The sequence below is a fragment of the Moschus berezovskii genome, chromosome 3 (genome assembly GCF_049115385.1).
Source record: "Moschus berezovskii isolate FMDL1 chromosome 3, NW_MosBer_1.0, whole genome shotgun sequence".
NCBI classification, from domain to species: Eukaryota; Metazoa; Chordata; class Mammalia; order Artiodactyla; family Moschidae; genus Moschus; species Moschus berezovskii.
The window spans coordinates 34,301,566-34,589,923 of NC_142462.1; the positions used below are offsets into that span (position 1 = coordinate 34,301,566).

Sequence of the window (288,358 nt, forward strand, 5' to 3'; positions counted from 1 at the left end):
TTCATAGAACCGTTCAACTTCGGCTTCTTCAGTGTTACTGGTTGGGGCATAGGCCTGGATTACTGTAGTATTGAATGGTTTGCCTTGGAAACAAACAGAAATCATTCTGTCGTTTTTAAGATTGCATCCAAGTACTGCATTTTGGACTCTTTTTATTGACCATGATGGCTACTCCATTTCTTCTAAGATATTCCTGCCTACAGTAGTAGATATAATGGTCATCTGAGTTAAATTCACCCATTTCAGTCCATTTTAGTTCACTGATTCCTAGAATGTCTACGTTCACTCTTGCCATCTCCTGTTTGACCACTTCTAATTTGCCTTGATTCATGGACCTAACATTCCAGGTTCCTATGCAATATTGCACTTTACAGCATCGGACCTTGCTTCTATCACCAGTCACATCCATAACTGGGTATTGGTTTTGCTTTGACTCCATCCCTTCATTCCTTCTAGAGTTACTCCTCCACTGATCTCCAGTAGCATACTGGGCACCTGCCGACCTGGGGAATTCCTCATTCAGTATCCTATCATTTTGCCTTTTGATACTGTTCATGGGGTTCTCAAGGCAAGTATACTGAAGTGGTTTGCCATTCCCTTCTCCAGTGGACCACATTCGGCTGATGCTAAAGCTGAAACTCCAATACTTTGGCCACCTCATGCAACGAGTTGACTCACTGGAAAAGACTCTGATGCTGGGAAGGATTGAGGGCGGGAGGAGATGGGGACGACAGAGAATGAGATGGCTGGATGGCATCACCGACTTGATGGACATGAGTTTGAGTGAACTCCGGGAGTTGGTGATGGACATGGAGGCCTGGCATGCTGTGATTCATGGGTTCGCAAAGAGTCGGACATGACTGAGCGCCTGAACTGAACTGAACTGGAGTGAAGAAAGCAAAGTGGATGGTAGTACAAGACGAAGTTGAAAAGGTGGACAGAGGCCAGGTCATGTATGCAGTATTGTTGCTGTTGTTCAGTCGCTTCAGTCGTGTCCAACTCTTTGCCATCCCATGCACTGCAGCCAACCAGTCTCCTCTGTCCATGGAATTCTCCAGTCAGGAATACTGGAGTGGGTTGCCATTTCCTTCTCCAGGGAATCTTCCCACATGAGGAATCGAACTTACATCTCCTGCATTGCAGGCAGATTCTTTTCCATATGGTATTGGTCACTAGTAAATGGATGGAGTTTATTATAGAAGGATGAGGAAATTTTATTCTAATTGCTTCTGTTTACTAAATTCAGTGAGAAGCAAAGTCTTCACAAGGTTAAAGGGTGAGTAAGGGTTAATGGAGATTTGAAGAAAGAGAAGAAGGTAGAAATACCATATGAGAGACTTGGAGAGTTAATCAACTAAGGAATATAGTATAATCCCTGGGCATCATGAAGAAGCTACTGAAGTTTTAAATCATGAGTTTAAAGGAAGACCAATTGTGTGGCTTTTATATATATTTTGGTGCAGAAAGGGAATGGCTACCCACTCCAGTGCTCTTGCCTGGGAAATCCCATGGACAGCGGAGCCTGGCAGGCTAGGGGTTGCAAAGACTCCAACATGACTGAGTAGCTAACACTTTGACTTTAGGTGCAGGAACAGAGCAGATTCAAGTTTTTAATCAGTTATAATTTTAACAGGAGAGTATGTTGAAGGAAGAAAAGGACAAAGCAACTCAAACTATGTTATGGACTGAGTGTTTGTGTTCCCCAAATGTATATGTTGAAGCTGTAACTCCCCATGTGATTGCATTTGTAGAAAGGGTCCGTGAGAATATGTTAAAGGTTGCACAATTTCATGAGAGTGGGACCTTAACGCAGTAGCATTGGTGCTCTTCTAAGAAGTGGAGGAGGCACCAGAGTTCTCTCTGTGTTTGTAATCATGCTCTTAGAAAACAGCCTTATGTGAGGACTCCAGGGGCAAAAGAGACAGATCCACAAGCCAGGAAGAAAGCTATCAACAGAAACCAAATCCTGTCAGACCTTAATCTCAACTTCCAGCCCCCAGAACTATAAGCAGTAAACTGACGTTGTGTAAGGCACGCAGACCATGGTATTTTATTTTGGTAATCCAAGCAGACCAACATACTGGGGGAGTATGTTGGAGGGGGAAAGGGACAAGTTGTTTAAATTTACATGCAGAGAAGTAAATATAATGATGGGCTCTAAAGTCTCAGCCATATTAGAAGGGAAGTAAACATGGTGGTGGGGATTGAATGATGTATATTGTATGTCAAAAGTTTAGTAAGGCCAAAGAATTGGGAATCCCAGTGCAGTTGAAGCTTCATCTGGGAAATAGGAGAGCAGGGTATTTGATGTTGAGATTTTGGAAGAGATGTCATTATTTATTGGCAATGGCAAGGTCTAGGAGTATGGCTGTAAACAGAAGACAGATTTATGGAAGGCAAGGAGTCAGAGAACTAAGAAATCATTATATTCAATGGATTGTGTGGTTATTGAAATCACAAATTAACAAAGGAGTGATGGAGACAAAGGCGGAAATTCAGAAGGTAAAACATGCAATGGATATACATATAAGTACAGAGATATGAGTGATATTTAAAAGCAAAATCAACAGGAATTGGTCATGAGTTAAAATGAGATAGAGGAAGAATTGGCTTCCCAAGTAGCTCAGCTGTTAAAGACTCTGCCTGCAGTGAAGGAGCCGCAGGAGATGTGGGTTTGATCCCTGGGTTGGGAAGATCCCCTGGAGAAGGGCATGGCAACCCACTCCAGTATTCTTGCCTGGAGAATCCCATGGACAGAAGAGCCTGGTGGGCTATAGTCCATGAGGTTGCAAAGAGTCAGACTTGACTGAGCAACTAAGCATAGAACATCTCAGAGGATGAATAGGGAGAGGGAGCCATTAAGCATAGCCCATTGGTTCATGACTTGGGCTACGGGATGAATCACGGTATCACTGGTAAGTTAGAGAAGGCTGGGAGAAGATCAGTAGTTTGACCCTGGATATTCTAAATTGGGAGTGCTCTTGGGACATCCCAGTGAATATATCAAGTAAGTAGCCTGGTATTTTGATCTGATGCTTAGAGCAGGGTTCATCCTGGAAATAAAAATCTGTGAAATATTGGATGATGGGTAGTAATTGAGCTCCGTGAGAGTTGTGACGGTGTTTACAGAGTAAGTACAGAAAGGAGGAGCCTAAGACTGGCTCCTGAGTAACTTCAGTGTTTAATGAGCAGATTGAGAAGTATTAACCTCAAGGGACACTGACTAGGAGGTGGAGAGAGAAGGAAACCCGGAGAAATGCAGTCACAGCAAAGGAAAGAGACTGTTTTAAAAAGGAAGATATAGCAAATAGCGTTTAAAGCCAATGAGACCAAGTAGGCCGAGAGCATAAAAATATCATTATTTAGTGATATGGAGGCTATTGGTGACCTTAGTAAGAGCTTCTTAGGTGAGCTAATGGAGGTCCAAAATATATTAGAGATAGGTGACTGAAGCAGAGGTGAAGAAAAGACAAAAAGAGAAAGCAGGATAGACCACCTTTTTAGCCTTAAAAGGGGAAGAAAAGAAGTGTGACAGAATTAATGGGAGTAAGAATGGAGATACATATTATGTATGTGTATATTTGTATCGTCTAAGTTATATGTATGTGCATATATATATATATGTATATACACATATACATATATACACACATATACATATACACATATACATATGTATGTATGTATGTATATATTCAGTTCAGTTCAGTCGCTCAGTCGTGTCCGACTCTTTGCGACCCCACGAATCAGCACGCCAGGCCTCCCTGTCCATCACCAACTCCCGGAGTTCATTCAAACTCACGTCCATCGAGTCGGTGATGCCATCCAGTCATCTCATTCTCTGTCCCCGTCTCCTCCCACCCCCAATCCCTCCTAGCATCAGACTCATTTTCCAGTGAGTCAACTCGTCACATGAGGTGGCCAAAGTATTGGAGTTTCAGCTTTAGCATAAGTCCTTCCAATGAACACCCAGGATTGATCTCCTTTAGAATGGACTGGTTGGATCTCCTTGCAGTCCAAGGGACTCTCAAGAGTCTTCTCCAGCACCACAGTTCAAAATCATCAATTCTTCGGCGATCAGCTTTCTTCACAGTCCAACTCTCACATCCATACATGACCACTGGAAAAACCATAGCCTTGACTAGACGGACCTTGGTTGGCAAAGTAATGTCTCTGCTTTTTAATATGCTATCTAGGCTGGTCATAAATTTCCTTCCAAGGAGTAAGCATCTTTTAATTTCCTGGCTGCAGTCAGCATCTGCAGTGATTTTGGAGCCCCCAAAAATAAAGTCTGACACTGTTTCCACTGTTTCCCCATCTATTTCCCATGAAGTGATGGGACCAGATGCCATGATCTTTGTTTTCTAAATGTTGAGCTTCAAGCCAACCTTTTCACTCTCCTCTTTCACTTTCATCAAGAGACCTTTGAGTTCCTCTTCACTTTCTGCCATAAGGGTGCTGTCATCTGCATATCTGAGGTTATTGATATTTCTCCCAGCAACATATATGTATATATATACATATGTATATAAGTTATATGTATATACATATATATATGTATATAATTTTATTTTTAAGATGGCATGAACTTGAGCCTATTTACATTTTGATGAAATGAATACAATTGGGAATTTTAATATGAATTTAATATGTTATTTACAAAAACACTAAACGATAGCGGAAAAGGAAGAGGGGATGTTACTCTAACCACAGTTTTAAGAGAGAGATTCTAAGAGAACTAGCAATCCTCTAGTGCAACAAGAGGGAAAGAGAGTTGGATTGCCCCAAGGCTCAGTCATCTTCTTGTGTTCTGTTTGCCCTCTTTCTGGGTGATCTAGTCCTTTTTTCTATAAGAGATTGTTGTTGGGAGTTGGTGCAATGGGCTTCATGTTCCCAAAGCAGCCATGAGAAAGGAGAACACAAAGCTCCATCTGCTGCTGCAGGCAGATGAGATGTGAGATGTGAGAGAGAAAATAGCTGCCACCTGACCAGATTATGGGAGAAGCACCTTTTCCAACTTTCAGCTAAGAAAATGCAGGGGCAGGGACCTCAGAAAAGACTGGGAAAATGTAGGGGACTTCTCCATTTCTGAGAACACATTAGAAAGTATGGGTACACCATGATGAATAAGGAAATATTTGTTATTGGCAAGAAGATAATTTTCAGTCTAAACACAAGCAGTTCAGTAAAGTGGTACAGGTTACTGAAGAAAACTGTATAGTGAAAGGCAGACCCTTTGTTCAAATTTGGCTGTAAGGGAAAAGAGGAAGATGGAAATAAATTCTATTTATTAATTCTATTAATAAATTGTATTTTTCTTCTGTAATCTAGCTAGTTACCTGTACAATTTCACTTCCATTTTGTTCCTTAATGTGAATTCTATTCAGGTTGATTTTCTGTACATAATGTTTTCGAAAATTATTTTTCGGAATTATTTTTCATTTATGTTTTCCCCCTGCCCAGAATATCAGTTACGTCCTTTTTCACCTTTGTGAATACAACTCTACTTGTTAGACCCTTTAAAATTTACCTTTCAACCTTCTCTCTGTTTTATGTTTTTTCACTCTGGAATAATTGATGTTTGTTGTAAAATCATTTGGAAAATACTTGAAATGTTTAAGTAAATGTAACCCACGTAATACCATCACACAGATAGATCATACTGTATATATTATTTTTAACACTAATACTTCTAAAATTGCTGTCTTTTCTGTTCTGCTGAATATTTGTAACAACAAAATTGTAATGACTGTCTTAATATTCTGTTGTATAGATGGACCATATTTCATTTAACCATTTGCCTGATGTTAATTAGATAATTTTCATTTTACTTATTGTAAATAAAACATAATCTTTTACACAAACATTTGTCTACACAATAACTCCTTTAGGGCAAAACTCCTTTAAGTAGTAATAGATTACTAATTCAAAGGGTAAATGTTTTGTAAAGGCTCTAAATGTATAGAGCCAGATTATCTTCCAGAAAGACTCTAATAAGTTATCTTCCTGCAAACAGCATTTATGAATATATAGGTACCACCCCATGGAGTAGTTTTAAAAGTTTTTATTTCCTAAGTGGAAAAATGGCTTCCTGTTGGGATTTTCACCTGTTTTTATTTGATTACTAATTAAGGTTAATATTTTTTCTTATAGTTATTGATTGTGGGATGTCTTCTTTCTACTGTCTAGTCATGCCCTTCACACATAAAACATAATATTTTAATTTAATTATAAAAGACAATTAGTATTAACCTAATTATAAAATTATGTTACATGCTAGTTATATTACCTTGTATTATATTTGTTGTTATTTTCACCCTAACTACTGTTTTCCCAAAAAAGTGTATTGCACATAATCTAATTCTTCATTCTCAAAAGTCATGTAGAACTCTAGAGTTTCACTCTACAATCTTAAAAATTTCCACAACAATCTTAAAAATCACTCCCTATTGTCTTGTGTTGTTCATTAGTAGTTTCTTTTTTGCTAATCTTTTTAGTCACAGAAATAGTGAGTTGCTTAAAAATAAGAATATAGAGTATGTTTATCATTATTCCTAGGTTTGTAATTGGTGTTGTGTTACTGACATCTGTTTCTGGGATTATCATTATGTAGGGGTTTCCCTGGTGGCTCAGGTGGTAAAGAATCTGCCTGTAATTCAGGAGACCCAGGTTCAATCCCTGAGTCGGGAAGATCCCCTGGAAAAGGGAATAGTTACCCACTCCAGTATTCTTCCCTGGAGAATTCCATGGACAGAGAAGCCTGGCAGGCTACAGTCCATGGGGTCACAAAGAGTCAGACACAACTGACAACTAACACAACAACAACAATAGACCCATCAAAATACGTAGCGGATTAACTCATTGTATGTCAGTTACCATTATGTTCTAGAAAAATTTGTGTATATTTAAAGCTCGTGGGAATAGACTGTTTTTCTTGGGAATATTTTTATGCTTATAGTAAGATTTGGAAACAAATATCCCTGGGGTATATTAAAATTATTTGAAATTTTTAGGATTTATATTAAAGAAATATTCTGTTGTGAGCATATTACTTGTGCCATAGTTAAGTGAAAGGTGGTGTGAACCATCTGATAAATGATTTCTTGTTTTCGCATCAAGTAACCCAACTTTTCTGAGCATGCTGGCTTTGCAAGGATTTATAGTTGCCTGCCTTCATGCTGGAGTTACTTCAGCTTTCCGTGATGCATTCCAACTAATCTGGAGGTTAAGGCATTCCTTGATCATGGATAGATCTGATTGCTACTCAGCCCTGGAATTCTTTATAAAATTCCAGAATGTGGGCTAGAAATTGACTTAGGGAATCCAATAAAGTTGCAAGTCTTGGCAGTCATCCAAGCTAAATTTATAGACTGGAAGAAATATGGGCTTTCCATTGTTCTTTTTCACCTTTCTGGGGTTTCTTTTGTGTGTATGTGAGTGTGCGAGTGTAAATTTATCATTTTGCTGACATTGGAGTGGAAATAACCATTGAGGGCGTCCAGCTAAAGAATTTTCGCTTTGGATCTTCCCTAGTCTTTCTGAACTTTGACCCAAACCTGCACCAAGAATGAACTTGTTCTCCCTCTCTAGAATGCTGGTGTCATTAAATAAGAACTGGTCCTTGAAAATGAATCACACTAGGATAATAGCTGATATGCCATTTGTCTGCTTGGTACAACTCCCAAACCCCTGTTCTTCCCCTGGCTCTGTGGGAGCCTTCTATCTGAGATATGATCTGAGAAAACATGATCTATATATTGTTTCTGTTCATTCTACGAAATGGTGTGTGGGCACGAAAACCTTTTCTGAAGCCTCTTATAGATTCTACTCTTTTTGTGTGTGCCTGATGCTCTTGGTACATGGAGATCTAAGCAGTCCTCTCCTGTCTGATCACTGAAAATCTGTCTTGTTCCTACAGAATGGATTTGCTGTGGTGAGGCCCCCAGGCCATCATGCTGAGGAATCCACAGCCATGTAAGTACCAAGGACTGCTGGCCATCTCCCAGCGCCACGGTTCCTGGCGGTCACCTGCCCCATGCATGTCTCTGAAGCCTCTAATTGTTAGCAGATGGACTGAGAAATCTTGCGAGGTACTCCCAGAAGCAGATTTATGGCTTCAGAGATCATATAGCATTTTAAAAAATGCTCTGAACATTATTTATAATGGTTTTCCTGGCTGATTTGCTTTCTTATTTCTCTGTTCTTCTCTATTCCGCAGGGGGTTCTGCTTTTTTAATTCAGTTGCAATTACCGCCAAATACTTGAGAGACCAACTAAATATAAGCAAGATATTGATTGTAGATCTGGTATGTATTCCTGGCCAGAGCTGCATTTTCAGTGACTCTAGATAAAAGGGACTGAATTTGTATTTCTCTGTTTGCCTTGTTTTTAGCACTTGCAAACAACTGAAGGGTGTGTTTCCTTTGAATGTGGAAACTCATTAAATTCAGGATTGCAGTTCTGAAACCATAAACATTCACGTTTCACTTTCATGGTGTTAACTGCAATTTAATGAGAAGAAGGCGCAGATCGGGGCAACTTTTATGATCCTTAAATGAATTGATACTTCCACAGTTAAAATAACCCAACAGAACCTGAATTTACTTTTCCCTGCAGAATATAGACTTTAAATAGTCAGATGTGCTGGAAAGAATGTTGTTGCTTTGGTAACCAATTGGCCACTTCCCCTGGTTAGCAATCATGTTGCTTGTTGTGCAACAGTGGTATTATTAAAACAAGTCAGCGTGTCATTTTTCTTTTTTTTCTGAAAAGATCTCAGATCATGTATGCCAGTTTGGGATGACTGCCGGCAGGAACCCTGCGTGATTAAGAGTCAGAGGCATTCGATTAGTCTTGCCTTTTAACATGATGCATTCTTACACAATAGAGTTATAATTTGTTTAACAAATGGTTTGTTTAAATGCAGATGACACTTGGCATGTTGTCTATAGTAGATTCACGAATAATGAGCTGGAGATCTGCCCCATACAAAAGGACTAGCCCAGGAAAGGGCGAAAGAAAACTGACTGGTGATTTATGAGCCCCGTTTTCGGTTTGCCTCCAGTTCACGAGGAGGTGTAATAGGTTGTCTGACAAAGCATAGACAGGAAATGAACCCTGGCATCCAAAGCGAACCTGCTGCATCTGCACTTAATTAATTTTTGCAGGTGATAAAAGATTTAAAGGCAAAATATGTTAGAAGTTTTTTTGAAGTGCAAGGCTTAATAGTCTAAATCTTGTTCATATCTGCACTCATAATTAAATCTTATTGGGAAGCCATGGCCTTACCGCCTGGTCCTCTGATTCAGTTAGGCAGGCCTGCCAGAGGGTGGGGAGAGAGCAAACAAAGCCCTGTGAAGAAATTTTAGTCAAGTTAAAGTAAAGAAAAAAGGAATAAAAGGCTGATAACCATTTCTAGTGTTCCAGAGGAATGGATGTTTTCCCCCATACTGTATTGTAGTCTTCCTACAAGTTCTTTAGTGCTGAGAGTATTGAAACCCAGCTTTCCATGTGTTTTCCAAACATGCTGAAGTTTCAGTGTAGGTCATAGTTCAACATTAAAGAAACGTGTTGAAGGCCTAGATATACTACAGCAGTGAGGTCTTAAAATTTTACAAAAACGAGGACATCAGTTCCTATTTTCCCATGTATATACAAAATGACATTTTAAAGAATGAATAATTATTGGCTTGCATGATTTATGATAGTAAATCTTTAAAATAATTTTAATATGCTTCTAAAACACTTAAGTTCTGCTAGAAAGATAAGCTAAAAACTTGAAGAAAGGGCAGCAGATGAAGACCAAGGATTGTGAGGAAAATCTTTCTACACATTCTAAATTTGTCAAAATTATGCAGGAAAGAGATTGGTAAACTGTCACCCTGTCTTTCAGAATTTCTTCATGTTATTTTCTGAGGACTCTCCACTACTAGGAAGATAATAACTGTTAAGAGCTTTGAAAGTACATGTGTGACATCTCAACTCTAGAGCAATGGACTGTACAATAGACATGAAAGCTAAAATGCCTGGATGGTGATGGATGGATATCTTGTGCCTCAGAGGATTTGTGTGTAAAGATTTGTTTTTGTACATTCATATAAGAATAAAAAGATTTGCGGGATATAATTTGCTATGATTTATAAAATAAGTTGCTTGGTAGCTACCAGGAGTGTCCTGTAAGCTTACTGGCCTTTGATTATGAATTTGCTCCATTATCCCACATAAAGGACGCTGATTTCCCAGCAGGCTGCAGTAGAAGAGAAGGTTTTGTTTCATGTTCTCTAAACATACGAGGTTCTTTCCAAAGGGTTGCCTCTGAGATCACCACCAGCCCGCATATTCTTGCTTTCAAGTCTTCCAGATTCTGCAGCTGCAGGAACACTTTGAGGAAATTCCCCTGTTTCTTCCAGCTGCTGAGAAGGAAGTTTTAAAGTGCCACGTGGCGCTGAGACATCCGTTCTCCCTGGCTGACAGGTCTGTTCTGCAAGTGAGCAGAGGAAAAGTAAAGGTGCTTCAATGACAAAAGATCTTCATTCCTGCATATCTAAACTCACTGACTTTAGCTAACTGGTAGGAACCGCAGCTCCACCAGTTCTTGGGCCAACAGAAGCCAGAGCCACTCCATTGTTCCAGCAGCTAGATTCATCATTTTTAGATGCCTACTAATTAGAGAGCCAGAACTCTAATTCACCCTGTATTTGAGCCTGCAGCCAAATTTAGAGGAGTTGAATATTTTAGGCAGGGATGATTTCTGGTTTATCTGGGGAGCTTATTCCTTCTAGTTTTCCTTCTGGGAAGATTCCAAAGACCTTCAGATTGGTGAGGAGAGGGAGCAGGTGCACTCTCTTTTCAGCTTGCAAGAGATTGGCCGTTGTGTTCAGAGCATGAACCTGTCCTAGGATGTGCCTGCATGACTCAGGTAGCTTTTATGTAACGTGACTTTCAGTTGAAAATAATACGTTTTAGGCTATTTTCATTTTTAAAAAGGATGCCTCAGATGTCCTTAGATTTTTGGGAATTCAGTTTTCAGTCAAGCACCAAACTTGACCCAAGAATTGCCAGTACTAAATAATTGTAAGTAATAACATTAGTTGATAGAATATAATTTATTCAGAGCTATTTTAACATTGTAGTGAAAACATACTGGCTCTAAATCCTTGCATAGAATACATTTTCACAGTATATCTTTAGCTAGTAAGCTAGTGATTTTTTAGTATTTTCCAGCAAATCTTAGACGTAAGATCTGTTTTGAGGCTGTGAGTTATTTGGTTCATTTTCTTACTATAGCAAGTCCTCATCATCACCAATGACTGTCTTATGTTGTTGCTATGGAGAAAAAGTCCTCAGATCATACCTGACCAGTAGGCACTTTGTATGTGTATTTTCAGAGAAAGCTGAAAAAATACTTTCAAGAATATAAGTTGTTGCCCAAAACAAAAGGCACATTTGAATTTACCTATATCTCTGAATGCTTTGTGAATATAAATATGGAGTAAAGAATTATCCATGTATTTTTAGAATGAATTTGTAAATTTTAATGAATAGTATCTGTTGAAGCCTTATCGTGCTGTGGGCAAGACCGTAGTTCTTATTTTGAAATTTATGCAATGATAAGTACCCAACCTGTTTTACAAAACAAATTATTTTATATCTAAGACAAATTATCTTTTATGTGACTGTCTTACAACATCAAGACAATATTTTACTGGTTTTCAAACTGTTGCTATGTCTAGGCCCAGAGCACAATTTTTCTTAAAACACTGACTGAGAATTCTGTCTTGTAATAGAAACAAAGCTTTCTATCAGTGCTGTTTTTCAAAGTATTTTGTCTATTCTCTAGATATCTATTAGCAAATTTGAGACTCTTGTGGGTTAAATTATTTCATTTCTGTTCTCATAAAGGAAAAGTTTTACTATCTCCTCCTTCCTGTCCTTTGAACATCCTGAAATCCAAGATTTAATATTTTTCAGTATGCTGTATTTTCCCCTGATGTGTGTATGCCTTTAGCCAAGACAAGTTTCTGGAAGGATGCCTATCTTCCCAAATATTCTATGATTCCTTAACTGGATGTGTGTACTGTATGAAAGAGGGAAGGTATATTAGTGTCTGTCTGCACTGTGGAAGGCAAGATCACTTCAGGCTTTCATAAATCACCAGATGTAGGTTTTGATGGTGTCTAGTGAGGGAGTTTTGGGCTGGAGGTTGAAGTGGAGACAACTTATATAAACCTCAATAAGGGGCAATAATGACCACCAGTCTCACTTCATAGTTTTACCAAGAGAATCAAAGAGATAATGAATGTAATTGTAAGTTAAGAGCATAATGGTTATGAGTTTGGCCTTAGGAGTAAGAAGTGGATTCAAGACCTTGTCCTGAAAAGTTACTGAAACTCTCCAAGTCTCAGTCTACTTACCTTTTAAATTAGGGATAATACCATATACCTCATATGAACATTAAATAATCTTTGTGAGATGTTTAGTATGGTACCTGACTCAAATTTTTAGGAATCATTGTTGAAAGTAGTGTGATTCATACTGATACAAAATAAAGTACAGTGTAAGTAGGTAGTTACAAGTAACCAAAATTTTTTTATAACAGAACCTGAAACTATATGTTACACATGTAGCAGTAATACTATATTAAATACAAATATGTAGGTTATTTGCTTTTAGAGTCATTTATTTTATTTTGTTCAGAAGCTATTTAGGAACCACATTAATGGAGACTCTTAATGCTTGAGGTCTTTTAGTAAGGACATTAAACAATGCTGTTAGTTTTATTTTTCCCATATCTTGTATCAGTTTCAGCATGTTTGTATCATAAAACAATTAGAAAAAAGAGTTATGTATCATTCAGTTCAGTTCAGTTCAGTCACTCAGTCGTGTCCGACTCTTTGTGACCCCATGAATCACAGCACGCCAGGTTTTGTATCATTATTGAATATGAATGCCATAAGAATTTTTTTCATTCATTTTGATGAAACTGACCTTTTTTTTGTGGGAAGGAGGAATGGTATAGGGAAAGAAAAAAGAGGAGGAAGGCAGCTAGGAAGAGAGCCATAATATATTAAATATATAATATTAAAATTAGGCAGATTGAAAAAGATTGCATAAAGGCCCATGCCGTCGTTCTGCTTTGGCCCAAATGATTTAATAGCTAATGAGCTCATGCTCCTGTGTCTTCGATTCTTGCCGTCACAATTTTACCAAAATAAAGTATGAAGTCCTTTTTGCATCTGGCATCTCTTTTGAAGTCATTCTAACTGCTGAGGGACCGCTAACTGAACTGAACGCTTCAAGAAAGCCAATTTACTCAGCTGGTTGCAAAGCCTTTGACCTTAATGGTGGGACTTGGCAAATCAATGCATACACGTATGTTTAGTGTTCTGTCAAGAATTGTGAAAATGCTCTGTAAGCCATAGATCCTTCTGCAGAATACTGGTTTGTAGTTTAAACATTAGTCTTTCTTCAGAGGCCAATGAGGCTAGTTAATTAAGCCTGAGGGGTTATGAACTGTTGGCAGTTAATAAGTCATAAAATTCCTCCATAAAACAGGATGCAAGATTCCATCACTGAAGCAAAGAGTACAAAGGGCCGGTGTATAAATATCTAATTGTACCAAAGGACTGGGCTTTCTCAATGACTGCTCATCTGGAGTCTCCAGGGCATGTTCTCTGTGGTTTCCTGATTTTTAGAAGCCAGTTTAAAAAATGAGTGCATTAAAGGGTAATTTGCCTGAAAGTTCAGGAAGTAAAGGGGGGTGGTGTGGAAGCAAGCTGAACACGGGAAAGAAAGAGGGATACAGAAGACAGAAAATGAAAAGGAGGGTGGGGTAGAAAGACAGGGAACTAGACATCAGGAAAGTTGTTTCTACACAGAGTTAGACGTGACTGTATTTGTCATCTGTTTTCTTTTCCCTGTAGGATGTTCACCATGGAAATGGTACACAGCAAGCCTTTTATGCTGACCCCAACATCCTGTATATTTCACTCCATCGCTATGATGAAGGGAACTTTTTCCCTGGCAGTGGAGCCCCAAATGAGGTTCGGTTTATTTCTTTAGAGCCCCACTTTTATTTGTATCTTTCAGGTAATTGCATTGCATGATTACCCCTAATTTTCTTGTCCTTTGCTGGTGTTTTAAATTACACGAGATTACTGAATTGTCCCACGGGACCAAGAACCAGTGCAGAACAAGTGCATAACCCAGAGCACTGGTTGTCAAGCAAGGTTGGACTGATTTGACATGTTGTTTGATGTTTATTTCAAGAGCACACATGTGTTTGTTTTCCTGTCTTCTTGCTTCTTCCCTGTGCTCTCCTCTACCCACTGTGGTGTGGTTTTTCTCTTCCTAGGTTGGAACAGGCCTCGGAGAAGGGTACAATATAAATATTGCCTGGACAGGTGGCCTTGATCCCCCCATGGGAGATATTGAGTACCTTGAAGCATTCAGGTTGGTACTTCTTTCTCTGAAAGTGCAAAATTAGAAAACAAATGTCCATTGAACCAACATGAAATGCAAGAGAGAAATGTAAATTTCTGACCACAGCAGAGTGGTTAACGGAGCCATTGTAACAGTGGTCCAAAAAAATGTTTGGTTTGGGGTCCTGAATATTGCTACAAAGACAAGGAATATGAGTATCCAAAAAAGTTACATCAAGACCTAGATGTTGTTATACAGGTATGTTCACCACTGGCCAGGTATGTTCCTGTCTTTATGCAAAAAACAAAAAAGGGAAAAAAATTTTATTGAGTAATTCTGGAAAACTCTGCCTATGATAACATATGATGTGATTTAAAATAGACATTAGCATATTGCCTGCTCTAGGAGGCCCTTCACTACCTATTTCACTGTTTTGAACAGGCATTTCGCAAACTTCATTGGGCTATAGAATTTTTTGCACATATTTTTGCACATGGCAACTCTTGGCTTTCTTAGTTCCAAGGAATGTTGGCTTAGGCAGTCTTATTCCATTTCCTTCATAATATGTGTGTTTTCCCTCTCACATTAAAACGCCAGTAGATTAATTGATTGTTTCCAGTTTCTTTAGAAAATGTAGGCAGTAATTAAAATGTTTATTAATATATACATTTTGTATTATACTTTTTTCCCCCAAAGAACTTTAAAAAGTAGTTGAAACAAGAAATACAACAAATTAAAAGTTTTTGTTTTGGATATAGTTTTTGAGTCATTTATTCTCTGGTATTAAATTTTATTTCGGTCTTTAGTAAGGTCTCTTTTTAGGAAAAATATCAGATTATGTTAATATATCCTTCACTTGCAAGATTTTAGATTTTAACTTGTTGGTACTGTAGGATTTGAGGTGTTTTGTTTATTTGTAAGCAATAGCAAACAAGTGCATGATAAGAAATTTTTGACCCATTCTGTTTTTCCTAATTTAACATTTATATATAAATTCCCAAGGGCAAAATCCTGTTGATAATGTATCCTAATTACATAGGCAAAGTTTTTAATCAGTGAAGTTTTGACGGGTTTCTGTATATTGTTGCAGAAATAAAACAATACACAGAAGTTGGCCTGTGTATCATGCATACTTCAAATTTTCATTTGAGAGTCACTTTTAATTTGAAAATAGCCTCAGGAAAAATGATAGGAAATTCCTATTTTTAAGAATATGCATTAAAATAAATATATTTGTGTTGATATTTGAGGAAAATTCAACTTCAGATTTGCACTCTGCAAAAATATATACTCCTATATCTGTACTATTTATAGAAAAATAGGTGAGATAAATTTATTTACTTTGACTTGGATTGTCTGTGAGCATATCCTGTGTTAATTAGTAGTAAAACTAAAAACATACATTAAAAAACTATACTGGTTTCAGTATTATAAGTTATTTTTGCCTATATTTGCAACTTAAATGCTGTTAATATTTTAAAGAAATTTTAATGGGATAATAGACTTTTATATTACCTTACATATGAATTTGTCTGTTTATCAAGTTGGCTTGGTAACTTACATGATACATACATTAAGTTCTCAACTTTAGTATGTGATTATATTCATTGAGCTATGAGTTTTTTATTATCATAATACTATTTGTGGTACTGTGCCTTTACATAAAAGTAGATCAAGTATTCACAGCATGAAAGGATATTGCTATTTTGTACTTATTCTCCCATGACAAAGTTAACAGTAGATGAGTTGCTGCTAAGTCACTTCAGTCGTGTCCGACTCTGTGTGACCCCATAGACGGAAGCCCACCAGGCTCCCCCGTCCCTGGGATTCTCCAGGCAAGAACACTGGAGTGGGTTGCCATTTCCTTCTTCAATGTGTGAAAGTGAAAGTGAAGTCGCTCAGTCGTGTCCGACCCTTAGCGACCCCACGGACTGCAGCCTACCAGGCTCCTCCATCCATGGGATTTTCTAGGCAATAGTACTGGAGTGGCTTGCCATTGCCTTCTCCGGTAGATGAGTTATTTCTTTTAAAAACCTTCAAACACAGTTTCATTAAATAATGTGAAAATAGTTATTAAGTGTTGTTGTTCAGTTGCTAAGTCATCTCCAACTCTTTATGACCCCATGGACTGCAGCATGCCAGGCTTCCCTGTCCTTCACTATGTCCCATAGCATGCTCAAACTCATGTCCATTGAATCGATGATGCCATCCAACCATCTCATTCTCTGTCACCCCATTTTCCTCTTAGCCTCAGGGTGTTTTCCAGTGAGTTGACTCTTTGCATCAGGTGGCCAAATTATTGGAGCGTCACCTTAGCATCAGTCTTTCCAATGGATAAACAGGGTTGATTTCCTTTAGGACTGACTGGTTTGATATTAAGTATACATTTTTGATTTTTGATTGAAATGGTGATTGAATCAAGTGCTTTTAAAAGCATATGAATGTCTGAAGACAGCACCTTCTCTTGCCTGGAAAGAGCAAAGATTTTAGCAAACTTCTCTGAACTTCCCAGTGTGGTCACCATATCCAGGCTTAATTAGAGGAGAGGCTACATTATTTAGCTCTGCTACAAAAATGTAAAATTGTGACTTTGATGTTTATAGTTATTCAAGAACCAAATTTAATCCATAATAAGTCTGTTTATTTTGAACTATTCCATTTCTGCTTGCTGCTCAATTTGTATAACTAGAAATACTTGTAAACTGTCCTTGGAGGACTCAAGAAAATAAGTCATTAATTAAAAAAATATTAATTGAACGCATAGTATATGCCAGGGACAGTGATGAGCACTTTGAAGTTAGAGCTGATATGCTCTTCAGTTCAGTCGCTCAGTCGTGTCCGACTATTTTCAACCCCATGAATCACAGCACGCCAGGCCTCCCTGTCCATCACCAACTCCCGGAGTTCACTCAAACTCATGTCCATCGAGTTGGTGATGCCATCCAGCCATCTCATTCTCTGTCGTCCCCGTCTCCTCCCACCCCCAATCCCTCCTAGCATCAGACTCTTTTCCAGTGAGTCACCTCTTCGCATGAGGTGGCCAAAGTATTGGAGTTTCAGCTTTAGCATCAGTCCTTCCAATGAACACCCAGGATTGATCTCCTCTAGAATGGACTGGTTGGATCTCCTTTCAGTCCAAGGGACTCTCAAGAGTCTTCTCCAGCACCACAGTTCAAAATAAAAGTGGTACTTACTGTTCTAGAGAATATATGTCCTTAGACATAGAGAGGATAAAATGATGAATTCTTTCTGAAAGGTTCTGGGAAGCTTTCATCAAGTGTTATTCCACTTGTGTTTTCAAAATGAGTGGTAGTTTTCAAGGGGTAAAAGAATTGGACTAAGAGGATCCATACTAGCCAGAGAGAATAGGCTGTGAAAGTATGGAGTCATGAGATGATCTTGCTCTGTGGACTCAAGAGCGTGAGGGTGAGATTGCATGGCAGGCATACAGGTCATACTTCATAAAGGCTTTTGCAGGCAAAGAATGCCCATCTCTCTCTTTATCTCTCTGTCTATATATATATATATATATACACACACACACCTTTCTAATTTGGGTCACTAGTGTGGCCTCCAGATAAATTTTAGTGTAGTATTACAAGCATATCCTTCTTAATATAATCCGTTTTCTACTTATTGAAAGTGAAGAGCTTTCTGACATCTGTGTGTGGATGTGAAACACAGAAGTGGGGAGGAAATAAATGGTGTCTTTTCTTTTTTCTAAAGTTTTAATTGTTTCTGGACTGTAATAAGTATCTTTGGAAGAAGCGCCTGTCTCTCTGAAACTCCGTTTATAATAGGCTATAAGATAACTGCTTATTTTACCAGCCAGAATTTCCATACATATTGCCTTTGTGGTCTCTGTTGTATGTTGTTTTTTTCTGTGGCAAAAAGAAAATCGTAGACAAATTGAACATTTTCTTTTTGGTCTAAGTTTTCAAGATAATTTTTAAGATGTAATAGAATATATAACATTTCATATCTGGCTCATATATCTAGTATTTCTTCTATGCAGTTATTAATATCATTCATCTCTGAGTAATTGTAGGATGTGGGAGGAGCAGGGGATGACAGAGGATGAGATGGCTGAATGACATCACCGACTCAACGGACATGAATTTGAGTAAACTCTGGGAGTTGGTGATGGACAGGGATGCCTAGCATGCTGCAGTCCATGGAGACGCAAAGAGTCGGGCACAACTGAGCAACTGAACTGAGTAACTGAACTGAGTAACTGAACTGATGCTTCAGATTTCTCACAAGTTTTTAAAATCTTCAGTAATATCAGTATCTTTCATGATCAGCTAAAATACATTTCTAAGGTTATTTTTTATTAAATAATTATGGGTATTTGTATTAAGCTCTTACATGGCAGGTTCTCGATTATAAATGTTATGGACATCATGGCTATTTCTTAAGTGGTTCGTATAAGCCACAGAACTACCATATGGAGGGGCTGTGCTGTGGTTCTAAAACCTATACTCTTTCCATCCCACCACACTGCTGTTCTTTTCTGTTGTTTGTAAGTTAAAAGACTAAGGTGTGATAAAGCATAGTGAACTTGAACTGTAATATAAGACCTTCTCCCCATGACCTGAATTACAAATCCCTAGTACACATCATGGCAAAGAAGAGCTATTCAATGATTCTGGCTGAGTAAATCAATTAATGGATAATTCAGAAAAGAAGGTAGAAGCATTGGAAACCCCTGAGGGAACTGCATGAAATCTAACTATCTCTTGGTCCCTCAAGGCATATGCTTTATAAGAACTCTGAACACCCTTTCATTTGCTTATAACAGTTTCAAATGTCTTCTCTTTGTTCAGCAAATATTTTCTGAATGCCTGCTTATCAACTTCTGTTCCAGTCACTTCAAAAGACTGTTGGAATAGTTCTTTCTTACACATAATCACTAAACGAGCACAGTACACATTTTTTTCTAAAAATTAATTCTTAAAGAGTTATGTAAATATTAAAGTGGTTATCTGTATAAGACCATTTATTTATTTTTGTACAATATTATTAACACATAAGTTACAGGTGCACAGTATAGTCATTCACAGCTTTAAATGTTATACTCTGTAGTTATCACAAAATGGTGGCTGTGTGCCCTATGTTTTACAGTATATCCATGTAACTTACTCTGTATATAATAATTAAGTGAAGTGAGTGAAAGTCGCTCAGTCGTGTCTGACTCTTTGCGACCCCATGGACTGTCCATGGAATTCTCCAGGCCAGAATACTGGAGTGGGTAGCTTTTCCCTTCTCCAGGGGATCTTCCCAACCCAGGGATAGAACCCAGGTCTCCCACATTGCAGGTGGATTCTTTACCAACTGATCTATCAGGGAAGCCCTGTATATAATGGCATCACCGACTCGATGGACATGAATTTGAGTGAACTCTGGGAGTTGGTGATGGACAGGGAGGCCTGGCGTGCTGTGATTCATGGGGTCGCAAAGAGTCGGACACGACTGAGTGACTGAACTGAACTGAACTGAATTCCCTACCTCTAAATTGCCCCCCTTCCCTCTGTCTCCTGGCTGGTAACCATTAGTTTGTTCTCCGTGAGTTTGCTTCTTTTTGGTTATATTCACTAGTTTATTGTGTTTTTAGATTCCACATATAAGTGGTATCATACAGTATTTGTCTTTCTCTGTCAGACATATTTCACCTAGCATAATGTTCTCCAGGTCCATCCATGTTGCTGCAAACTGCAAAACTTTATTCTTTTCTGACTCCTGTTCCATTGCATACGTATACCACATCTTTATTTTATCATCCATTCATGGGCACTTCCATTGCTTCTATATCTTGGCAGTGTAAATAATGCTGCTATGAACAGTGGGGTGCCTATATCTTTTTGAATTAGTGTTTTGGGATTTTTTGGCTATATACCCATGAGTGAAATTTCTGGGTCATATGGTGTAGGTATGTATGCGTGCATGCTCAGTCATTTTTGACCCTTTGCAACCACCAGGCTCCTCTGTCCATGGCATTTTCTTGGCAAGAATTTTGGGGTGGCTTGCCATTTCCTTCTCCAGGATAGCTTCCCAACCCAGGGATCAAACCCATATCTCCTGCATTGTGGGCAGATTCTTTACTGCTAAGCCACCAGGGAAACCTGGGTCATAAGATAGTTATAGTTTTAAATTTTTGAGAAAACTTCATAATGTTTTCCACAGTCGCTGAACCAATTTATATTCCCACCAGCAGTGTAGGAGTGTTCCCTTTACTCCACATTCTTGCCAACATTTGTTATTTGTGGTCTTTCAAATGATAGCTATTCTGACAAGTATGAGGTGATACCTCATTGTAGTTTTGATTTGCATTTCTCTGATGATTAGCAATGTTGAGCATCTTTCCGTGCTCATAGTCTGTTGTCCATCTTTATTTCCTCTTTGGAAAAATATCTACTCAGTCCTTCTGTCCATTTTTTAATCAGATTATTTGGGTTTTTGATGTTGAATTGTATGAACTATTTATATATATTGGATATTAACCCCTTATTGGTCATATCATTTGCAAATATTTTCTCCCATTTAGTTAGTTTTATTTTCATTTTGTCAGAGGTTTTCTTTGATGTGTAAAAGTTTTTAAGTTTAATTAAGTCCCTTTGCTTATTTTGCTTTTATTTCCTTTGCTTTAGGACATATAGCTAAAAAATGGTTATGATTTATGTCTCAGCATATTATGCTAATGTTTTCCTCTGGGAGTTTTATGATTTCTCATCTTACATTTAGGTCTTTAATCTATTTTGAACTTATTTTTGTAAATGGTGTTAGAGGGTGTTCTGATCTCATTCTTTTATATGTAGTTGTCCAGTATTCCCAGCACTATTTATTGAAGAGCCTGTCTTTTCTTTTTTGTATATTCTTGCTTCCTTTCATATTATAGATAAATAGAATGTAAGTGTGTGAGTTTATTTCTGGGCTGTCTGTTCTGTTCCGTTTATCTGTCTTATTGTGCCAATGCCATACTGTTTTGATTACTGTAGTTTTTAGTATAGTCTGAAGTCAGGGAGAGTGATTCTTTCAGCTCTGTTCTTCTGTTGCAAGTTTTTTTGTTTTTTTTTATGTTCAGGCTCTTTGGTATTTCCACACAAATTTAAATTCTTTTTTTCTTGTTCTATGAAAAAATGCCATTGGTATTTTGATAGAAATTGCATTGACTTTGTAGATTACCTAACATAGTATGGTAATTTTAACAATATTAGTAGTTTGTGCATAGTGGGCAAGAGATGATATGTATCTCACGCTTCTAATTGAATCTAGTGAGAAGACATCTACACGTGTTTAAAAAATTGAGTAGCAGTTTCTGATGTAGAAGTAAAAGTCCTTCAAATTTTGTATATTTTACTGGATATTGGATAGATAAATAAATGAATGAATGAGTAAATGGATTATGGTTTCTGTGTGGATTTTTATTTGCAAATAATAAGTACAGGCCCTTTACATTTAGAAGGTATTGATGAAATAGCGAATTGTCTCATTTGGCACCTACTGAAGACAAGCTAAGAGAGTAGCTTAGATCTATTGATTTGGGTTCCTTAGATGCAAACTTAAAAAGTTGTGATTTTTAAAAAATTACAAATCTTCAAACCAACGTGTTTATACTTTGTAGCTACCATAATTAATATTTGTTAATGGTAAGAATTTCCAAATCCAAAAGGCCTATAAGAATCAGCTTTTCAGGCATATTCACCTTTAGGGAAAAACTGCTACCCAGCATGATTCTAATTCATCAGATTGTCAGAATGCCAACTGAAAATGAGGAAATGAGCGAGTTACCTAATCTAGAAAATATATATTGAGTATGTGTTGTTATTTTTATTGTAAAGTTCAGTTCAGGCGCTCAGTCTTGTCCAACTATTTGTAACCCCATGGAGTGCAGCATGCCAGGCTTCCCTGTCCATCACCAACTCCCAGAGCTTGCTCAGACACATCACATGTCCATCGAGTCAGTGATGCCATCTAACCGTCTCATCCTCTGTTGTCCCCTTCACCTCCTGCTTTCAATCTTTCCCAGCATCAGGGACTTTTCCAATGAGTCAGTTCTTTGCATCAGGTGGCCAAAGTGTTGGAGTTTCAGCTTCTATGTCAGTCCTTCCAATGAACATTCAGGACTGATTTCCCTTAGGATGGACTGGTTGAATCTCTTTGCAGTCCAAGGGACTCTCAAGAATCTTCTCCAGCACCACAGTTCAAAAGCATCAATTCTTCAGCATTCAGCTTTTCTTTATAGTCCACCTCTCACATCCAAACACGACTACTGGAAAAACCTAGCCTTGACTAGACGGACTTTTGTCGGCAAAGTAATGTCTCTGCTTTTTAATATGCTATGTAGGTTTGTCATAACTTTTCTTCCAAGGATCAAGCATCTTTTAATTTCATGGCTGCAGTCACCATATGCAGTGATTTTGAAGCCCAAGAAAATAAGGTCTGTCACTGTTTCCATTGTTTCCCCATCTGTTTGCCTTGAAGTGATGGGACCGGATGCCATGATCTTAGTTTTCTGAATGTTGAGTTTTAAGTCAGCTTTTTCACTATCCTCTTGCACTTTCATCAAGAGGCTCTTCTTTACTTTTTGCCATAAGGGTGGTGTCAAGTGTATATATGAGGTTATTGATGTTTTTCCCTGCAATCCTAATTGCAGCTTGTGTATTCTGCATATCTTTTCATTGGCTTATGAAGTGTCTCTATTTAGTCAAAATATTTTTTTGTTTGCAAATATAGCCTTTGTTAAAATACTTTGACCAAATAACCAATAGAATGTTTACAAAATAGCATATTTGTTACGCAGTCAAAGCCACTGAATCAGTTGAGTGTATATGAAGAGTTAGAACAGCCTGTATCTCTTTCTGTTGTCTTTGGTTTGCACCAGTTTGCTTTAGTGATATAAGCAAATTTAAACTCCATTAATACAAAACTGTGCTTTGAAACTTGACTAGGTAGCATATCTGTTCTCAGTTCATCAGTCACATTGTCAATTCTTTTCTAGATGCAGCATCTTTAAAATAAAGCTTACTATGATTTCTTCCCCTTTTGTGGCAAAAATAGAAAAAAAAGACACATTTAACTTGAGAGCAGAGAATGGAGCCCTGAGTTGTCATATTCACAGAGCAGCTATTCCTCAGACAACTAGTTAGCACAACTAGTGGTTGAATTTACCATGGAATGATAGTAGATAATTTTGGGCAGGGCATATAAATAAGGGCAATATTTTATTTTCCTTTATTTTATCAAACACAACATTACTGCTCTAACTAATTTTAGAGCATGGACTTCTAAATGGTCTTGTCATATGCAGAGACTAAAAGTTAGAGTTTGCTTAATTCTGAGAAATGAGAGAGTATCTTAGTAAATATTTCTGACCTCTCTTGTTGGTAATGACAACTAAGTACATATTTTATGGCTATTATTCTTATTTTTATCATATTTTAGTGAAGTTTCTTGCTGAGAGAATGAAAAATAAAACTATTATAAGATAACATAGTGATAATAACATAGTAACATAGAGCATTCATTGAGGACTTAATATTTGTTAGTTGCTCATTTCTTTTCATCTTTTCAAGTTGTTGAATTAAGTGCTGCCAGTTTCCAGATGGGGACATCAAGTCCCCTTTGAATTTTGGTAGGTTTCCTGATGTCACTTAGCTGGTTAATGGTGATCAGGGATTGGGTGTCAACAAGTGTGAGTATAGAGACAGTACTTCTTGGCCCTAAGCTAAAAATTATTATTCCTATGTCAAGCTTCCCTGATAGCTCAGTTGGTAAAGAATCTGCCTGCAATGCAGGAGACCCCGGTTTGATTCCTGGGTCAGGAAGATCCCCTGGAGAAGAGAAAGGCTATGCACTCTGGTATTTTGGCCTAAAGAATTCCAGGGACTGTATAGTCCGTGGGGTTGCAAAGAGTCAGACGTAACTGAGCAACTTTCACTTTCACTTCCTCTGTTGAGTAGGGGTTACAGAACAGTAATAAATTGAGAAATTCTTTGTCAATGCATTTTAGTCTATCCAGCATTTATCTTTCACATTTAAATTGGTAATACTATTTTAAAATTGAAAATAATTCCTAGATTCTCACTACCCATGTATCATATACGAATTCCAAGCCACTTCCCTGTGCCTTTCCTCGTGTCCACACTAAGAGCCTATCAAATAAAACTCATTTAATTTTTCTTTTTGATAACCAGACTGTTTACAATGGAGAATGTATTTTTTCCTTTTTTATTAAAATATTTTTTCATTATTTACATATTCAGACTTTTTTGAAATGGGTACGTGACTGAACTTGAGAAAACCCAAATTAAATTTTAATAGATGGATAAATGAACACTTAGATACAACTTTGAAATAAAAAATGATTTGTTGTCATCTAAAAATCATACTCAATACTGCAGAATTGATTTGGGGTCTTATTTTGTCTATAAGAACTGTGGTTGATGCTTCCCAGTCTTCAAATGGATTTTCAATTGCTAATGACAACCAAATATATTATGCTCATGATAGTATGTATTTTCCCAAGGATGCCGAAGACACTTTGGGAAAGAGGGTGGAATTTCTTGAAACAATTTGCCAATATGAAATACTGTACATATCAAATTGGCCCTACTACCATCTTTCCCAGACCATTTATCATAGCTCACAAATCAAGCCCACATTTTCTTTTTCTGAAAGACTTGGCTAATAAAGAAGATGTGGACTTCAAATCTGAACTTGTCAGTCAATCTTAGGAACAAAGCAGTAATGATTTTCATCTATTGATATTTTATTTCAATGAAGAGCAATACATATGAAATTACTGTTGGAGTGACCTACAGTTTTATTCATTGTCCAGATTCAGTTCTTATATTCTGCATATAGAAATGTTTCAAGAAGTTTTATCAGAACAGGTCAGAAGAAAAAGATCCATAGGAATAAATTTTAGAAAGCTGTCAGCTCTATCTGCTCTTTAGTTTCAGCAGTAAGTATAGTTTAAGAACATTTTTCCTCTTTCATCTGTGCAACATATTGTACCAATTTTCATCAAAAAATTACAATTTCTATAGGTGTGTGTCTCTAGATACCCTTAGAATTTTGCTCTTTGACCTTGGGAGTAAATTGATCTTATGCACACCTGTCTTCCTTGGGAAACTTGCAAACTTCATTTTTGAGTTGAGCATCAAAGAGAGATGATATTATTAGACAGTATAGAACTCAGGTAAAAAAAAAAAAAAAAGCCCAGGAAGTATCTTGAAGTGCTTGAAGTTTTGAAATGTGAATTGTATTCTCTTTTGTGAAGAACTATTTAAAATAGTTCAAATGCAAGATAGTTTTTATTATTATTTTAAAAGATCAGCTGTAAAAATTTTAAGACAACGTTTTCCCTTCTGACTTAGAGCAGTTTTAAATCCAGAAATTTCCAGGAATTTGTGTAGCAATTATACAGTTTTCCAACTAATAAGGACTAATTAAGAGAGTAGCTATATTCTATTAACTTTCCCCTAGTACTTCTCTCTAAGAAAGAAAATAATTTGCGTGACTGGAAACAATTTGTTTTTATTTTCAAGATGGAACAGTGGATTACAAAACCCTTGCCTTGCACAAAATCCTCCCAACATATGTGTAATACTCAGAGATATCAGGAAATGAAAGCTTTCCACGAAATATTACTGTGAAGCTTTTTAGGCCAGAAATAGCAGATCTTTTGTACTGTCAAGCAGCTCAGATCAATTCATCAGTTTAAAAGGTCTCATCTAGTAATGATGGACTTGGTATGTAATTAATTACAATATGACATAGCCAGAATGGAAGGTAAATATAATTAATGAACTGTGAAGTCACACTTTTTATTTTCACAGTTTTAGTGAATATTTTATTATGCTTCATTTACTGGTAAGATAAAGGCAAATAAAAGTTACTTATCCTGTATTTGAATGAACTGAACTTATTTATTGAACTATATTTATTTTATTATTTATTAACTAAATTTCAATGCCTTTTGTTCTTCATGTGTTTTCTTGAAAGTGAATAATTTGCCTTCATTTCCATGTTTTTGCACCTGAAGTTTACCAAAGCTAAATTCATTGAGAGGACAAATGATAGGAGAAAAGAAATAGAACTTTTGTTATAGTGTACCATAAATATGAAGTTTTAACCTATTTTTTGAACTAGATAGATATAATGTTTCAGTTCAGTTCAGTCGCTCAGTCGTGTCGTGTCCGACTCTCCGCGACCCCATGAATCACAGCATGCCAGGCCTTCCTGTCCATCACCAACCCCCGGAGTTCACTCAAACTCATGTCCACAGAGTCAGTGATGCCATCCAGCCATCTCATTCTCTGTCGTCCCTTTCTCCTCCCGCCCCCAACCTTTCCCAGCATCAGAGTCTTTTCCAGTGAGACAACTCATCGCGTGAGGTGGCCAAAGTATTGGAGTTTCAGCTTTAGCATCAGTCCTTCCAATGAAGGTTTTAGCCTCTTTTTTGAACTAGATATAATTTTTACTAATAGAAATTTACTATCTAACTTTTCCAAGTAGAAGAGTCCACCTTGGGAAACATCTGTTCATTAGAAAGTTTGTGTAGATATTACCGCTGAGGTGCAGGACTGAAGTTTACATAATTTTCTTGTGGGCATGACTCTCAGATAGTAGTCCAGGTGTTTGTCTGACATCAGATATCTGAATGATAGATACAGTTTTCCATATTTCATCCCAGTGATTTGATGTCATGTAGATGAAGCTTATAAATCAGTATTTGTTCCTGTAACTGTAGACATTTAAACTCCTCTGGCAACTCTATAAAAGGCTGAGGATGTGCCCTTGTATATTTCACAAATATGTCCATCTTTCTTATGGGCACTACAGTCCTCGATATTTGTTGTCTTAACATGTTCTACTCCAAAGAGCAGTATTGTTGTGAAGCCAGATGGAGACCAGCAGACTTCTAGACTGAGTAAATTCTGATGGGAAAGGCTCAGCAAAGAAACATTCTTGGCATTATAATTCATATTTTGTAATTTAAAAGTGACTGGGAGAGGAATTCCCTGGCTGTCCAGTAGTTAGGACTGTGCACTTCCACTGCAGGGTGCACAGGTTTGATACTTACTCAAGGAACTAAGATCTTGCAAGCCATGCAGTGTGGCCAAAACAAACAAAAAAAAAAGGTGAGTTGAAAACAGAATATTGATTCACCCAGGATGTGTATTTTTTTGTTGGTTCCTAACTCCTTGAAATTAAAGCAATGTTGGAGTTACTGAATTTCAGAAATAAATGAGCATTTTTATTCAAACAGTAGTCAGAGGCAATGATATGAAGAGGAGTTTATTTACAATCCAGAGCAAGAATGAAGCTGGCACAGATTTTTAATTTAAGGTTTTATAGCCCAAAGAAAGCTTGATGACTTGATCCTCTGTGCTTTCAGTTTCAGAGAAAGACTGTTCATGTTGAAATTATTCAGTGATGCCTTTCTCTCCAGTAAATATAATTATTCCAAGTGTGACTCCAGGTGAAAGGGGCAGGGACAGAAATAAAATCTGGGGCATGTTATGTTTTAATTGATTTAGCTTAAGTTATTTGATTAAATTGTAAATTACTCAGAAAACTGAAGTCTGTCAGAAGCTTAATATATTCCCTTTAGTTTAGTTATTTGAGGATATGAAAATTGATACAAATCAAATGTAGGATACAAATGGAAAATGTTTATTTATGAAAGAGGATCAGTCACCTGTTATTATGGTTTGTTGTTGTTGTTGTTGATTAGTTGCTAAGTCATGTCCTACTCTTTTGCAATCCCATGGACTGTAGTCCGCCAGGCTCCTCTGTCCATGGGATTTCCCAGGCAAGAATACAGGAGTGAGTTGCCCTTTTCTTCTCCAGGGGATCTTCCCGACCCAGGGATCAAACCCTCATTTCCTGCATTGGCAGTCCGATTCTTTACTGCTGAACCACCAGGGAAGCCCCACGTGTTAGTTTACTAGTGTCAGTTCTTTGAAAGTAAGCAAATTAGCATATTGTATGTCTTCTAAAAAAAGCAGTGATATGTCTAATATAGATATATAGGCATCATGTTTGACACGGTTCTCTAAACATGCTTTTGAAAAAATTAGGATGTAAACAGATCATCCCACTGTCAAAGTCAAACGCAAAATCCTGTACCAAGTTTGAAGGGCTTATTAGGCCCACTTTAAAATTTTGTTGTTTTATAATAACTTTGGGAAAGTGTATTGTTCCTTGTAAAATACCCACATGTTCTCCTTTGGAATGGCTCCAGACTATAACTGAACCACGAGGTTGCCCCCTGTTGCTTTACGTATTGTTTAATTGTCTGCCTTTGGTGGATGTTTTTATTAAAAGCCTATTATTTAGGATAAGACCAAAGTGTCATTTTAAGAACAGCAGAAGCAGAATCGCTCCATCCCACAGTTCTTTTTCATAGGTGTGTTAGTGAACACTGGATACAGCTAATGAGCCTGCCAACATTTTTTTTTTTCTTGTAATACTTCAAAAAGAGCAACAACAACAACAAACAAAACCCCAGATTTTTTATTTTCCTCCCATAAAACATGACTGCACTGCCCAGAAGAGCTGTGAGTTTGCATGGCTGTGCCCAGGCCAGTAGGGACGAGAGGAGTCTGCTCTGCATGTTCACCCAGGGCTCTGCCTGTGTTGGTCCAGGAGGAGCTAGGCTAGAGTTGCATGCATTTTGGTGCACGGGGCCGGGTCATGCCCGAGGAGCTTAGGGGGCAGGGCAGTCCATGTGTCAGGAGTGCAGGGCAGGCTTCCTGGGGTGTTCCCCAAAGCCATGTGTGCTATGGTGTGTCACAGCTCTAAAGTAAGTTCTCCATGTCCTCTCCCTTCCCACAATCCAATTGCAAGAGAAGTATAATTTTGAAGTTCTCAGATCACTCTGAATATAAATTAGGTCTGGAAAAAATGTTTGACTTAATCATCCTAATTCTAAATGTTCTCCCTGAATATTTTCTTCTCTGAAGTGGCATCATCATATCACTCACTGACTTCTCAGAAGTGGGCTCTGGAAAGAATTTAGTGTTCTCTAGCAGGTCCTTGCCACAAAAAGCAAGAATTCGATTAGTCTTCTTCCCAAGCCAGTCTTCATGACTGTGACCCACCCTCAGGCAAAAAAAAAAAAACCAAAAAAACTTGGAGACAGGGTACCTTGATACCATTTCTAGAACTTAAATGATCTCATTAAATTCCAATGCTAGATATCATGTTGACATTTGAGGAAATATGATTATTGACAAGATGTAAGCCTGTTATATACTATATCACTTCAAAAGGAGAAGGGCCATTAGGCCATAATTACATCAGAAACAGTATACACATTTGGCTGGTTTATAAACTGTCACTTTCAGAAGTACCAAGACATATAAAAGTCTCCAAAGGTTCCATTATGGCCCTATTTCCAACAGTATTCTCTGACAAACTAAATAAATTACTGCATGTATTGGACCTTTGAGGCTTGGGGCAAAGAATGGAAAAATTATTTACAAAAGCTTGAAAATATTTAATCACTAAGGCAGGGGGGCAACGGTGTTTTAATTAGCAGGTCCTCGGGCCATTGGCTGACTGGAGGCTTTCTCAAACAACCACACAAATGCACTGAATAGCTGTTTGCCAGCCTTAGGGTCAGGCCTGAGATGAAACAGATAAGATAATTGGCTCTAATGAAATCCAGAAGGCCTTGGCTTTCTTGTTTGAGCTTGGATTTGAAAAGTGCGTGTGGAAGTGAGGCTTAATTCAAACCAGAACTGAGCTAGGCCCGTTTCTCAGTGACTTTGATATTGTTTGAAGTTCTAAAAGTGTTCGCCACACCACTAGCCTGCTGGGCTGGGCCTCCCTGGTACCCTTAATTACTAAGCTTTATTGCTGACTTTACTACACAGGAAAGGGGCCATTATATGTTCCATCAACATCAGCTCTTCTCAGATTGGAGGAAAGGGCAGGGTTAAAGGCCACTGTAGGAAGGCAGAAACTTCACTTTGAGGTAGTCAGATCGTTTACCAGTGTTGAGTTTCACCGTTATGCGCATACATTCCTTACAACACAGAAGCCCGATTTCCATTTTTTAAACAGTGATTACTTTTCAAAACATTTTTGTTTGTGCCTGTTTTTTGCAGAGAGGACATTTATTTTTAGGGACTGATATGGTTGCACCTGATATATTGGAGGGTGGAAAAAAAAAAACAGCCACACTCCCCAATTAATCATCCCACCAGAAAAGTCTGGGTGGATTCTGTAATAATGAGGATTATTATTAATGCCCCTTTGAAGTGGAAATAAGTGAGGAACCCTCCTATGGTGTGAAAGTTGTTTTGACACCCTGAGGAATAAAGACCCCTCGGGAGACTCTACAAAATTAAACCCCAGCTTCTAGTCTCTCACAGAGGGGTGAGACAAAAGTTCTCTCAACCTAGTTCAAAGCCAAGAAGCAGAAATTAGGAGATCTCCCTCTTAGGGGTTGGCTGCAGAGTCCCCAAGGCTTCTGTCCTCTCCAAGCTTGCTGCTGCTCTGTAGCTTTTTGTCTATTTGGTAAAGATGTACTATGTGTCTTAACAAACTAAGAATTATTCAACCCTTAGCCCTCTGTGATAGGGGGAATCTAGTCATGCTAGAAAGCCAAAGGACATGGAGTTCAGGTCTGCTTCCTGTCCTGCTTATCACCTCTTGGGTAGGAAAGGCGTGAGTGATACCATCTGAGTTGGCTCTTTTTGAAATAAAAAACTTCACTGTTTTTCCAATATTTATGTTAGTTTGACATGAATGAGTTCTGATCTCATGCATGATCCTGGGGACCATTCAGCCGGTGCTCCTGTCTGAGTGTTCTTATACACAGGCTGGACTGGACACACTCTCCACACGGGTGATGTGTCTGGGCCTCCGTAACCATATGAAGAGCCCAGGGAATCAGTATTGAGAAGACAGGACTGTGAGCCTTCACCTCCTAGCCTCCTAAAAGAAATGAAGGAGACCCTGGCAGACTTTTCTTGTCAGTGATGAACATGATGTCAACTCAGATCAAAGGGAGAAGAGTCGTAGGGTACTCAGCTAATTCAAAATGTATGTTTTTATTAAGCCGTGTTATTGACTGAATGCTTTTGTCCTCCCACAACCCCCAAATTCATGTTGATGCTCTATGCCCCGCCCCCTTGTGATGGTACTTAGATAGGCCCTTTGGGGAAGTAATTAGGGTTAAATGAGGTCACGAGACCAGGGTCCTGGTCTGATATTAGTGTCTTTATAAGAAGAGACACCATAGGATTTTCTGTCTCTCTTCCCCTCTCACCACCAAGGAAAGGTGCTCCCTGTGAGCACTTGGCGAGATGGTGGCCGTCTGCAAGCCAGAGAGAGAACTCTCAACAGAGCACAACTGAGACGGCACCCTGACCTCACACTTTCAGGCGCCAGAACTGTGAGAAGATGAATTTTTGCTGTTTAAACCACTCAATCTATGGTATTTTGTTATGGTGGCCGAGGTAGAGTACTACAGGTGCCACAAGGATCTGGGGAAACAGTCCGATTATGGCTCTAAATTTGAGGCATCAGCAAAAGTATTTTCCACACTACTTTCTGCTAAAACTATATACAGAGGACATAAATAAGCACTTCTGACCAATAAGTAATGTCATTTGGTAAAAAATCTCTTGATAATTTGCAAAAGCATATTCAAGACTTTTAGAATTGCAGTAGTAAGCAAGTCTTAGATTATTCAGCACATTGTTTCTTCAGATTACTTGAACATGAACTTCTCCACTCCCCCTGTTTCTTTTCCCCTAAATGACTGTAAATATTACAGAAACTAGCATTCCACAGAACATAGTTTGAGAAATCCTGATATACAGGGAGCAAATTTAGCTGGCATGTTAGACAGTTCATTGTTAGTTAAATAAACGTGAGAATAGAAAAGTAAGTGTATCAGTGCTTTAGATTCAAGCAATCTAATAAAAATAACTGTAATATATTCCATAATATACAGTAACATTTTATTATCAGATACAGGCTGAGCACATATTCTACAGACTGTCTTCGCCATTTCCTACTGGTTGCTTCCAGATGGTTCTTAGATAACACATGGTTATAAAGACAAAGAAGGAAGGAGAAACAGAAGATCAACAAGAGAGGAAAAAGGGAAAAGAGGGTCAGTTTCCTTTGATATCACTGTTAAATCATCCAGTGAATTTTCTTAGGGTAACGTTACTGCCGTTCAAAATTATAGCAAATTGGTGATATTTTACAGTCATTGTGTATATTTTGTTTCAGTGTAACTATGTGCATATATTTCCCAAACTTATTAGATGAGATGTGACACATTAAAAGCATGGATTTGTTTTTTTAAAACTCTTACAATTGGCAGCTAATTGTAGGGTGAACATCTAATTGGTTTTATGGGTAAATCCATTTATGGACTTACAGAATAGTAAAACCCTCATTTGTTATTCATGACTCCATTCTGCTGAGGAGGAAAAGGGGAAAATTAGTTTGTCTTTATTTCAATAAGGGGAGAGTTTCAATTAAGTAAATACCCTTCATGATAAGAAAGCACACCCTGAAATACCACAGTAATTCAAAAAAAAAAAGGAGAAATACTTTTCTTGAATAACAGAAGAATGTAGCTTTCCTTGGCTCAATTGACCCTGATTCCGGTATGCCAAGTATGGGATGAGCTTGGGGAAATGTGTGGCTAGAAGGCACAGTGATACAGGCTCTTATACTTGTGCTGGGAGAGGTAGAAGTGTGACATCTGTCATCCCAAAATGACTGTTGAGGGAATAAACCCGCAGAATACTTTCCTCTGTGAATCATCAATAGCTACTGCCTGGGCCCAACATTAAAGAAGGGTCTTTCTTCTCAAAGCTCAAAAGCCCTGTTTCTATTTTGTTTGTCTTCAAAGATCCATATGAATTGGACAAGATACTTAGAAATGTCACACAGGAAGTTAGAGTCAGGGCTAGAACAAAAGGCTGGGTGTCCCTCACCATTAAATCTGGAGAAGGAAATGGCAATCCCCCGCCAGCATTCTTGCCTGGAGAATCCCATGGACAAAGGAGCCTGGCAGGCTACTGTCCATGGAGTCACAAGAGTTGGACACGACTTAGCAACCAAGCCACTACCATCACCATTAATTCAGAATGGGAATCCAAGTATATTCCCAAGACGAACATGGATGGATTTAGAAATGTACTGGGAAGAAAGCAGTTCTTGTGGTCCCAGGGCTTCATTTTGCCCAGCAGTGCCTTACCTCTGCTCTCACCAGATTTCTACCAGTAAGACCTGGGCTGCGGTGTCTGCCCACTCTTTCTCTAGTGCTTGGCTTTATTATCTATTAGTAATGACCATCCTTTATTTGCTTTCTCATGAAGTGCGTTTTTAATTTTCAAAGGGTACATGTGAAAGATTAAGATCTATATTTATAATATGTAATTTTCTGAAATGTTAGTTTGTGTGTTGACTTATATTACATTGCCCAATCAACCTTTTAAAATTTCATTAACATCAAATGTTGGTAATTAGCTCTGTCTTTTAAAATGTATTTATGAAAGCAAACCATTTTCCATTTTCTTTCTTTTACAAAAACATCAGCTCAGAGTCGGTTTCCTGCATGCTCAGATTCATTAGACTTTCTTCCTCTTTTATAATACATCACCAACCACTAACTCACCAGCGCTTCTTCCCTTCTGGTGGGCAGGTATATGCCTGTGGGGGAAATACCGTAGAAACTGAGGTTTATTGGAAACTTATTCCTAGATAAAAGTCTTCCAACCTGACTGCTGAGGGGTACAAAACTGGCTCATCTCTGTTCTTATTGCCCAATCAGTTTTTTAGTTCAGCCTTTGGCGCTTGAGGATCTGCCATGGGTATGGATGTGTAGAAAGTTGCTTTACATGTAACTGACCTACTCTGGGCTCAACTCTAGGCTACTCTGCAGAAGTAGTCAGCGTTTTCCTTGGAGCAGTATGCAGTTCTAGTTGTGAGTGAAAATTCCGATGAGACAGAGAATCAACAAAGCATAAAATATGAACCATGCAGTAGGAGAACCCAGATAAGGGAGAGAGATGCTACGCCAAGTAGCACCCACTTCTGAGGTGTTCAAGGAAGGACAGTTTCATACAGTGCAGGCATGCTCTCATTTCTACTCAGAATCAGACCCCAGTTCACGGGTCTTGCTCAATCTTGTACAATTATGAGTTCTTGCTTTCAGAGAAAGAATACCGAGGGGGGGAAAAATGTGAAAATAGGTATAAGGCCTTGCAAAGCATTATTGTGAATGAGGGACTCAAAATTAATCTTCTTAGTTTGATGATAAATATAGTGTGGTTTATTTAACCCTAACACCTTGTATTGCCATTATTTAGAATGAAACAGTGTACAACATTATCATGTAATGAGTCTCAGGTAAAGTTAGTGGCTAATCTAGCTAGGGACGGGAAGCAGAGAAACTCTACCAAGGTAGGGGATTTCTTAGAGAAACTGCACTGACAGAGGATGGTCCCGACATAAAGATTCAAATGGCATTCATTTCTCATCCTAGGACACATGCCAAGGAGATCAAGGTAAAGGATTGTTTCCTCCCTCTTTCCAGTGGAAAAAGGCAGATTTTTTTTCTAAATAAAAAGAAAGGATCCATCAAGGGAAAATAATGAAGTCAATTCAAACAAAACAAATCAAAGTGTGGGCAGGGTGACCAGGCAGTGTTTACATGGGAAGCACACACTTTTCTATTGGTTTTGGTGTGAAGGGTCTGCACCTGTTTGTGAACATGTTCAAACCCTGGGCTGAGGCAAGTCCCTGAGCTGGCCTGGCTCCGACTTGGCTCCTGAGGGGTAGGTTACTTTAATGCAGTTCATGTGTAGGGTGTTTCATCTCAACCAGAGTGATTTATGTTAATGAAATGAAGCAGAGAAAATACCCTGGACATCCTAGTCTCCTTTTAAAAATATTAAATAAATATGTCCAGTACTTTTGTATAATTATATTTATTAAAACAAATGGAAGACTTCAATATGCTCCAGAATAAATTTGTAGGTGACCCTGGGTAGGGTTAAGTCCATTAGAACAAAAAAAAAACATGAGTTTTGAGGTTCCTTACCAATTCTGAAAATTCTAAACAGCCATTAAGATCAGACAATGAGCACTAGTTCTAAGGCAATTTATTCTGTAACTTTGAACATTCTTTTATCTGGATTCTGAAAAGTTAGTCCCCAAATCCTGACTCTTGAAACATATTTGGAGCATCTTTATAAAATCTGATATGAAACCTCCTTAACTATCTCTTTGGAAATTAAATATATGTCATATTTACTTTTAAAGTATCTCTTTGAAAATGTTACAGTTTTAGAGTTTATTTTCTAATGTTTAATTGTTCTTACTAACATAGAACTACTCATTTTAATTGAACTTTCAAAGCAGCAGAAAGACTTTCCAACTCTTAGATATCAGTAGTGTATATTTACCTATCCGATATAACATTGCTATGTAATTAATTCCATGAAAATCAATTAGTCAAATGAATAGAACTTAAAAAAAATCAGTCAATTAAAATTTATCTCAGAAGTTACCTAACTGAAAAAGCATTAAAGAATAATTTATATGTCTGGTTGTCTTAACTGCAGATTGAATTGTGATTTATCTAGCCAATTTTGATATTTAGAAAAATCAGAATTAGTCAAGGGAAAAGTTGATTTGCTATGAACATGTTGACATAGTTTTAATTCCACTAGTATGAGTAAATAGTGATCTATCTTTGGAAGACTTTTTAAAGTAAAGATAAAACCCAATAAAATTTGTGTTTTTAAATATCTTTTGTCTACTGGTGTGGGCAGATATGTAGCAGAAGTTTGCCTACTGTGATGTATCTGTGGGTATTTGGTAAGCATGTAGGATAGCAACTACCTACCAATGGCTTCCCAGGTGGCTCAGATGGTAAAGAATGTGCCTGCCAATGCAGGAAATGGAGATTCGATCCCTGGGTTGGGAAGATCCCCTGGAGGAGGAAATGGCAACCCACTTTAGTATTCTTGCCTGGAAAATCACGTGGACAGAAGAACCTGGTGGGCTACGGTCCATAGTGTCTCAAAGGGTCGAATACGACTTAGCAACTAAACAAGAACACCACCAATAGGCAGGACAGGAGTATAAAATGAAAAGGAACAGTCACAGTCCATTTCTGAGAACTGCTTAGCTCTATCTGCTGGTTGATGTGTCATCCCACTGCCACACATTAGCAAGTTAAATATTTTTTCTCTTTGAAGTCTTGGATATTAAGTGGATGATGTTCTTGTGAGACTCCTGGTAGTGACTGTGATTGTGATGATGTTGCTGATGACCATTTAATGAGTCCTGGAACTGTTACTGTATCTTACAGCATAGAAAATAAGCTTGTGACACTTAAAGAACATTATCGATAGGACAGAAGAGGACAGCAGAAGAAGGGTCAGTAGAAAGGTAAAGAAAGGATAGAAATGGCCAAGTGAAGGCCAATGAAAGGAAGGAGACAAAAGGAACTGAGGACAGCATATAAACCCTTAAGTTTGAAATGCTAAAATAAAAGCTAGTGGAGGAAAATGTAAAAGCCTAATAGAGGAAAAAATAATCAAATCAAGAGTAATTTTTAAAAATGAAAAGGCAAAGAAAAAACAAAAATAGTAAATACCCTTATTTTCAGTTATTACTGCTTTAATTAATAAAAACGGGGCTTTATCATTATCATTGACATTACAGCTTTTATGGTTTGTATATTTTGTCAGTGCACTTAAACCCTCCAAAGAAGGCAGTGTGGTCAGTGTCTGTACAAATTAGTCAAGTCTTTTGTTGTGATTGTTAAATATTTTGAATATCACCAGTGTTTAAAAATAATGCTTTTATAAAATAATGAGAAAGCAGGTGGAATTGGTTGCTAAAGTGGTCGATGGCAGATTTCAGAGGTGGATAAGATTAGCTAGAAGAGATCCTTAAATCCTACCACATTCTACTCTCCAGAGTCTAAAACCAGGAAAGTAGAGTACATGCCTCCATCACACAACCAGTGACTGGCAGAACCTGGTTTCAAACACAGATTGTCTGTCTTAAACCCAGTGCTCTTTAAACCAAATTATATATGGCACATTTTTCTAAAATATGCGTCCCCAAAGATCTCTGGGGCCCCAGTATTGTTATTGTAGACAGAGGATTTTGAAAGCTTGACTGATTGATTAGTGGCTGTCTTCTGTGAACCTGGCATCAATATACATTTTCTCTACTTAGAGAAAAAAGTTGGAATATATATATATATTTTTAATCTGGCCATTGTCAGTAGCCCAAGTCTCCTTACTCCTGTCATTTGGGGAGATTGCTGTGCTTCAGCTTTGTCACGAGCACTCTGTTCCTGCTTGTCCTCTGCAGGTACTGTCCCTAGTTCACTGCGCCCACTGTGTTTAGAATGGTGGCCATGCTGAACTTGAGCACTCCTTTTCAGCTGCCTGTGGTTTCACTGCTTCTTAATATGTTAAATTTAATTAGGCTGTGGTTGCTAGCCCCTTGCTTTTTTGCTTGCCATTCTCTGGGTTAATGTTTCCCTTGTATAGGTCAGAAGGCATAGGGGGAGGGTGACAATGGGGGGTTGTGGATCCTTAGCCAAATCCAGGTCAAGCTGTCTAACCAAACGGTAGCAGACTCTACTACTGGCTCTGTTTCCCAGCCTCTGTTATACCAAGAGACCTTTGCAGTAATGGAAACATTTCTTCTTTTACGCGCCCTCTTCCCTGACTTCATGCAGAGAAACATGAGGGGCAAAATAATTGTAAGCATTACAGCTTTTCACTCTAATGACCTTGACTCTGCACTGGGATAAATGTCTAATTATGAGAATCCAACACAGACCACATTAGCAAGGCTGATGTTTGCTTTGCACACAGACCAACATCTGTTGTATCTTTGGAGTGGGGCTATTGGTTAGTGTAGCTGAATCCTGCTGTTCTCTTGAAATGGATGTTTTAAACAGAAGGTGCTCTTGTAACATTTTGGTCTTGAGAGAGATTGCATCATTGGTTCAGACTAAGTTAGACTGGCAGCCCTCAAGAAACTGTGTTAGGAAACTGGTTAGATTTTGAATTGAACCCATAAACAGACCCTAAAAATCAGAGTGTTTTTTGCTGTTTTGGACATTACGATGAACAGTTCAGAGCTGAGGACAGGGCAGTCTCCTCACCACTCATGGCCACTACTTAGAAACAGCTTCCAGAGGGTGTCAGTATAATTGATTTTAGGAACTACATAGGTACAACCTCTATTTTTTTTTCCTCCTGAACTTTGAGTGGGTAAAAACAAGCTTTCTCCAAAGTATTAGTTTAGTGTATTCCCTTAATTTCAGTTTGTTAATTTGTAATATAAATGGTAGCAAACAAAGAATTTCATGTGCCTTTTCCTTTGGAAATACCACAGTGATTTAATCGGTTGTTTCCTATTAACATTTTAATGTGAACAATATAATCAAGTGTAATGTCAATTTGAGTTCAGACTATTTCTGTCTGGGAACCATTTGCTAGTTGGCCATGGTATTGCGAAACAGCTTACCTGCTTACCTAGATTGTTGAGCTCCTGAGCTCAGGAACCAGACGTTTTAGTATCAAACCTCAGCTCCTTTACGGAACTGCCTGTGCAACCCTAGGCTAGTTAGTTAAGCCATCTGTGCCTCAATTTTTCACATCTGAAAAATAGACAAATTAATAGAAATACCTTCCAGATTCCATGTGAAATAGCTGAATCTAAGTGAAACATTCATAAATAGGACCTGACACAAACTAAGTACCATTTGCTATTTTTATTACTATTTTGAAATAGACTTCCTAAAGTGGGAAGGCCACTCTAGTTACAATAAATACCTATAGAAGAATTTAGATTAATTTTCAGCTTTTATATCACTTCTCATTTTTAACAGTAAATATCAACATACGTTTAAGGATCTAGTCAGCTAAGTGCTTTGCCTCTTTAAAATATATGAGTATGTGCTTTATTTTTATCAGGGTGCTAGCAGAATATAGATTGTGTGTTGTTTACCTGTCTTTTAATTTGTTTGTCTTTGGAAAAGCTTCTAAAGAGGTTTTTTGTTTTTTTTTTTTTTTCCTTCAAGAAATTATATGCTAATTGACTAAGGGCTTGATCTCCAAGTTTAATGGAAATCACCGCAAAGTTTTAAAGCTGTATCTCGATCTTATACTATGCAGTACAGTATATTCTAATAACTATACATCACATTACGGCGTCACTTCTTAGTCACATAAAGTGTAAATCTTCCTGGAAATTAGGTGAAAAATACACTGAGAGTCAAAAAGCTCAGAAAAGACTGCTTGAAAGGAACTGTAATCAGAGATTTCTCCAGGACATCTTCTCTCTGCTCCATCATACCTTACAGTGGGCTTCTCGGGCTTTAGAAGCCGTGAAGATGCAGATGGACATATATTAATACATGCTATACATGCATCCTTGGCTATAAATAGGCTATATATTCATGTTGTGGAATTGTTTTAGGCCAAAGTCTGTAATGAAAATAGCTCCTTATGTCTAGTTATTCAGATATTATCATCATTCATTCAAATTGCGTTCTTTCAATATGAAAACTGTTGTTTAGGATAGCACCTGTTTATCAGGTCCAAGGTACCAATGACTTCTTTAGCTTATTATCATCTTTCTCAAGCTCATAGTAACTTGATATCCTTCTTGAAATTTGTATCCCTCCTGCTTTTTATAACACTGGTCTCCTGGATCTCTTCTTATAATTTTAAAGGCTTATTCTCTTTTGTGTGTTCTTATCTGACTTCCTACTTCTCCTCAAAAGGTAAAGTGCCCAATGTATTGTTTCCAGTTCCCTGTATTTCTAGGATCTTTACCTAAATAATAGAAGGACTTATATTCATAATTTGGGTTGGTAACAAAAAGATATAATTATGTTAGAAAAAAGTTGGAAAATGGAGATACCAAAGAATCATCACCCATAATCCTTTCCACGAAAGATAGTGTAATGATTTTAGAATGACTTATAATTAACAATGTAATATTTTTGAGTAAATATTAAATCTTAATTTAAATTATGTTCCTTTTGAGGAAGTTGAATTGAAATCCTCGGAAGATTTCTAGAATTTTGACTTTGATTCTGGTTGCAAATGCCCATTGGAGAAATTCTTTGTTTTCTGGAATCCATCTTGGTAATGGTAATCTAATGTCTTAGCTAAAAAACTGTAATAGAAGAAAAATACATGAAACTGAAAAGTGTTAGTTACTCAGTTGTGTCTGACTCTTTGCTACCCCATGAACTGTGGCCCACCAGGCTCCTCTGTCCATGGAATTCTCCAGTCAAGGATACTGGAGCGAGTTGCCATTTCCTTCTTCAGAAGATCTTCCTGACCCAGGGATCAAACATGGCTCTCCTGCATTGCAGGTGGATTCTTTACCATCTGAGCTACCAGTGATGCTCAGAAAGAAAAAAAAAAGTAACGTTTTTACAGAAATGTATATGGCTTTAAAAATAGCATTTTCTCTTATATAAATGTAATCATATATCACATTTAATCTCCCAGATTTTAGTAGGTAGTATTTTTTTTTCATCCTCAACTAAAAAAAAAGAAAATAGAACAAAAAAATCTCTGCTTATTAATAAATCTTGTATAAAGTGATTTTAAGTTTTAATTACTAATGATAGTGACCAAGCTATTATACTGATTACAAAATTAATACTTATTCATTATGGAAACATGGAGAATACAGAAAAGTATATTTTTAGGCTCCAAAATCACTGTGGATGCTGATTGCAGCCATGAAATTAAAAGATTCTTACTCCTTGGTAGGAAAGTTTTGACCAACCTAGATAGTATATTAAAAAGCAGAGACATTACTTTGCCAACCAAGGTCCGTCTAGTCAAGGCTATGGTTTTTCCCGTGGTCATGTATGGATGTGAGAATTGGACTGTGAAGAAAGCTGATCGCCGAAGAATTGATGCTTTTGAACTGTGGTGCTGGAGAAGACTCTTGAGAGCCCCTTGGACTGCAAGGAGATCCAACCAGTCCATTCTCAAGGAGATCAATCCTGGGTGTTCATTGGAAGGACTGATGCTAAAGCTGAAACTCCAATACTTTGGCCACCTCATGCGGCGAGTTGACTCACTGGAAAAGAGTCTGATGCTGGGAGGGATTGGGGGCAGGAGGAGAAGGGGACGACAGAGAATGAGATGGCTGGATGGCATCACCGACTCGATGGACATGAATTTGAGTGAACTCTGGATGGACAGGGAGGCCTGGCGTGCTATGATTCATGGGGTTGCAAAGAGTCGGACACGACTGAGTGACTGAACTGAACTAAACTGATAAAGAGTAAAATAGAAAATATTTCTTAGAATTCCAGTATATAGGTGTAATCTAATAATTTTGCGATTTTCATTATCTTTCACATGTATTTTGACTGTTGCATTTTAACATCAGCAATGCCGGCATTTTCCTCATGTCATTCATTATTCTTAAAACACAGTTACACTCAAATTATGTTCTATTATTTAGGTCAAATTACAACAAAATTTCTAAGAGCTGCGTAATATTATTTAATCACTTCCCTAATGATGGACATTTAGCCCATTTTCAAATTCTCAACATTTTAAATATAGGTCAGACTTAAATTTGTCCTCATTTAAATGTGATTCTTTCTTTAAAGAAAAAGTTGTAGACGCTAAACTATCAGTTAGCAGATATGATAATTTTTTAAAGTTTTTTTAATACGAACTGCCTAATTGATTTCGAAAAAGGGTCTTAAACATTTATAACCGTACCAGTAACATATGTGAGTCCTAATTTCAATTCACCTTTACCGATATAAAACATTAGTGTTTTAAAAAAATACTTTAGGATCAGCAGGAAATGGCATATTTTTGTTAATTTATATTTCTCTGATTACTGATAAGGTAGATTTTTTAAAAAAATATTTAATGGCTATTCAAACTGATTTCTTACATGTCAATTCTGAATAGTAATATAAAGATCTGTTTGAATATTTATGAATATTTTGTTGAATACATACATTCTTATAAATGGTTGCTTTTAATTTTTCAAATGAGAACAATTTTGTTTATTTTATATTTCATCTTAACTATTTCTTTATCTTTGGGGTAATCCTACACTCTTGTCATTTTAGATATGGATCAAATTAGAACTCCCTGATCTTGAAGTGGTCTCCTAATTGAGGAGATAATGACTTGCACTTCAGAGCTGCATTTGGTGCCCAAGTTCTTCCTTCTTTCTCAGCCACTTTCTGGCTATGCCTCAGGGAAGTAAATTACTAAATGAGCTTGCTTTTTGTCTTGTTCGTCTCGTATTGTTACGCAATTAAAAGAAAAAATCTTGATGATGCTGCTTCCCTCAGAAAGGCCACATCAAAAGATAGACTTCACCAAAAATAATGCACACTTTTTCCGAAGACACAAACAGTTCCTTGAAAAGGATGTCATGCTGTAATTTGTTTTGTGCATTCTGTAAACCACAGAACATTTACTTACAGTAAAGTTTGACCTTTCTTTTTCCTTCTTTTTATGCCTACAAAGCTCTATCTTCTCTTCTTTGAGAAGAAATATAAGGCTAAAATTCTCTTTAAAGTGTGTGTGTGTGTGTATTCTCAGTTGGATTTTATTAGAATACTGAATTTAATTTCTAGCCAGGGTGCTTTGACTTTATGCAATAATATTTTATGGAATGCAATCACTTGTGCAAAGACCAAAGAGAGGCCCATTTAAAATTTTACAGAAAGAATATTCTGTGCTCATAGCATGATGGGAAACGCAATATGTATACTAAGCTCCTCATTGCACCCCACTGAAAGCAGAGAAATCCCTATGACTGATTTGATGGTTGTAAAATCTCTTTAGGGATATTTTTGGATAAAGAAAGTAATAACAAGAAATGGGCACATAATTAAGTTTCCAAAGTGCATGTGTCACAGGCATGTCATTGTCCCTCTGGAGGGGAAATTTACTATTGACTTAGGTAGACATTTTTCCTGCTATGAACCCATTTTTTAAAAATCAGCATTTCCAAATTCTCTAAACAATTCTCTGCTGTTTGAGTTATAAGAACATTTTACTGTCATTTGTGTTCTATTTTCCACTTATTATGACCATATTTTACAACCACTAGGTTGCCATGGAGACGAAAATAAACGAAGGTTTGGAAAGATGCATGTTGCAGAGGCTTGTTCTGCCTCACTGTCTTGCCTGTGTATGTGGACTGTATTATCTCTCAATGGACTTTCTTCTTCAGTTATCTAATTGATCTTCATCTAAGGCACACAGGTGAAAAATTTGTGGTCCAGTTTGTATCTAATTTTCTCTAGATTCTTCTTAAATTAGTATCATGACTTTTAAGAATAAATTGGTCTTTAGAAAAAAAGAAAATTTTGAAAAAATAAAGGAGAGAAAAGGAAGAGAAGAAAGGAGAATGGAGAAAGAAAGGAAGAAAGAAAGGAAGGAGTAATAAGGTAGAGAAGCGTGAGAGAGTCGGAGTGTAAGGTCTGCTGTGGAGCTAGTATCTTGGAAGGTGTCCACCTACCAAAGAGACGTAGCCACCTGTTTGCATAGACACAGGCAGTTTTGAAGAGATTCCTGGAAGGAATCAGTGGTTCTGATGCATTATCTGGTGAAGATCCTAGTCCTTTGGATACCTGCACCTGGGTACTCTGTTAACTGGATAGTAGCAGAGCAACTGTTCCTTTCCAGCCATAGCTTTTAGGAAGAACTGATTTAGCAATGCTTAAGAAACTAATGGGGCTTCCCAGGTGGTGCTAGTGGTAAAGAACCCAACTGCCAATGCAGGAGGCATAAGGGACTCAGGTTCGATCCCTGGGTGGGAAGATTGCCTGGAGGAGGGAATGACAACCTGCTCCAGTATTCTTACCTGGAGAATCCCATGGACAGAGAAGCCTGGTAGGCTACAGTTCACAGGGTCACAAAGAGTCAGACATGACTGAAGCGACTTAGCATGCACACACACATTAAACTAAAGACATAAGACCATCTGCAAGTTACTGGACCCACATTTGGAATCATAATAAAATATTTCTTGAAGACCGCTGTTGCAAAATTATAGCCACATTTTGACATATTAAAATATGTGATATTTATATCCTTTCATAAAATAATGACTGGAAAGGGACATATCTAAACATATATAAATTTCTTTCTGTATTTCAAAGCAAAAGAAGGTTCAATAAAATTTAAATATTAACTCTTAAATTACTTCTGAAAACATCAAAATTATAGAATATTTAATTATTCTAATTCTGATTTGTTAGTTTTTCTAAACTGAATTTCAGTATTGAGTTCAACAAAAGCAAATCTCTTGATTTGATTATCACTGTAGTTTTATATGGTAATTAACGAGTCACTTTATCCATTTTGAGACTAGCAATCTTATAATTTTTCCCAGCTTGTTATACTTGAGTTTAGGATTTTGCCTAGGAAGCTAGCATTGCTCTATGTTCAGAAAAACGTGAAATATAATCATATAATATGACAGTCAGTGACAATGTCCCAAACCAGGAAGAGCTACTGTTGAGGATTTTTCTCTGAACTCTCAGCTCAGAGAAACATTGAGTAATATCTCTGAATTAGTCAGAACTATTACTGGTTATATGACACATCTTAAGCAAGGAAAGTCCCTTAGTCGCTTAAAATATTCTTTTTTTTAAACAGAATTCTAAAATTAGCATTGACATTTTAATGTACTAAAGTGATATAAACTTACTAAATGTCACATTTAAAACTGTAATTAAAAGAATTAACTTTATGGTTAATTAATTAACTTTATTTGTATATATATAATTAGATATTTAAGCCCCATTTGTATATGCACTCATATATTTAGTAAGATTATATATACATATATTTTCCTAGTTAGAATATATTGTGTGGTATTATGATACACACACATTTAAATGAAGTAATGTAACAAGATTTAGAGTTATTATTATGCAAACTTTAAAAAATATACTATTTTTGCATAGTTTCCTTATTCTCATCAAGGATTTAGTTATTTAAAAACAGTAAACTGTGCTTAGCATCTTAATGTAGCAAAATAATATAAACTCATTAGATGTCATATCTAAACCTCTAATTTTCTTAGAAGTACTACTTTTAAAAAATTAAAAGAATTTAATTTAGGAATTTAGTGCAAATACTTTATACTTGCTGTGAATTCATTTTCTCTCAGCTCTAGTGTCCAGAGTCATCAAAGGAAAGACACACCTCAGAATTGACCTGAAAAGATAAGGGCAAATCAGTTCATACTTTACAAAGCTGTTGATCATAAAGGATGTTGAGCTTCAGAAAATCGTTTTTCTTTTCTCTTTTTTTTTTCTGGTTTTATTGGTAAAATTGACATGCAGCATTGTATATGTTTAAGGTGTATAACATAACGTTGATCCATCCATATATATTGCAAAATGATAACTACAGTAAGATTAATTCACATCCATCATCTCACACAGTTACAAGTTTTTCCTCTTGTGATGAGAACCTTTGAGATCTACTCTTGAAAATGTTAGTCACGTCAGTCATGTCAGACTCTTTGCAGCCTCATAGGCTGTAGCTCACCAGACTCCTCTGTCCATGGAATTCTCCAGGCAAGAATATTGGAATCAGTAGCCATTCCTTTCTCCAGAGGATCTTCCTGACCCAGGGATCGAACCTGGGTCTCCCACAGGCAGATTCTTTACCATCTGAGCCACCAGGGAAGCTGGAGATCTACTCTTATCAACTTTCAAATATTCAGTACAAGAACAGTCACCATGCTATATCCTCAGAACTTAGTCATTTTATAACTGGAACTTTATACCTTTGGGCCACCTTCAAGCAAATACATCACTCCTCCTCTCCCAACCTGGGCAGTGGTTTTTCTTATCAAAAAAAATTGCAAGAGAATAAGAATAAGATGGAGGGGAAAGTATCCCTTTGATGTATTAGGTCTGAGACATAACAAATCATGTGAGAACTGCATATGACTTTAGAGACCATTTAAATGAATCTCCTCTCCCTGCCCACTCTTCCCCCTACCACTGCCAGTTTATAGTTCAGGAAAGATAATTTACTGAGGTCACACAATTAAGAACAGTGCCAAGAATAGCAACTGGATGTCTTGAGTTGGAATCTTTCTACTCCGCTACAATTGTAAATTGAAGCCAAAGAATTCAATTAAATGGCAGGCAGTGGAAAACATTGCAGAGTTTGGTATCCTTCTTTGAAGGAAGGACCTCATTTATTTCATTTCGGTATTTATTTGTGAAATGTAGAGAAGCTTGAGAAAGAATGAAAGACCAAGAAAAGATGAGCTGAAAGCATGAAAAATTGTAGGAACTGTTATTCGACATTCCATTCAACACCTACTTATTGAGTGTTTACCAAGTGTGAATCTGCCTTCAATGCAGGAATCCCGGTTCTATTCCTGGGTAGGCAATGGCACCCCACTCTAGTACTCTTGTCTGGAAAATCCCATGGACGGAGGAGCCTGGTAGGCTGCAGTCCATGGGGTCTCGAAGAGTCAGACATGACTGAGCAACTTCACTTTCACTTTTCACTTTCATGCATTGGAGAAGGAAATGGCAACCCACTCCAGTGTTCTTGCCTGGAGAATCCCAGGGACAGGGGAGCCTGGTGGGCTGCCATCTATGGAGTCGCACAGAGTCAGACACAACTGAAGCGACTTAGCAGCAGCAGGGACAATCCGTTGGAGAAGGGATAGGTTACCCACTCCAGTGTTCTTGGACTTCTCTGGTGGCTCAGCTAATAAAAGAATCCTCCTGCAATGTGGGAGACCTGGGTTCACTCTCTAGGTTGGGAAGATCCCCTGGAGAAGAGAACAGCTACCCACTCCAGTATTCTGAGTTGGAGAATTCCATGGACTACATAGTCCATGCGGTGGCAAAGAATCAGACATGACTGAGTGACTTTTACTTTCACTTTTTGGGCTTCCCTGCAGCTCAGCTGGTAAAGAATGCTCCTGTAACGTGAGAGAGTTGTGTTTGATCACTGGATTGGGAAGACCCCCTGGAGAAGGGAATGGCTACCCACTGCAGTATTCTGGTCTAGAGAATTCCATGGACTGTATAGTCCATGGGGGTCACAAAGAGTTGGACATGACTGAGTGACTTTCACTTTCACTTGGAAAATAAGTGATTTGGGGGAAAAAAGCAGAATAAAAGGGTTATGGGTGAGAGATTTGGGGAATAGGTGTGAGAACAGGTGTTTAGGAAATGTCTTTATGAGAAAATAATATTTGAGCAAATATTGCAGTGAGGATGGGGAGTTAGTCACCTAAGGTAGGAGCACTCCGGGCCGTGGGAAGAGCTAAAGTCAAACCCCAGTGGCTGGAGTGTGTCTGGCATGTTTGTGAAGAGAGTTCTGGCAGAGAGTGGTAAGAGATGGGCTCAGAGAGATACTGGACAGCCTCATTGTGTGGAGACATGGGTCATAAAAGCCCTTTATTTTTACCCTGAGAAATATGATGGAGACCTCATTAAGTATATCAGCCTGGCTGCTGTTTTGAGAGAATGTTTTGGAGAAGGGTGGTAAAGAGAGATAATAGGGGTGCTTTTCAGGGGGCTGCAGCTGTAATCATGGTAAAGATGTAGACACAGGCCAGGGCAGTGACAGTGGAGGTGTTTAGATGCGGGAAGTTTCTGAATAGTTTGAAAGTCTAGTCAACAGGATGCCCTGGTGGACTGGACATGGGTCTGAGAGAGAGAAAGGGGGATGCTAAAGATGGAAAATCACATCAGTAAAGAAAAAGGAGGATGGTGAAAATGAGAAAGGAACAGTGTGTGTGTGTGTGTGTGTGTGTGTGTGTGTGTGTGTGTGTGTGTGTGTGCGTGCGCACATGCGTGTGTGTTGCTCTGTGGCTTTGTGAAGAAATGGAGGGTGAAGGCTCAGGAAGAAGAGCAGCCTTGCTCTGGTTGATGTTGGTGGAGAACGCCAATTATACTTGGTGTGTTTGGAGCTCCCAGCAGTGACCCACTTCACAAATACCCATGGTAATCCCTTCCTTTGGTGCTTTCCCAGAAGGGCACTGGTCCAGTGGTGAGCAAGGTGCTGGGGGCCATCCTGCAGCCCAGCCACCGTGACCGCTGCCCGGAGTCTGGTTAGCAGCTGTTCTTTGATGTGCTGCCTTCACCGCGTCTCCAAGCATGGACTCTGCATGAGGCGTTTTGTTGGGAGTGTTCTTCTTCTGCACTTTGTGCACAAACATGTACAGATGAATGACAAAGCGTCCCTGCTCTAATATGCATTTTAACTTCATAAGAAAAACCTAAAAATAAGTCCCTGTGCCATTTGAAAATGTTTCATTTTATAATCTGATGCTTTTCAGTAGTGACTTACAATTAAACTAGAAAGAAAAAGGTAGGCTTAGATTTTCACCTGTAACTCATATTTACATTGTTTTAATAAAGTAATTTATTTAATGTGTATTAAATAATGAAATTTATAATGTCATTATAAGTTATACAGGGAATTGGAATCTGCTGCCTCAAATGTCAAAAGGACCTCATCATTCTAAAGCACATTTTTAAGTACTTTGCTTCATTGATGAGGTCAGATTTATGTAAATCACATCTTACCGCTGCTCTGCTCAAAACTTTTCCGTTTCCCTTCTTGTTCAAAATAAAATCCAAAGTCATGATGTCAGAGAAGGCCCCACACTAACTTCCTGCCACCTTTCTGTCCCCACTTCCAACCATCTTTCCTTGCAGTGTACACTTTGCACTGGCCACAGTGACCTCATGGGCTGACCTGAAGACACTGGAGATGCCCCCACTCAGGCCCTGTGCGCTCACTGTCCCCTCAGGGCTGCATTTCCTCTTCACTTCTCATGGTGCAGTTCTCTGTTCAGTGACACCCACTCCGAGCAGCCTTCTCTGAACACCCGTGTCTAAATGTGCACCACCTCCTATGACTTTGTCTATGTTATTTCCCCCCTTAGTCCTTACGATACACTTGCTTGTCTGTGACACACTGTCTTTCTCCTCCATTGGAGTGCAAACTCCATGAAGGCAAGACAGCAGAGACTCTGTCTACTCTTAACCCTGGCCTTCCAGCAGTGCATGGCACATCACAGGTGGTTGGGTAAGATGTGCTGAGTGAGGGAAGTGAATGGGGCGACCTTTGTGATGCTTTTATTTTGTGGTCTGCTCCATTCCTTGAAACACTGGACACCCTCAGCCCCTGGTTTCCTCAGCATCAGGCTCTCCGGGTTATGTTTCAGACATATAGGACCTGGGATCTGCAGGTCTTCACAGACACCCTCTGCTATGTATACCATATGCTCCAGTCATTCTGGATGATTTTCACAAGGCTCCATGTCCTTTCAGATGTCCATGCCTTTGTACTTGCTAATCCATCTGTCTAAACTGACCTCCCTAATTACTTCCTAGCAATCTCTTACACTGATGTCCGAATTCACTTTTCATGTCCATTCTTCAGGTGGACTTCCTTCGTACCACCTTCCTCCCTATTTACCCATACACTGTCTCTTGGTACGTCATTTGTGCCTGAATTCCTACCATACTGTACTACAAAGACACATTTCCTAGCTATTTCAGCTTATTCATATCTTTGAATCTGGGCACAATCCCAGTGCCTCTGTAATAAGGGCTCAGTAAATGACTGCTGAATGAATATAAAAATATTGAGTAACTGAATTTTGAAATACTGATTTGGCTGGGCTGGGTCCTCATTGCTGCGTGCTGGATCATTGATCATTGTGGTGGTGTGTGGAATCTTTAGTGGCAGGTGGGATCGAGTTCCTTGACCAGGGATTGAACCTGGCCCCCTGCATTGGCAGCATGGAATCTTTGCCACTGGACCACCAGGGAAATCCCTCTAGAATTTAAAGTGCTCTGAAAGCTTTAAATTTTGAGTTGAAGGTTAGGAAAGCAAGCTTTTCTTTTCCATAAAGCCAGAGCAGAGCATGCTCCCCTGCACAGGTCTTGCCGAAGGAGTGCTAGCATAACATGCTGTTGACTTGACATAGGCTGAAGTGAGTCATGGGAAGTCACTAGTAGTGTTCAGCTTAGGCACAAGACATGACTCAGCATCAGTGCAGGCAGTTCTTTGGCCATTGACTAGAGCTGAAATAAAACCAGAAATCTGATTCTAGCTGCAGAGGTTTTGTATTAGAATCACATTTTTATAGAAAGGGACTTCCCTGGTAACTCAGTAGATAAAGAATCTGCCTGCAGTGCAGGAGACCCAGGTTTGATCCCTGGATCTGAAAGATGCCCTGGAGAAGGAAATGGCAAGCCACTCCAGTATCCTTGCCTGAAAAATCCCATGGACAGAGGAGCCTGGTGGGCTGCAGTCCGTGGGGTCGCAAAGAGTTGGGCACGACTGAGCAACTAACAGTATCACTTTTTCTTAGAAAGAAATCCAGAATGGGATTCTTTTCTCCTTACTGTGTTTAGTGTCTAATCACCTGATCTGTGTCTCCCTTTAGTATTAGTAGTAGAAGTAGTAGTAGTAATAACTAATAGTAGTATTTTTGTCTCCATTTATTTAATTTTTTAAATTTTTAATTGGAAGATGATTGCTTTAAAACATTGTGGTGTTTTCTGCCATACAGCAACATGAGTCAGAAGTGGGTTTACATATGTCTCCTCCCTCTTGAATCTCTCTCCAGCCTCCCACCCCATCCCATCCCTCTAGGTTGTCCCAGAGCACCAGGTTTGAGCTCGCTCCCTGCATCATAACAGCAAATTCCCACTGGCTATCTGTTTTACATATGGTAATATATATGTTTCCATGCTGCTCTCTCAGTTTGTCCCTCTATCCCTTCCCCCACTCTGTCCCCAAGTCTGTTCTCTATTTATAAGCTTACTGTACTCTCTAGCTTCAGTCTTGCTTGGGGAGAGGGCATACAGGAATGGAGGAGGAGGACTGCTTCTTAAGGACAGCATGACAGAGTCTCCAGTGGTTAGGAGAAGATGAAAAAGCATCGATACCATTATTATTGCTTCAGTCATTTGTTATCCAGCAAAGAAATTTGTGTACAAACCATCAGCGGGCCCTCTTCATCATTCTCCTGTGTTACATACACTACTTTGGTCCTATGCCTGTGTTGCTTTGCTTTACTTCCTTGCTTTGTAGAACTACATTCTCAAGTACATTATTCAGAAAGAGGCTTTGGAATTATGCTTTTGAGACCTTGTATGTCTTAAAGTATTTTTAAGTATTAATGACATACTTGAGGGCTTCCTTGGTGGCTCAGTGCTAAAGAAGTCACCTACCAAGGCAGGAGACGCGAGTTTGATCCCTGGTCCAGGAAGATCCCACATACCATGGAGCAACAAAGGCCAGTGCTCCACAACTACTGAGCCAGTGCTCTTGAGCCCAGGAGCTGGGAGCCTACATGCCAGAATTACTGAGCCTGCTCATCCTAGAGCCCATGCTCTGCAATAGGAAAAGCCGCTACAATGAGAAGTCTACATACTGCTGCCAGAGAGTAGCCCCTACTTGCTGCAACTAGAGAAAAGACCACGCAGCAGTGAAGAGCCAGCCTTGCAAAAAAAAAAAAAAAAAAGTTTTTTTAAAGTATCATACTTGAATCCCAGTGCATAATGGCTGGAAGTAGAATTCAAGTTTAAAAATAATTTTCCCTCAGAATATTGGACAGTTAGTGTTGCCGGTTAGGATTTTGATGTCAATCTCATTCTTCATCTCTTTTGAGGGTGACTTTTTTTTTTTAAGGAACTCTGGGGATTTGAAGTTTCCTGAGAATATGTGTAAGTGTGTATTTGTTGTTATAGATAGAGCTTGGCACTGGTTGGACTTATCAAATCTGTAGACTTTAGTCATTTTTCAGCTCCTAAAATTATCTTCTACTACTAGTTGAAATATTCCTCCTCAGCATTCTCACGGATCCCGTTATTGTAATACAAGGCTTCTATATTGATCATTCATGTCTATTTTTGCACTTATTATTCTATATTTTATCTATTTCCTTCCTTTTATAGGGGACTATTTCAATTTTACTTCTTCAGATCCCTTACTAATTTATACAACTGTAGTTTTTATCTTTAAGTTCTTTCCTTGTTCTTCAGTTGTTCTTTTTCATAACAGCATATCTGTGTTTTAAAGATAAAATCCTTTCTTGAATCCCCTTGAGATTATTACTTCTGTTCCTGAGCTATCTCTGTTTTGTCCAGGGTTGTTAATATTTACGTTTATTTTAAACTTATTTTTCTTCATACTGCTGAGTCTCCTTATGTTGGGAAATTCCTACTTTGCCATTGACATTTATGAAAATAGTAACGGGTGTCAGTTTTTCCCATGGTTGTGCGTCAGCCAGTATGGATCAGAGTGTATAGATGGCCAAATTGCACTTAGGGTTCGCATTCTAGAAGATGGCTTGTGGTCTGTGTATCTTCCTGTGCTTGCTCAGTCAGCTGTGCCCGACACTTTGTGACCCCATGGGCTGTAACCCACCAGGCTCCTCTGTCCGTGGGATTCTCCAGGCAAGAATACTGGAGTGGGTTGCTATTTCCTCTTCCAGGGGATCTTTCTGATCCAGGGATCAAATCTGTGTCTCCTGCACTGTAGGTGGATTCTTTACCCACTGAGTCACCTGTATCTTCCTAAATGACTGTATTTTGGGGGAAAGTATCCACATAAAAAGGCTTGGCTTTCTCTAGACATCCTTTTCTTGAGAAAGAATCGTGTGCATGTTTTGCCTGGGGTTAAACACTGGCTGTTGGCGTAGAGGAGAGGTAGTTAAGCTGCTGAGCTTCAGTCCTGGTCCTCTTAACCAGCTAACACTTGAAAACTTTCTTATTTTCAGTCCTGCCTTTGTTTCTTTCACCATCCCTCTTTCTTCAGTGGGGCTCCATTGAATAGCTCTCAACTCTTCTATGGTAACCTTCTTTTTGTTTCATTCTTTTCATGTGCGCTTGGTCAGTTCCCCTTTTCTGGAGATTTATTTAAAATGTCTATTTGTTGCCAACTCTCCTATTCTCAGTTTTTGTTACACATATATTATTTTTTTTTTTGGTGGGGAGTAATTCTGATACTTGGTAGCATTTTATTTTAAAGTACTGTTGGACTTATGGAAAAGTTACAGGAATAGCACAGAGCTCCTGTATGCCCTACACCCAGCTTTCCATAATCTTCAGTTCAGTTCAGTTCAGTCGCTCAGTCGCGTCCGACTCTCTGTGACCTCATGAATCACAGCACGCCAGGCCTCCCTGTCCATCACCAACTGCCGGAGTTCACTCAAACTCATGTCCACAGAGTCGGTGATGCCATCCAGCCATCTCATTCTCGGTCGCCCCCTTCTCCATAATCTTAGAAACTTATAAAACCGCAGTACAGTTTTCAAAATTAAGAAATGAATGTCTGTGTAATACTCTTAGCTGAGCTGCAAGCTTTCTATGGGACTGCACTTTCCCCAGTAGTGACTTTGCACTCCCCTTTTCTGTTCAGGGCCCAGTCCAAAGCCTCACGTTGCACTTAGCTGTCATGTCTCCTTAGTCTCTTCCAGTTTGTAGCGAGTTCTTAGACTTTCCTGGCCTCGACTTTTAAAGTGTACTGGTCATTCTGTTTTGTCAAATGTCCCTCAATTTGGGTTTGTCTGATATTTTCTAATTATTAGATTTGAGGTTGTATGTTTTTAGCAAGAATACTGCAGAATTGATCCTCCTGTCTCAGAGAGTAGTGATGTTAATATGTCTTATCACTGGAAATACTAATCTTGATTACTTCATTGTAGTAATAATTTATTCAAATAGTTATTTTTTATTTACCTTAATTCTTCTGTACTTATTAGTTGAAAGTTTTCTGTAAGGCAGAGGTATTATTTTTTTCTTTTTTGTGTTTCTTCTATTATTTTTTAATCTCTGTGAGAACTCTTGGGTACTTACTTGACTCTATGGATTATAATCCAATAATGTCATTTGTTTTGGTCATCAGATTTTCTCATGTTTGGCCATTGGGAGCTCTGTTACCTTGGCTTTTTTGCTCTACTAACATGCCCATCTCTTTCTGAGCATTTTATTTATTTTTCTGTCACCCGATGTTCCAGAAATATCTATATTTTCCCTGCTATAGTCCTGCAATCAGCCACTTCTCCAAGGATTCCTGAACCTTTTTTTTGAAGACTGATGCTAACTGTACTCTTTGCCACTGCACTGTCATTGCTTTTAGGAAATACATAATAACCCATGTATACACACTATCTAAAGATTTTTCTGTATCTATCTACCTGATTTATATTTAGTTCATTTGTATATTTTTATAATTTTCTTTCAGTGGAATATTGGGATAAGATGAGGGACTAACACATATGCATTGTTCCCTGTCTTTTACCAGAAAACCCAGTTATTCAGATAAAATTTTAAATGAATGCTTTTGAATATTTAAGATTTACTTAAGAAAATGTGCTTAAAAGAGATCTGTGGTGCCTTAGTTTCATCAGTTTAAAAGAGAACTGAGCATGAAAGAGTTTAATATTAATAATAGGAAAATAAGATTCAGTTCAAAATTTAGCACATCTTTAAGCCAAATAGTATTTACAACATAGTAGGCACTCAGTCGGAGAAGGCAATGGCAAGCCACTCCAGTACTCTTGCCTAGAAAATCCCATGGATGGAGGAGCCTGGTAGGCTGCAGTCGGTGGGGTCGCTAAGGGTCGGACACGACTGAGCGACTTCACTTTCACTTTTCGCTTTCACACATTGGAGAAGGAAATGGCAACCCACTCCAGTGTTCTTGCCTGGAGAATCCCAGGGACGGGGAGCCTGGAGGGCTTCTGTCTATGGGGTCACACAGAGTCGGACACGACTGAAGTGACTTAGCAGCAGCAGCAGCAGCAGCAGGCACTCAGTAAGCATGGTGTCATATAACTCTTATAATCATGCATCACTAACTTATTCAACAAACAACTGCCACTCGAACACAACTCTAAACATATATATTTTAAAATGGAAGGTGTTTAAAGTGATGTTGTTGTTCAGTCGCTCAGTTGTGTCTGGCTCTTTGCAACCCATGGACTGTAGCATGCCAGGGTTCCCTGTCCTTCACGTCTCCCTGTTTGCACAAACTCACGTCCATTAAGTTAATGAGGCCACCCAGCCATCTCATCCTCTGTTGTCCCCTTCTCCTCCTACCTTCAATCTTTCCCAGCATTAGGGTCTTTTCTAATGAGTCGGCTCTTTGCTTCAGATGGTCAAAAGTATTGAAGCTTCAGCATCAGTCCTTCCAATGAATATTCAGGATTGATTTCCTTTAAGATGGACTGGCTTGATCTCCTTGCTCTCCAAGGGACTCTCAAGAGTCTTCTCCAGCACCACAGTTTGAAAGCACCAAGACTACAAGAGATCAAACCAGTCAATTGGAAAGGAAATCAGTCCTGAATGTTCATTGGAAGGACCGATGCTGAAGCTGAAACTCCAATACTTTGGCCACCTGATGCAAAGAACTCTCTCATTGGAAAAGAGCCTGATGCTGGGAAAGACTGAAGGTGGGAGGATAAGGGGACAACAGAGGATGAGATGGTTGGATGGCATCACCAGTGTGATGGACATGAGTTAGAGTAGGCTCCAGGAGTTTGGTGATGGACAGGGAGGCCTGGCGTGCTACATTCCATGAGTAGGTCACAACTGAGCAACTGAACTGAACTGAGAATTTGTTATCTAAGGTGGTACATAGGATTAATTAAACTGAATAGATGGAGTACCTTGAGAAAACACTCTTGATTCTTTGAGACAGTTTATTGCAACATCTAATATTCCAACATCATATATCACATTGTTATTTCATGCCTATGAAAAGTAGTTAATTCCTAAAATGTGACACTTTTATGAAGATTATTAGTATTATTAAGAAGGAAAAGAACTGAATATCTCTCCTAATAATGTAGCTATATTAGAGATTCTTAATTTTATTAAATAATAAAATAATAAACTTGTGCATGATAAACAAAGTTAGATATTCACTTAATTCCACTGATGGGCAGTTCAGATATGAGGCTTTCCAAATGTCAGCAAGATTACTGTGGAAGTACTTGTACATTTATGATATTGAAGACTTGAACTTTTATACTTTTATGACAATTGTAGAATTATGAAAGACATTTAATTCCTTTTTATCTCTATGTAGGTATGTTTCAAATAAGTATTTTTTTAATTTTATAACTTGAACAACTTCTTGTCTACATGCAAAAAGATTTAAGTATAAAACTAATATGTAGTTATTGTAAAAAAAAAAAAAAGGTCTGAGAATTTGCACATTTAAAAATGATGAAAAGAACATAATTGTGTCACTATTCAAGGAGAGCTATTTTAATATTTGGTTTAGTTATTTCTTCCAAACATACAAAAGAGAACTTACTGCTTTTGAAAATCTGTATAGGGTGAACTAGTCCCATTTCGTTTCATTAAATATTCTTTGAAAATTTGGATTTAAATGATGGCACAGTCGTTGTGAAGCCTGCATTAAAGACCTATTGGGTTTTATAAAGCCCAGTAGCATCCACTAGTCACTGGCTCTCAAACCCAGCTCTGAGGAGGAAGTGGTGAGGGAGGCTGGGAAGGTGGGGAGGTGAGTGCTCCAGTGTCCAAGTGAGGCCAGCAGGGGTGGCAGTCGGGGATGAGGCAGCCGCATTCCTTGTGTCTCTGACCTTGGACAGGCTTAACATTATAGTCTGGATCCTATTAAAGGAATTTTGTGTTTTTCCTTTGCGAGAGTCACCCCCTACCACGACAAATATTTAAAAATGTTTCTTAAAAAAGTTGGAAAAGCAACTTTTTCCCCAAAGAAATTTATAGTTCAAATTTACACCAAGTTCTTACTAACTGGAGCAAGCCAGGTTTTCACTAAGCTTTGCCTTTCCTCTGTAAAACATTAGTCACTCCCTTGGAAGAAGCAGTTTTTTTATAGGCAGTGGGATAAAACAGCCACAGATGTTCATGTAATATGATGGGCTTTAGAATGTACCTGCAAGCATTTTTTTTTTTTAATTCGGAGAAAAAGATGAAAGAAAAAAGACTGAATTGGGACGCTAAAACAACAGTGATTGATTCAGTATTAAGGAAATGATAAGTTTTTGATCTACTCAAATAGTGTTTTCTTTTCCCCTTTTCTTTATTCTTGGTAAGTTCTTGAGATTGTGCCAAATCATTTTCACTGCACAATTTTTGAAGGTATTTGCCATTCCAATGTGTAACCGGTTGCCTTTTTACTGTGCAGAACTATAGTGAAGCCTGTGGCCACAGAGTTTGATCCAGACATGGTCCTGGTTTCTGCTGGATTTGACGCATTAGAAGGCCACGCCCCTCCTCTGGGAGGGTACAAAGTGACAGCAAAATGTAAGTAATATGCAGGATTTTTTTTTTAACATGTGACAAGTAAACTTAGGTGAGACATTCAAATGATTTTAGATAGTGTTTACTGCTCTGTCAGATTCATCCCTCTGTAGAAATTGGCCTTTAAGAAAACAGTTAAATCATTCCCTTTGGTGGACTTGAAGGGACATTTCAAAACCTTTAGTTTTTCAGGAATCATTTTTTGCTATTTAAAGGCAGAAGTGATAGGGTTTCAGTTTAAAATACGTTAAATGACTTGAGAGGTCTAGAAAAGATACTGGGCTTTTGCAAGTAGATTGGAAATCTCTGTGTTTATTTCATTGCACTTTGGGTAGAAATAGCTATTTCCCAGTGTTTCCTCTTCTAGGTTTGAATACAAAAGTGAGGCTCTGTTCTAGCCTATGGGTAGCACTCAGGGTCTCTACTGCTCTTCTCTTATATTGCAAAGGTTAACTTTTTGGATGTGTCCCCTGGCAACTAGACACCACATGAACAAATGAATTTTGTGTCATATTGCATTTGAATAACATGACCTGGTGGAATCTGGCTAGAAAGTCTTTTAGAAGGATTTCTGTACTTTCCAAGTATGAAAACAGGGCATATGTATAGTCCACACATGCAAATATATGCTGGCACTATGTTTAAAAAAAAAAGATGAAGCAATAATGTAAAATAAGTAAAATTACACCAAGAATAGTACCCACTATTGTGTATTTTATGGGAGTTGAAAAGTGAGAGAGATGAGTTTGGAACAAACGTGTTTTATTAATTTGAAAAGAACCAAAGAACCCATATTATGCCAGCCTTTGTTTTAAGTTGGCGTCTCATGTGATGGAGTTTTCTGCACTCTAATTCTTCCAGTAACTTTGTTAGGTAGTAGCTATTTTTAGCATGTTATTTACTCAGTGTTCTTGGTGCTTTGTTGTCTATTGAAAATATATTAGAAGAGGCAACTCTGCAAACACAAACGAAGCAAAATTCACAATTGTGGTTAACACTGAATAAGGGAGGTGTTTGTTCACATCAGATATCTTTTTCTTTGTGAAGTTCCACTCACAGGGAGGTCTTTTCACTGCAGATAAACCTCATTTGGGTCAAGACTGGTGAATAGTTTAGTCTAAATAAAGGGGGAAAATGCTTGTACCCTAGATTGAGATAAACCCAAACAATAGAAAACATGTGGAGCAAAGACAATAATCTAGAAAAGGTATCCTTTGCCATTAAATCCAAGAGTCTCCCTCAGAACCAGGAATGTCTGTCTGTTCTTGGGTCTTTCTCCCTGCCAACAGGAAAAGTTGTAACAAGTTGGAACTAGCTGGAAGGAACTCATCTTTTTGTTTGCTTGTTTGTTTATTCTTTTTTTGCCAGGTCAGATTCACACTCAGATCTCCTGTCATCTTGGCAGCCCCTGCCTCTTGTTGGCTTTAGTGCGGTGCACAAGGACGTTCATTATACAGTATTTCTTTGTCACTTGGGGGGAAGCTCTTCGTTGTTTTCTGTCCCAGAAGTTGATCTGTAATTTCTCCAGTCCCTTCACTCCCACCCCTCCTTATCTATTTTTTCTCTTCTTTATTTTTATTCAACAGATCATTACTTCATTACTAGGTGACCTGTTTCCTAAGAAATACAGACAGGCACTAATTTTAAATGTTTTATTGATTTGGTTTTTCTCCCTTTGTTTCTTGATGAGTCTGGCTAGTGGTTTGTCAATTTTATTTACCTTCTCAAAGAACCAGCTTTTGGCTTTGTTGATTTTTGCTATGGTCTCTTTTGTTTCTTTTGCATTTACCTCTGCCCTAATTTTTAAGATTTCTTTCCTTCTACTAACCCTGGGGTTCTTCATTTCTTCCTTTTCTAGTTTCTTTAGATGTAGAGTTAGGTTATTTAGTTGACTTTTTTCTTGTTTCTTGAGGTGTGCCTGTATTGCTATGAACCTTCCCCTTAGCACTGCTTTTACAGGGTCCCAGAGGTTTGGGGTTGTTGTGTTTTCATTTTCATTCATTTCTATGCGTATTTTTATTTCTCTTTTGACTTCTTCTATGATTTGTTCGTTATTCAGCAGCGTGTTGTTCAGCCTCCATATGTTGGCATTTTTAATAGTTTTTCTCCCATAATTGAGATCTAATCTTACTGCATTGTGGTCAGAAAAGATGCTTGGAATGATTTCAATTTTTTTGAATTTACCAAGGCTAGATTTATGGCCCAGGCTGTGATCTATCCTGGAAAGGTTCCGTGTGTACTTGATGCACTTGAGAAAAATGTGAAATTCATTGTTTTGGGGTGAAATATCCTATAGATATCTATTAGGTCTAACTGGTCTATTGTATCATTTAAAGTTTGTGTTTCCTTGTTAATTTCCTGTTTAGTTGATCTATCCATAGGTGTGAGTGGGGTATTAAAATCTCCCACTATTATTGTGTTGTTGTTAGTTTCCCCTTTCATATTTGTTAGTAATTGTCTAACATATTGTGGTGCTCCTATGTTATGTTGGGTGCATAAATATTTATAAGTGTTATATCTTCTTCTTGGATTGATCCTTTGATCATTATGTAGTTTCCTTCTTTGTCTCTTTTCACAGACTTTGTTTTAAAGTCTATTTTATCTGATATGAGTATTGCTACTCCTGCTTTTTTTTGGTCTCTATTTGCATGGATTATCTTTTTCCAGCTCTTCACTTTCAGTCTGTATGTGTCCCTCGTTTTGAGGTGGGTCTCTTATAGACAACATATATGGGGGTCTTGTTTTTGTATCCATTCAGCCAGCCTTTGTCTTTTGGTTGGGGCATTCAACCCATTTACGTTTAAGGTAATTATTGATAAGTATGATCCCATTGCCATTTTCTTTATTGCTTTGGGTTCGAGTTTATACACCCTTTCTGTGTTTCCTGTCTAGAGAAGATCCTTTAGCATTTGTTGGAGACCTGGTTTGGTGATGCTGAATTCTCTCAGCTTTTGCTTGTCTGTAAAGCTTTTGATTTCTCCTTCATATTTGAATGAGATCCTTGCTGCGTACAGTAATCTGGGCTGTAGCTTATTTTCTTTCATCACTTTAAGTATGTCTTGCCATTCCCTCCTGACCTGAAGAGTTTCTGTTGAAAGATCAGCTATTATCCTTATGGGAATCCCCTTGTGTGTTATTTGCTGCTTTTCCCTTGCTGCTTTTAATATTTGTTCTTTGGAATCAACCTGCCGGACTTCAGGCTCTACTACAAAGCCACAGTCATCAAGACAGTATGGTAGTGGCATAAAGACAGAAATATAGATCAATGGAACAAAATAGAAAGCCCAGAGATAAATCCATGCACCTATGGACACCTTATCTTTGACAAAGGAGGCAAGAATATAAAATGGAGAAAAGACAGTCTCTTTAACAAGTGGTGCTGGGAAAACTGGTCAACCACTTGTAAAAGAATGAAACTAGAACACTCCCTAACACCATACACAAAAATAAACTCAAAATGGATTAAAGATCTAAATGTAAGACCAGGAACTATAAAACTCCTAGAGGAGAATGTAGGCAAAACACTCTCTGACATAAATCACAGCAGGATCCTCCATGACCCACCTCCCAGCATATTGGAAATAAAAGCAAAATTAAGCAAATAGGACCTAATTAAAATTAAAAGCTTCTGCACAGCAAAGGAAACTATAAGCAAGGTGAAAAGACAGCCTTCAGAATGTGAGAAAATAATACCAAATGAAACAACAGACAAAGAATTAATCTCCAAAATATACAAGCAGTTCCTACAGCTCAATTCCAGAAAAATAAATGACCCAATCAAAAAATGGGCCAAAGAACTAAACAGACATTTCTCCAAAGAAGACATAAAGATGGCTAACAAACACATGAAAAAATGCTCAACATCCCTCATAATCAGAGAAATGCAAATTAAAACCACAATGAGATACCATTTCACACCAGTCAGAATGGCTGCTATCCAAAAGTCTACATGCAATAAATGTTGGAGAGGGTGTGGAGAGAAGGGAACCCTCTTACACTGTTGGTGGGAATGCAAACTAGTACAGCCACTTTGGAGAACAGTGTGGAGATTCCTCAAAAAACTGGAAATAGAACTGCCATATGATCCAGCAATCGCACTCCTGGGCATACACACCGAGGAAACCAGAATTGAAAGAGACACATGTACTCCAATGTTCATCGCATCACTGTTTATAATAGCCAGGACATGGAAGCAACGTAGATGTCCATCTGCAGACGAATGGATAAGAAAGCTTTGGTACATATACACATGGAGTATTACTCAGCCATTAAAAAGAATGCATTTGAATCAGTTCTAATGAGGTCGATGAAACTAGAGCCTATTATACATAGTGAAGTAAGCCAGAAAGAAAAACACCAATACAGTATACTAATGCATATATATGGAATTTAGAAAGATGGTAATGATAACCCTGTATACGAGACAGCAAAAGAGACACAGATGTATAGAACAGTCTTTGGGACTCTGTGGGAGAGGGTGAGGGTGGGATGGTTTTGGAGAATGGCGTTGAAACATGTATGTTATCATATGTGAAATGAATCGCCAGTGCAGGGTCAATGCATGATACAGGATGCTCGGTGCTGGTGTGCGGGGATGACCCAGTGGGAGGATAAGGAGAGGAGGGAAGTGGGAGGGGGGTTCAGAAAGGGGAACTCATATACACCCGGGGCGGATTCATGTCAATGTATGGCAAAACCAACCAATATAAAATTGTAAAATAATTAGCCTCCAATAAAAATAATCAGATCAGATCAGATCAGTCGCTCAGTCGTGTCCGACTCTCCACGACCCCATGAATCACAGCATTCACAGCAGCATTACTTACAACTTCCAAGATATGGAAGCTACCTAAATGTCCTAAATGTCTATCAACAGATGAATGAATAGAGTAGATGTGATATGTATACTTATATATGTATATATACATACATACACACACAGTGGGAAACTAGTCAGCCATAAGAGAGAATGGAATTTTTCCATTTGCAGCAACATGAATGGACTTGGACAGTATTATGATAACTGAAATAAGTCAGAAAAAGACAGGTACTTTATGATATCATGTATATGTGGAATCTAAAATATACAACAAACATGAATATAAAATAAAGAAGCAGATACAGATAAAGAGAACAAATTAGTGGCTTACAGTGGGGAGGGGAGTGAGGGACAGTAACGGTGGGGAATGGGAGTTATAAACTGTTGGTTGTAAGGCAAGCTCAAGGATGGACTGTACAACATGGGGAACAGAGCCAAAATTTTGCAATTCTTGTAAAGGGAAAGAAAACTTTAAAAGGCTCTATAAGCATTTTAAAAAACAAAATATAAAATTACCCAGCTGAAAAATAAATAAAATAAAACATTTTGAATTGAAAATAAAATAAAAACATGAAGTGTTACCTATGAAAATAAACTTATATAATACTATAAACATTTGATCCAATAGAATACCTCAGGTGTGAAACTAGAAAGCTTATATTCTCTACTGCTTATTTTATTACGTGTCCTAACTGGTGGAATGCAACTTCTATGCAATTGAGTTATCTGAAAAGAATTGTTTTTCTAACAATTCTTAATATTATTACATAAAAATGTTTGTCTTACCCTTTTTAATGTATTATCATGTAGCAACTGTTTATACTTTAGATAAAAATTATGTACTTGAACTGTTTGAAATGACTTCTTGGGACTTCCCTGGTGGTCCAGTGGTTAAAACTCCACACTTCCAGGTTTAATTTCTCCTTGGGGAACTAAGATCCCACATGCCTCTTGGTAGAGCCAAAAAAAAAGATCTTATTTCATTCTTTTTCTAGAAATAAATAAATAAATGTTTTAATAATTGACCTTTTGTTGAGTATTCACAGTTTAACAAGGAAAAGATACACAGTGAGGGAAGGAAATCTCAGAACCCAAACAGGCTATCTAGAACAGCTTACATATTTCGTAGATGAGAAAACAAACTTATTTTACCATCTGAAATAATTGGGGTTAAAACCCAAGTACTTACCCTGAATTTGTAGTTAGATGAAATTATATAAGCTTTTCCTGGACATTGTTAAAAAAGAAAAATGTTTCATAAAATGCATAGAGAATAGAGAACTTGGGTGCACATTACAGAGGACGTTTTATCAGCGACTGACAATGACAGTCCCATGCTACCTAAATGAAAAATAGCAGAACATCATAAGCAACTGTCTGTATAGATCAGCTCATGCAGGCCTGAGTTTGCCAGCTATGTTTTCTAGAGAAGCTGCCATACTGACTGGGTACAGGTTAGAATTACTGGGCCACTGTATAAATGCTTTCTTAACCTGCTTTCTTACCGGTAGTGAAATTCTGTTTAATTCTTTGCGTATATAAACAGCATCTCATCCTCTGCCGAACTCTTCTATTGCCTTCAGTCTTTTCCAGCATCAGGGTCTAGGATAAGGTGATTAGATAGCATCACTGAATCAATGGACATGAGTTTGAGCAAACTCTGGGAGATAGTGAAGGATAAGGAAGCCTGGCATGCTGCAGTCATGGGGTCACAAAGAGTCAGACACGACTGAGCGACTTCACTTTCACTTTTCACTCTCATGCATTGGAGAAGGAAATGGCAACCCACTCCAGTGTTCTTGCCTCGAGAATCCCAGGGACGGGGGAGCCTGGTAGTCTGCAGTCCACGGGGTCGCACAGAGTCGGACACGACTGAAGCGACTTAGCAGCAGCAGCAGCAGATTTAAGCATTAGTTTGGAAGTGGAGGTGGATGAATGGGTGATGGGCATGTTTCTGTCTCAGAGGATATTGTTTCTTAAATTTGAGTCTGCAAGCCTCCCAGGAATCCAGGGATAGAATTCATGGTGCTCATGAACTTGGATGGAAAGAATATTACATGATTTTTAGTAATCCTGCCCCTTATTATCAATGGCTATATAAATTTAGGAATGTATTTTCTCCCACTGTAAATGGAAGCACAAACCATAGCTATATCATTAAAGTGGGTACCCTTGTCACCAACAGAAACGATAGCTATTTTCACTTCACTTTACTGTTGTGTAGATCTGTCTAATGATCCGTTACTCTCATCATTATGGAAGACATGATACGAAAGTAGATGTATTGTACCATTGCTATCCTCCGTATTTTGGTAGGTCTTTCTATAGTACCTTATTTTGTCATCTGTGTACTTACTGTGTACATTTTAAAACATTCTGAGAAGGGGTTAATAGGATTCACTTCAAATACACTTTCCTCCTCTCTCTCTGAAGCAAAGAGAATAGTTTGTCTCTTTCTATTTGCTGATTTGCTCCTCACATCATACCTGACATAATTATTTTGTTATATATTACTGAACTTTGAAGCAAACAGTAAAAAAATGAATGGTCAGTTTTTCCCAACATTTCTTATCTGTAAAACAAACCTCAGCTGTGTCTTGCAGTGCAAGCTAATCTTCATGTCTTATAACTGGAAGTCACACCAACACTGTGGACAATTAATAAACTTCACATCAAGTATTCATGCATTGCTGTGTCATCATTTTACAATAAACTAGTGTAATCTGAGAAATCAGAAATTTTGGTTAAAATCATGCAATCATTGTTTTTTTTATTTAGAGTGATTTAAAAGATGAATAATACAGAGAAGTATATAACAAACTTTATTACTTCCACTGTTTAGAATTGGCAGCAACTAAGTATTTTTATTATATTTGCTCCAAGTCTTTTGTTTATAAAAGAAATAAAAATTGCAGATGAGTGCAGATTCCCCTTTAATCATTGAGTCACTGTCTCTAAGACTTGTTCCCATTCCCTTCTTAACCACTGTCCTAATTTGTGTACTTCCTAGTATATACACACACTGTACAGTGTTACTTTAGTGAGTATGGTTTTTAATGTACCGTATATAGCAAAAGGTAAGTATTAACGTATTCTGTATGTATAGTTTAAGGACATAGCTTTCTTCCACTTATAATAGCTTTGTTTTGAGTCATGTTCATGAATATTCATATATCCTTTTAATTTTTCCATACTGGGCCATTGTGGACATATCCCTTGGTGTCCATTCTCTATCCTATCAGTAGACCTTTTTGTTGTTTTCAGGTCTTCACTGTTGTGAACAGTGTTGAAGTGAACATCTTTTCACAGGTCTTCTGCTGCCTAGATGCCCTCTTACCAGACGTTTTTAGTTATTGTACACTCCTGTCTCTTTTTCATTATGACGCACTTAAAAACATGGAGCTGAAGATGGAAAGGATGCCTTCTACTTTCCATGACTGTTCCTCAAACCGCAGTCCACATTCTGGTTTCTCAGACAAACACATTCACCCACACAACTCACCTTTCGTCTTCTCTGTGCTGTTTTATTTTCTGTATATACACACCATTAAAGGATATTGTTTGGTACTAAAATTCGTCAAGTATAAACCAAACTGTAAGGAAGAAAGGGCTAGAAACCATGTGACAGATAAAACAATATTATTTTAAGGTGTTTTCAAAGCAGTACTTTGGGAATTAAATTTATATCAAGAAGATGATTTTTCTCCTCAAACTCCCATCTCACTAGCTATGCTGTGAGTGAGTGTGGAGGGCACCATGCCTCTGAGGCTGAAAGCATAGGCTGGTCATCCAGTAGACAAGTCATAATTCTGGACTGGGTCATTAGAAAGACCACAGGAATGTCATTTCAACTTCTTGAAGATTGTTTCCTTAACTGGAAAGGAAACATTAATTTCAGCCTGGCAGTGTTGTTGTTATTGATGATAGAATAATGTATCTTCTGGAAATCATTGAGTGTTTACTCTGTGATAGGCACTGTTCTCAATAATTCCCTGCATTTTCTCTTTTCATTTTTATGATTAAGTGAGATAATATATATGAAGCACTTTTTTGTGCCCTGAAATCACTGAAGAGGATTTAACAGCCATGTAAACTTCCAAATTAAAAAAAAAAAAAAGTGACAGAAAAATTAAGTGACTTGTTCAAAGTCATGGAGCTGAGAAGTAACAAAACCACAGCTTGATCTCATGTATTTTAACTTCCAATTCAGCATATTTTCCACTTGGCTCAATGGGTTATTTAAAATATCCCAGATAAATAAGTAGAGTTTTTAATTAGTGTAGAACCTTATTCTGAATTGTGAAAATACTGAAAAAATAAAAGAAACTTCACTCAGCAAAACATTTCTTATTTAAATAAAATTGTCCAAGTCAAAAAAGTAAGCAGAGGTCTTCTAACATTGAGAGCTTACCGTTTTGCAGACCATGTGTACTATTTTTTCAGGGAACTTTCCATGTAAGAACTAGTCAGGAACTTATTTTTGTCTTCAGCTCAGAATTTCTGCATACCAGTATGTCTCTTTGTTGTGTTCTTAAGCAAGTACATTGCCCCCTGCAAAGACAGAGGGAAGCAAATTTACAGAACATTTATATTCAGAAATGTCTTCTGCAACAGAGCTTCTTTATATGTATCTAACAATTAGCATAAAGAAGCAACATCACTAATTAAGAAGGGGAAATGTCAGCATTAAAAAATTACAGAACTTAGATTTGGGAATGATTTCATTTCTAAATGACAAGCAAAAGATTTTTCAGTGAAGGCTCCATGTTTTACTGCTTCCTTGCCTTCATTTTCTCACTCAATTGCCTGTTTCCTTACACCGCATGACAACTCAGATACCAAATTGTAGAAGAATATTTTCCATCTGCAGTGCTTAGTTACTGATGTCATGAAACAATCCTTAGGCTAGGATGACTACTGCTTAACTTTGAAGAACAAAATTACTATAACTGTACCGTAACTGGGGCCAGATCAATCTTGCCTTTGAAAATAAAACACATACATCCTGAAGACAGATGTCAGCTGCAACTGTACAATAAAATGCATACTATATTTCATTGATACCTTTTCATACTTTAACATATCTCAATTGGAAGGCCTCTTACAATTGTTGGCATTTCATTGTTGGGTTGGCAGTGGTTTTTTTCTAATTTAATAGTGGTTATAAAAACATAGTCATAATTATTTGATGTAATTGATGACATTATAGATTAAATGAAATACTAATATATAGAGTTTTACTTTTTGAGATATTGTTTTAAAAATCTCAGCCAAAGGCCACATTAACATTATAGCTTAGATTTCCATTTTGTATTTCCTTTACAAATTTCCAATGATAGGATAGAACCTTGGGAAAGTAAAAAATAAAATAATACTATAAAACAAACAACCAAATGAATCATCAAGGAGAAATTTTAGGCAGTGAATTTTCTTCATGTGTTTACTTTTAATTCAAACAAAAAATTACACTTCCTTGGGCAGAAGTCAATACGACTGTAGACTCCCATCCTTTCTTGTAATGATCACTCTAAGTAAAATTGGTTTCCGCCTCATTTTACAAATCAAATCAATGCAAAGAAGAGTCAGGTATTCAAACAATTTATTAAGTAATGTCACAGTTCAGAGCCCAGTAGTATAAGTGGATATCAGCTATATGACTGATAATCATCCACTAGAATATGTGAGACTGATGAAATCATCAAGACAGTTATGGGGCATGAATGTGTACTTTCCTCCTGCAAGAAGTTCTGCTCACACCACTCTCATGGGCTGGAGAATCATTACCATCAAATACCATGGGTTATGAACTAGCAGGCACCAGCATACCTGGGGAACTTATGTGTGCTTGGCCCCACTCCTAGAATTTCGGATTCATTAGCTCTGGTGTAGGGCCTACAGTTTTCATTTCCTAGAGGGTCTGACGGTGTTGATACTCCTGGTCTCTAGGGATCAAACTTGAGAGCCATCGGCTAGTTATTATCTGGGTCATGAAGATCTTTTTTGTATAGTTCTTCTGTGTATTCTTGCCAACTCTTCTTAATATCTTCTGCTTCTTTTAGGTCCATACCGTTTCTGTCCTTTATCGTGCCCATCTTTGCATGAAATGTTCCCTTTGTATCTCTAATTTCCTTGAAGAGATCTCTAGTCTTTCCCATTCTGTTGTTTTCCTCTATTTCTTTGCATTGATCACTGAGGAAGGCTTTCTTATCTCTCCTTGCTATTCTTTGGAACTCTGCATTCAAATAGGTATATCTTTCCTTGTCTCCTTTGCTTTTCACTTCTCTTTTTTCACAGCTATTAGTAAGGCCTCCTCAGATAGCCATTTTTCTTTTTTTGCATTTCTTTCCATGGGGATGATCTTGATCCCTGTCCCATGTACAATGTCACGAACCTCTGTCCATAGTTCATCAGGCACTCTATCAGATCTAGCCCCTTAAATCTATTTGCCACTTGCACTATATAATCATAAGGGATTTGATTTAGGTCATACCTGAATGATCTAGTGGTTTTCCCTCCTACTGCTGCTGCTAAGTCACTTCAGTCATGTCCAACTCTGTGTGACCCCATAGACAGCAGCCCACCAGGCTCCCCCATCCCTGGGATTCTCCAGGCAAGAATACTGGAGGGGGTCGCCATTTCCTTCCCCAAGGAATGCATGCATGCTAAGTCACTTCAGTCGTGTCCGACTCTGTGCGACCCTATGGACAGCAGCCCACCAGGCTCCTCTGTCCACAGGATTCTCAAGGCAAGAATACTAGAGTGGGTTGCCATTTCCTTCTCCATTGATTTTCCCTACTTTCTTCAATTTAAGTCTGAGTTTGGCAATAAGAAGTTCATGATCTGAGCCATAGTCAGTTCCCAGTCATGTTTTTGCTAACTGTATAGAGCTTCTCCATCTTTGGCTGCAAAGAATATAATCAGTCTGATTTCAGTGTTGACCATCTGGTGATGTTCATGTGTAGAGTCTTCTCTTGTGTTGTTAAAAGAGGGTGTTTGCTATGACCAGTGCGTTCTCTTGGCAAAACTCTATTAGCCTTTGCCCTGCTTCATTCCATACTCCAAGGCCAAATTTGCCTGTTACTCCAGGTGTTTCTTGACTTCCTACTTCTGCATTCCAGTCTCCTATAATGAAAAGGATGTCTTTTTTGGGTTTTAGTTCTAAAAGGTCTTGGAGGTCTTCATAGAACCATTCAACTTCAGCTTCTTCAGCATTACTGGTTGGGACATAGGCTTGGATTACCATGATATTGAATGATTTGCCTTGGAAATGAAAATTGATCATTCTGTTGTTTTTGAGATTGCATCCAAGTACTGCATTTCAGACTCTTTTGTTAACCATTATGGCTACTCCAAAAGATTTTCACGACCCAGATAATCACGATGGTGTGATCACTCACCTATAGCCAGACATCCTGGAATGTGAAGTCAAGGGGGACTTAGGAAGCATCATTACAAACAAAGCTAGTGGAGGTGATGGAATTCCAGTTGAACTATTTTAAATCCTGAAAGATGATGCTGTGAAAATGCTGCACTAAATATGCCAGCAAATTTAGAAAACTCAGCAGTGGCCACAGGACTGGTAAAGGTCAGTTTTCATTCCAATCCCAAAGAAAGGCAATGCCAAAGAATGCTCAAACTACTGCACAATTGCACTCATCTCACATGCTAGTAAATTCATGCTCAAAATTCTACAAGCCAGGCTTCAGCAATACGTGAACCGTGAAGTTCCAGATGTTCGAGCTGGTTTTAGAAAAGGCAGAGGAACCAGAGATCAAATTTCCAACATCCGCTGGATCATGGAAAAAGCAAGAGAGTTGCAGAAAAACATCTATTTCTGCTTTATTGACTATGCCAAAGCCTTTGACTGTGTGGATCACAATAAACTGTGGAACATTCTGAAAGAGATGGGAATCCCAGACCACCTGACCTGCCTCTTGAGAAACATATATGCAGGTCAAAAAGCAACAGTCAGAACTGGACATGGACCAACAGACTGGTTTCCAACAGGAAAAGGAGTACGTCAAGGCGGTATATTGTCACCCTGCTTATTTAACTTATATGCAGAGTACATCACGAGAAACGCTGGGCTGGAAGAAGCCATGCTGGAATCAAGATTGCCAGGAGAAACATCAATCACTTCAAATATGCAGATGACACCACCTTTATGGCAGAAAGAGAAGAGGAACTAAAAAGCCTCTTGATGAAAGTGAAAGAGGAGAATGAAAAGTTGGCTTAAAGCTCAACATTCAGAAAACTAAGATCATGGCATCTGGTCCCATCACTTCATGGGAAATAGATGGGGAAACAGTGGAAACAGTGTCAGACTTTATTTTTGGGAGCTCCAAAATCACTACCGATGCTGATTGCAGCCAGGAAATTAAAAGACGCTTGCTCCTTGGAAGGAAAGTTATGACCAACATAGATAGCATATTAAAGAGCAGAGGTATTACTTTGCCAACAAAGGTCTGTCTAGTCAAGGCTATGGTTTTTCCAGTGGTCATGTATGGATGTGAGAGTTGGACTGTGAAGAAAACTGATAGCCGTTGAATTGATGCTTTTGAACGGTGGTGTTGGAGAAGACTCTTGAGAGTCCCTTGGACTGCAAGGAGATCCAACCAGTCCATCCTAAAGAAGATCAATCCTGGGTGTTCATTGGAAAGACTGATGCTAAAGATGAAACTTCAGTACTTTGGCCACCTCATGCGAAGACTCACTGGAAAAGACTCTGATGCTGAGTGGGATTGGGGGCAGGAGAAGGGGATGACAGAGGATGAAATGGCTGGATGGCATCACCGACTTGATGGACATGAATTTGGGTAAACTCCGAGAGTTGGTGATGGACAGGGAGGCCTGGCGTGCTGCGATTCATGGGGTCACAAAGAGCTGGACACCACTGAGCAACTGAACTGAACTGAACTGGGCTAGTTATAATAGGACAGGACTTGGAATTTGTTGATCTGTAGTTTGGGTCTAATTGGCAACCAGTTCACTTTCTTGTGAATTAATATTCTTGTCTTTCAAACAGAAGTAGTACAGTTACATTTGTTTTGGCTAAACATGATGCTGTGAATCAAATGAGGTAATGAATTTAAAAGGTGCTTTTCAATATATAGTACTCCAAATATAACAAGGTATCAGTAATATCATGCCCATTAAACATGAGGATACTATTGTTTTCATACAAGTAAGCTTATATCATCACTTATCTTTTCTTCTCCCTGACTCTTTTTCAACAGAACTTCCAAACTTTCCCTGGGTGATACTAGGGTGTATGGCCACAGATAAGTCAGAAGGAATTATGGCAACTATCCTAACACAAGCTTTTATGGTTGTGTTATGGTTAATTAGCCTCCTCTGCCCAGTATTTCCTTTGAGTAGTTTCAGACCCAGAGTTATTTCTGTGGACTTCCCCTTATTTCTTCATCTAAATAACCTACTTGTTACTCAGTAGAGTAGTCTGGTAGAAAGAGTAGTATAGAAATAAGTCTTCTGTTGATCTCAGAATTTTATGTACTTTCAATCAAACAACATGAAATGTAATAAGGTAGAGGTGTAAAATTTCATTCAAGTTGTTGTTATTTCCCTACTTGTTTTAAAGAGGTTTCTTCATCCCTTCCCCAACCTGTCTCTGAATCTTAGTACCAGCTTGTTCCATAAGAAATTTTGTGGATCTAACTAGATTGTAAGCTCTTATTTACCTCTTCCTCTCATTTCTTCAGATTTTTAATGTGTAGAATTTTTCAATATAAGTGAGTCACTTGTATAAAATAATTAGATGCTGTTTTCACGTTGGAAGTGAAAGAGAAATGCCCTGGGTTGTGAACATCAGTTTGTAAATCTCTGTTTCACCTACTGTGTGTTTCTTTAATGCTCAACCTCTATTCAGAAATGATAGGTGGAGTCAGCTATAAATGTATAGATAAGGTCTTCATTCCCTGCTTTTTTCTTCTTTTCTCTGTCTTGATAGAATTATCTATACACTGGAGGAGCTGTTTCAGAAATTATGTTACCAAATCATTGACCATTTATTGCCAGTCACTCCATTGCTTAATATTCTTTCCCTGTGAATACAACTTGCACTTTTTATCGTTTGACCTCTTTCCACTCTCTTTGTCACCTTTATCCTCCTTGGTCCTCCCCTTTCTTTATTATGCTCCAGTCTTGCAGATCTTTCCGTCTCTCTCTAACTGGCCAGACTTAGGTCAGGTCTGTGTGTGGGCTATTCCTTCTGTCTGGAGCCCTCCCTACTTTCGTATTCCTTGACTGTTTTCTCAATTCAGATAATACTGTCTCAGAGAGTTCTTCCCTGACCACTGTATTCACTCCTGCCAGCCCCTTTCATCCTCTATCGCTTGCCCTAACCACTGTTTGCTAAAACTGTGCAATTTGAGGCTGTTTTGTGTTGGTAACTGCTGTGTATCCCCAGGCCTAAAACATCACCTTATTCATTGTCCAAACTCAAAAAATATTTATTGACTTACATTTATTAGATGATTTTCTGTTAAAAAATTAAAAGACCTAATTTAAAATATATTTAAATTCTGCAAAGTCAATCTATAATTTTTTTGAAAAGTTTGGTGCATGGGTGTATATTCAATATATTTTTATAAGTATACATGTTGTATAATGTTTACTATTTTTTTAAAAAAGGAAGAAAATAAACAACAACTAGCCTACCAGGCAGTATTAGATAGTGGTTCAAAAAGCAGTATTAGATAGTGGTTCAAAAAATCAGTCTCTGAAGTGTAACATTCTAGGATAAATACTTGGTTCTGCCACTTTTCTAATTGTGTGACTTTGGGCAACTTGTTTTACCTTTAGTGACATTCAGTTTTCTCATCTGTAAATGGGATTGTTTCATAGGTTTGTGGAGATTAAATGAGACAGCCAAGTTTCAATCTAAAAATTAACATTCAGTCAGCCCTAAACAAGTCTTAGCCAATATTATACAGTCTTAAAATTTTCATGTGCCTTGAAAGTGCTTTGGAATACAAGTTTATTGTACACGTAGCACATTACTCTTGTTGGAGTTGAACAGTTCTGGATGTGTGTCTTGACAACAAAGTATCACTCTCTGGCTTTTAAATATACTACTTCAGGCTAATTTACAGATGAAAACAGCAACAATTAGCAATTGTTAACAAAATACACGAGTCCATAGATTTCGGGGATCCCATGTGTTGGTGGAAAAAATCTCCCAGACATCCATCAGCCCATAATAAAGAGTCAGTCCAGCTAGCCACTCTCATATAGGTAGTACAAGCTAGTGATAGCTGGGATGAACAGCAGACTTCTTCATTCAGTGAGACTTTTCATGAATATCTAAAAGATGTTTTATGTGCAAAAATAAAAAGGACATCATGTTGCTTAAGCAAAAAACAAAGGCTAAAACTGGGGAACATTTCTAGTGATGATTTGAATTATATCACATCCATTGAGACTAATTACCTTTAAAGCAGATTTTCGTTATAAAGTAAGGAAAATTTACTACAGTGTAACACAAGAGAAAATACATATTTTTGAACAATACTATTGAAATTTATCTTCCATAGTACTATGATACAAGTTTTAGAATAAGATGGAAAATAGATAAAAAGGATAGATGGAACTAGTGATGAAAAGACAAAGGTAAGCCTAGAGAGACCAGGCTTTATTTAGTAGTGCACTCAGGATTTAATTTATTTGGCCAACCGTTACTTAACTCTAACAGTGTAGGATAATTCAGCCAGTCTGTCTGATCTGGATTTCATAGCATGTATTTGAACACTTAGATAAAACCCAGTCATCTCACTTAGAGTAACTAATCTCAAATTCTAAACGTGCTGCCAGCTTGGTTCATTTATTTGCAGTTTTCTGTATATAAACTGTTTCCTCGGATGTTTTCATTTCTTTCAAAGACTTCTCCCCACAGCAATGTCCTTATGCACATATTTCCTTCCTGTTTTAGGGTAATCATCTAAATAAGGTGCACGTAAGAGTTCCTAAAACCACTTTATTGACCAGGTAGCCAGCAGAAGGAAGCATGTAGCTAATTTCAATAACTGACAGGCTCATGAAGTACCTAAGGAACACAGAGAAGGGTCAGGCTACTTGGGGATGGTTCCAGGAAGGCCATCTTGTTTAAGAGCTGCATTTTATTAAGGATTGTGAGGGTTATTGGAACTTTTACTGTTGTTTTACTCCATAGTCTCAGGGGGACTGTTTGGCACTAGGGTGCAAAATAGGATCTCAGCAGAGGAAAAGATACCCCTGCTTGCTCTTTAAGAGTAAATCATCAAGTACCTGACTTAATAACTGCTAAGTGCCTGCCACAGGAATAGCCCAGGGTTGTTCTTAAGTCCAACTTCTCATGCTTTCCAGAATGCTTGCTGTTGTAGTTCTTTGTGTGACTGCCTCCAGAGATGGTGTTCAAGTATTTGGCAAGAGCAAAGTCCATTGCAGTCACTCAGTTCCAATGAAATAGATCACCCAAAGGTTTAGAAGTTTTATCATCTACACTTTGCCTCATCTGTCTGTCAAGTGGCAGCCCAGAGCCACCTTCCACACAACACAGAGACATTGGTGTTACAGCAGCCTCGCAGCTCTCTCTGTGAATGTATCTGTTCCCTCTCGGGGTAAGAGGTAGAGAACATCCCGCTATTGTGGTTTGATTTTGAGGCTACCACATCAGAGAAGAAAAAGCTTGAGCAGAATGTTAAGTAACTTGCAACCAAAGCCACCATTTCCACCTCCGGTTTTCCTAGGTATGATTACTCCTTTCACTTTCAAGTAACAGTCAAGAAAAAGAGGTAAAGAATTCAGGGGCCACAGAGTATATTAGAGTGGTATATGGGAAAGTACACTAACCAGGAAGTTAGGAGACCTGTCATACACAGACACTAAATACCTATTTAAAGAATAGATGTCTCCAGTCTTCACCTGTAAGATGAAGTGTTTGAACCAACTAATAGAATGATTTAAATTTCTCTATCAGTAACAAAAGCTACAAGCATTTAATAAGCGCTTTCAATCTATAATAAGTGTATTGCATTCACTTTTTTAATCTTTATAACAACACTGTAAGATAAGCAATATTGCTATGATGTCATTTTTATAAATGAGGACACTACAGCACATACAAAAAAGATGAAATGCCAAATTTGTATCTACAGCCGGGATTCACAGGTACTCTGGCCTCAGTCAGAGCTGGTCAAATCTGTTTTTCTATGTTTTCAAAGTCAGTTTCTGATAAAACAAGGACTGACAGGGCCAGGACATGTTTAAGACTTGCATAACCATATGCACTCAAGTTTATTAAGTTCACCCCTTTGGCCACATTTTTCTCTTCTCTTCCTCTCTCTCCTTTTTCTTTCTTTTCTGGAAGGTCATTTTGGGTATTGAAAACATAAAGTTCCCCAACATTGAAGAAACAGAAGCAGGTAAACCTGGGTCCCTGTGTATCTGTTTTTTCATGATGCTTTATTAAAAGATAAGTAAAGGAGCAATACAAAGTAGGGAAAAGATATTTATTGTAAAGAAACAAATTCAGAGGGCTAGGGAAAGTATATTTGATTTTCTCCCAGACATATAATAATGTTAAATTTTCCCATGTAAGATTGGTGAAGTTTCTTTCTTGGTAGAGAGATGAAATTTACATTCTAAGGATAAATACTATTGAGTTTAAGGAGATTAAATTTGTGTCTGATCTTTATTTTTTTTTTTTTCTCCTAGTCTGTTATGATGCTTCTCAGATACAGCCTTTCTCACCTTTTTGAGAGTTGAGACTCTCTCACCTGAGTGTTGAGAACCTACATGGGGTTTCAGTTAGGTGAAAATGTTGAGAGATAAAAAGTAACTCTAAGTACCTTTGTCGTGAAAGCAGTGACAGCAGGTAGAAACAGGCATACGTAGGACTCTCTCACTGTGTCCTTCCCCTTCTTTTCACATTGGTAGTGATAGTGGTGTCACAAGACAGAGAGAAAGCTACAGACTCTAAACAGCAGGTGTTTATCTGCAAAACCAAGTCACTCAGGATGACCGCCCGTTGTTATACAGTTTATACTTTGCACAGAGGGTTACAGTGGGAGCTAAACTGTATAACCTGTGTTCCCTTCATCAAATACAATGGTCAGGGTCATTCTTTAACCATGAAAATGAAATCAGAAGGGGAAAAAATTGTTTAATTATTTCAACAGATGCATGTTGGACACTGACTGTGTCCTGGGATTGTATTGGTCTGAAGGAATCAGAACTCCTGTGCTCATACAGGTTATACATCCAATCTGTGCTGTCTAAAAGAGTCCCCACTGGATGCATGTGATAATTTAACCAAACCATGTATTTTAGTGTTCAATAGCCACACATAGCTGGCAGCTGCCACACTGGACAGCATTAATATAGAACATTTGTATCATCATGGAAAGTTCTTTTGGAGAGCATTTACTAAAGACTAAGCAAAATAAATAAGTAAAGATATAATACATTAGGAGTTGATATGTTATTAGTAGAATTTAAGTAGGGGAAAGATCAGATTATCCTGGGAGAAGTGAGACTTGGAGTTTTAAAGAGGATGATCAGAGATGGCCTCATTCATAAGTGACATTTGCATGTAAACCCAAAGGGGGAGCAAGCTATGAGAGCGTTCTAGGCCTAAGGCCAGACAGGGCAAAGGCTCTGAGGCAGAGGTTCATCGGAGTGCTCACAGAGCAGGGAAGCAAGGGGGACTGAGGTAGAGTGATCAGGGGAGAAGGAAGGTGGAAGTGGAATGGTTATACCCTGACTTATTTTAAAGGTCAGTGAACTGAACTTGCTGATAGAGTAAGTGAGAGATGAGGGTAGGGGAGTGAGCATAGCTTCAAGGTCTCGGGCATGGACCACAGATAGAAAGGAATTGACATTGAATGAGGAAGGTCATTGAAGCAGGTTTGAACCGATGACCAGGTGTTCAGGTCTGCACACATTAGATCTGAAATGTTTCATAGACATCTGAGTGGAGCTGTCTGTGAGGCAAAGGGATGTATGTGCTTTGAGTTCAGGATAGAAGTCAGAACTAAAGGTATAAATGTGGTTGCTATCAGCTTGTTGATGGCAGGTGAGCCTAGATGAGATCACCTAGGTGGCAAGTGTAGGGAGGTTGAGAAGATATCTAAAGACTGAGACTTTGAATGCTCCAGCATAGGACATAAGAGTTGTTAGGAGGAGCCAGATGACATTGATTGATTTTCACTAGCAGAGTGTAGTGTTCTGGAACCCAAGTGAATTAAGTGGTTCTAAGAGGAAAGCATAATCAGCTCTGTGAACTGTTACTGATGGGGCAGGTAAAATAAGAACTGGTCCCTAAACTCTGTGATAGAGAGGATACTGCTGACCTTGTCAATAAGGGATTTAATGAGTTAAAAGCCTGTTTAGAGAAAAATTGAAGGAGTTGAAGACCGTGTGTATAGACTCTTTGTGCTTCCAGGTGGTACTAGTGGTAAAGAATCCGCCTGCCAATGCTGGAAATGCAGGAGACCTGGGTTCTATCCCTGGGTTGGGAAGATCATGGAGTAAGAAATGGCACCCCACTCCAGTATTCTTGCCTGGAGAATTCCATGGACAGAAGAACCTGGTGGGCTACAGTCCATAGGGTTGCAGAGAGTTGGTCGTGACTGAGCAACTCCCTCCCCACAGACTCCTCTTCTTTTGAGGAATTTTGCCCTGAAGGGGATCAGAATAATGGAGCAGTAGGTGGAGAGAGGAGATAAATGAGCCTTTAAAGATATAATATTAGTAAAATAACAGCCTATTAATGTGATCAGCTAGGATTGTACTAGTACAAGTTGAAACATTGATACTGTTACAGAAAAGGGAGTGAATTAATTTCTGGGGAAATTCCCTTGAAGTTAAGAAGGGAGATCGATCTTAGATATATGGACAACTTGCCCACAGTAATAGTTGGAAAAGCAGAGCATATGGGTCCAGATGTTGGCAGGTGCCTGGATGTACTGGTAGATTTATGAAGTGTTCTCCTGTTTGACTTCTTCCTCAATGAAATAGGAACCAAGGTCATCTCTGAGAATGAGAGTGGGGGAGAGGGGTGGGAATTTTGGAGGTTTAAAAACTGGAGAGAAGATAAGACATAAGCAGCTAGGAAAGTAAAAAGGAAATCTACTAGCAGAAGATGACATGGAGCAACTCTAAGGGCCCACACAATTTTCACAGACATTGCTTCAAAGTGAGCTAGTTCAGCATAACTGTGTCTTTTTCACCGGTTACGTTGAGCAGTAGAGTTAAACCAAAGCTGAGTTAGAGTGAAAGAGGTAAAGAAGCGATTATCTTAGGTACTATGAATTTTAAACCAGTTAAAGGAGGGAAATGAGTGTGAGAGAAATGAAAAATTGATAGGATCAATGAATAGTAAATCTCAAAATTACTGCAGTTGTTGTAATAGTGCAAGTAAACTGAAAAGATAGATGATGATGACAAGAAAGGAGAATGCTTAGAATTGATATTATAGAAGGATTCTAGTTATTGCTGAATAAGGGACCTGGGCATGATCATGACTGATTCACTAAATCCTATTCTAAAGATCAGGTCTCACAGGGAGTTACTTTAATTTTTTATTAGGTCAGTGTATATTTTGTCTAAATTAGAGTATTAATCTTTTTAGGAAATAGGAAAATTTTGATAAATTACATCAGTTGCTGCTTAAATTTAAAAATCATAATAAGAGGGTGATATGTTTCTCTCAGATAGCATCAGATGGATCTCCGGCCTATTCTTTTGTGAAGAAGGACAGTGAAGTGTTGGTGTTGCATATGATCAGAATAAGTTAGGTTTTCCAGGTGGCTCAGTGGTAAAGAATCGATACAGGTTTGTTCCCTGGGTTAGAAAGAGCCCCTGGAGTAGGAAATGGCAACCCACTCTAGTATTCTTGCCTGGGAAACCCTATGGACAGAGAAGCCTGGCGGGCTACAGTCCATGTGGTCACAGAAGAGTTAGACATGACCTAGTGACTAAACAAGAACAACAGAATAAACTTCTTGTTCCACTCAAGTTTCTAAGAATCTTCTGAACAGGAACTTCAGCTACAAGCCAAATAATAGTAAGCATAATTTAATTATTCTTAGCCATCTTCTTTATGAATATATTTCTGAAAGAGAGGAATGGCAGTGCCCTAGGTGTGCATTCTGTACCTCTTGACTACGCAGCCGTAAAGACTCTATATCAGGGAAACCTCAAAAAAGAACAGGTTGTTGTTCAGTCTCTCAGTCGTGTCCAACTATTTGTGACCCCATGGACTGCAGCACGCCAGTCTTCCCGGTCCTTAACCATCTCCTGCAGCTTGCTCAAACTCATGTCCATTGAGTCAGTGATGCCATCCAACCACCTCATCCTCTGTCATCCCCTTCTCCTCTTGCCTTCTATCTTTCCCATCATCAGGGTCTTTTCCCTGATGTCAATTCGTCGCATCAGGTGGCCAGAATATTGGAGCTTCAACTTCAGCATCAGTCCCGCCAATGAATATTCAGGATTTATTTCCTTTAGGATTGACTGGTTTGATCTCCTTGCAGAGATTGCAGTCATTAATGAAATAGGGGAAAATAAAAAAGACACTTCTCCTAATATGTAGGAAGTTCTAAGTGTTATTTATAAAAGAAGGAAAACATAATAAGACACAATCAGTTGATGCTTGCATTTAAATTTTATTTTCCATTAAAGTCTTATTTACATGTCTAAAATAAGTGAACAAATATTTACATTTATTATTGAGACATAAATGTGGACATATTTCTGACTGTCGATTTGAAGTTATTTTTTCAGTGGGGAAAAAAAAATCTGGGCAGTTGCTTTAAGACATAAGAAAAATGTGTACATTTTCTCCAGCTTTGCAAAAAGACTGATAAAACACTCAGTTTGGCCAGGCAGGATTTATCCACCATTGCATTTAAAAGTATGAGGTAGAAACTTATCTTCATTAAGTGCCACTGAAAGTCTGGCACCACATAACTAACTAGAGAATTCAGTAGCTTAGGGTCCATGGGATGCCTCAAGTTCAAAGGGAATAGAGACATCCTGTTTGGTGTTGTATTTCACTCATGCTGTTAAAAGTGCCCAGACCTCCTTAAGTGTTTTCCTTTTCAGTCTAGAGCATGATCTCCTTTGTTCCTCACGAATAACCTAAAGCGTAGTAAAACCCAATGTCAGACCAAATAATTTTCACAATGTGTCACAAGATTTTGATTTTTAGTTATAAAGGATTTTCCTTTTGTACGAAAAGTCATTTAGTTACTGATGGTGAAAATGGGTCACATACCACTCATGAGGACCTGTGACTTGTTAGAGAAGAAAGAACATTGCTTCAGAGTTACCAATTCTGGTCCAGTACACGGGAAGTGCAAATTCTATTACTGAAATCTGTAGTACACAGGATGTCAACTGAGAAGCAATGAAGGTAGATCAATTAAGGTCTAACATGTCCAGTGAAGAAAATACATTCTCAATTCCTGAGACCATAAACATGAAAAAGAAACAGTAATGTAAACTACCTCTGCATTCAATGACATTCAAAACAATTTAGCTGCACGTGTTCATTCAATGCAAAAAATGCAGATGCTGATTTTTTCAGTATAAAATCATGACCTTTGACTTCCTTGAATATCTCAAAGCTTGTTTTCATTAACATTTCCTATTTTTAAAATTTAAATCGTGGAAAAAAGTACTGGCTGAACAAAATCTGGTCTGACTGAATTTTTCAGAAATGGCTTTAGTGATTTTTCTTCTTGTTTATAATAGAGGGTGATAAATAAGTAAGAGAATATATAAGTCCTACATATTAGAAGTATATTGAAACTTCATTGCCATTTGGAGAGAAATTAATATCTTTTAAATGATTGTTTACTGAGTGATTTCTGAAACCTAAATGGTGTTCAAAGACTTGGGAGAATTCATGGTTTATCAAAATTCTAGGTCTTTACACATTTTCTCTTTGCTTTCTTAGGCTATACCTATAAGGGAACAGATAGTGTCACATGATATCTACAGTCCACTGTTAGAGTTTACCACAAATTATTTCAAGGGTGCTGTATGAGGGCTTCTGCTACCTTCACCTGCAGAATATCAAATGATCTAAGTGGTAGGTCACATGCAATTTGACCATGTTCTACTGAACAAGGTCTGGTTTAGCTTCTTCATTTGACAACCGAAAAGGATGAATGATGGCCTATAATTCTTCTCATATTTTTGAATTGTTTTATATTAAACTTTTTCATTTGCAATTTGTTACGTATGTTAAATGGATATAATTAAATTTTAGAAGCTTTAAGACTAATGTTATCTTTTCCCACTCAAATATCCTTTTAAAATTTTGGGGGGTTTTATATACCATGTTCATGGATTGGAAGAATCAATATAGTGAAAATGAGTATACTACCTAAAGCAATCTATAGATTCAGTCCAATTCCTATCAAGCTGCCAACGGTATTTTTCACAGAACTAGAACAAATAATTTCACAATTTGTTTGGCAATACAAAAAACCCTGAATAGCCAAAGCAATCTTAAGAAAGAAGAATGGAACTGGAGGAATCAACCTGCCTGACTTCAGGCTACTACAAAGCTACAGTCATCAAGACAGTATGGCACTGGCATAAAGACAGAAATATAGACCAATGGGACAAAATAGAAAGCCCAGTGATAAATTCATGCACCAATAGACACCTTATCTTTGACAAAGGAGGCAAGAATATACAGTGGGGAAAAGACTATCTCTTTAACAAGTAGTGCTGGGAAAACTGGTCAACCACTTGTAAAAGAATGAAACTAGAACACTTTCTGACACCATACATAAAAGTAAACTCAAAATGGATTAAAGATCTAAATGTAAGACCAGAAACTATAAAACTCCTAGAGGAAAACATCAGCAAAACACTCTCTGACATAAATCATAGCAGGATCCTCTATGACCCCCTCCCAGAGTAATGGAAATAAAAGCAAAAAATAAACAAATGGGACATAATTAAACATAAAAGCTTTTGCACAATGAAGCAAACTATAAGCAAGGTAAAAAGACAACCTTCAGAATGTGAAAAAATAATAGCAAATGAAGCAGCTAACAAAGAATTAATCTCAAAAATATGCAGGCAACTCCTGCAGCTCAATTCCAGAAAGATAAATGACCCGATCAAAAAATGGGCCAAAGAACTAAACAGACATTTCTCCAAAGAAGACATACAGATGTCTAACAAACACAGGAAAAGATGCTCCACATCAGTCAATATCAGAGAAATGCAAATCAAAACCACAGTGAGGTACCATCTCATGCCAGACAGAATGGCTGCTATCCAAAAGTCTACAAACAATAAATGCTGGAGAGGGTGTGGAGAAAAGGGAAACCGCTTACACTGCTGCTGGGAATGCAAAGTAGTACAGCCACTATGGAGAACAATGTGGAGATTCCTTAAAAAACTGGAAATAGAATTGCTGTACGACACAGCAACCCTACTGCTGGGCATACACACTGAGGAAACCAGAATTGAAAGAGACATGTGTACCCCAATGTTCATCTCAGCACTGTTTATAATAACCGGGACATGGAAGTAACCTAGATGTCCATCAGCAGACGAATAGATAAGAAAGCTGTGGTACATAAACACAATGGAATATTACTCAGCCATTAAAAAGAATACATTGAATCAGTTCTAATGAGGTGGATGAAACTGGAGCCTATTATACAGAATGAAGTCAGAAAGAAAAACACCAATACAGTATACTAACACATATATATGGAATTTAGAAAGATGGTAATGATAACCCTATATGCGAGACAGCAAAAGAGACACTGATGTATAGAACAGTCTTTTGGACTCTGTGGGAGAAGGCGAGGGTGGCATGATTTGAGAGAATAGCACTGAAACATTAATATTATCATATGTGAAACAGATTGCCAGTCCAGGTTTGATACATGAGACAGGGTGCTCAGGGCTGGTGCACTGGTATGACCCAGAAGGATGGGATGGGGAGGGAAGTGGGAGGGGGTTTCAGGATGGGGAACACGTGTGCACCCATGGCTGATTCATGTCAATGTATGGCAAAAACCACTACAATATTGTAAAGTAATTAGCCTCCAATTAAATAAATTTTAAAAAATTGGGGGGGTTGTTTCTTTTCTTTTTATTTACAAAACATTGTCTCCCTATTCCAGCTAAGTCTCTGCTACTGTTGCTACCAGCAAGCAATGGCATGGAGCTAAAGCTATTAAAAGATCATGTCCATGTGTCTGTGTATGGTCTCCTAGATGGCTGCTTTTTACTTTCGTTCTTAAAATGTCTCCTCTGAATGAATATCTTTGGGAATAAAGAAGGATGATACTAACATGCAAATTTTTGTATGTGTAGAAATTAGCAAAGCATATTTTATACATTTAAAGAAATTGCCTCTTCTGGAGCATGAACTTATACGTGACTACTGTCCTTACAAAGCACTATTGTAGACATTTCTTGGTGGAACTGCTTCTTAATTATTGAATCATTTCTTTGTTCTTTTGTTTCATTTGAAAATAGGTATTGTCTTTAAAATATAATGAGTACCCAGGGTTTATTAAGAGAGATTGTATGAAACTATGGCAATATAGATGTAAAATATGTACAATAATCTAGAGGAAACAGATGAGATGGTAGATTAGTTTACCTGTCTTCCTGAGGGAAGACCTTGCTAACAAGTTAGCTTAAGTATGGCTTAAAATGTGAGGGGTACTTGGCCAAATGGGAAATAGCTAAAGAAAATCCATATAAATGAAAAAAAATTAATATTTTCATGGAAATAAAGAGTGGCTTCACAGAGATAATGTCTGGAGTATGTGAACAAGAGTGATTAAGAAAATGCATTATCTGTAAGGGATTTTTTTGTGAACACAATATAAAGTGAGTTTTGAAAAACAGTTATTAGGGAAGCAATCTATCACCTTATTTAGGGTATAAACTCACAGAAAGACTTTCTGTCTCTGTGTACATGTGTATGTGTGAACATATATATGTGTGTGTGTGTACCTACCTATCTATATCCGTTTATCCATCCATCTGTCATCATTTTACTTGTGTTGGAATTCACTTCCATAATATTTGATTTGAAAAGGGTTTACTTGATTGATGTGACAAAGATGACTGGTACTGCTAATTCCGTTGTATGGTGGACATTTTTTTTTCCCATAAATTGTATAAGCTGGATCAAGAAGTCTAATATATACTGAAGACATGTCTTTAAACTGCTTATACAATATGCTTAAAATACAGTCCTTAAAATTACTGGCTCATAAAAATATTAGACATCCTCTTAAAAATACAGAGTACAGAGTTTTTCAAATTCCGTTAAGGTTATGCTACTAAGTATATAAAGATTGCTGAGTTAGAAGGTTATTGCATGGGGAAAGTTGCCAAAGTATGGACTCAGGTTTTTCAGTCTCCACCAAACAAACTGTTATTAATTAGACATCATGTTTAATCTGAGGATGTATATTTGCTGTGGTTTCTCTGATTAGAAATATAACTTTGGGTTGAGCTATCTAGACTGTTCTCTCTCAGAATCAAAATGCTAATTCGTTGTCCCATCAACAGAGGGCACTTTCTTTATTGTGTTTGGATTTAACCTGAACTCTGGTAAACAGCCATCAGTATGAATGAGTTCACTCAGTGCTCTAGTGTTAGCACTGGCATCACTTACTGTGAAAGTGACTCAATCTTTTATACCTGAACATGAACTTGATTTCTTCTTTTCCATTATCTTTTACTGAAATTCATGAAGAATCTGACAGACTAGGCTAGTTGTGTTCAAGATATTAATAAAGGGAGACTGTCATCCACTAGTAGCATATTTCAACTGACCTTGTATTTATGAAATAAATCATACTTTTAAAATCTTATAGACCCAAAGATATAAATTTTAATTATTTGTTTTGGTCCAAATTTAAAATTGGTTGTGTTTTAATATCTTCTCGAGAAGATGTAGTGTCTAATTACAAAGTAATGAATATGAATACCATGGGTTAAAAATATTGTAAGTCTTTGTATAAGCCTTAAGTTACTCAGTATAATATGTCATCTACCAAGTAGTATGGGGGCTTCCCTTATGGCATAGCTGGTAAAGAATCCACCTGCAATGAGGGAGACATGGGTTTGATCCCTGGGTTGGGAAGATCCCCTGAAGAAGGGAACATCTACCCGCTCCAGTATTCTGGCCTGGAGAATTCCATGGACTATATAGTCCATGGTGTCGCAAAGAGTCAGGAGGAGAAGGGGACAACAGAGGATGAGATGGTTGGATGGCATCACTGACTCAACAGACGTGAGTTTGAGCAGGCTGCGGGAGTTGGTGATGGACAGGGAAGCCTGGCGTGCTGCAGTCCATGGTGTTGCAAAGAGTCAGACATGACTGAACTGAAGTAGTATGGATAAAGACATATCCACATTAACCACATTCAATATTTAATAAACTAAACATTCATATAAAAACAATTTTATATTGAGTTTGAAATGTTAAGAAAAACTTAAGTTTCTATTTTTTATTTCCAGATCCCTAAAACAAGACAGTTTTGTGTGTTTTTCTGGAATGAAGTATTCTTTGAAATGTTTGCAGCATACACAACTACTTGAAAGATGACAGAGGAGGGATTTATCTACACATAGGTCTCAAACAGGGAGTTTCTCCAAAAGAAAAAAAAGCCACACAATACACTCAAAAGAAAGCAAAGAATTTCAGCAGCACAGCGTTCTTTGGCATTTTCCCTACCCAAAGGATGTATGAGTTTTATGAATACAACTTGAGTTTTGTTTTAATTGTTATAATGTTATTTTTAAGTCTACAAAGAACAACTCAAATCCCCCAAACATACATACACCAACACCTACACATACTTACATCTATATAGGTACTATCATTTAGAGCATTAAGGTAAATTATGTAAACTATGTATCATTAGGGTTGAGAAAGCTCTGCAGTGCCGTCACCAATAAGCTTGAAATGTACTTGATCCTGGGATGGTGTGAAAATGATGACTTAGCAGATTCAAAAACAGATGGCCCCTATTCACCCCATGTGGCTAAACACACAAATGCCAACCTCAGAGACGCCTTACCTTTTTGCCCTGTCTGTCCCTTCTCGGCTGGTTCTGTTATATTAGGGGTTATTGCCTTCTTGGCCCTCCCTGCAATCAGCTTTTGAAGTCCATGGCCGAGAAGGCAGTGTGAGACCCCATTATGAGAGGGTGTTTGCTTAAAGATATAGTCTGAGCGGGATCCCATGGACCCCTTGATAATCTAGCAGGGAACCACAAACTCCAGTCAATATCTTCTAATCCCCTGAGGATTCAGAACTGCCCACCATAAAAACATAATGGGCTGTTTATCCGAGCAGCCAGAAGATAACATCTTAAAGTTACAATCTGGGTTACAGACTGGTGACATAAAGCAGTAAGAAATTCAGATACCTCCCTTGCCCTGGGAAAAACAAAATGCCTACAACCCCGTGTATAGATACCACTGGGCGCGCCTTTCTCACATTAATGAGAGTCACAGTTTTCCCACCGTTTTTCTGTTAATTAAATGTACTTGGGAAGAAATGGATGGACCCTGCCCCATCCTCCATTTGAATGCTTTAAACTATTTTTGAAGTTAGGGACTATGTTAGGAAATATTCCCACTGGCACAATCAAGTGAATTTTTGTGGCACATTTTGACTTCTTTTCAAAGACTGCTTAAATTCTGTGACATTAATCATGATTGTCTAATAAAATGCTACAGCGATTCTCAACAAGATATTCTATTCCCAGGGTTCCCATACTGCAACAGATCACAGACGATCATTGCTATATATGTGTTATGTGTATGTGTGTGCGCCTGTGTGCATATGAATAATATATTATCTTCTCTGATTTGTTCATTTTGTACTGGGGCAAAATTAAAATACCTCACAGTTTAAAAATTCTTCTGTAAAGGCCTGTTATTTGTCAGCATTACTGACAATAGGAAAAAGAAAAGCTAGACTTGATACCTAAACTATGTCTATTGAACACATAATATAGTGGAGATTTTACAACTGTTTGTTTCTAGTGAGCCTGTTTGTTATTATCAGTCAACTGGGAGTCTCCTATGCCTGTGTGGAATTTTCCTTTCCCCTCAAATAAATGAATCTCTGTGATTATGGATAGGGACCAAATTAACCACTTAGTTGCCAGACTTCTTCTCACTGGATACTATGAGATCTTAGCATATATAAAGATGACCATTCCTTAACTATGTTTCAACCAACTTTGTTCATTTTAACCATTTCCTCATCATTCAACAGGATTGCTTTCATTACCAAGTCTATTTAATTATAAAAATAGACTCCATGGGCCAGTCTAACTTGGTTAATCTAACTAATCTTAATCTTAGCTGGCACATATGTATTTGTGTGTGTGTGTGTATAGTATTGAACAAGTAACTTTCCTGTTCATTTTTCCCTGGGGTAAATCACGTGATATTACATCAGACTCAACTTAATTACAAGCTTTGCCTATTCTTACCTACTCTATTTTCTTCTCTATTTTCAATAAGAACATAAAACTGCTCTGAAAAGTATAGGGGGAAAAAAGTAGCTTGTCACAACTGTGTCGTGCTGTCCAATAAATCTACCCTCATAAGAGACTGTTCCTTGAGGCGGAAGCCTCTGGAAGTGATCTCAAAGAGAATCCACTTCATCCCAAACCATATTCCTTAAGGATGACTGAGAGCTGAAAGATCCCTGCTCTCCTTGGGCATGCACACTCTGCTCCTTTCTCTTGCAACTTGAAAACATTTTATTAACTTTAAGAATTTGTTTAATCAAATCCTCGTGAAGGTCCTTCACACCCCTGGGGCTATTTAGTAAAATATGGATTAGGGCAGAGCCTCTAAGGTGTCCTTGGGAGAGTCATCATGGGGAGAGCCACCAAGGGGTCGGGGGGTGGTGGTGAAGGGGGTGCGGGGCAGGGGGAGGAAAGGCTTCAGAAAACAGCTTGTAGCCAAAAAGGAGGAGAAAAATGAGGCTTTGGCAGGAAACACTACTCATGTTTGAACCAAAACTATGAAAGAAAAGTATGTCAGTAAAAAAGATTTCCCCAGAGTTTCATTTGGAATACAATTTTCAATATAATGAAGATAAAGCACTTTTTGAGAACCCCCTCTAATAATATTTCATTCCTAATAGAATTGCCTGTGAGCAACTGAAACAATTGACAAGGGCAGGGAAAAATATTTATTGAATAAATTGCACCACTGAAGTAAATTAAAATAGACTTACCTCCAGTTAGACATCATGTTGGATTCCAGAATATGATAATTTTGTTGTGTAATCAAATTAGCACGTAACAAAAGAGGAATACTTGATTGCAGTACCCAAGGAATAGGAATTGTTGGGAGAAATAAATTTCACTCTGAAAGTGAACCATTTCTCTACCTTGAATGTGTAAGCATGCTGAATCCAGGAGTCTCACTGATCTCATTCCTTGGTATGATTTCTAACAAGAATAAACATCTAAAGTGAAAGCAATTTCTTACCTATGGTACTGTGCCAAGGGCTAGGCGAAATAGGTTGAACAGAGCTACCCTCTGCTTGGAGGATAATAAAGATAATAAAGCATGATACAGAGTTCTTCAGGGGGAAATGAACAAATATATTCAGCAATTTGCTATCATGAGCTATTTGCAAATAATTTGCATGTTCAAGCCAGAGAATAAGTTGAGTGATCACAACAGGAGAAAAGGAACACTGAGAATTGATGGTCCTTCAGCCTAGGAGTTATTTACCGCAAGGGCTGTGGAACTGGGCAAAGCTGGATTTGGGTCCTGACTCAGCCTTGTTCGAGCTCCAGGCTAGTTGTTAACCTCTCTAAACTTCAGTTTCCTCATTTATTAGACAGAAATAATCCTATACTCATGGTTCCTGTAAAATACTTGCATGGGGCCTAGCAATGGTAAGTTTGATGAGAATTAATTGGTAATAATCCTCTCAAACTTTAATTCATTTTCACCTTTCTTAACTTTAGTATTTGATCTTTCTCTTGCTACTCTTGGAAACAGACCTCCAGCAGAATGTCCTCTCCTATGCCTTCTGAAGACAGCCATAGCATTTGTTTTTAACTTTCTTAATTTCCTTTTTTACCCCTATCTCACCGAGTTCCAGTATTTGACCCTGAAAAGGACGAGTTTTCATATCCTTGCAGGAAACAGGAACAGCTTTTTGTCCTTCTTGCCAACTGTTTACTCTCCTGTCTTCAGTCATGTTTCTACCGAATGCTCTCATGAGCCTCAGCTATATCTTACACTAAAATGAAGCTTTTACTCACTCCTCAGGTCTCGTCTCCCTTTCATTGTCAGTCACTGTTAGTCAAGAATGTACCAATTGGCTCACTCGGGTCTGCGGTCTTTGTAGTCCAACACGCTCTTCCCGCTCTCTATTTTATCAATCTGGAGTCACTTTAATGTTTCAAGTGGAATTAGAGCCAGATACCTCATACTCTGCTCACCTCCACATGACCTTTATGCAACTGGCAAAGGATCTAGAATCAGAGTAATGCTGGCTACAATTGGGAACAGAGATTCTGCTGAATGTCTGAGACTGAAATACTCATAATTACAATAGGCACGATTCCTGTCTTTTCCAAAAACACCAGCAATTGGAATGTGTACAAGCTTTAGAATACCTTGAATAATTGTAAATCAACTATACTTCAGTAGAAAAGAAAAAATAGAATCCTACCAATTAAAACAAAACTAAAATGCCTTTAGTAAAAAATATTATTTTCTCTCTTTTTTAAAAAAGATAAAGGTGATTTTCTGCTTCAATAAGAATTAAAAATGGAAACAGGTTTATCTTCTACTTCCTATGTGCATTCCATGGAAGTGCAAGATAATTATGAAAGACATGCTGTTCTTAACACTCCCAATATATCAGAAATGGAGAATGAGCTCATACAACTAACACGTAAGAGATTGTTCAGTATAGCTGTGGTAGTCAGGGCACCATGTTGCCACTGTGATGATAAAGTATAATTAACATAAGATTTGGTCTTAGCCCTTACATTATGCTAGGACTGCTGTAACAAAATTTCACAAGCTTAAACAACAAACACTCTTTTCTTGTTCTGGGCTCTAGTAGAAGCCCAAGATCGAGGTGTCAGCAGGTGTGATTCCTCCTTACAGGTCTCTCTTTGGCTTATGGGTGTCTCCCTCCCTTAATAGGACGCCAGTCATATTAGATTGAGGTCCCACCTAATGGCATAATTTCAACTTAAACACATTCTGAAGATACTGTCTTCAAACATGGTTACATTTTGAGGTACTGGGATTTGGGGGATTTCAACATATGGATTTTATGGGGGACATGATTCAGCACATAAGATCCTCATGGAGATGAATGTTTATTTGGAAGAATGAGACCTGTATGGCAGGAATGGATTTGCTGTAAACCCTTGGATTTATAAAATACCGTGCTGGTTTATTGTTCTGAATCAAATTGGATCTGGCCTTGAGTTTCTCACTTGCTGTATCCTCAGCAGAGATTCATGAGGATCCCTCTAAACAAACCCCAAAGTCATGCTGAGACCCGAGGGAGACGGTGAGGGGGGGTTCTGCAGTTAAAACGTGTCAGAAGGGGCTGTAGCCTTCAGACCATCACAGTTGCTATTGTCCACTGGCCCGTGATATATCTGTCATATCATAGATCATATGATCTATCTGAAAGCCTGTATTTTTCTTTTTTTTAACTTTTTAATTTTATATTGGAGTATACTTGATTAACAATGTTATGATAGTTTCAGGTGAACAGCAAAGGGACTCTGCCATTCATATACATGTATACATTCTCTCCCAAACCCCCCTCCCATTCAGGGTGCCACAGAACATTGAGTAGAGTTCCCTGTGCTATACAGTAGGTCCTTGTTGGGTATCCATTATAAATGTTGCAGTGTGTACATGTCCATACAAAATCCCTAACTATCCCTTCCCTTCATCTGAAGGCATATATTTTCACTCACTCTTTGCCAGGCAAGGGCACATAAATGTGTTTTGTTCTCCTTTGGCCCCTAATTTCAGAAGCTCTTGGAGTGCTGCTGTTGCTGTCAATATATGCATGCTGCCCATCAGCACTCCTGCTGCTTTCCAAAAACCTGTCAAGGGAAGGTAACCTTCCCTGTCATTTCCAGGACCTAGCCTTTGATTTAGGGAATTTTAAATGTGTGTATTGTTCTTTGTTTGTCCCCTGCTTCAACTCTCCAACCTGCTCTATGCCCACAGAGATCAACCTTTAAAGACTGCAGCACCAGGCTCCTTTGATTCTAGCCTCGTGGCCTGTGAGGGTACCAGCAGGAGCTCAGGGCAAGAGGAGAGGAGGACTGGAGAGTTTATTTCCCAGTGGCTCCTTGTGCTCCCACCTGGCCTTGGGCAAAGACAGCATCCATCTACCTCAGATCACAGCTTCTCTCTGGTGGCCTTTTCCCCACAGCTCCAGACCATCTCGCTCTTTCTCCTTGCCAGCTAGGCCTAAATATCGCAATGCTTGCCCACTCTTGAAACCATCATTCTCACCTCAGGAAAACATCTCTTTGTTAAGCTCTCTTCTCATACCCTTTGAGGTGCCATTTGCCTCCTGCTGGAACCCAAGCAGTGTTGCTGAGGATGCAGTGGTGAGAATGAAAAAGATCAATTCACTGCCCTCGTGGAACTTACTTCCTGAGAGTAATGAGGGTGTGGGAATCAGACAGTTAGCAAACAAAAAATTAAACAAACATGGACAACATTAGTAGCAGTAAGAGTTAAATGAAAATTAAATAAGATGACATGACAGTGACATGAGGCTACTTTAGATTTAGGTGCTTCCTTTCATCTCTATGAACACCTTGGGCCAGTTTCTCTCCTTTCATCCTCTCAGTGATATCTATATCTAATTATCTTAATAAGGCTAGACATTTAAACAAAAATCTGGTGGAGACTGTCTTCTGGAGCCTAGCAGCTTCTCATTTCCTCTGAACCATAAAAATCATAAAAGAGGCTTTGGCCTCTGTAAACCAAAGAATCTAGCACTCAGGACCCAGAGTCCTGGGGTTTCTCTGTGAACAGAAGTGGATATGTATGTGTGGGTGTATGATCCAGGCGTGGGACGTGTGGGAAGTGTTAGAAAATGTTTTTTACTGTCTTAAAGGAAGAAAAGCCATTAATAAACATCTTAATAGATTGCTTTTCCCATATATATATATATATATGCAAGAAATTTTAAACTAATAGTACACAGGAGAACTAAACCTTACCCTTGTTTTATCATATATATCTGGATTTATCCCAGTGCTAAAATCCTATGAATATTTGGCTTTTGTATGATAAGTGAGTGACAAATATAAATGCTCTGGGCTTTCAGAAGATCTCTTCAAGTTGAGATGGTCAGAAATGGCGCAGGTTTTATGAAGAAATGACGCAGGTTTTATGAAGAAATGACATTCAAGAGACTCAGGGTAATGTCAAAGACTCCCCTTACTGTGATGTATAAAGTTCTCCTTTTGTTTAGCTTCAGTTCAGTTCAGTTGCTCAGTCGGGACTGACTCTTTGCGACCCCATGAATGACAGCACGCCAGGCCTCCCTGTTCATCACCAACTCCTGGAGTTCACTCAGACTCATGCCCACAGAGTCAGTGATGCCATCCAGCCATCTCATTCTCTGTTATCTCCTTCTCCTCCTGCCCCCAATCCCCCCCAGCATCAGAGGGTTTTCCAGTGAGTCAACTCTTCGCATGAGTTGGCCAAAGTATTAGAGTTTCAGCCTTTGCATCAGTCCTTTCAATGAACACCCAGGACTGATCTCTTTTAGAATGGACTGGTTGGATCTCCTTGCAGTCCAAGGGACTCTCAAGAGTCTTCTCCAGCACCATAGTTCGAAAGCATCAATTCTACGGCGATCAGCTTTCTTCACAGTCCAACTCTCACATCCATACATGACCACTGGAAAAACCTTAGCCTTGACTAGACGGACCTTTGTTGGCAAAGTAATGTCTCTGCTTTTTAATATACTATCAAGGTTGGTCATAACTTTCCTTCCAAAGAGTAAGCGTCTTTTAATTTCATGGCTGTAATCACCATCTGCAGTGATTTTGGAGTCCATAAAAATAAAGTCTGACACTGTTTCCACTGTTTCCCCATCTATTTCCCATGAAGTGATGGGACCAGAGGCCATGATCTTAGTTTTCTGAATGTTGAGCTTTAAGTCAACTTTTTCACTCTCCTCTTTCACTTTCATCAAGAGGCTTTTTAGTTCCTCTTCACTTTCTGCCATAAGGGTAGTGTCATCTGCATATCTGAGGTTATTGGTATTTCTACAGGCTTATTTCTACAGGTTATTGGTATTGACTCCAGCTTGTGCTTCTTCCAGCCCAGCGTTCCTCATGATATACTCTGCATATAAGTTAAATAAGCAGGGTGACAATATACATCCTTGACATACTCCTTTTCCTATTTGGAACCAATCTGTTGTTCCATGTCCAGTTCTGACTGTTGCTTCCTGACCTGCATACAGATTTCTCAAGAGGCAGGTCAGGTGGTCTGGTATTCCGATCTCTTTCAGAATTTTCCACAGTTTATCATGACCCACACAGTCAAAGGCTTTGGCGTAGTCAATAAAGCAGAAATAGATGTTTTTCTGGAACTCTCTTGCTTTTTCCATGATCCAGCGGATGTTAGCAATTTGATCTCTGGTTCCTCTGCCTTTTCTAAAACCTGCTTGAAAATCTGGAAGTTCACGGTTCACATATTGCTGAAGCCTGGCTTGGAAAATTTTGAGCATGACTTTACTAGCATGTGAGATGAGTGCAATTGTGCAGTAGTTTGAACATTCTTTGGCATTGCCTTTCTTTGGCATTGGAATGAAAACTGACCTTTTCCAGTCCTGTGGCCACTGCTGAGTTTTCCAAATTTGCTGGCATATTGAGTGCAGCACTTTCACAGCATCATCTTTCAGGATTTGAAATTAGCTCAAGTGGAATTCCATCACCTCCACTAGCTTTGTTCATAGTGATGCTTTCTAAGGCCCGCTTGACTTCATATTCCAGGATGTCTGGCTCTAGGTCATTGATCACGCCATCGTGATTATCTGGGTTGTGAAGATCTTTTTTGTACAGTTCTTCTGTGTATTCTTGCCACCTCTTCTTAATATCTTCTGCTTCTGTTAGGTCCATACCATTTCTGTCCTTTATCGAGCCCATCGTTGCATGAAATGTTCCCTTGGTATCTCTAATTTCCTTGAAGAGATCTCTAGTCTTTCCTATTCTGTTGTTTTCCTCTATTTCTTTGCATTGATCGCTCCAGAAGGCTTTCTTATCTCTCTTGCTATTCTTTGGAATTCTGCATTCAGATGTAATCATTCAATATTGCAGTAATCCAAGCCTATGCCCCAACCAGTAATGCTGAAGAAGCCGAAATTGAGTGTTTCTGTGAAGACCTACAAGACCTTTTAGAACTAACACCCAAAAAAGATGTCCTTTTCATTATAGGGGACTGGAATGCAAAAGTAGGAAGTCAAGAAACACCTGGAGTAATAAGCAAATTTGGCCTTGGAGCACAGAATGAAGCAGGGAAAAGGCTAGTAGAGTTTTGCCAAGAGAACACACTGGTCATAGCAAACACCCTCTTCCAACAACACAAGAGAAGACTCTACACATGGACATCACCAGATGGTCAACTCCAAAATCAGACTGATTATATTCTTTGCAGCCAACGATGGAGAAACTCTATACAATTAGCAAAAACATGACCAGGAGCTGACTGTGGCTCAGATCATGAACTTCCTATTGCCAGATTCAGACTTAAATTTAAGAAAGTGGGGAAAGCCATTAGACCTTTCAGATATGACCTAGATCAAATCCTTTATGATTAGACAGTGGAAATGAGAAATAGATTTAAGGGGCTAGATCTGATAGAGTGCCTGATGAACTCTGGACGGAGGTTCGTGACATTGTACAGGAGACAGGGACCAAGACCATCCCCATGGCAAAGAAATGCAAAAGAGCAAAATGGCTGTCTGGGGAGGTCTTACAAATAGCTGTTGTTTAGCATAACAGCCCAAAATGCTCAGCCTTTTCTTTCCCTATAACGTGCCAAAGTAGTCTTTTCCCTTCCTGCCATGTTGGCCAAATTGTCTGATCCTTGAACTTCAGCAGAAGTGTCCTTGCCTCCTTGAAGAGCCTCCTGATCTCTCAGCTGGAAGCACTCACTCGTGGTAACTACTCATGACCCTGCTGTCATCTCCTCTTGCTCATCCCCGTCTCTGTGCTGCTGTGATCTATGACCTGTATGTCTCTTATTGTTCTGCAAGCACTTGGGAATTTAATACAGCATCTTAGAGTAAGTAAAATGTGCGCCGAGCCTCCCTTGTCCCTCATAAGGTGGATAAGATGTATTCAAACTTCCTTTCTGTAGACTTTGGAAAGCCCATTTCTCTCCCCAAGATTATGAAGTATCTAGGGTTGTACTGGTGAGCATAGTGGAATATTTATAGTTTCACTGATGTCTTAAAGGGTTTAAGCTTTGGAAAGCTCACATTTGCATCAGTGAATACCAGAACTCTTGCCTTAGAGATGGGAGAGTTTAGGTGTAAACCTGTGGAATGATAGAATGTGGGATGCAAGGAGAGTTTCTGTTTAGTCTTTACATTAGGAGCATCCACATCTGAAAGAAGAAATCAACTCCATGTGCATCTCAGGGATTAGATACTAGAGGCAGATGCTATGAAAACAGGCTCCAATAAAAAACCAAATGATCCCACGAGTGAGGAAGCATCCTGTATGATACAGTTCTTTTCAAAAGCTAGAAAAGGTGGAGAAGGAAGGCGTTTCTCACACAAATCACTAGAACATTCTGGTTTTTGAAGTGTTTCCCAGGTAAAATAATCAATGCACAGACTGTCTGCTAAAAACATTTGTCACTAGGTGAGGCAGAATAGGAAGTTTGAAGCAGTTAACTCTTAAGTGAAGAAGTTTTGTCAAAAAAGATTTTTAAAGAGGGACATATCATAAAATGCTAAGATGCATAGCAAGACTACATCACCCATGTCATTCCCAGATATTCTGCTAGTATAATTCACCACAGATTGTGTGGTATTGTATTATTTGACAGCCAAATTCGATTACAGGTGTGTTATACCCCAACCTAAAAAAGCAAAGTGGAACCCAGCAATGGTGTCATTGGTGTCCATCCTATGAGAAGAGCCACAGACCTTTGGAGCCATAGCTAGATTATTCTTGGAGAAGGGTAGATCAGTGATCCTCTGTCATGCAACCCAGTGGTGTGAAACCAGTTATCCTGGGAAGAAAACAAAATGCCCCAAAGGGCCGCGTGCATGGTGTATGAGGCCTTCTTAGAGTTTGCTTTACTCTTGGTGATATAGTGACTGTTGGTGGAATGCTGATATCCCGATAGTAGCAATAAGAATTTAAGGTCATTATCAGCATCACCTAGATGCAAAAAAACTTTGAAAATAAAGGTTACAGATGACTTCAGCAGAATTGGTTCTGATCAAACCTATTTGTATCTATTGTGTATGTCATAGTCATAGTGTATTTTACTTTGGCTTCCCTGGTGGCTCAGGCAGTAAAGAATCCACCTGTAATGTGGAAGACCTGGGTTCAGTCCCTGGGTTTGGAAGATCCCCTGGAGGAGGGCTTGGCAACTTGCTCTAGTGTTCTTGCCTGGAGAATCCCCATGGACAGAGGAGCCTGGTGGGCTGCAGTCCATGGGATCACAAAAAGTTGGACATGACTGAGCGACTAAACACAGCACAGCATTTCTATTGGCTTCCTAGATGGCATTAGTGGTAAAGAACCCGCCTGCCAATCCAGGAGACACAAGTGACTCAAGGTTCAATACCTGGGTCAGGAAGATCCTCTGGAAGAGGAAATGACAGCCCACTCCAGTATTCTTGCCTGGAGAATCCTATGGACAGAGGAGCCTGGCAGGCTACAGACCATGGGTCACACAGAGTCAGACATGACTGAAGCGAGTTAGCATGCATGCATACATACATAGTATACATGTCTAATATATTTTAGATATTTTTACAATATTTTTCCATGATAGTTGATTTTATTTTAAAGAAAAAGATGTAATTTCTTTTACCGCATCTTAACATGTTAAAGAAAAATATCCTTATGGAACTGTTGGTACTATACAGATGTATGTATGTTTTTAGAATGATTGACATTCTAGAAGTAAAAGTGATGTCGCTCAGTCGTATCTGACTCTTTGCGACCCTATGGACTGTAGCCCACCAGGCTTCTCCGTCCATGAGATTTTCCAGGCAAGAGTACTGGAGTGGGTTGCCATTTCCTTCTCCAGGGGATCTTCCTGACCCAGGGATCGAACCTGGGTCTCCTGCATTGCAGGCAGACTCTTTACCCTCTGAGCCACCAGGGAAGCCCAAAATGCTAACAGCCACACCAACACCAATTACACTGTTTTATACAGTCATTGCTTGATAATTTTTTGTTGAATATATGGATATAAACTTGAGAGTATATTTGGATCTAGCATAATAGCTGAGCGATCTTTGAGAAGGTATTTCTGTTTTCATTATCTATGAAAATTATCATAAAGACCCATATTCTTAGATTGTTATAAGAATTAAATGAGATAATGTTTTCAAATTTTTTAAAAGCTACAAAAGTAGGGCTTCCCTAGTGTCCCAGTGGTAAAAATCCACCTGCCAATGCAGAAGATGGATTTGATTCCTGATTTGGGAAGATCCCACGTGACTTGAAACAACTAAGCCTCTGTGCTGCACTATGCTTAGTTGCTCAGTCGTGTTCGCTTCTTTGCGACCTACCTAGACTGATAGCCAGCCAAACTTCTCTGTGCATGGGATTTCCCAGGCAAGAATACTGGAGTGGGTTTCATTTCCTCCTTCAGGAGATCTTCCTGGCCCAGGGATCGATCCCCTGGGGGTCTCCTACATTGGCAGGCAGATTCCTTAGCACTGCACCACCTGGGAAGCCCTACACCAAAGCTTAGGTTGTATCTTTAGAATGATCTCATCCCTGTACTACAAATAACACTAGTCTTAAATATTAGAAAACTACCTCCAGGAGTTTTCAGTGAAAAGCTTATGTCTGATTGTGGCACATACAAACGAAGCTTTCTCTGCTTAAATTTTTTCTATTTCTCTTTTGGGCATTGAGGGGAATCTTGCATTCTTGAGATCTAGACCAAAGGCTACGTGAGTGTATATAAATAATTCAGGCTTTTCAACACATGGCTAATTTCCATGGTCAAACTTTATCCAGTTCTTATCCAAATCTCTTCCACATCCCTTCTAGAGAGAGAGATCTTAATTTTCTGTCTAAAATCTGTTTGTATTCAAGACAGTCATTCATATCAGAATAATAGAATTTAAACTACTTGACATAGAAATGTTTTTCATTTGTAGAAGGAGACTGCTGTCAAAATAGAATGGGAGGAAGTTTGGCAACCCATCTGATGATTATTTAATACTTAAGGGATTAGGCTACTTGACATACTTGGTACCTCCCTTCCAGACACTTATAGTCCAAGATTCTAAGGTAATGACATAACAATAGACACTTTACTCCCCTCTCCTTAAAAAAAAAATACACATACAGTTTTCTTTCTGTTTCATTTGGACCACATGTGTCTATCCTGTGCCAGAAAATAAGAGGACTCTTATACCAACCTTCCTAATTACTATTGACATCACAGAGTATGTAAGTTTTCATTAAAACCTTGAGAGGTGGTTCAGTAGATGTGAAAATGCAGTTTTATTCTAGGCAGAACAGAAGTTAAAACCCTGGAAGGAAATCAATACATTGAATAACAGTGAAGGGATTAAAAAATAGCCTGCAGTTAAGGAGGTATGAGGGGTTTCAGGCTGTAGGTAAGTAGAAATAGTAGAAATAATTACACATATTCTCCTTCTTCCCTTCAGTGTTCCCCCCAAAAGGAAGACCGACAACAATAAAGTCCAGCTTCCAATTCTTACTTGAATTTACCCAAGATAATCTATCAAGTGATCACTGTAGATTGCAAGTTAGATATTTTAAATAATATAGGTACAGAGGCCCATTAGTGGCACGAATAAGTGTTTGAAACATAGCTCTCCAAAACAGACAGACAAACTGCTCTGTGATATAATATTTCCCTGTGGTCAGTTTCAGCCACCAGTGTGAAGTCAGGAACTCAAGTTGAGAAGAGATAGGCAATAGCAAACCCTTATATAGTATTTCCACCAGATGAATACAATGGATATGGATAACTCCAATAGGAACTGCACTAAAATAATTAGGAAATGGTGACAGTTGAGTATGTAATACCTTTGTTTTTAATACAAGTTTTGTAAGTTTGTATAATTCTTAATAATGGCTGTGCTTGCAAAGTCTTTGAAAATTTAGCTGTCAGTTCTCACAAGTGAATACCAGCCACCAGCGATGGGGTAGTTCTTTCAACCTCACACTTCACTTTGCTATGTGGAGTTGGAACTTGACATAAAAGATGGAAGGTTAGGACTTTGGATGAAATCATGGTTTTGGAAATTTTGACCATTAAGAATATAACAGAGAAGAAACCCTGTAATAAAAAGTTTCACTGTAAAAATCAAGAAAAGTCAATATAGAATAGAGTATAGCAGTATTTGGAAAGGGTATAAACATTAGAATACATAAAATCAGTAAGAGATTTGAAGAAAAAATATAGGAGGAGGAAAATGATTTGGGGGACTAAGAATCTTTTAGCCAATTCATATTTGCATGTAGGTTTTAAAGGGGTTGTTGGATTACAGAATTCTTACGCACTTTGTTCAGGTAAATATGCGTGATCTCTGAATGACCACATGAAATCAGTTTGTGTGGTGTGTGTTTGTGTGTCTGTGTTATGTGTGTGAGAGAGTGTGTATGTTTTCAAATGTGGCATCTACCAGACCAAATCTGAAATGCAGTTTTTATTAAGAATCCTTGAAATCTTTAGCAACAATCTTTTGTAATTAGACCATGAAAATGAAGTAGACATTTTCTTTAGACTGCCTGAAAATTTAAGGTACATTTTTGTCTTCATGCCAAGAGAATTGGGCACTTTAAGAGCTAAACTCTATATTGCTATGACTTTTATCAAAAATATTCCATTTAATGTATTAGTAATACTCAGGATTTTCCAGTTCCTTTCTTGTCTTTAAAAAACCACAATAAACTATTTTTTAGTTGATTGAAATAAAAGTAGAATGCTTCATCTTAGAGGGGAAAAGAATAGCTGACGATTGAGCTTAAAGGGAAAAAAAAATTATAAAAAAGTATGTGCCACAGTGAAGCTTTGAAAATAAAGCCCTAAAAAAAATTAATAATAATGACTATTTGTAAATCAGGAATCCAGAAGTTCTGTTTCATGATTATGTTGCAGTTTAATTTCTTTATATCTTTCTGCCATTGTTAGAAAAAAAAAAAAAAAAGCAGCCAGAACTTCAAAGAGACTCTGCATGTGTTCCGAATCAGGGCTTCAGAGCTGATGTCTGACAGCCCAGAAATTAAAAGGAAATAAATGTGCTGTTTAAACTCCCATTTTTTCCAAGAACAACAACAACAAAATCACTTTTTCTGTATTGAGTTTTTTTTTTTCTTTGCTAACTTTAAAGTTCTGTCCCCTTGAATATTTCCTGATTTGTCAATTATGGGCCTTGGTCTATGGAGTGCAGTGTTCTCGTGGACTTCAGAGGGAATTTTCAGACAACCAGAGGGGATATCAAGACTTTGGGATCAGCGTTTTGTGACTTTTTCTATACACTAAAACAGATTCCCTCCTGAAAAAGAAAAAAAAAGGAAGACAAAGAACCGTAGTTGTTAGGCCATGCCCAAACACCTGTGTTTGACTGTTCCTGCATTTTCTTGGGATGACGGAAACAGACATCTCCAAAGAACAAAGAAAGGCTCGGGATGGTTTGTGTTTGAAAGCGTTCTAGCGTGGATATGAAACGTCAGTCAGCAGCCAGAAACTTGGCAGCCATTTCTCGGAGTGCCGAAGAGAGTAATTAGAGTTTGACCTGGAGATCTCTGTTACGTGGGGGTAAAGATGGATCTTTCACTCAGGAAGAATCATGGATATAAAGGAACTAGGTTTTTCGAGTGAGAAAGTGAGGATCCTGTATCTCAGAGTGGTAACATGATTTGCTCAAGGTAACCGCAGAAAAGTGATATCAAACTTTGGTGAATTCTATCATATGGCTAATGAAGTGGATATTAGACTTTAGAGAGCAAGAGGCACATGACCATTTTGGATTTAGGTGGTGCTTCCTATCTGCCTATCAGAGCTGTTATTCTCAATCCTTCCCCTTTTAATAAGTAATAGCAAATGGACAGGAAATGTGGGCCAACAGCAGCCAGGAGCAAAGGGCTTCCCTACCACATCTTTGCAAAAGAAAAGTAAACCACCCTGGGAATATGCTAGATTTAATGGGCTTGGGTTCTTTCTCTCCTCTCCCACATGCCATCTCATAGTCAGCACATCTGGCCTGCAGAGTATCCCAGAATGTTTATTTCCGGACCGTGAGAGGCTTTCCTGAGCATTGCTTTGGTAGAGTCCACATTTTGTTCATGTTAAGCTACATCTTCAGAGTATACAGTGCCAGAGGAAGGAGATGACCCACTTCAGTTTTTGTATTACCTTTCAAGCGCTGTGAGCACTCCTGGTGGAGAGAAAAAGTCAGTAAAGGTGAGCTGAAATGCTTTCAGTGTTCGCCCATACACAACCTTCCGTCGTTCCTTGGGAGAGAGCAGAGACAATGCCAAAGCACTCATCTCCCTGGTTCAGCTGTCAGTTTGCAGTCAGGTCCAAGCACAGGCACTGCTCAATCTGAATGTCCCTTTGGACATAAGAGTGAGGAACACTGGCTTTTTATTTATTCAGTAAATACTACTGTTTGGACTTGTGTGACGTGTCAAAGCTTGGAATGTTGAACAACTCTCTCAGAATTTCACAATTACATTGAAAATAAAAAAGAAATGCAAGAAAAGACAGTATCTGATGAAGTGAATTCTGCAGGGAAAATATGTAGAGATCAGGGAAATTTCTCTAAGAGTAATGACAGGGGGCAGCAGAGCTGGCTCTTGAATGATGAATTAAACATAAATAAGAGGAGAAGGGAAAGCAGATGGAAAGAAAGACGTGAGTAAACACACCACATTTGCTCTCCAGCAAGCCATTTGTTGCACTTTACTGCATTCTCACATTGTGCTTAAGCAGAAGAAATGTGCATTCTTCCATGTTTTTACCATAATCTCAAGTGTTACTACTCCCCGTTCATGGAAGAAGAAATGGAGACCCAGGAAAATTAAAGAACATGCCTGAGATGACACTGGTGACAGAGAAATGGAATTCCAACTTCCAAATCTGTACTCTTACCCAGTGCAGCCTCCAGAAAGAAAGCCTCTTCAGGAACATCAGTTTGACAGTAGGATGTATTGCGGCCTGGATTACCAAGCCAAATAGTCTGAACATTTCACTGGCAGACATTAAGGGGGTTTTAGAAGGAATAGCTGTAGAAGATGGGTCATTGTTAATACTTAGGCATGTTCAGTTAGACTCACATGTGGATGCATAAAAAAATGCCCTTCAGGGCACTTCGCAGATGAAAATTAGATCTAGCAAAGGAGGTTAAAGAGAGATGGAGGTTTCAATCTTTGACCTACTGATTATGGATGTAACTGATGTGCAAGGGAAAGGATTTACTGATGGACAGTGTTTGCAGAGGAGGAGTAGAGTACTGAGGGCAGAACCTAGAGAGTACCCACACCTTTCAGGTAGAAGGAGGTGGAGGAGGCAGCAGGAAAGGAAGGAGAAAATGTGAGATAAGATGGCGCAAGGCCAGTTGAGAGGAGTTTCATAAACCTGGGGAGAAAAACTGCCTGCACTGGTGGGAAGATTCTTAACTACGGGAAGTCTGCTTAGTATATTCTTGGGTGATATATTCATACACAGCCAGTTTGACCTTATAGTCCCACACATTTCGCAACCTGAGTTTCAGCCAGAAGCTAAACTTCAGTCAGTCCAGTTAGTTGACAGAATTAACCAATTGAAATGATGAAGTATCCTAAGAACCTGCTTTTCCTTTCATGCTCATTGATGGCAGTTGGGATTCACCAGAGTTCTCTTGTTAATAAACTTAGTTTTGCTTTAATTTAATTTAGAGGCCTGAAAAGTTGTTTTGCGTTAAGAATCATTGCTTCTCAAATGAATTGTCTGGTTGGTTGAAAATAGGCCAAGTCTTTTCGTTTAATAATATTGCATGTCTCAGATCCTCTATTCAAATCAAGCCTTTCACTTTGAAGCACTAGGTAGTAAAGAGGGAAGTATAACATAGAAAACTTTCCTCAATAAATACTTAAAGTAATAAATAGTCATGATTAACTTAAAGGCCTAATCAAAAGAAAATTCAAATTTTTATTATCTTTAGAAGCATGAAGTGAAAAGGACACTTTTGCGTTTTGCAGATTTTTGTTTTGAAATAACTGCCTGTTATCATTAAAGCCTAACATTTTTTTTTATCATTAGTGGAATGCCTTTTTTTTTTTAAATGTCTTCTTCATGTTGGCATTTCACTCTTTATAGGTCATCATAAGAGTAACCAAAATGATGGTAACAATGTTTAGTCTTAAATGTGAGTTAATAATTTCCTTTAAGACTATATTTTTGGAGAGCCAGGATACTGTTCCACTTGAGAAGTCTTCCTAATAGGGGGAAAAGGCTTTTATCATTCCAGAATTAACAAGTTATATAACTCTTATTATAATCAGATAGGCACTTTTTATGAATTTTTTAAAACTTAATATTTAATTATCGAGATGAGGCCCCATGCCTAAAGCTTCCTGATAAAGAAAAGCCACTGGAATAAATTCACCATGTAAGAGCCATTCTTAAAAGTGTATTTCATGGAGACCAGAGGTGAGAGGAGAATAGCACTTAAAAGAGAGATTGGGATGCAGCCCAGACCCAGGAAAGGGTGAAATCCTAGGTTGAAAGTCGACTTTCTATACAATTTCATGACAGCCCAAACCTTGAGTAATGGTGAACTCTGTTATCTTTATTTTGCTTGTTCTTTGGGATCAACCCAAGTGGCAGAGCTGGCAGGGGCTTTTAAGCTCCTATAGTCACACAGCTCTGAAACCTAAGTTGAGAGCCTTATTTTAAATGAAGAGTCTGGGTCTCAACCCAGAGATTTGGATTTTAACTCGGTTGGGAATGAGGCTCAGGACCCTGCATTTTAATAAATACCCACGTGATTCTTAGCTAGAGGTTAACCTCACTTGCTCTTCCCTGGTGGCTCAGAAGGTAAAGAATTTGCCTGCAGTGCAAGAGACCTGAGTTCAGTCCCTGGGTCGGGAAGATCCCCTGGAGAAGGAAATGGCAACCCCCTCCAGTATTCTTGCTTGGAGAATTGCATGGACTGAGGAGCCTTGGGGGTTACAGTTCATGGGGTCGCAAAGAGTCAGACACATGTTAGTCCATGGTGACTAACACTTTCACTTTCAAACAACCTCACTTTAAGAAATACTGACTGAATACAGCCCCCTTATTTGAGCCATAGAGAAATTAAAATCTGGAGATGGGAAGAAAAACAAACAAACCTAGAGCTCTATCCGGCAGTCATCACAGAACTTGAATTAGAGTCTAGTTGATAACGTCCTTTTTAATTATTAACTAACATCACCCAAAGCCAGAAGCAGTGGTGCCACTGGCCCTGTCACTGATGTTTCACAAGATGGACTAGATCATCTTTTCGAGAAACAAACATTCCTTACTAAGAATCAACAGATGTCTGGGAGGATTTAAGGAGCTGGCAGAGAACATCTGGCTATCTCTCAAGAGAAGTCATTTCTCCTTAATGAATTTGAGGTTGAAAGTTTTTATGATGTTACACAACTCTTTTGAGACATAATAGTTATGATAAAAGGCACGTCCCTTTAACAGTGATTTTAAATTTCTTTTGTCATCTATTATTAATTAGGTGATTTTTGTTCACTCGGTTCCTTTTTTTCCCTGAAGCTGTAACACTTTTGACTGGGATAAGAAAGAATGCCAGTGTTCACACCTTAATAAAATTCCCGTATTTTCCAGTAGTGGATCTGTCTGTTAATATCCAGATTCTGCTATTTTAACTATTTTTGATAAATCTGTACTGACACTTTCAGGGGAGAACAATAGACTAGATAGTTGCATATCCCAAGGGTATTCCAGCCTGACTCCCAGCCTAGTGTATCTGTTATTATCTTTAGTTTGAAAATCCGTTGCCTAATCTTATTACAGACTCTTGTTGAAAGATGTCCATGACCTCCCAGTTCTAACGATTCTGGAATTACCAGCAGACTATTCTCGTTCATTTATTCTGATACATACCCAGCTAGTCCCCAAAGTCCTGAAAACTCCTCTTCATCTTTGATCTACCCATTCTGACGCTGGCCTGTGCTTAGTTCACTTGCTCGACATGCAATTCTACAGTCTCGTCATCTTTCAGATCTCTTAAGTGCCTTGTAGTGGAAGCCACCACCCTCCCTGAAATGCTGTTTTTGCCATGTTGAAGGGTTTAGAGTATCTTATGTAAGTTGGATATTGAGCCTCATTCAGAAAAAAATTGTGCCTTAAGATGCAAGACTTTTAGCATGATCTCAGGAAGCCTCATTTTTCATGTTCCACATCCCCAACTTAGGAAAGCAGGATAAAAATCACAATGCAGTGTCCTCTGGGGTATTTCATTTTTCCCCTCCAAAATGATAGTTATACTCAAGTGTCTGATGGAGATGAGGGAGTTCCTATTTTCATCCATCTATAATTCTTTCAATTTTTTTTTTTAATGGCAGATGGGAAGAACCTGAGACAGACCAAAACTACTTTGATAAAAAATATTTAAAATAAAACTCTCTTTTGGTTTCATATTGGCAAGTTGAATCATGCCATTTGTAAAGATTGTGTAGGATTCTGGCCACAATTTCAAAGTTTTCTACCACAATATTGGAGAACGGGCTACTTTTTAAAGAGCTACCCTACTGGGCTTATTAGATTCTCATGGGTTTTGCTAAATACTATACTTTTCTTTGTAAATGTTCTTTAAGTATTTCAATTAAATGGTGATTTATTTTAAAAATCAGCAATAACAAATGTGTAATAGAAGCCAAGTATTATAGAAGGTTTAATCTTTAACAAATACATGCAGAGCCATTTCATATTTATTTAACATACAATTGCTGTCTAATTTAATATAAATTAAATGGTTGCTTGAAACCTATAATTTAGAGGCTTCCTGAACCTCCTTTTATGGCAAGAAAAATAAGAAATCATCAGTTTTTCCCAGAGGGTAGATACTTATCTTTTAAAATCAGGTATTTTTGTCTTGAAATTAAAAACCTAGGTCATTTGGGAAATGGGATTCCAAGGAATGTTTTTGGCAATGAGATGCATGTCCTCTTTCTCCTTAAAAGAGAATAATATGTTTTTATATCTTTCAACAAACATTTAAAATTTTGCTGATATTTATATGGCATTTTGACGAATTATCTATTGATATTATCTATTCCTACAGTCATCTCTTTGTGAGCAGTGTGTACATTAAGACTCAGTAGTGGGGTTCTTGTTGTTGTTTGTTTTTAAAGAAAAGACCAGAAAACTTTGGGTTCTATGCGTCAGACACTACATATATTTTAAAAAGCAGTTAGTCATAAAGTTACCACAAGGATGAGTAGACAAACTTTTTGGCAGTGGTCACTACAAGTGTGGATGTGACCACCATTATCTGAGCTGGATTTGGGGAATTTAGTCATGAATTAATGCTATACCAACATTGAAAGCAAATTTGTTAACAGTTCCAAAGTTTAATTTGAAAATGAATTAGGGGTTTGCATGGTGGTGGCAATCTATTTCTTTTCAAAGTGATAGTATCAGAAAGTCGAAGTAGATATTTCTTTTCCTGAAAATTGGTTTTTATGAATATAAGTTAAAGCTTGAGTAAGAAGAATGGGTAACAGTCATTAACATTTGATGAGTATTGTTCAGAAACAGTTGGTGCTGTGACTGTAGCATTAATAGTTTAAACTAGTGCTTCAGTGTTATTTGGATTCAAGTGCAGCAGACAGGTTTGAAGCCCAGTTGCTAAAATCAGCAAACAACCTCGTTATTATGGCTCTGCCATTGACTGTATTGCTTGGGCAAGTTCATTCTCCCACCTGGGCAGTTGTGTAGTGATTATATGAGATAATGTATTTCACACACATAGCACGGTCCCTGGTGATGCTGGCTCTCACCAATGGTAATTTCTAAGTGATATAAGGATAGGGACTATCTTTGTTATGCTCAAAACTATTCCTCATTGGCCAGCACAGTTCCTGTTACATAGTAGATTCTCAGCAAATACCTCTTCAGTGAATGGATCAGCCACGATTATTTTGAATCCTCTTGAAGACATGGTATTCTACTTTCATTCTGTAAATTAATGAAATTTCTTATAAGTCCCATAGAATTGTGTAAAAAGCAGTCTGTGACAGGGACTTGAATTTTCTCTTTGGCCTGTTGTATTTCTCTGGACATAAACATTTTTCCTGGATGCTCCCTGTAACCAGTCTTTGAGAAAGATTTTTTACTTGTATTGGCCACAGTATTTTAAAAAAAATTAAGAAAGGGAAATATTTATTCTACAGCAGGTATATTATAGAATCATAAAATTTTTCAGGGCTTTGCTTTTCTTTACTTTTCTTCAAAAATAGCTTGTGAGTATCACCATAGGCCTTGAATCCAAAAACTTAGGTACTGTAATTTAAGAATGTGTACTCCAGAGTCAGAGGGTTTAAATCATACCTCTGTTCTTTTACCTTGGACAATGCACTTAACCTTTCTCTGTTTATTTTCCATTTCTCACTTAAGAATAATGGCAGTACCTCTTTCGTGTGTGTGTGTGTGTGTGTGTTGACTGTGTTGAGCATTAAAGAAGTTGTAAAGAACCTACCGTGCAATAAGTTCCATATATAGCTTAGGTGTTAACACACATTGATCCAGGTCTATAAAGTCAGCTTGAGGTCTCTGTGCTATTTAGACATCAGCATTTAATTAACATACTGAGAATGCCAAGTACTGTACTAGGCACTGAATATACGAAGCCAGGCAAGATACAGACACTGATGGCCAGCAGGTTACAACCTCGAAGGACGAACTCACAAATTAAGGATTAGAGAGAGAAATCAGTGTGAAGAGGACACCTAAGAACAACTCAGCATTGCCCAGGGTGCTCAGGATGTTGATCACACTAAATTTAAAAGATGAGTAGGGGTTAGTTTGGAGAAGGCAATGGCAAGCCACTCCAGTACTCTTGCCTGGAAAATCCCATGGATGGAGGAGCCTGGTAGGCCACAGTCCGTGGGGTCGCTAAGGGTCGGACACAACTGAGTGACTTCACTTTCACTTTTCACTTTCACACATTGGAGAAGGAAATGGCAACCCACTCCAGTGTTCTTGCCTGGAGAATCCCAGGGACGGGGGAGCCTGGTGGGCTTCCGTCTATGGGGTCACACAGAGTCAGACACGACTGAAGTGACTTAACAGCAGCAGCAGGGGTTAGCTGGATGTGGACAAGACATTACATCAGTGGATACTCAGAAACGGAGACTTTGGTTGCTGTGGTCATCAAATTGTATAAATAGTTATATTTAACTCAAGGGAAGAGTAAACGTGGAGTGTGACAGAAGGTGAGACTGGAAAGAGAGACCATGTCCTGAAGGCTTTGAATTTAACCGTAAAAAATGTGAGAAGCCAGTGACAGGTGGTTGGGTGGCTGCTGTACTGAGCTCACTGCTCTCTGCAAGTGAGCATACAGTTTTCTTCTGGCATGTCTGCCCATCTCCAGGTGCAGGGTCTTCTAACTTGTACACTGTTTCAGCCATGTACCACTTCCCTTAATTCCTTTAGCACTTGACACATTATTTAGAGAAGCCTTGCAGTGTCCAGTCAGACATGGCCAGTGGTCATACAGAGCCTTTGACTCTTTAGAAGAGTTCACAGTTCTAGAAATCTCTCTGCCTGGAAAAGGTCACCTACTTTACATAAACTCATGTTCATCCAGGACTAGGATTCTTCTGTTCTTTTAAACAAAGTGACCCGTAGATTTTGTCTTTGGTTCAGGGTAACAGAGAAGCTAGCATCACTGCCTCTATTTGAAGTATATCATCACGACTAAAAATTCATCATCATCTTATTCTAACAGACAGTTTGTTCAGGCATTGCCAAGGTATGCATCTTAGCATTCTGGCCCTTGACACTTTGTTGGGAAATGGGTGGAGGATAATGAGGACAGATGAATCCTTTGGACACATGGTGACATGCATTGGTTACTTCATCTTATTCATAGAGAAAACTAAACATGCTTTATGTGTGTAGAGTTTTTGAAAAATTATTTTAAACAGACAGTAGGGTCGGTGGTTAAGGTTTCAGAGTCTAAAGCCTGAGTTGAGTTCTGATATTACTATGTATTCCTCTGTTCCCAGTATGACTTTGGGAAATTTACTCAACTTCCCTTTGTTTGCCCGTCTAGAAAGTTGGATACTCTCTATAGCTACCTTATAAGGTGGTGTGAGGATTCCATGAAACATCTATATGAAACCCAGGACCTGGCACAGGATAAATATTTCAGAATTGTTCCTTGTTGTAGTTACCATTTCTATTCCAACTTTTCTTACACTATCAATTTTACCTCATGAACTGTTATTCTGCTGTTGATTTATCTTGGCCTCTAGTATATTCAGGGATATGTGAATTTATTGACTCCTAACACCATCCATTTATTACCTCACAGTTCTGGTAGATCACAAGTCTGCACAGACCCAACTGGGTTCTCTGCTTCCAGTCTCACAAAGCTGATACCAAAATATCAGCCAGGCTGGCTCTTTATTCTAGACATTCTAAGGAACAATCCTATTTTGAGTTTATTTAATCTCTTGCAGTTGTAGAACTGAAGTCCTCATTTCCTTGCTGGCTAGAAGCTACTAACATTTTTCCTCTCGTGGTCCCTTAACGTTTTCAAACCATAAGTGGTGTGTCAAGTCCTTCTCATGCTTCAAATCTAACTTCCTCTTATAATACCAACTGGAGAAAACTCCGCTTTTAAAGGGCTTCTGTGATTAGATTATCGGAGCTACCAGGAACCCCCAGCCCAGTTTCCCCTGACACTGCCTGAAATCTTCCTTTTGATTTACACAAAGTCAACTGAAACTTCTTTTTGCCATTCCACAAGAGTATACATTACATGCACAGATTCTATCCACACTCAAGAGAGATGGTTCTGTTCAAGAGCAAGAGTTCTCAGAGGTCCTGTGAATTCTACCTACCATACTAATGTAATTGAAATGGAATTAAGTAAACTGAATAGAATATATTCATCCATATTCACTAATTCCTTCAATACCATGTATTGAGCATCTACTGTGTACCAAGCTGTATGCTAGATTCCAAAGTATTAATCAATTCTTGGCAATTTGTTTTTTGAAAAAATTTTAAAGATGATTATCTCAAAATATTAATTCTTTTTCCCCACACTTACTTTTCCATTCCCCATTTTGCTGTCTGGAATTGCAATATATATGATCCTATGTGAGCATAATTGAGTGACTCTAGAACTAAGTTTACTAATAGAAAAACCAAATGAATGAAAAGAATAATACCATTTAGAATAATTGCCAATTTATCTAAGAGAGCTTTTGAATCATGAAGAGGCTGATGGGCTGGTGAGGAAGTAATTGTTACTGTTACTGTCTGAGTGTCAAGTGCTAGGTAGATGGATTTTACATATATTATTTCACTGAAACTGACAAGACTGTTCCTGTATCAGAAGTGGGAAGCTGAGGCAAAGATATACAAATGCATAACACTGCAGATGTTTGACTGTGTCCTCTATTCTTCTGAGTTTTCTTTAAACAGATAGATGTCTTCCATCTATTAAGCTTTATAAAAATGTGTTTGTCTTATAACAGTTATCTTTCTCCATGTCAAATTGTATTTATCTGTGTATTTGCCTCTTGTATGTAATTTAGTTCTTTGGAAGCAAGAATGATCTCTTATTCAATCATGTAGTTCCTTCACTGTTGTTAATTCTGTGTGCTCAGTAAATACTGGTTGAATTTGAATAATGCAGAGTACTGTAATGGGATCACCATTGCTTAGCATGAGTCTGTCCTGCTCTTGTTCCATCCCACTTGGCCAATTATGCCTGATCATCGATGAGAGAATAGATCCCATGTGTTTAATGCCTTATTGAAAACAGCAGTACAAGCTAGAGATTGGCAAATCAAATTGCAGTTGGGGTTTGGCAAAAACAATTTTGTTGAGGGGTGGGAAGGAATGGTCCTATGATACCCAAAAGCATTTTCTAGGGATTTTTTTCTCCTTAATGGTTTTATATTTGTGTTTGTTAAGGGAAATTTAATTCACATGCTTCTGGTTTATTTACACTTAGCACACCAAAGCAATGATTTGTAAAAGCCATTTGGTGTCTAGGAATTCTCTTTAAAGTTCTTTTTGAACTGGAAACCATTTCTGAAAAAAAAAAAAGGGCAGTCCTAATATCTGTTGAGTGGGCTGAATGGTGGAAAATGCAGAGAGTTCTCATCCCAACTCTGTAGTTAACTGTTTGCCTTGATCATTGATCTTTATGGGTCTTAGTTTCCTCAACCTTAAAGAAGGGGTTGGAATATTTAAGCTTAAAATTCATTTCTAGATCTTAAATTCTATGATTAAATAATTTCATTCAAAAATATAAAAACTGAAAACCTACTATGTGCTAGGTTCTGTTCATACATATATATGTATATGCATATATTGAGGTGGGTTTTTATGATTAGATATTTATTTCACATCTGTGAGGTAGAATAGTCATTAGTCATATTTACAGCTGAGAAAACTGAGGGTCATGTATTGTAACATTTATATATAAAACTGTGACACATAGTAGGCATTTAGTAAATAACTTGTTGCTTCTTAGATAGATAAATCATAGATGGATGGATGGATGGTCAAGATGCCAGTCAACTTCTTTTGCCATTTTATTCTCAGGAATTCCTGAAGATAATTTTTTCTTTATTTCATTTTTCTAAAACAGTGCTTTGGAGTATATTGCTGTCTCAGACATTGTTTAATATAAACCAACTATTCATTTGTTTACAAAAGGTGCTGAGAATATAAAGTTACCTTCTGGAGCGTCACTGACTAGAAGAGTAAAAGGATTTTTACTTTACTTGAAAGTGCCTTCTTTAAAACATATGCAGTATTTATAGGGCTGCTTGGAATAAGCCAACTGAAAGATTTAATGATAATAATCTCCATATTTCTCCTAAAAGTGATTTCCGGTTTCAGTGACCTTAAAAAGAGTCCTAGGACATCAAATAAATAAAGATCTTAAAGTGAAATGAATCTTCAAAATATGTTCATAAATTTACATTTTAAACATGACCAGAAAACATATACCTACCCCATTATTAAGGTGATTCTTTAATGAAAATTTTTCATTTGCATGAAATAAACCTTTTTTGGCTATAGATGAAACGATTTTATGGTAGCAACACTGGTTTTGTGAGTTAAATGATCCCAACATCATCAGGAACGAATCACAAGTGCCTACCATATGAATTACAACATCATGAGTCTTAAAAAGGTATTTCTGTGGAAAGCATTCTTCCCATCTGCAACAATCAGCTTCTGCTTTGAAGTCCTGCTCGAGAGCCTCACAGTACATGAGACAGCCACATGCTACCCAAACTTCTTTCTCAATTTGAGTTTGACTGCATCTTCCTAAAGAAAAGCATGGTTAACTTAATGACTAAGGGGTTTAGAGAGGAAAATGGCTCCGGTTTTTGTAATAATACTTCACCGTATGTGCATTCTTCAGTTGATCCTTTCTGAATGTAACTAGGGAATATTTGCCAGTGGATATGCAAAATTAAATTGCAAATCGAAACAGAACAAAAGTGTCTGACTCCAGGGATCCCTACTATACCGAATTTGCAGTGAAGTCTTCACAGATATTTCAGGATCAAGTGAAACTAATATGTTAAAAAATGAGTAAAACTGTTATTGAGGGTTTTTAACATGTCAGAAAGAGTTACAAAAATTACATAAATCAGTAACATATTAGATGTCAAAAAAGAACCCTCCTGCAAGGCAGGAGATGCAGGTTTGATCCCTGGGTTGGGAATATCCCTTGGAGGAGGAAATGGCAGCCCACTCCAGTATTCTTGCCTGGCAAATCCCATGGACAGAGGAGCCTGGTGGATTCAGTCCACAGGGTTGCAAAGAGTCAGACAAGATTAAGTGACTGAACGTGCACATACATTTCTGAAGAGACTGTCACTGCTGCTGATTCTCATTCTACTACCTCTGCTAAATGGCACTATGAGGATGGGGATTGTCTCTGTCACTGGTTTTTTGTTTTTTTTTTTAACTTGAAGCTTTCCTGGCAGAGAGGCAGTCATTGGAAATAATAGAGAAGTACTTGTCGTGAATGGGAGGCTGACATCAGCAAAATTAGATTTACAAGTAGGAGTGATTTTTAATCAATCATTTTGTATCACTATTATTTTTATTAATCAAGTGAATCATGAGCCAGTACCTTTCTTGGGCATTGGTTGCTGATTCTAGAGTCTGACTTTTATAGAATGGCAAAACAACAATGGTAATGACACTGTAAGTTAGAGGGAAGTCCCTCTTCAAGCCACAGCAGAAGTCCCTCGGTTTCAGCCTCCTTAAAGAGTTCTGATACACTCCATGTTTTCAATTTCATAATAAAAGCAGACTTTCTAAGAGTATCTCATTTCTCTGAGCTTCTATAAGAATGTTTCAGTTATCCATTGCTGAACACACACAAATGAAGTTTATAAAGTTTAGGAACTTCATTTCCATCTTGCCTTCATGTGCCTTACAGTATATGTTCTATCTCATACTCTGGAATAAAAAAGGAAAGTTAACAGTCAAAAGAGCAAGCTTCGTTTCATCCAATAATAATAGATAACACTAGAATCAGATAAGTGACTGCTTCACCATATAGGAGGATATTATTTACAACCTTATATATAAAGCTGAAAACTAGTAAGTTAATGTCTAAAAACAGAGAAGTAGTATGTTAAAATGATATTGTAGAATATACGAAACATGTTTTCTATTATATTTATATTTATAAATATAAATTTTTAAAGTGCACTGTGATTCTGTTTATTTTTTAAATGCACAAAAACGATAAGCATGAAATTGCACAAAAGTGGTATTGGGTTTATTACTATGTAAATTATAATTATTTATATTTAATTATTGAATAATAATATGTAGCAACATATTTGTTATATATTACATAATTTTATTTTACTTTTTTCTATTTTATATTAATTTTCCACATTTTTAACAATGAACATGTGTTCATTTTTGTTTTGAAAATAATTGTTTTCAAATGGAAATTAAACTAAAGTAAGTGTTGTGTTTTTGCACTACCAATATTCTGGGAACTATTTGGGAAACATTATGGAGAAGCATTTGACACATGCCATTTTAAAGGGTAAATCCTTTTATGTTCTATGGGTTAGTTATTAAATATTTATCTAAAGCTTAATCTTAGCGCTTTCTTAGAGCAACTTCTCATTTCAAACAGTTTCCCAAACTTAGGAAAAAAAGCTGACACAATATGACTTCTGAAACAGAAATACACCCCCACAGAATTTCAGGAAATCAAAGTGAAACTGATCATTTGAATCACTACCATATTGGCAATTTATTTAATATTATTTTCAGAAGCAACAAAAGTAAGTTTGCTTCCAGTGCATCCGTGGAACTGAGCAGATTCCTAACTGAAGATGTTCTTCCAGTTCTCTTCCTCAGGGGCGTCTCAGACTTGGTAGTTACCAGTTCCATGTGTTTGTTTAGACATCAAAAACAGAGAAGTGTTTTTTTTTTTTTTTTAAACAATGTACCTTCCTTCTAATGCCTGTACCGATGCTTATTTGCTCATATTGATTTAGGTTGGTGCTTTTTGGAGCAGACAGGCTGCATACAGTATTCTTTTGTGCAATAGCAGTGGTGCTATAGTAGTGGTACTAGGTTAGCGCCCCATTCTAGAAGATTTCCTCAAGAGAGCTTAAGGCAACAACGTTCCCTTCAAAAAAATATTTCTTATGGTATTTTGTCATAGTCAGTGCACATGGTAGGGACAACTTCTGAGGCTGATTTTCAGTAAGAGAGAAATAAACAAACAGTTGCTCAGTCGTGTCCTACTCTTTGCAACCCCATGGATTGCAGCATGCCAGACTTCCCTGTCCTTCTCTATCTCCTGGGACTGGCTCAAACTCATGTCCAGTGAGTCAGTGATACCATCCAACCATCTCATCCTTTGTCATCCTTTTCTTCTCCTGCCTTATATCTTTCCCAGCATCACAGTCTTTGCTAATGAGTCAGATCTTCACATCAGGTGGCCAAAGTATTGGACCTTCAGCATCAGTCCTTCCAATGAATATTCAGGATTGATTTCCTTTAGGATTGAATGGTTTGATCCTCTTGCAGTCCAAGGGACTCTCAAGAGTCTTCTCCAACACCACATTTTAAAAACATCAATTCTTAGGTGCTCAGCCTTCTTTATGGTCCGATTCTGACATCCATACATGATTACTGCAGGACAAAACCATAGCTTTTACTACACAGGCCTTGGTTGGTAAAGTAATGTCTCTGCTTTTTAATATGCTGTCTCAGTTTGTCATAGCTTTTCTTCCAAAGAGCAAACATCTTTCAATTCATGGAGGCAATCACCATCGGCAGTGATTTTGGAGCCCAAGAAAATAAAGTTTGTCACTGTTTTCATTATTTCTCCTTCTATTTGCCATGAAGTGATGGGACCGGTTGCCGTGATCTTAGTTTTTTGAATGTTGAGTTTTAAGCCAGCTTTTTCACTGTCCTCATTTACTTCAAGAGACTCTCTAGTTCCTCTTTGCTTTCTGTCATAAGGTGGTGTCATCTGCATATCTGAGGTTATTGATATTTCTCCCAGAAGTCTTGATTCCAGCTTCTGCTTCATCTAGCCCAGCATTTCACATGATGTACTCTGCATGTAAGTTAAACAAGCAGGGTGACAATATACAGCCTTGAAGTAATCCTTTCCCGATTTGGAGCCAGTCTGTTTTCCATGTCCGGTTCTAACTGTTGCTTCTTGACCTGTATTCAGGTTTGTCAGGAGGCAGGTAAGGTGGTCTGGTATTCCCATTTCTTTAAGAATTTTCCCCAGTTTGTTGTGATCCACACAGTCAAAGGCTTTAGCCTAGTCAATAAAGCAGAAGTAGATGTTTTTCTGGAATTCTCTTGCTTTTTCCGTGATCCAGCGTATGTTGGCAATTTGATCTCTGATTCATCTGCCTTTTCTATATCTAGTTTGAACATCTGGGAGTTCACTGTTGAAGCCTAGCTTGGAGAATTTTCAGTATTACTTTGCTAGCATGTGAAATGAATGCAATTGTGCAGTAGCTTGAGCATTCTTTGCCCTTCTTTTGGACTGGAATGAAAACTGAACTTTTCCAGTCCTGTGGCCACTGCTGAGTTTTCCAAATTTGCTGGCATATTGAGTGCAGCACTTTATCAGCTTCGTCTTTTAGGATTTTTCGTTAACTGCATAACAATTCTAGTACTGACCTGACCCCATCCGTCTTGCTACCCTAGCCTCCTCCCTGAGTGCCTAGTTCCATCCCTGTATCATATCTGTGGCTGCTTCAGTTCAGCATGCATTATACAGACTGAGTTTCTTGATTAATTGCTTCTTTCCCATGAGCCCTCACGCTCAGGACACTTGAACCTCCTTGAGGACAACCTTCTGGCACTGTGCTCTGCTGTAATTTTTCAACTGTGCAAATTCAGTTTGCTGTGACCAGGATGAATTTTTGTGCCCTAGAAGTAAAAGCTATCAAATGTTACTTGTAATTATGCCCATTAAAATTATGTTCTACAACTCTCTAATCACATAACCACACACAACATTGAATCTTCTTTTTCACATATCCGGAAGAGTATTACCTTGACACTGGTAGCCACATTTAATTTTTCAGATCCCTCTACAATGGACATAGTAGAACTCAGGTTAACAGAAGTAAAACATTGTTCTTAAATTCCTTGCTTTGATGAGAAGAGAGAGCATAGGACTCAGAAATTTTATTTCTATACTCCACTTGAATGTTTTGTTCAAGGATAACTCAAAGCTCAGCTGCCTCAATCTCTGGCTCCAGAGATCACATGGGTAACATGTGAATGGAAATAAACCCTGTAGGTAAAAGAAAGAGGAATTTGGATAGAGATCAAAGATTAGCTTCATTCCATTCTTTCCTTCCACTTTTTACTATCCCATCTAAATTTGGTATTTTATGGGACTTTTTTTTATTCTCAAAGGAAAAGAGTGAACTTAAATCAGATTTGAGATTTTCTCCCTCTCCCTCCCCCCTTCCTTTTTAAAATCCATGTGATTTGATCTGCTCAGCAGTGACTTTAGATAATTTAATTCTCAATTGTTAGGAACCTTCAGTATGAAAGATTTGGCATACCTGCTTGATTTATTATTATATTTTTTAAAGTTGTGGCCATGGCTTATGTTACAGGAAAAGCTGTTTAGAATATTTAAAAATATGGTTAAGCAGAAATATTTGTGAGTTTTTCTAAGCATTAGGGATCAGAACTTTACATTACACATTTTCTGTAAGCTTACTGCTCTTTTCATAGCAGTTGGATAAAAAAGTGGAGTTTAATGTGGTCAGCCTCATTCTTAAATGGCCTGTGGAAAAGATTTTTCTTGGTATCATCATGAGACCCATAGGTGTGGAAAATAATGCTTGAATGCAGTAATGCTTGGAAACAATTTTTATCTAATTTTAAATCTTTTTAGAATAGTTTTGCCAAGTATTTAGAAACATACAATCATTATAAAGTGAATATTTTGACTTCTATCATAATAAATTTGTCTTATTCATACTTAATCTCAAGTGCTATATCAGAGCTGAAATTCTGGACAGCTCTAGTTTATTGAATGAATATTCCAGTGCATTTCCAAGGATTAAGAATATATTATTATTCCAAAATGGAAGCAACTTAGTTTGGTTTTGGGGTCTTATTGCCTGACAGTTTTATAGACTTTGATTTGGTTCTGCCAACTCTATTCTGAAAACTTACTTTCTTTTCACACAAAAAAACCATAATATTTAAGTGAGGAACAAGGTCAGGCTTGAAAACAGCCGAGGCAGGCTTGCAGACCATGCATTTCCGTATTCAAGGTAATTGTTTTAAGTATTCACAAATATAGAAATATTGATATTATAAATATTATAAGTATTAAATGAGGGAGAGTGAAATATAGTCTTTTGTACTTTAGAATGGTTAATAAAAGTAACTAAAAATTGTAATTAATGTAAACATTGAAAAAATGAGTAGCAAAACTTTAGAAGCAAGAAAGATAAGGGCAGAGAGGAGGTATGATAGGTGGAACACAGGAGATTTATTGGGCCTTGAAGCGTTCTGTATGATGCTGTAATGGTGGGTACATGACACTATGCATCTGTCAGAGCCCCTAGAGTTATACAAAAAGAGAAAAGCCTGGTCAAGAACTTTTGTAAATAGTAATTCAAGTTATCAGTATTGGCTCATCAACTGTAACAAATTCACCACACTAATGCAGAATGTTGTTAATAGGGGAAAGCACAGCAAGGAGGTGGGGTGGTGTATTGGACCTCTCTGTGCTTTCTGCTTAAATTTTCTATAGACACAAAACTGCCCCCCAAAATAAGTGTATAGCATAATAAATTGACTTACATAAATCATGAAATGATTATCACAGTAAGTTTAGTGAACACCCATCATCTCATACAGGTACAGAATTGAAGAAATAGAAAAAGTATTTTCCTTCTGATGAGAACTCTTAGGATTTACTCTCTTAGCAACTTTCATATGTGACACACAGCAGTGTTAATCAGATTTATGATGCTGTACATTATTTCAGTAGTACTTACTTATCTTGTAACTGGAAAATTCCCCTTCCCCCCAAATCCCACCTCTGATAACCACAAATGATATCTTTTTCTATATTTATCTACTGAGTGCATTGAGTTTTCATGTGTCTTTTAAAGGCAAACAGCTATCATTGGAATTATGTTTGAGTTCCTTTCTCTCTTCTGTGTGTGTATCTATTATAGATTTTTGGTTTGTGGTTGCCATGAGGTTTATATATAGTGATTTAAATATAAATATGGGGGCTTTCCCAGGTGGCTCAGTGGTAAATAATCTGTCTGCCAATGCAGAAGATGCAGGAGACAGTGGGTTCAGGCCCTGCATCAGGAAGATCCCCTAGAGTAGAAAATGGCAACCCACTCCAGTATTCTTTCCTGGGAAAACCAATGGACAGAGGAGCCTGGTAGGCTGTAGTCCATAGTTTTGCAAAGAGGCAGACAGGACTGAGCAACTGAGCACGCAGACATGCAGAAATATGATGAAGTTGCTGATCTCTTAAGTTCAAATGCTTTTTAACAACCCTGAATTTTAACTTCATTTCCCACATTTACTGTCTTTGACAGCATTTTGCATCTTTTTGTTTTGTGTGTCCCTTAACTATTTATTGTGGATAAGTAGTACTTACGTGGATTTTACTCTCTTGATCTTTAAACCTTCCTACTAGCTTTATATGTGGCGATTTACTGTCTTTTGTATATATGTGCCTTTACCAATGAAATATTTCCTTTTGTAATTTTCATAATTCTAGTTATGGCCTTTTCTTTTTCACATAGAGAAGTCCTTTTAACATTTTTTATGAAGCTTTTTTGGTTATGCTGAACTCTTTTAGCTTATGCTTATCTGTAAAGCTTTTGGTCTCTCCATCAAATCTGAATGAAAGACTTGCTGGGGAGAGTATTCTTGTTTGTAGGGTTTTTTCCCCTTTTATTACTCTAGGATCAGAAGGTGGGTCTGACATAGGCTCCTTTCAAATTATGGCTTCTATCCCTGGGTCCTGAATTATGTAAGATTTTGTGTGTGCCTTAAGACTGGAGTCTATTTCCCATTGCTCTTTGACCCTCCCAAGAGTAAGCTCCACTGGCCTTCAAAGCCAAACTTCTAGGATCTTGGCTTCCCAGTGTAGGACACCCAGACTGGGGAGCTTGTAATGGGCCTCAGACCCCTCATTCCTGGTGGAGAAACCCTGTAACTGTGATTACCCTTGTGCTTGTGGTCCCCACCCTGGAGTATGGTTGCCCTTCCTCCCCATGTCGCTGTGGTTCCTTCTTTATGTCTTTAGTTGTAGAAGATCTCTGATACCCTTCCAGTCTTTCTCCTCAATAGGTGCTCTTGTAATTTCAGTGTGCCCAGGGGACAAGGTGAATTCAGGGTCTTCCTACTCTGAAATCTTGGCCACTTGTTTTCAACAAGTTGATTCAGGAACGTGTGAGTCGCTGAGCATTTGAGGATCTGTGAGCGGAGCCCGGATATTACCCTGTAGCAAAGCATCTATTAATTATTTTAAAAATATAATTGATTTAAAAATGAAATTTTTGTTCCCTGGAAGTTCTCAAAGCAAATTAAACAATGTTGAACATATGGTTTTAAATATTTTTATTTATTCTTTTTTTTTTCAATTGTTCCTAAAATTGGGCATGTTGATGAAATGTTATAATTTTTTAGACATTGAACAGGAGATTTACATTTGGCAATATGAGAGACTATATATTCTGAAATACTCCTATGTGTAAATATGAAAACTTCTCTTTTACATTTATGGAGGACTTCCAAAAAGAAGAAGAAAAACAAACAAATATTGCAGCTGTTGGCCACCCTGGGCCATCATAAAGTATACAGTTGGCAAAAGTTTGAACATTAATAGACTCCTGCATTCTCAAAAAGGGAGTCAAAGCCTTTGGTCTCCAAAGGGAAGGGTTTTGATTGGAGAGCAGAATAAAGAAAGGAATGTCAAAGAGCCAACTCTAAAAAAAAAGGATAAATAGGAGAAAAGGAGACACTGCTGAACAAAACAACAATTGATCTTAGCTGTAACTGTCAATACAGAGAATGTCAAAGGGAATGAAAAGGAAAAAAAATGTCTTTTCTATGACAATGTGTAATTAAGTTTTGGGATCCATATTTACATTATCTGTACATTTTGAAAAGCAGCCCTTTGGTCAGGATTTAAAATTTATCCTGCTTGGTAATGTTTCAGCCATCCAGCAGAAGCAAACAAAATCCCACTCATCTTGGGTTTCAAAGGTAAATATCATATTCAAATCTGTTCTCCAAGCTTTCTCACATATAAAGTTCTGATGAATATGAACTCAAAAAAAAAAAGTAAAGGAAAATTAAGATATCATGAGGCTGAATCAGCAGAAACAAAAATAGTAAAACTAACTCATAAAGACTTCAAATACAAGATATAGAATATAAATTATGTCTAAAGAAATAAAAAATTGAAAGATTAAAGTGACTAAGAAGTTATGAAATATAACCAAACAGAACACCTAGGATTGAACAGCAGAATCACTGAAATGAAAATATTGATGAAAGTATAAATAGCAGACTAGATACATCTGGAGTGAAAAAGCCTGGAAGGTAAATCTGCAACAGAAGTACACATAATGTCGGACAGAAAGAGACAGAAAATAAATGAAAGAAAACTTCAGAGATGTTGAGGCTGTACTAACAGTGACTACATCTCATTGGGGTTCCAAAATATGATGATAAGATAATAAACAAATTTATTGAATAAATTTGAACACAAAAGAGACAAATTTCTGGGAAGATGTAACTTGGGAAGATATTGAAAGCAGGAATAGTCCCGTAATCCTAAGAAAATTTTCAATGGATAAATGCCTTCCTCAAAGAAAACAGAAGAGTCAAGTGGTTTACAGAAGATTTCTACCCAACATTCTAGGGTCAAATAATAGAAAAAGAAGGTCCAGCCATAATAAAATTCAAAATAGTAAAAGAATAGAAATTTATTGATTAACCTCTTTCATAAACATAGTGAAAAAATCCTAAACAAAGCATTAGTCAAATAAATTCAGTGTGTATAAGAATGATAATATATCATAACCAAACTTACTTTATTCCATAAATTCAGTGATGGCTAAATATTTGAAATATTATTGAAATATTAATGTAACTCACAACACTATGAAATTGTAGGAGAAAAACCATCTCATTTGGTGTAGTAAAATAATTAAATTCAACATCTGTTTATAATAAAAACTCAATTCAGAGTAGAAATATAAAGGTTTCTCCTTATTCTGAATGAAACCACAGTAAGATGCCTTTCTTTGCCACCCACATATATGGCCCATCACACCAAATGTTGGCAGGGATGAAACTGCACTGGGATTCTGATACACACTGCTTCTCACAGTGGGCATTGATCGTAGTCCTTTGGAAATGGTCTGGTTTTGTTTAGCAGGTTGTAAGTCTCAGCAGTGTTACTCCACTCTTGCATGTGTGCACCAGAAGGCTAGTGCAAGAATGTTCTTATTGGCTTCTTTTTGGTCGCTTGTGGGGTCCTTGTTCCTCTAATCAGGGATCCAAAGGAGGCCCATGGTGGAGAAATCACAGAGTACTAACCACTGGACCACCAGGGAAGTCCCATGGGGGCATTATTTTTTTTTTTTTAATAACAGAAAAACATAAATATTTGTCAACAGAAGAGTGGGTAAATAAACTATGCGATATTCATTAAATGGCCTACTAGAGTGCATAAAATTGTTGTTACATGTATCACCAGAAATGAACTAACACAATGTGCGAAAAGAGCCTGTTGCAAAAGTATAAAACCATTTTTATAAAATTCCAGAATAAGCAGGTTAAACAATGAAAAGCAAAGGAGTCATAAACACCAATTCAGCGTCCTGATTACCCACAGCGAGGGGGAGTTATGTTGTTAGAGAGTTGCATGCAGGGGGCTTCAAAAATATTTTCCTTAAATTGGGAGGTGAGTGACCACTTGTTTGTTATGTCATACATAGATATTAATTTTTGTATTCATCAGCTATTTCATGTAAAAAGAATGCCTAAAATATCTGTGACAGGTATGTCATTTGAGGTGATACATGGAAAACTTCTTCCTCTTATAATAAAGGCAGATGATGGAAAGAAGAAACAAATATTAAGCAAACGGAATTGCATGCCTTATTAATATGAGCCGAACACTTTTCATCCAGGTGTACACAGAATGTATTGTGAAAGGCAGTAATGTGCTCAGTGAAGCGTGCACATGTGACTGGTGCAAATCTTAGTTATGATACTTCGTAGCTGCAGGATCTTGGATTTTGTGATCCAAGATCTTTTATCAAATTATCAAAATTTGATAAAATTTTATCAAATTATTGTGAATATTAAATGAGTTAGCACATGGGACGTACTGAGAAAGGACATACACACAATAAATGCTCAATCAATATTAGATTCTAGTGGTCAGTTGCCTTTTAATTTATACTTTGAAATGTTCTGTTTGCATTATGGTAGGCTTTGGTCATTTGACGAAGCAGTTGATGACACTGGCTGATGGACATGTGGTGTTGGCTCTAGAAGGAGGACATGATCTCACAGCCATCTGCGATGCATCAGAAGCCTGTGTAAATGCCCTTCTAGGAAATGAGGTAAAAAACTAAAAGTACAAAAGAGCAGGGGTTAAAGGACCAGGAATGTATGCATGCATATGTTTTATCTTTCTTAACATTGTACATACTCAGAAAACACAATGTTGCTCTTACAATTTACAGGAAGAAGGCAAACTGTAGATAAGAAAAGTTTACATGTCCTCCTGTTCTATGCTGTAACTTTTGCCCAGTTATAGAATCCATACAGTACATCCCTCGATCAGGTTATTGGTAGAGCTCAGTAAATAAGTAAAAATAACCCATGGGAGGAAATGGTCTGTATATTGACTCAGCTAATGAGCACTGAAACACTGAGAAAGAATTAACTCAAAGAAAAGTTGTCAGTATTTTCTGCAGGATTATGTTAGTTCAGAGAGGGAAACTTTTTAGAAATATTTTTTCAGCTTTTTAAAGTATAATTGGAATACAAAATTATAACTCATATATCTAATATATATAGTGTAATTATTTGACAATGTAATTATTTAACAATGTGCAGACATTGTTAAATGATTTTCCTCCATGAGTTAATTTAATACATTCATCACCCCACATGGTTACTTTTTTTGGATGAAAATACTGAAGTTCTATTCTCTTAATTATACAATAGAGTATTAGCAGTTATATTCACTGTTATATACATTAGATCTTCAAGCTTTATTCATCTTATTACTAAAAGTTTAAAAACTTTTACCAAGCTTTCCCTATTTCACCCCAACCCCCATTCATCTTATTACTAAAAGTTTAAAAACTTTTACCAAGCTTTCCCTATTTCACCCCAACCCCCAGCTTCTGGCAACCACCATTCTACCCTATGTTTCTATGAGTTCAACTATTTTATTTGCTTGTTTTTGGTTCTAGGTAAGTTTTATTTTCTTTCTTGTCTAGCTTATTTCACTTAGCATAATACCTTCTGTGTTCATCCATAATGTCAGAAAAGACAGGATTTCCTTTAAGATTGCATAATCCATTGTGTGTGTGTGTGTGTGTGTGTATGTATTGGTGTGTATGTATATTACATTTTCTTTATCCATTCATCTGTAAGTGAGAGATGCTTGCACTGTTTCCAAACCTTGACTATTGTGAATAGTGATGCAATAAACTTGGGAGTTCAGATGTCTCTTTGAGATAATGAAATAGTGATTTCATTTCCTTTGAATATTTACCCAGAAGTGAGATTCCTGAGTCACGTGATAGGTCTATTTTTAGTTTCTTGAGGGACCTCCTACTGTTTTCCTTAGTGACTGTACTAGTTTACTTTCCTACCAAGAATGCACAAGGGTTTCCTTTTCCTAGCATCCTCACCAGCATTTCTCTCTTCTCTTTTTGCTAATACACATCCTAGCAGTTTGTGAGGCGATATCTCATTATGGTTTGATGTGCATTTTCCTGATGATTATTGACATTGGACACCTTTTCATGTATCTATTGGCCATCTGTTTGTCTTTAGAAAATACATATTCAGGTCCTTTGCCCAATTTGAATTGTGTCATTGGTTTTGTGTGTTTTGCTAGTGAGTTGTATGAATCCCTTGTATATTTTGGGTACTAATTGCTTACTGGGTATATAATTTGCACATATTTATTCCCATTCCATGAGTTACCTTTTCATTTTATTGATGATTATCTTTATTGTGCAGAGCTTTTTAGTTTCATGTAGTCCCACCTGTTTTTACTTTTTGTTTTCACTTTTGTTCTCAATCCAAATAATCATTGCCAATAGCAGTGTCAAGGAGCTCACCCCCTGTGTTTTATTCCAAGAGTTTTATGATTCCAAGTCTTGCATTTGAATATTTAATCAATTTTGAAGTGATTTTTATGTTTAAGTTAGGGATGCAGTTTCATTCTTTTACATATGGCTATCCAGTTTGACCAGTACCTTTATTGAAGAGATTATTCTTCATTAAGTATGTCTGGTTCCTTTGCTGAAGATTAATTGTGTATGCATGAGTTCTGTCTGTTAACTTGTATGTCTGCTTTTAATGCCAATACCATGACTCGTGTTGATTGCTTGTAATATAACTTGAAATTAGGAAGTGTGATAATGCTAACATTATTCTTGTGTCTCAAGATATTACATTGGCTATTTGGCATTCTTTTGTGGTTTCATTTCAATTTTAGGATTTTTTTTCTGTTGCTGTGAAAAATGCCCTTTGATAGGTATTACATTGAATCTATAGCTCACTTGGATGTTATGGACATTTTAATAATATTAATCTTTCTGATCCATGAACCTAGGATATCTTTCCATTTATTTGTGTCTTCAGTTTCTTTTATCAGTGTCTTAAAGATTTTTGTGTATAGGTCTCTCACTTCTTTGGAGACATTTATTCCTAAGTAGATTGTTTTTGGGGAGAAGGCAATGGCAACCCACTCCAGTACTCTTGCCTGGAAACTCCCATGGACAGAGGAGCCTGGTAGTCTGAAGTCCATGGGGTCGCTAAGGGTTGGACACGACTGAGCGACTTCACTTTCACTTTTCACTTTCATGCATTGGAGAAGGAAATGACAACCCACTCCAGTGTTCTTGCCCAGAAATGGGGGAGCCTGGTGGGCTGCCGTTTATGGGTCACACAGAGTTGGACATGACTGAAGCGACTTAGCAGCAGCAGCAGATTGTTTTTGATGCTGTTGTATATGGGATTTTGTTTTATTTTTTTCAGATAGTTAATTATTAGTAAGTAGAATCATGACTGATTTTTCTGTTGATTTTGTATCCTACAACTTTGTTGAATTCATTTAACATATTTTCGTGGCATATATAGGGTTTTCTATATATATCGTGTCATCTGCAAATAGTAACAGTTCTTTTCTGACTTGGATACCTCATTCTTTTTCTTGTCTAATTGCTTTAGACAGTACTCATAATACTATGTTGAATAACATTCTGGCAATATTGGGCATCCTAGTCTTGTTTCTGATCTAAGAGGAAAAGTTTTCAGCTTTTCAACATTGAGTGCAATGTTAGCTGTGAGTTTCTCATGAAAGTGACAGTCACTCAGTGGTGTCTGATTCTTTGTGAGTCCATGGACTATAGCCTGCTAGGCTCCTCTGTCCATGGAATTCTTCAAGCAAGAATAGTGGAGTGGGTTGCCATGCCCTTCTCCAGGGGATCTTCCCAAACCCAACCCTCTGGCATCATGCGCAGATCCTTTACCATTTGAGTTACCCAAGAAGCCCATGCGTTCTCATATATGGGACTTAATTATGGTAAGCTGCTTTCCTTCTCAGAGGTAAAGAATCTGCCTGCAACGCAAGAGGTGCGGGTTCGATCCGTGGGTCAGGTAAATCCCCTGGAGGAGAAAATGACGACACACTCCAGTATTCTTGCCTGGGAAGCTCCATAGACAAGGAGCCTGGCAGGCTATAGTCAATGGGGTCACAAAAAGAGTCGGACATGACTTAGTGACCAAATAACAACAAACCTTCTATCCCAAATTTATTGAAAGTTTTTTTTCATGAAAGGATATTGAATTGTCATATTCTTTGTCTGCATCTATTAAGATGATTGTATAATCTTTATCCTTCATTTTGTTGATGTGGCTTATTGTATTTTTTCATTTGCAGATGTTGAACTACCTTTGCATCTGTGAAATATATCCCACATAATCATGGCATCACTCCTTTTAATGTACTGTTGAATTCAGTTTGCTTATATTTTTTGAGGATTTTGCATTTTGAACCTTGATGTTCATCAAGGGTATTGGCCTGTCTTTAGTGTTCTTTACTGATTTTCGTATCAGGAAAATTCAGTTTGGTTCATTCGTTCAATTGTATCTGACACTTTGCGACCCCATGGACTGCAGCACGCCAGGCTTCCCTGTCCATCACCAACTCCTGGAGATTGCTCAAACTCATGTCCATCGAGTCAGGGATGCCATCCAACCATTTCATCCTCTGTTGTCCCCTTCTCCTCCTGCCTTCAATCTTTCCCAGTATTAGGGTCTTTTCTAATGAGTCAGTTCTTTGCATCAGGTAGCCAAAGTATTGGAGTTTCAGCTTCAGCATCAGGCCTTTGAGTGAATTCATTGTAACTCATTGGATTCCTTCCAATGAATAATCAGGACTGATTTCTTTTTAGGATTGACTAGTTTGACTCCTTGTAGTCCAAGTGACTTTCAAGAGTCTTTTCCAACACCACAGTTCAGGAAAATGCTGATCTCCAAAAATGAGTTTGGACAGCTTCCCTCCCTGAATTTTTTGGATGAATTTGAGAAAGATTGGTATTACTTCCTCTCTGATATAGTTCACCAGTGAAGCCATCTGATTCTAAACTTTTCTTTGTTGGGAGGTTTTGATTATAGATTCAGTCTCCTTACTGGTAATTTGTTAAGATTTCTCTGTGTCGTCATTATCTTGATGTGTTTTTTGTTTCTAGAAAGTAATGTTTTTTTCTAAGCAATTTAACTTGTTGGCATATAATTGTTTATAGTAGTATCTTATGTTCCTTCGTACTTGTACATTTTGAGTTGTAATTTCTTCTTATTCATTTCTGATTGTATTAATTGAGGCTTTTCCCTTTTTTACTCAGTCTAGTTAAAAGTTTATCAATTTTGTTTATCTTTTCATAAATCCAGCTTAGTTTTATTGATTTTTTCTATTGTCTTTCTAATCTCTATTATATTTATTTCCACTTTAATCTTTTTTATTTCCTTCTTTATACTAGTTGGGCTTTAGTTCATTCTTTACTTGTTAGTTTCTTGAGGTTAAATTTAGGTTGTTTAGTTGAGACCATTCTTTTTTTTTAATGTAAGCATTTATCACCATAAACTTCTCTCTTAGAACTGCTTTTGCTGCATGCCGTAAGTTTTGGTATTTTGTGTTACCATTCTCATTTATCTCAAGATATTTTTCTAAATATCTTTGATTTATTCTTTGATGTATTGATCATTCAGCAGCATGTTGCTAAATAACCATATATTCTAGAATTTTACACTGTTTTCTTATAATTGATTTCTAGTTTTTGCTGCTCCCTCTGCACTGATCCCTGAGGGGTTAGCTATAGAGTTAAGTGCTCACATAATTAACAACTGCTTCTTTTTTTTTTTTTTTTTGGAGGCTAATTACTTTACAATATTATATTGGTTGGTTTTGCCATACATTGACATGAGTCCGCCCCGGGTATACATGTGTTCCCCTTCTTGAACCCCCCCTCCCACCTCCCTCCTCCCTATATCCTCTCTCCGGGTCATCCCCGTGCACCAGCCCCTAGCATCCTGTATCATGAGTCTAACCTGGACTGGTGATTTGTTTCACATATGATAATATACATGCTTCAATGCCATTCTCCCAAATCATCCCACCCTCACCCTCTCCCACAGAGTCCCAAAGACTATTCTATACACCTGTGTCTCTTTTGCTGTCTCGTATACATGGTTAAGATTACCATCTTTCTAAATTCCATATATATGCATTAGTACACTGTATTGGTGTTTTTCTTTCTGGCTTACTTCACTCTGTACAATAGGCTCCGGTTTCATCCACCTCATTAGAACTGATTCAAATGTATTCTTTTTGATGGCTGAATAATACTCCATTGTGTTTATGTACCAAAGCTTTCTTATCCATTCGTCTGCAGATGGACATCTACGTTGCTTCCATGTCCTGGCTATTATAAACAGTGCTGCAATGAACATTGGAGTACATGTGTTTCTTTCATTTCTGGTTTCCTCGGTGTGTATGCCCAGGAGTGCGATTGCTGGATCATATGGCAGTTCTATTTCCAGTTTTTTGAGGAATCTCCACACTGTTCTCCATAGTGGCTGTACTAGTTTGCATTCCCACCAACAGTGTAAGAGGGTTCCCTTTTCTCCACACCCTCTCCACCATTTATTGCATGTAGACTTTTGGATAGCAGCCATTCTGACCGGTGTGAAATGGTATCTCATTGTGGTTTGGATTTGCATTTCTCTCATTATGAGGGATGTTGAGCATTTTTTCATGTGTTTGTTAGCCATCTTTATGTCTTCTTTGGAGAAATGTCTCTTTAGTTCTTTGGCCCATTTTTTGATTGGGTCGTTTATTTTTCTGGAATTGAGCTGTAGGAGATGCTTGTATATTTTGGAGATTAATCCTTTGTCAGCTGATTCATTTGCTATTATTTTCTCCCATTCTGAAGGCTGTCTTTTCACCTTGCTTATAGTTCCTTTGCTGTGCAGAAGCTTTTGATTTTAATTAGACAGTATGGTACTGGCATGAAGACAGAAATATAGATCAACAGAACAAAATAGAAAGCCCAGAGATAAACTCATGCACCTATGGACAACTTATCTTTGACAAAGGATTCAAGAATATGAAATGGAGAAAAGACAGTCTCTTTAACAAGTGGTGCTGGGACAACTGGTCAGCCACTTGCAAAAGAATGAAACTAGAACCCTTCCTAACACCAAACACAAAAATAAACTCAAAGTGGATTAAAGATCTAAATGTAAGACAGAAACTATAAAACTCCTAGAGGAAAACATAGGCAAAACACTCTCCGACATCAATCACAACAGGATCCTCCAAGACCCACCTCCCAGAATATTGGAAATAAAAGCAAAAATAAACAAATGGGACCTAATTAAAACAACTGCTTCTTTGTTTGCTGCAGTCCTGTGGGACTCAGGAACCCAAGCCCTGTTAGCTTTCAGAGCTAGGTGTTGGGAGCTGTTCTTATGGTGGGGGCCTTAAGAATTTGGGTGCTGGATTTGTAATCCAAACCCCTTCACTCCTCAAGAAGAGGCTGGGAGTTGAGGTTTCCTGGCAAAAGTATACCTAAGCTTTTCCCACTCATTTTGGTGTGGGTATTTTCTCATTGTTTCAATATGTAGGAGACACTCAGCTAATTTCTTTCAAGGGAATTGCTCTGTTTGTAGCTATACATTCAGCAGTGCATTCATGGAAGGAGGACAATTTAGGAATCTCCTTTGTCACCCTCTTGATCTGGAGTCTTAAAAATATTTACAAATTCTTTTTTTTTCTGTCACCATTTGTAAATTATCTAGGCTGAAAGATATAGTCTAGATACTGAACAGCCTTTTCATACTGTTCATGGGGTTCTCAAGGCAAGAATACTCAAGTGGTTTGCCATTCCCTTCTCCAGTGGACAAGAGCTTTCCACCATGACCTGTCCATCTTGGGTGGCCCTACGTGGAATGGCTCATAGTTTCATTGAGTTAGACAAGGCTGTGGTCCATGTGATCAGATGAGTTAGTTTTCTGTGATTGTGGTTTTCATTCTGTCTGCCCTCTGATGGAGAAGAATAAGAAGCATATGGAAACTTCCTGCTGGGAGAGACTGAGGGGGAAACTGGGTCTTGTTCTGATGGGCAGTCCATGCTCAGTAAATCTTTAATCCAATTTTCTGTTGATGGGTGGAGCTGTGTTCCCTCCCTGCTATTTACCTGAGACCAAACTATGGTGGAGGTAATGAAGATAATGGAGACCCCATTCAAAAGTCCCATGCACACACCACTGCATTCAGTGCCCCCAACCCTGCAGCAGGCCACCACCAACCCATGCCTCCAGTCACATCCACAACTGGGTGTTGTTTTTGCTTTGGCTCCATCTCTTCATTTTTCTGGAGTTATTTCTCTGCTGATCTCCAGTAGCATATTGGGTACCTACTGACCTGGGGAGTTCATCGACATTTTAAGAATCAGTGGACTAAAATGGACTATAATGGGTGAATTTAACTCTGATGACCATTGTATCTACTACTGTGGGCAAGAATACCTTAGAAGAAATGGAGTAGCCATCATAGTCAACCGAAGAGTCTGAAATGTAGTACTTGGATGCAATTTCAAAAATGACAAAATGATATCCATTTGTTTCCAAGCCAAACCATTCAATATCACAGTAATCCAAGTCCATGCCACCACCAGTAATGCTGAAGAAGCTGAAGTTGAATGGTTCTATGAAGACCTATAGGACCTTATAGAACTAACACCAAAAAAAGATGTCCTTTTCATTATAGGGGATTGGAATGCAAATGTAGGAAGTCAAGAGATACCTGGAGTAACAGGCAAATGTGGCCTTGGAGGACGAAACGAAGCAGGTCAAAGGCTAACAGAGTTTGGCCAAGAGAATGCACTGGTCATAGCAAATACCCTCTTCCAACAACACAAGAGAAGACTCTACACATGGACATCACCAGATGATCAATACTGAAATCAGATTGATTATATTCTTTGTAGCCAAAGATGGAAAAGCTCTATACAGTCAGAAAAAACAAGACCAGGAGCTGACTGTGGCTCAGATCATGAACTCCTTATTGCCAAATTCAGACTGAAATTGAAGAAAGTAGGGAAAACCACTAGACCATTCAGGTATGACCTAAATCAAATCCCTTACGATTATACAGTGGAAGTGAGAAATAGATTTAAGGGATTAGATTTGATAGACAGAGTGCCTGAAGAACTATGGACAGAAGTTTGTAACTTTGTACAGAAGGCAGTGATCAAGACCAACCCCAAGAAAAAGAAAGGCAAAATGGTTGTATGAGGAAGCCTTACAAATAGCTGAGAAAGGACACAAAAGGCAAAGGAGAAAAGGAAAGATATACCCGTCTGAATGCAGAGTTCCAAAGAATAGCAAGGAGAAATAAGAAATCCTTCCTCAGTGATCAATGCAAAGAAATAGAGAAAAACAATAGAATGGGAAAGACTAGAGATCTCTTCAAGGAAATTAGAGATACCAAGGGAATATTTCTTGCAAAGATGGGCACAATAAAGGACAGAAATGGTATGGACCTAACAGAATTAGAAGATATTAAGAAGAGGTGGCAAGAATACACAGAAGAACTGTACAAAAAAGACCTTCGTGATCTAGATAATCACAGTGGTGTGATCATTTACCTAGAGCCAGACATACTGGAATGCGAAGTCAAGTGGGCCTTAGGAAGCATCACTATGAACAAAGCTAGTTGAGGTGATGGAATTCCAGTTGAGCTATTTCAAATCCTGAAAGATGATGCTGTGCAAGTGCTGCACTCAATATGCCAGCAAATTTGGAAAACTCAGCAGTGGCCATAGGAGTTGAAAAGGTCTATTTTCATTCCAATCCCAAAGAAAAGCAATGCAAAGAATGGTTAAACTACCACACAATTGCACTCATCTCACATGCTAACAAAGTAATGCTCAAAATTCTCTAAGCCAGGCTATAACAGTACAGGCTTCAACTTCAACAGGCTTCAACTTCCAGATGTTCAAGCTGGATTTAGAAAAGGCAGAGGAACCAGAGATCAAATTGCCAACATCTGTTGGATCATTGTAAAAGCAAGAGAGTTCCAGAAAAACAGCTACTTCTGCTTTATTGACTACGCCAAAGCCTTTGACTGTGTGCATCAGAACAAACTATGGAAAATTCTTCAAGAGATGGGGATACCAGACCAACTGACCTGCCTCCTGAGAAATCTGTATGCATGTTAGGAAGTAACAGTTAGATCTTGACATGGAACAACAGATTGGTTCCAAATCAGGAAAGGAGTATGTCAAGGCTGTATATTGTCACCCTGCTTATTAACTTATGTGCAGAATACATGATGAGAAATGCTGGGTTGGATGAAGCAAAAGCTGAAATCAAGATTTCTGGGAGAAATAGCAATAACCTCAGATATGCAGATGATACCACCCTTATGGCACAAAGCAAAGAAGAATTAAAGAGCCTGTTAATGAAAGTGAAAGACGAGAGTGAAAAAGCTGGCTTAAAACTCAACATTCAAAAAACTAAGATCATGGCATCTGGTCCCATCACTTCATGGCTATTAGATGGGGAAACAGTGGAAACATGAGAGACTTTATTTTGGGGGGCTCCAAAATCACTGCAGATGTTGACTGCAGCCATGAAATTAAAAGACACTTGGACCTTGGAATTAAAGCTAGGACCACTAGAACACTTCCTAACACCATACACCAAAATAAACTCAAAATGGATTAGAGAGCTAAATGTAAGACCAGATACTATAAAACTCCTAGAGGAGAACGTAGGCAAAACACTCTCTGACGTAAATCACAGCAGGATCCTCCAAGACCAACCTCCCAGAATATTGGAAATAAAAGCAAAAATAAACAAATGGGACCTAATTAAAATCAAAAGCTTCTGCACAGCAAAGGAAACTCTAAGCAAAGTGAAAAGACAGCCTTCAGAATGGGAGAAAATAATAGCAAATGAAGCAACTGATAAAGGATTAATCTCCAAAATATACAAGCAGCTCCTGCAGCTCAATTCCAGGAAACTAAGTGACCCAATCAAAAAATGGGCCAAAGAACTAAAGAGACATTTCTCCAAAGAAGACATACAGATGGCTAACAAACACATGAAAAAATGCTCAACATCCCTCATAATGAGAGAAATGCAAATCCAAACCACAATGAGATACCATTTCACACCGGTCAGAATGGCTGCTATCCAAAAGTCTACATGCAATAAATGGTGGAGAGGGTGTGGAGAAAAGGGAACCCTCTTACACTGTTGGTGGGAATGCAAACTAGTACAGCCACTATGGAGAACAGTGTGGAGATTCCTCAAAAAACTGGAAATAGAACTGCCATATGATCCAGCAATCGCACTCCTGGGCATACACACCGAGGAAACCAGAATTGAAAGAGACACATGTACTCCAATGTTCATTGCAGCACTGTTTATAATAGCCAGGACATGGAAGCAACCTAGATGTCCATCTGCAGATGAATGGATAAGAAAGCTTTGGTACATATACACAATGGAGTATTTTGCAGTCATCAAAAAGAATGCATTTGAATCAGTTCTAATGAGGTGGATGAAATTGGAGCCAATTATGCAGAGTGAAGTAAGCCAGAAAGAAAAACATCAATATAATATATTAACGCATATATATGGAATTTAGAAAGATGGTAACCTGAACCCTGTATACGAGACTGCAAAAGAGACATAGGCATATAGAACAGTCTTTGGGACTCTGTGGGAGAGGGTGAAGGTGGGATGATTGGGGAGAACGGCATTGTAGCATGTATATTATCATAAGTGACCAGTCCAGGTTCGATGCATGATACAGGATGCTTGGGGCTGGTGCACGGGGATGACGTGGAGGGAGGATATGAGGAAGAGGGAGGTGAGAGGGGGGTTCAAGAAAGAGAACACATGTACACCCGGGGCGGATTCATGTCAATGTATGGCAAAACCAACCAATATATTAATGTAAGGTAATTAGCCTCCAATAAAACAAATTAAAAAAATAAAAAATAAAGCTAGGACCAACCTAAGCAGCATATTAAAAAGCAGAGATATTACTTTGCCAACAAAAGTCCATCTAGTCATGTTTTTTCCAGTAGTCATGTATGGATGTGAGAGTTGGACTATAAAGAAAGCTAAGTGACAAAGAATTGATGCTTTTGAAATGTGGTGTTGGAGAAGACTCTTGAGAATCCCTTGGACTGCAAGGAGATCCAACCAGCCACTCCTAAAGGAATTCAACACTGAATATTCATTGGAAGGACTGATGCTGTTGAGATCCAATACTTTGGCCACCTGATGCAAAAAACTGTCTCATTGGAAAACCCTGATGCTGGGAAAGATTGAAGGCAGGAGAAGGGAACGACAGAGGATGAGATGATTGGAGACATCACCAACTCAGTGGATATAGTTTGAGCACGCTCTGGGAGTTGGTGATGGACAGGAAAGAGTTGGACATGACTGAGCAACTGAACTGACTGAGAGATATTTATTATTTATGTCTTATGGGTGGTGATAATGTGTCTCAAAGAGGTTTGAGAAATTCATTCAAAGTCATGTAGCCAGAACTCAATAGATCCAAGATTTACAACATATTTTCTGACTGCTCTGCAGATTTCAGATCAAATTACCATTAGATTCACTTCCAGACCATGGAAATCCTTTGGACAAAGTGATTGCAATTCAACAAATATTTCAAAGTTTATTTGCATACATTATTTTTATGTCAATTCATTTTTTAATGGGCTTCCCTGAGAGCTCAGGTGGTAAGGAATCTACCTGCAATGCAGGAGACCCTGGTTCGATTCCTGGGTCCGGAAGGCCCCCTCTAGAAGGGGTTGGCTACCCACTCCAATATTCTTGGGCTTCCCTTGTGTCTCAGCTGGTAAAGAATCCACCTGCAATGCGGGAGACCTGGGTTCAATCCCTGGGTAGAGAAGATCCCCTAGAGAAGGGAAAGGCTACCCACTCCAATATTTTGGCCTTGAGAATTGCATGGACTATACGGTCAATGGGGTTGCAAGAGTCGGACACACTGAGCGACTTGCACTTTCATTTTTTAATAGTGAATATACAGAATGCTATAACTACTTTATATATTTTGCCTTTTTTATTAACTTGAAATATTACTTTGCTTATAAAATAAACATAAATATCATGGCTGATTCATGTTGAGTTTTGACAGAAAACAATAAAATTCTATTAATCAATTATCCTTCAAAAAAAACAATTTCTAAATCATTTTAAGAATCTCTCATTCATATTGTCTTTAACAGTAACTCATGTTTTCACCTGTAGTGTTTTAGAAGGGGAAAACATACCTTTTCTTTTGCACACTGATTGCATAGTTTTATTGTCATCATTATCTTTCAGACCTATGATGCTTCAGTATTACTATTGTGCAATATTTAAGTAAATATGTACATTTTTAATTTGAAGGAAAATATGAGAAGGTAAAGACTGCTGAGTCTGTCTTCACGCTTTAAAAGAGTAGACTTGAGCAGTGTTCTGTTGTGTAATATTAGTAGCACAGTAACTCAAAGGATGTAACTATGTGGTGATAAATGTTGTGTTTAATAGACTGCTATTTCATAGCACACATAGTTCATGGTGTCTAAGATATTCTAAATATTAGAATATTTCTGAGATTTCTATGAACAAGTAATATCAAACAATGTTGAAGCTTTTTTTTCTTTGTTGTTGTTGTTGAAATAAAGGAATGCAAAAAAAAACTTTTATTATAATACCTCATCAGTTAATGTTGAGCTAGTCTATTTGCCTACTAGATAACATATTTTGCATATCCACCTGTATTATAAAATTACTTATTTCATTTTAGATATACAAACATTTTAAGGAAGTAGACTGGTTTTAATGTTTGCATGTAAAGGCTTACACCAGATGTGCAGAAAATGACAGTATGTTGTAGATTGTGGCTCCATGGATGATTGACCTGCCCAAAAAGAAATGTTTATCCAGTTGCAAAAGCCAACAACTTTCCCAACTAATTGAAAGGATGTTATGGATTTCACTGGCTCTGTTTGAGCTAATTTATTCCAATAAGATTCAGTCTCTGCGCTCTTGCAATCTTTGCGCTTGGCCCAGTCCCACCTTCCATAGGAGGATTTCCAGTGAGGGTGGAATAATGTTTCCTGTGGCCTCCACTTTAAAAGATGATGTATTGCAGAACAGATGCAAGTCAGTTGTATGGAATTACTGTTTTTCTTAATTTATTTGAATTTACTGAAAAATCAAAATGGATGTGATTTGTACCTACTTTCCCTGGTATGCTAATTTGACTGGGAGGCCTTTGATCAGTTTGTTATATGAGTTCTATACCTTGAGGTCAAAGACACTGTTTTCATAGAGCCATTGCTGACACGAGAGGGTTGTCACCTAATTTAAAGTTTGAAACTTATGCCTTTTCTCTACATTTTTAGAAAGACCAGGTGTGAAATAGAGGAAGGGATAAAAGTATCATTGGCCAGTGTTAACATGCCCATGTGGGTGTATAAATACTAAAAGTTCCAGAAAGTGATAAACTAAATGATTATAATTTGGCCACATTGACTATTTAACCAGTTTCAGTTTTCTGGATGTCTTATGGTAATTTTTTTTAGTTATTATAATACCCTAAATACTGACTGTTCCTTTTGTTGGATGTCTTCAACTACATAAGCACAATCTAAAATTTTTTCATCTTGAACTCAATCGAAGAGATTTAAGTTATATGTCTTTCTATATTTTTTAATTGAGAAATCTGAGGGATATAAGCAGAAATACAGATTTTTCATGAAATATTTTAAGGGCAACAAATGGATTTGGTATATTGAACTCTGAAAAGTAAATTTTGATGTGTCAGATCTATCAATATACAAAGGAGATAATGCTAGGAGAAAGACGGATTTTTTAAATGACAAATGAAAGAAAAATACATATGTGTTGTGCATTTTAAGTCATTTGAAAAAAGGAAATGAAAATGTAATACTTGAAACAACTTAGGAAACAAAAAGTTCTTCTCACTTTCATTGACAATATAATTTATAATCTACGGTCTGGATTTCTGTAATTTTTTTCCAGTTCAAAGCTCATCATGACTAACAGCATGACTACATTGAAGTTTTAAGTTTCATTCCTTTAGAAAAACTAACCTATGAGGCATACTGCATGCACCTCACCACTGCAAAAAAATGCATACATGGTGTTTTCATAGTAGTTTTACGTGGTAGGCTCTAGGTAAGAAAATTAAAAAGGATGTCTTTCAGGATACCAATTATTGCAATTTCAAATCCCATTTTCCTCCAGACTCCCTTTTCAGGTGATTAATAGGGTAATTATAACTTATTATCTGGGATTTCACTTTTACAAGTAACAAAATATAGTAAAGCTTGAGCTTGAAACATTGGCAGAACCTACTATGACTTCTCAACACTGAACATGCAATTGAACTCAAATTAAGAAGGTCAAGAAGGGCTTTTTTGAGAGACTCTGTACTTTGTCAGATGTATTTATTCATGTGCAGAGGATTAGAATTCATAAACATTTTGCCAGGTTTTTTTTTTAATGCTGTTTCTTTTCCTTGTTGTTCTTGGCTAGGCCATGTCAATACAGCAAAATGCTGCTTCATATGACTTATTATCAGCAGAATAATATGTATTACATAACCCAAAGGGATTGTAAAATCAGCAAGAACTCTTGGCTCTGCATCTCAGTGTAGATACATAAATGGGTACCACAAACAATTTTGTTTTAATTATCTGAGTGTCACACCCCAAATAGGCATTTGTTCTTTTTAAATAAGTTTTATCATGAAAGTGATCTAATTAGCAAAACATCTCTTAACTGTTCTTTTGAGAAATATGCACAAGGTCAGTCAAAATAATATACTATTGGATTAAAACTAATTTGAGCATGGTACAGGAAATTCCTTGAGGCAAGTGATTTTTGAAGACATACCAGAAGTCGTTTTTTTTTTTTTTTTCTTGGCAAAGTTCAGAGCTTAGATTTATCAGTCCAATCACTGTATGATGATTATTTTTGAATTTCTCTAATGAAGCACTTAGAAACTGAGCAGGAAGACAGTAAAGTGACTGTCTGAATGTGAAGAATCAGGTGGTTTGGAATAGCATCAGAGATACTCATGTGAATAGTCATGTTTCTTCGTGATAGTAATAGAAACGTCTGTGAAGTTTTCAGAGAAACTGATTTTGGTGACTGGCATTTGTGCTAGCTGGCCAACAATGTCACAGTTGCTTTAAGACCATATTTGCCTAGTGTCAGGCAAAGCCAATTAGCAGCACCCTAGGTTTCTGCTGCTGAAAGAAATTTTCTTAAGAGGTGAGAAAAGCTTAAGCAGTTGGCATTCCTATGGAATTTAAAATGAAAACATTGAAGAACTTAGGTAAAAAGAAGAGAGGACAAAGAGAGAACATGGCTATTAAAACACCACCTGTCAAAACAGAATAAAGGACAGTTGTAAGCTTGTTAGGGTAAAAAGAAAACAAATTGCCATAGACATGGAAGCTGCCGAGATGATGCTGCAGCTCCGGTCCTGGAGGTTCCACGCTTAGCATTTGAGCCTATAGCCTATCTTTTCTTAATCTCCCTCACGCTTATTGAGGTGTGGCTTCTAGGCCTTTCTCCCTTCCCTGTCTTCCTCTCTCCCTGCTGTGTCCTGTTGACTAGGCTCAGCTGCTTGGATTTCAGCAGCAGTGGCTACAGTTAGTGATTGTGTATGTTGATAATCCTCCAAGATGACTTTTTTGCTCCAAAGGTGCTGAAAAAGTCTCTTGAATTGACTTAAAAGTGTTGACAACCACCACTGAGGTGAACTCTTGAGGTGCTGTTGTCTGAATTGCTCATCAGGGGTGTGTTTGTATTAGATTGTGAATGGAGAAGTCATTTTACCATATTTTTCACCCTCCAGATTGTGTATGGCTGACACCATTGGGGAAATGGTGTGAATCTAGGAAAGCTTACAAGCTCCTAAATAGTTGCAAGTCATGAGTAGAGAAAGGGAGAATTGAATACAGGGGAAATAATCCAGAACAATCTTTTTTATGGTCTTCTCTTAGACTTTGAAACCTGTCCACACCCTGGAAGAGAGTGTATGGATAATCTGAAGAGTTAAAATGTTTTAGAAAATATTATTTGAAGACACTCTGTATTGTAGATGTAGCATATGGGTTTGTATTTGTTACAAGCTTATGAGAAGTAGAGCCAAAGTAATTGTGGCGTTTTCTGCTTGTTTAGTTTAGCAAATGCCAGTTAAAGTAGAAATTATCTGGATAATTCAAAACTCCATCATGCAGATCTTCTGTACTGTTTGTCTTTAGGCTTTTCAGAAGGTGTTAAGGGGAATGTAGATGGGGAACCTGGACACTTCATAGGGTTCTGGTTACCAATAAAACAAAGAAAGCATTTCTTTTCAGTGGTGAAGCAAATATATTATGACATTCATTTATCCATCTATTCATTAAATAGTCTTTTATTGGACTTAAATTTTATACCCATAAGTTCTGATACAATAAAAGTAAAAGAAATATAAACAAAGTATTTGGGGAATGTAATGTCTGACTCTATTTTTAACCGCGTAAGGACAGAAGGATATTTTAGTAAAGGAAGTAACTTTTAACTTTGGTCTTGAATAAAAATTGTAATTTGAGAAGCTAAAATCTAAGCAAAGGAGGTCTCTCTTACAATAGAGATGCCTAGATAAAGATGTTCGATTTCTTGGAATTGTGGATGGCTCTTTTTTGTGTTTGTTTTGATTTTGGCAGAGGAGAGACTACTTTGGGTGGAATAACAGTAAATAATAGTAATAACAGTAAATAATGAGGGTGGAATACTGTAAGGAATAAGAATTCCTGTGGAAAATGTGGAAGACTTGAACAAATGAGTTCCATTCTTGGGGGTAAAATAACAAAACTGTATGATTTTTGAATAAGGCAATCTTATACCAAGAAAGAAAAAAGTTTGGGGTTCGTGAAGGGGAACTCATGTACACCTGGGGCAGATTCATGTCAGTGTATGGCAAAACCAACCAATATAATATTGTAAAATAATTAGCCTCCAATTAAAAAAAAAAGAAAAAAGTTTATTGAGGAAGTAGGTCTGATTCCTGTGTAGGGAATATCCCCTGGAGAGGAGAGCATCACAATACATTCCGGTATTCTTGCCTGGAGAATCCTTTGGACAGAGGAGCCTGGTGGGCTACAGTCCATACGGTTGCAAAGAGTCAGATATGACTGAAGCTACTTAGCATGCATGCATGCATTGAGGGAAATAATCATTAGGAACAATTTCCCTCAATTATTAACCAACAAAATGACAGTCTATCAGTGCAATGTTAGGGCTGGCTTTTTTTTTTTAATTAATTAATTTTAATTGGAGGATAATTTCTTGACAGTACTGTGGTGGTTTTTGCCATACATTGACATGAATCAGCCATGGGTTTACATGTGTCTCCCCGTCCTGAACCCCTCTCCCACCTCCCTCCCCACTCCATCCCTCTGGGTTGTCCCAGAGCCCTGGCTTTGAGTGCCCTGCTTCATGCATCGAACTTGCTCTGGTCATCTATTTTACGTATGTTTCAATGCTATTTAGAACTTCCTCTTAATGGCTCATATGAGAGCTAAGTATGTGTCTCTCTACTCAAATCTGAGTTCAATGATATCACATTATTAGCTTGAAATAAGCCTTGGTCGGAGTATTTACACCATGGCAATCAGCAAATGCTATTAATACAAATTACAGGTATTTTTGAGTCAGCTGTTAAACATTTAGCACTGTACCGCTGCTACATGATATGAAATGGGTCTGCTTAGCAGAAAAGTCAACATTTCAAAAACAGTATAGTAAAAATACTGTTCTACTTAACAAAAAGTTAAGATAACACATGCAAGTCATCAGAATAAAGAAGATAAAAAAGCAAGTGAGGGTAAGACAAATAAGAATCACAGACAATGAAGCGTGAGGACTGTCAAAATGTAACTATCAGATTTAAACTTATTTTGTAAAACAGGGACTTGGAAACAAGACTTTTTGCTTATAAAATGAATAAAGCTTTTTTTTTTTTTTAATCAACTACGGATGTCTAGATTGTAGACGTTATGTTAGGAAACTACACATAAAGCACTGACTGCACATCCCTTAAATGTTACTGAAACTTCAGCTTAACGTGCACCTTTTAATATATGTAGTATTTTCCTAACTCAGCTGTGCATTTTGAAATGTTTTCTCGTTATTTTGCAAAGTTACACTCTAAACAAAATATCAATAGTCTGAATTATGCAACTATTTGTACTCATTATCGTCTTTCTGCTGCTGCTGCTGCTGCTAAGTCACTTCAGTCGTGTCCGACTCTGTGTGACCCCATAGACGGCAGCCCACCAGGCTCCCCCGTCCCTGGGATTCTCCAGGCAAGAACACTGGAGTGGATTGCCATTTCCTTCTCCTAACAGACCATTTTTACCTGTCAGTTCATTTTTAATTGTTTAGTTATTGTCATAGATGCTTAAATATGCCACTATGTCCAAACTTTCCAGTTAAGTATCATGGAAACTGTGGTATACTATTTGGATATGATAGTAAACAGAGGCACTTCCTTATGGTTTTCCTCCTTGCATTCACTGGCTGATATATTGTGAAAGTGACATTTCTCTGAGCTGCAATAGCTTTGAGTAGAACTCAACTAATAGAGTAATAACCACTGTAATAATCTGTTAGGCTAGCCCACTTGTTCCTGTTCTTTTTTAAAGGAATTCCTTCCATATCTCCTGTGAATCGAGTGGCCATGACTGTACCCTTTGCCTCTGGGTCCTCCTGATGTTCTCATAAGATACATTAGGTTTATATCACTTCCCTTGGCCAGAGGTGTTTCTTTATTACTGTGTGATGTCGCCATTGTCTGTATGAAGGTAGGTTGCAGGCAGATTAGTCTGAATAATCTCAGTAGTCTGTCAGTATAGTAACCTGATGATCTGTAGAATCTGTTCTGATTTACTTTTTCCCCCATCTGTTTGGTCAAGGATTTTAATGACTCCAAATGAGTAAAAGGAATTATTTGGAGAATGACTCATGAACCACAATATGGATAAAATTATATCCAGATTTACTTAAGCAATCAAATTAAACATATACAACTAATTGCAGACATCTCTAAGATAATTATTTAAATGATAGCTGGGTTTTAACCACCAATCCCTCCTCACTAGGGAATTGAAAATAGTTCATCAGTATGGAGGCTCAGGTCTATATGACAGTCTGCTGCCCTTATCCTCTTGGTCTTGATCATCATATTCTTCCAAAATTCCACAATATCTTTGGTCCTGACAACTGAATGCTTTCTCTGTTTCTTTTCTGAGTTCCTTTGCATGTTATAGGGGACTTTCAGTTCCCTTTATAAGTGAATTTGTGGCCTGTATCTGAGAATGTAACTTGTTCTTGCTGAAAAATCTATAATCTCATTTTTTTTTCCTTAGATGTGCCATAATATAGTAGAAAAAGCATGGGCTCAAGAAGTAGAAGTAGACTTAGTTTCCCTATTCCCTTGTGCTAGAAAACATATTCTCTTTTTAAATTGCTTTTAATTATTCAGTATGGTATTTATCCAGAAAATTGGTTTAGGCATGAATGTACAACTCAGAAATATCACAAATACAACACATATATAACCATCAACAAGGACAATTTCAGTACCTCAATAGTTCACATAAACACGTTCCCAATCAGTACCTCCTTTCTCTTTTCTGAAAGTAACCAGGTTTTTAGTTCCTAACATAAGATTTTAATTTACCTTTTCCTGTTTCTGAGATTTATATATATGAAATCATACTATAGATACACATTCCTTTGTATCTAACTTCTTTTGCTCAACATTGTGGGGTTAATCCATGTTATTGCACCTAGCTATAGTTTCTTCATTTACATTATTAGGTTCTATAAAAAGAATTTCCAGGACAATGTCATGATTTATTTATCTATTCTACTTTTAATGAATATAGGGAATTTTTTTAGTTTAGGGACCATTAGTAACAATGATGTGATAGACATTTTATATATCTTTTTGGTACATTTGAACACACATTTTTGTTGAGTATATATCGAAAGGTAGAATTATTGCTGGGTCATGAAGTATGCATATATTTATTTTTTTGTAGAAAATACCAAACTGCTTTCCATGTGGGTTGTCACAATTCATACTCTATCAGCAGCATAATACCTATTTCCATTATTCTGTATCCCACCAAATCTTGGCATCAGCAGACTTTTTAAATTTTAGACATTTTTATTGGCAGTATCAGTTCAGTTCAGTTCAGTCACTCAGTCGTGTCCGACTCTTTGCGACCCCATGAATCACAGCACGCCAGGCCTCCCTGTCCATCACCAACTTCCAGAGTTCACTCAAACTCATGTCCATCGAGTCGGTGATGCCATCCAGCCATCTCATTCTCTGTCATCCCCGTCTCCTCCTGCCCCCAATCCCTCCTAGCATCAGACTCATTTCCAGTGAGTCAACTCATCGCATGAGGTGGCCAAAGTATTGGAGTTTCAGCTTTAGCATCAGTCCTTCCAATGAACACCCAGGATTGATCTCCTTTAGAATGGACTGGTTGGATCTCCGTGCAGTACAAGGGACTCTCAAGAGTCTTCTCCAATACCACAGTTCAAAAGCATCAATTCTTCAGTGATCAGCTTTCTTCACAGTCCAACTCTCACACCCACACATGACCACGGGAAAAACCATAGCCTTGACTAGACGGACCTTGGTTGGCAAAGTAATGTCTCTGCTTTTTAATATGCTATCTAGGTTGGTCATAACTTTCCTTCCAAGGAGTAAGTATCTTTTAATTTCCTGGCTGCAATCAGCATCTGCAGTGATTTTGGAGCCCAAAAAAAGAAAGTCTGACACTGTTTCCACTGTTTCCCCATCTATTTCCCATGAAGTGATGGGACCAGATGCCATGATCTTCGTTTTCTGAATGTTGAGCTTCAAGCCAACCTTTTCACTCTCCTCTTTCACTTTCATCAAGAGGCCTTTGAGTTCCTCTTCACTTTCTACCATAAGGGTGGTGTCATCTGCATATCTGAGGTTATTGATATTTCTCCCGGCAATCTTGATTCCAGCTTGTGCCTCTTCCAGCCCAGCGTTCCTCATGATGTACTCTGCATATAAGTTAAATAAGCAGGGTGACAATATACAACCTCGATGTCTCTTGCGTTGCGTCTGTATAGTAGTATATATAATCGTGGCCTTGCTTTTCCAGAATACTAACGAATTTAAGCATCTCTTCTGTTTATTACTTGTACATCCCTAGTGGCTCAGCTGGTAAATAATCTTCCTGCAATTTGGGAGACCTAGGTTTGATCCCTTGGTTGAGAAGATCCCCTGGAGAAGGGAATAGCTTTCCACCCCAGTATTCTTGCCTGGAGAATTCCAAGGATAGAGGAGCCTAGCAGGCTGTAGTCCATGTGGTTGCAAAGAGTCAGACACAACTGAGGGACTAACACTTTCACTTTTTTACTTATTGAAGAGCCTATTCAGGTTTTTTGTTTACTTTCAGACACTGATTTAAGCAGCTCTTTGTAGAGTCTGTTGTTGGTTTCATATGTTGAAATATTTTGTCTGTCTTTTCACCTTCTTAATCGTGTACATTGATAAGTAGTACTACATTGAAAATTACTTTTATCAATCATTTCCTTTAGGATTAATTCTTTTTGTATTCTTTCTGTATATTCCAAATCCTGAACGTATTCTCTAATCTCTTCTTAAAGATTTTGCTTGAACATTTAGATGCACAGTTCTTCAGGAATTGAATATGTATATAGCATAGCATAGAAGTTAAGTTTTTTAAAAACTTTTTCTTGTACTATAGGTGATTTACAATGTTGTGTTAATTTCAGGTGTACAGCCAAGTGAATCAGTTATACATGTATTCACTTTTTAAAAATTTATTTTTTTTAATTGAAGGATAATTGCTTTTATGCCAATACAGAGCATTGAGTAGAGTTCCCTGTGCTATACAGCATGTCCTATTAGTTATCTATTTTATATACAGCAGTGGGTGTGTATGTTTGTCTCAATCTCCCAATTTGTCCCTCTTCCCCCTCCGCCTGGTAACCATAAGTTTGTTTTCTACATCTGTGATTCTACTTATGTTTTATAAATAATTTTATTTGTACCCTTTTTTTTGGATTCCACATATAAGTGATATATGATATTTGTCTTTCTCTGACTTACTTTACTCAGTATGACAGTCTCTTCAAGTGCATCCATGTTGTTGCAAATGGCATTATTTTGTTCTTTTTTATTGCCGAGTAATATGCCATTGTGCAGGCTTCCTAGATGGCTCAGTGGTAATGAATCTGCCTTCTGATGCAGGAGAAGCAGGTTCGATCCCTGAGTCAGGAAGATCCCCTTGAAAAGGACCACTCTAGTATTCTTGCTTGGGAAATCCCATGGAAAGAGGAACCTGACAGGCTAAAGTCCTTGGGGTCACAAAAGAGTCGGACATGACTTAGTGACCAAACAACAACAATAATGTGCCATTGTATATATGTGCCATATCTTCTTTATTCATTCCTCTGTTGATAAGATGTTTAGTTTGCTTCCATGTCCTGACTATTGTGAATAGTGCTGCAATGAACATTGGGGTACATAAGGTTATTTAATGTGAATATATAGTTAATCTAGTACCATATATGGAGAAGGCAATGGCAACCCACTCTAGTACTCTTGCCTGGAAAATCCCATGGGTGGAGGAGCCTGGTAGGCCGTAGTCCATGGGGTCGCTAAGAGTCGGACAAGACTGAGCGACTTCACTTTCACTTTTCACTTTCCTGCATTGGAGAAGGAAATGGCAGCCCACTCCAGTGTTCTTGCCTGGAGAATGCCAGGGACGGGGGAGCCTGGTGGGCTGCCGTCTATGGGGTCACACAGAGTCGAACACAACTGAAGCAACTTAGCAGCAGCAGCAGTACCATATATTGAAAGACCATTCATTTCTTATGGGTCAGCAGTGGTGTCTTTCTACATATATACATGGAGACCCTAGACTTCTCCACAGGTCTCATTTTCTATCCTTGTGACATTCTCGAACTGTCTTTGTTTCATAGTGGTATAGGAAATCTTGATATGTAGTAGAAGAAATCTCCCAGTTTGTTTTTCTTCAAGGCAGTCTTGGTTACATTTATCCCCTCCGTGGTTTTGTATGCAATTTTAGAATAACCTTGTGCAATTTCATACACAAGTGTTAGTCACTCAGTTGTGTCCAACTCTTTGCAACCCTGTGGACTGTAGCCCACCAGTCACTTGTCCATGGCATTTTCCAGGCAAGAATACTGAAATGGGTAGCCATTCCCTTCTCCAGGGGATCTTCCCAATCCAGGGATTGAACCTGTGTCTCCTGCATTGCAGGCAGATTCTTTACTGTCTGAGCCACACAAATATATGGATTTGGTTCACCATTAAAGGCAGAGCTTCTCACATATTAATAAAAATGTTGTTAAAAGGCACACTTCCTCTGATATAATGACAAAGAAAGTTGGAATATAAAAAGTGAAGAAAAAGTTAAACTACAGAAATGTACAAAGGAAAACTTACATGGCTAAACCAGTATCAGTTAAGTGAACTTTAAGACAAAATAAAAACAACCAACTAGAGATAGACGGTTCACAGTTCAAATACTATTAACTGGTAAGATAAAAAATTCAAAGTTATAATTTAATAACAGAGCTTCAAAACATACCAAGAAAACATTGAATGAAACAAATGGAAGGAATAATTAACACCACAATCATAGTGATAGACTTTAAGATACCTCTTTCAGTAGCTGGTAAACAGTAAAAAGGGGAGTATGTGTAAGATTTAAGCACCTCAATAAACATGCCTTAATTGAAATATATAATCGGCTATACCCAGTAACCGCAGAATATCATTCTTTTCATGGACACTTGTAAAATTTTCAAAAATAGATTATATTTGTGGATGTAATACAAGTTTCATTAAATTTCTTTTTTTTTTTTTTTTTTGGTTCTGCCATCTTTTTATTTTTAGCAGTATTTAAACGCTGCCATAGTCTCATAGATATCAGGAAATAATGTGCCAGACCACACAAAAGTAGATGATTATAAATGACTGAACAATATATTACTTTTAAAATATTTCGTTTAGATATAATAATGGCAGTAGTTGTGTAGACTTTTGCTTTTTATTGTTTTATTGTTTATATGTTTTTACCAAATATTGAGCAGTTTCAAAAGAACATTTATTAAATATGTGCAATATATAAAGAATCACAATGCAATGAACAACTCTCTACCCACCACCTACTTGAAGAGAAAGAAATACTTTCATATCCCCTGTGGGACCCTGTCAGGTCTTAATCAAAGCTTTGAATTTTGTGCTAATTATTGTCCAGCTTTTCTTTAGTTTTGCCTCATATGTTTGTATGCCTAAACAAAATACTGGTTAATTTTGTATACATTTTTGAGCTTTCTATACACTTTCACTTTTCACTTTCACACATTGGAGAAGGAAATGGCAACCCACTCCAGTGTTCTTGCCTGGAGAATCCCAGGGACGGGGGAGCCTGGTGGGCTGCCGTCCATGGGGTCACACAGAGTCGGACACGACCAAAGCGACTTAGCAGCAGCATACTATGGAAATATAGGTGTAAGATTATGCTGATTTTTTGCTGTCTAGACAAGATTCTTATGTATTTTTGCATGTCAGTTCAGTTCAGTCGCTCAATCGTGTCCGACTCTTTGTGACCCCATGAATCGCAGCACGCCAGGCCTCCCTGTCCATCACCAACTCCCGAAGTTCACTCAAATTCATGTCCATCCAGTCGGTGATGCCATCCAGCCATCTCATTCTCTGTCGTCCCCTTCTCTTCCTGCCCCCAATCCCTCCCAGCTTCAAAGTCTTTCCCAATGAGTCAACTCTTTGTGTGAGGTGGCCAAAGTATTGGAGATTTTGTGCAGAGTATAATATCATAGTGAAACTAAACTAGAATTTATATTACATAACATAAATAGATATCCCACATTCATGGATTAGAAGACTTTATATTGTAAAAATGTCCATACTGTCCAAAGTGAGCTAGAGATTGGATTACAATTCCTATCAAAGTCCCAATAGCATTTTTTTACAGAAATAGAAAAAAAATTCTAAAGTTCATATGTAATCAGAAAAAAACACAAAAAAGCAATCTTGAGAAAGAGGAGCAAAGTTGGAAGCTTCATGTATCCTGATTTCAAAAAAATTACAAAGCTACAGTAATCAAAATAGAAATAAATCCTCACATATATGTCAACTGATCTTCAAAAGAGTGCCAGGAATGCAAAATAGAGAAAGGATAGTCTCTTGAACAATGACATTGGGGAAGCTAGATATCCACTTGTAAAAGAATGAAACTGAACCTTTATCTTACTCCGTACACAAAAATAAACTGGTAAGAGTTAAATAACAAGACCTCAAACTATATAAATCCTAAAAAGAAAATAAAGGTTAAGTTTCATGACTTTGCTCTTAACAATAATTTCATGGATATGATGCCAAAAGCACTGACAACAGAACAAGCCAGTGGGACTGCATCAAACTAGAAAGCCTCTGTACAACAAAAAAGAGAATTAACAGAGAAAAAAGACAAACTGTAGATGGGAGAAAATATTTGCACACTGTATATCTGATAAGGTGTTCATATCCAAATTATATAAGGAACACTTAACAGCTCAATACCAAAATATAATAAACCTGATTTTTAAATGCACTAAGGACTTGAATAGACATTTCTCCAAAAAAGATATGTTAATACAAATCGCCATCAGTTATATAAAAAACGCTTAGCATCACTAATCAGGGAAAAGTATGTCAAAACCACAATGAGATATCACTTCCATGTGTCAGAATATCAGGATGACTATTATAAAAAATGGAAACAGTGACAGACTTTATTTTCTTGGGCTCCAAAATCACTGCAGCTGGTAACTGCAGCCATGAAATTAAAAGACGCTTGCTAACTTGTATGTATGGAAGAAAATCTGTGACAAACCTAGACAGCATATTAAAAAGCAGAGACATTACTTTGACAACAGAGGTCCGTATAGTCAAGGCTACGGTTTTTCCAGTAGTCATGTATGGATGTGAAAGTTGGACCATAAAGAAGGATGAATTCCAAAGACTTGATGCTTTTGAACTGTGGTGCTAGAGAAGACTCTTGAGAGTCCCTTGGACTGCAAGGATTTCCAACCAGTCAATCCTAAAGAAATCAACCCTAAATATTCACTAGAAGGACTGATGCTGAAGCTCCAGTACTTTGGCCACCTGATATAAAGAGCCAACTCACTGGAAAAGACCCTGATGCTGGGAAAGACTGAAGGCAGGAGGAGAATGGGGTGACAGAGGATGAGATGGTTGGATGGCATCACCGACTCAATGGAACTGAGTTTGAGCATACTCTGGAGACAGTGAAGGACAGGGAAGCCTGGCGTGCTGCAGTCCATGGAGTTGCGAAGAGTTGGATACACCTGAGCGACTGAACAACATTATTAAGGAAAAAAAAAACAAAGACAACAGGTGTTGGCAAGTACATGGAGAAAGTATAACTTTTGCACTCTGTCAGTGAAGATACAAAATGGTGCAGCTGCTATGGGAAAGAGTAGAGAGGACCCGCACAAAGTTAAATGGAGTACTACCATGTGACCCAGCAATCCCACTTTTGGATATTTATTCAAAAGAATCAAAATCAGGATCTCAAAGAGATAACTAGCACTATGAACACAGAAGTGCTATCCACCATAGCCAAGATATAGACCCAGCTAAATGTCCATTGACAGATGACTGGATAAGTAAATGTAATAGATACACACAATGGACTACTAGTCAGTGTTTAAAAGGAAGGAAATTCTGCACTATGCAACAACATGGATAAACCTTGAAGACATTATGTCAAGTGAAATAATCCAGTTGCAAAAAGACATACATTGCATGATTCCACTTATGTGGTATATAAAATAATTAAATCCATAAAATCAAAGAGTGGAATGGTGGTACAGGGGGTGAGGAGAAGGGCAATTGGGGATTTATTAATCCATGGGCATAAGATTCCATCAAGCAAGATGAATAAGCTCCAGAGTTTCCCTCTACGATGTTGTACCTATAGTAAGTAATAATGTATTGCATACTTAAAAAATGTGTTAAGTAGTTAGATCTCATTATAAGTGTTCTTACAATAAAATGAAAAATAAAATACTGATGAATACAAAATAAAAACATGAAGTATAAAATAAGACTAAAAAATAAAGTGGTTGTATAATTTGAAATAAAAAGACAAATAGAAAATCTCCTGTATTTGGAGATTTCAAAATACAGTCTCTCATGTGTCAAAAAAAATCATGGTAAAAATTAGTATTTTGAGCTGAATGATGATGGAACTATAACCTGAATTTACAGACAAATGTAAGCTTTAAATGCATATATTGAAAGAAAGCTTAAAATTACAGACAGAAACACAGAACTCAAGAAATTAGAAAATCAAAGCACAAATTAAACATGAAGTGAGTGAATGAATATAAAGAAACAAAATAAAAAGCATACAATACTATAAGATTAAAAATGTCAAATTTTAGTTCTTTGAAATAGTTCTCAACATTGATAGAACTCTGCAAAGATTGGTTGAAAGAGAAATCCTATATTACCAGCTCTCTGAATGAAAAAGGGAACTTTACTAGAGATTTTAGTGTAGTAAAAGGATTATAAGAGAATTGTTTTTAAAAAACCTCATGTAAAAGAAAATTGAAATTCTATTTGAAACGGAAAAATCCTTGTAAGAATATAAGCTTGCAAAACCTGAATCAAAAAGAAAACTTGAACAATACTATAATTAAAAAAAATTGAATCATCAATACTAAATATACCTACAGAAAACATGAGACCCATATGGCTTCATCAGTGCATTCTGCTAATAATTTATATTGCTTTATACTAAAGGGAAAGATGGGAAAATAATATTTCACAGCTGTTTTTTTGAAACTAGTATAATATAGATACCCAATCTGAAAAGAACTTTATAAGAAAAGAATATTACAGGAAAATTGTGCTCATAAATATAGTACTTAAAACCCTATACAAAATATTAGTAGTTCATCATTATCTTAAAAACCCATAATTGTGTTTAGGCCACAAATGTAACATATTAACATTCCAAAATTATTTGTTATAATTTACCACATTAAGGGGATGAAGAAGAAATGTGGCCATTTCAATAGATGTTTAAAAATTAGTTGAAAAATTAAACACTGAATTATGAACTACTTTTGGTAAACTGGGAATAAAAGGAAAATTTATTAACTTGATAAAGGATATCTACAGACATTCTATAGTATGCATCAAATTTAAAGGTGGAATCTGAGAATTTTTCTTTGAAATAAAAAACATGACAAAGGTGCCTGTTTTTACTGCTTCATTTTACCATTATATTTGTGGTCCCAGACAGTGCGATAGGGTAAGAAAAAGAAATTTAAAAATAGTAAGATTGAAGTGGCATAAATAAATCATTATTCATAGAATATGACTGTATATTTAGAAATCCTGTACAAAATCATTTATACATTATTAGAATTAGTAAGTTTAACAAAATTAGTTAATTTAAAAATCAGTTAAAATCAATTATTTTGATTTAAAAATGAATTATCTTTCTTGATTTTCCTGCTCTTTTAGTCTAAAAACATGCCCTGATTATGGCAGGCAACTAAGAGGAAGAATCTGCTCCATTTAGGTCAGTTGATTTTGGAAAGCCACCTAAAGGCTATCTCCCCATGTTTTGAGGGTACCTGGTGGGTCAGACATTAAAGAATCTGCCTTCAATGCAGAAGACCTGAGTTCAGTCCCTGGGTCGGAAAGATCTCCTGGAGAAGAAGATAGGAACCCACTCCAGTATTCCTGCCTGGAGAATTCCATGGACAGAGAAGCCTGGAAGACTGCAGTCCATGGGGTTTCAAAGAGTCGGACATGACTGAGTGACTAACACTTTAACTTGTTTTCTTTTTTCCCATGTTTTCTTTCAATTAATCCTTTCTCCATTCATTCAACTTTTTAAAAAAATGCCTATTATATACTAGGCCCTATCTTTGCCTTTACATTGGTTACAACGAAATAGAGTATGACACACATGGCTGATTACAGTACTGTGTGTTGAGTAAACCAGAGTATTTGTGTGCAAAGGAGACAAGGAGGTGGAAGCAGTTTGCTCTATCAGAGGATTTTAGAAAAGAATCCAGAGCAGGCAGTGTTTGTGTCCTTGAATTTTTTAGAAAGATTTCAGTTCAAAGAAGGATGGGGAAAATAAAATTCAGAGGGAACAGAATAAAGGTATAAGAGTGTAAAAATACTTGGCATAAATGTAATATAAAAGCTAAGATTAGTTAGTAGATCGTTTGCTTGATTGATGTGTGCATCTATCCTCACGTACCTGTTATATTTTGTAAAATCTGATTAGCTTTTTGTTTCTGTTCTTTTCTGAATCATGAAAATAATAGAGATGATTTCCTTGGCTCTTAAGTACAAAGTAAGTTTTGAGCTTCTCCAAGGATACCCTTGCCTATTTCCATTAGTGCCAGCTAAAATGATTTTTGATATTTTAAATGATCTGGTTCTAAGGAATCTGAAAGTTATTCACAACATTATAATGGCCACAACTTTTATGGTGCATTAAAATAGCTGTAGTACTTACAAATTACATGGTATGTGCAACTTAACAAACATCTGAATTATATTAATACAGTATTGTAACTTTCTATAAAAGATACAGAAAAATAAATATCCCTGTATTGAGTCTGAAATCTATATAAAGAATTGCTGTAATGATTGCATTTAAGCTTTAGATATAGGAAATCTAGATGAGAGCTTCAAATATCAAGAAGTTGTGTTAAAATCATCTAGTGTATCTTACAACTATTATTGCTTGATGGAATTGTACAACAAAGATGGCTGGATAGTTGTGTGATATTTCCTACATCTGCATCTGTTTTATCTAGTATAAAACATGAAGAAGTTCTTGGGTTTGCATAAATTATTGCAATATTTCCTTATTTATCTTTTAATAGTTCTTACTAACATTGAGTAGCCTCATTGCCAGTATTTTTGCTACATATTATCAGCCAAACTAAATACATAATACAGCTTTATATTCTTTTTTCTCCAAATTTATAAAATATGACTATTTAACATTTTATTACAGCTAGTTATTAGAATTTACTAATAATGACCAATACTCATAAATATTTATAAAATAGATTCTTTAGTCACATGTTTTAGTGTTTATAATAGTGAATTATTAAATCAGCAAACTCTTCTAGAGAAGATAACTCAATTCTGTGGTCCTCTCGACAAAGTTTTAATTTTATGAAAACAGAATCTAAATGTTGCTTGCCGTCTTGCCACCTGAGAGTATTACCCATTGCCTTCTCGGCAGAGCTACTAGAGAAAAAATAAAAAACCTACATTGAGAACTCTGTGAATTCAACTCTATGTGTATACATTCAAAATGAAACAAATTGGGCAATTTACTGAAGGTTAAATCCTCTAAATGACATTCACCTAAAACATGCAGGAAAACAGTTTGGGAGGCTTAAATTATCAATGTAATTGCCTTAATTCTCTAGGTTACTTTCATAAATAGACACAACTTTATCGTATCTAACTGATTATTCCAAATTGGGGGTTTAGGGTTGTTTGTATTTTTACTCTTAACACCCTGAATCACCTTTATTTTCTACATAACCTAAGTCCTAAAAATAGCCCACAGACCTAATGTGAGAGCATTCCAGAAATGAGGTTTTCACATTAATGCTCTGCCTGTAGCTTTCATTCCAGTAGCTAGCGCCTTTCAGTTTGTCAGCATTTTCACCCTCAAGTTGCAGGAAAGCTTTTTTAAGAACCAAATATGCTGATACAACATTGTGCCTTTGTTCTTAAGTATTCGAACAAAGAATGATATTTCAGAACGTTTTATTAGAAAAGTCTACCTGATTTCTATTAAAAAGTTTTCTCTAAGCCCCGAGACAGAAGTGAAAGGAAAGATTATGAGCAAGGTAGCTCAACTCTGTCTAATTCTTGAGTAAGAGTTTTCCAAGTAACCTTCCGTTTATGATTCAGGAGTTCCTCTGAGTTAAGAGGGTGTTACTAGGGTAACATATTTTTTTAAGATACTATCTGAAATACCAAATTTTTAAAAAATGATTTTTAACCAATTTTAAGTGTTTAAAACTGCAGAACGTTTCACTGATTGTGGGGCTTTTTTTCTTTCCCCTCTTGCCAAACTGTATTGCAAGTAACCTTTTGATGTTTTAAAAGTTTTTCTTAGGCAGCTAAGAAAAACACCCTGGAAAGTTATATTTAGTGAATCTACCCACATATAAATATCCCTGAGCTAGTCTGCTATCCTATGGCATCTGGAAGAAAGGTGCTATTGTTGCAGATCCCATGACTGAAGTATAGAATAATCAATTCAGAGAGACCCTGGGGGGAAGATTCACTCACATATGCTGTGGAAACTTGGAATCCTGGAGTTTTTTATATTCTTTTTTTTTTTTTCCTGCAGATGAAGGGATATAGATGAATTCATGGTTTAGCACAATGTCTAATGACATCATTTCCCATTCCTGCCTTATAATAGTTTGGTATATTTGAGACTACTAGCTTTAAATTTACCAAAAAAGCTTGTTTGTGGTTGTCAGTCCCTTTTTTACTATTCCTTTCCTTGCTTTCTGGGACACAATAGCAAGATAGCTATTCTGTTTGCAGGCGCTCTGGCTGTGCAGTTTGTCCTGCTCCACACCAAGCCATATCACCAAGGTATTCCCCAGGGATGCATCATGAGATTTCGTTCTGCCAGAACACTCCATAAATTACTTAAAGCTCTTCTTCATTTCTTGCAAAACAATATTTGCTGAGCTTCCCCATGAAAAATCAGTGTTATTCCAGAAGATCAGGATAGATTTGCAAGACAGGAATTTGTCCTGTGCTTCCACATCGGTATCTGCATAGATGTGAATACAGTGGAAGCCTAATGAAAGTGTACAGTTATTTTATCTTTGGTAAAATATTTGAAATTTTTCGCTACTATGTATTCAGTAGCAGTTGAACAAGAGCAGCTATGTCTCGTGGCTTTCTACTGTGACATATCCAAATATATAAGGTAGTTAGATGCAAAAGCACTGCGAAAGTATGGATAATAGACTTCCCACCTTCTGTCTACTTCAGCTTCCCTGAGGTTTTGTCTGCAGGGCCCAGCCGCATGTACCCACATGATGGAATTAGTTCTGTGAGGAACCTACAAAAATTACACAAGTAACTCCGGTTTTTAAATATGACTAATATACAGACACACACCTGCTTCAGCGACTTCATAGATTAGTTTTGTGACCAACAGAAAAGCCCCTTGGAATTTAATTATGTTGCTGCAAAACAGAAAATAAAACTGGCTACACTTTTGCAACTGATATCAGCAAAATGTTAATTAGTTCTTAGAGCAAACTTTTTTTTTTTTAAGGTTGTTTCAGTTTTGCTTTTGTCAAACTTACAAAGTCATAATGTCCTGCTCATGTTATAATTTGCTGTTCTTACAGCTGGAGCCACTTGCAGAAGATGTTCTCCATCAAACTCCAAATACGAATGCTGTTATTTCTCTACAGAAGATCATTGAAATTCAAAGTATGTCTTCAATTTTTTTTAATATTTCTAATAAGGTACTCATTAAACATATATTGAGAATTGAGCACATGAAAAATATATGAGTTTTTCAAATATAAGGAATATATATGAAGTAATTATAATTTGTACCTACTATGTATTCTTACCTAAATGTGTCATTGCCTTGCTTTTTACTGTGGCAGTCTTGCACTGATAACACAGTTGGAAGATTCTAGATTTAGAACCTTGCTTTTCTCATATTTTCCAAGAATGTTTGGATATTTTTTCCTTTACTGCCACTGAGTATCTACACAGAACAACGAAATTAACATAGAAACTGTGATTATATTGTCCAGTGTTAACTGAGGTAAGTTATCTCCTAGTGATGTTGGAATTCATCAATAATTTACTGGTTTTAAAGAAAAAGTTCATGAGAAAGCCTACTATGAAATCCAACTGAACAAAAAGGGAGAGTTAGAGACTTTTTTAAAACTATCCAGTTCCTTTCACATCAGTGTTACTTTATCAGGAATTTTTCTTTTTAGATGATAACATGCATGAGCTTGCTCACACACACTCATGTACACATCCTTACACTGAAAGCAGGCACAAATTAATATAAAAGTTAACATGAATGGGAAAACAAAACGGAGAATTAAATGTGGAGGATTGGAAAATCCTTAGTTTTGCCACTGTTTTGTTGTTGTTGTTCAGTCACTCAGTCGTGTCCAACTCTTTGCGACTCCATGGACTGCAAGACTCCAGGCTTCCCTGCCCTTCAGCATCTCTTGGAGTTTTCTCAAACTCGTGTCCATGAGTTGGTGATGCCATTCAACAATCTTGTCCCCTTTTCCTGCTGCCTTCAATCTCTCCCAGCATCAGGGTCTTTTACAGTGAGTCGACTCTTCATATCAAATGGCCAAAGTATTAGACTTTCAGCTTCAGCATCAGTACTTTCAATAAATATTTAGGGTTGATTTCCTCTAGGATTGAGTGGTTGGATCTGCTTGCAGTCCAAGGGACTCTCAAGAGTTTTCTCCAACACCACAGTTCGAAAGCATCAACTCTTCAACTGTTTTGTTGAAGCATTTTTTTAAACACAGGTGGAGAAGCCACCTTCCATCTATGTCCCTGAGTCTTTATCTTTGCTTGCTCAGTAGTAATTTGGAGATATGGTTGTGACTGGCGTGTTGTGTAATCCATTCATCTTGTGCTTATTCAGTCTATTCTAACACCTCACTAAGGTCATCAGTAGTAGAAAAATTATCTACCTTTTACACATAGGCTCTTGTTTTCTGAGTATCTTTTTTTCTGCCATTATACACACAGATTATTAAAAATAATTGTCCCTGTATATATTATGTTCACATCACTTTCAATGAGCATTCTTAAGTACTTATTACATGTTGATACATAATAACTGGAGCACTTATCAAGGCAAAGGACAGAATAGGAACAAGGAAGAATTTTTAATATTAGGAAGTTTGCATTCCAGTGAGTGAGAGGCACTAAAATAGATCATTTTAATAGAAGTCACAGCGTGCACTGAGATCATGGACACGAAACAGTCCTTAAGCCCCTTTCAGTCAGAAGGAGAAGTACTGGAAAGTGAGGAAGGCTCAAGGAAGATTAGAGGAAGATTCCTCGGTAGTGATAGGGCCTGAACTTAGTCTTAAGGTCTGAACAGGACTTTTGCCAGATGAAGAAACAGGGAATGTTCTGAAGGAAATAACAGAAGCAGAGGACTCAGTTTCACATAGGTGTAGAAACTCATGGTTTATATATATCTTTAGAAACTGTGCTGTTGGCTTTTGCATTGGATCTTACTTCCCAGTAATGACTTTGCCCTGCGTGATGTTTTGCCTTTCACTACTGACGTTATTGTGTGACTTGTGCAGTCTGCTTTAGCCAAAGAAACCTGTTTGACTCTTGAAAAGAATTTACTATCAGAATTTCTGTGGAAGAATTCTGCCCCTGTGGATTCTGAATCTGTGTCTTCTGCTCCAAAATTCATTGCAATATCCAACCCTGACCACTTCCCCCAGAAAAATGTCTTTCCTCCTAAACTCATATTGAGTAGTCTACCAAGTTCAGTTTAGTCACTCAGTCGTGTCCGACTCTGCAACCCCATGAATCGCAGCATGCCAGGCCTTCCGGTCTATCAGCAACTCCCGGAGTTCACCCAAACTCATGTGCATCAAGTCGGTGATGCCATCCAGCCATCTCACCCTCTGTTGTCCCCTTCTCCTCCTGCCCTCGGTATTTCCCAGCATCAGGGTCTTTTCAAATCAGTCAGTGAAGAGGTGGTGAAAGGAAAGGTACACACAGGAGGATAGTGATCTCTCACCAGTTGGGACACAAGGTGAGAATTTGTACAGAGAAAACAGTTCAGTCCTGTGGCTTTGACCACTGTGTGGTACATTTTTGTGTGTTTCTTTGAATTGTCTATTTGGGGCTACTCTTCCAGGCTAAAGAAACAGAAAGGGACTATGTAAAGTCTATAATGCAGTAAAATAAAGTGGTATTTCAGTGGTAACAAAGTGAAACAAACTTAGAAAATAAAAATTGTGGGTACCTGACTGTGGTGCTGGAGAAGACTCTTGAGAGTCCCTTGGACTGCAAGGAGATCCAACCAGTCCATTCTAAAGGAGATCAATCCTGGGTGTTCATTGGAAGGACTGATGCTAAAGCGGACTCCAATACTTTGGCCACCTCATGCGACGAGTTGACTCACTGGAAAAGACTCTGATGCTGGGAGGGAGTAGGGGTGGGAGGAGACGGGGACGACAGAGAATGAGATGGCTGGATGGCATCACCGACTTGATGGACATGAGTTTGAGTGAACTCTGGGGGTTGGTGATGGACAGGGAGGCCTGGCATGCTGTGATTCATGGGGTCGCAAAGAGTCGGACACGACTGAGCAATTGAACTGACTGACTAACTTAGCAAACAATGCTATATTTCCTTAAAACTATAAAGTTGTACTGTCAATTTTATTTTTCTCTGTTTTATAACACACTTCCACGTCACATGTTTTATAACACACTTTTATGTCACCTTCCTGTAGAGCTCCAGGCCCTTGATTAGACACCCCATTTTACCTTTGGTGGGGAAAGTTATCAGGACTCACGAAAACTTTGTGGATCCCAGTGCAAAATGAAGATGTGTGAATGATTTCTTGTTACAAAGTATTAATAATTTCCAGAAAATGCCAGCAGAGCATTGAACCAAGAATGAGAGCCCTTCTGACCATGGGGTCTTTTGCAGCTGCCCAGGCCGCCTGTGTAGGAAGCTTGCCTTGAAGGTAGCCTTTGTTAAACAGGGCAGCCACCTCTTCACTTGTCTCTGAGTGTCAAACAGGTGACTCCTTTTAACTTTAAGAGATGTTCGAATTTCCACTCACTTCCTATCCCAGATTCGGAAGATTCTTTTGTGTGGGGTTTGGGACTACAGTATCAGAAAAGCACGTAAATGTGGAGAAGCAGGCCTTGGAGCATGTGGGAAGCATTCAGGCAAGTTCCTCGATTGCCTTGTCCCAAGGCAGACAGCAAGGTGCTGACAGGCGTTATGTGGTTTTCTCTTTGAGAACTGAGCCCCCCAGCTGAGGGTATGCAGGTGCTGGAGGCTGTGATTAGCGTTGGCCCTTTGCCTGGCCACATGGATGTGAGTATTTTGCAGCAAAGTCATCCCTGTTGCCCTGTCCTTGTTTATACTACTTACTTAGCTGAGAAGAAAAGGCCTTATAAGGCAACAGCAGGGCAACTATTTCTCCTGACAGGTAAAGAACCACCCCTCAACCCCAGCTCCTGCCCCTGACAGGTAAGGGTCGGTTTCAGCTTAAGATGGTGGGTGTATACAAAGATCAGCAATCTCTGATGAGAGGGAGGTATGGTCAAGCAGTTTCATGTTTGCACATGCTCTTCACTCTGCTCACCAAGTATCCTGCCTCATCCCTATTAAGTTTTCAAGACTTAGCTCAAATGTTATGTCTTTGGGACGCCATCTTGAATCACCAATCATCCCTATTCTAGATCAGGCATATTTCCTGGCTGCTTCTCATGGCATAGATTGTTTTTGCTGATGTTCTTTGTTTTCAGTTGCTGTATCCTCTGCTGTGCAGTGTCTGAAATGGAATAGGTGTTCTGCAAACATTTGTGAATGAATGAGTCAGCTAATATGTCAGTATTTGCCACACGTTTTTTTTCCTTAGCCCAGACTGACTTTTTAACTAAGGTTATACTCCTTGGTTAGCTCAAGCAGAACAAGGGATTAAGAAGTGCAGGCAAAACATCCATGAGAGCCCACTTCTTCACTCTCTTTCACAGCCCACAGTGATGAGTCACTTCTAAGTTAGAAAGAACACGAATTACTTGTGAGCTAACCATTACCATTGCTAAGCTTGGAGATGGCAGTTCTAAGAGTTAACTGGCCCTCTATAATCACCAACAAGCAATGCCAGGTAAAAATCAGCCCAGAGAAGGAGAAAGGACTGTCATATGTTTATATCCTTTCCAGAAATCCATCCTAACAACTCACAGGCCATTGAACTCTTCAGTTCAGTTCAGTCGTGTCCAACTCTTTGCGACCCCATGAATCACAGCACGCCAGGCCTCCCTGTCCATCACCAACTCCCGGAGTTCACTCAAACTCATGTCCATCGAGTAGGTGATGCCAACAGCTATCTCATTCTTTGTCGTCCCCATCTCCTCCCACCCCCAATCACTCCCAGCATCAGAGTCTTTTCCAGTGAGTCAACTCGTTGCATGAGGTGGCCAAAGTATATCTTGCTGCTGCTGCTGCTAAGTCACTTCAGTCGTGTCCGACTCTGTGTGACCCCATAGACGGAAGCCCACCAGGCTCCCCCGTCCCTGGGATTCTCCAGGCAAGAACACTGGAGTGGGTTGCCATTTCCTTCTCCAGTGTGTGAAAGTGAAAAGTGAAAATGAAGTCGCTCAGTCATGTCCAACCCTTAGCGACCCCACGGACTGCAGCCTACCAGGCTCCTCCATCCATGGGATTTTCTAGGCAATAGTACTGGAGTGGCTTGCCATTGCCTTCTCCGAAAGTATATCTTACCTTCTTCTAAATAATAAGGTAAGAAGCAAGATTCCCAGATAACACATTTACAGCAGTCCTGGCCCATGATAAGACTTTCACTAATGTCGAAAGGAAGAACCATGAAGTGAGTTTTCCATAAAACTAAATTTATATGGTTTGAAAGACTGCAATTTTAAGTTTGAGAAACATAATGAATGATGTTGATATTGATCTGTGAAACCTCAAAATATGGAAACCACAAGTATATAGTCATGGTTTCCTTTTATTTATTTAAATATTTTAGAAAGAAGAGTACTCCTTTTAAGTGTCAACCAACTTTGTAGACCTACTGCATGATCATAGTGGTAATCACAGTATCTTTTGATTTGTGGACCAAGAAAATATATATGTACACAAGGATTTGAGGATTCTTTGAAAATTTTGCTGAAGCCCTCAGTGGTTTGCAGCTGACAAGTTGAAAAACACTAACATAGGGGATTTAAAAATAATATGAATATCAGTATAATCCTCACCTGACATGTGACAAAGAGCTAGCCACTTAACTTTCCTAAGGAATTTCCAGAGAAATTACTTGACATGTCACCACACTGCTTTTCTAAGGTGCTGCAAGGTGTCCAAAAAATGTCACATCAGAGACAGAGTCATAGAAGAATGCTAGGAAGTTTTTCCCTTTTCCCACACTTTCATCTCTCTCTCACTCTAGGAATTCTTCCCCTGTTTAGTAGATTGGGGTCTTAGAATTCCTTATTATGCCAACCACAGCAAACTGGTGACATAGGTCAGGATGAGGAAGGAACATTATTTGCAATGTCACCATGTGATCTTGTCAGAGTTGTGTTATCAGTGGAGAAACAACATCCATGTCTCTTGCACATGAAATTTGTCAGTAGGGCTAAATTTATCTGTATTTTTGAAACTCATACACAGGACACACAGCATTATTTAGGCCAATGAGAATTGCGTTTATGGTCTTCTGAACTTATCCAACTTTTGAGACCAACATGAAAAGGGATATGATTTTCCCACTGTAGGACAATATACCATGTAACTTTGTAACTGACTACAAGGTAGTTGGTTATCCACATCGTTCAGGCAGCTACAATGGGCAGAGCACACCCTGTCACCCATTCTAGAGAAATAAAAATGGAATAAAATTTTCTCTGGGAGAACAGAGGCAGGTATAGTTGACACCGTCTCCTTGTCAGAACTCTACTTAATTTATATTTTTATATGTTATTGAGTGAGTCACTTCCTCCTCATCCTGTCTGTGGTTCTTTCCTTTTCTTTCTCTTCCTCAATACATTCCTTCTCTTCTCCCCCTCTTCCTTAATCTGCTCCCGTTATATTATATTATTATATCCTCCGTTCAGAAATTACCCTTAAAAGTAACAAAACAAATGGAGGGATATTGATTTTGTTGATTTCATTTTAACTCTATTTCCATTGGAGATCACCCCTGGTAATACACTATTGGTGTTATATTAGAGTGGGTAATCAGAGAAGGTGCTATCCAGTTATCTTGGTGATTAAGATATCTGAATAGTAATTAATGAAAAAAAGACTGTTAAAGGTAAAACTTGTTCTGGAGATGACAGCATCTAGTCTTCTTATATATGAAATACCATTTTCAGCCATCTCCTCCCATTATTTTAATACACTCTACCTACCCCCTTCCCAAGGAGAAAAGGTATTTATATAAATACCTTTTACATCAGATGATCCAGGAGAAAATCAGATTGTTTCTAAGTTGAAAGGAATTTGTATACATCTTGTGTTGTGAGGAAATTGTCCAAGATTTTGACCTCCTGAGTCTATGCACATAGATTAAAGGGTTGTTTCCCTAGATTGCAACAAGCACTGCATAAATCATTTCAGAGCCCTCTAGCTTCTTGACTCCACACCCAAATGCTAATCCACACTCAGTTTTTCTTCTCTGTTTTTGTTTCTTTTTCTTTTGATTTTCTGCCATTTTTTCTTATCTCTCTGTCTTTCCCTCTCTCCTCCATCTCCATCTTGTTGAGACCCAGGGGAGAATAAGAGATACACCCAATATTGAAAATGGACTTTTAACTCATAAGGATTTGTTGATTTATGTCAAGCAGAGAAGGAGCGTGATAAAACCTACATTTCAAAAGATCACTCTGCCTACACAGTAAGGATGAGAGATAGCAGGACTTACTGTCAGATGTAAGCAATTTAATTCAGAAGTGACGTTGGCTTGATATAGTATTTAATAGGCATGGAGAGGATGAATGACTTCTAAGTTTCAGGCTAGACAACAGAGTAGGTAGTGGTTTCACTTCCTGTGGTGGGGAACAGTAGGGGGAAAAATGTTCAAAAGGAAAGATGAATATTAAGAAAAAGAAACTGCTGATCAGAAGGCTTGAGATTTGGGGGACCTGTCTTTAATATCAGTTTTCTTCACAGAGAAGTTATGGAGGGATATTGGATGAAATTATTTACACAATGCAAACCCTATAAGCTGATAGCAAATAAATTACAATTACTGAGTGTTTTCAGTGTGCCAGGCACCGTTCTAAGTATTAAGTATTAATGTATTAATTCATTTAATCTACTTAACAACCCTATGAGATATGTTTTCATTCCTCTTTTGCAGTCAAGTAAACTGAGGCACATCTAGATAAAATACTTTGCAAGATCACACAGTTACTAAATGGGCAAAAGCAAGCTCATAAATCAAGTATTCTAGCTCCAAAGTCAGTGGTCTTTGCTATTGTTTTATTCTAGCTCAGAAAGATATTCATTCCTTTTGCTATTCTTGTATACACTTTTCCCCATTTCATCCAAACGTGACAGTTCTATAGAGAAGATCAATTAAATAAAAAGCAATTAAACTGAAGTTTTGGAGTTTTGGACATTCTGGTTAGTTGAGGTTTAGCCAGAGTCAGTTCTAGAAGGGCAATGCCAAATTGCGAGGAGCCATGGAGCTATGAATCCACTTTGGAGCCCCTTGTAAACTTGCAAATTACATCTAATCACAAAAAAATGCAAGGATTGGCAGAATTTCAAATCCCTGCCCTGTTGAGTTTAAAACCCTGACTGTTGTCAGGTGTGAGCTGCTATTTGTCATAGATTTTTTTGGCTTTAGACAGAGGCCTTGACGTTGCAGCCCTGGGCCAGGCCGACCTTCACTGAAGAAAAGCAGCATTAGACATTTTCCCACTATTAACCCCGCCAGCCTTGCTTGTCTCAGAGCCAGATCAGACTTGTGCACATGGCTTTTTGAAAGTTGATTTTCAATTTCTTATTAACCATTCTCCTGAAATGTTGAGAGTTGGATTATTGTTTGGTGGAGCACTAATACTAGAATATACCAGAATTAAAAGGAAAACCTGCCATCTGCTTAGAGACTTAACTTGTCTGGAAATTTTTTTTTTAATTCCAACTGCATGTGTAATTATGAGTTTTCTTTCACTCACGTTTCTACTAAGGCAAAACTAATCAAACCAAGAATCTAAATAAAACTATGCCTCTTTCTCAGATTGCAAACTCTTTAAGGACAGAAATGCTTTGTGATTATTTTCTCAGCTGTTAGCACCCTGATGCACTTCACACACACCTGTGATACTATTCATTGAGATAGGGTGTGCTCAAAGGTCAAGTTTGGTGAAGACCATTTGTTAGGTATTTACATATACATTACACACACACAAGCACAAACATAGGTTTCATATGACATCTAGTTCTCATACAGCGCTGCAGTGCATAATTAGTTTCCTTATCTGGTTCATGAATAAATTGAGGCTTAACAAGTTTAGGACACTTGTTGAAAGTCTCAACTAGCAGCGCCAAAACCAACATTTGAACCCTGGTCTAGTTATGCTTTCAAAGCCCACTTTCTTTCTGTTAAAGCATATGACCTTCCTGGTCCCACCTCATTTCATAGATAAGAACAGAGTTCCACCAGACTTCCTATTCCCAAGTATCCCAGAATAGACACTAGAATAGACCTGTTCCAAAATGTAATATCTTCTGCATACGTTAAAACAGACCATTTTAATCCATTAATGGGCTTCCTAGAATATAAGGGAATATGAAGGATAAAGAAAACATAAGCTGAAATTTAATAGGGAGGAGTAAACAATTGTTGTTCAGTCGCTCAGTAAGCAGTAAGTAACACAAAAAAAGAGAGCATCCCTGGGGCAAATGAGGATGGCAGTGCTATAACTGCACAAAAATGCCTAAGGTGTGTGTTCAGTTCAGTTCAGTTCAGTCACTCAGTCGTGTCCGACTCTCCATGACCCCATGAATCACAGCACGCCAGGCCTCCCTATCCATCACCAACCCCTGGAGTTCACTCAAACTCATGTCCACAGAGTTGGTGATGCCATCCAGCCATCTCATTCTCTGTCGTCCCCTTCTCCTCCCGCCCCCAACCTTTCCTAGCATCAGAGTCTGTTCCAGTGATGTGTGTGTAAGAATCAGTAATATGAATTTGATAGATACTAAAGAGGTTTTATATTCCTCCTTGGTTCTGGAGGAAGCAAATGCAATTCCTTTCTGGGGGAAAGTATCCTTAATGTAGGCCCTAATTGTATGCAAAGATCAACTTCAACAAAATATGACCTCAGATAAATACATACATGCATATTTAAATAGATGAATAAAATCAAATGCACAAGAACACAAGCCTCTAGGGAAAGTCCTCAGAAAAGAGGAACAAGAGAACAGTAAACCTTATTTGTGGGGTTAAAATGGAGGAGGGGCTCTAATTTCAAGTACTAATAATAGTAGTGAAGTCGAGTGGGCCTTAGAGAGCATCACTACGAACAAAGCTAGTGGAGGTGATGGAATTCCAGTTGAGCTATTTCAAATCCTGAAAGATGATGCTGTGAAAGTGCTGCACTCAATATGCCAGCAAATTTGGAAAACTCAGCAGTGGCCACAGGACTGAAAAAGATCAGTCTTCATTCCAATCCCAAAGAAAGGGAATGCCAAAGAATGCTCAAACTACCGCACAATTGCACTCATCTTACACGCTAGTAAAGTCATGCTCAAAATTCTCCAAGCCAGGCTTCAGCAATATGTGAACCGTGAACTTCCAGATTTTCAAGCAGGTTTTAGAAAAGGCAGAGGCACCAGAGATCAAATTGCCAACATCCTCTGGATCATGGAAAAAGCAAGAGAGTTCCAGAAAAACATCTATTTCTGCTTCATTGACTATTCTAAAGCCTTTGACTGTGTGGATCACAATAAACTGTGGAACATTCTGAAAGAGATGGGAATCCCAGACCACCTGACCTGCCTCTTGAGAAACCTGTATGCAGGTCAGGAAGTAACAGTTAGAACTGGACATGGAACAACAGACTGGTTCCAAATAGGAAAAGGAGTACATCAAGGTTGTATATTGTCACTCTGCTTATTTAATTTATATGCAGAGTACATCATGAGGAATGCTGGGCTAAAGGAAGCACAGCTGGCATCAAGATTGCCGGGAGAAATATCAATAACCTCAGATATGCAGATGACACCACCCTTATGGCAGAAAGTGAAGAGGAACTCAAAATCCTCTTGATGAAAGTGAAAGAGGAGAGTGAAAAGGTTGGCTTGAAGCTCAACATTCAGAAAACAAAGATCCTGGCATCTGGTCCCATCACTTCATGGGAAATAGATGGGGAAACAGTGGAAACAGTGTCAGACTTTCTTTTTTGGGCTCCAAAATCACTGCAGATGCTGATTGCAGCCAGGAAATTAAAAGACGCTTGCTCCTTGGAAGGAAAGTTATGACCAACCTTGATAATATATTAAAAAGCAGAGACATTACTTTGCCAACCAAGGTCCGTCTAGTCAAGGCAATGATTTTTCCCGTGGTCATGTATGGATGTGAGAATTGGACTGTGAAGAAAGCTGATCGCCGAAGAATTGATGCTTTTGAACTGTGGTGCTGGAGAAGACTCTTGAGAGTCCCTTGGACTGCAAGGAGATCCAACCAGTCCATTCTAAAGGAGATCAATCCTAGGTGTTCATTGGAAGGACTGATGCTAAAGCTGAAACTCCAGTACTTTGGCCACCTCATGCGACGAGTTGACTCACTGGAAAAGAGTCTGATGCTAGGAGGGATTGGGGGCGGGAGGAGACGGGGACGACAGAGAATGAGATGGCTGGATGGCATCACCGACTCGATGGACATGAGTTTGAGTGAACTCCGGGAGTTAGTGACGGACAGGGAGGCCTGGTGTGCTGTGATTCATGTGGTCGCAAATAGTCGGACACGACTGAACAACTGAACTAACTAACTAATAATAGTAGATTAAAAATGCTCATTTCTTTCACTCGTCTATAAAACTCTACTAAAAAGAGAATTTTGTTTTAAGACATATACTCATAGGGATTAAATAATGCAAAAGGAAATACTACGAACCTGGAGGACAGATGACCATTTGTTACCGTCTGGTTGTTGTTCAGTCACCAAGTCATGTCCGACTCTTTGCGACCCCATGAACTGCAACACGCCAGGCTTCCCTGTCCTTCACTGTCTCCTGGAGTTTGCTCAGATTCACGGCCAGTGAGTCAGTGATGCCATCCAACCATCTCATCCTCTGTTGCCCCCTTCTCCTCTTGCCCTCAATCTTTCTCAGCATCAGGGTCTTTTCCAATGAGACAGTACTGTCTTAGTAGACCTGAAAAAATCAAATTGTAAACCAGTAATGTAGGCATATCTCTTCCAGAGGATACATCAGACCCATAGAATTGTTGACGCACACGCGTAATACTTTGTACTTTATTTCACTTATTTTTTTTAACTTTTCCTAATTCATTATCCCTTTCCTTTCTTCACTTCTATGTCCAATTTAAAAACAATAACATTTGAATTAAGTTGCATATCTATCTTTAATCTGCCTTAAAAATCTTACCCTTTGACCTTACCAATCTAAGGAAATCTCAGCCATGAATATGGTCTTCAAGGGACTCTCTCTAACATTGGACCTAAATGAACAGGTCTGCTTAAGGTTGTCATGAATCAGCAATTTGACCTCATGTACATTTCTGAACACCAAACTCAAGTGGCCCATTATGACCCTATTGTGTTTCTCAGGTCAGTTTTTACCACCTCTCTCAAACTACCTTTTCAAGCCTCACTCTCCTCAAACCTCCATCCATCTCACCTTTGCCCTCAATCTCAGCCACAAACTTTTATTAGAATAAAATGCTTTCTTTGAACTGTTCATTCTCATCAACAATTAAACACCTTAAAATCTCTCCTCTGAAAAACAGATACCAACAACCTCACTTCTTACCATCCCATGGCTCTCAAAGCCTCCAGGAGCAAATTCTTGAAAAAGGTTTCTTTCAGATTATCTCCATTTTAGCAGCTACAAATCCCTGTCGGAACCACTGTATTCTCTTTGAAGTCTTGCTATGGTCACCAGTGGCATTTCTACTGCTCACTTTAAAAAGGGATTTTATTAAACTGTTTATTTTGAAATAACTAAGTTTACAGAAGAGTTCCAAATATAATACAGAATTCTCTTATAAGCTTCCCCTGGCCTCCCCTAAGTTAACCTCTTGCATAACCATAGTACTATTACATAAACTAAGAGATTAACAGTCATGTAATACTGTTAACTAAACTGTAGCCTTTCTTTGGATTCAGCTGGTTTTTTCAGTAATTTTCCTCGTCTGTTCCGGGACACTGCGCACGTTGCGTTTAGTTCCATGCCTCAGCCCCCTCTCGCCTATGCCGGTTCCTCAGCCTTCCACGCCGTTTTTGGCCTTGACCCTTCTGAAGAGTACTGCTCGGCTGTTTTGAAAAATGTCTCTCAGTCTGGGTTTTTCTGAGGCTTCTTCGTAATTAGGTTGAGGATATGCATTTTTGGTAAGATTGCCAGAGCAGTGATGCGATATCATTCTTAATGTATCAGATCTGCAGTACATAATGTCAGTTTGTCTTATTTATTGGCAAGGTTAACCTGGACCATTTGATTAAGGAGATCTTCGGTGTAAAGTTAGAATGTCTCCGTTTAGAATTAATAAATATATTGGGAAGATTCTTTAAGATTGTGCAGATATACTCTTTATCCTCAAACTTTTGCTCATTAATTTTAGCAGCCATCAGTGGCTGTCACCTGCAAAACTGATTATTCTGTTCCAGTGCCAATTTTCTATTTCCTTTACTCTGTCTTCATTAATTACTTGGAAATTATCTGTAATGAAGAGCTCTCTTTTCTCTTTCATTTACTAATTTATTCATTATATATTTATATCAGAATGGATCTCAGTTATTTATCATATGTGTTATAATCCAGTACCATCATTATTAATTTTTTTGTTCCAATTGTTCAAGCTCTGGCTACTGAGAGATCTTATAGACTGACTGCTGTGTCCTTTTAACTTGGCTTCAGATAAATACACTCTAACATTCCAATCTCCCAGAGTCTTTGAATCCCTTCCTTTTCATTAAACCAAGGCAGGTTTGACATTTCTAAATCACTTCCTGTGGGCCACTTTTTGGTCCAAGTTGTAGCCAACCAACCAAATGAGCTGTTGGAACCCTTCGGAACTCCTCTAGCTGCCACAGAATCTCTGCTCAGTGAGGCCACCATTCTTACCTAAATGCTTTTCACACTCCATATTCTTTTCCTGAGCATGTAATATGGATAAGTTATTTTAACTCTCTTTACTTCAGTTTTCTCAATTGTAAAATAAGGAAAATGAAATTATCTTACAAGGTGGTTTTGAAATGATTACATATAGATCACATTTTCATAGGCATATCAATAGGCATTTAGTAAATATTTATCATTTTGCTTATTTTCCTTCCAGACCATAGCTTCATCGTCATCTCTACGTGAATAATTACAAAAATTTAAATCTTCTACTCACACCTGAGTTCCAGATGTTTCCTAAACTTCTAGCTCAGCATCATCCCCTTGATACCACAAAGGCACATCTAGTCAACAAGCCCAAAGCCATTGTCACTATTCTTCCCCCAAACCTCAGCCTCTTCCAGATTTATTAGTCCAAGTAGATGGCACCAGTATCCTTCTAGTTTTGCTAGACAGGAATATAGGAGTTATATTCCTCCTGTTGTTCTTTCCATTTCTGTATGTCCAATCCATTACCCCATCCTGCTTGCTATACTCCTTAAACATTTCATTTATCCAACCAGTTATTTCTATTCCAGTGGCCACCATCCCAAATCAGGCCTTTCTGCTGTGCCATTTCTAGATCCTACAAACTGGTTTACCCAGAGTCACTCTTGCTTTCTCCATTTTTATTTCTCTTAAGTGATGCAAGAGTGATCTTTTACAAAATAAGGCACTTTCATCTCTATACCTCATTGCTTTAAACCAGAGTTTAGCAAATTATTTTCTGTACAATGATGGACAGTAACTACATAAGGCTTTGTGTTTGAACTGCCTAACTCTTCAGTTGTAGCAAGTCATAGCCAATGTGTAATGAGCATGGCTGTGTTTCAGTGAATGTTTATTTACAAAAAAACCAGATGTGGGACCAATTTGGTTTCTGAAAAAGGAAAAATCTGAAGCAAGTAGTATCTGGAATGGGGTATTAAAATAACAGACATCAGCCAAAACACCAGTTGTAAAGGACACCTAGATTTCTGATTCAGGAGATGCAGGGTGAAATATTCAACATTTCTGCCACCTGATGCACCAGACAAGTGTGCTGTAGCCACAGCTTGGGACATGCCTTGAAGCCACCAAGATAACTGTCAGAAGGTGGGGTTGGGCTAAATGTGGGGAATTAAGGGTTAAGTATGAATAAAATGTGTTCAAGAAATACCAGAATTTAGTACTCAGTTATTATTTCCCAAGAAAGCTGATAAGGAACTTGTAACTTACACAAAATGTTTAGTATTGGTCATTCATCATGGAGACATATCATGAGTGACATGAACACTGAAGACACAGTGTTACTGAATCAGTAGCAGTAAAATGTAGTCATCATTAAAAACAAAACAAAACATGGGACTTCCCTGGCAGTCTAGTGATTAAAACTCCAACTTCCAGTATAGAGGGTGTAGGTTTGGTACCTGGTTGGGTAACTAAAATCCCACATGCTGCATGGTACCACCAAAAATATAAAACTTAATTTTTAATGTTTTAAAAAGAAGTAGGCCACAGGCAACTGAAGAAAGAATAAAAGATGAATTAGATTGCTGGGAGAAATATCAGTAACCTCAGATATGCAGATGACACCAACCTTATGGCAGAAAGTGAAGAAGAACTAAAGAGCCTCTTGATGAAAGTGAAAGAGGAGAGTGAAAATGTTGGCTTAAAGCTCAACATTCAGAAAACTAAGATCATGACATCTGGTCTCATCACTTCATGGCAAATAGATGAGGAAACAGTGGAAACAGTGGCTGACTTTATTTTGGGGCTCCAAAATCACTGCAGATGGTGATTGCAGTCATGAAATTAAAAGACACTTACTCCTTGGAAGGAAAGTTATGACCAACCTACATAGCATATTAAAAAGCAGACACATTACTTTGTCAACAAAGGTCCATCTAGTCAAGGCTATTGTTTTCCCAGTGGTCATGTATGAATGTGAGAGTTGGACTATAAAGAAAGCTGATCGCTAAAGAATTGATGCTTTTGAACTGTGGTATTGGAGAAGACTCTTGAGAGTCCCTTGGACTGCAAGGAGATCCAACCAGTCCATCCTAAAGGAGATCAGTCCTGGGTATTCAATGGAAGGACTGAGGCTGAAGCTGAGACTCCAGTACTTTGGCCACCTGATGCGAAGAGCTGACTGATTTGAAAAGACCCTGATGCTGGGAAAGATTGAGGGCAGGAGGAGAAGGGGACGACAGAGGATGAGATGGTTGGATGGCATTATCAATTCAGTGGACATGAGTTTGGGTGAACTGCAGGAGTTGGTGATGGATAGGGAAGCCTGGAATGCTGTGGTTCATCGGGTTGCAAAGTGTCGAACACAACTGAGCAACTGAACTGAAGGCCACAGGGAACAATTTAACAAGTGCAGTTGCAGAAGGTGCTTTTAACTATTACTCAAGAAGAATGAATTTTTATTTAGATAAAATGACTGTGCTTTTAGTTTTTAATGTAGTTTTTTAATGAGTTTCCAATTTGAAGTTTTTTTTTTCCCCAAGCTCCAAAGTGAAATAATATTTATTTGTTGATGTGGCTAGAAGAATATCTTGGTTGAAGATTCAGTGTCTTTAGGATACTTTAAGCAAAGAAGAATTAGTTAATTTTAATAATGGTTTGATATTTTTCATTCAGTTCATGGAATTAAAGTTTTTGGAGATAAATCTACCAAAAATAAAACTTAGGACATTAATATAGGTGCTGTTATAAATTACAGTGAAAATCTAATACTGACAATGCAATCTTTTATTTCATGTTAATACACATATTTACATTTTGCTAGAGCATAGCTTATTTTTAAAGAACAGAAATGCATTTTAGCATTGACTACATAGTACCAAATTCCTTAAATTTTATTAAAAACTTAATAATATACAATTATAAATATAATATAAAAATGTATTGATAGTCTATCAGTGAAAGATTATGGTATTTTTCTCAAAATTTAAAATAACTCTATGTAAACACAGGGTGAAATGCAATTAAATGAAATACAAAGTTTTTAAAATACAACTGATATTGACGATAAAGAAACATTTCCAGCATATCAATACAAAATTTCTCTCTTTGCTGCCCATTATCAATCATGCTTTAGAAATGTTTGAGAGGACTATTCTATAATAATATTGAACATTTTATAAATGAGCTTTCTGAATTTTGATAACATTTTTCTTATCAGAATTCACTAGTCAAAATATTCAATAAATGGACCTCTAACCCCACAGATGAAGAAATAACTACATATGTAGGAATTGCAAAAATAAAAGGAAACTAAGAAAAAATATACAAATAATTGTTAAAAAATTTATTTTTCTGATGTATAGTGTATTTACAGTGTTGTGTTAATTTCTGCTGTATACAGCAAAGTGACTCAGTTATACATACACTTTTTTTCATATTATTTTCCATTACGGTTTATCACAGGATATTGAATAGGGTTCCCTGTTCTATGCAGTAGGACCTTGTAACTTATCCATTCTATATTTAAATGTTTGCATCTGCTAATCCCAAACTCGTAGTCCATTTCTCTCTAACCACGCTCCCCCTTGACAACCAAAAGTCTTTTAGATTATATCTGAGTCTGTTTTGTAGATAAGTTCAATTGTGTCATATTTTAGATTTCACATATAAGTGATATATGGTATTTGTCTTTATCTTTCTGACTTAACCTCAATTAGTATTATAATCTCTAGGTCCATCCATGTTATGGCAGATGGCATTATTTCATTCTTTTGTATGGTTGAGTAGTATTCTGTTATATACATGTACTACATCTTTATCCAATCATCTGTCGATGGACATTTAGGTTGCTTCCATGTTTCAGCTATTGTGAATAGCACTGCGATGAACATAGGGATGCGTGTTTCTTTTTTAATTATAGCTTTGTCAGGATGTATGCCCAGGAGTGGGGTTGCCAGATCATATGGCCAGTCTAGTGTTTTGAGGAACCTTCATAGTATTTTCCATAGTGGCTGCACCAATTTGCATACCCACCAACAATGTGGAAACAGTGTGGAAGGCTGTTTGGGGGCACTGAACAGCAGACAATGAAGGCCTGTGATCCTAGCAGGAAACAAGGAAAAAGAAAGAAAATTATTACAATTGTGTGGACTTACTAATAAGTGGCAAGTTTCAGGTGGAACCTTCAAATAGTAAGTCTAGCAGTTTTTCTGAGTTGAAGATAAAGTGATCAGAGTTTGGGGAAATTGAAGTGACTGGAATTTTTGAGGCAGAATGTTTGGGATGAAGTTGCCACACAAAGTAAGAGCTCTATGTATCTATAATTTCCTTAAACAGTTGTCTTACCTTTCCATACATGAGGTGGAAAACTGTAGGTTAAACAATTCAAGGACTTCAAACAGAACTGGGAATAGTTTTCATTCCCACTAGCTAGAGTAGAACGATCTTGTAATATACAAGGCATCATGTAGAGATACCGAATGATTTCATCTTAGTTACAGGGCTAAACTAATTTTATACTAAAGCCAGCCCTGGAGTTGGTCTAACAGAGTACAAGTACCCTCAAAAAGTTCATATTGATTTCAAATAATTTAACTGCATGCTCAAACAAAGCCCAGTGCTTTCAAAGAACACAACAAAATTCAACCAAAAATGTTCAAATTAACATCAAGCATCCAAATGAAAATTACCAGCCCAACAATGAAGTAGGAAAATATGACCTAGAACCAGAAGACAAATCAGTTAATAGAAACTGACTCAGTAATGCAATGTATGATGAAATTAGCAAACGAGAATGTTATTTCCAATGTAAAGAGGAAAGTGTAAACAGTGCAGAGAAAACTGAAATACGCAAAAAAAAAGGAAGTTTAAAAGACAACTTTTTTTAAATTTGAAATTTAAAAATTCTGCAACCTAGAAGGATTATTGGTAGATTATATATTATAGAAGACAAAAGAAAAAAAGCGGGGGAGGGGGGTGGAAACAGTGAAGTTGAAGAACAGAAAGTATCCAAAGTGAAGAATAGAAAAATACTGAAAAAGTATATTAGTGGTATATGGGACAATATGACTCATTTTAATATACCTATAATTGGAGTCCCACAAAAGGCAGCACTGGGGGAAATATTTGAAGAAATAATGGGAAAACATTTCATAAATCTGCTGAAAATTACACATCCACAAATTAAGAAATTTGATCAGTCACTGGCAGAATAAATATGAATAAAATCACACTGAGGAACATCAAAGAAACCAGACAAAAGAAAAAGCATATACTTACATTCAAAGAAACCAAGACAAAGATGATAAAGAATTTTTTTTTTTGAGGGGGGGGTCAGGCTACACAGCAAGAGATCTTAGTTCCCCAACCAGGGATCAAACCCATGCCCCCTGCAGTGTAAGCAGGAGTCCTAACCACTGGGCCACCAGGGGATTCCAATGAAGAAATCTTTTGACTCTCAAAAATATTATGTTAAGTGAAAGATGTTAAAGACTGCATAGTATATGGTTCCATTTCTATGGAATTCTAGAAAAGGCAGTAGTAGTACAATGGCAGAATTTTAGTGATTGTTAGGGGCCAAGAAGAAGAGTAAGAAATTAACTCCAAAGAGCCAAGAAAGAACTTTTGGGGTTGAAGAGAATATTATATGCTTTAATTGTTATAGTGGTTATAGGACTGCATGCATTTACCAGAATGCATCATAACCTGCCCTTAAAGCTGGTAAGTTTGATTGACTATAAAAAACTACCTCAATGAAGCTAATAAGAAATAGTCATGAAATGAAGCAAAAATATAACCTTTGGAACTTTTAAAGAATTACAATTACAGGAAACATTGTTTGCAAAAGGAAAACATTTAAATTGATTCCTAAAAAAGCAAAGGAATCAATGAACCTACTAAAGAATAAGCACTCAAATCATGTACAAGATTTGATTTTGAAAATCTGTAACTAGGTTTCAAAGATATATATTTGTTGATAGAATCATTGATATAATTATTCTTAGCAGGATAAATATATTTTCTGTCCTGTAATGTAATGAAATTTGACAAGTCAAATGATTTTGCAGTATCTAAATTTGGTGAATAAAATTTGAAGTTACAAATGGACAAAACTTTTTTAATAAGTTTGGCTTACATAAAATATTTGCCAAAGGTACTCTGCAAGGAGTAAAAGGAGAGTCGTCATGAAAATATTTGGTATGAAATACTTCAGTATTTTGAAAATTGGAAGTGAAAGTATTCCACATTTAGCAGATGCTGCTCTGAGCTTGACAGACAGCACTGCACTTGTAGAGACAGTATTTGTCTACCAGAAATATTACAGTCCCTCAAGAAGAGTAAAGATGCCACCATTTAGAATTCTTTGACTCTAAAATTCTCCTTTGAAGAAAATTTCAGGCAATTTTATGAATCTAAAACATTTAGACCCTGTTGAAACAAAAAATACCACTGATACTGTATCAGTAAGATATATGACTACAAAACTGATTAACATATGTGAACATTTACCAAAAGTCAGAATTCTATTTGTTGTTTTCTAATGTTTAGATAATGTTTTAAGAGTTGGTTGTATGCTTTGGCATATATGAATTGTGCTATTTTTGTTTTTTTAGAATAAATAATAGCTAGTTGTGAAAATAATTTTTGAATAGTACTTTTTTATAGGCCCACAAATTAAAGATAAATTGTTGACTAATAATATTTCTGCAACATATAATTTTTATTTTTAGCCCCATTTTAAACCTCAAAATTGCCCCAACATGGATGAAGAATTACCATGGATGAAGAATTATTTATACACCAACTTCCAATATATCTCTGTTTTTGCATATATACAGTGCATCAGATCCCAGAAAATCCATTTAGCTAAAAAAAATATATCTTCCTGAACCTGAAAGATAGAGATCACAGAGTGGAACTCCTGGGCTGCTAGTGGGAGCATTTACTTGTCTCTAAGGATTTAGTATTCTGAAACGGGAGCAAAGTTATCAGACATGTGTTTTATAAGGACTCTCATAGCAGTGTGGGTGATAAATTGAATGAGAAAAGACAGGAAGACTACAGAAATGAATTTCAAAAGCGTTAACAAGCTCTGAGCTCTGGAGAATCCCTGAACCTAGCCCCTTGTAAATTCTAAAGGAAATAAACCCTGAACATTCATTGAAAGGACTGATGCTGAAGCTGAAGCTCCAATACTTTGGCCACCTGATGGGAAGAGGTGACACATTGGAAAAAACCCTCATGCTGGGAAAGATTGAAGGCAAAAGGAGAAGAGGGTGGCAGAAGATGAGATGGTCAGATAGCATCACTGACTCAATGGACATGAATTTGAGCAAACTCCAGGAGGTAGTGAAGGACAGGGAAGCCTGGTATGCTGTGGACCGTGGGGTCACAAAGAGCAGGATACGACTTAGTGACTGAACAGCAATAACAATAGGCCCCTTGTAAGTCTCAGGTGTTAATCTCTAAGGTTGAAGGAGCTGGAAGAACTTTATGTCAGTGCCAGCTTCTTTTCCTATGGTAACATGGTATATAATGATAAAAGAGGTCATCATTTAAGTGGCAAGAACATATTGGAGAAGTGAGTCTAAGGCTCCTAGTGGTGATGGAAGGGTGAGATTGTGGTGTCAAGAGGTTTTCAGAATCTCACAAGGCTTTGGTTGGGAAAACATCTGGTGGATGTGTTATTTCTCACACAGACCACAGACCTTCATGTGTCAACAAGTACCTATTTTTCCAAATTGATCATTATCAAAAGTCTGGTTTATGCTGAAGTCTGATAACACGGCCCCTGCCCAAAGTCCTCTCATGGCTCCTGTCTAACCCACTGACACTCCATCTGGGTCCCCCGCCTCTAATTCTTGACTGTCTGCATTCTGTTATCTAGTTTTTAACCTTTAGATTCATTCTTTGCTTTCAGTTCAGTTCAGTCGCTCAGTCGTGTCTGACTCTTTGCGACCCCATGAATCACAGCACACCAGGCCTCCATGTCCATCACCAACTCCTGGAGTTCACTCAAACTCACGTCCATTGAGTCGGTAATGCCATCCAGCCATCTCATTCTCTGTCGTCCCCTTCTCCTCCCGCCCCCAATCCCTCCCAGAATCAGAGTCTTTTCTAGTGAGTCAGCTTGTTGCATGAGGTGGCCAAAGTATTGGAGTTTCAGCTTTAGCATCAGTCCTTTCAATGAACACCCAGGACTGATCTCCTTTAGAATGGACTGGTTGGATCTCCTTGCAGTCCAAGGGACTCTCAAGTCTTCTCCAGCACCACAGTTCAAAAGCATCAATTCTACGGCGATCAGCTTTCTTCACAGTCCAACTCTCACATCCATACATGACCACGGGAAGAACCATAGCCTTGACTAGACGGACCTTTGTTGGCAAAGTAATGTCTCTGCTTTTTAATATACTATCTAGGTTGGTCATAATTTTCCTTACAAGGAGTAAGCGTCTTTTAGTTTCATGACTGCTTTTACTAAATAATGAGACCAAATAACTACCCCCTCAAAAAGTGCTGAACAGTGGGAAGATTTACAGAGTAGGAAAAATGAATAAGGATAGAATATATGGTCAAAGAGGGATTGTCTATGTCCAGTTTTAATGGAAAGCCTCTCTCTTTTGCCAGTTTTATTTCCTTAGGAGAACAACACACTGGTGGCTGGTTCCTAATATTCTACATTATGAACAGCAGCTCCTGAAAAAGCAGTAAATCTTGCTTCATTTCTCGTATGTGCTAATGGGGCTATTACTCCCATGCCAACAGATAGGACTTTCTAGCACATATGTTTCTGTAGGGGAAAACAAAAAACTACCCATCACATGAAAATATAACCTGTAAATTGTGTGGTTTGAATTGTCTACGTATTGCATAGTCTTCCTATACAGCCCTCCATTTTAATTATTCTTCTTTATAAAGAGATAGTCACTTATAAGTTCATTATTAATGTAGAATATTTCCCTTGTTTTTATAGGCATTACTAAAGGCTATAGTGAATTTAAAGTCTGGGATTATTTCTGAGTGAAGAACTTCATACATTTGGATAAAAGCCAAGCTTTGAATGTTTAATCTTAACTTAGCAGGATATTTAATACACGATAAATTTTATTGAAAAGGTCTCAGCTATTTAAAATCTGTCTCAGTACTCACATACACAAAGACTAAACTTTGAAGGATCATTGCCATTTCTGCTGAATTATTTTATTAAAATTGCCCTTCTGTCCTGATTGTGTTTGGGGAGTAAAGATGTCTCATACTGAGGGAAAAATACAATGCTTGAAAATTAAAACTCTGGGTTATTCTGATGTGCCATATTATCTAAAACAATTTGCTGACCTCTTCAAGGGTTCATAAGCTCACAGAAAGGTGAGGTTTTCTGCTATAACAAATTTATTCTGATAATATCCAAGAGTGATATGTAACATGAAATCAGAAGAATCACAACCATTTATAGTTAGAGCAGGAAGAGATCTTTCACTATCATCAGTCCCACCACTATCATTTTATAATGTGGACATTGTTCCCAGATGACTTCTTTGGGCTCGTATGGGGTCCTCAATCTATAAATCCTGACTTTTAGTGTTCCCTTTAGAGCCCACAATACTCAAGAGAAAAATTTCACACAATTAGCTTAGTCAAAAGACCTTCCAGTGACACAAGGCAACTCTTGGTTGTAATTGCATGAAACAGGCCTCTGATTCTCTTCTCAGTTCAGTACCTGGTTTGAAGAAAGCTACCCACATGGACCGTGGGAACTCTAGCAATACAGTTCTGTGACGGACAACCCTACAGGCCTCAGAAACTTGGGGTAGGCTCCACAGGTTCAAGGAGGTCTGTGCCTAACAGTGCCTTCAGCCAAGTGGTAGGAAACACGTCACTTTAAAAAGGGGTACTCTTCTGTGAGCACTTGTCTCCAGTTTCATGACAGCTTCATCAGTGAAGCGACCAGGCATTTTCAGTAGACTATACTTCCCTGGTGGCTCAGATGGTAAAGCGTCTGCCTACAACATGGGAGACCTGGGTTCAATCCCTGGGTTGGGAAGATCCCCTGGAGAAAGAAATGGCAACCCACTCCAGTATTCTTGCCTGGAAAATGCCATGGACGGAGGAGCCTGTTAGGCTTTGCAACCTAACCATTCCATGGGGTTGCAAAGAGTCGGACACAACTAAGTGACTTCATGAGAAATGAAGGTAATGAGAAATGACTAGTCTCTACATGATTGTCTCACAAGGTTGTGATAAACCCATGCCATAAAGTCAGAGAAAGATAGATCAACCGAGTCACATATCTAAGGAAGAAAGGTAATTTGTTATTACCAAAGATGATTTCTTTGGTAAAGGGATATAATATATAAAACTGTTTTGCCATGTTCATAATTCTTTACAGATTTCCTATATTGAGTCTGTTTGTATATTTTTATGGGTGGTGGGGAGATGGTAGAGCAGGACCAAAAATAGGAGGACAGCAGCTTGCAGAGGAAGAAACATTTTGAACTCAGGCAGTCCTGGGTGAGGATTTCCACTCTGCTGCTTGTTAGCCATGTGTTCTTAGAGGAGAAATTATCTAACATTGCATATTTAATTGTCATGAGGATTAAACTAAATTATACATGTGACAGTACCTAGCACAGTCCTTGGCACATACTGGGAGCTCAATAACACTAGTTTCCTATTATCTATAATACAATTTAACCTGTGAAATCACCTGCTGTTTATTTGTGAGGTCTCACATTTGTCACTCCAGAGAAAAAGGAAGTGATGATTTCCAGAATCACCAGCTTGGTGTATATCATGTGCTACAATAATGACTAATAATAATATTTTGTGAAAGCACTTACAGATGGAATTTGACATTTCCAACTTGGGTAACATGATAATGACATTGTGATGTAGAGAAATTAGGTTCTAGGATTGGAACTGTCAATTCAGGATTATCTTTCAAAGCTGAGAGAGGTAGGAAGCTATTAAAGACAAGATACATTTCCATTGCTCACCTCCTAAGCATCTTGTAGCCCATCTCTTTATTTTTGTTCCATCCCTTATTTTTAGTTTAGACACCGTATTTCCTGCCTGTATTTTTGCCAAGATGTGAAATTGGTTTTCCTGCCACCACTCTCATCATCTGCTGATCAGTTGTCCATAATCTCTCCAGAAGGGTTTTTGAGAAATTTAAACCTGATGCTCTGCCTCTTCTGTTTAAAATGGCCCCTCATCACCCACAAGTTGAAGGCCAAATCACTGACATATTCTTTGAGATTGTGTGTTTAATTAGCCCTTGCCTGCCACAGCAGTCTCTCTCATTGTGTTCCATACTGCCCACATTCCACTTGTGCCTGGCAGTGGACTTGTTACCCTGGTAAAACACAGAGACTTGGGTCTCTGCACATTTCTGTACACTATTTGTTCTTCTAGGAATACCGCACCACCACCATCTTCCTCTGTTTGAGCTTGACTAACTTCTGATGGTCTTTCAAATACTTGGTCAAGTGTTATTTTTTCTGGCAAGTTTTTGATTGTCTTCCTGGCCTCAAAAGTATACATTCTTCTTATTACTGAGAAGAATCTCAGGATCACTCGGGCCTTTTCCACATAGAATTGTCACTATTCATTAACTCAAAGGACTTTCTCAACTAGACCATGAATTCCTTGCTGTTAGGGAAGCATCTTTGAGTCCTTCAACATCTGGCACAACCTTGGCTTTCAAAAAATGTTATTCGTGAATGTGTTCATTTAGAATTTCTATCATTTGGTCCAAAATTAAAAACCTCCTGGCTTTGGTCAGACAAGGTGATCCCACCAATAAAGCTGTAGTAGTAGATAACTCTGTCAGAGGTTCTGTTGACATGAGGGGCAGATGGGGAGACTGGGTCTCCCCCAGTCGCATGACATGGCATCCCCTCCTTTGTGAAGCAGTAAGATAAGGAAAGGCCAACCATGAAAAGTTAGGTATAGCTGGAAAGAATCTGAGATTATCCCACTGTTTTTGAGAAGCAGAAATGAAGTGCCAAAGGGCCCTGCCAGCATGTTAGGATGGTTCGAGGCAGAACTGGGGCGAGAAGCCAGTTATCTTACTCCCTAATCCAGTAGTCACCCACTTGCCTTTTCTACTCTAGCATGACTTGTTTATTTATTTTGTTCTTGGAAATAAGCTACTTACCATGCTGACTTCCCACTTAATTGGTCAGGCTGCCGAGATTGTTCTTACCTGGGGAGGTGAGTCTTGTCAGCACCTAGGGAGATTCTCCTGCTCTGTTTTGGGGCTATGGAACACTTAGAAAGGAAAAAAAAAAATAGTGTAGGGGCTGCAAAAATGCTGTTGACTCTGTTCTTTCATATATATCCCACTGGCATGTTCTCATGAAATTGCCTCCTATTTTCCTCTCATTTTCCTTCCCCTGCCTTCCTTAAAAAAAGAAACATCCGTATAACTTATGGAAGGGTGCCAACATCAGCCAATGCATATATTAAAGTTTTAAATCAGTTATTGTTCTAGTACACGCCCTGGGGTTGAGAAAGAAAGAACATCCAGGACTAACAGACCTGATTGTTCTGGCAAAGTTGCCATTCAATTCCTGCTGGCATTTCTGGGCTTTTCTTTTCCTTTAATATTCCAACCTCATTAAAAAAAAAAAAAGTTAATGGCTCAAGTAGCAGTTTTTCACATTACTACTTCATTCAGTTTCTCTGTACGAGTTCTACCTCCCAGTCTCGTGAGGCTTACCCCGAGGGCACAATCCCCAGAGTTTGCTTACTTAGATGCAGAGACAGCTGTCAGTCTGATGGTGAGTTCATTAGACCATGGATTATTCCTCACTTTATTAACTTCTGAGCAAGGGAGAGACTCAGGCTTGGGAATATGAACCCTTCACAACTTGGCATTCTAGGCTGAGAAAAACACTTAATCATAAAGTTAAGAAATCAAATTACAACTGCGTATAACTTTGTGAATTTTTTTTTATTTTTATAACACTGAATTTTAACTTAACAACTACTCTGAGTTGAACCTATACAAGTATTCTGATTAATACTGTTTGAAATAAAATTCCTATACAGTATGACGCATGGTGTTTTTTTTTTTAGGCAAATACTGGAAGTCGGTAAGGATGGTGGCGATGCCAAGGGGCTGTGCTCTGGCTGGGGCTCAGCTGCAAGAGGAGACAGAGACTGTTTCTGCCCTGGCCTCCCTGACAGTGGATGTGGAACAGCCCTTTGCTCAAGAAGACAACAGGTATGAATCCAGCATGGAGAGGGGGGATCATGAATGTCGGTTACATCCAGGCTCATCATTAGCACTCGTGAACTTCTCTCCAGGCTCTTGTTCACCTGACTCTTCCACTTCCACCACCTGTCTTCTCAGCAGCCATAGAGGCCACAGCGCATGCTGTCGGCTATTAGGAATTGCTGTGTTTCATTCTCTGTGAGAAGCACAGAGCTGGAGCATGTGGCTGCAGTTCACGGAGATACAGAGGGATGAGACAGATGGTGAGAAAAATCACTCCTTCGTGGATAATTTAGTGCAGATCATTATGGAAAAAGCTTCTTGTGGACTTCTTTCCTTAGTTATCTCTGTTTTTCAAGATACTATTTTTCTTTCTCTCATCATTCTGAAATTACTGATATTATAACAAAGGTTTTAAAGGAGAGCAGAAGCTGGAGGTATGGCTTGTCAGTTGGGTAACCTTCTGTGACTGTCCATGACATACAACTACTGGATGAAGAGAAAAGTTACCTCCCAAGGAGATGGGAATGTGTGTAAAGGAATATGTGGACTTGGGTCTGATATTATTTTATGATAAGAAGGAGTTGGTTTTAATAAGTCTTCATATGAATAGCTTTCAGGGAAAAAAAACGATGACCTAAGATTGCTTCTCCTTTTAAGAAATGTGTGTACATTTTGGTGTTCAACAGACCATGGTACATTCAGGATTTCTTTTACGTGTACTAAGACCAAAACCCTCACAAATGTACGAAAAGTAACGGTGCTGTCTGTGGATGACTTCAGAGTCACATTTCTTCAGTTTAAAGATGACGAGGTGAGGCTTTATGAAAGCTCTGCCAGCTTGCACTTCTAAATTGCTTCTGAGAGTGAAATTGAACTCCCTCCGTCAATAACATCACCGTTAATTACACAGATCCTGCTACTAGTACATAGGTTGGCAGTTTTCCCAAGAATGCACAAATTCAAGCAGTTTTAGCTTTCTTGCTTTTACTGGGTATTCAGAGTTTAATGGATTTAACATCTTGCTTTGTCCATAAAGAGCAGGAGATACATTGAATAATAGATTTCATTTTTGTGCAATTGTTTTTTCTTACTACAACCACTTAAAAAGGCATCTTCATATGGGTATCTGGAGCATAAGGGAAAAGTTATTTTACATCTGATAATACGAACTAACCCCCTGCTGTTCCCAGCTAAGAACCAAACCAAGTTCATAATTCAGAGGTGTTGTAGTTATTCCCAAGGCCAAATACAGTTAGTTGTCTGTCATTTGAGGGCTGTAAAACTAAGGAAACTAACATCTGTTAGTGTTGGATGTAAAAGGAGCATAGCTATTCTTTAGAATTCATTTAATATAGAGAAGCAAAGCTAAATCCTAGCCTGAGTAAAGTGAATTGTAAGTAATTTCTCCCATTAAATTGCAGAGCTTAGAATAATTAAGAATAGTAAGTCCTGTTGTGAGCCTCATATAATATAAAAATCTCAGTACTTTGGAGGAATTGCTCTATAAGCATGCTTGTTTATCCTCAGGTACGTGGTGTGCCTGACTCCTGATAAACTCCAGGGACTTGACCCTGACTTCAGTTCACAGTGATTTTTAAGCTTCATCTGATGGCAGAGAAAGAATGGGGGAATGTGAATGTTTTGATGTACAAGGGAACAAAGTTGAAGTTTGTGGCTTGAATTCATGTTTCTTTATCAGTTTTAAACAGATTGCGTCTATTTTGATTGATTTTTCTTATGGGAAGGAAAATGGTTTTGCTTGAAATATTTTCTGTGGCTTTGAACTCACTTTTTCAGCAGTGAAAAAGAAAAATTCTTCTAGAACTGGCTTTTGCATTTCTGTTGAACCATGCATGAATTTCATCACAGAGAGTCAGACAGGGAAAACCCTTGAAAGCCACAGAGCATTTATTCTTTTCACAGGAATGCTATCAGAATTGTCCTCCTACTCGATATAGGAAAAAATGGCTTTCACAATGAGGTAAAGAGGTAGAAATGTTCTTGGGTCTTTGTTATGAATGCAATGTTATAAGTACACAGGAAATTGAAAAATTAGAAAAATCAGAGAGCTAAATGGATGGAAAAGGGTGAAGGCAAGATTCTTTTTATAGGAAATTCTTGCCAGTTATTTTGGAGAATATATTGGTGTTTGGAGTGAGATGACTCATTTTGCACTAAGATTTTGGGTAAAGCGGCTCTTTTCCTGGCCAACTCATATCTGACTCATTTACCACTAGTGAATAAAGGACAAAATGCTCCTGGCTAGGAACCATTGTAAGTATTTTTGTTCATTTGGCGGGGGGGCGGGGCAGGGGGAGGTGGGGGAGATGACAACACAGTGCAAAGTCATTTCATTTTTATAACTCATTGATGGATCATGAATAATAAATTATTAGAAAAGGATGGGGATTCATTTGGGGGATGGTTGACTGAAGTATAGTTTGCAAAACATAATTTTCAGGTGGCAAAGGACTTGAGCAGGAAGGAAATGACTGGTGGTGGGTCAGCAAAAAACAAAACAGGATAAAAGACAACCCTAAGTGGGACTAATGTATATGTTCAAAGAATGTGAAACAGGGCTGGTCACATAGAGCATGTCGTTTGAAAGAGAAGACTGTGATTTTAGCTTTTGTCATGTTTGTCAGGAGATTGCACCTTTAAAAGATGATAGTTTGCATTCATCAGGTATGTCTCAAATGTTTCTACTTTTAAAAGGCTAGTGCAGTACTGAGGTTTATTCTTGGATACCAGTTCAGGCCCTGCTGAAAATCAAGAAAAATTTCTCTCTGGCAACCAAGAGTTCAGAATGATCAACCCCTAAGTTATTGGGAGCATATTTACACTCTGGATTTTCTGTTTTTTATCAAAACAAAGTTAGGTTTTCAAATGTCAGATTATTGATTATAATGTTAGTCACACAGCTGAGCTACAAGGGAAGCCCATTCAGTCACGCTGGAACTTCATCATTTCATCTTCAACTTCTGTCAATTTTTCTCATGAAAGAGATGATCTGAAGTCACTATATTATACATAAGCATGGAAAAATGTGTCATTTTGAATCTTGTCATTCTGTTTTTTGAATAACTGTCTCATTTATGTATATTTTTAAAAAGTATAATAAGCTGGAAACTTCTAAGTATCTGCTTTGGCTTTCAGTAGCTTATAAGTAGTGGCAAGGACCTGAAATAGAAATAGAGACCTATTAAATACACATTTATGTCTAATAGAAGTACAACTTTGTTTTCTATGTTTTGGGATTGCTTCTTAGGGTTTCTGGAAGTTAAAAGTTGCACCAATTATTCAGGTTTCTGATTTTTCTCTATGATACCATTATTTTGAGCACTTGATTTATCTAGCCAGGCAAATGTTCCAGTATTAATTTTATTCTTAATTTTCATCCAGTGTCAACAATTCGTTAATTGAAAAGTGGACTGAGATTAGGAAGCTCCTGGTAAAAGAAAGGACAATATGTCTCTTACCTTTCTCTTCTCCTGGGATCATCATTTTTCTCTGTGATCAGTGCCTAAACTGTGTTCTTGGGACGTGTGTGAACTCTTAGGGAATAAATCCAGTGTGTTTGAGTTTGTTTACAAATAAGTGTTTAATTTGAAGAAAAGAAACTATACTTCTTCACTGTTATCTTCTTACCGCTACGGAGGAAGAGTAGAGTGACTCTGGAATCAGCTTTGTGCATACTCAGTGACTTTAGCTGTGTCTGACTTTGCAACCCCATGGACTCTAGCTTGCCAGGCTCCTCTGTCCATGCGGTTCTTGAGGCAAGAATACTGGAGTTGGTCGCCATGCCCTCCTCCAGGGGATCTTCCCTAGGTTCAAATCCCATCTCCAAATTAATCTGTAAGTGCCTGATCAACAGTTATTATCTCTCTGGGCTTTACTTTCCTTGTTTTTAAAATGAAGGGGAAATTTCATAGGGTTTTGAGGATGAAATGAGATAATTCATCTTAAGAACTTAACACTCGACAACATGGTGAGTACTCAATATTAAGTACTTTGGCCTTAATTATTGTATTAAAGTATTGGCCTTTATTATTTTTCTATCATTTTCCTGCTGCTTCAGTTTGCTTTATTGTTTTCCCTCCCTTAATACATTGTTCTTCATCTAGTGACCTACAGTATTAGAAATAGATTGTACCTGGGCATCTGTATGTTTAACATTCAATATGTTCATAAGTTAAATCAGTAGTGTAGTCATTAAAAATAAGAGATTGATAATCACTAAGCAATAAATTGATTCAATTAACTAATCTTGTGATTGGCTGACTTGAGAACTGTTACAATGCCCAATACATTGTAGGTAATAAATACTTCGTAATGAATGAGTTCAAGACAGATGACAAAACATCATTAAAATGGTAATGACAATTCGTAGTGCTGCGTGAGTTGTCTTATTGGCTCCATTTACTATTTTCTGAGGGAATATATGTTTTTATCTTTCTATACGTTTTCAAAACGTGTGTCTTGTGTGTTTTATGTTTTCCTTCCATAGTACTATTGACAGTATCCGTTTTTCAGATATGTTGGCTGACCAGAATCCATAGTACTCATACCATAGAGATGGATTAACTGAGGAAACATGGCAGAGACAGGAAGGGAAAGCAAAGCGTCTGAATGGAGAAAGGGATTGTCTTGGGTGAGGTGAAGGGGATATGGGAATGATGCTGACAGATGACAGGATCATTCTGTGACCTGCAGTGGGAGGAGGGAGAACATCTGGTTCATTTAAACCTTTTCTGATTATTTTCTACACACCAGACGGAGTTTTGGGAGTGAGGGTCACAGAGTTTCCATGGAGTCTTCAAAATTTTCACATATTCGGAGGTTGTAATAATTTTCTCTTACTATCTTAAAATATTACTACAGACCTAGTGGTTCAAAATGACAAAAAAGTCAGAGGAGTGACAAGTTTCTGGGTTAAAGTATAGAGGTTGGCCAAGTATTGTTCCATGCTAGAGGCTCTAAGGGAAGAGACTGTTTCTTTGCCTTTCCCACTTTCTAGAGGCTCCTGCATTCCTTGGTTCATGATCCCCTTCCTCTGTCTTCAAAGCCAGCAACTTCATATCTCTGACCTTTCTGCAGTCATCATCATCTCTCTCTGACTGAAGGAGGAAAAAAGCTGGCTCAAAAACAGGGAAGTCTCTCTGCTTGTAAGATCCTAGAGTGGACCCACCAGGATCATCTCTCTGTCTCAAGATCCTTAACCTTATCGTATTTACTAAGTCAGTGTTGCTATGCAAGGAAGCATATCCCTAATTTCCAGGGACTAGGACATCTTGGGGGGGGGGGCTATCATTCTTTCTACCGCAGGATCAAATGTAAACAACCAACTACAGTAAATGATAAGTCATTAGATAGACTGAGCCATAGGATCAAAGAAGACTTAACATAGGCCAAGAACTGGGGAACAAACCACGGAGGCAGGACAACTGAGCTAGGGTAGAAAAATGGAGGAATCCACCCAGTAAGTAAGAACAGAGGCATCCAAAACAGAAACAATGGCTTGAGCAAGCCATCTCGTTTTCAAACTGTTTATTTTATATTGAACTGTGGTTGATTCACAATGTTGTGTAAATTTCAGGTGCACAGCAGAGTATACATGTATCTGTTCTTTTTCAAGTTCTTTTCTCATTTAGGTTATTACAGACTACTGAGCAGAGTTCCCTATGCTATACAGTAGGTTCTTATTGGTTATCTATTTTAAATATTAGCAGTAAATACATGTCAGTCCCTAAGAGTTTTACAATACTTGGTCTTACATTTAGGCCTTTAATCCATTTTATGTTTATTTTGTATATTGTGTTATGGAGTACTTTAATTTCATTCTTTTACATGTACCTGTCTAGTTTTCCCAGCACCACTTATTGAAGAGACTGTCTTTCCTCATTGTATGATCTTGCCACCTTTGAAATAGATTAACTACCTGGTTTTGATTTGCATCTCCCTGATGATTAGTGATGTTGAACATCTTTTCATGTACCCGTTGGTCATCTATTAAATATATATATATATATCTTCTTTGGAAAAATATCTCTTTAGAGCTTCTGCCAATTAGGGACTGTTGTGAATAAAGCTGCTGTGAAGTTGTTTTGTTAATATGGAAAAAACACATAACATTTACTATATGAACCATTTTAAGTATACAGTACATTAGTATTAACTGTATGCCCATTGTTGTGTAACATATCTCTAGAACTTTTTTATCTTGCAAAACTAAAACTCTATACCTATTAAACAACCTTCCTTTTCCCCTTAGCCTAGCTTCTGGTAACTACCATTCTAAGAATTTGACTACTTTAGATATATCATATATGCGAATCATGCAGTATTTGCCATTTTGTGACTGGCTTACTTTACTTAGCATAAAGTTGTCAAGGTTGATTATCCCTGTTGTAGCATATGACAAAATTTCTACCTTTTTTATGGCTGAGTAATAACTCATTGTAGGCACATACCACATTTCCTTTATCTGTTCATCTGACAATGGGCATTTAGGTTGCTTCTACCTCTGGCTATTGTGAATAATTCTTCAATGAATATAAGTATACTGTCTATCTCTTCAAGATCTGATTTTGAATTATTTTACTATATACCCAGAAGTAGAATTCCTGGATCATATGGTAATTGTTTTTAATATTTTGAGAAACCTAAGTCTTCATGAAACTTTTGTACAGGTTTTTACTTTGTGCCATTTTCCTTTCCCACCAGCGAAGAAAGACAATTACATTTGTCTTATATCCTCACCTGCACTTGTATAATGGGTCCTTATTATTTTAGCCTTTCTGGTGGGTGTGTAGTGAAAGCACAATATACTATCAAATTTTCTCACAAAAGCTATGTTCATGTCCATATCAGGCCTTCTTGGCACACTCCCTCCCTTCTAGTTGGAACACTTAGCTTGTCTTACTTCTCACTGACCCTTCACTGTCTTTCACATTGTCTTCCAGCTTACCTTTTAGAGCTCAGATCAAATATCACTTCCTCCTCTTGGAGAATTTTCACTATTAATACCAAAATTAGATCAGGTCCTTCTGTGCTATCAGTACTGTGTCTCCCCTATACCTCTCGTACATAGAACAGAGCCAGGGGTGTATCATAGATACTCAATAAAATTATTTCTTTAATCACTGAAAATTTCAGTAGTCTGAGGAGTGTACCAGCATTGGTGGAGATGTGAGGCTTTGGAGCTCTCACAGTAAACAATGGCAGCATTCTGGAAAGCAGTTTACTACCATTTTTAGTAAACACAAAGCAAATAACCTGGTAATCTTGCTCCTAGAAATGTATACTGAAGACATTCTCATCCAGGGTAATTACACTACATGTACTAAGAAGTTCACTACAGCTTCTTCATGATAGGTAAGAAGGGAATCATCAAACCCAGTGTCTATTATTGGAAAAACGAAGGTCATCATCAAGGAGATGCCATGTATTACTTGGCTGCTACAGACTAGATAACGATAACTGCATACAGTGATATTTATATAGTAAATGTAGTACTCAGAAAATTACGCAACAGAAATTATAAAATTTACAGATAAAATTTACATAAAATGAAAATATATGTCCCTAAAACAATAATATATAACTTTAAGGAATCCTATGAACAGAACAACGTATATAACAAGAATTAGATTGCTTACCTTGGAGGAGGAAGAGGAAAGTACAGGGATTAAATTAAATCAATAAACCAAGAGGAACTGTGTCTTAAAAATAACATAAATTAACAAATGCTGCTTTAAAAATCATAGGAAACTAAATACCCCTTTAAGGAAAAAATACAAAAATTTAATTTTATGCTATATCTTGTCTCAAATTCTTTCTGCTTTTTATTTTTGTAAATTAACAATTATGATTGCTGGACTCAACTGATCCTTCACGTAATGTATGAAATCTCTGGACTTCATCAACAGAGGACTGTCTGTGTTCACTTCTACTTACTGTTGTAGAAGTTTATGTCTTTCAGTCAGCTGAACTATTATACAAAAATTTATCTTTGAAGGTTTTGTTTTACAGTTATTCGAGACTTTCCTGTATCTCCACCTCACCTAATTGCAAATGGAATTAAACCCATATACTGAAGATTCATCTCTCCCTTTCATCCATCTCTTACCACAACTGTGTTTCTGTTAATCAAGGTAAACTTAGTGTCTGTCCATAGAAGATAAAAGTGGAGAGCCCCCACATTTCCAGAGTACCAAAAACAGACATTTAGTGGTCATCTCTAACCAGTTCACTTTCTAAGTGTTTAATGAAGATGATGTTAACTTAAAAGAATATGTAGACATGTAACAGGGATTAAGTAACGATAATACTGTGTCCACTGAGAGCTATGAATATGAGAACACCCAGAGACAGCAGATCAGAGATGATTATTTCAGTTTTAAAGAGACCATGATTTACAGGTAAATTTTAGAAAATGGCAGAGCTGGGACCTCAACACATGGCATCTGCCTTGAAATTCAGGATATTTTCCAACTTGCTATGCTACTGATACTACTACTGTGTTTCAAGACACAGAGATTTGGCTGGTTGTGTGTATCCATTTCATTAGAATGTAAATTACTTTCCCCAAAGTGGTTAATATAAAATGACTTTGAAGAGAGGATAGTGAAGAGAAGTATCTTGATGGCAAGCTTTTTATAGTGTACCTCAAAGTCTTCACGTTTTAACAGAAGCAGCTTCATTCTGCAGTGAATGGTCTGGACTGAAGATGCTTTGCTCACCTCCTCAGAGTCTAGGCTGAATGTCTGGAGAACTCACAGATCTTCCACCCAAGGCAGACATGTGCTCTTTACTTCTTTGACCCCTGAGACATTCTCTACTCACCACAGTCTCTGAAATTCCTGCTGCATTTAAGTGCGAGATGTGGGGGAATGATCATGTTTGTGTGGCTTTGGGTTAGAAGTAGGAAAATTCAGATGGAGGGATTATTGTCACTAAGGTGACAGAAGAACTGAGCCTCTGTTCCCCCCACCCACAACAGAGGTCAATAATTAGACTGCTCTCCATGAACAGAAAGAGCCCTGGGAGAGCTTAGGTGTCCACCTTAGAAACAGCCGCAACAGAGTAGAACAAAAAACCTGAGAATAATCCGACAAAAGAGCTTCCTTTTGTCTGTGTCATCCCATCCTCCAGGCTGGCATTGCTCAGCACCAGGAAGAAGTTTCCCTCACCAACAAAGGGAGAACAGGGTGACTGGCTTCCCCAGCTTTATAGGACACTGCAGAAAGACCCACTTCAGTTTCACTTCACCCAGAGATCAGCAAAGCTGAGATGTATGAGGTGACTAGGAACAGGGAAGGAGGGCAGGGGGACTACCAGTATCAAGTCCTGCAGTGGGAGCAACCATGGTTTCCAGGTACTTGCTCTACAAGGAGCCCAGCTGCTTCCACCATGGAAGAAACTAGTGCCCAGTACAGCCACTTTCAACTCCCTGAAGATTTCTCTGCTGAGGTTTGCCCCTCACTGGTTTTCACCTCCATGGTCATCAATTGCCTGAGTTCCTCCTTGCTCCCTGGGACCCTTACCAGTGGCCAGCCCCAGCCTCTGTGGCTGCACAAGTGAGGGTGCCAACCTGTGCACATCCACGCTGTCAGCCTGCCCCCATTACCAGCCTTCACTGCTGCGTGTGCATCTAGCAACCTGCAATCAAGGACATCCGTGCTGACAGCCAAGGCCCCCACAAACGCCTCTGGGCTTTCAGCATTCAGCCCCGTCTCTTGTTACTGGCCTGAATCTCAACTTCTGCTCGCTCCTCCAGCTGTGTACCTGCACACCCCTCCAGCTGTGTACCTGCACACCCCAGCCGGGCTTGCATCACAAACCTCTACAGCCATACTCACCCCTGTGGTGAGACCCTTCATCCATGGTAGTGAGTGGGATGATGTATCCAAAGTGCTGAAAGGAAAAAAAAAACAAACAAACTGCCAACCAGAAGACTTTACCTGCCAAAGTTGTCCATAGAAATTAAGGGGAGATAGACTTTCCTGTGGAGAAGGCAATGACACCCCACTCCAGTACTCTTGCCTGGAAAATCCCATGGACAGAGGAGCCTGGTGGCCTGCCGTCTATGGGGTTGCACAGAGTCGGACACGACTGAAGCAACTTAGCAGCAGCAGCAGACTTTCCCAAACAAAAAGAAGATAGTTGAGATAGTTCATCACCACAAGACTTTTCTTTCAAGAAGTGCTGAAAAAGAGTTATTCACACTGAAAAGATAGTACAGTAATTACTAACATGAAAACATACGAAAATATCCAACACACTGGTGAAGCTAAGTATATAGTCAGATTCAGAATACTCTAATACTATAATATGGTGATGTGTTAAACACAACTCTATTTAAAGGCTAAAGTACAAAAATATTTTAAATAGCTATAGTAATTTATTAATGGATACACAATATCAAAAAAGTATAAATCATGACATCAAAAACAAACTAGAGAGAGGAGGAGTGAAAGTATATGTTTTATATGCAATCGAAGTTATTAACAGGTTAAAATTAGACTGTTTTATCTATAAAATGTTTCAAGTAAGCCTCAGGTTAACCTCAAAGCAAGAACCTAAAGAGAAAGGAATTAAAGCATACCACTATGGAAAAATCATCAATTTTAAAGGAAAGCATCAAGAAAGGAAAAAAATAAAGTACAAAATGGCAAGAAAACTGTATGGTGGTAGTAAATTATTAACTATGAATAATTATTTTAAATGTAAATGGCTCAAAGTGAAAGGACCTCTGTACTCCAATGTTCATTGCAGTGGTTATTTAAAATAGCCAAGATAAGAAAATGTATACATAGAATATTATTCAGCCATAAAAAGTGGTTCAACATGGGTGAAACTTGAGAGCATTATGCTAAGTGATATCAGACAGAGAAAAATAAATGCTGTATGATCGCACTTATATATGAAATCAAAGAAACACTGAACTCTGTATGAGGTGATGGATATTACCTTAACTACTGTGGTAATAATTTCACTATATATGTCAATCAAACTGTCGTGCTGTACACCTTAAAACTTACACAGTGAGCTATGTCAATTAAACTGGAAGAAAATGTTAAACTCATAGAAAGAGTAGACTGAAAGTTACCAAGGGCTGGGAGATAAGGGAAATGGGACAATGCTGGTCAGAATGTGGAAGCTTCCAGGTATAAGATGTCTAACTGCTGGGGATCTGATATACAGAATGATGACTTATAGCTAACAATGTTATATTGTACACTCACAATTTGCTATGAGAATATTCTTAAATGTTCTCACCATAGCAACAAAAATGGTAATTATAGGAGGTGAAGGCTGTATTATTATGGTAAACATTTCATAATATATATGTGTATCAAATCATCACATTGCCTTAAACTTGTAATCAACAAACTGTGTATCTCAATAAAGCTTGGAAATAATACAAAAGTTCAGTCTCTATTGGAGTATCTGATTTGAGGATTATATTACCTATATAATCTATGTATTCTCAAATGTAAATATGTTCACATGCTTATGAATAAATTAGCTTACTTAACTGTTTTCCTTAATTTAAAATTTTTCTTCTGGGAATGCTGCTAATTTTACTTTGGAAAGATTTTACTATAGGATGACTTATGACTCATTTAAAAACCCTTTACATTATATAGCAGCTCTAAACACTTTCTCACAACCTGCTTATCCAATATACTCTTGGACAGGCTATAACTTTTCTAAGAATTTTTCTAAGTATTCCACATAGACTCATTTGGATATCCTTTTTAAATAATAATGAATACCTAACATTTCTCATTCTTTTGTGGATACATTAAAATCTTTTACTGTTCCATGGATAAAAACTTTCAGTGTTTTAAATTTATTTTTAAAATGCTAAACTAAAATGGCAGCTACTTTATTGATACATATAGAAATATTTTTTTTCTTTATATGTTTAAAACAACACACCTATATTGTTCATTTGCCTTCATTAACAAACATTCTAATATGAAAGTAATGCATTACAGAATATTGGCAATTAGATAAACAGTGTGAAAAAGAAAATTAAAGCCACCTACCTGTTATTCCACCATCAGGAGAGAACTGTCATCCAATTATTGTGTTTCCTTATGGTGTCACAGGCATAACTGCTCAATACAATTTTATGCTTATGTCAGATGATGAAGGGACAAATCCAAGGTATTAAGTAACTACTGTCACATAGTGTACATTGTTCAGAAGTCAATTTTACTTCATTTTTTAACCTTCACTGATTTTGCAAGGAACATCTTTTTTTTCCTCAGGGTTTTAAACCTAAAACCACAGCCTCTCAGAAGTATAGTAACAACATTTGCAGTTGCAGAATTAGCAAATTGCAGAGCTCAGACTCATACTCAGTTCTCCCGACATCTCAGACCCCAACATTCTTCCCCCAGCAACACAGCTCCGTCATGTATTTGGATTCCGGCTACAGTTTGTCCTTTTGACTAAATTAAAAATCATTCTAAAGGTTTGCCTTGAAACACCCTCAGAGTGTTAGTAAATTAAGGCTAAATCTCAAGTATAAATTTTCAAGCAATTAGTTTTGGTTTTGCCGGAGCAGAACACCCCACAGATGATGCCGAATACAAACTATTTACACACTACGATAGTGCATTTCTTGTAAAAACGTTGGGTCTGTAGCAGCGATTTGCTAATCAAATTCAGAATTTGATTTGAAATGCCTCCGGCAGGCAGCCAATCCAGTTATGAAAGAACAGAAGCAAAAACCAGAACCCTGGTGAGTCTCCCCCAGAAGCTAGCTAGGTCTTTTGCTCTCGTTAGCAAACTGGTTCCATAGGAAATCACTGCAATTGCTCCTAAAATAAAATATCATTAATTTTTTCAATAAATTATTGAACTGTACGAGACACAAAACATGTACATTTTGGAATCTAGAGTTATAAAATATTCTGACATGTTTTAATATAAACAGGAACATTTCCAATGATTGCTTGGATCGAAAATGTTTTTCCACTTGACATTTGTTTATACTTCCTAGGAAAGAAACTCTATTTATGGATAACTGAATAACACAAATAAACATCAGAGAGAGCTGAAAAATCAACTTTGATTATGCATGAAAATCTACAATGTCATTGTGTACTCTTATGCTGTATTCTGATTGCCTGTTTATTTTTACAGAACTGCTGGTGAGCCTATGGAAGAGGAGCCAGCCTTGTGAAGTGCCAAGTCCTCCCCAGCCCCCACCCCCGATATTTCCTGTGTGACATCATTGTGTATCCCCCCACCACCCCAGAACCTTCAGACATGTCTTGTCTGCTGCCTGGGTGGCACAGATTCGATGGAACATAAACACTGGGCACAAAATTCTGAACAGCAGCTTCACTTGTTCTTTGGATGGACTTGAAAGGGCATTAAAGATTCCTTAAAAGTAACCGCTGTGATTCTAAAGTTACAGTAAACCACGATTGGAAGAAACTGCTTCCAGCATGCTTTTAATATGCTGGGTAACCCACTCCCAGGCCCAAAGTATGAACTAGAAACATGCAACACAGCATTAGATACTGTTAATTACAGATGCTATGACAGCCAGTGAAATTTTGGGCAAAACCTGAGAAATACTCATTCCTGACATTCTGATCAGTTTTTTATTGGGTAATTTTTTGTCAGACAGTCTTAAATTGTTTACAAGATTTGCTTTCAGCTATGAACGGATAGCAATTCCCGACAGATCACGGGGTTTGTTTTGTTTTGCTCTGTTTGTTTTTGGCCTTTGTTTTAACACATGGTTCAACTCTTGCTAGTAAGAGTCCAACATGGAGGAACTGAGATGAGGCTTTTTTCAGGGGAATAAAACATGCAGTATCTCAAAGTCCAGTGGCAAAGGAACATCACACATTGTGTGTAATTTTTTGAGAAGTCATGCCGCTTGCCTAACATCCCTCTCTGAGTTCTGACACAGAAACTTTGTAGTTCATTTGGGATGATGGCTCCCCCTTCCCCCCACTGTACATCCCTTGCTCTGAGGACAGTATCTCTGAGCATATGTTCCATGGAGTATTTTCTCTGTCTTTTGAAAAAGTGTGTGTCTTTTCAAAGGCCATCTTAACTTGTTCCAAATCTATCAAGAACTTCTCTTAGTCTTCTGTCACTTCCTTTCTTCTTGCCTTTCATCCTTCCTTCCAAATAAAACAGAAAAGGTGAGGATTACCCACAATCTCCCTAATTACTCAGAAGCTTTGTGAACTTAATTTTTTTGTTTACTTCCCAGGTTAAAACAGTTGCTTAGTCTCATGTATTCTTTTAGCTGTAAAACCACTGAGGGTAAATATGGTTTAAGCAATGTTACTGAATTTTCCAGATCTTTGAAATGTGTTAATGAAGGCATTATTTGAAGTCACCTAGAATTGAGTTAACCTTGAAATTGTGCCTTCATGTGAAAAAAACACAATACAAACTTAACCTTTACACATGTTGCCTTAGTGTCAAAGGCGAAAAATAAAGGACATTTATTTCTGAGATTAAAAGCAACTTCTTAAATATAAGGTTATCCCCCCTCCCCTTATTCTATTTCAATGTATAACTCAAACACCTAAAGACACTGATGTAGAATACCTTGCAGTATTTAATATCTGACGATGCTTTCAAAAGAGTTGATGTTTTTTATATATTTTCCTAACTCAAAGGATATATTAAAGCCATAAGTGAAGATTGTCATGCTTTTATTCAAAAATCTGAAAGAAACCTTAATTAAAACAAGGTTTTAGGGAAGGCCATGATATGAAAGATATGGAACAATATGGTTTTAGTTAAAGAGGACTCCAACCTGTAAATCAAAGATGAAAGATTTCACTCAAGTAGAATTATATAACTCCCTTTTGTTATACAGTCAGACCATATTTTTCATGCATTTGGTTTTCTTAGGATTACCATTTTAATTTTAAAGACTTTTATTACATATACAAAAATGGCTCGATACTTGGTTTAACATCTTAGAAATTTGAGACACTCTTTGAAATAGGAAATCTGAAATGGAATGTAACTCAGTATTAGTTAAAAATTACTTTCATTGCATAAGGGTAAGGTCAATCTAGATTCACAATAGTAATGAATTTTTTTTCATGATATTTTTAGAGAAATTCATGCCAATCATATTTGCTAGCTCTTGCTATTTTTGCTGTAATTGCTTGAGGAGATTTACTTAAAGAAACCAAAGGCTTAAAAAAAAAAAAGCACATTCCCCCTCCCTTTAAAAGGGAAAGCTATATCATATTGTAATTGGAAACATAATTGTGACTTTTTAAAATCAACTTTGTAATTACAAATCTCTATTATTCCTCTCAATCCTGCCAGATATTTTTTTTAGACTTTGAATAAGAAAATGAAATGGTATAATGCAAACATACTAATTTACTGAAGTTTCCTACAATAATTTTACCTTAAACATTACGCACAGTCATCAGTCTGATAAAGCCAAATCACCAGCACATCGCCATGGTTTTTAAGATTTAAAACCTTAAACATTAATGAGTTAATCACACATCCTTCCACGTGATACAGTACCCGGTTGGTTGCAGTTAGAGTCTTTAGGATACACAGAGAGGCAGATAAACTATGGAGAGGATTAATCACAGCTGAATGTAGTTCTAAGACCCGAATGCCAGTGCTCTTTGATTGTACCATTACAAGATAGCGTGTAGTCCTCAGGAACAGAATGGAGGCTTTTGGAGAATATCAGTACTTCTTTTGAAATAGAACAGCATTTTTAAATACAGGTAGTTTCACTTGGTATAGTTTTCCTTCACTTATACTTTTCATTTTTATTGCTCACAAGAATTCCCAGTAAGAGGCTGTTAGAAAAACTCTTCTGTAAGCATTATCAATAATATGTCTCTTTCTATTCACTGCTTCGAAGGGTAATTACATAGGCTTTCTCACAATCTTATAACTACTCATATATGAGGAATAAAAGTAAATGTTTTTGCGAAATCTACTAGTAAACAATATAAGTAGTGTAATAAGATTTGATAATAGGTACAAAATGAAAATGTAAGAAAATCTCAATTATATAGTATAATCTGGGGTTATATATTAAACTGAAATCCAGTTTTATTAAATAATAAGTAAAATGAAATGGAACTCAAATGATAATAGAGGCTATTTAATCATTGCTTAGTAGGTGAAAACATTCTGAGATGAAATATTTTTAAATATTTTAACAAATTTACAACATCAATACTTTGGCCACCTGATGTGAAGAGCTGACTCATTGGAAAAGACCCTGATGCTGGGAAAGACTGACAGCTGGAGAAGGGAAAACAACATGAGATGGTTGGATGGGATCACTGGATCAACGGCTATCAGTCTGAGCAAACTGCGGGAGATAGGGAAGGACAGGGAAACCTGGATGCTGCAGGCCATGGGATCACAGAGAGTCAGACATGACAGCAACTGAACAACAATGACATCAATAGTGGAGACAAAAGTCAGCTTTTGGAGAAAACCGATCCTTATGAAAAAACTACTGTAAGTCACATTTCCGTGATCAGTTGTAGAAACTGAAATCATGCCTTCAGTTTTGACTATAAACCTTTGCAAAATTCTCCCACACCTCTCACTGGCAACATGGTAGATTTGAAAGCAGGACAGCTCCTCACATAAAGATTTCAGAAACTAAAAGACTGGTCTTCGCCAACAATTCAGTACCATTTTATTTCAGAACGATTTCCCCAAAGCTTTGTGGATTTATTAGGAATCTTTGAAGATTCCATATGGATATAAAATGATCATTTGGAAGTTCTCCTGGGAGAAAATTTCTCTCCAATCAGCATTTTCATACTTATTTTTTATCCTAGCATTTATGTTTAGGACAATTTAAATATTATTTTTTTACTATTTATCTTTAGAAAGTTTACTCTGTCTCAGTGGAAGTATTAAATGCCTAATAGCCACAAAACAAACCAAAGTTTCCTGTCTTAAAAGTGATTCATTCTGAGCTGGAAATAATCACTTTGTCATGAGTTTGACATTGTCATTTCTAGCAGCATCTATATTCTTTTCGTGATTCAGGAATGAAATCACTTCACTTACTGAGTAAATTTTTTTAAAAAATATAGTATTAGGAAACAACACAACTGTTGAACCATTCCATAGGAGGGCATTTTCATCTCCAAAAGAAATTAAAACCAGATGGTGTACGCTAAGAAATGAAGGCATTTTGTTGTCTTCAAAATTGATCATCAGCATGGTCATGATCATCAAATATGTCCTGTGTTCCCAAAGGACACAATTATATTTTGGTCTCCAGCACCATTTTGTACTTTTTACTGCCTTTTGAATGAAGTATTATGAGTACTACATCACTTTCATCAACACCCTCACTAAAATACATAAGTGCCTGCATGTGGCTTCTTTTCCTGGTCATATTTACATTGAAAATCTTACCTTTTGCCTCCTAACAGCTTGTTTTTACGCCATCAAATGCTTTGTGAAGCACAGCATGATTGTCATGTGACCAGAGTATAAAGTTTTTAGATGAACATGGTATACTCACAAAGGCCTACAGAACTTGATTTCTCCAAATCAACTGTAGTTTGTTTTACCTGTGGTACACCTGGCAGGTTTTATGTAATTGTTTATGCAACAACTGAGTCAAAGTTATTGATATTCTGGAAATCGCTAGGTCAGACAAGTGAACCTTACACTTTTGATCTGGGGCTGCTTCTGCTTCACCTCAATGATAGGGTAACAGGGTTGTAATAATTTCTCAAACCATTTTAATTCTCAAACTGGAACATTTAGCAAATATGTGGTAAATTCACCATACAGTGCCAATCTTTCTAACCAATAATTTCCTTTCCACCTCTCCCCTCCTTCCCTTGTCCAACTGCCAATACCAAATTGCCACATCGAAACTATCAGAATAATTTCTTAAATCTGGTTCCTCAGTAGAAGCAACCTTGGCAACTTATTTCCTATGACGTCACTAGGTAGTGCCATTTTATAATATATAAACACTGTAGTACATACTCTGTTTTATCTTTCTCTTCAAGAACCACTAGACTTAGTGCTATTCTCAATAGATTAATCAAGTGACTGTGTTTTGATCTACAGCTTTGGACCTGTCATTTGTTTCATTAACACAGAAGTTTTCTTTTTGTCTCAAACGCAGTTTCCACCGTCCTTGGTACTACCTAATTGTGTTGTGCTAGTTATCACACAGAGAAGATTGTACACAGACTTTTCTTATCTTTTAGATGATGTTTTATGAGTCAAACCCACAAGCATAAACTCCAACCTGAAGAAAAAAATGACAAAGGAGAAATTTTAAATCAATATAATTTGGAAGTAAGATATTTACAGACTATTCAAAGAAATCCAATTCTTTTGTTTCTGTTTGGGCCTTAGGCATGTTAGAAGCAAATAATTGCAACATCAAGTAAGGAGGGTCAAATGTTTTGTGGAACATTGTAGTCATGCTCTTTAGGCTTCAACGTGGTGCCCTTTTTTGGAGTTGGCATTTTATGACATTTGGTTAGAGATCTTGCAACGATTTTTGACTACTGCTTTTATTAAAACAGTAGAATAGTTTGTTTTTTGTGTTTTGTTTTGTATTTTATATAGGAATTAAGAACTCTAAAATCTGAGGAGGAATGGCACTTCCTTGGGTATGCAAAGACTGTTTTTAGATTAAAAATCTTCATATGCTCTTCCTAAACTATAAGATTCCTAAACTCTTTCTGGGTAAGCAGTGTCAATGTCCAGCTCCACAGTTGGGTGATATTTAATTGTCTTTTCAGTGGTGACTGGGCATAAACAGACATGCTGTTAACAGTGAGTGGTCATTCTGTAGATTATAGCCTCGGCAGTTTGTGTAATTTGAAAGCAAATATCCTGATATTTTAAAATAAGGTGGGCAGAGCAGGCAGGAAACCAAAACTTGTCACTCTCGTGATTAAACACGGACCAGGCTTGTTGATATGTATGCCAGTCAATCTGGAGTTTCTGGCTTGGTGTAAAATTGAGATGTCTTTTATATCATGGTCTGCTATCTGTTTCTGTAATAAGATCAGTTTGTTGTCTTCTGTGCACCAGTGGTTTTGCCCTTAATTTTTTCGGCTCGCATTCACTAAAATCTGTCATCCAGAACTGCTGAGAAAAATACATGTTGCCAAACTTTTCTTAAAATTGTGCTGCCAGTGATGTTTTCCCAGATGTGAAAAATAATTATCTAATAAAGGATTAATACCTAATAACAATAACATTGTTGAATATGCTCATGGACTATTCACCTTCTTTCTGATTCCTTTTCTTTTGTATTTGAAAATACTGAATGGAAAAGCCAATGGCGTGTTCCAGATTATTGTTGATGATGTTAATGTCATGATTCTCCTTCAAAGAATATGAAAGCTCTCCTTTTTGTCTTGTGTTTTCTACTGAACTAGACCTTCCTCTAGTTGTAGAGTAAATAAAACCTATTTGAAATAAAAGTGTTCTTATTTTTCTACCTCTATAGTACCTACAATTAGACTCTGAATACTAGCTATTTAACAAATATTTGTTGACTATTACTAATTATAAATTATGTGCCATATAGCTGCTCCACTTTCAAAAAGATAAAATGTCATTTGCAAGTAAATTCCCTTTATAATAATGTGAGAATTCACCAAAGAAGAAAAAGTAAATTAAAACGGAGTTGCTGTTTGTAAGTTTCTGGTCAGGGTAAATAATAATATTGATAGCTGACAATGATTAAGCACCAACTATGTGCCTGTTGGCTTCCCCAGTGGCTCAGTCATTAAAGAATCCCCCTACAATACAGGAGACCACCTGCAATAGAGGAGTTGTGGGTTCGATCCCTGGGTCAGGAAGATCCCCTGGAGAAGGAAATGGCAACCCATTCCAATACCCTTGCCTGGGAAATCCCATGGACAGAGGAGCCTGGAGGGCTACAGTCCATGGGGTCACAAGCATTGGACCCAACTTAGCAACTAAACTACTACTACTACGTGCCTGTTAGTCTACTGAGCACTGTACCAAAATTATATTATCCATCACATGACCTCCACATCATGTATTACTCCCATTTACAGATGAGAGCATGGAGCAAGGAAAAGGCTACTTGTTTACTTGTCCATTGACAAGAAGAAGATTAAATCCTTACCTGTGTCTGTTTAGCTCCAAACACTGTCCTCCCTCCAAATAGCAAACATCGTATGTCAAAGATGGCATACTGAAAGCATTAAGTATAAAGCTATGAGTAACCAAAGTACATCATGAGAAATGCTGGGCTGGAAGAAGCACAAGCTGGAATCAAGATTGCTGGGAGAAATATCAATAACCTCAGATATACAGATGACACCACCCTTATGGCAGAAAGTGAAGAGGAACTAAAAAGCCTCTTGATGAAAGTGAAAGAGGAGAGTGAAAAAGTTGGCTTAAATTAGCTCAACATTCAGAAAATTAAGATCATGGATCTGGTCCCATCACTTTATGGGAAATGAAGAAACAGTGGAAACTGTTCAGACTTTATTTTTTGGGGCTCCAAAATCACTGCAGATGGGGATTGCAGCCATGAAATTAAAAGACACTTACTCCTTGGAAGGAAAGTTATGACCAACCTAGACAGCATATTAAAAAGCAGAGACATTACTTTGCCAACCAAGGTCCGTCTAGTCAAGGCTATGGTTTATCCATTGGTCATGTTTGTATGTGAGAGTTGGACTGTGAAGAAAGCTGATCACTGAAGAATTGATGCTTTTGAACTGTGGTGCTGGAGAAGACTCTTGAGAGTCCCTTGGACTGCAAGGAGATCCAACCGGTCCATTCTAAAGGAGCTCAGTCCTGGGTGTTCATTGGAAGGACTGATGCTAAAGCTGAAACTCCAATACTTTGGCCACCTCATGCGAAGATTTGACTCACTGGAAAAGACTCTAATGCTGAGAGGGATTGGGGGCAGGAGGAGAAGGGGATGACGGAGGATGAGATGGCTGGATGGCATCACCGACTCGATGGACATGAGGTTGAGTGAACTCTGGGAGTTGGTGATGGACAGGGAGGCCTGGCATGGTGCAATTCATGGGGTTGCAAAGAGTCAGACACAACTGAGCGACTGAACTGAACTGAAGTACAAGTTACAAAACATTTTTTTCCCCTCCCTATTACAACATCTTTCTTTAATCTGGTCAAGAACTCTAAGAGGTCTTTGGTATACGTGTTCCCAAAACTCTTGAAATCTATTCCAACACCAATACTTATTTTTGTATTTTATAACCCCCTGCAATGCTTAACAGCCTAAAACATAACTGTTTCCAGTGGACAATGGTTTGGGTTCCTTCTGGGAAAAGATAGTAATATTTTGTCTAACAAAGTAAACTTGAGATGGAGTGGGTGGGTAGAGTCAGTTTCAATGGTACAACACCTTTGGTTTAATCAGATTTGTCAAATGGCAAATGTTACTTCATGGTTCTTTAAGTTTTTGCAGTGAAATGATAGCAATTGAAAAATTGGAGTATAAGTAAAAACTAAAAATGAATGTTGTAGTTTTTTTTTAAGTGATTTGTAAATAAAATTGGAATCTAAAGAATTTCTTCTCCTACCTAACACTTTTAGAGTTAGGTCAAAATATTTCCAAATATTATAGTTACTGCTTTACTTTGTATATTAATATCAATTTCTGTGATTTTCCCAGGTGACCACAAATGGATGATTCACCACATATCCTAATAAGTACTTCAGAGAAAATGTATAACTCTTCTTTCAGATGTCCTAAAAATAGGGAAACAAGAGTCAGTGAAGGAGATGAATGAATTCCCTTTTTAAAATGTTTTTAAAAATCTGGAAATCTTGCATTTATGTTAGATCAACTCAAATTTAAAGTTGTTAGTATGTCTAGAAAAGCCACTATTAATTCTGTATTCAAAACATATATAGTACATTTAAATTCTTATATAGCCCCACATATATTCTTTGTTTTTCCCCCAAAAAGATTTAAAAATTTAAAATGTGATAGTGTATATCAATTTAATGAGTAGTTAAAATACTTTTAATTATATATTTATGAATATCCTTAATTGTATATGAAGACTTTATATCCATGTTAAATGTGGTTGTTTCTTTCAAGAATGTATATTTGTAGTACATTACTTTATTTTTCTCTTTGTTAAACATTTGTCTTGTTTCATTCTTAAATAATATTTATTAAAAACTTACCTTGTGTTCCTATTTAAATCTCAAAACATTATTGTGAGGGGAATAAATTAGTAGATGAGGAAACTGAGAATCACATGCCAGAAAAAAGCCCATTTACTGCTACATGACTGAGCGACTTCACTTTCACTTTTCACTTTCACACATTGGAGAAGGAAATGGCAACCCACTCCAGTGTTCTTGCCTAGAGAATCCCAGGGACGGGGGAGCCTGGTGGGCTGCCGTCTATGGGGTCACACAGAGTCGGACACAACTGAAGCGACTCAGCAGCAGTAGCAGCAAACTGTTTTATCCAATGTAATCAACATTCACTGAATGCTTAGTGTGTCACATACATTCTTGTAATATCATTGAGAAGAGCAAGAAAATTGGTGATACAACTAAAAGAATAAAAAGAAATGAAAAATTCATTAAATCTCCCTCCCTTATACTGCAAAAGCAGTTTTACCAGAGGTTTGAGTTTAGAATTGTATGATATGAAGGCTTTAAAAAGTGTGACCTGTTTTTTTTTTTCTCCACAGAATTGTAACACAGAGGCAGACACAGAACACATACAAGAAGAATTTGTTGTCTAAATTACATATAATTATATTCACAGGAAGATTTGGGCAAAAAATCTATCAAGAGAGTAGATATCATTTAGGGTGTTTGGTAATGTCCCTTTCATCACTAATGTCTACTACCCTTAATGTCAACATTCAATTAAAAGTACCTAATGTTGAGAATTACAAAGTAGATTAAATTTTTAGACATCCTAAAATTCCCTTAAGAAATTGCTTTCTGAATTGCAGTCATTTGCATTTCTCTAATTTCTTTTTTTAAAAAAATCAGTTAATTATAATTTCTGGTACATCAAGTCCCAGATAATCAAGTTCTTCAATAACCATTTCTGCTTTATTTCATTTGCCCTTTAATGAAACATAATTTTTAACCTCTTTTACTTTCAAAGCACTGATCTTAAGCAGTAGTTTCAGTTCTTTCATCAGAACCCAAACTCTGATAGACTATAACATCCTCATCAGACAGAATGTATTTATAAGGGGTTTCTGTGCCATTAAAATTATTCTGCCATTTTGAAGTTATAATTTCCCCAGTTTAAAATTCGGCCCATACTTAACTAAATGCATTCTAACTTCTTTTTATGATTATACATATGTTCATCTCTTCCAAGAAACTATTAGATTAAACCCAGCAGTTCCACACAGCCATACACACTGCTTTGCAATTGGTGAATATTTATAAAAGAGTTGCTAGATGCTATGAGATAGTTCCTTCTTGTCACTACTCTTTTTAAGCACAATGGAAAGTGAATGGAAAAGTATATGGAACTCTATACTATAATCTGTGTTGCAAAATCATTCTCCTCTCTGTTGAGATCAAGTTGAGTCAGGTGTTCAGAGCTTTAAAAACAGACCTTTAAAAGCAGGCAAATATATGGCAAAACCAATACAATAATGTAAAGTAATTAGCCTCCAATTAAAATAAATAAAAAACAGAAAAAAAAAGCAAGCAAATGTATAAATCTTGTTTACTCTACAGAAATTCAAACTGGGTTGATGTATTTCCAGAGTATTCCCAGAGAAGATAATGAAAATGTTTCAAAGTTTAACGTTCTACTTCTGTTCTTTTAGGGAAGCTATGCATAATGTTTCTATTATTTAGTGATTACTCACATTATTGACTTAACTTAAACTGAATTATCTTAGTCATACATCTCTATTTTCCATTTTCAGAATGAGTCTTAAATTACATTGATTCTACTTTATGTCTCATTATTGTCTAGTATTTAGTTTCACCTTGTTTTAAACATTAAATTTATTTAAAACAATTGTTATATATCAGATTATTAATATTTTCCATTTATAACAATAATAGTAGTGTTTCATCATGTTGGTCAACTTCTTTTCACAATAATTTTGCTTGTACCCAATTTCTTTCTTCTTTCAGGTTTGTAGTGATTAACTTCCTCTTCCCCTGTTTAAAATGTTTTCTTTTGGCTTCACTCTTAAATGATATGTTGGCTAGATATAGTATTCTATGTTGCATGGTGACAGCATCATTTTATTGTATTCCTGCTTCTACTTTCACTATCAGTATGTCCTGAATTGCCTAATTATCATTCCTTTGAAAGGAATCTATTTTTCTCTCTCTCTAGATCTTTTAAGATCTTCTCTATGAGTAGGTATGATTTTTGTGTTTATGCTACCAAGGTACTTATGATGTTTTTCAAATCTGAAAATAATAATTTTTCATCTATTTTGGGTATTCTAAGTTATTTATAATTGGTAACAGCTCTCCCTATCTTCTATTGCCTTCTTCATTCTTGTTTAATGTAACTCTTAATAGATATATTGATAGGCCTCACTCTATACTTTCTGTCCATGAACTTGCCTTTTACATTTTTCATTGCATTTTCTTTTTATTCTTCCTTCTGCATAATTTGCTCAATACTTTTCAGGTCTAATTTAATGCATTTCTATACTATGAATTTTAACTTTCAAAGACTACACTATTCATTTTCTAAAATGGATTCACTTATTTTTCAATATTCCTCTATTGGTGTCTTATTTTCTTATTGCTTTATACTTCTTGTTTTACATTTTAATCATCTTCTACACATTTAGTGTATGATGTCTCTCAGAGTTCTCTATGGGCTTGAGTACTCAAGCACTGCTTATATAGTTTATTTACTCTTATGAAAAAAATCATGTGAATTCATTTTTGGTAGGCTTTTACCTGTGGGAATTCCATATTATCTTAATTGAGGACATACCAATCTTGAGCATTATTTTATTTTCTTCTGGCAGGGATCCTATAAGTTTTACTACTTAGAACTATTTTGCTGCTAATTTTGCTACTTATGGGTTCTTTGACCATCTAACTGGTGTCAACTTAAATCACGAATCTATGTGCAGGCTTACCACTTCTCAGGATAAACTTTCTTTCCCATCCAGTATCCACAAAAGGTTACCAGCTTCCTTGTCATTCTGTTGTCAATGGGCAGATTTTTCTCTTATTTCGGTCTTCCTTGCCACTTGGGGGGCAGTCTTTTAAGGATCTTAGGTTAATTGTAAACATGGGTGTACAGGACAGGTTTCACAGTTCCAATTCTCTACCTCAGGAAGTTCCAAATATTCATCTCCTATCTCTATATAGGTACTAAAACACAAACCTTTGGGTTCCCTGTTGTGGCAACTCCTCACAACCCCATCCCAAGCAAATGGCAGCATTAACTCTCCCACCTTTATGAGAGAGGTTTGGCAGCCTAACTGGTCCTTCACACTGACAGCATTAGCAGTGGTGTCAGGCTCATTCTATGAAATGAGAGAATCAGATATCTAATCTGTGTGGTTCCCGTTAGCTCTGATATTCTGTGAATTATTCATATGACTGAAATTTATACTTTAATTTGTGAAACTGTTGGTCATTTCACTGCTTAAGAGAACTCTTCATTCTGGGTAATGAATAGCCATTACCGTAAGAGTTATTCACAAACCAAAATCATGAAAGGGTTTGCCAGCTTCTTCAAGAAAGAAAACAAAGAAGCATATAGGCCATTGGCAGAGATGTGACTACTCTTAGTCATTTGATGTGTCTTGTATCCTCTGAAAACTACCTCTGACAATGCAGTGCTGGTAGTTCTTTCTTTGGGCGTGTATGCTTAATCTCACTGTTGGCAACAAATGAAGAGGAAGAAAGAGTAGTGAGTTCCACTTGTTTAAACCTTAGAAGTGAGGATAGGGTTGCATGGGCATTATTTTCTTCTCTCTTCAAACATGACAGGGAAACAGATACCCATCACATGTCAGCGACTGAAGGATTTGGGCTAATGCTTGGCAGGAACATACATAGCTGAGGTTTCATTTCTTTGCTCTCTAGTATGTACTGTGGCCATGTTAAAGTTCAGGCTTCACATTCCTTTCTGGTGAAAAAGAGATTTAATGAATATGCTACATGTTCTTCTAGATGCTAAATGGCATGCATCTTCCTCTCGTTCCCTTTTTTGAATACCTTGGGTATCCTATCCATGGGTATCTTTCCAACTAAAAAGTACTTACAGAGAATGAAGAGAAATCACTGCTGTGGGACAAAAACATTTTCCCTCAAAAAAGAATGTACAAGCACACAAAAAAGATGTGGGATTTTTATGAATCACATCCTGTAATTTTTCACTTTTTTCCAGCTACCTCCTTCTTAGAACAGAATCCAAGAAAACCAAAGAAAACTATTTGTGCTGTGAGCAAAAATTTTGCCAAATTGAATTACATAATTCATCCAGCAGATTTGATGAGTTCCTGGATGCAATTTGCAAATTTGCATTTTGGGCACAAGGAAATAATGTATTTGTTATATGTTAAAAAATATATACTTGTTATAATACTATATTTTGTAACTGCTCAAGAATGTCTCTGTATATAGGTATAGTATATATACTTAAGCATGAAATAGCTATTTATCATATATGCTTCAGGATATTTGACAGTGAACATAGTGAACTATGGAATCAAGTTCATGAATTATTATAAATTTAGAGTTTTTATCAAATTATGATATTAAAATATTAAATATATTCATTAAATATGATTGATCAACTTTCAAAACACCCAGGTAAACCAATATACTCACTTTTACATATCATACTTGGATTCACTATGCATTATCCCTTATTTTTCAAAATAAACATTCTCTATAAAGATGTAATGGAGAAGGAAATGGCAACCCACTCCAGTGCCCTTGCCTGGAGAATTCCATGGACAGAGGAGCCTGGCAGGCTACAGTCTATGGGGTTGCAAGAGTTGGACACAACTGAGTGACTGAGAACAGCACACAGGACATAAAGATGTAAGGACTAGGAAGCTTCAGGCCCTCATTTCCCTACAGAATTTCCAAATAAATAATCACATGCTGATTAACTGTGTAGGAGCTTTGGAAACTAGCTAAAAATCTATAGCTGCCAAGGAAAAGTCACATTCAAGATGGCAGGAAATTTCCTGGGGCTTTTTCTCACATTTGCCCTATTCTTTCCATGTCCTGGCACCAAGGACAAAAGGAAGTGACTTGTCTTTGTTTGCTCAGGTTTCTAAAAAAAAAAGAGTACCATGGACTACTTGACTTAGAAAACAGACATTTATTTTTCACAGATCTGAAGGCTGGGACTTCTGATATGTCAGGTTACCAGCATGGTTGGGTTTTAGTGAAGGCCATCTTTCTGACTTGAAGATGGCTGCTGTAGTCTCATATGGTGGATAAAGGAAGTACTGATGTCTCTTCCTTGTCTTATAATGGAATTTATGCTATCATGGGCACTCACCATATGATATCATGTAAACTTAACTATATCCCAAAGGGCCCACCCTCTAATACCATCACAGTAGGGGATTAGGATTTCAACATTTGAACTGAGTGGAAGGGAAGCCTACACAAGACCCTGGACCAACCTCATCCACCAGGGGCAGACATAGAAGCAAAAGGAACCACTCCCCTAAAGCATGCAGAAAAGAGACCACAAACACAGTAATTTAGACAAAATGAGGTGACAAGAGAAATATGTTTCAGATGGAGGACCAAGATAAAAACCTACAAGGTCAAATAAATGAGGAAATAGGCAATCTACCTGAAAAAGAGTTCAGAGTTATGATAGTAAAGATGATCCAAGTCTCAGAAACACAATGTAAGCACAGATTGACAAAATGTAAGAAGTGCTTAGCAAAGACCTAAAAGAATTAAAGAATAAACTGTGATGAACAAAATAATAACTGAAATTATACTTATACACTGGAAAAAAATCAATAGAACCTAAGGCAGAAGAACAGGTAGTAAACAGGAAGATAGAATGGTAGAAATGAGGACAGTCTCAGAGATTTTGGGGACGACATTAAATGCACCAACATTCATATTATAGGGGTCCAGAAAAAGAGAAAGAGAAAGGGTCTGAGAAAATATTTGAAATGATTATAGTTGAAAAGTTTCCTAATATGGGAAAGGAAATAATCACCCAAATCCAGGAAGCACAGGAAGTCTCATATAGGATAAACTCAAGGATAAACACACCAAGACAAACACTAATCAAACTAACAAATATTAAATACAAAGAAAAAATGAAAGCAGCAAGGGAAAAGCAAAAAACAGCATACAAGGGAATCTTCATTCAGTTCAGTTCAGTCGCTCAGTTGTGACCGACTCTTTGCAACCCCATGAATCACAGCTCACCAGGCCTCCCTGTCTATCACCAACTCCCGGAGTTCATTCAAACTCACCTCCAACGAGTCTGTGACGCCATCCAGCCATCTCATTCTCTGTCGTCTCCTTCTCCTCCCGCCCCCAATCCCTCCCAGCATCAGAATCTTTTCCAGTGAGTCAACTCTTCACATGAGGTGGCCAAAGTATTGCAGTTTCAGCTTTAGCATCAGTCCTTCCAATGAACACCCAGGATCGATCTCCTTTAGAATGGACATGAGTTTGATAAGATGGCTGGATGGCATCACCGACTCGATGGATACGAGTTTGAGTAGACTCCGGGAGTTGGTGATGGACAGGGAAGCCTGGCATGCTGCCATTCATGGGGTCGCAAAGAGTCAGACACAACTGAACTGAACTGGACTTCAGACTATAATATAAAGCTACATTCATCAAAACAGTGTCATACGGGCACAAAAACAGGAGTATAGATCAATGAAACAAGGTAGAAAGCCCAGAGATAAGCCCATGCAATTATGGACACCTATTCTATGACAAAGAAGGCAAGAATATACAATGGAAAAAACAGATTCTCCAGTAAGTGGTGCTGGGAACACTGAATAGCTACAAGTAAAAGAATGAAATAGAAGACTCAGTAACATGACACAAAAATAAACTCAAAATTGACTAAAGACCTAAATGTAAGGCAAGACACTATAAAACTCTTTGAGGAAAACAGGAAAAATACCCTTTGAAATAAATCACAGCAAGATCTTTTTTGATCCACCTCCTAGAATAAGGAAAATAAAAACAAACAAATGAGACCTAATTAAGTTTAAAAGCTTTTGTGCACCAAAGGAAACCATAAACAAGATAAAAAGAAAACTCTCAAAATGGGAGGAAATATCTGTAAACAAAGCAACTGACAAAAGATTAATTTCCAAAATACACGAACAACTCATGCAGCTCAATATCAAAACAAACAAACAACCCAATCAAAAAATAAGCAGATCTAAATAGACATTTCTCCAAAGAAGACAAAGAGATGGCCAAGAGGTACAGGAAATGATGCTCAATATCACAATTATTAGAAAAATGCAAATCAAAACTCTAATGCAGTATCCCCTCACACTAGTCAGAATGGCCATCATAAAAAAAATCTACAAACAATAAATGCTGGAGCAATAGTGGAGGAAAGTGAACCCTCTTGAACTTCTGGATGGAAATTAAAATGATACAGCCACTAAGGAAAACAGTATGGAAAGTCCTTAAAAAACTAAAAGTAGACCTATGATATGACCCAGCTATCTCACTCCAGGCATATACACGGAAAAAACATAACTCAAAAAGATACATGTAACCTATGTTCACTGCAGCACTATTTATGATAGCCAGATAATGGAAAAAATCTAAATGTCCACTGACAGATGAATGGAAAAAGATGTGGTACATATATATAATAGACTATTTCTCAGCCATATAAAAGAACAAAATAATGCTATTTACAGCAACACATATGGACCTAGAAGTTGTCATACTGAGTGAAGACAGTCAGAGAAAGACAAATATCATATGATATTGCTTAAATATCAATATCTATCTACAAAACCTTCTAGAACCAGCACCAAAAAATAGACGTCCCTTTCATCATAGGTGACTGGAATGCAAAAGTAAGGAATCAAGAGGTAACTGGAGTAACAGGCAAGTTTGGCCTTGGAGTGCAAAATGAAGCAGGGCAAAGGCTAACAGAGTTGTGCCAAGAGAATGCACTGGTCACAGCAAACACCCTCTTCCAACAAAACAAAAGATGATTCTACATGTGAGCATCATCAGAGTGTCAATACTGAAATCAGATTGATTATATTCTTTGCAGTCTAAGATGGATAAGCTCTATACAGTCAGCAAAACCAAGACCTGGGGCTGACTGTGGCTCAGATCATGAACTCCTAATTGCAATATACAGACTTGAAGAAAGTAGGGAAAACCACTAGGCCATTCAGGTATGATCTAAATTAAATTCCTTATACAGTGGAAGTAACAAGTAGATTCAAGAGATTAGATCTGATAGACAATGCTTGAAGAACTATGGATAAAGGTTCAAAACACTGAACAGGATGCAGTGATCAAAACACACCCAAGAAAAAGAAATGCAACAAGGCAAAATGGTTGGCTAAAGAGGCCTTACAAGTAGCTGAGAAAAGAAAAGTGAAAGGCAAAGGATAGAAGGAAAGATTCACCAATCTGAATAAAGACTTCCAGAGAATAGCAAGGAAAGATAAGAAAGTCTTCGAAAGTGAATAATGCAAAGAAATAGAGGAAAACAATAGAATGGAAAAGACTAGGGATCTTTTCAAGAAAATTAGAGCTACCAAGGAACATTTCATGCAAAGATGGGCACAATAAAGAACAGAAATTGAATGTACCTAACAGAAGCAGAAGATACTAAGAAGAGGTGGCAAGAATAAATACACAGAAGAACTGGATATAAAGGTCTTAATGACCTGGACAACCATGATAGTGTAGTCACTAACTTAGAGCCAGACATCCTGGAGTGCAAAGTCAAGTGTCCCTTCAGAAGCATCACTACGAGGAAAGCTAGTGGAGGTGATGGAATTTTAGCTGAGCTATTTCAGATTTTAAAAGATGATGATGTTAAAGTGCTGCACTCAATATGCCAACAAATTTGGAAAACTCAGCAGTGGACACAGGACTAGAAAAGATCAATTTTCATTCCAATCCCAAAGAAGGGCAATGTCAAAGAATGTTCAAACTACTGCACAACTGCACTCATTTCACATGCTAACAAAGTAATGCTTAAAATCCTTCAAGCTACGCTTTAACAGTACATGAACTGAGAACTTCCAGGTGTTCAAGTTGGATTTAGAAAGGCAGAGGAACCACAGAGAAAATTGCCAACATTTGTTGGATCAAAGAAAAAGCAACAGATTTCCAGAAAAACATCTATTTCTGCATCACTGACTATGCTAAAGCCTTTGACTATGCGGATCACAAGAAACTCTGGAAAATATAGATGGAAATACCAGACCACTTTACCTGCCTCCTCAGAAACCTGTATGCAGATCAAGAAGCAACAGTTAGAACTGGACATGGAAAAACAGACTGGTTCCAAGTTGGGAAAGGAGTATGTCAAGGGTGTATATTGTTAGCCTGCTTATTTAACTTATAATCAGAGCACATCATATGAAATGCTGGGCTGGATGAACTAGAAGCTGTAATCAAGAATGCAGGGAGAAATAATCAATAACCTCAGGTATGCAGATGACACCACCCTAATGACAGAAAGCAAAGAGGAACTAAAGAGCCTCTTGATGAAGGTAAAAGAGGAAAGCGAAAAGGCTGGTTTAAAACTCAACATTCAAAAAACTAAGATCATGGTATCTGGTCCCATCACTTCAAGGCAAATAGATGGGGGAAAAAATGGAAACACTGACGAACTTTATTTTCTTGGTTTCCAAAATCACTGTGGATGGTGACTCTGGTTATGAAATTAAAAGACGCTTGCTCTTTGGAAGAAAAGCTATAAAAAAAATCCTGTTAAAAAGCAGAGGCATCATTTTGCAGACAATGGTCCATATAGTCAAATCTATGGTTTTTCCTGTAGTCATGTACAGATGTGAAAATTGGACCATAAAGAAAGCTGAGCACCAAAAAATTAATGCTTTCGAATTGTAGTGCTGGAGAAGACTCTTCAGAGTTCCTTGGACAGCAAGGAGATCAAACCAGTCAATCATAAAGGAAATCTACCCTGACTATTCATTGGAAGGACTGATGCTGAACCTCTAATACTTTAGCCACCTGAAAGGAAGAGCCAACTCATTGAAAAAGATCCTGATGCTGGGAAAGATTGAAGGCAGGAGGAGAAGGGGAAGACAGTGGATGAGATGGTTGGATGGCATCACCAACTCAATGGACATGAATTTGAGCAACCTCCAGGGGATCGTGAAGGACAGAGAAGCCTGAAATGCTGCAGTTCATAGGGTAGAAAAGGGTTAGACATGACTGAGCAACTGAACAACAACACTGCTTATATGGGAATCTAAAGAAATAGTACAAATGTACTTATTTACAAAACAGAAATACAGCCACAGATGTAGAAAACAATCTTATGGTTACAGGCAGCCAGCATGGGCTGCGGGGTTGGGGGGGTGGGGGTGGTGGGAGGGTGAAGGGAGGAGGAATAATCTGAGAGATTGGAATTGATGTATACATACTACTATATATAAAATAATTAATGAGAACCTACTGTATAGCACAGGGAACTCTACTCAAAACTATGTAATGCTGTGTAAGGGAAAGAAGCTTAAAAAGAGTGGATATATGTATATATATAGTTGATTTACCTTGCCATAAACCTGAAACATTATAAATCAACTATACTCCAATAATTTTTTTTTAATCCTAAAAGACTTAGCAGGGGACTCAGAACCATACATAATTCCAAACTGCCTTTTCCCTGATTTTGGAAATCACTGTAAGTTTTCAAAAGGATATTAAAGATTTCTTTTTTAAATAGCAGCAGGACATTTCCTTCCAAAAAGTTATACTGAACTTGATAGAAAAATATTCCAACATCTGAAAACAGTGTCTCTTTAACCATATTACTGAGAGGCATTCAGTTCAGTTCAGTTCAGTCTCTCAGTCGTGTCCGACTCTCCGCAACCCCATGAATCACAGCACGCCAGGCCTCCCTGTCCATCACCAACTCCCAGAGTTCACTCAAACTCATGTCCACAGAGTCAGCGATGCCATCCAGCGATCTCATTCTCTGTCGTCCCCTTCTCCTCCCGCCCCCAACATTTCCCAGCATCAGAGTCTTTTCCAGTGAGTCAACTCGTCACATGAGGTGGCCAAAGTATTGCAGTTTCAGCTTTAGCATCAGTCCTTCCAATGAACACCCAGGATCGATCTCCCTAGAATGGACTTGTTGGATCTCCTTACGGTACAAGGGACTCTCAAAAGTCTTCTCCAACACCACATAATCACAAATAACTTTGTCCAATATACACTTTCCTGTCTATATATTTCTAACTTCCTAAAAGGATTCTTCTCTAGAGAATATTCTGTGTTTGTGCCATTAATTTTGATATAAAAGTGGAAGTTGATCAGTCATGTCTGACTCTTTGCAATCCCATGGAATTCTCCAGGCCAGAATACTGCAGTGGGTAGCTGTTCCCTTCTCCAGGGGATCTTTATAACCCAGGGATCAAACCCAGGTCTCCTGCATTGCAGCCAGATTCTTTACCAGCTGAGCCACCAGGGAAGACCAAGAATACTGGAGTGGGCAGCCTATTCCTTCTCCAGCAGATCTTCCTGACCCAGGAATTGAACTGGGGTCTCCTGTATGGCAGGCAGATTCTTTACCAGCTGAATTTTGATGTATAAACCTCTACTAATCAAAATAATAATTTATAAATGCAGCTGTCATTTATTAGATACCTACTATGTACTGAAAGCTAAGAATTACAATATGGAGATTGCTTTTACAGTAAGGATTCAATTATTGATTTGAAGAGTGCTGGGCACATAGATGTTCAATGGATACTTAAAGCGTTGCATCCAAAATTAGGCTTATCACTGAACAGGTTCTATTTAAGAATCTATGGGATTTGTCATTTATTTATTTGCTTGTATTTAAACAAAAAATTTATCTAAATACCAATTCAACCTATGTTTTATGTACATTTAATTTATAACTAAATGGTAGACACAATCTATTCATAAATGAGAAACTGTATTTAATTGTGAACATATGAACAGGTTTGTCTTAGCTTGAGCTGCCATAACAGAATACATAGATTGGGTGGCATAAATAACAGAAAATTATTTTTTATAGTTCTGTTGAGTAGAAATCCAGATCAAGGTGCTGCTGCTGCTACTGCTAAGTCACTTCAGTCGTGTCCGACTCTGTGTGACCCCATAGACGGCAGCCCACCAGGCTCCCCCATCCCTGGGATTCTCCAGGCAAGAACACTGGAGTGGGTGCTAACCAATCCAATTTCTGGTTTATTTCTTTTCCTGGCTTGCAGATGGTGGCCTTCTATGTCCTGACACAGCCTTTCCTCAGTGAGTGCACATGGAGACAGACAGGTCTCTCTCTTGCTCTTCTTATAAGGCCACCAACCCTGCTAAATTAGAACCCCATCCTTATAACCTCATTTAACTTTAAGTGCCTCCTAAAGGTCCTATAAAATTCAATCACATCAGGGGTTAGGGTTCTAACATACTAATTTGAAAAGTGAATGTATTAGCTGCTCAGTCATGTCTGACTCTTTGCGACCTCATGGAATGTAGATCGCCAGGTTCCTCTATCCATCCTTTCTCCTATCACTGCTTCCCTAGACGACAGTTCAGAGAAGAGACTCTCTCTACCGACAACATCCAGGCATTAGGGCTTGCTGACCTAGGCTGTACACAGATATGATGACAGGAAGAAAAAGCCAGAAGCCATCTTTTGTGATCACGAGATACGGGAGAAGGGCAACTCGAAGAGGTGTACCAGAAGCACATGGCTATAATGACATCAGACAAAACAGGTTTTAAGTAAAAACTCTCACAGGACAAAGAAGGCCGCTATATAAGAAAAGAGTCGATTGACCTGGAAGTTATAGCAGTTATAGATACATATGCATGGAACCTCAGAGTACCTAAATATATAAAGCAGTGCAACAGATGGAAACCACTGAATACAGTGAGGGCAGGGCCAAGAGGGAAAATTACATCTTCAATAGTTACATTAAAAAGTGAGAAAGATCTCAAATCAATAATCTAACTATATCTTGAGAAATAATAACTAAAAGAATATATTAAATCCAAAGCTATCAGAGGAAGGAAATAATGAAGATAAGAGGAGGGATAAATAAAACAAGGAATATAAAGAAACAGAGCCCATCCTCACAACCAAGAGCTGATTCTTTGAAAAGGTCAACAAAACTGATAATCCTTTAGAGAGACTGACAAAGGAATAAAAGAGAAAATACCCGAGTAACTAAAATCAGAAATGAAAGAGGGTATGATACTATAGATTTTATAGAAATAAAAGGGAGTATAATAGGGTATTGTGAAAATTGTACTCCAGCAAACTGGATAATCTGAATGTAATATATTAGGTTTCAAAAACCCATGCAGAAATAGAAAATCTGAATAGGCCAATAATTAGTTCAGTTCAGTTCAGTCCCTCAGTCATGTCGGACTCTTTGCAACCCCATGGACTGCTGCTTCCCTGTCCATCACCAACTCCCAGAGCTTCCTCAAACACATGTCTATAGAGTCGGTGATGCCATCCAATCATCTCATCCTCTGTCGTCCCCTTCTCCTCCTGCCTTCAATCTTTCCCAGCATTAGGGACTTTTCCAATGAATCACTTCTTCGCATTAGGTGGCCAAAGTATTGGAGTTTCAACTTCAACATCAGTCCTTCCAAGGAATATTCAGGACTGATTTCCTTTAGGATGGACTGGTTGGATCTCCTTGCTATCTAAGGGACTCTCAAGAGTCTTCTCCAATGCCACAGTTCAAAAGCATCAATTCTTCGGTGATCAGCTTTCTTTTTCTAACATCCATACATGACTACTAGAAAAACCATAGCTTTGACTAGATGGACGTTTCTAGGTAAAGGAATGTCTCTGCTTTTTAACATGCTGTCTAGGTTGATCATTGCTTTTCTTCCAAGGAACAAGCATCTTTTAATTTCATGGCTGCAGTCACCATCTGCAGTGATTTTGAGCCCAGGAAAATAAAATCTCTCACCGTTTCCATTGTTTCCCCATCTATTTGCCATGAAGTGATGAGACTAGATACCATGATCCCAGTTTTTGGAATGTTGAGTTTTAAGCCAGTTTTTTCCCTCTCCTCTTTCACTTTCATCAAGAGGTTCTTCAGTTCCTCCTCACTTTCTGTCATAAGGGTAGTGTTATCTGCATTTCTGAGGTTATTGATATTTCTCCCAGCAATCTTGTTTCACTTGTGCTTGATCCAGCCTGGCATTTTGCATGATATACTCTGCATATAAGTTAAATAAGCAGGGTGACAATATACAGCCTTGACGTACTCCTTTCCCAATTTGGAACAAGTCTGTTTCCTCCATGTCCAGTTCTAACTGTTGCTTCTTGATCTGCATACAGATTTCTCAGGAGGCAGGATAGGTGGGCTGGTAATCCCATCTCTTGAAGAATTTTCCATATTTTGTTATGATCTACACAGTCAAAGGCTTTGCTGTAATCAATAAAGCAGAAGTAGGTGTTTTTCTGGAATTCTCTTGCTTTTTCTATGATCTAACGGATGTTGGCAATTTGATCTCTTTCCTCTGCATTTTCTAAATCCAGCTTGAACATCTGGAAGTCAACAGTTCATGTACTGTTGAAGCTTGCTTGGAAAATTTTGAGCATTACTTTGCTAGCGTGTGAGAGGAGAGCAATTGTGAGGTAGTTTGAACATTTTTTGGCATTGCCCTTCTTTGGGATTGGAATGAAAACTTTATGTAATTATAATTCTGACTTTTATATAATTATAATTCTGTTAGTAATAATTAGCAGGGAGAGTAAATAATCAAAGACCTTTTAACATACATGTTTTCTACCAAAGAACCAATGCTATACTCATGAATTTGACCAAATATGTATAAAGAATACTTATCCTTCCCCATCTCTTCTAAAAAAAAATGAAAGGTGAGGGAGCACATCCTAACTCATCCTAAGAGGCCAACATTACCCTGCCATTAAAACCAAAGATGCTAAAAGGAAAGGAAATACAGGCAAACATCTGCTCTGGTTTGTTGCTGTTTAGTTGTGAAGTCGTGTCTGACTCTGTAACCCCATGGACTATAACCCACCAGGCTTCTCTGTCCATGGGATTTTCCAGGCAAGAATACTAGAGAGGGTTGCCATTTCCTTCTCCAGGGGATCTTCCTGACACAGGGATCAAACCCATGTCTCCTACATTGGCAGGCAGATTTTTTTTACTGCTGAGCCACCAGAGAAGCCCTCCTCTGAATAGTGGTGTAAATATTTCAACAAAATATTAGCAAACAGAATTCAATGTAACATATCAAAAATTATACACCATGATCAAATAGGATTTATTCCTATAAAACAATGAAGGTTCAACATACAAAAATGAAACAGTGTAATATACTACATTGGTACAATGATGAAAAAACGTCTACATGACCATCTCTATTAATACAGAAAAAGTCACAGTAGCGGGGGTAGTGTGTGGGACGAATTGAGAGAGTAGCACTAAAGTTATACACTACCATGTGTAAAATAGTTAGTGGAAGCTGCTGTCTAATACAGCGGGCTCAACCCAGCGCTCTGAGACAACCTAGAGGCGTGGGATGGTGAGGTGAGGGAGGTTCCGAGGGAGGAGATATATGTATATTTATGGCTGATTCACACTGTTGTAATGCAGAAACCAACACAACACTGTAAAGCAATTATCCTTCAATTAAATAAATAGAAGTCTTGAAATAAGAATAATGTAGATGATTTGAAACACAATTTACCTGAACCATGGCATTAAATAAGAAGCTGCCAAAAGAGACAGAGACAGAAAAAGCAGTTTACAAAATCCAGTACACTTCATGATAGAATTTTAACAAACTAGGAGTAGAAGGAAAATACCTCAGTATAATAAAGGCTGTAAATGAAAATCCACAGCCAACACCATACTTGCATTATTCAGGGTTCTTCAGAGAAATTGACCTAAAAGGAGATATGTGTATGTATATATTAGGTAGTTAGAATAGGAAAAATGAGTCTAGAATGGCAGTGGCTAAAAATAAAGCAGGGGAAAGCCTATGGAAATAGAACAAAGGAAGGTCTGAGGACACAAGGCAGGCCCAGGGGGAGAAGACGAGGAGTCAAAATTGATGGGGGGCGCTTCTCTTCTCTCTGTGTCTTTTGGGTCGACACCCCCTCACACCTCAAGCATGTATTTTCCTTTGCTTTCTAAATAAAACTGAGCTGTAACACTGGTCCGTCCATCACTTCAAATTTTTGCTGTGGTGAGACAGAACCAAGGAAATTACACACTACCGTGACACATATGGTGTCATGACTCGGATTTAACCTGGCTGAAACAATCTCAGCTGGGCCTCTGTGAGGCAAAAGCCAAGCACAGCAGAAGCCCAACTCAGCAAAAGCTTCCATGGTGGATGCTGAACGCAAAGAAAACCCAATGCAGGGGAAGCAACAAGAAGCCCAGCATGCTGGAAACCATGACAGCAAAAAAAAAAAAAAAAAACTCAGCAGAAAGCTCACATTGCTCAGTCTCAGATTCCAGAAGACCTCAGGTTAAGGTAGGAGGTCCTCGCTCCTATAGCTGGAAGGACATATGGCTAAGAAAATCTTAATTCCTTTGCAATCTCTTGTTTCCTCAAACCACCCACGAACAGGCGAGAGGCAGTGGGTGCAACTGAGGGACTCTGTCAGGGGCTACTTAGTAGCTGTTGCCCAAGCATGTGGGGGTTCTTCTGTCCTTAATCTTCTTTGTGCCAAGGATCAGGCCAATGAAAACTGTGAGCACAGGTCAGGTATTTAGCAGATCTTCTGGCAGCTTATGAAGGGGATTCCTCAGCACATTTTCCCCACTGCTTTCTCCTCCCGTCCTTCAGCTCCTCTCTCCTGGGGCTTGAGCCCAGCCAAAACCCATGGTGCCTGACTTCAGGACCTAATGAAGCTCAGGTTCTTGATGTCTCATTGCAAAAATTCAGTGAGAGACAGAGCAATAGGTAAGAGGTGGATTTGTTCGGATTCAGAGAGCAGCACACTCCAAGAGTGTGGGCCATCACAGAGGGAAGTGGCCATGAAATGTGATGTGGTTAGTTTTCACGGGCTGGGTGATTTAATATGCTAAAGAAAGGGAGGATCATTTCAACAACTGGGGAATCCCCACTCCTCAGTCTCTTGACAGTGCCTTGGAACTGTCCTGACACCTCTGGGTTTGTCATTTAGTTTGCAGATTGAGAATCAAGGTTTAGTTGAATTTGACTTGTCATCTTGGTTCCATCTGATTTTAATCTGTTTATGTTATGCCCTTGAGCTATGTTTTGTTTTTTTTTTTTCAAAAGCTGTGCCCTGCCCTCTTCCCTCCTGTTTCATGCTCTTTTCCTGAGCCCCATCTGGGGTTCCACAATCTTGCCTCTACAATCTTCTGGAGGGACAACCACAAAATAGCTGGCCTTTGGGAGAGAAAAGGTGTATAATATCCAATCTCTCTAGATATTCAGGCCTTCATCTTCCACGTTTCCTACAACACGTGCAACAAGAGCATCTCTCAGTGTACCCGCTAGGCCGGGTGGCAGACACACAATGCCTGCTAGAAGTTCATCTGTTAGTGGCATCCCTTAAAGGGCAACTGGGCTCCCAGGGATAATGCTTGCCATTTTGGGAGTTAGCCCGTCAGGCTGTTTGGGCCCAAACCCTTACCACCCTTCTCCTAAAATCACAAACATACCCCTGGATCAAATCTCCACTCCACTATTAAGGAACATCTGGTCTGTTGCCTCTTATCAATTTGTTCTTAAGCCACTTACTAACTCCTACAACCAGGACCCTGCTCCCTTGTAGGCAACATCGCCACCCTGCTATTATTATTAAAATACTCCTAACACCCCTAACAGGACCAGATAACCCACTCCTTTGTCATTACTTATGTTATTACCTAAAGTGGATCTATGACAATGAGATGTTTACCATTGGAAACACCCTGAGCTGTTCTTATGAAGGACTAGGGGAGGAAATCAGTGACTTACATTTCCTCAAAGCAGTAAGAGGATAAGCCTTATGGCTGTTTCACCAGGTTCCCAGTGTCAGGGCACAGCCTTGGGCGGCTTTACATCATGATATCTATTCCCATCCACAGTAGACAAACCAGCAATGAGTTACAACCCCTTAATCCTACCCAGCACTGGTCACACTGGGGACCTTGGGGATGCCCAACTAAAGTCTGGGGGTCCCAGGAGGTCAGCTTGCTTTGACCTGCCTAGAAATTTGGTCCTCAAAAGGTTGTCATGCCTCAACCTGCTCAGGGATTCTCCAGTCCAGGGGTCCCAGGAAATTGATATGCCTCAACCTGCCTGGGGACCCAATTCTTGGGAGGCCTACCTACCTCGACCTGCCTGGGGACTCAATCTCCAGGAAGCTGTCAGGCCTCACCCTGCCTGGGGATCTGCACCCTGACCTGGGGACACCTGGCTCTCAGGTTGCAACAGTACTGGGTAGGATAAGCGTCAAAAAGACTCACCCCTAAGGAAGTCCCCCCATGGAAATAGAAGGAGGCCTATTAGTTTTTTCTTTTCCTCCCTGTCATCACTGTCTTTCAGATGGGAAATAACCAACCCACTTCCCAACAGACACACTTGAGATGCATCCTTGATAACTGGAAGCTGTTCCATCCTCTAACTCTAAGGAGAAGCTGTTTAAAATTCTTTTGTGCCACTGCATGGCCGCAGTATCCTCTGGGGGACAAGGAACACTGGCCTGAGGATGGGAGTTTAAATTACAATACGATCCTGCAGTTAGACTTATTCTGCAAAAGACAAGGGAAATGGACAGAGATCCCCTATGTCCAAATTTTCTTCTGACTAAAGGATATGAAGTAACTCTGTCTTAAGCATGGGATTGTGGTATGCCCTAAAAGTAAGCCTACTAGGCAAATGGTGTTAGGCACAGACAACCAAGAAAAGGAAGTCCCCCGTGAAGGCTCACCTCCCATGGCTCCCGAGCTGCTGTTGCTCCTTCCTTGTATTCAAACATGCCCCCATATCAGGGAACACCTCATCCACAAAAGCCAACTCGAGTATGTCCCTTAGTTGAAAATGGAGGAGAATTCAGACCAACCCGGGTCCATAAGCCCTTCTCCCTCTTAGAACTAAGATCAAACGAGACCTGGGAAGCTATACAGATGAACCAGGCAAATATATAGATATATTCCAACACATTATCTTGGCCTTTGACTTGACGTGGAAGGACATCATGGTCATATTTAATCAAACTTTATCTGACCCTGAGCATGCTAGGGTCTTAAAGGGAGCATGCTATGGGACTTCACATGTCAAGCAATAAATACCCAGTAGGGGAAACTGTGGTCCCCTCCTCAGATCCTAATTGGAATCATAATGACCCTGAGCACATCTGGGAAAGGGATCATTTTCTGATCTGTGTAAAGGCAGGACTGAAAGCAGCTCAGCAAAAAGTAATCAGCTATGCCCGTGTCTCAGCAATAATTCAGGAGCCCAACCAGAACCCCATTTCCTTTCTGGAAAGGCTAAAAGAGGCCCTCCAAAAGTTTACCAGTCTGGACTCAGATACTTACAAGGCACAGGTGATTTTATTTATATTATTTTTTAAACTTTTATTTTAATTGGAGACTAATTATTTTACAATATTATATTGGTTGGTTTTGCCATACATTGACATGAATCCACCCCGGGTGTACATGAGTTCCCCTTCCTGAACCCCCCTCCCACCTCCCTCCTCCCTTTATTCTCCCTCTGGGTCATCCCCGCACACCAGCCCCGAGCATCCTGTAACATGCATCGACCCTGAACTGGTGATTCGTTTCACATATGACAACATACATGTTTCAATGCCATTCTCCCAAATCATCCCACCCTCACCCTCTCCCTCTCCCACAGAGTCCCAAAGACTGTTCTATACATCTATGTTTCTTTTGCTGTCTCGTACACAGGGTTAAGATTACCATCTTTCTAAATTCCATATATATGCGTTAGTATACTGTATTGGTGTTTTTCTTTCTGGCTTACTTCACTCTGTATAATAGGCTCCAGTTTCATCCACCTCATTAGAACTGATTCAAATGTATTCTTTTTAATGGCTGAGTAATACTCCATTCTGTACATGTACCACAGCTTTCTTATCCATTCATCTGCAGATGGACATCTAGGTTGATTCCATGTCCTTGCTATTAAAAGCAGGGCTGCAATGAACATTGGAGTACATGTGTCTCTTTCAATTCTGGTTTCCTCGGTGTGTATGCCCAGGAGTGCAATTGCTGGATCATATGGCAGTTCTATTTCCAGTTTTTTCAGGAATCTTCACACTGTTCTCCATAGTGGCTGTACTAGTTTGCTTTCCCACCAATAGTGTAAGAGGGTTCCCTTCTCTCCACACCCTCTCCAGCATTTATTGCATGTAGACTTTTGGATAGCAGCCATTCTGACCGGTGTGAAATGGTATCTCATTGTGGTTTTGATTTGCATTTCTCTGATTATGAGGGATGTTGAGCATTTTTTCATTTTGTTAGCCATCTTTATGTCTTCTCTGGAGAAATGTTTCTTTAGTTCTTTGGCCCATTTTTTGATTGGGTGGTTTATTTTTTTGGAATTGAGCTGCAGGAGCTGCTTGTATATTTTGGAAATTAATCCTTTATCAGTTGCTTCATTTGCTATTATTTTCTCCCATTCTGAAGGCTGTCTTTTCACCTTACTTATAGTTTTGTTTGCTGTGCAGAAGCTTTTGATTTTAATTAGGTCCCATTTGTTTATTTTTGCTTTTATTTCCAATATTCTGGGAGGTGGGTCTTGGAGGATCCTGCTGTGATTTATGTCGGAGAGGGTTTTGCCTACGTTCGCCTCTACGAGTTTTATAGAATCTGGTCTTACATTTAGCTCTCTAATCCATTTTGAGTTTATTTTGGTGTATGGTGTTAGGAAGTGTTCTAGTTTCATTCTTTTACAAGTGGCTGACCAGTTTTCCCAGCACCACTTGTTAAAGAGACTATCCTTCTCCATTTTATATTTTTGCCTCCTTTGTCAAAGATAAGGTGTCCATAGGTGCATGGATATTCTCTGGGCTTTCTATTTTGTTCCATTGATCTATATTTCTGTCTTTATGCCAGTACCATACTGTCTTGATGACTGTGGCTTTGTAGTAGAGCCTGAAGTCCAGCAGGTTAATTCCCCCAGTTCCATTCTTCTTCCTCAAGATTGCTTTGGCTATTTGAGGTTGTTTGTATTTCCATACAAATTGTGAGATTATTTGTTCTAGTTCTGTGAAAAGTATCGTTGGTAGTTTGATAGGGATTGCATTGAATGTATAAATTTACTTTGGGTAGTATACTCATTTTCACAATATTTATTCTTCTAATCCACGAACACGGTATAGTTCTCCATCTATTAGTGTCCTCTTTGATTACTTTCACTAGTGTTTTATAGTTTTCTATGTACAAGTCTTTTGTTTCCTTAGGTATATTCCTAAGTATTTAATTCTTTTCGCTGCAACAGTGAATGGAATAGTTTCCTTAATATCTCTTTCTATTTTCTCGTTATTAGTGTATAGAAATGCAAGGGATTCCTGTCTGTTGATTTTATATCCTGCAACTTTACTGTAATCATTGATTAGCTCTAGTAGTTTTCTGGTAGAGTCTTTAGGGTTTTCTGTGTAGAGGATCATGTCATCAGCGAACAGTGAAAGTTTTACTTCTTCTTTTCCAATTTGTATTCCTTTTATGTCTTTTTCTGCTCTGATTGCTGTAGCCAAAACTTCCAGAACGATGTTGAATAGTAGTGGTGAGAGTGGGCACCCTTGTCTTGTTCCTGACTTTAGGGGAAATGCTTTCAGTTTTTCACCATTGAGGATAATGTTTGCTGTGGTTTTGTCATATATAGCTTTTATTATGTTGAGGTATGTCCCTTCTAGTCCCACTTTCTGGAGGGTTTTTATCATAAATGGATGTTGAATTTTGTTGAAGGCTTTCTCTGCATCTATTGAGATAATCATATGATTTTTATGTTTCAGTTTGTTAATGTGGTGTATTACGTTGATTGATTTGCGGATATTGAAGAATCCTTGCATTCCTTGGATAAAGCCCACTTGGTCATGATGTATGATCTTCTTAATGTGCTGTTGGATATTCTGATTGCTAGAATTTTGTTAAGGATTTTTGCATCTATGTTCATCAGTGATATTGGCCTGTAGTTTTCTTTATTTGTGGGGTCTTTACCAGATTTTGGGATTAGGGTGATGGTGGCCTCATAGAATGAGTTTGGAAGTTTACCTTCCTCTGCAATTTTCTGGAAGAGTTTGAGTAGGATAGGTGTTAGCTCTTCTCTAAATTTTTGGTAGAATTCAGTTGTGAAGCAGTCTGGACCTGGGCTTTTGTTTGCTGGAAGATTTCGGATTACCATTTCAATTTCCGTGCTTGTGATGGGTCTGTTAAGATTTTCTATTTCTTCCTGGTTCAGTTTTGGAAAGCTGTACTTTTCTAGGAATTTGTCCATTTCTTCCAGGTTATTCATTTTATTGCCATATAATTGCTGATAGTATTCTCTAATAATCCTTTGTATTTCTGTGTTGTCGGTTGTGATCTCTCCATTTTCATTTCTAATTTTATTGATTTGGTTCTTCTCCCTTTGTTTCTTGATGAGTCTGGCTAGTGGTTTGTCAATTTTATTTACCTTCTCAAAGAACCAGCTTTTGACTTTGTTGATTTTTGCTATGGTCTCTTTTGTTTCTTTTGCATTTATCTCTGCCCTAATTTTTACGATTTCTTTCCTTCTACTGACCCTGGGGTTCTTCATTTCTTCCTTTTCTAGTTTTTTTAGATGTAGAGTTAGGTTATTTAGTTGACTTTTTTCTTGAGGTGTGCCTGTATTGCTATGAACGTCCCCCTTAGCACTGCTTTTACAGTGTCCCAGAGGTTTTGGGTTGTTGTGTTTTCATTTTCATTCATTTCTATGCATATTTTGATTTCTCTTTTGATTTCTTCTATGATTTGTTCATTATTTAGCAGCGTGTTGTTCAGCCTCCATATGTTGGCATTTTTAATAGTTTTTCTCCTGTAATTGAGATCTAATCTTACTGCATCATGGTCAGAAAAGATGCTTGGAATGATTTCAATATTTTTGAATTTACCAAGGCTAGATTTATGGCCCAGGATGTGATCTATCCTGGAAAATGTTCCGTGTGCACTTGAGAAAAAGGTGAAATTCATTGTTTTGGGGTGTAATGTCCTATAGAGATCTATTAGGTCTAACTTGTCTATTGTATCATTTAAAGTTTGTGTTTCCTTGTTAATTTTCTGTTTAGTTGATCTATCCATAGATGTAAGTGGGGTATTAAAATCTCCTACTATTATTGCATTGTTGTTAATTTCCCCTTTCATACTTGTTAGTAATTGTCTTACATATTGCGGTGCTCCTATGTTGGCTGCATAAATATTTATAATTGTTATATCTTCTTCTTGGATTGATCCTTTGATCATTATGTAGTTTCCTTATTATCTCTTTTCACAGCCTTTGTTTTAAAGTCTATCTTTTCTGATATGAGTATTGCTACTCCTGTTTTCTTTTGGTCTCTATTTGCATGGATTATCTTTTTCCAGCCCTTCGCTTTCAGTCTGTATGTGTCCCTCGTTTTGAGGTGGGTCTCTTGTAGACAACATATATGGGGGTCTTGTTTTTGCATCCATTCAGCCAGCCTTTGTCTTTTGGTTGGGGCATTCAACCCATTTACATTTAAGGTAATTATTGATAAGTATGATCCCGTTGCCATTTTCTTTATTGCTTTGGGTTCGAGTTTATACACCCTTTCTGTGTTTCCTGTCTAGAGAAGATCCTTTAGCATTTGTTGGAGAGCTGGTTTGGTGATGCTGAATTCTCTCAGCTTTTGCTTGTCTGTAAAGCTTTTGATTTATCCTTCATATTTGAATGAGATCCTTGCTGTGTACAGTAATCTGGGCTGTAGCTTATTTTCTTTCATCACTTTAAGTATGTCTTGCCATTCCCTCCTGGCCTGAAGAGTTTCTGTTGAAAGATCAGCTGTTATCCTTATGGGAATGCCCTTGTGTTTATTTGCTGCTTTTAATATTTGTTCTTTGTGTTTGATCTTTGTTAATTTGATTAATATGTATCTTGGAGTATTTCACCTTGGGTTTATCCTGCTGGGGACTCTCTGGGTTTCTTGGACTTGGGTGATTATTTCGTTCCCCATTTTAGAGAAGTTTTCAACTATTATCTCCTCAAGTATTTTCTCATGGTCTTTCTTTTTGTCTTCTTCCGGGACTCCTATGATTCGAATGTTGGAGCATTTAACATTGTCACAGAGGTCTCTAATATTGTTCTCATTTCTTTTAATTCGTTTTTCTTTTTTCCTCTCTGTTTCATTTATTTCTACAATTCTATCTTCTAGCTCGCTTATCCTGTCTTCTGCCTCTGTTATTCTACTGTTTGTTCCCTCCAGAGTGTTTCTGATCTCATCAATTGCATTATTCATTGTATACTGACTCTTTTTTATTTCCTCTAGGTCCTTATTAAACCTGTCTTCCATATTTTCAATCCTTTTCTCCAGGTTATTTATCTGTAACTCCATTTTGCTTTCAAGACTTTGAATCATTTTCACCACCAAAATTCGAAATTCTTTATCAGGTAGAATCCCTATATCTTCCTCTTTTGTTTGTGTTGGTGGGCATTTATCTTGTTCCTTTACTTGCTGGGTATTTCTCTGCCTCTTCATCTTACTTATATTGCTTTTCTTGGGGTGGCCTTTCCCTCTTTGGCAGTTTGTGGAGTTCTCTTTATTATGTAGTTTCCTCGCTGTGTGTGGGGTTGGACGGGTGACTTGTTAAGGTTCCCTGGTTATGGAAGCTTGTGTCGGTGTTCTGGTGGGTGCAGCTGGATTTGTTCTCTCTGGAGTGCAATGAAGTGTCCAGTAATGAGTTATGAGATGTCAGTGGGTTTGGAATGACTTTGGGCAGCCTGTATATTGAAGCTCAAGGCTATTTTCCTGTGTTGCTGGAGAATTTGCGTGGTATGTCTTGCTCTGGAACTTGTTGACCCTTGGGTGGTGCTTGGTTTTAGTGTAGGTATAGAGACCTTTGATAAGCTCCTATCAATTAATGTTCCCTGGAGTCAGGAGTTCTCTGGTGTTCTCAGGATTCGGGCTTAAGCCTCTTGCCTCTGGTTTTTGGTCTTATTCTTGGAGTAGCCTCTAGAATACTCTATCTGTCATTTCCAAGGTGGTTCCCTCTGTTTTAGCTTCTGTTTGCTGGTCTCTTCAGTGTCTAATTTCCACCCTGACACTAGGGTGCAGGTGGACACTTTTTAAAGGCTGTTGTTCAGTCCTGTTCTGGGAAGGGAGGAACACTGCAGACAAATATCTCTGGCATCTGTGGGGAGTGCTCGCAGTGTCTCGGCCACGCTGAGTTTGCCCCCGCTCACAGCACATGTGCTGTCCCAGTCTACACTGCACAGGCTCTAGGTTGCTCTGCCGGGAACTGTCCAAGGCTGGCGCTGGGTTGTATGCACTTCCCAGGTCTGAGCGGCTCAAGTTCAGGTTCTCGGGTACTCCACAAAGGTGCAGACTTGGTTGGGCCTGCGTTTTGTGCCTTCCCCGGTCCGAGCAGCTCAAGTGACTGCGACTTATCGCCTCCCCAGTCCCTGCCACTCGGTTTTCTGGGTGTACAACTGGTGCACCTTCTCAGGCGATATCGACTGGCCCGAGCCCAAGAAGTCTTGATTAGCAACGAAACCTGCCTGCAGTTTGGTATTGGATGCCTTTCTTGGGCCCCGGTTGCCCCCTCCGGCTCTGGCTGCCCTCCCTGCCTGTCTCGGCAGGGGATGGGGGATGGGCTGACCACAGCTGGCTTGCTCTGCTCAGTCCTTTGTTCTGTGAGTGGGGCTGGCGGAGTTTTCGGTTAGAGCTTTCCGCCTTTTCGTGGGGAAGCTATCCCAGTCTGCTTTGCTATCCCCAGTTCTCTCAGATTGTTCTCGCGGCATTCAAGCCCAGTCCTCTCTCTAAGCAGTTCAGCCGGCTCCTCCCTGCCCAGCCCCCACTTGCTAATGGCGTCTGCAGGCGTCTGTGCTGCTTCTCCACTGCGAGTTACCGTTTGGCATGTAATCTGTGGGTTTTAAAAAGATCTTAAAAAAAAAAAGAGGGTTATGTGGCCCTCTGAGGTTCCAAGGCTCGCCACAGATTCACCAGTGAGAGTGTTTCCTGGTGTTTGGAAACTTCTCTCTTTTTAAAGCCTCCCTTTCCAGGACAGAGCTCCGTCCTTACTTCTTTTGTCTCTCTTTTTATCTTTTATGTTTTTTCCTACCTCCTTTCGAAGACAATGGGTGCCTGATGTCCTCTGCCAGCATTCACAAGTTGTTTTGTGGACTTTACTCCGCGTTCAAATGTTCTTTTGATGAATTTGTGGGGGAGAGAGTGGTCTCACCGTCCTATTCCTCCGCCATCTTGTTCCTTCTCCGGCACTGCTACTGCTAAGTCACTTCAGTCGTGCCCGACTCTGTGTGACCCCATAGACGGAGGCCCACCAGGCTCCCCTGTCCCTGGGATTCTCCAGGCAAGAACACTGGAGTGGGTTGCCATTTCCTTCTCCAATGTGTGAAAGTGAAAAGTGAAAGTGAAGTCGCTCAGTCATGCCCGACCCCTAGCGACCCCACGGACTGCAGCCCACCAGGCTCCTCCATCCATGGGATTTTCTAGGCAATAGTACTGGAGTGGCTTGCTATTGCCTTCTCCGGCACAGGTGATTTTAAAGGACAAATTCCTGTCCCAATGTGCATCAGACATCAGGATAAAGTTACAAAAGCTACAGCAGCAGGACTCTGCTGCCTCTTTAGATGAGATGGTCCAGACAGCTACCAATACCTTTTATAAGAGAGAACAGGAGGGGGAGGCCAAGGCCAAGGAAAGGGAGAAAAGGAAAGAGACAAGTCATGCCCAGATGCTGGCCGCCCTGCAGGGAAGCCCTATGGCAAACCCCAAGTCCTTGAAGGACAAGGCATGAGGCAAATGCCTAATCTGCAGACAGGCGGGACATTGGGCCAAAGACTGTCCAAACCATGACAAGTCTCCAAAACGGCTTGCAACAAATGCCATCAATTGGGACATTGGGTGGCACTCTGCCCTGGGGACCCAAGAGCCTCAAGGTCAAGTGCCAAGCCTTCCCTCACGATGGTTCAACAGGACTGAAGTGGCCCACTCCAGCCAGCCCGCCTGTCACAGATAATCATCATGGGGCTGGAGCCAAGAGTGAAACTGGATATCAGGTAGGTCTGAGAATTTCTCGGTTGACACACGGGCTACCTACTCTGTCCTGACCTCCTACTCCAGAGCCTTCTCCTCCAAAACCTGTACCATTTTGGGTGCTACAGAAAAAACAATTACAAAAAGATTCATCCGAGCACTTCCTTGTTGCTGGGATGGACAAACATTTTCCCACCAGTTTCTGGTGGTCTCTGAGTATCTTACTCCCTTATTTGGAAGAGATATACTCACTAAACTGGGGACCACACTTGTGATGGGAAGCTTTTCAGCCCCTAGAGCCCTACAGCTCCTGGTTACTACTGAGGAACCCATTACACCCTCTCCCACAGGGAGGGACCAGAAACTATGGGAGGACAAAATTAACCCCCAGGTGTGGGACCAGGGGACTCCTGGATGAGCCCACCACGCTGAACCAATTGTCATTGTCCTCTGAGATCCCACTTGGTTTCCTAACCGGAAACAATACCCCCTCAGAAGAGAAGCTCAGGAAGGACCACAGCCTCTAATAAATAAATTCCTTGCCTGTGGGCTATTGGTCCCCACCAATTTGCCATGTAACACCTTGATCTTCTCTGTAAAGAAAAAGGACAGGACCTGGCAAGTGGTTCAAGAACTCCAGATCATAAATGAAACTGTAGTCCCCCTACATCCCACAGTACCCAATCCCTATGTAATCTTGGGAGAAATCCCACCCAGTGCCAAGTGGTTTATAGTCTTGGATCTCAAAGATGCATACTTTTGCATACCACTAGCTAAAGAACCCCAGAATCTTTTTGCCTTCAAGTGGGAGTCTTCAGGAGAAAAATACCAACAGATGACTTGGACAGTATTCCCTCAGGGGTTCAGAGATAGCCCCCACCTGTTTGGGCAGGCTCTTAGCCAGGATCTCCTAGATCTGGACCTGGGATCTAATGGGAAAATATTACAATACATAGATGACCTACTAATCTGCTCTCCAGATGAGAAAAATGCTCAACAACATGCAATTCAGATTCTAAACTTTTTGGCAGAGATGCTAAGGCACAGATGGTTGAGACAAAGGTCACTTACCTGGGAGTTCCAATTACACACAGGTCCAGGAGGCTGTCCTCTGATCGAGTACAAGGAATCCTCCAGTTGCCCTCCCCCACAACTCGAAAACAAGTGCGAGGTTTCCTGGGGCCAACTGGGTATTATAGAATCTGGATACCCAACTATGCTCTAATTGCCCAGTCCTTATATGAAAGCTTGAAGGGACAGGATGATTAAATCCCACTGGTCGCTACGAGTCAGACATGACTGAGTGACTTCACTTTCATTTTTCACTTTCACACATTGGAGAAGGAAATGGCAACCCACTCCAGTGTTCTTGCCTGGAGAATACCAGGGATGGCGGAGCCTGGTAGGCTGCCATCTATGGGGTCACACAGAGTCGGACACGACTGAAGTGACTTAGCAGCAGCAGCAGCAGATGTGAGGAACTCCTCGAAAGAAGGCAGAGGCTACACTAAATCCAGCCTTAACTCAAGAACCTGCCCTGAGGTTGCCAGACCCAGAAAAAGCATTCCAACTTTATGTCCACAAAAAAGAAGTAATAGCCTCGGGAGTGTTAACTCAAAGGCTGGGACCTGAGCCCCAACCTGTAGCTTTCTTATCCAAGAGGCTTGACCCAACTGCCCAAGGTTGGCCTCCTTGCCTTCAAAATCTTTCAGCTATTACAATCCTGATAGAAGATGCTTTAAAACTCTCTTTTGGGGGCAAATTAACTATTTTTTTACCAGCCACAAAGTAAAATAACTCCTAAATGGGAGAAGCCATTTATGGATGTCTGATCAAAGAATCCTCAGATATCAAGTAATGCTGATGGAAAACCCAGGCCTCACTATATCCCCTTGTGATGTTCTTCACTATGCCACCCTCCTGCCTACCCCCAAGGGCTCTCTCCCATTTTACTCTTGCCTAGAAACTTTGGGCCACTGAATAAAGTCCCAATAGGGATTCTCAGAAGATCCTCTGACCAATCCTGAGGAAATCTGGTACATTGATGGAAGCAGCTTTGTCTTGGGTGGGAAAAAGAAGAGCTGGATATGCAGTTCAGTTCAGTTCAGTTCATTTCAGTCACTCAGTCATGTCCGACTCTCCGCGACCCCATGAATCACAGCACGCCAGGCCTCCCTGTCCATCACCAACTCCCGGAGTTCACTCAAACTCATGTCCACAGAGTTGGTGATGCCATTCAGCCATCTCATTCTCTGTCGTCCCCTTCTCCTCCCGCCCCCAACCTTTCCCAGCATCAGAGTCTTTTCCAGTGAGTCAACTCATCGCATGAGGTGGCCAGAGTATTGCAGTTTCAGCTTTAGCATCAGTCCTTCCAATGAACACCCAGGATTGATCTCCTTTAGAATGGACTGGTTGGATCTCCTTGTGGTACAAGGGACTCTCAAGAGTCTTCTTCAGCACCACAGTTCAAAAGCATCAATTCTTCGGCGATCAGCTTTCTTCACAGTCCAACTCTCACATCCATACATGACCACGGGAAAAACCATAGCCTTGACTAGACGGACTTTTGTTGGCAAAGTAATGTCTCTGCTTTTTAATATACTATCAAGGTTGGTCATAACTTTCCTTCCAAGGAGTAAGCGTCTTTTAATTTCATGACTGCAATCAGCATCTGCAGTGATTTTGGAGCCCAAAAAAATAAAGTCTGACACTGTTTCCACTGTTTCCCCATCTATTTCCCATGAAGTGATGGGACCAGATGCCATGATCTTTGTTTTCTGAATGTTGAGCTTCAAGCCAACCTTTTCACTCTCCTCTTTCACTTTCATCAAGAGGCTTTTGAATTCCTCTTCACTTTCTGCCATAAGTGTGGTGTCATCTGCATATCTGAGGTTATTGATATTTCTCCCGGCAATCTTGATTCCAGCTTGTGCTTCTTCCAGCCCAGTGTTCCTCATGATGTACTCTGCATATAAGTTAAATAAGCAAGGTGACAATATACAGCCTTGACGTACTCCTTTTCCTATTTGGAACAGTAGTCTCCAATTTTGAGACCATAGAGGCTAAACCTTTGCCACCAGGTACTTCAGTCCAATTAGCTGAGCTCATAACCCTGACTCGAGTTTCAGAGCTGGGGAAAAGAAAAAGTAGCCACTGACACTGACTCCAAGTATGACTTTCTGGTACTACATGCACATGCTGCTACTTGGAAAGAAAGAGGCCACTTGCCCACCCAAGGACACCCAATCAAATATGGTGATCAAATTCTTAGGCTCTGAGAGGCAGTTCATCTGCCCACCAAGGTTTCAGTCTCCCATTGTAAAGGACACCAAAAAGGGAGCACGGAAGTGGCACAAGGGAACCAAGCAGCCAATTAGGCAGAGAGCATGACAGAACAATGAACTAATAGGGGTTGCTACCTTAGTTCCACAGACTAATTTGCCAGAAACTCCTTTGTATACTAAAGGTAAGACTCTTAAAGCTAAGAGTGAGGGCTTTCAAGAAGATCAAATGGGGTGGTTCCAAAAACAGGGACTCCTTTTTCTGCCTAGGAACCTCAAATGGAAGTTGGTTAACTCCTGACATGCCACCACTCATTTAGGGGAGATGGCCCTCCAAAGATTACTAGAAAGGTCCTTCAGAGGAACAGGCCTCCAAATGACTATAAGGCAAGTGGTCCCCTCTTGTCCCACTTGCCAATTAACAACCCCCAAGGAGCTCAAAGACCCCAGCTGACCCAGCCCATCCAACAACATGGCCAAGAGAGGATTGGCAGGTGGACTTCACCCAGATGCCAGTTTCTCAAGGGCATAAATAACTATTAGTCATGATAGATACATTCACAGAATGGATTGAAGGCTTTCCCACCTGGACTGAGAAGGCTGAGGAGATGGTAAAAAACTGGTCCATGAAATCATTCCAAGATTTGGTCTGCCCAGGTCACTACAAAGTGACAATGGGATATCATTTACTTCTAAGGTCACCCAAGTGATCTCTAAAGCATTGGGCATTACTTATTATCTCCATTGTGCCTGGAGGCCTCAGTCTTCAGGAAAAGCAGAAAGAGCCAATCAATTCTTAAAATCGGCAATAAAAAAGATAATCCAGGAGACCTCCCTGAGATGCAAGGAGGCTTTACCAATAGCTCTCCTTTGCACCCATATTGCCCCTAAGGGACAGGTTGGTCTTAGTCCTTATGAGATGCTATATGGGAGACCTTTTGTTTATGTCAATGACTTCTTCCTCGATCCAGAGGCTCAGTCCCTCTGGTCTTATACCATGACCATTGGGCAATTCCAACAGAATATACGTTTGTGGGGTGTCAACCGGGACCCAAAAGATTCTAAGAGCCACCACTATATGCTCCAGGGACTCAAGTCCTACTTAAAGTCTGGAAAGATGGGTCCCCAAAGGCTCAACTCCAGCCCACATGGAAGGGCCCCTACCCTGTAATACTTTCTACCCCCACAGCAGTCAAGGTACCAGGACATGACTCCTGGATTTACTACTCACAAATCAAGCCATGGAAGAAAACAGAAGAGGACACTCAATACACCTGTCAGCCCCTGGGAGATCCCAGATACCTATTCAGAACTGCAAATGAGTGCCATACTAATGAACACCCCCAAAATTAAGTTTCTGGGGATAAGATTTCTCAGGATAGCGTTAAAGAGCCAACACAGTTTGGCAGGAGTTGTACTCCAAAACAGACAGGAGATACATCTCCTGATCCCTGAACAAGGAGGGACTTGAGCCATCTTAAATGAGATGTGTTGTTTGTGGGTAACTACCTCCAGCTAAGTTAAAGAAAGCCTAAAAACATTCAGATCCTACAGGATCTCAAAGAATGAGCTGGAGAGTTCTCAGGGTGGCTACAGTATCTCTTTGGGGAAATCCTTCTCCTGGAGATGGGGGATTTGGAGTTAGGTAATGCCCCTACTGTTTCCACTTGTTCCCCATCTATTTCCCATGAAGTGATGGGACCAGATGCCATGATCTTCGTTTTCAGAATGTTGAGCTTCAAGCCAACTTTTTCACTCTCCTCTTTCACTTTCATCAAGGGGCTTTTTAGTTCCTCTTCACTTTCTGCCATAAGGGTGGTGTCATCTACATATCTGAGGTTATTGATATTTCTCCTGGCAATCTTGATTCCAGCTTGTGCTTCTTCCAGCCCAGCGTTCCTCATAATGTACTCTGCATATAAGTTAAATAAGCAGGGTGACAATACACAACCTTGACATACTCCTTTTCCTATTTGGAACCAGTCTGTTCCATGTCCAGTTCTAACTGTTGCTTCCTGACCTTTTTTTGGGCTCCAGAATCACTGTGGATGCTGATTGCAGCCATGAAATTAAAAGCTGCTTACTCCTTGGAAGGAAAGTTATGACCAACCTAGATAGCATATTAAAAAGCAGAGACATTACTTTGCCAACCAAGTCAAGGCTTTGCCAGTCAAGGCTATGGTTTTTCCAGTGGTCATGTATGGATGTGAGAGTTGGACTGTAAAGAAAGCTGAGCGCCAAAGAATTGATACTTTTGAACTGTGGTGTTGGATAAGACTCTTGAGAGTCCCTTGGACTGCAAGGAGATCCAAACATTCCATGATCCAACCAGTCCATCCTAAAGGAGATCAGTCCTGGGTGTTCATTGGAAGGACTGATGCTAAATCTAAAACTCCAATACTGTGGCCACCTCATGCGATGAGTTGACTCACTGGAAAAGACTCTGATGCCGGGAGGGACTGGGGGCAGGAGGAGAAGGGGACGACAGAGAATGAGATGGCTGGATGGCATCACTGACTCAAAGGACATGAGTTTCTGTGAACCCCGGGAGTTGGTGATGGACAGGGAGGCCTGGCATGCTGTGATTCATGGGGTCGCAAAGAGTCGGACACGACTGAGCGACTGAACTGAACTGAACTGACTGAATGCCCTACTAATCCCTGTTATCACTATATTGATGCTGCTTATTATTGCTCCATGTATTATCAGCTGTCTAACCCATTTTCTCTCTGCCCAGGTTAACAAGCTACAACATGCTGTGCCAGTTCAACAAGGATATATAAAACTACAGCTGACCACGGAAAACATCACTCACCCTTAGACGGACACCGCTATAAGGACTCTGAGGTTTGAAACTAGCAAGAGGGGAAGGCCCAATGCCTCTCACCATCCCAATTCAGCAGGAAGTAACCAGAGAGACCCCGATGCCCCTATTCCCAAAGAATCGGGCCTCCCATCTCTTGAGCGGGGGATGTTAGGTAGGTAGAATAGGAAAAAGGAGTCCAGAATGGTGGTGGCTAAAGATGAACAAGGGAAAAGCCTGAGAAAATAGAACAAATGAAGGTCCAAGGACCAGAGTGAGGACATCAGGTAAAACAAATAGCCCTCCTGGCTAGCCCAACTTACATAGGGCAGGCCCAGGGGGAGGAGAAAAAAACATATAAAAAGAGAAGCCAAAATTGAGCATGGCCGGGGTGGGGGTCAGTTCTCTTCTCTTCCATTCTTTTGTCTTTTGGGTTGACCCACCGTCATGCCTCCAGGATGTGTTTTCCTTTGCTTTCTAAATAAAATGAACCTGTAACATGGAGCTGTAACACTGGCCTGTCCATCACTTCAAATTTTTGCTGTGGCAAGAAGAACCAAGGAAATTACACACACCCCCAACATATATATATATGTATTATTATTATTATTACTTGGAATTGATTAAAATGATTATGGAAGGTGACAAGTCCCAAGATCTGTGGTTGGTAAGGTGGAGTCCTAGGAGAAATGAGGGTGTAGTTCCAGCCTGAAGGGTGGTAGGCTCGAGACTTGGAAAAAGCCATTGCTTCAGCTCAAATTCTTTAGAGACTGGAAAAAAAAAATGATAGCCTACTCGAAAGCACTCAGACAGAAGAAATGTCCCTTACTCACGGATGGGTCAGCCTTTTTGTTCTATTCATTCCTTCAGCTAATTTGATGATGTGCACTCACAATGGAAAAGGCAATCAGCTCTCCTCAGTCTACCGACTTGTGTGTAATCTTATCCAGAAATACCCCCATAACCACACCCAGAATGACTGACCAAATGTCTGGGGACCTGAGAGCCCTGTCAAGTTGACATATAAAAGTAATAATCAGAATGTTCAATGGTTAAAGACTGAAAGCTTTTACACTAAAGTCAGGAACAAGGTTGTCCACTCCCATCACTTCTATTCAACATAGTAGTGAAAGTTCTGCTGCTGCTAAGTCGCTTCAGTTGTGTCCAACTCTGTGCGACCCCAGAGACAGCAGCCCACCAGGCTCTCCCGTCCCTGGGATTCTCCAGGCAAGAACACTGGAGTGGGGTGCCATTTCCTTCTCCAATGCATGAAAGTTAAAAGTGAAAGTGAAGTTGCTCAGTCATGTCCAACTCTTAGCGACCCCATGAACTGCAGCCTACCAGGCTCCTCCGTCCATGGTATTTCCCAGGCAAGAGTACTGGAGTGGGTTGCCATTGCCTTCTCCAAGTGAAAGTTCTAGCCAGAGCAATTAGGCAAGAGAAAGAAATAAGATAGAAAAATAAAAGAGATCCAAATTGAAAAGGAAAACAAAGTCATCTCTGGTCACTGATGACACTATCTTATATGTAGAAAACTAAAGATTCCACGAAATCTGGTAGACCTAATGAATGAATTGAGCAGAGTTGCAGGATACAAATAAACACATAAAAGTTAGTTGTATCCTGTGTATCAATACTAACAATGAACAATGTAAGAGTAAATTAAGAAAACTATTTCACTTTATGAGAGCATTAAAAAGAATAAGATACATATGAAAGCCTTGTACACTGGAAATTATCCTTTCTGAAAGAAATTAATAAACACACACACAAAAAGGGAAAAGATCTAATGGACTGGAAAACTTAATATTAAGAAGAAGTCAGTAATACCTAAAGTGTCTACAGATTCAATGCAATTTATATGAAAAACCCAAAGATTTGTTTTCTTTTTAAAGCAAAGAAAAACCTATTCTAAAATTATTATAAAATTTCAAGGGGTCTTGACTAGGCAAAAACAAACCTAGAAAAGGAAAAAAGTTAGAGGTCTCAAACTTCCTTATTTTAAAACCTAAGGTAATCAAAGCAGTGTGGTACCAGCTTAATACAGACATCTAGATCAGTGTAAAAGATTAGACTGCCTAGAAATAAATCCTCACAAAATTTGGATGACTGATTTTCTATAAGGGTAAGAAACCATTCACTGGGGAATGGACAATCATTCCAAGAAATGGTGTTAGGAAAATTGGATATCCACAAGCAAAAAATAAAAATTAAAAATAACTGGTTTGACCATTGATTTACATCATATGTGAAAATGAACTCAAAATGAATAAAAATGTAAGCTTAAAAGTTTAGACTACCAAAGCCTCAGAAAGAAACAAGGGAGAAAAACAAAAACACTCCGTGACATTGAATTTGGCAATGAGTTTCTTGGATACGGTATTTAAAGCACAGGCAATGCAGGAAAAAAGAGGTAAGTTAAATTTCACCAAAATTAAAAACTTTTGTGCACTGAACGCCACCATCAACATCAAAAGAGTGAAAATGCAAACAATGAAATGAGAGGAAGTATTTACAAATCATCTATTTGATATGGAATTTATACTCAGAATATAAAAAGAATCCTAAAACTCAACAGCAACAAAGAACTGATTTAATAGTGGGCAAGAGACCTGAATATGTATTTCTCCAAAGATATACAAATGGTCAATAAGCAAATGGAAAGATGTTCAACATCACTAGTCATCAGAGAAATGTAAATCACAACTACAATGATACCACTTCATACAAATTAGGATGGCCATTATTAAAAACAAAACAAAAAACAGAAAATAAGTGTTGGCAACAATGAGGAGAAACTGGAACTCCTATGCATTGCTAGTGGGAATATAAAATGGTGCAACCACTGTGGAAGACTATGGTGATTCCTCAAAGAATTAAACACAGAATTACCATATATAATTACCAGTAATTCCACTTCTGGATATATACTCAAAAGGATTCAAGAAGGGTCTCAAAGAGATATTGGAATAATGCATGATCATAGCAGCATTATTCACAACAGTCAAAAGGTGGAAGAAACTCATTGACAGACAGATGAATGGATAAGCAAAATGTTTTGTAGACATACAGTGGACTCTAATTTAGCCTTTAATATCAATGAAATTTTGACATATGTTACAAAATGGATGAAACTTGAAGACATTACGTTAAGAGAAATAAGCCAGTCACAAAAAGACAAAAAATGTATGACCTCATTTATATGAAGTTTCTAGAGTAGTCAAAATCTTAAGAGACAGAAAGGAGAATGATAATTACCTGGGGCTGGAGGAAGGGAGAAGATATCATTAAATGGGTTAAGAGTTTCATTTGGATAGTAGTGATGGTTGCATAACAATATAACAGACTTAATACCACAGAACTTAATACCACACTTAAAATTTGTGAAAGTGGTAAATTTTATATTGTGTACTTTTACCTCAATTTTAAAAAATTCTCTATTTTCCCTAAAACTCTTGGAAAATGTTCAGAGTTAGAGGACTCTTAAGGTGAACGAGAAACTAGATGAGCAGACTGGAAAGAACACTGGCAGAGTGTTCTCATTGATATAATACTCATTTAACTTTCAACTTCAGTCTTCCAAGTGAATTTAATGTCCAAATGTAAGATGTTGGACTAAGAATTCTGAAGGTAATAGTACAAATATATTGTTTCCAATATTCACACAATTTCTAATATTTTAATATAAATATTGTTTATTGCACAGTTATTTTGATATATATATCACAAAGACCTTTATAAATAATGGATAAGAATAAATACAACAAATATTCTTGTAGTATAAACATTTGACATTAAGCTTTTTGGTTGTAATAGTGCCTGACATTGACCTTTTAATTTCTGAGGCATCCATTTCAAAAGATATCATCATAAATAAACACATTGCCAGCTCTATAATATAACCACTAACAAAATAGTCAAATAAAAAATGAGGCCACCCCACCCATAAAGTTCCATCTTTTAGAAAGCCCAGCATCACCTATACCATTTGAATGACCCCGTTTCTCCTCTTGTGAACCATAATTCCTGCCCTGAGGTCTTAAATTAGCCAATAAAGAAGAAACTTGCAAAACCAAGTCATCCCAACCTCAGACCCTAATAAAGGTCTGTGCACTCTATCCATGACTTCGCTGTGTGCCTTCAGGTATGCGGTGTACCCTCTAGGACCTGTGAGTAATGAATCATTTTCCTCAAAGCTCCTGATGGTGTTTGCTTAAATGCATCCTATGATCACAGTAAGAACCACAAGGGCCAGTTAAACCACACCTTAGGAGAAATGTCTGTGGGGGCTCGCTACAGGTAATAGTGATCAGGGGTAGTGTCCCATCCCAGGCATTCCAAGCTGAAAGCATCTTTATCAACAGTCTAGGACCCACACAGGAACCTTATCAGAGTCATTTGCATACCTGGCTGGAAGGACTAAGAAGATTTATTTTCTATTCTCAAATACAGCGCTACATTTTAAAACTTTTTGCTTTGCTTCAGTATTTCTCTGGACCAAATTTCCACATTAGAGGCTATTGTGAGAATCTCCTGGGCAAGTCTGATAAGTTTTTATATAGGACTCCATGACAAAGCAATTCCTAAACTACATCATCAGAGCCATTCATTCCTCTTCTCTGAATGATCACCTCCTCAGTCATAAAGCAGACATGCAGTTAAGCTGAGAAAAATTATTAACTTCATAAGGAATAGTACTAATACCATTAGGGAAAACCATCTATTAAATTTTAAACTCTTTTATCTATAGGGTAGTGTTTTCAAGCAGAACTAAGAAGGTAGAGATACCTTAAAATATTTGAAGGAAAAGAAATATGAGAGCAGCAGTTTTAGAAAACAGAAACTAAGAACAAACTCCTACTTTAAACCACCACTGTAAAAAAGTCTTAAAAATGGGAGTTGTATAGTACTCTGTGGTGCTGAAGAAGACTCTTTAGAGTCCCTTGGACAGCAAGGAGATCAGTCAGTCCTCAAGAAAATCAACCCTGAATATTCACTGGAAGGAATGATGCTGAAGCTCCAAAACTTTGGCTACCTGATAGGAAGAGCTGACTCATTGGAAAAGCCCCTGATGCTGGGAAAGATTGAGGGTAGAAGGAGAAGGGGGCGACAAAGGATGAGATGGTTGGATGGCATCATTGATTCAATGGGCATGAGTTTGAGGAAGCTCTGGGAGACAGTGAAGGACAGGGAGGCCTGGTGTACTGCAGTCCATTGGGTCGCAAAGAGTCAGACATGACCTAATGACTGAACAACACAACAATATAGTACCCTTTCCATCCGTTCCGTTCCGTCGCTCAGTCGTGTCCGACGCTATGCGACCCCGTGGACTGTAGCCTACCAGGATTCTCCATCCATGGGATTCTCCAGGCAAGAATACTGGAGTGGGTTACCGTTTCCTTCTCCAGGGGATCTTCCCGACCCAGGGATCGAACCCGGGTCTCCCGCATTGGAGGCAGACGCTTTAACTTCTGAGCCACCAGGGAAGGCCACCCTTTTGATGTGATTAATAATTTTTCTTTTAGTAAAAAATAAATCCCTTTCCTTCCTGTTCATCTGCACTCAATCAAGAATTTTTAGCAGAAAAAAAATTCCTGTATCCATTTATTCACATAGAAAAAAAAAAGTCTATGGTCTATTGAGTGATTTCATTTGAAGCCAACCACATTGAAAAGAAACAGTCTTGCTTCCCAAGGCTCTAAGAAGTTGTGAAGCTTGTGCGGATTAATATATGATAGATACAACACCACTGCATATTAGCTGAGTATTACAAAGATCTTCTCTCCTTGACAGCTGATACAGTGGGGTTTTTCTGACATTAGAAGGAAGTACTGTCCGGAATGTTAATTCAATAACTGTGATAGTTGCAAGCCAAATCATATCAAGGGGTAGTTTAACTGGGCAGCTGCTTTGGAAGCCAACTATAAAATGTACTAAAATATCACTGTGGAATAAAAATAGTAATATGATGCCAGCTAACGCAGATTTCCACATGGGACTTCTTACATAACTGGCAAGAGGTCAATTGGCCCTGATTTCCCTGAAACAGATAGCATCCAGAGTGGAAATAACAAACACTCATCACCCTCACTAGCCTGTCTCTATTGAAAATTTTTGCCACACATATGTGCAGGCTATGCAGTGCCACTCTAGGTGTTAATTCTGAGGATCAACAAAGCCATAGTTTTCCAGCAGTTGGCAGCCTCAGGGCAGGTGACCAGGAACAAGTGATTTAAATTTTCATTTAAAAATGGAAACCATTTAATTGTCTCCAAAGAAAATATTTAGTTCAGAAAAATCATAAAAGAAAAGCAAAGGAGAAAAAAATCAGAAATACCTTGCCTGTGCAGAAGCTGAAAGTAGAGCAGATACTGGGAAAGAAAATATAAACTTTATCGCTATCTTTAGTGAGTATAAGTGACTGATGCTATATTATAATGAGCAATGAGAAGTTTGTGAAACAAAAATAATCCCAAATAATTTGAAATGATATGTTGTATACAGTCCAAGTAATATATTCCTAATTATGAAGATAAAAAGTATTAATAGAAAACTGATTTACCTCTAAATCTAATAAAGAAATGTTTTAAAATATTTAAATACAGGAATAAACCTACCTAAGAGACAAAAGACCTATATGCAGAAAAGTATAAGACACTGATGAAAGAAATCAAAGGTGAAACAAACAGATGGAGAAATATACCACGCTCCTGGATTGGGAGAATGAATATTGTTAAAATGACTACACTACCCAAAGTAACCTACAGATTCAGTGCAATCCCTATCAAATTACCAATGGCATTTTTCACAGAACTAGAACAAAAGAAAATTCACAATTTGTATGGGAACACTGCTGCTGCTGCTGCTGCTAAATTGCTTCAGTCAAGTCCGACTCTGTGCGACCCCATAGACGGCAGCCCACCAGGCTCCTCCGTCCCTGGGAATCTCCAGGCAAGAACATTGGAGTGGGTTGCCATTTCTTTCTCCAATGCATGCATGCATGCTAAGTTGCTTCAGTCGTGTCTGACTCTGTGCGACCCTATGGATAGCAGCCCACCAGGCTCCTCCATCCACAGGATTCTCTAGGCAAGAATATTAAAGACCCCAAATAGCCAAAGCAACCTTGAGAAAGAAAAGTGAAGCTGGAGCAAATGGCTCCCTGACATAGATTATACTACAAAGCTCCAGTAATCAAGTGGTGTGATACCGGCACAAAAGTTAAAATATAGATCAACAGAATAGGATAGAAAGCCCAGAGATAAACCAGAGACACCTAATCTTTGACAAAGGAGGCAGGAATATACAATGGCGAAAAAACAGTCTCTTCAATAAGTGATGCTAGGAAAACTGGATAGCTACATGTAAAAGAATGAAATTAAGACACTTCCTAACACCATGCACAACAATGAACTCAATATGGATTAAAGACATGAATGTAAGGTCAGACACTGTAAAACTCTTAGGGGAAAACATAGGCAGAACATGCTTTGACATAAATCACCACAAGATCTTTTTTGAGCCACCTCCTAGTGTAATGAAAATAAAAACAAAAATTAACAAATGGGACCTTATTAAACTTAGCTTTTCCACAGCAAAGTAAACCATAAACAAGACAAAAGGACAAACCAGAATGGGAGAAAATATTTGCAAGTGAAGCAACTGACAAAAGATTAATCTCCAAAATATACAAAACCTTACGCAGCTCAACATCAGAAAAACAAGTCAATCAAAAAAATGAGTGGGGGGTTTCCCTGGCAGCTCAGTGGTGGAGTCCACCTGCCAATGCAAGAGACACGAGTTCGAGCCCTGATCCAGGAAGACCCCACATGCCACAAAGGGACTAAACCTGTGTGCCACAACTACTGAGCCCATGTGCCCCAACTACTGAAGCTTGCTTGCCCTAGAGCCTGTGCTCCACAAGAGAAAATACTGCAATGAGAAGTCTGCACACTGCAACTAGAGAATAGCCCCCACTCACTGTAGCTAGAGAAAAACCTCTATAGCAATGATGACCCAGCACAGCTAAAAATAAATAATTTTTTAAATGGGCAGAAGACTTAAATAGACATTTCTCTAAAGACATACAGATGGCCAATAAACGTATGAAAAGATGCTCAGCATTGCTTATTATTCAGTTCAGTTCAGTTGTTCAGTCGTGTCCGACTCTTTGCGACCCCATGAATCACAGCACGCCAGGCCTCCCTGTCCGTCACCAAATGCAAATCAAAACTACAATGAGGCATCATCCCACACCAGTCAGAATGGCCATCATCAAAAAATCTACAAGCAGTAAATGCTGGAGAGGGTGTCAAAAAAAGAAACATTCTTGCACTGTTGGTGAGAAAGTAAACTGATCCAGCTGCTGTTGAGAAAAGTATGGAGGTTACTGAAAAAAACTAAAACTAGAACTAGGGTATGACCCAGAAATCCCATTACTGGGCATATACCTGGAGAAAACCACAATTCAAAAAGACACATGCACCCCAGGGTTCACTGTAGCACTATTTACAATAGCCAGGATATGGAAGCCACCTAAATGTTCACTGACAGATAGATGGATAAAGAAGATGTGGTACATATACACAATGGAATATTACTCCGCCATAAAAGAAAGAAATTTGGGTCATTTGTAGTGATGTGGATGGACTTAAGAGCCTGTTGTACAGAGTGAAGTCAGAGGAAAACAAATACCGTATATTAATTCATATGTATGGAATCTAAAAAAATTTTATAGATGAGCCTGTTTGTAGGGCAGGGATAGAGATGCAGACATAAAGAACAGACATATGGACAGAGCGGGAAGGGGAGGCTGAGACAAACTGGGAGAGTAGGAATAGCATATATATACTACCATGTGTATAACAGCTAGCTGGTGGGAACTTACTGTATAGCACAGGGAGCTCGGTTTGGTACACCATGATGACCTAGAGGTGTGAGAAGGGGGAGGAGGATTCAAGAGGGAGGGGATATATGTATACATACAGCTGGGTCACTTCACTGTTCAGCAGAAGTTAACACAACATTGTAAAGCGATTATATTTAAATAAAAATAAAATTTAAAATATATATTTAAATCAAATATACAAAATTAAATAAATCATAGAAAATATTTGAATACAATTTTGAAACATTTTAAATAATTTTGAAGTGACCCTCAATAATTCTTCTAGGACACCCACAATGTCAGTCTACCCCTAGTTGTGAGAATTGATGTTATAAAACACCTTTATTAAATGCACGTTAATGCAAAAATAATTGATGAAACTATTAAAATGTGAGTAGGAAACAACTAAATAATCCATACTCTTCTTGAATATTGACTTTGCTGTTCTTCTAGAGATTTTTGAGATGGGATGGTAACTTTTGGCCACCAAAGTACCACTTACCCTACTCCCATTTCAAAATTGAATGTTTCCCTAAGCATCCAGCACATAAATAATTCATGTTTCAGCAATGGCCAATCAATAAAAGGAAAATGAAAACAAATTACATAAACCTCATATACGGAAAACAAGAAAAAATAAGCTACAGTTTATGACTTTGTCAATAAGAATTCAGCAAATTATGTGCGACTTAATAAGATGTACGTACTTCCTCATAGGGAGCTACTCCCCAGGTTGGATGATAAGGGCAGAGACACAGTCTCTAAACAACCACTGTAAATAACTTCTGGGTTACCTCAGACAAAAAAAACGTATGCTGCTATAGGAAGCCTTCTCTAATATGTTCCCATTAGACCTTCAGGCTCTCAGAGTTCCTTAGTATTAAAGATATATTTTTGAGGTACTGGTTGTTATTACTGATCAGGGGGAAAAAAAAAGATGTTGTGGTATGATTATAGAAAGGTGAGGAAAGAAAGCAGGATGGTGGACAGGCATGGGTGGCAAGAATTGGTTGGTTATTCAGGGTACTGTGTGGAGAAGGCAGTAACTGTTAGATATGGAAGGGTTTAGAAGACCAATTTTTGACTAGAGTAAGCCCAAATTGTTGGCACTCTTTTCACCGAAAGGATTCACAAACCGTGGGTTTAGAGAGGCCAAGCTGGAAGGCCGACGCTATCACAGAAAGTAATAAATTTTCCTGACATAATAAGCTCTAGTAAAACTAAACAAATAACTGGATTCTGAACTGGAAAACTTTTCATCCAGAATGATGGAGACAAGTTGGAAGATTTTAATACTGAGGACATAAATATCATATGAACATTAGGGAAAACAATCAAAATGATCAAATTTTATATGAAACTTTGTCTAAGTAATGGATATAGAGAAGTCTTGTCATATTCCTACACGTCTTTTCCCACATGTAGTAATTCGATTTTTCAAGTTTTAGAGAGAATCACAGCAAGCTATATTTCATGCCTCAAAATGTTCATTGGCTTCACATGTTTTGCTGTTTTAATCCCTTGGAAAAATCATATGTATTAAGCTATAACACATTTTACATTTTAGCATCAAAAAGAGAATGTAATTACTTAGAAGTTTAAAGCACTAACTTTAAAAAAAGACCAAAAATAAAACTTACCCTCTATAACCTTTGCCTAGTGTCTTATATATAATGTTAATAGATGTTCAAAAAAGCTTGTTGAATAGACAGTCTCTTGGTTGTCTTAGCTCTTCACTGAATAATGTTTCGTGGTATGGGGTGAAACCCCTGTGGCATGGCATGTTTAGTCCGAGAGCTATTTTAACATAAAATCAGGCTAAGAGAAACTGACAGAGCCATGTGTGGGCTTGTACCTCCCCAGGTCACTCACTTTAAATAACTACAATTCTCTCTGAATCTCTGTGCTTCATATGTCTTTTAGCTCTTTGAAGAATTTTATTTTTCTTTTTATCTCATACTTGTGGTCAGTTTATATGATTTGATATTATAAAGGATGAACAGTCCTAATTTCTGCAATGCTAAACTTAGAAATGAAACTATCAGTTAACTTATTTTAACGGGCTGAGGGTGGGGTCTGCTCTGTATTCAACAGCACAGCTTTTAAGCTATCATTAAAAATGGAATCTGTCTTTGTTGTAGCCACTATGGAAAACAGTAATGGAAGTTCCTTAAAAAACTAGAGTTACCATATGATCTAGCAATCCTATTGCTGGGCATATATCCATAAAAGATGAAAATCTTAATTAGAAAATATACATGTACCCCAATTTTCACAGAAGCAATATTTAGAATAGCCAATACATGAAAGCAACCTAAGTGTCCATGAACAGATTAATGAAAAAGAAAATGTGGTATATATAAACAGTAGAATAATACTTGGTCATAAAAAACAGTGAAATAATGCCATGGACCTAGAGATTATCACACTGAGTGAAATAAGCCAGAGGAGGACAAATATACGATATTACTTACATGTGCAATCCAAAAAGTAATAAAAATGCACTAATTTTCAAAGAATAAACAGACTCAGACATAGGAAACAAATATGTTTACCAAAGAAAAGCATGGGGAGGGATAAAAGCACAGGATTAACAATTATACACCACCATATGAAAAACGGGTAAGCAACAAGGATTTTCTCTATAGCACACAGAACTGTATTCAGTATCTTATAATAACCTATAATGGAAAAGAATCAGGGTCAAGACAGCAGCAGGTTACCTCTGATAGCCCTGGACCAGGAGCCCCCATCCCCAGCAGCAGAAGGATGGTGTTGAAGTGGATCCAGAAGAAATTAACTGGCTTGCAGAGGGACCCTCCTGCCCATTGCTCTGCAGGACCTGTGGGAGATGATTTGTTCCTCAACAGGCCACCTTCATGGGCCTTGAAGGACAGTCCCTACCAAGGAGGCATTTTCTTCCTGACCATCTACTTGCCTACAGATTATCTTTTCAAGCCCCCAAACACTGCTTTCACAACCAAAGTTTAACACCCCAGCATCAACAGCAGCAGCAGCATCTACCTTGTTACCCTGCGGTCCCGATGGTCTCTAGCACTGGGAGTGTCAAAAGGTTTCTTTTTCATCTGTTCCCTGCTCTGTGACCCAAACCTGATGACCCTCTGGTGCCAGAGACAGCCCACACCTAACGAGGCTGACAGAAAGATGTATAACACATTAGCGAGAGAATGGACACAGAAATATGCTATGTAAGTAACTCAGAGGTTTTATGGGAAACATTGTCCAAGAGAAGCTGAGCTGAGCTACTGGCTGAGCCACTCACAGAGCATCATCTCTTCTGCAAACAAATGCCGGCTGCCCACTTTCTCCAACCACAGCATGTTGGTACCACTCTCAGCCATCGTGGTTTTGACAGTCATGCTACTGATGCCAGATCAGTCGAATTGTTTTTGATCTGCAGCCTTCCTGACTACATTGGAATCGATCCCTCCCCCCTGACTCACTGCTCACCTCTCGAGGGAACCTGTGAGCCCCCCTGCCTGGCCACACTCAGGCGGCATCGCTCGCAAAGGCACCTCAGCCTGGCCCCTGACCACATGCTCTTTGCCTTGAAAACTCAGTGCCAGCCTGCGGGTCCAGGACAGAGCGGGCAGGCTTTCCTCACATATTATTTGCCACAAACCACATCCTGAAGAGTCTCAACTCATCTCAGGAGTTCCTGGTAACAGTGTCACTGGGAAGTGGAGGCCTTGCCCCACAGGTCCAACCAGTCCTCCTTGTCTGTAACACACGCTGGCACTCTCCCCTCTCACCGAGAAGCAGTAAATAAATGTCAGGGATTCTATTTAGTAAAGTTTTTTTAAATAACAAAACACCATGAGAAAACTTCTTTTAGAAGATCAAAATTATGAAACCTGGAATGATTTGGGTTATGCTTTTCTATCTGATGAGGTTTTTCACTACCTCAACATCCTCCTATTCAGAGCCTACATGAAGTCCAAGTGTGAGCCATTCACTTTCCAGAACACAGCTAAATGTAAATAAAAATATAATTCATTCATAATCCTTAAAAAAATCAGAAAACGTATGTGTGTGTGTGTGTGTACATGTGTGTGCGTGTTAAGTAAATTCAGGCATATCTGACTCTGTGTGACCCTATGGACTGTAGCCCACCAGGCTCTTCTGTCCATGGGATTCTCCAGGCAAGAATACTTGAGTGGGTTGCCATGTCCTCCAGGGGATATTCTCGACCCAGGGATCTAACGTGAGCCTCACATCTCCTGCACTGTCAGGCAGGTTCTTTACCACTAGCGCCACCTGGGAAGCCTCCTATAATACACACACACACGTATATATGTATAACTGAATCATTCTACTGTACACCTGAAACACACAATATTGTAAATCAGCTATATACATCAATTATACTAAAAAAAATCTGTCTTTGTAGACAATAGCTCAGAATTTGTTGGTTGTTTACTTGTTTGTAGGAGCTTGGTTTTACACTAGGTTTTAAAATGCAGCTACATTGCAATTGCTTTGATGGAGTATCCAAAAAAAATCCCATTTCTGTCTGCTGCTGCTGCTGCTAAGTCACTTCAGTCGTGTCCGACTCTGTGTGACCCCACAGACAGAAGCCCACCAGGCTCCCCCATCCCTGAGATTCTCCAGGCAAGAACACTGGAGTGGGTTGCCATTTCCTTCTCCAATGTGTGAAAGTGAAAAGTGAAGTCGCTCAGTCGTGTCCGACCCTTAGCGACCCCACGGACTGCAGCCTACCAGGCTGCTCCATCCATGAGATTTTCTTGGCAAGGGTACTGGAGTGGCTTGCCATTGCCTTCGCCACCCATTTCTGTCTAGTCTTCCAAAAACTCCTGGAGCAGCCTTGATTCCTATGAGATTCCCAATTTGTTGGGAAGACATGTTTATTTAATACTAACTTTTTAGTATTTATTTAGTATGATAGTAATTTAGCTGATCACCGAAGAATTGATGCTTTTGAACTGTGGTGTTGTAGAAGACTCTTGAGAGTCCCTTGGATTGCAAGGAGATCCAACCAGTCCATCCTAAAGGAGATCAGTCCTGAGTGTTCATTGGAAGGACTGATGTTGAAACTGAAATTCCAATACTTTGGCCACCTGATGCACAAAGCTGACTCATTTCAAAAGACCCTGATACTGGGAAAGATTGAGGGCAGGAGCAGAGGGGGACTACAGAGGATGAGATGGTTGGATGGCATCACCGACTCAATGGAGATGAGTTTGAGTAAACTCCAGGAGTTGGTGATGGACAGGGAGGCCTGGCTTGCTGCAGTCCACGGGGTTGCTAAGAGTCAGACACGACTGAGGGACTGAACTGAACTGATAGCATGTGTTCATTTTCCTGTTACTTTGATGCTTTTCTTTAGTCATTAAAGTTTATCTGTAAAGAGCTTTTTACCTGTTACTTATCTTCATTTATATTGCAAATATTTCCCAAGTTTTCTTTTGCCAATTTATTGTTTTTCATATAATTTCTTTAATGTAAAAGAAAAATAAAGGAACAGACATGGCTGGCACATATTTTTGGTCTTTTCCTTTCCCTTAGCCTGGACTGTGGACAAGTTTGTTGGTACATAGGTTGTGTTGTGAACAAGAAATGACAAGCAAGAGGATGAAGACAACATGCTACGCACAGCAATGCACAAAGAATGAAGGAAGAGCCTAGATCCCTGACACTTGCTACTGAGTGTCTGCATTGACCTTAAGCAGCTTACCATTGACATTCAAGTTATAAGGTAGGAAAACACCTGTAGTTTTTTAAGCTGTTATAAGTATATTTTCACTTATCTATAGCAGAATATACTGTTAACTGATTTAAAAAAAGACTCAAACGTAACCCCCACAGCATGTAACTGGCAGGCAACTTTTATTGTTATATTTATCAAACTTAAAATCATAACCTCCCAAATGTTGCTGATCCTACCCCTGGGTACTAGCAACTCTTTCCCATCCTGAGCTAGACTGGGTGCCTTTAGAGTCAGAGGAAAGAGGGGCTACAGAGGGCCTGTAGTAATCCTGGGGTATTCAGTTAAGTCAAGAAATATCACAGACTTCAGACTAGCAGTTTCCTTTAAGATTTTGTGATAGACTTTAGAACAACGAATACTTAGAATTTTGAAAATGGTCCATATTAATGCTGGCAGAAATGACAAGAACTTAAGAGTGATAGAATACTGTAAGCATGAGACTTTTTGAATAGAGGTCAGGTACTGATTATCAATTGTCAATGTTAGATTTATGGGGAGAGTTCACTGCTTTAGTATCTTCATCACAAAACATTTCAACTTTATTTCTGATATGCAATCTGATTTGCATGAATCCCTTCCTACACTAAAGTTTACTCTATTAATCAGTAATACTTCCCCACAGACATTGTAATAAGCAAAATAAACAATTTGAGGAACTTCTATACTTTTAGAAAAGTTAAAGTAAAACACTTTCTGAAAAACATATTCAAGATTCTTGAAAAACATGTTAGGCACTGAATTTCAAAGTGCCTGGAAACAAGAGTAAGGTATATTTATAGAGATTCATCTTTTTGGTTTGACATATTTTTGTATAAAACTCCTAGCTTATAGAAACTACTATTTTTTTAATGTATGAATATAATGCTTAATATATACAAAAATCATTTTTCTGACCTTGTTTTTTTTTTTTTTGAACAGAGGAAAATTTATGCGTCAAACCTGGACTGGTCACTTATGATAATATACATGCTACAATTCCATTCTCCCCAATCATTCCACCTTCACCCTCTCCCACAGAGTCCCAAAGACTGTTCTAAATGCCTATGTCTCTTTTGCAGTCTCTTATACAGGGTTCAGGTTACCATTTTTCTAAATTCCATATATATGCGTTAATATACGGTATTGATGTTCTTCTTTCTGGCTTACTTCACTCTGTATAATTGACTCCAATTTCATCCACCTCATTAAAACTGATTCAAATGCATTCTTTTTGATGGCTGAGAAATACTCCATTGTGTATATGTACCAAAGCTTTCTTATCCATTCATCTGCAGATGGACATCTAGGTTGCTTCCATGTCCTGGCTATTATAAACAGTGCTGCAATGAACATTGGAGTACATGTGTCTCTTTCAATTCTGGTTTCCTCGGTGTGTATGCCCAGGAGTGCGATCGCTGGATCATATGGCAGTTCTATTTCCAGTTTTCTGAGGAATCTCCACACTGTTCTCCATAGTGGCTGTACTAGTTTGCATTCCCAACAACAGTGTAAGAGGGTTCCCTTCTCTCCACACCCTCTCCAGCACTTATTGCATGTAGACTTTTGGATAGCAGCCATTCTGACTGGTGTGAAATGGTATCTCATTGTGGTTTTGATTTGCATTTCTCTGATGATGAGGGATGTTGAGCACTTTTTCATGTGTTTATTAGCCATCTTTATGTCTTCTTTGGAGAAATGTCTGTTTAGTTCTTTGGCCCATTTTTTTATTGGGTCACTTAGTTTTCTGGAATTAAGCTGCAGGAGCTGCTTGTATAATTTGGAGATTAATCCTTTATCAGTTGCTTCATTTGCTATTATTTTCTCCCATTCTGAAGGCTGTCTTCTCACCTTGCTTAGAGTTTCCTTTGCTGTGCAGAAGCTTTTGATTTTAATTAGGTCCCATTTGTTTATTTTTGCTTTTATTTCCAATATTCTGGGAGGTGGGTCTTGGAGGATCCTGCTGTGATTTATGTCGGAGAGTGTTTTGCCTACGTTCTCCTCTAGGAGTTTTATAGTTTCTGGTCTTACATTTAGATCTTTAATCCATTTTGAGTTTATTTTGGTGTATGGTGTTAGGAAGTATTCTAGTTTCATTCTTTTACAAGTGGCTGACCAGTTTTCCCAGCACCACTTGTTAAAGAGACTGTCTTTTCTCCATTTTATATTCTTGCCTCCTTCATTTTTCTGACCTTGAAGACACTAGTGTCTCAACACAAAGCATATTAACTTGATATGCTTATTTTACCATTTTATCATTTGTAGCTAGATAACGAGTTGACTCACTGGAAAAGACTCTGATGCTGGGAAAGATTGGGGGCGGGAGAAGAAGGGGATGACAGAGAATGAGATGGCTGGATGGCATCACCAACTCGATGGACATGAGTTTGAGTGAACTCTGGGAGTTGGTGATGGACAGAGAGGCCTGGTGTGTTATGATTCATGGGGTCGCAAAGAGTCGGACATGACTGAGCGACTGAACGGAACTGAAATGTAATTATTTAAGTAGGTATAATTCTATACACACACACATACATATATTATTATTATATATACACATAAGGGGATTATTACTATATATATAACATATATATGTTATATATATATACACACATATATTATATATATATATAAGGGGATTATTATCCCATTATTATATATATAATAAGGGGATTCCTAGATGGCACAATGGTAAAGAACTCGCTGCTAATGTAGGAGACACAAATATGAGGGTTTGATCCCTGGGTTGGGAAGATCACCTAGAGAAGGCAATGGCAACCCACTGCATTATTCTTGCCTGGAAAATTCCATGGACAGAGGAGCCTGGTAGGCTGCAGTCCATGGGGTTGCACAGAGTTGGACATGACTAAGGACCAGAGCATGCATGCACATATAAAATATGATACATAGATATACATGTAAGATATTAAGTGGCACGTGCAATTAGAAAGAGAAAAAGAAAAAGTAGAGTGGGATAAGGCAAGGAAGGATTTAAAGAAGAAGAGTATAAAAATGGCAAATTTAAAAAAGGTGATCAAGTTAGGCTTTAATTCCACAGGATAAATATTCCCAATATAGTCAATTTCAAGCTACCAAATGTTTGAAACTGGCTTGTAAAATTTCTGAATATTTAATAATTGGCTCTCATGAACTGGTAAAAGTTGATTCTAAAAGAAAATTTGTGTAAAGACTTGAAGACATTGTAGGTGCCAGCCACACTTACATCTGGGGAAAGAGCCAAGCCTACATTGTAGGGAGCAGCTAGGGTAAGGCATAACCTAGAGGAATTAAGGAATATTAAGTAGGGTCTTTCCAGTGGTCATGTATGGATGTGAGAGTTGGACTGTGAAGAAAGCTGATCGCCAAAGAATTGATGCTGTGGTGCTGGAGAAGACTCTTGAGAGTCCCTTGGACTGCAAGGAGATCCAACCAGTCCATTCTAAAGGAGATCAATCCTGGGTGTTCATTGGAAGGACTGATGCTAAAGCTGAAACTCCAATACTTTGGCCACCTCATGTGAAGAGTTGACTCACTGGAAAAGACTCTGATGCTGGGAAGGATTGGGGGCAGGAGGAGACGGGGACAACAGAGAATGAGATGGCTGGATGGCATCACCGACTCGATGGACATGAGTTTGAGTGAACTCCGGGAGTTGGTGATGGACAGGGAGGCCTGGCGTGCTGTGATTCATGGGGTTGCAAAGAGTCAGACACGACTGAGCAACTGAACTGAACTGAATATGACGGAGCGGAGGAAAGAAGTGACCGGGGAAAGGATCAGATTCTGCAGGGCCTTGTAAGCTTTCCAAGCTTTGATTTTCAGCCTGTGTGAAAAGGGAATCCACTTCAGGGGGCTGAGGAGAGTAACATGATCTCATTTACAAAGGATCATTTTAACTTCTTTGCTGAGAACAGATTTTAGGAGAACAATGAGGAGCAGGGAGGTCAGTCTGGGCAGCTAAGCCATAGATCCAGATGGTGATGTTCATATTTTGAAGAAAGAACTAATAGACTACTAATGGAAATCATGTAGTGTACTGGAAAAACAAAGAAGTCAAGGATGACTCCAAAGTTTGGCATCTGAGAACTAGAAAGATGGAGATGTCCTTGAATTAAATGGAGAAAGCCGAAGGTGGAGGAGATTCCATAGAAAAGATCAGGAAATCAGTTTTTAACATCTTTCCTTTGACATGTCTTTTGAACAAGAAAGTAATGATACCAGGTAGAGAGCTTCAAACATAAATCTGGACTTTGGAAGAGGGGTCTGAGTTACGGACAATAAAATTTAAAGTCACCAAAATACACATTCTATTTAAAGCAATTCTAAAGGAAATCAACCCTGAATATCCATTGGAAGGACTGATCCTGAAGCCAAAGCTCCAAGATTTTGACCACCCGATGCAAAGAGCTAACTCACTGGAAAAAAGGAGGGCTGGAGGAGAAGAGGGCAAAAGATGATGAGATGGTTGGATGGCATCATGACTCAATGGACATGAGGTTGAACAATCTCCAGGAGATGGTGAAGGACAGGGAAGCATGGCATGCTGCAGTCCCTGAGGTAGCAAAGAGTCAGACACAACTTAATGACTGAACAACAACATTTAGAAGAAAAACATTAAGAGGGTATATATACAAAAGAATCAAGGAATAAACCTACAACCAAGATTACTTTATCCAGGAAGGATCTCATTCAGATTCAATGAAGCAATCAAAAGCTTTACAGACAAGTAAAAGCTAAGAAAATTCAGCACCATCATACCAGCTTTGTAACAATTGCTGAAGATAATTTTATAGGTAGAAAAAAACAAGAGAAGAAAGAAGACTTACCAAAAAAAAAAAAAAAACCAAAACAATTAATAAAATGATAATAGGAACATACATATCAATAATTACCTTAAATTAAGTGGATTAAATTCTCCAACCAAAAGACAGACTGCTGAATGGATACAAAAACAAGACCCGTATACATGCGTCTACAAGAGACCCATTTGAGGTCTAGGACACATGGAGACTGAAAGGGGGCTGACAGAAAAAGATATTCCATGCAAATGGAAATCAAAACAAAGATGAGGTTCAGTTCAGTTCAGTTCAGTTCAGTTCAGTCGCTCAGTCGTGTCCGACTCTCCGCGACCCCATGAATCACAGCACGCCAGGCCTCCCTGTCCATCACCAACTCCCGGAGTACACTCAAACTCATGTCCACAGAGTCGGTGATGCCATCCAGCCATCTCATTCTCCGTCGTCCCCTTCTCCTCCCGCCCCCAACCTTTCCCAGCATCAGAGTCTTTTCCAGTGAGTCAACTCGTCTCATGAGGTGGCCAAAGTATTGGAGTTTCAGCTTTAGCATCAGTCCCTCCAATGAACATCCAGGATTGATCTCCTCTAGAATGGACTGGTTGGATCTCCTTGCAGTATAAGGGACTCTCAAGAGTCTTCTCCAACACCACAGTTCAAAAGCATCAATTCTTCGGCGATCAGCTTTCTTCACAGTCCAACTCTCACATCCATACATGACCACGGGAAAAACCATTGCCTTGACTAGACGGACCTTGGTCGGCAAAGTAATGTCTCTGCTTTTTAATATACTATCAAGGTTGGTCATAACTTTCCTTCCAAGGAGCAAGCGTCTTTTAATTTCATGGCTGCAATCAGCATCTGCAGTGATTTTGGAGCCCAAAAAAACAAAGTCTGACACTGTTTCGAGGTAGAAATACTAATATCAGACAAAAGAGGCTTTAAGATAAACACTGTTAAAGAGAGACAAGGAAGGACACTACATAATGATCAAGGGATCAATCCAAGAAGATAAAACATTATAAATATTTATTCACCCAATGTAGGAGCACCTCAATACATACGGCTAATGCAAACAGCCATAAAAGGAGAAACGTGGGGACTTTGTTCACCAATGGACAAACCATTCAGACAGAAAATTAATAAGGGAACACAAGCCGGAAATTACACATTAGACCAAGTAAACTTAACAGATACTTAAAGGACATTCCATTCAAAAGCAGAAGAACACACTTTCTTCAAGTGCACATGGAACATTCTTCAGGGTAAACCACATCTTGAGTCAAAATCAAGCCTTGGTAAATTTAAGAAAATTGAAGTCAAATCAAGCATCTTTGCCAACAAAAATGCTATGAGATTAGAAATCAATTACAGGAGGAAAAAACTGTAAAAAATACAAACCCATGGAGATTAAACAAAATATTACTAAATAATCAATGGGTCACTGAAGAAATCGAAGAGGATATCAAAAAACAAATGACAATGAAAACACAATGACCCAAAACCTATGGGATGCAGCAAAAGCAGATCTAAGGGGGAAGTTTAGAACAATACAATTCACCTCAAGAAACAAGAAAAATCTCAAATATCAATTTAACCTTACACTTAAAGCATCTATAGAAAGAACAGAAATCTCAAAGTTATTAGAAGAAAATAAATCATAAAGGTCACATCAGATTAAATGAAATACAAATGAAGAAAATAATTCCAAAAATGAACAAAAATAAAAGTTGGTTCTTTGAAGAGATAAACAAAATTGATAAACTTTTAGCTAGACTCATCAAGAAAATAAGGGAGAAGTTTTGAAACAAAACGAGAAATGAAAAAAGAGTTCAACTGACACCACAGAAAAATAAAGGATCATAAGAGCATATAGACACCAATAAAATGGAGAACCTGGAAAAAATGGACAAATTTGTAGGAAAGTACAACACTTCAAGACTGAACCAGGAAGAAATAAAAAAACATAAACAGACCAATCACAAGTAATGAAATTGAAACTATGATAAAAAATCTTCCATAGAGAGAACAAGAAGGCAGAAGAGTAGGTGGACATTGAGTACATCTCACTTCACTGATACATCAGGAATACACCTTCAGACACAGAAGTGCATGCAGAACACCAGCTGAGAGTGGACAGGAGTACCTGACCAGCAGAAAAGAATGTATAGAACCACGTAAAACTCGGTAGGATGAAGGAACTAGGGGGAAAAACAGGAGTGTTAGTAGGACTGGACCTTCCCTCAGTGGGTGGGGGAGCTGAAGCAGATGTCCGATCCCCACATTGGGGCAATTTTCTGAGTCAGAGGAGAAACATTTAAGGCTGAGAGTCAAACAGCTGATCTGTGGCAGCCTAAATGGAATGAGAATCAGACAGCCCTTGCCACAGCCATACCAACCCCCGAGCAGGGATGCAGGTCCCCTAGAAGGTGCAGCAGCTGGGAGCTGGAGCTTAGGGATTGTGCAGCAATCCCAGGGTGAGGGCAGCTGTTTACTGTGGAGAGATGGACCTAGGGGATGTGAGAGAGGAGATTGTGGTGGGAAATGCCTGTGGAGGAAAGCCAGGCAGCCATGGAAGTAAGGCAGTACTGCTGAGTCACGCATAGGGGTGGAGCTATCACCATAGCCTCTCTCCCCACATGGCTAGCATCCGCAGCTGAACAATATAGAGGCTGGCCCATCAAGTGCCTGATGCACGAAACTACAGAGTAGGACCACACCCAGGGTGACCCTTTAAGTTTCTGATGCACCAACCTACAGAATAGGACCCCAGCCAGGGAGGTCCTTCTATGTGCCTTATGTGCCAAACAACAGTGAAGGACCCAGGTAAGGGAGCCCTCTAAGTGCCTGAACGGGTGAGCTACAAAGACTAGCCAAAGAGGCCTTCCGATCGCCAGCTACCAGAGGCTCAAAAAAAAAAAAAAAAAAAAAAGACTCTGATAGGGCTATAACCTGCAGCAGAGGTAGTCCATGTCTCTGCACACTTGGTGTCACCAGGGTGCCCACAGCCCAAGCAGCTGTGCCACCTTCGTGCTCAACCCTCACTAGGGCATAGCTGCCACAGGCAAGAAAAAAAAAAGTCTTACATCTATGCAAGCAGGGTCACTTCAGTCGTGTCCAACTCTTTGCAACCCTGTGGACTGTGGCCTGCCAGGCTTCTCTGTCAGAGAGGGGGTTCTCCAGGCAAGAATACTGGAGAGTATTGACCAATACTGGTTGCGATACCCTCTAGAACAATATATTTCCTGCTGCTCTAGCCTCCAACTCCCCTGAGTATCTGGTGCTGCCAGAACCCCTGCTACCCAAGCAGCTGCATCACTTCTGCACCTGGCCCTAACTGGGGCAGACCAAAGTCCTCCAGGGCAGCCTCAGGAGCAAAATACAGTGGATGACCCACATGCAGAGGTGGAAATAAAACCATAATTAAAACCCAGGAGCAGTACAGCTAAGGAAGAAGACCCAAAACCTTCCCACCAGCTGTACAAGCTGCAGATTAAATCCACAAGATCAATTGGGCAGACTGTGCCTTCAGAATGTATAAAAGGACATTGAGAGCTCCCACAAAAGAAAATGCACTAGTTCTGATAGCTGTGGACATAGGAGGCAAGAACACACAGGAGTAGGACCAGATTAGAATCTGAGCTGCCCCCAAAGCAGGTCCAGAGACCAACACAGTGTTGCAGGGCATCCTAGGGAGGTGAGGTGGACTGTGAATGCCAGCAAGGGAAAGAATCCTGACAGAAGTGACTCAAGAAAAACATTTATTATTCTTATGTTTTGACTTGTTCTGTAGGTTCTTTTGGATTTGTTTTTCTTTTATTTTTTCCTTTTCTTTTTTTTCCCCTTCCCCCTGCCCCCTGTTGTAGTTGTTAATTTTATTTGCACTATGAAATCTAATTAAGCTTTTGAGTTTGTTTTTTTTAATCACATTTTTTGTTATAAAACTCTGCCTCTACATTCAGTTCAGTTCAGTTCAGTCGCTCAGTTGAACTGAGCAACCCCATGAATCACAGCACGCCAGGCCTCCCTGTCCATCACCAACTCCCGGAGTTCACTCAAACTCATGTCCATCGAGTCGGTGATGCCATCCAGCCATCTCATTCTCGGTCATCCCGTCTCCTCCTACCCCCAACCTTTCCCAGCATCAGAGTCTTTTCCAGTGAGTCAACTCTTAGCATGAGGTGGCCAAAGTATTGCAGTTTCAGCTTTAGCATCAGTCCTTCCAATGAACACCCAGGACTGATCTCCTTTAGAATGGACTGGTTAGATCTCCTTGCAGTCCAAGGGACTCTCAAGAGTCTTCTCCAACACCACAGTTCAAAAGCATCAATTCTTCGGCGATCAGCTTTCTTCACAGTCCAACTCTCACATCCATACATGACCACGGGAAAAACCATAGCCTTGACTAGACGGACTTTTGTTGGCAAAGTAATGTCTCTGCTTTTTAATATACTATCTAGGTTGGTCATAACTTTCCTTCCAAGGAGTAAGCGTCTTTTAATTTCATGGCTGCAATCAGCATCTGCAGTGATTTTGGAGCCCCCAAAAATAAAGTCTGACACTGTTTCCACTGTTTTCCCATCTATTTCCCATGAAGTGATGGGACCACATGCCATGATCTTTGTTTTCTGAATGTTGAGCTTCAAGCCAACCTTTTCACTCTCCTCTTTCACTTTCATCAAGAGGCTTTTGAGTTCCTCTTCACTTTCTGTCATAAGGGTAGTGTCATCTGCGTATCTGAGGTTATTGATATTTCTCCCAGCAATCTTGATTCCAGCTTGTGCTTCTTCCAGCCCAGCGTTCCTCATGATGTACTCTGCATAGAAGTTAAATAAGCAGGGTGACAATATACAGCCTTGACGTATTCCTTTTCCTATTTGGAACCAGTCTGTTGTTCCATGTCCAGTTCTAACTGTTGCTTCCTGACCTGCATACAGGTTTTGCAAGAGGCAGGTCAGGTGGTCTGGGATTCCCATCTCTTTCAGAATGTTCCACAGTTTATTGTGATCCACACAGTCAAAGGCTTTGGCATAGTCAATGAAGCAGAAATAGATGTTTTTCTGAAACTCTCTTGCTTTCTCCATGATCCAGCGGATGTTGGCAATTTGATCTCTGGTGCCTCTGCCTTTTCTAAAACCTGCTTGAACATCTGGGAGTTCACGGTTCACATATTGCTGAAGCCTGGCTTGGAGAATTTTGAGCATGACTTTACTAGCGTGTGAGATGAGTGCAATTGTGTGGTAGTTTGAGCATTCTTTGGCATTGCCTTTCTTTGGGATTGGAATGAAGACTGACCTTTTCCAGTCCTGTGGCCACTTCTGAGTTTTCCAAATTTGCTGGCATATTGAGTGCAGCATTGGGCTTTTGCATTTCTGAGGAGTTTTTCTTTTCTCCTTCATCTTCCTTTTTTTCTTTTTTTAAATTTTTTTAACATATTACTTTTTTTTCTACATTTATTCCTTTGTTTGCCTTTCCCACTGTTATTTTCCCCTTGCAGTTAATTTTTAATGTAAATAAATCTTCATCTACCTCTATTTAACTCTGCATATCTACTCTTTCTTTCTTTTCTTTCTTTCCCTTCCTATCAACATATTTGTTAGTTAGATCCCTATCAAATTACCAATGGTACTTTTCACAGAACTAGAACAAAATTTCACAACTCATGGAAACACAAAAGATTCTGTATCATCAAAGTCATCTTGAGAAAGAAGAATGGAGCTGGAGGTATCAACCTTCCTGACTTCAGATTATACTACAAAGCTACAGTCATCAAGACAGTGTGGTCCTGGCACAAAAACAGAAATATAGACCAATGAAACAAGACAATAAGTTAGAAAGAGAAAGATAAATATTGTATTCTAATACAAATATACAGAATCTAGGAAAATGGTACTGAAGAATTTACTTACAGTGCTGCAATGGAGAAACAGACATAGAGAAGAGACTTATGGACATGGAGGTGGGGAGGAGAGGATGAGATGTAAGGAAAGAGTAACATGGAAACTTACATTACCATATGTAAAATAGATAGCCAACGGGAATTTGCTGTATGGCTAAGAAACTCAAACATGGGCTCTGTATCAACCTGGAGGGGTGGGATAGGGAGGGAGATGGGAGGGAGTTTCAAAAGGGAGGGGATATATGCATACCTATGGCTGATTCATATTGAGGTTTGACAGAAAACAGCAAAATTCTGTAAAGCAATTATCCATCAATTAAAAAATACATTAAAATTTTTTAAAAGGTATCAGTTCAGTTCAGTTCATTACAGTCATTTAGTCGTGTCCGACTCTTTGCGACCCCATGAATCACAGCACGCCAGGCCATAGGAAAGGCCAAAAGAAAACAATCTTCCAACAGACAAAAGTTCAGGACCAGATGATTTCATAGGCTAATTCTATCAATCACTTAGAAAAAAGCTAATACATATCTATCTCAAACTCTTCCAAAAAATAGCAGAGGAAGGAACACTCCCCGTCTTATTCTATAGGACCACCAGCACTCTGCTAATAAAACCAAAGATATCACACACACAAAAAAATAAAATTATGTGCCAATATCACTGACGGACTTGGATGTAAAAATCTTCATCAAAATACTAGCAAACCAAATCCAACAACACATTAAAAGCATCATACACCATGAACAAGTGGGATTTATACCAGTGATGCAAGGATTCTTCAATATACACAGATCAACATGACAATACCATATTAACAAACTCTTCAAAGCCCACGATCATCTCAATAGATGAGAAAAAAAGCATTTGACAAAATTCAACACCCATTTATGATAAAAAAAAAAAAACTCTTCAAAGAGTGGTCAGAGTAAAAATACCTCAACAGAATAAAATCCATATATGACCAACCCACATTGTCAATGTGGAAATATATTCTCAATGGTGGAAAACTGAAAGCATTTCCTCTAAGATCGGGAACAAGACAAGGGTCTTCACTCTCACCACTTTTATTCAACATAGCTTTGAAAGTCTGAGCCATGTACAGTATCATTTCATCAGAGATGAAAAAGGAGTAAAAGGAATCCAAGTTGGAAAAGAAATAAAACTCTCACTGTTTGCAAATGAAATGATACTATACATAAAAATTTCTAAAGATGCCACCAGAAAACTACTAGAGCTAACTGATGAATTTAATAAAGTCACAGGATACAAAATTAAGGAAACAATCCATTTTCTCCCTGCAACAAAAATAATCAAGTATCTAGGAATAAACCTAACCAAAGGTAAATGATCTATATGCAAATAAATATATAAGACTGATTAAAGAAATCAAAGATGACATAAGAAGATGGAAAAATATACCATGTTTGTGGATTTGAAGAACCAATATTGTGAAAATGACTATTCTACCCAAAGCACTTTGCAGATTTAATGCAATCCCTTCCAAATTACCAATGGCATTTCTCAGAGAACTCAAACAGAAAAATTTTACAATTTGTATGGAAACACCAATGACCCGAATAGCCAAAGGAATAGTGAGAAGGAAATATGGAACTGGGGGAATCAGATTCACTGACTTCAGACAACTTTGTATTCTACAAAGATACAGTAAGACCCATATAGTACTGGCCCAAAAACAGAAATACAAACCTATGGAACAGGATAGAAAGCTCAGAGATAAGCACACACACCTATGGTTACCTAAACAGTGATAAAGGTAGCAAGAATACACAGTAGAGAAAAGATCGCCTCTTCAATAAGTGGTGCTGAGAAAACTGGACAGCTATACGTAAAAGAATGAAATTAGAACATTCCCTAACATCATACACAAAAATGAACTTAAAATTGATTAAAGACCTGAATGTAAAGCCAAACACTATAAAACTCTTAGAAAAAAACAGAGGCAAAACAGTCTTTGACATAAATCACAGCAGGGTCTTATTTGAGCTACCTCCTACAGTAATAAAAATAAAAACAAAAATTAACACATGGGAACTAATTAAAATTTTTAGCACAGCAAAAGAAGCTATAAACAAGATAAAAAGACAACCCTGAGAATAGAAGAAAATACTTGCAAATGAAGCAACGAACAAAGGATCAACATCCAAAATATATAAACAGCTCATGGAACTCAGTATTAAAAAAAAACCCAATCAAAACGCCAGCTCCGGCGGCGCAGACATGAGACACCAGCGCCGATGCAACCGTCCACGTGCAGAAGCGTGGCCGAGAAGAGCTACCCCGCCAGAGGTCAGGGGCGGCGGCCAAGAGGAGCTACCCCATGTCCAAGAGGCAGTGGCTGCGCGGGCACAGGAGGGCCGAGAGGAGCTATCCCACGTCCAAGAGGCAGTGGCTGCATGGGCACAGGAGGGCTGGCCTTGAGGAGATACCCCTTGTCCAAGGTAAGGTGCAGCAGCTACGCTTTGCTGGAGCAGCTGTGAAGAGATATCCCACAACCAAGGTAAGAGAAACCCAAATAAGACAGCAGGTATTGGGAGGGGGCATCAGAGGGCAGACACACTGAAATCATAATCACAGGAAACTAGTTGATCTGATCACATGGACCACAGCCCTGTCTAACTCAATGAAACTAAGCTTTGCTGTGTGGGGCCACCCAAGACGGGCAGGTCATGGTGGAGAGGTCTGACAGACTGTGGTCCACTGGAGAAGGGAATGGCAAACCACTTCAGTATACTTGCCTTGAGAACCCCATGAACAGTATCAAAAGGCAAAATGATAAGATAGTGAATGAGGAATTCCCCAGGTCGGTAGGTGCCCAGTATGCTGCTGGAGATCAGTGGAGAAATAACTCCAGAAAGAATGAAGGGATGGAGCCAAAGCAAAACCAATACCTGGTTGTAGATGTGACTGGTGATAGAAGCAAGGTCCGGTGCTGTAAAGAGCAATATTGCATAGGAACCTGGAATGTTAGGTCCATGAATCAAGGCAAATTGGAAGTGGTCAAACAGGAGATGGCAAGAGTGAATGTAGACATTCCAGGAATCAGTGAACTAAAATGGACTGGAATGGGTGAATTTAACTCAGATGACCATTATATCTACTACTGTGGGCAGGAATCCCTTAGAAGAAATGGAGTAGCCATCATGGTCAACAAAAGAGTCCAAAATGCAGTACTTGGATGCAATCTCAAAATATGGCTAGAAGACCTAAATAGACATTTCTCCAAAGAAGACATACAGATGGCCAAAAGGCACATGAAAAGACACTCAACATTACTAATTACTAGAAAAATGCAAATGAAAATGTTAATGATGTATCACATCACAGCAGTCAAAATGGCCATTATCAAAAAATCTACAGGCAATAAATTCTGGAGAGGATTTCAAGAAAAGAGAACCCACCTGCACTGTTGGTGGAACTGTAAATTGACACAGCCACTACTGATAGCAGTATGGAGGTTACTTAAAAATCTAAAAATAGAACTATCATATGACTCAGCAATGCCATTACTGTGAATTTACCCAGAGAAAACCATCATTCAAAACAACGCATGCACTCCAGTGTTCACTGGAGCACTATTTACAATAGCCAGGACATGGAAACAGCCTAAATGTCCACCAACAGAGGAGTAGATAAAGAAGACATGGAACATAAATACAATGGAATATTACTCAGCAAAAAAGGAAAAAAATTGAGTCATTTCTAGTGAGGTGGATGAAACTAGAGGTTGTTATATTCAGTGAAGTAAGTCAGAAAGAGAAAAACAAATATGTTAATGCATATATGTGGAATCTAGAAAAACAGTATAGATGATTTTATTTACAAAAGAAAAACAAGGGCAAAGACGTAGAGAACAAGAAGGGGAGTGGTGGAATGAATTGGGAGATTACACTGGACATATACACAATACCAATATTACATACAAAATAGATAACTAATGAGAACCTACCATATAGCTCATGGAACTCTAATCAGTGCTCTTTGGTGACCTAAACTGGAAGGAAATCCAAAAAAGAGGGGATATATGTATAAGTGTAGCTAACTCACTTTGCTGTTCAGTAGAAACTAACACTGTAAAGCAACTATACTCCAAAAAAAAGTTAATTAAATGAAAAAAAAAAACAACACAAAGAACCAAGGACTGAATCATGGAACATTTCAACCAGTTCTCTCAGGTTGAGGAGAACAGAGGGATCATAAAGGGAACGTGAAGAAGAGTAAAAATGTGGACAAACATTATGGGAGTGTAGTAACCTAGAATCCAAGTGAAGATGATGTATCAAATAGAGATTCAGTATCTTTTCCCATTTAGGTGCATTTTGTTAGCATGATGTTTTTGCCCACCATAAATATGTGGCATCTAGGATTTAAAACTGTAGAATATTCTAATTAAATGATGTTTAGATGGAGTTATGCAGAGTTTCAAATAATAGCAAGATGAGATTAAAAAAAAGCCTTCTTAAGTGAACAATGCAAAGAAGAATAGAGGAAGACAATACAGAATGGGAAAGACTAGAGATCTCTTTAAGAAAATTAGATACCAAGAGAATATTTCATGCAAAAGATGGGCACAATAAAGGACAGAAACGATATGTACCAAACAGAAGCAGAAGATATTAAAAAGAGGTGGCAAGAATACACATAAGAACTATACAAAAAAGATCTCAATAACCCAGATAACCACAAAGGTGTAATCACTCACCCAGAGCCAGACATCCTGGAGTGTAAAGTCAAGTGGGCCTTAGGGAGCATCACTATGAACAAAGCTAGTGGAGGTGATAGAATTTCAACTGAGCTATTTCGAGTTCTAAAAGGTGATGCTGTTAAACTGCTGTACTCCATATGCCAGCATATTTGGAAAACTCAGCAGTGGCCACAGGACTGGAAGAGGTAAGTTTTCATTCCAATTCCAAGATGGGGAATACCAAAGAATGTCCAAACTACTGCACAATAACACTTATCTCACAGGCTAGCAAGGTAATACTCAAAATCCTTCAAGCTAGGCTTCAGCCGGAGAAGGAAATGGCAACCCACTCCAGTACTCTTGCCTGGAAAATCCCATGGACGGAGGAGCCTGGTAGGCTGCAGTCCATGGGGTCGCTAAGAGTCGGACACGACTGAAGCGACTTAGCAGCAGGCTTCAGCAGTATGTGAACTGAGAACTTCCAGATATACAAGCTGGATTTAGAAAAGGCAGAGGAACCAGAGATCAAACCGTTAACATCTGCTGGATCAAAGAAAAAGCAAGGGAGTTTCAGAAAAACATCTACTTCTGCTTCATTGACTATGCTAAAGCCTTTGTGTAGATTACAACAAACTGGAAAATTCTTAAAGAGGTGGGAATGCCAGACCACCTTATCTGCCTCTTGAGAAACCTGCATGCAGGTCAAGAAGCAACATTTACCACTGGACATGGAACAACAGACTGGTTCCAAATTGGGAAAGGAGCATGTCAAGGGTGAATATTGTCACCCCGCTTATTTAATTATAATCAGAGCACATCATGTAAAATGCTGGGCTGGATGAAGCTCAAGCTGGAATCAAGATTGCTGGGAGAAATATCAACAACCTCAGATATGCAGATGACACCACCTCAACAGCAGAAAGCAAAGAGGAACTAAAGAGCCTCTTGATGAAGGTGAGAGAGGAGAGTGAAAAAGTCGGCTTAAAACTCAACATTCAAATGATAACCCTGTATACGAGACAGCAAAAGAGACACAGATGTATAGAACAGTCTTTGGGACTCTATGGGAGAGGGTGCGGGTGGGATGATTTGGGAGAATGGTATTGAAACACGTATGTTGTCATATGTGAAACGAATCACTAGTTCAGGGTCAATGCATGTTATAGGATGCTCGGGGCTGGCATGCGGGGATGACCCAGAGGGAGGATAAAGGGAGGAGGGAGGTGGGAGGGGGGTTCAGGAGGGGGAACTTATGTAAACCCGGGGCAAATTCATATCAATGTATGGCAAAACCAACCAATATAATATTGTAAAATAATTTGCCTCCAATAAAAAATAAATTAATTACATAAAAAAAAACTCAACATTCAAAAAGCAAAGATCATGGCATCCAGTTGCATCAATTCATGGCAAATAGATGGGGAAACAATGGATACAGTGACAGACTTCTTTTTCTCGGGCTTCAAAATCACTGCAGATGGTAACTGCAACCATGAAATTAAAAGACGTTAATTCCTTGGAAAGAAAGCTATGACAAATCTAGACAATGTAGTAAAATGAAGAGACATTACTTTACCAACAAAGGTCCATATCATCAAAGCTCTGTTTTTTCCAGTAGTCATGTATGGATGTGAGAGTCGGACCATAAAGAAGGCTGAGTGCTGAAGAATCGATGCTTTTAAACTGTGGTGTTGGAAAAGACTCTCCAGAGTCCCTTGAAAAGCAAGGAGATCAAACCAGTCAATCCGAAAGGAAATCAATCCTGAATATTCATTGGAAGGACTGATGCTGAACCTGAAGCGCCAATACTTTGGCCACCTGATGGGAAGAACTGACTCATGGGAAAAGACCCAGGTGCTGGGAAAGATTGAGGGCAGGGGGATAATGGGGTGACAGATGATGAGATGGCTGGATGGCATCACTGACTCAATGGGCATGAGTCTGAGCAAACTCCAGGAGATACTGAACGACAGGGAGGCCTGGCATCCTGCATTCCATGGGCTTGCAAAGAGCTGGACACGACTGAGCAACTTCACAACAACTACAAGATGGAGGTAACACACACTCACTGCAATAACGATAAAAAATAGTATCTATTTTAGAAACTTTAATTTGATCTGAATTTAGTTCCAAAAGGAATCTGAGATGTTACTAGGAATTCCACTATTAACTCAGAATTTTATTTTCATTTTTGTATGTTTGGGGTTATGCAAAATTGAACTAATCATAATCCTCGTGTATGAGCTTAGTTGCTCAGTCATGTCTGACTCTTGCAACTCTAATAGACTGTAGCCTGCCAGGCTCCTCTCTCCATGGCATTCTCCAGGCAAAAATACCAGAATGGGTTGCCATTTCCTTCTCCAGGGGGATCTTCCCAACCCAGGAATCTAACCTGTGTCTCCTGCATTGCGGACAGACTCTTTACCAACTGAGCTACAAGGTAAGCCCCATCATAATCCTTTAGTTCATAACCAACTTTTATCATTGCATGGTCGGCTCTTCCTTATGTAGTTATTAATACATTTGTATTTATCACTCATAAGCCCCAACCTAAAATTCAGCAAACAAAAGTCAGGAATTTGAAAATCACTTAAACCTGACAATACTGCTTGCCTATCATTCCATTCTTTTGACTTCTCCCCAAGATAGTCATTCTCTTGAATTTTATGTTTACCATCCTTCCCATTCATTACTTTTTCGCAGATTTAATACCTATGTAAGTATTCTTTTGAAACTATATCTTATCTCTTTTCTGCTAAAGCTGAAACTCCAATTCTTTGGCCACCTCATGCGACGAGTTGACTCACTGGAAAAGACTCTGATGCTGGGAGGGATTGGGGGCAGGAGGAGAAGGGGACGACCGAGAATGAGATGGCTGGATGGCATCACTGACTTGATGGACATGAGTTTGAGTGAACTCCGGGAGTTGGTGATGGACAGGGAGGCTTGGCGTGCTGTGATTCATGGGGTCTCAAAGAGTCAGACACGACTGAGCGACTGAAGTATTCTTTTGAAAGTATATCTTATCTCTTTTCAATGTATCAAAAGGATAAAATGTTTACTGCTTTTAGACTTTTTAATATAAAATAATATTTCTTCAACTCATACATATTGTTTTATATTTGTGCCGTTTATTTTGACTGCTGTATAGTATTCCACTGTGTCAATGAATTCCATTTATCCATTACTGATCGATGAACTGTTTCTAGATTTTTGCTAGTGTGAAAAATACTCATGGATATTTTTGTACATGTCTCCTATTGTATATAAATCTACTCCATTGGTCTCTCTCTGCTGCTAATGCTACTACTAAGTTGTTTCAGTAATGTCCAGCTCTTTGAGACCCTATGTACAGGAGCTTACTAGGCTCCTCTGTCCATGGGATTCTCCAGGCAAGAATACTGGAGTGGACTGCCATGCCCTTCTCCAGGGGATTTTCCTAACACAGGGATTGAACCCATGTCTATTTACATCTCCTATATTGGCAGGTATGTTCTTTACCACTAGCGCCACCTGGGAAGCCTGGTTTATTTCTGCTGCTGCTGCTGCTAAGTCACTTCAGTCGTGTCCGACCCTTAGCGACTCCATGGACTGCAGCCTACCAGGCTCCTCCATCCATGGGATTTTCTAGGCAATAGTACTGGAGTGGCTTGCCATTGCCTTCTCCGGGTTTATTTCTAGTCCTCTATAAATATTACACTACCTTAATTACTAGAACTTGATGATAACTTTAAGTATCTTATGAAGCAAGTTTTACCAAGTTGCCCTTCAGTTGTCTTAGCATTTCTTAGTCATTTGTTTTTTCATGTAAATTTTACTATCAACTCGTTGAGTTTTACAAAAATTTTGTTGACATTTTTATTAATAAAGACTAAATTAGTTGAGAATAACAATTGTCTCACTTATGGGGGCTGGCAAATCTAAAATATGCAGTTGATGCCCCAGTTCAAGTCTGAGTCTGAAGGCTGACAGATTGCTGAATAAGCAGGAAAAGTCTATGTCTCAGTTTGAAGGCCACCAGGCAGAGAATTCTTTTCAGGGGAAAGCCAGTCTTTTGTCTTATTCATGCCTTCAACATATTGGATGAAGCCCACAGAATTATCAGAGAAGGCAATGGCAATCCACTCCAGTACTCTTGCCTGGAAAATCCCATGGATGGAGGAGCCTGGTAGGCTGTAGTCCATGGGGTCTCGAAGAGTCAGACATGACTGAGAGACTTCACTTTCACTTTTCACTTTCATGCATTGGAGAAGGAAATGGCAACCCACTCCAGTGTTCTTGCCTGGAGAATCCCAGGGATGGGGGAGCCTGGTGGGCTGCCATCTATGGGGTCGCAGAGAGTCGGACACCACTGAAGCAACTTAGAAGCAGCAGCAGCAGCCACAGAATTATGAAGAACAATTCTCTTTTAGCCTACTGATTTAAATGTTAACTCCTTACAAAAACACCCAGAATAATGTTTGACCAAATATCTGGACACTCCATGGCCCAGTAAAGTTAGCATGTAAAATTAACCATTACATTCATCTACTGAGGTGATCCCATAAGTTTCTCTGGCCATGTATTAATATGATGACCAGTAATTAATTTCCTAATGAGTTCTATTTCATGAGTTTTTGTATACATGACTTGAGCGGTTTTTAACTATCATTTAATCAAACTTTTGCATTTATCTAAGTGAAATTTACCTATTATTTCCTTTCTTGTACTCTTATCTACATTTGAAAATATAGTTATTTAAGCCACCTAAGATGAATAGGGAGTGTTTTCTATTTTTCTCTTCTCTGGAGTAATTTGTATAGTATCAACTTCTTTTTGTTTCTTAAGTGTTGTAAGAACTTGCCTGTGAAAACAAATTGGACCTAATGTTTTCTAGTTGGGAAAATGCAACTCAACACCAGGAAAACAAACAACCCAATCAAACAGTGGGCAAAAGACCTAAACAGATATATCTCCAAAGAAGACATAAAGATGGCTAAAAACACATGAAAAATTCTCAACACTGCTCATTATTAGAGAAAGACAAGTCAAAACTACAATGAGATATCACCTCACACCACTCAGAATGGCCATCAGCAAAAGGTCTACAAACAATAAATGCTGGAGAGGGTGTGGAGAAAAATGAACCCTCTCGCACTGTTGGTAGAATGTAAATTGACAGAGCCACTATGGAAGACAGTATAGAAATTCCTTAAAAAACTAGGAATAAAACAACCATATGACCCAACAATCCCACTACTGGGCATATACTCTGAGAAAATCATAATTGAAAAAGACATATGTACTCCAATGTTCACTGAAGCACTATTGACAATGACCTGGACGTGGAAGCAATCTAGATGTCCATCAAGAGATGAGTGGATGAAGAAGCAGTGACATATATACAATGAAATATTACTCAGCCATAAAAAGGAACACATTTGAGTCAATTCTACTGAGGTAGATGAACCTAGAGTCTATTACACAGAGTGAAGTCAGAAAGGGTAAAACAAATATCATGTATTAACGCATATATATAGAATCTAGAAAGATGGTACTGATGAACCTCATAGAGAACACATTTATGGACATGGGCGGTGGAGTTGGGAAGGAGAGGGTGGGACAAATGCAGAGAATAGTACAGAAACATTAATACACTTACCATATGTAAAATGGATAACCAGTGGGAATTTGCTGTACGACTCAGGCAGTTCAAACCAGTGATCTGTGACAACCTATAGAAGTGGGATGGCATAGGAGGTGGGAGGGAAGTTCAAGAGGAAGGGGACATATGTATACTTATGGTTGATTCATCTTCATGTATGACAGAAACCAACACAATATTGTAAAACAATTATCCTCCAATTAAAAATACATTGAAAAATGTTTAACTACTATTTTAGTTACTTTTATATGGTTATCTAGATAATTCATATGTCTTACATTTTAGTAATTTTAGTTATAGCTTCCTAGGAATTTGACCACTGCTGCCAAGTTTTCAAATGTAATGATATACATTTCTTATAATTTTCTCTTACTATATTATATTATGCCCCTTTTATTATTTCTAATAATTATTATTTATGCCTTCTGTAATTTTCTTAGTCTTGCCAAAATTTTGTCTACTTATAAGTCTTTTCTGAGATTAAACTTTTATGCTTTCATTTCTCTGAATCGGTTGTTTTCTGCTTCTGTCAAGACCATATAGTAAGTATTTTCAACTGTGTTTTATGGAGATCATATGGCTACCATAACAGCTACTCAGCCTTTACACTGTGGCATAAAAGTGGCATGGTCAGTACTGAATGAACTGACATAAATGTGTTTTAATAAAACTTTATTTACAAAATAGCCAACTGGACTAAAGGCTACAGTTTGCTGAACTCTGCTCTATTTCATTAATTTTTGCTCTTAATTATTTATTGTTTCTATGGGACTTTTTTGTTATTTCCCTAGGTCATCCAGCTGAATGCTTAACTCAATTTTTGACTCTCCTTGGTATATAAAAATTTACCCCTTAAATAAGTGCAGTTAAGTCCCTCTCTTTAAAAAAGGAGGTAAGTAACTTTGTGGATAACGTTTTCATCAGTAGCAAATACACACAGATCCTACTGCATGCAGTTTTTGATAATAGCTCTGTAGAACCAAAGAATGCCTGGCCTTAGAACACAGGGTTTACTAGATGATTCAAAGAGAAGGACAGATATCTTCAGGCAAAACAGACCCTGAGAATTAAGGTATTATCTAACAGAAGCCATTAGACACAAAACAAACAATCAAAGAAAAGGAGCAAACAGAGATACGGAAACCCAGAAAGGTATTGTGCTTATTGCAGGTTAGGGTCTCTGGGAGCAGAGGCTGAGATGAAGGAATTAATACCACTGGAAAGGAAAGAGACAAGAGACGAAGTAGAAAGGGCCAGAGGGAATTCAACTTGGGAATGCAAGCCCTACAAAGCCTCTGCCAACACCACAAGGAGGTCTGGAATTAGAATAGCTTCCCTGGTGGCTCAGCTAGTAAAGAATCTGCCTGCAATGCCAGAGACCTGGGTTCCATGCCTGGGTTGGGAAGATCCCCTGGAGAAGGGAAAGGCTACCCACTCCAGTATTCTGGCCTAGAGAATTCCATGGACTGTATAGTCCAGTCCATGGGGTCACAAAGAGTCGGACACTACTAAATGACTTTTACTTCACTTCAGAGATATCTAGCACTGAGCTGAAATGGTCAAGGTTTTATGTCACCCTGTGGCTAGTCACTAGATATGGGTGGCCTCTGTGAAGAAGGCTGATCGCCGAAGAATCGATGCTTTAGAACTGTGGTGTTGGAGAAGACTCTTGAGAGTCCCTTATACTGCAAGGAGATCCAACCAGTCCATTCTAAAGGAGATCAATCCTGGATGTTCATTGGAGGGACCGATGCTAAAGCTGAAACTGCAATACTTTGGCCACCTCATGCGACGAGTTGACTCACTGGAAAAGACTCTGATGCTGGGAAAGGTTGGGGGCGGGAGGAGAAGGGGACGACGGAGAATGAGATGGCAGGATGGCATCACCGACTCTGTGGACATGAGTTTGAGTGTACTCCGGGAGTTGGTGATGGACAGGGAGGCCTGGCGTGCTGTGATTCATGGGGTCACGGAGAGTCGGACACGACTGAGCGACTGAACTGAACTGAACTGAACTGGAAAAATTGTGCCTAAGGCCCAGACAATGCTCTGTAGATGAGGAAACCCTGATGGGGCTGACAACAAAAGACTGCCTGCTGACAATCAGGATTAAACATCATCCCTGAAATGAGGTCTGGGCGCACAAGCCCTTGTCCACCAGAGAGCTCCATCTTTATTTCTGACATCATGTTAGGCTCTATGAAAGGTGCCTGAGGCCATTTGAGGAAGATGGACACGTAAGTTTTGGTTCAATTTTTAATATTCCTAAAGCTTCCACTACAATGCATCACCTTGATTGCCAAGATTCAGCCTTATCTAGAGACAGAAATCCTCAATTCCTTGGAAACTGGACTTCTCTTACTGACAAATTTTGCAGTGTTGTTCATGATTTAGGTTCTTCTTATCAAGTGTGTGTGTGTGTGTGTGTGTGTGTGTATTCTGCCAAAGAAAGAATGCCAATAAAGAATCACCATCACCTTGTCAACTAGAAAAGGTTCAGTTTTCAAATGAGAAAAAAAAAGATTTTCTCACATTTCTTAACTCTGAAAAATGACATATGCTTTTTAAGAAAATTACATAAAACATATGAAGATTTATCACAAGCATTTTAAGGATTCATTCGTTTCCTGGCCCATGCAGCCACAGCACTGGAAAAGGAAATGACAACCCACTACAGTATTCTTGCCTGAAAAATCCCATGGACAGAGAAGCCAGGGACACCCCTTACAGTCCATGGGGTCACAAGAGTTGGACACAACTTGGCAACAAAACCATCATAAACAAAGTCAAGCAGTAGACTGAGCTTGTTAGAGATAAGGAGGGTGTTAAGAATACCATTGTTACATGTAATTTGAGTGTACTCCTTTTAATAATGTAAAACCTAAGCTTATGACTACATAATAACTTTTTAAAAACTTTTGCACTATTTTCCACTCCTGGCTCTGTGCTGATATTTAAAAGATGCAAATATCCTATGATTTTCTAGACTACTTGGAAAAATTACATTAATAATGTTCTTGGGAAATGTTCTCCCCTTATATTTTTCTGTTGTGTATGGTGTGTATGCCCTGAAGAGCAGGATGTGTTTGCCTTCTGTGACTTCTTCCCAGACAAGAAATGGCTTGAGGTAGCATAAGTGGAATGAAATATCAGATCTTAGATTCATCCAAAGTGTTTAGCTTACATATTTGTAATCTATAAATTTTGTAAACCAAATCCCAGGATTCCAGCGACTTAAGAAACACCAGTATGTGCAAAAGTTAGTGGCATAGTAGTAGCCAAGGAGTGTTGAACATCCTCTATGCAATGACCAAATTTTTCAATGTCTCGATGACACAGGGCAAAATATTTTCTGCTGCATATAATATGATTATCTGTGAATGCACCATTCTTCTAAAAGTGTTCTTCTTTGCAGCTAGTTCATAACCTCAGCATTTATTATTGTGTTCCATCTTGTCTAATTTTTAAAATCACAAAGGTTAAAAATTGCATCAAACCTGAATAATAATAATATGGTGGATAATCTAACAACTGTCAGATTTTGACTCTAGAGTTTTGTTGATATTTCTCTATGCATTATTTTGTCTCAAAATGTATATCATACTGTGACTCAGAATGCAGTTGTCTTCATGTTTTGCAGCCAGACAGACAAAAACCACGACGGTCATGGCAAATTTTCCCGTTTCCACTTTATGGAGTGTTAACTGAGAAACATAATTTTGACCTTTTAAAGACTGGGACTTAGGTATTTTTCCCAAACCACACTATCTGAGGGAAAGGAAGCAATTCCTATTAACCTATAGGACACTTAATTGGGAGGACTGTCTAACTGAGACATCTTCCAGATACTCCATTTAAACATAATGATGTATAATGGCAGTAACTGCCACTTAATTAGGAGAGCAATTCTGCTACATCTGAAAGTAACCGAACCATTAAAGAGTGTTGCTTTCCTATTAAAAGTTTTCCTATTGGCTCTGAAATTATATTTTTACTTTTCTAAACTCTCAATTCCCGATACTGAGGCTATTTCCTAGTTATTTTAGCCCCACTGCCATTCTTAATTTCCAATGATTATGGGACAACGAATTTAATTAAAACAATTTTTACTTGGAATATTATCTTGGGAAATAGGAGAGGAAAATGAAAATTATAAAATGTCTATGTTATGTCAGGGGCCATATTACATATTTAAACATATAATATCTCCTTTGATATTCACAAGATACTATTACTCATGTCTTAAACATGGAGATCCTGAAGCTCAAAGAAGTTAACTGCTGTGAGATTACAAACCCCCCCCAAAAAAAGGCCAAGTGACTTGTAAACCTCAATGTATTTTATCCTTCTTTGTAGATATGGGTTCTTTGGATTTTAACAAGTATTAATATGATTTTATTATGATTAATAATATGATTGTTAATATGATTTAACAAGTTTTATCAAGAATCCACATTTTTTGAACACCCATGAAGAATAAAGAATAACAAGTTTGTAAGCTATTCCAGCAGTCTTTTACTTGTCAGTTCAAAGTCTATTTAATGATTCATTTATTTGCAGAAACAGTTCACATTTTCTCACATTCAACTGAATTCTGGTAGGTGAAAATGAAGCTGGAAGAATATGACAATTAGGTTGAGAATTATATTGCTGTCACCACTAAAAGTTTATTTTATAAGAAAGACAGGCTAGAGTAAATAATATTATATACCTGAAGGCACGATCCTAACCTAGGATGTATTTTTAGGTTTTACTGAAGCCAGCAATCTTTCTCCTAGCCTAGTTTTCTGAACACAAGAAATAATACCCTAGAAGGTCTTTATGTTGGCTTCCAGAGAACTTATACATACACACACCACTCTCTACACTCCATTCTCCCAAAGCAATAGTGACTGCTAGACATTCATGGTCATCCATCTATCAGAATTAGGTAAAAAGGGTGGAGGCAGTTTTCTAAATTGGACCTCCGAATCTTCTGCTTAGGAAAACAAAAATCGGTTTCCCTGTCTACACTGATCAAATATCCTTGTTAAGTTAAGTGCTCACTTAGTTCTATGTTTTGCTTTACCTGTACAGACATATCGAGAATAAAGCCAATAACTGTATAATGTTTATAAAAATTCTGAAACTAAGTCAGTGTAGTTTTTATAAATTTAAATCAAAGAAAGGACACAAATTGGTTCCATTATTATATTTTTCCATTATCCCAACTTATGAGTATTGGAACATTTTAGCTTGTTTCTCATTACCAAGTGATCATTTCTTCTGATATTTCTTTTTTTATTAAAAAAAAGAAATCGGGCTTCCCTGGTGGCTCAGTGGTAGAGAGTCTGCCTGCTGGTATGAGGGACACAGGTTTGGTCCCTAGTCCAGAGGATTCCTCATCCTGTGGAGCGGCTAAGCCCATGTACCACAGCTATCGAGCCTGTGCTCTGGAGCCATGAGGTGCCACTACTGAGCCCAGTGCCTCAAGACTGCGTTCTTCATCGAGAGAAGCCATCGCCAAAGGGAGGCCAGCACACCCACAATGAGAGAGCTGCCCCTGCTTGCCACAGCTAGAGAAAAGCCTGGGCAGCAACAAACATCCAGCACAGCCAAAAGTAAACCAATAAAACTATAAAATGAAACAATAAAAATTAAAAATAATATGAAATAAACCCTAAGATTTTGCTGGAGTTATGACACTTAAATGATAGGAAGCAAACTTCTATAATGTTGAACATGAATATGTCATGGTCATTCTTGAGGCTTATTTATTTTTATAATGGAGAACTTTTAATACAGTATAAATTATCATTAAAGTAGTATTATAACGCTAAATCTATTTATCCAAAATTAGAAAACCTTTAAATAGAAGGCAGTAGAATTTCTCTTGATCTTCCCTGGATTTATTTATTTTTTACTGACTATATTTGACACATAACATTGTGTAAATTTAGGGTGCACAATGTGTTAATTTTATACATTTGTGTACTGCAATACAATTGCTGTTGTCATGGTATCTCACAGCTCTATTGTCTCACTTAATTACCTTTCTTTTTAGTGGTTGGGGTAATTTTTAGTCTCAGAAAACTTGAGATATATTAAGAATTTAAGCAAATACAAGCCCTTACAGGAAACAGATTTTTCTTATCAATTTAACTCCCTTACTTTGGCCACCTCATGCGACAAGTTGACTCACTGGAAAAGACTCTGATGCTGGGAGGGATTGGGGGCGGGAGGAGAAGGGGACAACAGAGAATGAGATGGCTGGATGGCATCACCAACTCGATGGACATGAGTTTGAGTGAACTCCAGGAGTTGGTGATGGACAGGGAGGCCTGGCGTGCTGTGATTCATGGGGTCGCAAAGAGTCGGACACGACTGAGTGACTGAACTGAAAAACAGTAATATGTACACAAAACAGACACACCTATGTCCATTAAGGTACATTAAACAGATGATAGGTGACTTTCAGAATTGGACACTCTAGCACTGGGGGAAAGGACAACTGACTAACTTGACCTGTTACATCAGTGATATCACAGTACTATGCAATATTTATTCAAAACTATATATTGAACATTTGTTTTGTGACAACTTCTGGGAAGGATTGGGGGCAGGAGAAGGGGACAACAGAGGATGAGATGGCTGGATGGCATCACTGACTCGATGGACATGGGTTTGGGTAAACTCCAGGAGTTGGTGATGGACAGGGAGGCCTGGCGTGCTGCGGTTCATGGGGTTGCAAAGAGTCAGACACGACTGAGCAACTGAACTGAACTGTGTAAGATAATTGGCATAAGAACACTCTTTCTTGCTGATGAGTATCCTGAGCAAGAAAGGATATAGAAAGGGCAACTGGGATCATTTTTTTACTTGAAAGAATGACTGCCAGACAAACTGGCTCTTTGGCCTTGGATATTTAGCAGATATTTTCCTCAAAGTTTACCAAAATGGGCTTTTCACGCTAAAATAATTTTTCAATTTCACATTTGTTGCCAATGATAAAATTCAACCTTTCAAATAAAAATTTTCAGTTTTGGAAAACTTGAATTAACCATTCTGAATCTGACAGCTTCCCAATACTTTAAGATTTCTGGATGAGATTGGTGATATTAATGAATGTGAGTTTTTTATTTTGTATAGCAAAACTGTTGAACCAATATTTTCCAAATGATCAATATATAATGTTACAAGATCACACACTGGTAAAAGATCTATTCAAAGTATGAGGTAGACTAATAGATTTTAATGTAATAGAGATGAAAAGTACACTGACGTGGTTTCAAATCCCAAATTTAAACTAATCTTTAAGTTATCACTATTGTTGAGTTTTGGTATAGTATCAAAGAATAATGTTGCTAATTATCTACAAAGGCTAGTGAAATACCCCTCCTTTGCCCAACTACATATCTTTGTGAAGCCAGATTTTTACCACATATGCCAATCAAAACACACTGTAGCAGACTGAATGTAGAAGCAATATCAGTGTTTTTTCTTAAATCAGACACCAAGAGATTTGCAAAACTTGTAAAATCCTGTCACTCTTTTCACTAAACTTCTTACTCTTAGAAAATACAGTTATTCTTTAGGAAATTATGTTCTAAGTTTTCATATCTTTTTTTTTTTTTTTTTTGCTTGATTGCAGGTGAGAGGAAGGATTTTATGGGGACTCTGAACTCAGACTGTCTGGTTCACAGCCTCTCTCTGCTACTTTCTTTTTTTTTCAGGTTTTATGGTATTTTTATTTATTTTTTTATTATTCTAAGTTTTCATATCTAATAAAGTAAATATTAATGCATATAACCCAGATAAACAAAAACTCTTTAGGGTGAGCTCAATAATTTCTAAGGAGGGTTCCTGAGACTAAGAATTTAAAAACTCTTTTCAAGAATGTTTCTAGTTTTCAAGAGAGATTCTGACTAACCAGTAAAGACCAGAAAGGGAATTTGACTTTCCACTGGTAAATATGTGAAACAGATCGCCAGTCCAGGTTCAATGCGTGAGACAGGGTGCTCAGGGCTGGTGCATGGGATGACCCTGAGGGGAGGGATAGGATGGGGAGGGAGGTGAAAGGGAGGTTTCGGATGGGGAACACTTGTACACCCATGGCTGATACATGTGAATGTGTGGCAAAAACCACCACAATATTGTAAAGTAATTAGCCTCCAATTAAAATAAACTTTTACAAAAAGAAGAAGAAATGATGGAAGTCAATGTGGATCATTCATGAGATAGCTACCCCTTCAATTATTAAAATTCTGTCATACTTATTTTCAGTCCCAATGTTTCAGAGGCAGAAGTGACTGAAAATGAACCTGTTACCTTTGTACTGTTTCAGGGAGGAAACCAAAGCAGTTATATTATGCTTTGCTGAGACAGAGTAAGAACAAACACTAATAATGGAAGGTAGAAAAGAGGTCTGAAGGAAAAGAACTGAGGTCTCTTACTGCCCCAAGTGGGGGCTTCCCTGGTAGCTCAGTTGGTAAAGAATCCACCTGCAACGCAGGAGACCCCAGTTCAATTCCTGGGTCAGGAAGATCCACCGGTGAAGGGATAGGCTACCCATTCCAGTATTCACCGACTTCCCTGGTGGCTCAGACAGCAAGATACTGCCAGCAATGCGGGAGACCTGGGTTTGATGCCTGGGTTGGGAAGATCCCCTGGAGGAGGGCATGGCAACCCACTCCAGTGTTCTTGCCTGGAGAATCCCCATGGACAGAGAAGCCTGGCAGGCTACAGTCCATGGGGTCACAAGAGTCAGACATGACTGAGCGACTAAGCACAGCACGTTGCTCCAAGTGAAGCCCTCAATAAACACTGATAATAAAACTGAAGCTGGGGTGGAGTGAACTCAAGGAGAAAATAAATTCCATTCAGAGGAATATAAAGGGTGGCTCTGAAATTTCTGGCTTAATATCTGAGGGAGGGCATTTTTTAAGTATCATTGAACAAAAAAAAAATCCTATATTACCATTAAGCTCCAGCTTTCTGCTTTCATGTAATTCTCAAGATTTCTACCAAGAAGCCCTTGATGTTCTGTGATTAAAACATAGGACAGCAAAAATATCAAAAAAAAAAAAAATCTGCTTGAGTAAACTTTTTTAATACAGATGAAGAAACTAAAATCTTGAGTGGTGAAATTATTTTTCTACATCGAAGCAGAGCTAGACTACGATCTATGTTTTCTCACTTTTGAATCTTCAGTTTTTATGAATATTAAGAAAAGCTATACCTTTACATTTTTATCCCAAAGAGATTCACTTCATCCTAAATTATCGAAATAACTTTGACCAATGTAAATATTCTGCAATCTAGATTTGAATTCACTGGGTATATCAAAGCTATATTAACCAGAACAGACCGGGCTTTCCATATGAGATGTTTTAGAGAGGAATGTCAAACATCGTCTACATGTGCAACCTAAATCTTATTCCATTAATTCCATCTGCAGGCACCTTTGATTTTTCCTATATGGTATAAGTCACTTTTTTCTCCCTTCGATGTACTACATACACCCCTGTTTTCAATGTGGCAGTACTATCTCTTCCGTATGATTATGCTAGTCCCTTTCCATGCCCCAATTAATAAGTCACAATAATGGTACAATACACAAGCCAGAAAACACTAGATTCTCCTCATTAAAAGACAGAAACAGGGGGGTGGATAATTCAAAATGGTGACTAATCCAAAAGATATTTAAACTTTTAATATGCCTTGTGCTACCATTAAATGTGGACATAATTATATTTTTAAAATTCTCTTCAAACAAATGAAATCACTCTCTAAATGTCTTCCTTTTCCTTGTTTTTGCTGTTTAATTTTCCATACTTTATCTCATATCCTTCCTTTGGTATACTTCATGAGAGTTATGTCTAAAATCCTAAAAAGAATCATTAGTTTATAAATAGGAAGAACTTGATGAATTACATAGTTGAGATAACAGCAAATATTCACTTCAAATGTAGCTTTTTTCTTATCTGTAATGCTTTTTGCAGCATCCTTTCATGTCAAAAGTCTCACATTTTTAGATTTAATATGAGTTAATTGAGTTACCTCAGTTAACAAGAGCTATATGAGTGTGTGGAACATAATTGCTACACGTTAAAATTAAAGTAAGATTTGATTTTAAAAATTTACAGTAAGGATAATTAGTTAACCTATATTGTTGTTATGACCAACCTAGATAGCATATTAAAAAGCAGAGACATTACTTTGCCAACAAAGGTCCGTCTAGTCAAGGCTATGATTTTTCCAGTGGTCATGTATGGATGTGAGAGTTAGACTGTGAAGAAGGCTGATCGCTGAAGAATTGATGCTTTTGAACTGTGGTGCTGGAGAAGACTCTTGAGAGTCCCTTGGACTGCAAGGAGATCCAACCAGTCCATTCTACAGGAGATCAATCCTGGGTGTTCATTGGAAGGACTGATGCTAAAGCTAAAACTCCAATACTTTGGCTACCCCATGCAATGAGTTGACTCACTGGAAAAGACTCTGATGCTGGGAGGGATTGGGGGCGGGAGGAGAAGGGGACGACAGAGAATGAGATGGCTGGATGGCATCACTGACTCAAGTGGACTCCAGGAGTTGGTGATGGACAGGGAGGCCTGGCATGCTGTGATTCATAGGGTCACAAAGAGTCGGACACAACTGAGCGACTGAACTAAACTGATACTGTTGTTTATTTTAAATCATTCTTAATTTGCCCATGCGTTCATATTTTCAAACATTATAAAAACTAATCTATTGCAAATAACTTTTCATTTATGTAATATATTGTAATATTAAAAGACTTCAAAGATGTTTAAAACCCAGACTCAATTATCACTCCTGCATATATAGCTATCTGAACTATACTGTTGGATGTAGCGAAAGCTGACTAACTGGTCATCAAATCTGTTTCCTCTCTCCGGAGCACACAGTTAAGTCAGTGCTATGCAAAGTGCTGGTTCACGACTAGAAGTTTATACCAGAATGTAAATCAATAAATGGCTTCCTTCATCAAGATCAGTTGTAACTATACTCAACAGTGTCCTGAGTGACATATGTAGTTATTTTACATCCAAAACAAGTTTCTGATCTTACCAAAGATCAGTAACAAATAGTTTTATAGATGGGCAGCCAGTGCATGGACCACAAACTGAATACCACTGACCTACACTGTAGTCTCCCTGATAGTAAGTTCTAACCACTAGAATGTGGTTAGAAATATGGTCCATCATTTCCAAGGCTGCAGACTTAAATCTCTCATGTTCTTCTCCATTATCCAGTGACTTTTGGAAGCTATGTGGTTGAAGATGATATACTTAGGCAAAAAGTCTGCATGTGTGCTTAGTCACTCCGTTGTGTCTGACTCTTTGCCACCTCTTGGACTGTAGTCTGTCAGGCTCCTCTGTGCACGCGATTCTTCAGGCAAGCATACTGGAGTGGGTTGTCATTCCCTTCTCCAGGGGATCTTCCCAACTCGGGGGTCAAACTCAGGTCTCCTGCACTGCAGGTAGATTCTTTACCATCTAAGCCACCAGGGAAGCCCCAGGCAAAGCACCTAGATTCCTCAAATAACTGACATGGACACTTATATTGAACTTTCTGTGTGCAAAATATATATTACTACTATGTTAAATTATGGGCTTCTCTGGTAGCTCAGGTGGTAAAGAATCCACCTGCAATGCAGAAGACTCCAGTTCAATTCCTGGGTCAGGAAGATCCACTGGAGAAGGGATAGGCTACCCACTCCAGTATTCTTGGGCTTCCATGGTGGCTCAGCTGGTAAGAAATCCCCCTGCAATATGGGAGACCTGGGTTCAATCCCTGGGTTGGGACAATCCCCTTGAGAAGGAAACAGCTGCCCACTCCAGTATTCTAGCCTGTAGAATTCCATGGACTGTGTAGTCCATGGGTCGCAGAATCAGACACAACTGAGCTACTGTCACTTTCACTATGTTAAATTACTGAAATTGAGCAGATTTTCTATCATAACAACTAGTATGGCATTAACTACTGAAAGGCACAATATACCATGTTTAGATGTCAAGATTTTCAATCAGAAATAATTCACTTTACAAATGAATTGTCCTTATATTTTTTAATGATTATCTCATTTTCAAAAAATTAATTCAGGGTTTAGTCAATTAAGTTTAAATTTTACACATTTTCTTATTCATGGATATCACATTTTACTTCATTGTTTTTAAGCCCTAAAGTAAGGTTTTCATTTTTTCAAGCAGGTCTTTCCTGTCACTTTGAAATGAGAATAAGCCAATTAAAAATGGCCTGATTTAGGTATATTCCCACATTACTTTTCTTCAGTGTAAAGAGACTGAATCTATCTCTATCACCTAAAATAGACTAGGCTCTGGATAACAATTGGTTGACTGAACAATGAAATTAATGCTGTCATTTTTCACACACACATTATCAGCACACCCTTCCCTACTGAGAAAATTGTCTTTTAATTGTAAGATACATATTTTTACTTTTTATGATTAGGACTGCATTTGCATGTGTGCCTCTTTGCTCATATAATGCATTACATCTTTTCTTAATGTGAACTCCACACAGAGCAGATGAAGACCCTCTTTATTCTATAAATAATACCTATAACTCATAGTATACACAATAATAATAGTTCAGATTTATTGTGTCAGATGAGTGCTTTCAAAATAGTGTCACTATTCCTCATAATAACTCTTCAACAGGCATTATGAGGCCATGCTACAATGAAAAGTTTGATTGCTGAGAGTACCTTATTCAAACAATGAGTTTTAAAGAACAACTGTGATTTATACTCCAAAGGCCATTATTTTTCTACCATTTCATTCCATGAAGCACATTGATGACATAATTTGTACACATCTACATGGCCTTAAAGTGGTTTTGCTGCACATATTATTTGTGATCAATACCACTTAATTCCACTATTCAACAGCCAGTGGGACAGCTAGTATCAGGAGTTTTTCTGATGAATACTTCCTGTTCTGCCTGAGAAGTCTGTTTGTTCTAAGACCTCATTATAGGGATCCTGTTTACCAGCTGGGATATGATACTAGAAAACTTACTGGATGAACCAGTGATTCTGTTTGTGGTAAGTCCAACCTCTGACAAAAAAGAGCAAAGCACTGGGTCATTTCTAGGCTTTCAGCTTGCTTCCCAATCTCTTAACACAGTTTGATAATTTAGAGTGTGGGCTCTGAGGCCAGGCAGAGTCAGATTCCGGACTCAGATATTCCATTTACCAGCCATATGACCTTACAGCAGTTTCATAGCCTCTGTGCTCATCAGTTTCTTCAATAGTCTGTTTCATTAAAATGATTTGAGATTAA

The 288,358-nt window shown here is 38.4% G+C and overlaps 1 protein-coding gene and 1 pseudogene across 1 annotated transcript; both read left to right on the forward strand.

Moving 5' to 3' along the window:
• The first annotated feature begins 10,361 nt into the window (after positions 1-10,361).
• On the forward strand, positions 10,362-199,766 carry LOC148778308 (histone deacetylase 9-like). Its single transcript, XM_088833608.1, has 8 exons — positions 10,362-10,473; positions 13,923-14,042; positions 14,354-14,451; positions 57,654-57,772; positions 124,098-124,231; positions 157,050-157,134; positions 183,807-183,954; positions 197,110-199,766. Exons 3-8 carry the CDS (start codon positions 14,420-14,422, stop codon positions 197,147-197,149), a joined length of 558 nt encoding a protein of 185 aa, XP_088689734.1. The 5' UTR covers positions 10,362-10,473; positions 13,923-14,042; positions 14,354-14,419; the 3' UTR covers positions 197,150-199,766.
• Positions 199,767-251,057: 51,291 nt separating this feature from the next.
• On the forward strand, positions 251,058-251,501 carry LOC129552046 (ubiquitin-conjugating enzyme E2 D4 pseudogene; annotated as a pseudogene).
• The last annotated feature ends 36,857 nt before the right edge of the window (positions 251,502-288,358 follow it).

Excerpts from the sequence above, each read along its gene's own strand:
- LOC148778308 (XM_088833608.1), top strand. The coding sequence starts at position 14,420 with ATGGGAGATATTGAGTACCTTGAAGCATTCAG. Across the intron at positions 57,773-124,097 it reads GTACAAAGTGACAGCAAAAT|GCTTTGGTCATTTGACGAAG; the intron begins GTAAGTAATATG and ends GCATTATGGTAG. Across the intron at positions 183,955-197,109 it reads TTTGCTCAAGAAGACAACAG|AACTGCTGGTGAGCCTATGG; the intron begins GTATGAATCCAG and ends TTATTTTTACAG.